This window comes from Panthera leo, chromosome B1 (genome assembly GCF_018350215.1).
Source record: "Panthera leo isolate Ple1 chromosome B1, P.leo_Ple1_pat1.1, whole genome shotgun sequence".
Lineage (NCBI taxonomy): Eukaryota > Metazoa > Chordata > Mammalia > Carnivora > Felidae > Panthera > Panthera leo.
The window spans coordinates 173,413,723-173,661,353 of NC_056682.1; the positions used below are offsets into that span (position 1 = coordinate 173,413,723).

Here is a 247,631-nt window from a genome sequence, read left to right on the forward strand (position 1 = left end):
TATTAATAGTAAGACCTGGATTGAGACTTTGCACCAAAAATAGCAGGTTGGCTATGTATCTCCTTCTCCTTCTTCTAAAGCCATACCAGGATACAAAGAAAGGGACATTTTAAGAAGATACAAACCCACACGGACAAAGAGAATGGGAAGAGGTGGGAGACAGCAACAAATTTTGGAGGCTGGGAAGCCATTGGAAGGAAGTAACTGACTTAGCAGACTTAAGAGCACTGAATCCTCAACTGGTGCAGAAAGCCAGGAACAATCCAGTTCAAAGGCAGAACCCCAAAAGACTCAGGAATTGGTAGACAGAGATGCTTCCGGAAGTAAAGATGGGGCTAAGATCAGAAAGATCAGTTGAAAGTGTATTTAAGAAGCAGTTAGATCTTGGGCACCTGGGTGGCTCAGTTGGTTGAGCATCTGACTGGATTTTGGCTCAGGTCATGATCCTAGGTTCGTGAGATCGAGCCTCACCTTGGGCTCCATGATGCACATGGAGCCTGCTTAAGATTCTCTCTCGCCTTCTGTCCCTCTCCCCCACTCACGCTCTCTCTTTCACTAAAAAAAATTTTCATTTTAGAAATTATAAAAAAGAAGCAGTTAGATCTCTAGACTTCTTGCCCTTCATGCCAGTGACAATTGTTCCTTTGACACACACACCAGCAGAGGACAGCAGGTTTATACTCTGATGTTTAAATCGAGGGTCTCTTGACTGAGGAATCCCTGATATGGGTTAGGATCAGGTTACCAAAGTGAAAATAGGAAGAATAAGTAAAAATTTATATGCTGAATATTGATACCGCCCCAGGTTTCTTGACAATCCATCTTACCAGAATGGGGTAGAGGGTGGAGATTTATCTGGAGAATATAAACAGTCCAAGGAGAAGGAAGCCCAATGGAATGGGCAGCTAAGTCATCTTACCCTGAAGCCATGTAGCACATCAGACTTCCAACCAGCTCTTTTGTGCTTTACTCTTTTTTTTTTCAAAATTATTATTATTTTATTTTTTAAGATTTTATCATGAAGCAGTATCAACACCCAACATGGGGCTCAAACTCACAACCCCAAGATCAAGAGTTGCACGCCTCCACCAACTAAGCCAGCCAGGTGCCCATATGCTCTACTCCTAAGTATGAGAAGATAGCTAAGAATCACCAGATTTTAAGCATCCTCCAATTTGAGAGACAGAGACAAAACAAGAGAAAGGAAATAACCTATATGAAAGAGATTATTTGTGGGAAAGAAAATGTGGGGGAAAAATTAGTATCTTGAAAAAGTAATGAAAATTTATTAAGTAATAACATGATGATTAAAAAACAAAAGGGGATTTAGAGAAAATAGTGGAAATTAAAAGCATAATAATAGAAATAAAAAATCCTAAAGAATGGTTGAAAGAAAAAGTTAAGGAACTCTCCAAAAAAGTAGAGCAAAATACACAAAGGGGGAACATGTAAAGAAATTAGAGTATTTTAGGAATTCCAGAAAAGGAGAGCAGAAAACATGGAGGGAAGGAAATTATCGAAAAAATAACTCAAGAAAATTTCCCAAACATGAGGTTCTAGAATGAATGGCCCACTGAGTACCTGACAAAGTACACCTGGAAAGACCTGCATTAAAACACGGGATAGTGAGGGGCGCCTGGGTGGCGCAGTCGGTTAAGCGTCCGACTTCAGCCAGGTCACGATCTCGCGGACCGTGAGTTCGAGCCCCGCGTCAGGCTCTGGGCTGATGGCTCGGAGCCTGGAGCCTGTTTCTGATTCTGTGTCTCCCTCTCTCTGTGCCCCTCCCCCGTTCATGCTCTGTCTCTCTCTGTCCCAAAAAATAAATAAAAAACGTTGAAAAAAAAAATAAAATAAAATATTAAAAACACGGGATAGTGAAGTTCAGAACACTGCCCAAATGAGGGAGTGAACCAAATGAGAGGAAGACATGAGATCTGAGGACCAGGTATCTGCAAGAATAAGATGAAAGGTATCCCTAAGGTGGTATTGAAGGAAGCCATCTGAGCGACCTCTGTGCAGCTGGCCCAGATGTCAGTGCATGAAGTCTAGTGCAGGTCAGAAGGCAGCAAGAGATATGGTTTCAAAAGACTGAAGATATATGAGGCTGGGGCTACATCAGGAATCCTGGTACCACCCCCCACCTCAATTTTGTTGTAAATCTAAAACTGCTCTACAAAATTAAGTCTTTAAAAAAATGGAAAGCGATAAAGTGCCTGACGTATTTGGACGTGCTGGGAGATTTACTCAACTGGAGACAATATTGGGGATAAATTAGTGATAAGTATTAGAAATTTAAACAAAATTTTTAAAAAAATTTTTTTTTAACGTTTATTTATTTTTGAGACAGAGTGAGACAGAGCATGAACGGGGGAGGGGCAGAGAGAGAGGGAGACACAGAATCAGAAGCAGGCTCCAGGCTCTGAGCTGTCAGCCCAGAGCCCGACGCGGGGCTCGAACTCACGGACCGTGAGATCGTGACCTGGGCCGAAGTCGGACGTCTAACCGACTGAGCCACCCAGGCGCCCCATAAACAAAATTTTTAAAAGCATCTAAAACTCTCAAGAGATAAGTGGCACAGGAAAGAAAAATTAATAATCCATGAATTAGCTGTCAATAGTGTTTACATGTTACATGGCCATAAAATGTAAACTCTGAATATTGATCTAACCAAACTTATAACACATTGGAAGGGTGAGATACTGAGGAGAGAGAGAGAGAGAGAGAGGGTGTATGTGTTAGAAAATGTAAAATCATCATCTCCTATGGTGGGAAATAAGTAAATAATGTTTAAAGTAAAAAAAAAAAAAAAATCAACGCGTATTTCTATTAGCATGCTATTTAGAATTATTGAAGAAAATACAAATAACCAGTTAAAAAGAGTTAAATGAACTTGTGTTTTGGAAATGGTGTGGTGGTAAAGGCTGCTGCTTTTCATAACAGCCCTTTTAGAATTATGTATAACTCTTTATAGACATAGTAACTTTATTTAATAAAAAATATTGGGGGCACCTGGCTGGCTCAGTTAGTAGAGCATGCAAGTCTTTTTTTTATTTTTTATTTTTTAAATTTTTTTTTTTCAACGTTTTTTATTTATTTTTGGGACAGAGAGAGACAGAGCATGAATGGGGGAGGGGCAGAGAGAGAGAGGGAGACACAGAATCGGAAACAGGCTCCAGGCTCCGAGCCATCAGCCCAGAGCCTGACGCGGGGCTCGAACTCACGGACCGCGAGATCGTGACCTGGCTGAAGTCGGATGCTTAACCGACTGCGCCACCCAGGCGCCCCGAGCATGCAAGTCTTGATCTCAGGGTCGTGAGTTCAAGCCCCACAGTGGGTGTGGAGCCTACTTAAAAAAATAAATTAAAAGTATTAAATACACCAACAAATCTCTATTGAAGAAGCTTTGAGGTAAAGCCAAATAGGCTGTATGTGAATTTGACCCACTTGGTTTTCTTTCAAGGACTAAGCTCTGGCCCCACCCCCCTCCCAATCTTCAGAGATGCCTGAGAAGGCACAGCCAGAACACCAGAGAGTGTGGTGTCCCAGGAGGTGAGTGAGATAAGTGCTTCTGGAGAGGAATGGTCAGTTTTCCTAAATGCCACTGAGAGGAAAGAAGGGAAGTCCAGAAGTTACCACTAGAATAAAGGACGCGCAAGTTGCAGATATTTGTTTGAGATGTCCAACTGACAAAAAGAAGTGATTGGCCTCTTAGTTCAGTGATTCCCAAACCAAAATTACCTGGGGACCTTCAAAAAAGCTCCTTTGGGGAACCTGGGTGGCTCAGTTGGTTAAACAGTTAAGCCTCTGACTTGGCTCAGGTCATGATCTCCTGGTTTGTGAGTTCGAGCCTCACATAGGGCTCTGTGCTGACAGTGTGGAGCCTGCTTGTGATTCTCTCACCCTTTCTCTCTCTCTCTCTCTCAAAATAAATAAATAAACTTAAAAAAAAATTCTTTCATTCTCATGGATTTACACTCACACACCTGAACAGTCACAAACACTCCAAACCTGAACTATAGTTAGACCATTGGGTTTTATGGCATGGGACTTAGAAATTAGATTTCAAGGGGCGCCTGGGTGGCTCAGTCGGTTAAGCATCCGACTTCAGCTCAGGTCACGATCTCGTGGTCTGTGAGTTCGAGCCCCAAGTCGGGCTCTGGGCTGATGGCTCAGAGCCTGGAGCCTGCTTCCGATTCTGTGTCTCCCTCCCACTCTGCCCCTCCCCCGTTCATGCTCTGTCTCTCTCTGTCTCAAAAATAAATGAACGTTAAAAAAAAAAAAAGAAATTAGCATTTCAAGAAGTCAAAGTTCTGATTCTGGTGGCCAGCAAGGCCTGGGGAACACAGGCCTGGCTAGACTGTATCCAGAACAATAGCTGAGAGTTGGGCATTGGCCACACCCACAAATCCTGCCCTTTCTCAAACTTGAGATATTGTGTTGTCAACAATAATTCCCATATCTGAAGCTTGTGTTAATGTGGGCTTCATATCTAGTATCTTTTTCAGTATCCTGTTTTAAAATGTTCATTTTTCCTTAAAGAACGTCAATGGATGGCACTTTGTGAGGGATTTTTCTTCTGGAATGTCACATTATTACAGGTGATGTCTATTCTCATGCACAAGCACACTTGTTATTCAGACCTTGGAGATAGTTTGTGTCTTTTTTTTTTTTTAATACTTTTAAAGATTTTATTTTCAAGTAATCTCTACCCAAGGTGGAGCCCAAATTTATAACCCCCAAATCAAGAGTTGTGTGCTCTACCCACTGAGCCAGCCCGTGCCCCCTTGCAGCCATCTTTGAAGCCACAAAGACTTCCGGTCACAGTAAAACTAAATTCTTTTTCTTGCATTAATGGTTATCTATTTCTTTTTTGCAACCTTATAAAACTCTTCTCTTCTCTGAAAGTGAAAGTAACTATTTAAAAAAGCTTTTTTTTTTTTTTTAAAAAAAAAACAACTCTTTTTTTGTTGTGGTAAAATATATATCACATAATATAATATAGTATATATAAATAAAATATATTTTATTTAAAATGTATAAATAAAATATAATTTTATTTTCCATTTTAACCATTTTTAAGTGTATGATTCTATGGTATTAAATACTTCCCTATTATCATCTACTACCAGCACCATCCATTGCCAGAATTAAAACAATCCATTTAAAAATGTCTGAAAATAGTTGTATTACATGCTTAATATCTATTAAAAAATTCAGTGTTGGCCAAGCGAATTAAAATAATACAAATATTAAGAGAAAATTAATAAAATAACTTAAGAGTATCTTGAAATATCTCATTTTCTTCTTTTTTTCCCCCCCTACTGTATTACCTTTCTATTGCTGGATAGCGAATTACCCAAGTTTAGCACCTAAAAACAACAAAGATTTTACATTCTTTTTATCATAGTAACTCTTTGAAATCTGATGAGTATATTACACTGGATTACATCTCAGTTTGGATTAGACTCATTTCCAGTGCTCAGTAGCTGTGTGTTAACGTATTTGCTACATAAGACACATTAGTTATGATGAGGACGGCTTCGACCTGAGCACTCTATAGCTTATTCTAGATCTCACAAGCAGAAGATTGAAGGATAAATGCACATGCACATGGCATTTGGGCCAGTTACATTCCATTCATGTTGTACCATTCTGGTTTTATAGGAGGCCCATGAATGGTCTTAGCTAGATGCAATCTTTCTAGATGAAGGAGCTGGGAGTCCCGGGGCATGCATGGCCTTGGTCAAGGCATGGTAGTTTAAGATGTGGTCTAGAAAATATCAACCTTCCAGGGTCTTGTCTACTGACAAACTTAAACTAAGTTTATCCAAGGTTAGACAAGATATAGGCAAAATAATTATTCATAGCTTATTGCAACAGCTTATAATTTTAAAAAGTGTTGCAAATGAGTACCACAACTCATATACGCACAGAACCGTAGCTTCTGTATCTCCATAGCCTATCTAGTTTTCCTGTCCCCATTATGAGAACCTTGAGAATGTTCATGCACTGGCAATGGGAATATAAATTGGTATATTGTAGAGCTACCTTGGAAAACAAGTGTCATTGAAAATGTACATACTCTATTCTGTAGCACTTCCAGCTTAGGAATATAATCTACAGCAAAGGTCTGCCAACTTCTTCTGTGAAGACCCAGATAGTAAATATTTTGGGCTTTGTGGGCCAAGATATCTCAGTTTGGACTAGACTCATGCCAGGTGCTCAGTAGCTAATATTCAAGATATCACAGCTACTCACCTCTGCTGCTGTAGTTGGAAAGCAGCCATAGACAACATGGAACGGAATGGGTGTGTTCATGTTCCAGTAAAACTTTATTTGTAGACAGTGAGATTTGAATTTCATATTGTTTTCACCTATCACAAAATATTTTCCTCTTTCTTTCTTTTTTCAACTATTTAAAATGTAAAAATGATTCCCACCTTAATGGGCCCATACAAAAACAGGCAGCGGAATTTCCTAGATGAAGTGTTGTATATCTGTAGTGAGAGGCTCTTGCTAAGTTTCCAGCAGTGTCACATGTAATAGTAACTAAATAAAAAGTGGACCAAAGAAGCATAGACAATGAACAATACTTTGTGATATAGTCATAGGACGGAACTCTACAAAGCGCCAAAAATGCATGAAATACAGTTACAGGTATCGGTACAGATAGATCCCAAACAATAAACATTGATCAAAAAAAGCACATCACAAAATAATTCATGCAGTATGATAGTTGCATTAAGGGCAAAAAAAAAAAAAAAAAAAAGGGAGGGGGGCAAAATTAAGCAATACGTAGGTGATAAAACTATAAAGGAAGTCAAGGAAATTATTAACACATAATTTAAAATAGCAGCTCCCATAGGGATGGGGAAGGATGAAGAAGAGAGAAGCAGAGAAAAGCAGAAGGAACTTCCAAGTTAATGGAAGTTTTCTATTTCCTGAGTTCTCATGCCAGGTATGCAAAAGTTCCTTTCCTTCTCACACTTTAAATTACATATACATATACATATACATATACATATACATATACATATACATATACACATGGCCTTGGTCAAGGCATGGTAGTTTAAGATGTGGTCTGGAAAATATCAACCTTCCAGGATCTTGTCTATTGACAAACTTAAACTAAGAAAGTTTATCCAAGGTTAGACAAGACATAGTCAAAATAATTATTAATAGCTTATTATTATTAATTATTAATACACACATACACATACATCCACACTTATTACTAGCAATATAATTTTTTAAAAAGCATTGTTACTGATAACTCGGAAGTTAATTTAGTGCTTTACTCCACAGGTTGGTTTACCGGTTAGTTGAGCAAACGGACCTTGGTTTTGTGGGAAAGGGTGCCCTCTTCTGGCAATACGTCCAACGTTGTGAAAGTTTTTTCACAGCAAACGTAGACTTTTAAAAATACCAGACGCTCATAGAATTCCATGACTAAGAGGTACTTTGTGAGGTCTTTCATACCTATTCTTAGCCAGCCTGAAGTATTTTATTTTAGAAATCTCTAGGGAAGCATTTTTTCTATTTTTTGTTTAATAATATGGCTTGGCTTAGTTTTTTAAATCATTTCCTTTATATTCTAATTTCTATTTCTTATCAGTATATGAAATTCCTTAGAGTCCTTTATTGGAAGATCTAAGATACAGCCACAGAAATGCTTACCCTGAGATGCCTCCCTTGGCCTGTGATAACACCAGTAGGTGGGAAAGACTGGGTTTCTTGTCCTTGGCAATAGCTTATATATTCTTGCAAATATTTCAGAATTCTATTTCTATTCAAAGAAGGAAAATCTATTTAGATCTAAAATCTTTTGGGGACTATTCTGGTTTGCTCAAATATTTAGCTTATGCCTCCATTTAATATATGTACTACACTACAGTTTATAAAAAGGATCTGAACAAAAATTACCATTTAGTCATTAATTACTAAAAATATAGTTGAAGTTGTAACATCAGTAGCTTGGGATTAATAAATCAATTCTTTTGACCCAGCCACTACAATATATTTAAATTTGTTCCTTTGTTAACTCACCGAATAAGCCCTTATTTGTGATTATTATCATTTTAACCTTAAATATAGTATTTATTCTCCCAGATCATCTTATGCCACCACTGTATTGAAAATAATCTTTAAAAAATTCCTTTTTAAACATTATACACTAGTTTGAAAAATTGCAAAACATTTCCTGAGTTATTATCTTTCATTTCTTTCATGGCTACCATAAACTGAATTTCTATGAGGGGTTTTACTGGCCGTAAAATGGTTTTAGAAACACATGTTGAGTAAAAAATGGGTTGTGCTGCTTTTAAAAACATATGCTATTTTCATTATGTGTGGAAGAACAAGAAATAGATGACAGAAATTAGAATCCTATTGATTTTTTTAATGTTTATTTTTGAGAGAGAGAGAGAGAGAGAGAGTGTCAGGGCACAAGCAGGGAGGGGCAGAGAGAAAGAGGGAGACACAGAATCTGAAGCAGGTTCCAGGCCTTTAGCTCAGAGCCGACACGGGGCTCGAACTCAGGGACTGAGAGATCATGACCTGAGCCAAAGCTGGATGCTTAACTGACTGAGCCACCCAGGCACCCCTTAAATCCTATTAATTTTAAAACTAGAAGTGATGTGAAAGTTTATTTTGTCTGTTGTCCCCTACTGAGGACGGCTGCCCTCATCTGAGTAAATTGAGTTCTAACGTGTTCACTTGATTTGTCCCAAATCACACAATTTTACTAATTGAGATAACTCTTTTAACCAGTTTCAAATGGACTTAAGCAGTTTTTGATTTCACGGGCACTTGGCATGCCCAGTGTTATAACATTGGGTAGCTGGGAGGCAGTGTTGTATAGTGGGAAAAAGCTTTCAAGTGAGAGAAATAGAACAGGGAGCTGGCTCTGGCCACTTGGTGGCAGACTGTGGGCGATTTACTAGGGGTCTAAATGGGAATAATAATATATACTGTAAAGTGTTGTCATAGGGCTTAAAAGAGATGCATAGTGGGGCTCCTAGGTGGCTCAGTTGGTTAAGCATCTGACTGTTGATTTCAACCCAGGTCATGATCTCACGGTCATGAGATTGAGCCCCGTGTCAGGCTCTGTGCTGATAGAGCAGAGCCTACTTGGGATTCTCTCTCTCTCCCTCTCTCTCTGCCCCTCCCCCACTCTCTCTCTCTCTGTCTCTCAAAAATAAAATAAAATAAGATAAAATAAAATCTTTAAAAAAGAGAGAGAGATGCATAGTGCTTGGAACACAATAGATCTTCAATTAATAGAAGCTGCTGTTATTGCTAGTTGTATATTTCTATTAGCTGTATATTTGTTATTATTATTAGCTATATATTTTATGTGTATCATTAGCTGTATGTTTTTTGTCAGTGGTATTTTTAATGCTTGTATGCATTTTTCATCTGAAATCCATCTCCTTAACTACTGCTTATGTGCTTTAATTCTCTATATTTTGCCACAGTCTGAAGCAGAGTGATTTGTATCATATTTAATTCTTTGATGCCTCAGTTTCCTCATTTGTCTTAGGAAGGAGGGATTGAAACAAATAATTTGAAAATCCCTTTTAGCCCTAACTCCCCATGTGCCCATCAGTTGGTTTTTTGAATCCCCACATTCCTGATTCTCAGAGGCTTTTCAGGTCTGAATTTCCTACAATAATTCACTCCTGTAAATGAAGCAATGGGAAATACTGGGTTGAGGGGCACCTGGCTGGCTTTGTCAGTTGAGCATACGACTCTTGATCTGGGGTGAGTTCAAGCCCCACATTGGGCATAGAGCCTACTAAAAAAATAATTGGACTGAAAATCATTGTCAAGAGTTTTAAAAAATGATGATGGGGGATATAAATCTGTTTAATAAATGCTGTCAGGCAAGCAGGATAGTAGGGAGAGATATTCATTTGGAGCTGTGCTTCAGATTATTTACTGAAGTAAACCTCAGATGGATCAAAGAGTTAAATATTTAATACCAATCTATTAACGACAAAAAAAAAAAAAAAAAAAAACCCTTGGAAAAATGGATGCCAAATTTAATCCAGCTGTGGAGGAGGGCTAAGTCTTTGATGCTTAAGAAGTATTGGCTAAGACCAGGGATACAATGCATATGATCACATATGTGAAGTCAGACTAAAATTTGTGTGCATACTAAATACTGAAATGAACAATGAAAAAAACAAACCGGATAGAAGAAACAAATGTGACAACAACATCTGATAAAAGCTTTACTATTCAGATATAGCCAGCACATCAATGCAAAAATCAACAGGTAGGGTTCATTTAGTAGGCATTGAAGGTCATCCAGAACAAGAGACAGTGCATTGTCTCATGGACAGTGTCTACAAGCCAATAGAAAGAAGGAATATAAAATAAGGTAGCAAAAATTAATAAAAATTAGCATGTTCAATGGAGCTAGGGCTACTTGGTCACTGTGAGGAAACAAAATGTGCTTTCTCACTGCAGAAGAGTTACCTCTTTCTGGAGAATAAGTTTCCAATATATAGCAGGCTCTTTAAAAGTTATTCATACCCAGGGTGCCTGGGTAGCTCAGTCGGTTAGGCATCCGACTTCAGCTCAGGTCATGATCTCACGGTTTGTGAGTTTGAGCCCCGTGTCGGGCTCTGTGCTGACAGCTCAGAGCCTGGAGCCTGCTTCAGATTCTGTGTCTCCCTCTCTCTCTGCCCCCCCCCCCCCACTTGTGCTCTGTCTCTCTCTGTCTCTCAAAAATGAATTAAAATTTTTTTTTAAAGTTATTCATACCCTTCCACCCATTAATTCTATTTTGGAAATATACCCTAAGGAAATAAACTTACAGGAAAGGACATCAGTAGTAAAAGCACAAATATAACTTCTCCATTTATAGCACAAAATAAATAGAGAGGGAAAGAAAGTTTATTTTACCAAAGAGAAAAAATATGGGACACACATACATACATATATACATACATATGCATATATATGTGTATATGTATATATAATATGCATATATAATACACATACATCGACATATTCTCTAGGCAGAAAAAATAATGTGGTCTGTGTAAATACTTGGAATTGTTTTTATGAAAATAATCTTAAGGTGAAAAGGAGAAGCATAAGACAGTCATATACTGATTGCAGCTGAAACCATTCATGTAATGATTATTCGGTTGGGTTTATGTCTCATGGTTTCTGCTTCCTCTGCGAATCAGATGACTGAGTTGTTCATTGGAAGCACTTGGGAATGAGGAAGGCAGATGATGGAGGGGAACCAGAGGAGGCTAAGAATTTAAGTAGCTGCTTTGGGGGATGGGATAAAGAACAAGTATTCTGGGAAGGACGAGGACTGAAGTTACAGATCATGAATTGGTTCCAGTCTGAAGAGTGATTTCTTTTTTCCTGGCATGATCCAAAGCCAGAATGTGGGAGCAAAACATGGGGGCAGAGTCAATAACCACAAGATATGAGTTTATCGAGAGATGAAAAGAATGACAATGAACATGTGAGTTGAAGTGTTGGTAAATACATCAGTCATTCCCTTGAAAGTAGCGGAAAGGAAACATTAACTTAAGTATATAATGAATAGCTCATAGATCAAAGGGAAGGTTAGAGAGTCAGGCTGAAAAAACAGGTGGGACTCAAGGGAGATCAGACAGCTCACACGGGAACGAATGACCGGGGCTCCCTGCTGGAACGGCTACCGCTGTTGTCAAGGTGGCCCACTACTACCAGGACACCCTTCCCCTGCCGCTGGACCCACCTCGTCTGGATTCTGCAGCCATAAATATGTACGAAGCTATCCATTTGTCGTCAGTGGTCAAGAGTTGACCTCATGCGGGAACATCCAAGTGACTAACCCTTGTATGTCCAACTTCTATTTCTAGGAGGAAGGGAGAAGTATCTGGCCCCTTCAGCTTCCATTGTGGAAAGAGTCTCTACTTTATGGCAGATTCAGACTAGAAAGACAGAAATTCAGATTAGAAAGACAGTTCAGACACATTGAATAGGAAAACCAAGAAACAACGCATTCACTGTAATAAAAGAGTGGTTGAGTATTGGGCTATTGGTTCTGGGATGACAGGAAAAGATGTGGGAAAATGTAGTAGTTGAAAAACTTGGAGAAAAAAAGAGATAAAGGAACTGGAGATTTCTTTTTTAAGTTTATTTAAGTAATCTCTACAGCCAACGCGGGGCTCAAATGTACAACCCTGGGGTCAAGAGTTGCATGCTCTTCTGACTGAGCCATCCAGGAGCCCCACTATGCTCTCTCTTTATTTATTTTTTTTTTTAAAGAGAAAAGACTGGAGATTTTGATGCATTTTTGAAAGTCAGGAGTGAGAACCCTAGAAAGATAGACTGTCAGAGAGTAGGATGTGAGGAGTTAAAATTAAAAGGCGGATGGGGCGCCTGGGTGGCTCAGTCGGTTAAACGTCCGACTTCAACTCAGGTCACAATCTCGCGGTCTGTGGGTTCGAGCCCTGCGTCGGGCTCTGTGTTGATGGCTCAGAGCCCGGAGCCTGTTTCGGATTCAGTGTCTCCCTCTCTCTCTGACCCTTCCCCGTTCATGCTCTGTCTCTCTCTGTCTCAAAAATAAATAAATGTTAAAAAAAAAAATTTAAAAAAAAGGCGGAGCATACAAGTTTTTTAAGCGCGGATACCATGTAGTTATACCTCAACGACAACCAACCAAAAGAAAATGTGGGCCACCAGGAATGGCACAGAAGTGGTGCTCAATGTGTTAGACCTGACCGAGCTCATAGCAGAGAGCCCAGCACTTAATATGTAAGTGAATGAATGTTAAATAGGTTTTTTCCTTTCGTTGAGCTTTCTATGTTTCTGATTTATTAAAAAAGAGTTGTGCTTAGTATCTGCCCTGATAATGACTGAATCTGATTTTCTTCATGGCTTTGAGGTATGATACAACAGAGACACAGGGACCAAAAAACCCAGTCTTATTAGATTTTTGCTCCATTAACTAGGTATTCATATTGCTTTATTTATATAGGTATAAGCTAAACAATTTCAGTACATTTGTCTGCTTTCTGGTTTAAAGGGTGTATTTGGAGGGGATTAGATATTATTGCTGACTACTTACCTGTTTGCTCTTAGATTCATTCTCTGCCTTCTCCCTGATCTGCTCTCTAATGCAGGGACCTACAGTTCTCAGACTACCTTGTCAACTGGCTTCTTGATAAGTTCAGTTAAAGGGACGACACTAAAGGAAGATTTGGGCCAAGGAGGAAAAGAGAAGCCAGGGTATTTCTGTCTGTGTGTCTGTGCATCCTTCCCTTCCATCTCTCTCTCTCTCTCTCTCTCCTCACCACCCCACCATGTCTCTCTCTCTCTCTCTGGTAAAGTCTCTGATGACAGTTGTACCTCGACTTCCTGCCCATTAGCTCCTCTCTCCCTCTGGGCATCTCCCACTGGAAAGTCCCAGCTTTGGGGCTCTGACGACATATCTCATCCTATTGACCTTCTCATCCTGGGGGCGGTTCTCCATATCTCTAAAATCTGGGTAGTCTCACTGTTCATATTTAGTTTCTCTAGTCCTTTTATAAATTCATTGTTTGAAGTTCTCATTATTTGAAAGCCCTAAAGTATTTGCTGTTCTAACAGGATCCTGGCTGATCTAATATTCGTAGTGAAAACTAAATATTGTGGAATTCACTTGACCTTCAGGTGAATTCCAAAGTCATCAGACTCAGAGCTTGCTGTCACCTGAGAACACTTCTGTTCAAATGGGGAGTTCTAATCTGAAGCAGAGTGTGCCTAGCCCTTCATCAGGTCCTTTTTCTTTCCTCCCAGACACTCAGCCGGATTCCACTTCCCAGCCATACAATGGATTGTCGGCAAATGGAATATGGATAGAATTTATACCTGGCGTTTCCAGGCCTGATCCATAAAATGCTTCCTTCTCTCTTTCTCTTCCCCTTTCTGCTGACTGGACTTCAACATTTGGGTCAGCTCTGAAAGAAGATGCTGAAAATGTCAGAGCCTTCACCTGCCTGGGTCCTTGACTGTCCACATGGGGCAGACCCTTCTCACACGGACCTCTGCCAATTGGATTTGAGATGCGTGAGATAACTCTTCAGGATAATCACTAAGATTTGGGAGTTTGTCTTTTATAGCATTTAATGCTGCATTAACTAATATATAACCTAAGGGAATTTTTTATTAGGGAGCACAGTGGTTAAGATTGGAAGTAAATGGGCTTGGAATCCCCAATCAGTCACTCACAGGCTGTTCTGATTTTGCGTGAGGCATTAATTGTCAGTTTCCTTTGCTTTAAAATGGACATAAGAACAATAGTATCCCATGGTGATGTGGTAAGTAATTACTATGGATAATATCTATACATGTAATTCCATATATAATTACTATATTATACTACATTATATTAATTAGTACAGTCATTAGCGAGAATACATAACTGTTAGTCATCTTAGTTATTAGTCAACTAGAAAGTGGGTTGGATTTTAAAAGTAGTTTTCCTCACCCTCTGTGTGTATCTCATATAACCTTCAGACACACCAGTATAAGTCACGTACCATTTTTAGATACTTTTAAAGATACATTTAGATACATTTTTAGATACATTTTAGAACTTCATTATATAGTCAATCACATGGCCGCTGAACTTTTCCCTGATGGTGTCATTAGATTTTTCCACTGCAGTTGCTGGAAAATAATGTGGCCGATTCCATCTCCCTAGGGAAATGTCAATGGGCAATTGAAAGAGTAAATAGGAAAAGGATTTTATAAACCACAGCCTCACCTGATCTCCTAGTCAGAACTGATGACTCCTTCCTTTGAACCCTCACCCTGGGTTTGATACTCTATGACATTTTCTTGTGGTCCAGCTTGCCTCCTATATCAGCCTAGAGGAAACAGATGAAAGAGTTTAATGAGAGGATGTTTACACATCAAGGAGAACCAAAAGGGGTAATGAGGCACTCCCACTCTACATCAGGGGGAAAGCCACTGTCAGCCCTGGGGCTGAAGGAGACAGAATGGTTACTAAGATCTGGCTCCGTCTGTGGCTCTAGGAGAAGGTCATAGCTGTGGCTGGAAGGGGGTACAACCACTGGCAAGTCATGGGAGGGCAGAAGGAGCCAAGGCAATAAAAAGCTTTACTATTTTCTCCCCTACCCTTCTCCCACTGTGCTGCCCATTGACTGAGCCTATCTAAAGCGGGGGGCCAAAGAAGCCTGGTTGATGCTGTCCAGAAAGTCAACCCACAGGGGCATTGGGCAGGGTAGTGTATGGATCTAGTGGGGCCACGGGGAATATTCAGTATCTGCCCTTATAAAATCGTGAACTCTTTTTTTTTTTTTTTTTTAAGATTGTATTTTTAAGTAATCTCTACACCCAGCGTGGGGCTCGAACTCACAACCCTGAGATCAAGAGTCACATCTTCCCCCTGACTGAGCCAGCCAGACTCACCGAGCTCACCGAGACTGTGAGCTTCTCACGAGAAACCTTTGTCTTGTTGCTTTTGCAGTTTCAGTCTTCAGCAAAGGACACTTAAGAGATGTTAGTTGAACACAAGAATGTGGAGAATAAAGATGCTTGCTTTTATTTTTTTATTTTTTTTTAAATTTTTTAACGTTTATTCATTTTTGAAAGACAGAGAGACAGAGCATGCGTGGGGGAGGAACAGACAGAATCCAAAGCAGACTCCAGGCTCTGAACTGTCAGCACAGAGCCTGACATGGGGCTCGAACTCACAGACCGTGATCATGACCTGAGGGAAGTCGGATGCCCAACCGACTGAGCCACTCAGGCGCCCCAAGGTACTTGCTTTTTCAATGTTTTTTATTTATTTTTGGGACAGAGAGAGACAGAGCATGAACGGGGGAGGGGCAGAGAGAGAGGGAGACACAGAATCTGAAACAGGCTCCAGGCTCCGAGCCATCAGCCCAGAGCCTGACGCGGGGCTCGAACTCACGGACCGCGAGATCGTGACCTGGCTGAAGTCGGACGCTTAACCGACTGTGCCACCCAGGCGCCCCCCAAGGTGCTTGCTTTTAAATTTGAAGAAAAATAAATGATTTCATATTCTTAATTGTCCCTGGGGACAATGAAACTCCCTCCTGGAAATGAGGACTCTAAATGAAAGGGACATTGAGTTCTTCACGGGCCCATGGCATCCTAGTCCTCGAGATCCATCCTTCACGCATTGGCAAGGGCCCTTCTCCCTTGATGTCTGTCACTCCTTGCCTGTGGCCACTGTGTCCTCTGGCATAGGTCAGCCTTGCTGGGCTGTCGTGCTGTTTCTAAAGCCCTTTACAAAGTCAAAAGCCTTCTTCCACCGATGCCTAATTGTCTGTTACTCCTCATGCTGGATTTCCTTGACCTTTTCCTTGATAGTTCTTTTGCTGTCCTAAAATCTGCATTTTTAACATTCAGCCTGAAGGTCTTCCTTTTACTACAGGTCCAGCACTATGAGCTGCTCAAGTTTTGTCAGCCAATGGATGAAACTGGGAGCTAGTACGGCAAAAAAGAGGGCACAAGAGAGGAGCAATGCTTACTTCAGAACATCTGCACTCGGGGAAGGACCGTGGCTCTCACTGGCTACAGTAGGGATGTGCTCCAGATCTCTTCTTCCTCTTTTTCCTCCCCTTCTTCTTCTTCCTCTTCTTCCTCCCCTTCTTCTTCTTCTTCTTCTTCTTCTTCTTCTTCTTCTTCTTCTTCTTCTTCTTCTCCTTCTTCTTCTTCTTAATGTGTATTTATATTTGACAGAAAGAGAGAGAGAGAGGCAATGTGTGAGCAGGGGAAGGGCCAAGAGAGACAGAGACAGAATCTGAAGCAGGCTCCAGGCTCTGAGCTGTCAGCACAGAGCCCGATGCAGGGCTTGAACTCACGAACTGAAAGATCATGACCTGAGCCGAAGCCGGACGCTTAACTGACTGAGCCACCCAGGTGCCCCACCTTGTACTTCTTTCCTTAATGGTGGACTGTTCCATAAGACGTTTTCTTTTGTTGTGTTTTTTCCATTTGGAGTCCCCAAAGATATTTTAGAGAGACATAGTGCCTGATAAACTGGCAAACTCCAAGGCTGCAGCAAATAGGATATACATTTATGTCAAAAGAGAAACTTTTATTTATTTCTCTTTTAATTTTTTAAAATGTTTTTATTTATTTTTGAGAGAGGGAGACAGAGCACAAGTGGGGGAGGGGCAGAGAGAGGGAGACACAGAATCTAAAACAGGCTCCAGGCTCTGAGCTGACAGAACAGAGCCTGATGCAGGGTTTGAACCCAGGAACTGCAAGATCATGATCTGAGCCGAAGTCTGATGCTTAACCGATTGCATCGGTTAAGGGGGTACCCAGGTTAAGGGGTACCCAGGCACCCCTCAAAAGAGAAAGTTTTTAAGGAAGTTATAAACATTCATACCATATGAATGCTAAACATAGTTTTACTATGAAACTTACAGAAATGAGGTATTTTAAATCAAGTTATTTTGGAATAAGTCTTTTGTCTGAGGATCAAGGATTTCTCTAAAAGGAAATTAGACAATAGATGTATGGAAAATATGTTTCCTGTTGCTTTTCTCATTGACTTAGTTGTTCTATTTGCTTTGAAGGCCATTAGAAGAAAAGTATTAGAAACAGAAATCTGGTCAGAAGGGTATCACCTATGACCTCCAGGTATGTGTAGCCTTAAAATTCAGATAAATAGATTTTTTAAAGACTTAATTTTTAACAAGCATCACTAATCATTAAGCACATTTACATTTTCTACATCGAGCATTTCACTGAAGGTCACGGATCAAGTTTCTTTTTGGTCATGACTTAGTCATATGAACTTCAGCCAAGCTTACCCATGACTTTTATCGTAGGAAAAGTTTTCTCAGGGAGACAAGATGCTTTTTTTTCATCTCATTATTGCCAAATCAGGAGTCTGAGGACATAAATTAGTATATCCATACTGTCTTAAGCATATACACCCATGATCTATATTTTATTTACGAATACACTGTTTTTTGGATGGCTTTTTGTTCGGGCCCTATAATAGCTTGGTACCTCAGGTGTTTAATAAAGGGTGAGACATGGTCCGTCCCCCAAAAGTGCTTCTGTAGTTGGAAAGAAAACAAATGTTTAATAACTTTACAGACCAAAATATGGCAGCCATCATAAGGTATATTTGTTAAGCACCGTTTAAATAGAAGAGAGAATATACATTTAGAATTCTGAAGGCAGAGAGCTGATTAAAGACAATTCAGAGAAGTTTCTAGAAAGGAAAAGGAGATGAGATTTGAAGAATTTGAAATAACAAGGGTCAGAGGAGGACATGGTATGTGGGAAAGTTTTGTTCCTTGCCCCCCTCCCCCACCCTCCTCCACCCCCCAAACATGATTTCTCTGTCAAGCATGGAATTGGTAAAGACATAAGCCTGTGGAAACAGCTTTAAAGGAGGCAGCACAGTGGTGGGCCCTCTGTTGCGGGCCAAACAATTGTGTTGACTGATTGGCAAGTCTGTAGTCTTTCTTAGGTGAAATGCTCAGGTTGTGATAGAGGGGGGGAAAAGGCTGGATAAATGATTCCACTTTAGAAAGGATAAGGGATGGTTTTGCTTTAAGACTAAAGAACAAAAATGTAATACAAAAAAGGCAGGCAAGAAAATCAATATTGGCAAGTGATTCTAAATACCCAGTTGATGTCATAAGATTATAAAAATATATTTATTATATTAGGATACAATAGATATAACCAGAGGCAGTGACAACAAATAACAAAACAGATATATTAAAAATGCATCAATACATTTAAAAATTAAACTCTCTCTCTCTTTTAATTTTTGCTAGTCTTTGGATTTGACTGGGGTTTCTCAACCCAGTGCTACTGACACTTTGGGCAGGATGATCCCCTGATGTTTGGGGCCGTCCTGTGTATTGTGGCATGCTTATGGCATCTCTGTCCTTTACCTATTAGATGCCAGTAGGATTCTTTCACCCTAGTGTGACAACCAAAAACGTCTGCGGACCTTGCCAGATGTCCTCTGGAGGACAAAAATCACCCCTCTTGAGAAACGCTAATTTAGACGAATGTATTTTTTTTTTAAGTCGTGACTAGGTTCAATAAATGGTCAAATATATGAGGGTAGAGTGTGGGGTTAGCACAGAGAGAAAAAAAAAGACATTTAAAAACACCTATACAACGAAATACACTCTCATTTATGCCTCGTAGTCTCAATTCTTTCTGGTAGAAAACACACAAAACATTATTTCTGAAAAAGCTACCAGCTCTCTTGAGCTCCCCAAACCGAGGTTGGGAAGTTCTTGGCAGCTGACCCCTGCTGGCTGAGCACGGGAACGTTCTGGGCCTAGTGTGGGGCAGGCTCTCACATTTTTATCTGGTGAGCATTTTCTGGCTTGTCAGCCTCAGGGCAGGCTCGTAGGGGAAGCTGGCCGGGGTGGAGGGCCTCTTCTCAGTGTTTACAAAGTCATCTCTGAGTGGATGAGGGGGGTACACCTGGCTGCCTCAGTCAGAGGAGCCTGAGACTCTTGAGCTCCGGGTTGTGAGTTCGGGCCCCATGTTGGGCATGGAGATTACTTAAAAACAACAAATAAAACGAAGTGAATGTGCACTACATGGGGAGCATGCTTAGCTGACTAAGCCCCACCGAAATGACCTTCCCTGTGGGGAGAGAGCACACCGGATCGTTCAGCCTTTGATGGGCAGTGCTCTCCGTTCAGATGGCGTCAAAACCCCGTGATCGATTCTCGTTGCTGTGCAGAATGACCTCATCAATACTGGCAATGTTCTCTTCTCAGTCTCTAGAGGGGTAAGCACTGGTATCCTTTTAAGAAATGCATTATATTTTATGGATGAAAGTGGAGGACATTTTATTTTATTTATTTTTTTTTTCAACGTTTTTTATTTATTTTTGGGATAGAGAGAGACAGAGCATGAACGGGGGAGGGGCAGAGAGAGAGGGAGACACAGAATCGGAAACAGGCTCCAGGCTCTGAGCCATCAGCCCAGAGCCCGACGCGGGGCTCAAACTCACGGACCGCGAGATCGTGACCTGGCTGAAGTCGGACGCTTAACCGACTGCGCCACCCAGGCGCCCCGAAAGTGGAGGACATTTTAATCTGGATATTTGGCATCAAAATTCCTTTTAGGGAGAGAGTTGATATTATTGAAAAAAAAAAAAAAACATTTGGTGAATATGTGGAATGAAGGAAGAGACGCCTAAGTTACATTTTAAGTGAAAAGGGGCTTCGTGTTTACAAATGCTGCATGTGAGACAAAGGGATGGTCCTGCTTTGCTTTTTGGCCCAGAGGGTGAAATTAAAGGGACAGGGGAAGGGAGAACTAGAGAGGAGGTGGGCTAAGCAAGATGGTAAAAGTGTACAACTTTCTCCCTCCCTAGTTCCCCCAAGTAAAAATCTTCTCTACTGTTAGGGGCGTATTAGGCTGTGAAGTAGTAAGAGAATCAGACTCCTGGTGGCTTAAATAAATGGGAGTTTATTTAAAATCAGAGATACGTAGTTGCTGGCATGGATTCAGCTGCTCAGTGATACCATCAGGGGCCCAGGAACTTTCTCTAGTTCCACTTTGTCATCCTTAATTCTGGTGGCTTTTTGCTCGCGTTTTCCGCACATGGTCTCAGGTAGCTGCTGTGGGCTCACACATCGAGGCAGGAAGAAGGAAAAAGAGGGAAAGTCTAGCAATGATGGCCCTGTTCTTCTTTTAAGAAAGTAAAATCTTTCCTGGAAACACCCCTAACAGGTTTCTACTTCCACATGGCCTCCCTGAATTCAAGGGGTGACAGGATATAATTAGCCTTAATATCCTCTTTCACAGAGGCAGGCAAGGGGGAAGGCCTGCTGCTGGGTCATCTGCTGAGCTCATAAAGGTTGGCTGCGGGAGAGCTAGTTTGGGAAATGAACGAGGGCGATGAGTTTCATATTGGAAATTGATCCGGTGCGAACAGAAGCAGCTCATAGGAGAGTCAGAGGTCACAGAGCAGGAATGGCTGGGAGGACACAGCCTTCCAGAAAGAGCAGAAAATCGTGGTGAGAGCTTAGGGCCTCTCAGGCTGCGGATTTGAGGGGTGGGGCAATCATAACGATCAGCCCTCATGACTGAGTTATAATCACCAATTCCTACTAATTATTCTTGTCTGTGGTCTTCAAATTTGCCACTTTCACACAGTCTCTTCTTCAACTTCAAAGCTCATGTCTTTCATGCCATTCTGGGAATTTCCATCATTGCCTTGTTTCTCTGCCTTCAGTTTTTCTCTTAGTCTGGCTTCATGTAGCTTGTTGATTATCTAGCTGTTGCAGATAGATTATCTATCTGTCTGCAAAATTGTTCTCAAGGAGAAATAGCATAAGAATGCTATAATAAGTGGCTAGAAAATAAAGCGTCTTAGATGGTGGTAAGAAACTAACAACAGAAACATTCATCCTAATGCTGGGGTGGAGATGTCCCCTCGTTTCCTGCTGCGAACTCCATCTTCAAACACAGATGTCCTTCAACCTCAGATCTTTAGCCCCCTGCCAGAGCAGCATAGAGTTTGTTTAGATTCCCAGGTACAAATGATTTCTGGTGGAAATCATTTGCAGAGTTCAAATAGATAAGTTACATCTTCCCATAGCAAGCAACAGAAATATAATTATATTAAAACAAACTTCGAGCAGTAACTATAAACAGAAAACGTGTTTTAGAATATTTATCTTGGAAAATGCTTAAAATATCTTGCTAAATGGAAGAAGTGGGCTCCAAAACAGTATGTATGACCTGAGTTTTTTCATATACAAGGGAGGGACAGAGAAAGAGAGAGAGAGAGAGGGAGGGAGCAGCATATTGCATTATATGTGTATCTTTGGCACTAAGTGTAGAATCTAGCCTCCAAGAAGGTGTGGTTCCATTATCATGTTTAATCTACATAATAACCAATCTATTAATATGTATCAAGGTTACAGTTGCTTAATGTTAAACCATAACAGAGTAGAAACTTCCAGTAAGCAGGACCACTTTAGAATTCTCCATCCCTCTCCCCAGGTTATTTTAAGATATTGCTTTCCTTTCTTCCTTCAGTCTAGCTGAGCCATTCTCTTAGTATGCTTAAGAAGCACTTTCCAGGGTTGTAACCATAAAAAGTATACGCTGTACCTTCTGAGTGATTTGAGGTCAGCTCAGGAATAGTTTGCAAGGTTTTCCTCCTTTCAAGCTGACTTTAGAATTAAACTTTGAATCAACTGCTACTTCACCATATTCACATTAAAAAAATTATTTTTCTTTCTTTTGAGAGAGAGAAAGAGAGAGAGAGAGAGAGAGAGAGCTTGCTGGAGGGAGTGAGCTGGGAAGGCGCACAGGGAGAGGGAGAAAGAAAATCTTAAGCAGGCTCCAAGCCCAGTGCCAGCACAGAGCCCGGTTTGTTGGGGGGAGGGCTCAACATGGGGTTCCATCTCATGACGCTGTGAGTCATGACCCAAGCTGAAATCAAGAATTGGAGGCTTAACCACCTGAACCACCCAGGCGCTCCTAAAAAGATTTAAAAAAAATTTTTTTTAACATTTATTCAATTTTGAAAGACAAAGAGACACAGCATGAGCAGCGGTGGGGCAAAGAGAGAGGGAGACACAGGATCCGAGGCAGGCTCCAGACTCCGAGCTGTCAGCGCTGAGCCCGACGTGGGGCTCGAACTCACGAACCAAGAGATCATGACCTGAGCTGAAGTCGGACGCCCAACTGACTGAGCCACCCAGGCACCCCTAAAAAAGAAGATTTAAATGGATATCATGTATATGAGAAAGTTGAGCACATTATTTTTGATAATGGGGTTATAAAAAAGCTCTTACTCTATTTTCATCTGTATTTTCTAGTTTTTCTACAATGAAACTGCAGTACTTTTCTAATCAGAAAATGTTATTTTAAAACTATCACATGATAATAGAGCCTGTCACAAAAGCTGCCAGGGTGATTCTAGAAGCTAACACCACCCTGACTCAGCTCCAAACCCCACAGATCTGCTATCTCTCACTTCAAGACAGGTACCAGCAAGTGTCTTCCCATGGGGTTATTTCCAACAGGGCGACGGATTTCGAGATAAATCAATCCAGCTGTATTTAGCGACAAAACGATCAATTTGCTAACAAAATGGGCTGCAATGGTAGACTATAAACTCCCAGAGCATTTTTGTTCCATGACTCTTAGATGATCAGCTTTGTGATTTCTTTGTGTACGGTCCTACTTTTTGCTAACCCCCAGTATTACTGAGGTCACAGAGGTAAGAATTCTGAATTTTCCCATGCTCAATTGAGTGTTGAGAGAGTACTTCGTGCAAAAGAATTTGGTTTAGATTTAACATGCTGAGCATTTAAGTCAAATTAGTAACGCTGCCCTTTAAAAAGTATGTAGAAACTCAACCAGTTTAGCTACTCCGCGCTGTTCAGCTAGTATGCAAACACATTTTGTGTTGCTAAAATTGTTTTCCAGGACCTTGAAGGTGTAGAACCAGAATGTTCTTTCTCTGCACTTGCAAAATCTTGGCACATATGCTCAGAAACTGCAGGTAATATTGAAAACAATAAATAAAAGAAATACATACAAAGCATCCTTCCAAACAGACCTTTCTGACGCTCAAGTTTAATCTGAGGTCGAGAAGTCTGTGTGTCTGGTGGGAGACAATGACGATCCATGGACCAGCCGAGGGCACTCTCTCCCCAGGAAATCACTGTGGTTTCCAGCCCAGTCCCTTTCTGCTCTTTACCTGTGTCTCCGCTTAGACAGCTTTGAAGCAGCCATAAAAGAACCTATAAAGGAAGTTTTCAGATTCCACCAAGAAAGGGGACATAGTCAAAGCAGGTCATTTATTTTTATATCTTTATTTGCTTTTGTCTCCCCTTTCATGCTTCTTCTCCTCCTGAGCCACCACAAAATTGTGGGGAGGAGCAAAATCTCATCTTAAGATCCATCTAGACGTGAGGAGGCGGAGGGATTGAAGTTACTCGTTTTCTCTTTCAAAGGAAAATAAAAGCAAACGGGTAATTTGGGTACGTAAGGGACGGTGGACACATGAAAGAACCCATAAGCTGTGGAGTTTATATTAGCGTCTAAATGCATGAGCCTCTGTGCAGATTTTTGGGTTTTTTTGTTTTGTTTTTGTTCAGCCTGACAAATCGTCTTGCCTTCCTAAGCAGTATCGTGCCACTTGCATAGTGCAGAATCCTTTTCTGAGCTGGAGCCGGCTTCTCTATTGGCCGGGCTGTGGGGGAGTCCACGAAGGACAAAGAAGTTCTTGTGGCCCCAGGAGATGATGTAGATAGCATGCTTTCCGAGGTTACAAGAAGGTCATGAAGAACACCCACACATTCTGTCATGGCTTGAAACAACCCTCCTCCCATACCTGAATCCCCCAATCAGCTTTCTGTGAGGCTTTAATTCACCATCAAGCTCCCAGGCAATATACTTCGAGAGAGGGTAGAATGGAGGTACTCTCAGGACAGCTTTCTCTTCTCTGGCAGCACTAACAGTTTAGATCATTCTGAATCACTGTATTCATTCAGGCTCATTGATCTTCACGTAGTTTTAAACGTAAGACACTCTCAAGTGGAGGGCAGTCATAATCTTCTTTATAAGCATTGTATTTCATTGTAATTACAGCTATTTGCCTTTGAGAATAGTGGGTTATTTTAAGTTGTTATTATGAGACTGGTCTTTCCTGTCTCGTCACAGCCCATTATCACTACTCACCTGAACTGCGAACAGGTTGGTGGCCAAGATCGTTGAAACCCTGTTGTATGGGTCAGTGAACATCCTTCCTAGGTTGAGGCACTTATGTAGGACATGACTGCCAGCAGCAATTAACTCTAGTTCAGCCAACTGACCAACGCACATTTACCATTGAGTCAAGCACAGTGCTCAGCATCATGGGAGTAGACAGAGGTACTGGCAAGGTGTGTATTCTTGGGAGAAAGGGGGAGGAATTAATATTTAATAAATGCTCACCATATACTTGACACTCTGCTCGCCATTATTGAAATATGGAGCATGACTGTTGCCCCCAGGGAGCATGCAAGCAACTTGAAGAGTAAAGTGCATGCACACACACACACACACACACACGCACACACCTTCTATCATTTTGGAGCAAACGCAAGTCATTTAATCCCCATAACTTAATGAGACTGGCACTATTATTATCCCCACTATGCAGCTATGGTGGTGAGGAAGAGAGTTAGGTTGATAAGCAGTAGGGCTGGGATTTCGACCCATGCAGTTTTGCTATAGACCCCATGCCTTTAGCTCCATACTATATAGCATATATCACATACCTATGTAAAAAGTCAGTTATGAAACAAACCTGTAATCAAGTAGCCTTCACTTTCTGAATTCTTGCTATCCAAAATCAGAAACTGATTAGGGCAGTGTGTGTGTGTGTGTGTGTGTGTGCGCGCGCGTGCGTGCGTGTGTGTATTTATAGATCTTACATACAGCTCAGAGCCTACACTAACCACATTGTTATTGTGTGCTATTTGGAACTCAGGAATGAAATGCATTTAGATGATATGGCATCCACCATAGCTATGTAAGCCCTCACCATTCAATATTAGAAGCCGGATATTCAGAGAGGTAGGGAGACTTGCGTAAAAGCCAAATACCTGAAGCATATAACAAATGCAACAGGAGTTGGCCGTTGAAATAAAACCCTCAAGGATAAGGAGATGTTAGCCCAAAGACGGAGGAGAAGACCAAAATGGTTGAGGCACACAGGGAAGCAATAACAACTTGCATTCAGAACAAGAAGATTGGAAAGGCACACGGGCCAGAGATGAAGCAAGACAGGGAGCCAGTGGCTAATTGTCAGATACTGATTGGACTTCATGCTGTGGACAGTGGTACGTCACTCGTAATTTTAAGCAGGGCGCGTGACACGATCAGGTTTGTGAATTTAAAAGACTCCTGTGGTTTCAGTGTTTCCAAAGGTGCTACGTTAAATGGCTTCTGCATACTTGGGAAGCTTTGGGGCAGGAACGGTATCTGCGCTGGCAACTGCAAAAGCCTAATGGTGGAATTGTTTTTGCTAGGTAGCAATGTTGGGCTCAAAACCCTTAGAGGAGCTGCAGGAAAGAATGGAACCCCCACATGTACACATGCCCAAATGTAGATAATATATATGTGGTGACCTGAACAGCATAAAGTTACTTGCTGATTCATCCACCTCCATAAAATAGTTAAATTGGAAAACTACATTTTGTTTGTAAATAGTATAGAAATTATCTACATTTGTGATGGGCTCTGACTTCTTCAAAACCACGTGGCAGTTTATTTCTTCAAGGCCAGTAAGAGAGTTTGCTGCTTTGAATCTCTCTGACTTCGGTTTCTGACCTTGGTTGTCCCCATAGCTTCACCTGATTAGGTCAGGCCCACTCAGGATAATCTCCCTTTTGAATAACTCAGAATCAATTGATTAGGTACCTTAATTGCAGCTGTAAAATCCCTTCTCCTATGCTATATAAAATAACCTAATCACAGGAGTGCTATCTTATGGAGTGGTAATCTTAGAGGTCATCTTAAAATTTTGCCATTCATACGTACCCTCAAAATGGAAGCTAACCTTTCAGAGGCTATCCTTGGATACCTCTGTTTACCTCTGCTAAATGTTTTCCTCCCCCCCGACACCAGCATTCATGGATTCATGTTTGGAACTAGTGACCCTAGTCTGATACAGCTGGCTTCAAGCTGGCACTTTTTAAAACTCCAGAGGTGCAAATATCATGGGCCGCTAATGAACACCCTGGTGTACCTTGTCACCAATTTTATTTCCAGGGTTGATGTCCCAGGAAAGTAGGTGTAAATGGGAACACTTTGAAAATTAATTGTTATTTATTTTGGCTATGGTGGTAGTGATTGCCATGTGTTCACTGACCATTTCCTTTTCCTTTGGGGTATAAAGCCAGACGACACCGCCCAGGCACTACCCTCCCACACAATCCTCCACTCCCTTGGTTTCTTGCCATCTGGGAACTTAGGAATCTGAGGGCTCTACTGCCCTTGGGGATGGTCAAGACACAAGGTTGAAGGAGCCTGGGTCCTGAGTAATTGCTTGGAAAAGAGTCAAATGGGAGGGCCGGCTGGCCAGGAACAGCACATTTTCATGTGTGAAAGTGGACTTTTAGTCCTGGGCACTGACCGTCACAGCAGTTAACCTCTCCTGACCGATGCAGCTGGATCTCACCCTGTCTCTGGCCGCAGGGCTCATCCACATGTGCTTCCTGATTGATACTTAGAGGAGCATCGTTGATCTGTTGTTGTTGCTTTTGTTACTTTTCTTTATTTTTTTTAGACAAAAAGCATAATCCATACCCTATGATGACTAGAACACAAAAAATATAAGAGAATATTATATGGGGGAGATAAACTAGTATTCAATTGTTTCTTTGACTCTATAAGCTATTGAAGTTTTAGGACAATGTCTGCTTAGATCTACTTGTAGCAGGAAAATAAATTTTCTCTTACCACCTGAATATTCTCTTGAAATTAGTAAATTAGAAATCCAATTGTGTTTCCTTTTATCGATCTGATTAATTTATATAAACATTGTCCCAAACAAAAGCCCAAGTATATGGAGGAACTACATAGAAAACCCAGGAGATAAAGTTGTTGCTGTTTGTCCAGTTGGTCCCTACGCTTTTGCATTTACCTTTCTTACCTTTTTTTTCTTGGGAACAATGATGTCATTGCTTAGAATTTAGCTGCTTGCAGAAACCCACTATGTGATTTTAATGACCCTAGTATAGGACACTTTGTTTTGTACATTGGACTAAAAGAATCAATACGAATGCCAGTTTATTTAATAAAATAGCTTGACATTTAATACACAAACATTTTGGAAACCTAAGGTAACGTTTCATGGGCTTTATCGACTGATTTCAGTCAAGATAGGACTATCTTTGGTCTGAGTTAGCCTATATCCTCAGGAGTAAATTATTAGAAAAAAGGTAAGGTAAGAAAAAGCAGCAAAACATGATATAGTGAATAGAACAGAACAACAATGTTTCAGTTACAATTTGGATAAGAAAGAAGGATGACCAAATGCAAGAATAATGAACATGAGATAAACAAATTAGGGAAACGTGAGCTGGAAAAGAAATCAATATTGATAGGCACATTTTGTAAATTATAGGCTTAAGAAAAAAGGGAGAATAAAATACAAACTTCACTGCAGACTGATGGAGTCAGGAATATTAACTGAAGAATATTAGCAAGAAGAGAAAGGGATACAAAGAGTATTAAATGTTTAAGAAGAAGATAGAACTAGAGTGTATTATGCTAAGCAAAATTAATTTGTCAGAGACAGACAAATATCATAGGATTTCACTCATGGAATGTAAGAAAAAAACAGATGAACATAGGAGAAGGGAAGGAAAATAAGATAAAAACAGAGAGGGAGGCAAACCATAAGAGACTCTTAAATACAGAGAACAAACTGAGGGTTGCTGGAGGGGCGGTGGGAGGGGGGATGTGCTAAATGGGTGATGGCCATTAAGGAGGGCACTTGTTGGGTTGAGCACTGGGTGTTGTATGTTAAGTGATGAATCACGGGGTTCTACTCCTGAAACCAATATTACACTGTATATTAACTAACTAGAATTTAAATAAATAAATTTACAAAAAAAGATAAAAGGAAATCTTATAACTTGTGACAACACGGATGAACCTGGAGGGCATTATGCTAGGTGAAAAAAGCCAGACACAGAAAGACAAATACATCATGTTATCACTTACATGTGGAATAAAAAAAAAAAGAAAAAGAAAAAGAGACAGAGAGGGAAAGAAAGAAAGAAAGAAAGAAAGAAAGAAAGAAAGAAAGAAAGAAAAAGAAAGGGAAAAATTAACTCAGAAACAGTAGAAAAGTGGTTTATGGAGGCTGGGGGAAAATAGGGAAAGGTTGGTCAAGGGGTACAATAAACTTCCAGTTTTAAGATGAATAACATGTGAAGATCTAATGTAAAACATGGTGATTATAGCTGATAAGACTGTAGAGTAAAACTAAAATGTGCTGAGAAGTTAAATGTTCTCACCAAAAAACCCAAAAGTAGGTACATGAGGTGACAGGTGTGTTAGTTACCTTGGGAAAGTGAGTCCTTCCGCATTGCATATGTATAACAAATTGTCACGTTGTACTTTAAAGATCTTACAGTTTTGCCAATTATACCTCAATAATGCTGGGAAAAGAAAAAGAAAAGAAAAAGAAAAAGAAGATTTAAAATCCCATAGTCCTGGCTTCAAATTCCAGTTCTACTTTCAACGAGGCTGTGACCTTGGACTAATTAATTACCACTCTGAGTTCAAGCGTCCCCATCTGTCAAATGAAAGTAATGATACCTCCTAAGATGCCTGGGAAGCTGTATTTCTCACCTTCTCCAGTCTCTGGTACTGTAGCCGTGTCAGCCTGTCTCCGGCCAGGTCAGTCCTCTCTCTGCCATGGTAATTAAGCGGTAGCTGGGCATGTGACTGCTCAGCCACTCTCTGTTCCCCAGCCTGCCTGCAGTTAGACATAGTCACATGACTCAGTGGAATGGAATGTGACGACTGGACAGGCCACTCTGGGCTACTGGCTAAGACGCTGGATGTGTCTCCTCCTTACATCTGCCCCAGTTAGAGCCGGCAAAGCCCCAGCCCTGACCCTGTGGAGGAGGCCAGGGCCCCAAGGCCTTGAATGCCTGGAGCAGAGCATCTAACGACCTCAAATACCCACCTCGCATGTTACGTGGGAAACCAGTAAACTTCTACTGTCTTTAAGCTCCTGTTGCTCCCTTTTGTGACGACATCCTAGCCCTATCCTAACAAACATAGATCCATTTAGACAAACATAAAAGTCTCACCCTCTCCATACCCACCCCCCACCCCCTGCCCCGTATTTTCTCCACTGTTGACTCTGGTGGAAAATGCAGATTCTGGGTATTTCTACCTGCCAAAAAAAAAATGGACTCAGACTTGGCTTTATTTAAAATTCCAGAAAAACTGGATATTTTTACCAAATATGAAATGATCTTAATTTTTCCCATACAACCTCACTCCTCTGGAAAAAAACACAAACTGATACCTCCCTTACTGCTTTAAAATATAGTCTGTTAATAGAAACTTGAGGTATACGAAGACCAACAGATCAGGAGTTGACGGCCATTGAAAAGATCATTTGTTATAGTTCCCAGAAGGAGAGAACGTGCCATCCCATGGGCCTGGGACCACACAGGAAAGCACTGGGGTCCCGGCCAGGAGGCGGAAAGAGAGGGAGATGTGGGCAAGAGACTTTACTGTTGTTACTGGAGACATGAATGGGTGAAGAGGAGAGAGAGTCTCAGGAACTGGCTAGTTTGAATAATTTCAGAGAACTACACATAGGGCATAGGAGCTGTTCATATTGTCTGGTACCTGACGTTGTGACGATTAGGGCAGACAGGTTGTTCGGAGGGTGAGAGAAGGAGATGTTTGGGATGTGGATTCTGGATTGGCTGGTTTGTATTTGAGGAGCACACTAGTGGGTGAGTGGTTTATTTTCCCTAGGAATTGACTAACTCTGAGAGAAGCAGTCACTCCAGGTCCGCAGAGCCCCAGACGTCAAAGCATCAGAATACAGAAAATAAAAGACATGCTTAATACACTCACCCCTTCCCACAGCTTTGGAAACCTCTTTGACCGGAAAAGAGTAGGCATTCAGTAAATGCTAAATATCATTTTTATTGCATGCTAACTGTGCTTTGGCGCACAAAAATATGAGCGATTGCTCCTGTCCTCAAACATTTAGTAATCCAGCTGCACAGATAATACGTAAATACAAAAGGCAGTGTAAGTACCAAAAGAGTAATATAAGTAATGAGGCTAGGGAGTTTCTGCAGGCACCAGATGACTCTGCAGTAGGATGGTTTGAGTGTTGTTGGCAAGGGCTCAGACCCCTTGAAGAAGGGGCAGGATTTTGATAAGGAGAGATAAAGGTGGAAGAACAATGCTCTGGAAGAGACCATGTCAGGCTTGTTCGTCACCGTTGCCACCAGCACCCAGCACGTGCCTGGTACGAGATGCACACTCTGTAAATACCGGTTGAATGAGAATAAGTTCTGGGTCTGGAAGAAGGACGCAAATGAGGTTGATCTGAACAGGGAGGCAATGTGTTTGGAAAGGTAGGTTGGAACCCTGTGTTAATTTGGGTCCTCCACGAAGCAGATGCCAAGATGGAGTAAAATGTGCAGGGATTCTGTTAAGGGAAGCACCCAAGACAAAATAAAGAGGGATGCAGGCAAGGCTGGGTGCACCACTGGACCATGAGTAAGGCAGAGAGAAAAGGAAGGTTGGGACAGAAGCATCCTAGATTGCTGTGCAGTTTCCGAAAGGCCATCAAGGAGCCCTTGAGTGAAAGTTGGCTGTCAGATGTTTGGGAAATTGCCCAAGACCAAATATCGAAGTCAGGACTAGACCTCAGACCTTCTTGGTTCTCAGCTCTGTGACTTTTCCTTTTTTTTTTTTTTTTTTTTTAATTTATTGAATAAACACTTAAGAGGTCAAATGGCTTTCCCAGAATTGAAGGAGAATTTTGGTTCAACCTATTTCAGAGTTCAGTGAAACAGCATCAAGCTTCCTGGAAAATTATGCACAAAGATAACCTGCTTGCCACATAGCTTGCCGGGGATAGGTCCAGGTTGGCATCTAGAAAACCCCTTGAAGAATGTCAATGCCAAATTCCTGCTTTGTACCCGCAACTACCCTTCAGCAAGGAGACACCGGGTCACACAATGGAAAAGGTACTGGACAAGGTCATTGACCACAGGTGCGATCTCCCTGGGCGCATTTACTCATGGATAAAGTAAGAGATTTGGACCAGGTGTGTATGCAAAACCAGTGCCTGAGGGAGGATTCTAGGAACCCAGAGAGGTATGAACATGTGGCTTCAGTAAGGGAGGGCAAGGGAAATTCTCGCTTTTGAGGTGGGGGATGGGATGGCACGAGGGTGACTTCTTCCAGACTGTGCTGAAGGGGGAGTAAGGACACTGCATTTGTTAGACTTTTTCTGTTCCTGGCCCCATAGTAGTCTCTGGGAATAAAATGATGAGTAAGACAGGCTACCTGTCCTTGAGGAACTCCCAGTCTAGTGAGAGGACGTTGGCGGGAGGTAGCGTCAGATGGGGAGGGGAAGAGGGCTTCGTGGCGAGTCCTGTGGAAAGCAGGATACACCACATAGTCTCAGAGTTGGTTTCTTCAAATGAAGAACCTACTTCTCAGGGGTGTGGGGAAGATGAGGAAAAGTGTTACGTGAGCTGACCAGAGCAGCATCTGGGACAACAGTAGTCTTCACAAAATGGCTTGATGTCATTCCCAGTGTGACAGGGTAGAAGGTTACTGAGTGATAGTGTTTCCAGACTGTCCCTCGCCCACCACCCCCCCTCCCCCACAAGGCTGCTCTAAATGAAGAGAGCGCTTTCTTGGGCTGCTCCCTGGCGGGCTTCTGCAGGTGTGAAACACTTGGAGGTGAGGCGAAAGATTCGGATGCAAAATTGAAAATAGGCGAAGGGAGTAAGGGGCACAAACTTCCGGTTATAAAATAAGTCACGGGGACGAAAAGTACAGCATAGGGGAGATATTATTGTAGTAAGTCTGTATGCTGACACCTGATGGCCACACTTATTGTGCTGAGTGCTGAGTAACATACAGAATTGTCACATCACCACGTGATGCGCCTGAAACTGATGTAACATTGCATGTCAACTATACTTAAAAAAAAAAACCAAAAACTAGCTGATAGGAGGCGACACGTGTGGAGGAGAAGCCAAGTAGACCTAACAGAGAATTGAGTGAGAGAGGAGATGAGAAGGTAAAAGAAAAATGCCTCTTAAGGACCGGACAGGACAGGGTCGGGAGGGTAGGTGCTGTGGGCTCAGGGAATTGGAAATGGAAGAGGGGATATAAACATAAAGCTGGAGAGGTGCCTGGGTGACTCAGTCGGTGACTCATCCAACTCTTGATTTCAGCTCAGGTTATGATCCCAGGGTTGTGGAATGGAGCCCTGAGTTGAGCTTGCTTAAGATTCTCTCTCTTTCCTCCCCACTCTCTGCCCCTCCCCTGCTTTCATGTATGTGTACTCTCTCTCTCTCTCTCTCTCTCAAAACACACACACACACACACACACACACACAAACAACACACGCAACTGGAGATTTTGAATTTGATCCTTCCCCCTTTATTTTTGAGAGTCAAAGAATAAAGATTTCCTTTTTGCCGGTTTTTGGCTGCCTGTGCCCCTTTAACGATGACCTCATAGAAAGACTGAACCGCAAAGGTTTGACATTCTCAAGACTCACATTACACACATACATAATTAGAATGCATTGTGGTGACAGAGGTATTTATTTACAAAGTCTTATGGGATTCAAGGGAGGAGCAATTCTTTGTCATGAATGGGTCAGAGAGAAGGAAGCATTCGACCTGTTTGAGGGCTGGCTTTGACTCCTCTTGCATGAATGGTCTCGGTAAAATCACTTAAACTCTCTGAGCCTTGACTTCCTCCTCTATAAGTGAAGGATGATTTAAAAAATACCCTCTTTGGGACGCCTGGGTGGCTTAGTCGGTTGAGTCGGTCACACTCTGGCTCAGATCATGATCTCACGGTTCGTGGGTTTGAGCCCCGCGTTGGGCTCTGTGCCAACAGTTCAGAGCCTGGAGCCTACTTTGGATTCTGTGTCTCCCTCTCTCTCTGTCCCACTCACGCTCTGTCTTCTCTCTCTCTCTCTGAAAAATAAACATTTAAAACTTTTTTAAAAAGTGCCCTCTTTAAAGGCTTTGCACAGGAGCAAAGGAGATATTATTGAATGTTTAAAACAAAGTGAAGCGGCAATTGAAGGTTCTGATTGAGAGCATGGGTTGTGAGGGCAGACACACGTGGTTTGGATTTCGGTTCAGCACGCTGTGGACGATGGTCGGATATCCGTGGGACCCGGCTGTCAGTGCATGGAGAGCCCTTACAGAATGTCTGGCACAGGATAAATGCTCAGGCTTTTACTACACTCGCTTTGCAAATCTTGAAGCACTGTGCACATAGCTACTATTGATTTTGGAATTCTGACCAAGGCCTAACAGCACCAAACTGTAGAGGTGAAAGTGCGCAAGGGGAGGGGGTGAGGTATGTCAGTTTCCTGTTGCTGCTGTAACAAATCACCGGGAACAACACCAATTTATGCTCTTACAGTTCTGGAGGTCACGTCTGAAATCCATTTCACTGGGCTAACGTCAAGGGGCCGGCGGGGCTGGCTCCTTCCGGAACTCTAGGGGAAAATGTTTCCTTGCCCTTTTCTGCTGCTAGAGTCTGACTCCATTGCTGGGGTCACAGCCCCCTTCATCCATCTGCCAGGCCAGCAACAGAGCGTCTTCTCTCCGCTCTGGCCTCAGCTTCTGTCCTTGCAACTCCCCGGACCCTGACGCGACTGCCTCCCTCTTATAAGGACACTTGTGATGACATTGGGCCCCTTGGATAATCCAGGATACTCCCCGAATCTCAAGATCCTTAACATAATTACCTATACAAATTGTGCTTGCCAAATAAGGTACGGTGTTCACAGGTTCTGGGGATTAGGATGTGAACATGTTTAGGCAGCTGCTTTTCAGGCTTGCACAGGTACCCAGGGAAGGAGAAAGGAATTTCCAAGAAGGAAAAACTTGAAAATTGAGAAAGATGGGGCACCTGGATTGCTCAGTTGGTTAAGCGTCCGACCTTGGCTCAGATCATGATCTCGTGGTTCGTGGGTTCGAGCCCCGCATTGGGCTCTATGCTGACAGCTCAGAGCCTGGAGCCTGCTTCAGATTGAGTGTCTCCCTCTCCCTCTGCCCCTCCCCTGCTCGCGCTCTATCTCTCTCTGTCTCAAAAAACAAATAAACATTTAAAAAAACCAAAAAGAAGACGAAAATTGAGAAAGCCAACTTCAGATAGTGAGTTCACTACTGAAGAGTTAGTTCGAAACACAATGAAGGCAAGTGACAAGATGACAGGATGAATGCAGGGCCCCAGTCCCATGACCCCCAACAGCTGAAGCAGGCTGACCACCCACCTCTTCTGCTTGTTGCCTTGTGCACCTTCATCGGCATCTCTCAATGCCCATTCTCACTGCCGTGTGTGTCTATCCTTTCCCCTGTCTCCCCTCTCCATCTCCTTCCTCTCTGTGTGGAGAGAGAATCCCAAGTGAGATCATGACCCGAGCCAAAGTCAGACGCTTAGTGTGGAGCCAGACATGGAACTCGATCCCACAACCCTGGGATCATGACCTGAGCCAAAATCAAGCCAAAATCGCTCAGTTGACTGAGCCACCCAGATGCTCCATTATGAGACAATTTTGGGATGCCCAACTCAAATCAGTGCTAGTTTTCCTCTCTTCCTCTTCCTCCTGTCTTTTTGGGTTCAGCAAACCTTTCTTGGCATCTCCCAGTCTCTTTCACGTATGTTGTCTCACTTGTTTCTCATCACAACTTTGTAAGTCAGATTTATCTATTTCCTTTGCATGGTGAAGGGAAGTCTGTTTCTTACTCCACTCACAACACTTCTGACACTAAGGATGAAGCGATTTCCCTTATGCCACCCAATTCTCCAATGCTCTGCATATCAACAAGGTGCCTTATAAATTCTGACACTAACTACTCAGGGCTGGGGCAGACCCCACAAGTTAAGAAGTTACTTTCACAAGACTGCTCCCTCTTCAGATGACAATCATAAGTGGTGAGTCTCCAGGTTGGCTACAAAGTGGGGGTTCCCATGATCCCCGCCTCAAGTTTGATAATTTGCTGTAATAGCACACAGAACTCAGGGAAACATTTATGTTTATTGGCTTATTATAAAAGATATAAAAAGGGGCGCCTGGGTGGCTCAGTCGGTTGAGCGACCGACTTCGGCTCAGGTCATGATCTCACGGTTTGTGAGTTTGAGCCCTGCATCGGGCTCTGTGCTGACAGCTCAGAACCTGGAGCCTGTTTCGGATTCTGTGTGTCCCTCTCTTTCTGCTCTTTCCCCGCTTGTGCTCTGTCTCTCTCTGTCCCTCTCAAAAATAAATAAACATTAAAAAAAAATTTTTAAAAAAAGATATAAAAAAGGATACAGGGGCACCTGGGTGGCTCAGCCGGTTAAGCATCCGACTTCAGCTCAGATCATGATCTTCAGGTCTGTGGGTTTGAGCCCCACGTCGGGCTCTGTGCTGACAGCTCAGAGCCTGGAGCCTGCTTCAGATTCTGTGTCTCCCTCTGTCTGCCTCTCCCCCACTCACACTCTGTCTCTCAAAAATGAATAAATGTTAAAAAAAATTTTTTTAATAAAAAAGGATACAAATGAACAGCCAGGTGAAGAGGTACACAGGGCCTCAAGTGCAGGAGCTTCTGTCCCTTGGAGTTGGAGTGAGCCACCCTCCTGGCACGTGGATGTGTTCACCAACCCAGAAGCTCTCCACATCCCATAGTTTAGGAATTTTTATGGAAGCTTCATCTTATAGTCATATTTGATTATTAATTCAATCTCCGACCTTCCTTTCCAGTCTGGAGGATAGAAGTGGGGCTGTAAATTCCAAGTTGCTAATCATAGTTTAGTCTTTCTGGTGATTGTCTCAAAGCTATTCAGGAGCCCACTAAGGGTCACCTCACTATAACAAAATATGCTCTTATCACCCAGGACATTCCAAGGGATTTGAGAGCTTTGTGTCAGGGACCAGGGACAGAGACCAAATATATATATTTCCTACTTTGTCAGAGATTGGCACAGTGAGATCCAGACAGTTGAGGTAATTTGCCAACTCTACGGAGTAGGAGGAGGTGGCCGAGCCGCGACCCTGGCCCGAATCCTCTCCACAAAGACTCCACATCTGTCTTTGACATAGAACCACAATGTACATTTCACGGTTGCAAGACTGAGGTGTTAATTTCTTGCTACTTATTTTGAAAAGGAGAATCATCAGAACATTTGTTTAATTTTGTTTCTCAGAAAGCAGCAGTAAAAGCCTTCTGTGGTGGAGCATTGTAACTTTGTGGGTAGCCCTTGACTTTGTTCTGAGCATCCACAACCATCCTGGAAGAGCCGCCCTGCTCCTGCCCCACTCAGCACAGCTCTTTCCACTCAGAGGTGCTGGCAGGTGGCCGGGCCAGCCCGCAGCTTCGAGCTCCTGTTCAGTGTAGATCGCTTCTGCCGGGCTGGCCGTGTGAAGGGAAGTGGATGACTGGGAGCCAGGATTGGTAGGAGTGGGAGTGGGTTGTGGCTGAACCAACACGCACACCAGCAGATGCCACACACGCCGATGGACCGCCCTAAGTTTTCGCCTGTGCTAGTGACAGAGGGTGCACAGGTGGTTGCCAGGGGTTCTCTCTCACAAATGGAAAAATAGAAAAGAGGGTCCTCTCTGGACGGAAGCAACCTGGACCAGCAGAAATCTCTTTGAGCCAATTAGTAAAAGGTACCCTTTTCTTTGCATAGCATAGCCCCTGCCAAGGTAGAACACTGGGAGCATTTTACTCCCCACGGTCCCCTGGGCCCTGGCAGCATGGCAGAATGGGTCAAAGCCTAGTTCCAGGATTGGAGCATCACTCCCCCACTGACTGCTGTGTGACCTTAGGCAATGGACTTAACCTCTCTGTGACTTGGGTTCATTATCTATAAAGTGGGGAGAATAGCTATACCTATTTCAAAGGTTCTCACGAGGGGACAATGATTTAACACACATAAAAGTTAACATAGTTCCTAGAGGAAGTAAGCACCATACGACTGTGAGTTAACATCATTACTGAAGCTGCAAACAAGTTACTGGAAGAAACAGAGTCCCCTATGATCTCTCTCTTTCCAACTCCAGGCCAGGGGCTTCTTTTTACCCTCTGCCTCTACCCTCTGCCTTCCTTTTCCTCTGCCATTCTAGAACTATCCTCTCTGATAGCACACCCTCCTTGACCTCCCCCCCACCCCGATGATACCAATGGATTCGTCTCAGAACTAAGCTTGCATGCATGCATGCTTCAACACCTGTTTGATTAAGAACTTACTTTGTCTTGCTTAGTGCATTTGTTAAGAGCTAAGCCGTTGAAAAAAAAAATACCTAAAATTGTAGTGGTTAGTGGTTTAAAGATGATAGGAGTTTATAATTTAGAATTGCCACCAGTCACTTTTGGAACATATAAGTAGAATATCTGCCTTCAGACTTTTTAAAAAAAAAATTTAATGCTTATTTATCTTTGAGAGAGAGAGAGAAAGAGAGAGAGAAACAGAGTGGGGGGGGGTCGGACAAGCAGAAAGAGGGAGACACAGACTCTGAAGCAGGCTCCAGGCTCTGAGCTGTTCAGCACAGAGCCCAACTCGAGGCTCGAACTCACAAACTGTGAGATCATGACCTGAGCCGAAGTTGGATGCTTAACCTACTGAGCCATCCAGGTTCCCCTGCCCTCAGACTGTCTTTCCAATAATGTTCCCTGTGCCCTTTTTAGTCAAGGTGGTCATTATCCAGCCACTTTGTCGTGTATAGGAAATGGGGCTCATTAACGTGATCCCTGAGCATAAGATAATACTTAGACTAGTCCGGGCTTTTTGCTTGTAGAACCTGTAGACTGTTCTCATTGGCTTATCATACATCCAGCATATCCTACTGGGTGCTGGCTCGCTTTCTTTTCCCCTTCATCTTTTTTTTTTTTAAGTTTATTTATTTTGAGAGAGCAAGAGAGAGGAGCATGCACACACAATCGGGGAAGGGGCAGAGAGAGAGAGGGAGAGAGAGAGAATCCCAAGCAGGCTCCACACTGCCAGCACAGAGCCCAATATGGAGCTCGATCTCACAATCTAGGAGATCATCACTTGAGCTGAAATCAAGAGTCGGAGGCTTCACCAGCTGAGCCACCCACGGGCTCTCTCCCTTCATCTTAACAATCAATGTTTTCTGCCAAAACTTCTGCCATGTCAGCGTTTATCTTGCAGTGGTTCATCAAAGGGGCTAGAGTCAAAAAAAGACTGCTTTTTACCCCGAGACCCGGGTTGGTAGCTCTCTGAAACAATTTTCTTTTCTGCGTGTCAGAGTTGACCGTAAATGTTCATGTGGTAGAAGGTGGCAGTGAAGACGATGTTGATAGTTAGGACTGTCGATTGTTATTAGCTGTAAATGGGGCTGGCAACGTCAACTCGTCATCCGGCAGAAGTGGCATGAATATTCACCGCACACACAAGTGTAATACGCATACACACAAAGCACAGACTTCACATGTATAAAGAGCCTTTATTTTGCCATCTGTTCTTCAATATTTCACTCAAAAATCCCTGACCCATGAGCGTTTGTGCTGGGAGGGTCGGTGCTGCTGCTGTTTTCCTCCCCCAGAGGCCCTGGCGGCCAGAGTTCCCCCCCTGGTTTCTCAGGGGTCCCCAGCGGCTGTAGGATGCAGAGGTGGACCCAGCTCCCCGCACTGCCATCCAGGTGCAGGGTGACTCAGGGTGGCCCTTGTCAGGCTGGAGCCCTCTTTGGAGACACGCCGTTCCAGAAACAGACAAAGGAAAACAATATATGTTGCTTCGTTATTCTAAAAGTATGAGGAACTTGTTTTCACTTGCCCTTCACTCATGCATTCATTCATTTCGTCAGTAAATGTTATCGTCTACTTAGCATGTCTTAGTGTATCATTTGGGATCTTGTGGCTCTTCCATGCCTCACTCTGTCCCCGGGGACGCATGTGCTTTGTCTCAGTACTGAAAGGATGTCTCACTCTCCCTTTCCACAAAAGGGAAACTGTTTTGACAGAGTGTTTACGCCTCACTATGATAAGCTGTAAACGCGTTGAACTTCAGAGATGTCATAAACATGTTGATACGAATTTGTTATTACATATGTTGTTTTTGAGGAGAGTTTAGAATACAAAGGCGAGCGTGTTTATCCCCGAAAGCGAGCAGCATAAATAAGTTGCCTGCATCGGAGAGAAGGTATCCAAGGCGATGCTCCTGTAATTCCCAGTCCCCTAGGGATCCCATTTTGCCTAAGACCCCCACCTTCCCTACTGTCCCCGAACATTGGGCATCCATCTCGTGCATCTCTTGGGAAAATACTCAACTGGATTTTGTAGGTTGTGGCGCGCAGTTTGGAGGAGGTCCCGATCGCCTCCTGTGGACAACGGAAAGAGCTCTTGGTACCAGAGGTCGGTGATATACTGCCTGGGAGTGAACAGGGAAGCAGGAAGAGAAAGACTAAACAGACTGTTAAGGTTGTGTGTGTTCATCACCCCTCCTCCTCCCCACCAACTCTCTACCAGCTTGCCTACTTTTTGTCATTGTTTTGGTTTTTTTATGAGAGAGAGAGAGAGAAAGAGAGAGAGAGAGCATGAGCAGGGAGGGGCAGAAAGAGAGGGAGGACAGAATCTGAAGCAGGCTCTGGGCTGTCGGTGTAGAGTCCCACGTGGGGCTTGAGCTCATGAATGGTAAGATCATGACCTGTGATAAAGTTGGACGCTTCACAGACTGAGCCGACCAGGCGCCCCCCAGCTTGCCTATTGAAGGAAATAAACGTAAATGTTGCATTAATTGTGCGTGTGTCTGTGTGATCAGTAGCTTTTTTTGATAGCGACTACTCTTTGACATGCTGAACTTCTGGGTTGTATCATGCTTTTCCCAGTTAATATTCAGAATAAAAGCAGCCCTCTTCTGTATGGTCAAAGCTGAGTCGAGAGAAGATTCAGCTTCCAGGAAGGGGAAAAGAAATAGTCCAAGACAGCAATTTCCTCTAAGCAAAAGAGATAGATGTGGCATTGGTGACACCCTGCATTGGTGACAATGTGATCACATGGCCATACCAAGCTGCAAGGGATGCTGGGAAATGCAGTCTGTAGCCCTGCGCCAGAGCTAAAACTTCATTACGTGAGAGAAAGTGAGAAAAGATTTGGTGGGGTCATTCCTCACGGTAGTGGGGATTTTTAGCGCCAGACCAAAATCCTTTCTCATTTCTCCCACCCTTTACCAGAGTTGTCATTAGGTTTTAAAATTTCCATTAAGCACAGGGAGAATCTCCATGCTTCCCCCTGCCCTCCAAGGAGGCGAGTGCCCCATCCCTACAGAGCAAGTCCGGTCCTGCTGTTATTCTCCCTTCCTTGGCGCGGTGCTCCTTGTTGCCATGAATCAACACCGTTGCTATGGGTTTCAAGTGTGCTAGTTGGCCCCAAGCGCATATTCTAGCACATGCTGACAATGTGCCCACCATCAGGAAATTGTTGATTCTGGCACGCATATCACTCAGATCCCACAGGGCTTTGGATACTGCTGTGTTAAGGCAAGACAGAGTTACACCCAGGTAATCATGAAGCTATGACAGGTCAGTGCCTACTATGATCAGAGCTTTGGGCTTGGTGCTATACACACATCTCCCTTAATCTCTTAAACTATGTTTCTAGGCAGTTTCTGGGATCATCTCCCCAGATCCTTGTTCCTTACTCTGGAAGGAACCCAGACTATAATAATCATCTTATATTGAGCATTATTTACCTCCCTGGAGCTGGGGAATGACCCATATAACATGGGAATGCCCAACATTACAGAAAATTGGGGCTCTGATAATGAGGTAAGAGTGTTCTGGGACCCAATTTCAATAGGCGGGGAGGGCTTTCTCCCCTGCGCACCCCCACCCCCCCATCAAGCAATTCTCAGACACCAGCTGGGTGTCTGTCCTACAATTCAACTCAGGTCCGACACTATCTACTGGAAGATAGCATCAGATTCCACAGGTTAAGGGCTCAGTCCTACAAGACTGTCACCCCCACCCCCCTTCAGACCCCAGTCATAAGCCCAAGCCCAGGGTATCACCTATGCTTCTAACCAACTGGCTATAGATTAGAGGTTCCGACAACCCTTCCTTATGTTCTCTTAATTTGCGAGAGTGGCTCACGCAGCTCAGAGAAATATTAGCTTACTAGATTATTGGTTTATTATAAAAGGATGCAACTGGGGAATAGCCAGATGAAAGTGATGCATAGGGCAAGTTGTGTGGGAAGGGGCGGGGAGCATCCATGCCAGTCCAGGTGTGCCACTCTCCTCTCCGGCAGGTGGTTGCATTCACCAACCTGGAAGCTCTTCAAACACTGCCCTTTGGGTTTATTTTATTTTATTTTTTTAATGTTTTTTAATGTTTGTATTTATTTTTGAGACAGAGAGAGACAGAGCATGAGCAGGGGAGGGGCAGGAGAGAGAGGGAGATACAGAATCCGAAGCAGGATCCAGGCTCCGAGCTGTCAGCACAGAGCCCAACGCGGGGCCCGAACCCACGGACTGTGAGATCATGACCTGAGCCGAAGTCAGACGCCCAACCAACTGAGACACACAGGTGCCCCATGCCCTTTGGGTTTTTATGAAGTTTTCATGACATAGCTGGCACGATTGATTAAACCATTGGCTATTAGCAATTAACTCAACTTCCAGCCCCTCTCTCCTCCCTGGAAATCAGGAGGTGGGACTGAAATTTCCAACCCCTTATTCTTGGTTGGTTTCACCGGCAATCAGCCCCCATCCTTAGGTGTTTTCCCAAAGTTACCCCCTTAACATAAACTCAGCTGTGGTGGAAAAGGGCTTGTTATGAAAAACAATACGCCCATTTCACCTTCATGGGTCTGAAGCTTTTCAGAGACCGAGGACAAGAGACCAAATATGACAAAAGATGCTCGCATTGTTCTTATTCTCAGGAGACTCAAAGGGTTTTGTGAGGTGTGGGCCAGGAACTGTGGAGGAAGGCCAAATATACATATTTCTTATGAGTCACAATATTGCCCTAGGAATAAAAGGAATGATTATTGGGTAGGCAACTAGCAGTCGGCCCAGATGGCTTCAGCCAAGTCGATCTTTCTATAACCAGATTGACGAGTACCTAGCCGTTCCCACATTCTTGAATACATCTTTTCCACATTTTACAGTTGTCTTGGAAAAAGGATGATGCTTCTGTCAGGCCAAGACTGATTCCCACAACATTTGGATAAATATCTCTATTCCTAGTCTTTCCACACTAGAAAATGCCTCCTTAAGATCCGATCTCTGAGAGTGTTAGAGATGGAAGTCTTTCCCGCAGCTTTTCTGCTAGACTCCTGGACACGGTCTTCTAAGTGCTGCCCACATCAATGGGCCACTTCTTTCTCAATCTTGCCCTTATGGTTCTGGAGTTAAATGGCTTTCCTCAGGCTTGTCTGAGGAGCTGGCTCACCTGGACACCAACTAGAGTCACCACATTCCTTAATGCACATGCCGCCATGATGCCTTGCCTCTGTCCATACATACTTAAAAGAACAAGTAGTGATGTGTGAGCATGATGTGTTGACATTTTTGAAAACAGCATGCTGTAATTTATGTATTTAAATATCCTCTTCAAAAGCATATCTTGCACACACAAGCTTTGCAGTTTGCTTTTTAGCAATACCTTCAGAACCCATGTTACATTCTCTTCAATGGTCGCACACCTTTGTCCCTTACGGGTGGATTTGATTTGTGAGGTCTGCTAAATATCATTAGGGGTCACAAGCGGTAAATAAAGAAGTTAAGCAAGTGCAGGCATTCCCTTCAGTACGAACACAAACTGTGATTATGCACAGTGATATTTATTTTCTGAAACAGACTGGCTCTGATAAATAATTCTTTTAAATGTGGTTCAGAAATGTTTTAGGTAAGGGGCACCTCAGTGACTCAGTCCGTTAAGCATCCAGCTCTTTTTTTTTTTTTTTTTTTAACGTTTATTTATTTTTGAGACAGAGAGAGACACAGCATGAACAGGGGAGGGGCAGAGAGAGAGGGAAACACAGAATCGGAAGCAGGCTCCAGGCTCTGAGCCATCAGCCCTGAGCCCGACGCGGGGCTCGAACCCGCAGACCGCGAGATCGTGACCTGAGCCGAAGTCGGACGCTTAACCGACTGAGCCACCCAGGCGCCCCAAGCATCCAGCTCTTGATTTAGGCTCAGGTCAGGATCCCAGGGCCATTGGATAGAGCCCTGAGTCGGGCTCCGTGCTGAGTGTGGAGCCTGCTTGGGATTCTTTCTCTCCTCCTCTCTCTGCCCCTCCCTCCCCCCTAATAAATAAAATAAAATGTTTTAGGTAATACTAGCATTGTTTGAAAAACATTACAAGCTAGGCTTTTTGGATGGTCCATTGCTCCTTTGAATTTGTGAGTTTGAATCCTGGCTCTGAAATAACGAGCCAAGAAACTTTCCTGTAAGTCAGTTTTCCCATATGTAAAGGTAGTTTCTTCCTCTGCCCCCTCAAGGATCTAATTAAGGCATTGCATTTGGTCATTACGATCCTTTATTCTTTTTTGTGCTGAAAGAATTGTGTGCTTTCTTTTATTGTTTTGTTTTGTATTGTTTTGTTTTTTTTTCAAAACTGCCCTTTTGAAGAGACAAGGCCAGCTGTCTTATAGAGCGTTCCATGGTCTGGATTTATCTCATGGTGTCGTACACCTTGTTCCTGTCATCCAGGTATTTGCTGACAGCTGGAAGGAGGGTCCAGAGGTTTGACGAGATTCACCTTACGCATCTCTGGCATGCGTCCTGCATAGATGACCCTGAGAACTTCACATTGTATTTTAGCAAGTGTCACATAACGCCACGGGGTCTTACCTTGACACTAAATGTGACCACCAGGTGAAGGTGCTAACTGCTAGAACCTTCCATGGACATGCTCTTCTCCCCCTACCCCCACCCCTCCCTTGCAACTGGAAAGCCGTGGGGAGATAAGTTGGTACCTGGCACAGCTCCTTGTCTGTAGCAATCTTCGCCGAATGGTTTAGTCCTTAAAAACGACAGCCTTGGCTACCCTACCTGCCTGACAACAACTCGTGATGCTCACAGCACTATTTCTGAGTACCTTCAACGAACACTTTTGTATTTCTTATGAATCCTAGGTTACAAGTGTTCATCCGGCTGTGCTTCAAAAACAGAATCTTGCTCAATGCTGATAGAGAGGTTCCGCAAACACGTGTAAACATTTCCTGTCAGAGACAGCTGGAAACATTTACCCTTGAACATCCCCATGGGGTAGTGGAGGACTCGGCTTTGCTGTGAAAATCTTCTTTACTTTCCACCAGCACCCAGGACTTTCAGAATGATTCACAAAATAGACAGGCTGCTAGCAAGTACTCCGCACTCCGTTGCGCTCTCCCCATACAGGGGGCTTCAACCCTGATCATACATCTGAATCACTGGGGGAGCTTTAAACTGTCCCGGGGCTACTCCAGACCATTTATTTATTTATTTATTTATTTATTTATTTATTTTTAAAGCAAAAAAGGGCATTTATTGGCTCACATAACTGAAAAGTCCATAGGGATAAACTAGCTTCAGGCACGGTTGGATCCAGGGGCATAAACATTGTCATTAGGACTCAAGTCTCTCCATCATTTGGCTCTGCTTTCCTTTGCACTGGCTTCATTCTCTGGCTCATTTAATATGGTGGGTCCTGTTGGTTAGAACTTTTCATACTACAAAGTCAAGCAATCTCAGTAAAGAGAGCTCCTGAGCCTCTCCTCCACAGTTCAGTAAAACTCCTAGGGCTGAGTATCACTGGACCAGCTTGAATCACACGGCCATTCCAGAACCAATTACTATGGTGAAGGAGATGGACCATGCTGATTGATCAGGTCTGAATTACATGTCCACCCAATAAGCTTAAAGTTAAGCCAGACTGTTTGAACCATGTGGACTAGAAACAGGGAAGTGGTTCCAAGAAACATCAGAGTTGTTACAATGAGATGGAATGAATGCTGGTCAATCAAAAACAACTGATGCCAATGATAAGACCAGATACTAAAAAAGTTTAGTCTGTGTTCAGTAACAGCTGGCATTGTTACTTTCTTGACAATAAAAGTATTCTGAAAAAACGTCATGAGTAAGCTTGTCCTGTACTCAGGAAGCTTGTAATCCATTTGAATGGAATAATCGTATCCAATAGCATACTTTTCCTCCAGACCATTTAGATCTGCATCCCTGAGGGTGAGGTCAAGCAGAAATATATTCTAAAAGCTCTCCGGGCGATTCTGTTGGGCAACCCAGGTGGGAACCACTGAAAAAGAAGTTTATTTCTAAAAGGAAAAGTAATTGAATGGTCACCCTTTAATATCAAGACGCTATAGACCTTTCTCCAGGACAATGGTTGCTAGACTTGGGTTGCACATTACAATTACCTGGGGATACGTTAAAACTCCTGATGGCCAGGTTACATCCTATATCAATTAAATGGGAATGTCTGGGCACGGGAACCAGGCATCAGAACATTTTAAAGATGACAGGTGAGTCCAAAGGCCAGCCAGGTTTGGGAACCACTGCATCGAACAGGCAGCTGGGGTTTGCTTGAAAGAACATGAACTTGGGAATCAAACAACTTTGCTGCTCACTACCTGTGTAATTTCTTAGCCTAAATTGTTTTTTAGGAGAAGAAGGATAATAATGCTAACTCACAGTCTTGTTTTCTGGATCAGAAGAGAATAGATGTGCTAGCACATAAAAGTTGTACCCATTTTGTCCCGGGTATTAGTTTCTTATCTTTGCTGTACCAAATTACCACAAACTTAGTCGCTTAAAGCAACACAAGCTTATTATCTTATAGTTCTGTTGGCCAGAAGTCAAAAATGGGTCTCAGTGGGCTAAAATTTGAGATACTGGCAGGGCCACTTTCCCTTCTGGAGACCCTAGGGTAGGGTCTGTTTTCTTGCTGTATCCAGCTTCTAGAAGCCACCTGCATTCTGCATTCATGTCCCCCTCCCATCTTCAAAGCCAGCAATGGCCAGTAATCTTTCTCACACTGTATCACCAAAACGCTTCTACCTCTCTCTTCCACATTTAAAGACCATCCAGAGGGGCGCCTGGGTGGCTCAGTCGGTTAAGCGGCCGACTTCGGCTCAGGTCATGATCTCGCGGTCCATGAGTTTGAGCCCTGCGTCGGGCTCTGTGCTGACAGCTCAGAGCCTGGAGCCTGTTTTGGATTCTGTGTCTCCCTCTCTCTGACCCTCCCCCATTCATGCTCTGTCTCTCTCTGTCTCAAAAATAAATAAATGTTAAAAAATAAAAAAAAAAAATAAAGACCATCCAGATAATCCAACATTATCTCTTTTTGTAAAATAGCTGATTAATAACCACAATTCCCCTTTGCCATGTAATGTAACATATTCATGGGTACTGGGCATTGATGTGTGGACATTTGGGGGAGGCCATTATTTTGTCCACCACATTCTCAATACCTTTTCCCTTTGATTAGGATACACAATATAATTGTAGGCTCATGTCAGTTGATGTTTGAGAAATACACTAGAATCTTGCTAATATTCAAGGAACATGATACCAGCTCAGCAAGACCTACTGCAGCCCTTGTTTCATTATTTATCTTGCTAACAGATCCCTCCCCTGTTGCTCTGTCACAGGGCCAGGCTTAGGCACCCATGTTTGTATCATGTGATCCTATGACAGAGTGGGTGGCCACTGACCCATGGGGAGCCAATGAATGAGTTTCCCAGAACCTCATTGGAATTTTCCTTAAGAACTTGCGATGAGTGACACAGATAATTGTCATGAGTTGTTGCTGCACTCTGGAATCAGAAAGGACTGTGAAAGTGGAACTGACATTGCCAATATGGTGATGCAAGGCTAGTCAGAGTTTGAAAGGAGCAAGAGCCAGGCGAGCACCTGCAGAGAGGAAGACAGTCTGCAGAGAGGACAGCTAGCGCATTTACCGAGAAGGGAAGCTGGGATGCATGACTTTCCCCACAACTTTGGCTCTATTTTGGAAAATAGTGTTTTGAACAAGTATTAAGAATGAGAACTTGTGACACCTAGGGGAATTAAAGAGCCTGATTACTATTTCTCAAGATTTTTAGAAAGTCATATCAGCTTTCTCTTACTCATGTAACACGGAAAATGGAGAAAAGAGAGTGAAAACTAATCGCAAAATCTCACCTTCCTAAATGTTCCTGATCTTCCATCTTTTATAAGTGACAACACAGAAAGTGCCACGGGGAAGGCAACATATCATTTAGAAATGTTGTAGGCTAAAATGAGCAGCAAAACCAGATAACAGAAGCTAAACTCAAAAGACATTTGCTTTTATTTAACAAGAAGTCTGGAGGTGATTCCAGCTTCAGCTCCATGTTCAATGACCCCAGCTGTCTCCAAAGAAGGATATTGTCAGCTATTGGCTCCTCCTTATTGTTTTGGTGACTTCATGATCACAAGATGGCTGCCGCAGCTTCAGGCATTTTGGCTTCACATCAGCTGTCCAAGGTAGAATGGAGGTGCGGGTAGTGCATACAGGCTATATTCTTCTGAGGCTATGTCGTTTTATCTGAGATGGGGACACCCCCCCGCCAAGCCCACATCCCCCTACATCTCTTTGGCCAGAACAGACTCACTTGCCCACCTCTAACCCAGCACTATCAAAGGGGAATGGGGCAGCGTGATGGTTTAGACCTAACACGATGAACCCCCGGGGACTGGAATAGATGACTCCCTCCCTGAGATGAATGGATTTCCAGTGGCTGAGTTCTGTTAGCAGAGAAGACGTGGGGTGACTGGCTATCGGGTAGCCAATAAACTGTTGGCAACAAGCAAGCAATGAAATGGCTGAAAGGAGGAAAAAGAAGAGAAATAGGAATTAGGAAACCACAAACCTCTCGGTTTTGCAAGAAAGGAGCTATAGCTACGCCTATTATCGCAGCTCTGGCTCAGGCTGCTGAACCACATGAGAAATGTATTTTTCTCGTATTCTGAAGGAAACTTCCACGTTCTGGGTAAGATGCCTTGCCTGGAATTCGCTCTCAGCTATCAATGTTCAGATGCTATTTGAGAAACTACTGTCAGTGGTAATGGGACAACACCACAAGTTCTAAGCTCTGGGAAGATTTGGAGACTCCTCTTTCTCCTTCCCACCTCGTCCCAAGTGATTAAAATTAAACACAAAGTCTAACCCATAAGTCTTAACGTGTAACCACCACTTCAGCGTTGGGGTTTTTTTTTTGTTGTTTTTTTTTGTTGATAACAATATCAACTTTTTCAAAAATCATTTTTTGGTAATTGCCACTTTTCAGATGCCCATAAATATGTGTGTTTATTCTCTGTATGGGTAAAACACCAATGCTCATGGGAATTCTCTAGTCCTGCATAGCATCGCTGGAAACCAAGCTAACATATAAAAAATTGTTCACCACCTCAGTGCTTTGAGAGTTAATTGAGACCATCCAAGGGTAACATCCCCAAGGCATAGCTCTAAGCAACTTCAATAACTAAGTTAACATATGTAAAGCACACAAAATACTGCTCGACATATAGTGAGCCCTCTATAAAGTGTTTGTTGGTGGTGTTATTAGAGATCTCAAAACTGTTTTGGAATGAAAAGAGACCACATGATTGATACAAAGATGCTACTTTAATGAGACAGCAGTGGAGAGAGGGGAAGGGTAAGAGAAGGAACCGTCTCTGATCATCCTTCTTATTCCAGGCACAGAAAAGACAATACACATTCCTGTGTTATGTCACGTTCATCAGTACAAACAACCTCATAAGGTAAGTAGTATTATAGCCACTTGACCAGAGAGGAAATTGAAGCTCAGAAAATTGGAGTGAAGTTTGCAAGATAAGTTAGTAAGCAGCACAATTAACTCAGGTCTGTCTCAACTGACCCATGCTTTTTGCGAGAATACATGCTGCTTTTTTTTTTTTTTTTTTTTTTTTGACAGAGTCATAGGACAAAATATTTGATATATGGATAAAAGCTTTAGCTGGTCATAAAAAAGGGTACCAAATCCATGTAAGCTGGGTTGCTTTTGATGTCCCGAGAGGCAAGTATAATGTAGCTTTGCATAACTGTTGCTAAACTTTTATAGCCTTGGAATTAAAAAGATGAAAAATGTGATCCCTGTTCTCAGAGAACTTACTGACCACTGGAGAAACAGAAATGCAAACAGACTCAATGTGGTAACTGATACAGTGGTCACATCTTCAGGACGGAGGTGGATTATGGACAAAGAAATCTCTACCTGGAAGAGTATTGGAGGAAGATTCACAGAAGATAAAATGTTGACACAAGATGCTGGCTTAAGGAGCTTGCCAGATGGAGAGGACAGTCTGTGAAAAGGTAGGGAGGTTTAAGAGAGCTTTGGGAATTACAAGTAGTTCAGTATTGATGGCTCATGAAATTTAAAGATAAGAGTAACAGAAAATGAGTCTCTAGGGGAAAGCAAGTGCCAGATCTTTCTAAAAGTGTTGAAGTTTCATTGTTTTCGGAATCAAAATAATAATTATGCAGCAATGGGATGTCACAAACAAGAGATGATGTGAAAGCTAGCTAATATTTTAACTATTCATGCCTGCACAAGATTGGGGATGACCTAAATGTCCACTGATAGGGGATTTGTTAAATACAACTTGTATATACATACATGAAAAACTATGCAGCTATTAAAAAAGAGTTAGACAAATCTACAGTGTCCTAGATCAGGTTCTCTAGAAAGAAAAGCTAACAGTTTAGGGAGGTTCAAGCCTGGGATGGTTCAGAGGGAGGCTAACGGGCAGAGTGTCAAGAGAAGGTTCAGTGGAACGAATGCCATGTGTTAGCACGCTGACCAGACCAACGAATGGCAGAGATGAAGCGTTCTCTCTGCAGGTGGGTCACAAGCAGGAGCCATCTCAGAGTGGTCTATGCAGGACAGGTAGGAGGGAGAAGGCACCTGCTTGGCTTCCCCTGTCTCTTGTTTCCAATTGGTGGAACTTCTCACTTCCTAGTTATGTCTTGACCCCGGGTGGCACCTGGGACACTGGGACCTCTGCCTTACCCTATGGTGTTTCATCCAGGCTCCCAGACTGGAGGGGCTACCAGGTGGTGCAGGAGGAGCACTGACCAAGAGAGAAAGAAGGAGCCTGTTGGGAGAATTTTAAAAGGCAGGTGAGGGGGCGCCTGGGTGGCTCAGTCCGTTGAGCATCTGACTTCAGCTTGGGTCATGATCTCATGGTTGGTGGGATCGAGCCCCGTATCAGGCTCTGCACTGACAGTTCAGAGCCTGGAGCCTGCTTCGGATTCTGTGTCTCCCTCTATCTCTGCCCCTCCCCCACTCACACTCTGTCTCTTGAAAATAAATAAATACTAAAAAAATTTTTTAAAGGCAGGTGAAGATTTTTATCTCAGTACGTACACTGCCTGACTATAAAGTCTAGAAACACAGACATTATTTTATCAGACATTATATGTCAATAAGCTCTCTTTTTAGCTTCTAGACTTGATGGTCATCTTATGTTTTGGTATAAAACAAGCTTCAAAATGCCCTTTAAATGAAAAAACAAGGTACAGCACAGTATACACAGTATGCTAACCCCGGGTAAGATAAAGAATATATGCGTGTGTGTGCGAGGGGAGTGGGCAAAATAAGTCAAGGAGATCAAAAGGTAGAAACTTTCAGTTATAAAATAAAGAAGTCATGGGGATATAGTGTAAGCATGGGGGATGTAGTCAGTAACGTTGCAATAATGCTGTATGGTGCCAGATGGTAACTAGACTTATCTTGGTGAGCATTTCGCAATGTATACAAATGTTGAGTCACTGTGTTATACACCTGAAACTAATAGAGTATTGTATGCCAAATATGCTTCAATTAAAAATAAGAGTATATATATGCTTATTTCTGAATAGAATTCTTTTTTTTTAATGCATACTTATTTATTTTTAGAGAGAGAGAGAGAGCATGAGTATAAGCAGGGGAGGGGAAGAGAGAGGGAGAGAGAGAATCCCAAGCAGGCTCCATGCTACCGGTGCAGAACCCAATGCGGGTCTGGATCTTAACAAACCATGAAATCATGACCTGAGCCGAAACCAAGAGCTGGATGCTCAATTGACCGAGCCACCCAGGTACCCCTGCATAGAATACAGGGGTAGGAGACCCAAGAAACCACCAGTAGTATATGTCTTTGGGAGGAGGAATTAGGTGGGAGGGGGTTGAGTAAGAGGAAATTCACTTTTCACCATATCTCTTTTTGTGCCTTTCTAAGTTTGTACCATGTTAAACTATAATTATTAATGTAAAAACTTGTATTATATGGAGATACCTGTTTTTAATGATTCTTCCTCTGAGTATACAATTCTCGTGCTGAAGAAGTTATTTTTGTGGTAAAACCCCTGCATAGCAGGCCTCAGTCTCTCATTCCCCATTCCCCTATATTCCCTACACTGACCTGTTCATCCCCTGACTTCTTTATTTTACAACTGGAAGTTTGTAGCTCTTATTCCCCTTCACTTATTTTGCCCATCCCCCCAACTCCTCCTCTCTGGCGACCACCATTTTGTTCTCTGTATTTGTGAGTCTGTTTCTGTTTTTGTTATTGTTATTTATTTGTTCCTTTTTTTTTTTTTTTTTTTTAGATTCTACATATGAGTGAAATCATATGGTATCTGTCTTTCTCTGGTGGACTTATTTCACTTAGCATAACACTCTCTGGGTCCATCTGTATTGTTGGAAATGGCAAGATCTCATTCTCTTTTAGGGCCGTTGTGTGTGCGTATGTTATATAATCATAGTTCCTTATTTTATATATACATATATATATAGTAAGTAATGTATACATTAGTTTCCTATTTTTATTTATTTGTTATTTGTTATTATCTTTTTTATTGTTTTTATTTCTTTTTGAGAGAGAGAGATAGAGTGTGAGCATGGGAGGGGCAGAGAAAGAGGGAGACACAGAATCCGAAGCAGACTCCAGGCTCCGACATGTCAGCATAGAGCCCGACTCGGGCCCAAACTGAAGAACCGTGAGATCATGACCTGAGCCAAAGTCGGACCCTCAACCAACTGAGCCACCCAGACGCCCCTAGTTTCCTATTTTTAAATTGTTGATGTTGAGCTAGAACAAAGATACACAAAGTTCTCCTGTAAAGGGAGATAGCAAATATTTTAGGCTTTGCAGGATGGGCTGTGTCTGTCCCAACTACTCAACTCTGTTGATGTAACACCAAGCAGCCTTGCCAATATCTACACAAATGAGCATGGCTGTGGCCCAATAAAACTATTGGAAGCCTTGCGAGTCTATTGGAGATTCCAACAGAACTTTGAATGTCACATCATTTTTATGTGTCATGAAATATTACTCCCCTTCTGATTTTTTTTCCCAATCTCTTAGAAATGTAAAACCTCTTCTTAGCTTGTAGGCTATACGAAAACAGGCAGCGGGCCCTATGTTGCCTGCAGGCTGTGCTATGCTCGACCCCAAGTTGGAATATTGTTCCCGTGGTAAAATTCCAACTCTGCGCACATAAATGATCAACACCCCTGCCAACAATGGCACAGGAGCTGGTGCTGGTGGATCAGGAAATCTTCACGGTTTGGTTGCTGGTGGCTTGATCTGCGTTTCATTTGGTTTACCTCTAAGTTTGCTCTCCTCACCTCTGCACACTTACTCTTGCTGAATTGTGTGCTGATTTGAAATGGAGTCTTGTGCTGCAGAGAAGGTCACAGAAGATTTAATTCCTCTGCGACTGCCGGTTCATTCATTTCTGGACATTAGAACCACTTTTATGAGTTCCACGCCATATGCCATATGGAATATCATTATGTGCTCCCTAGAGCTCCTGTCACTGCCATCTGTCTGTGACTTCCTGTGTGGTTTCTTCGGCAAAGGGGGGCCCATCTATCAGAAATGCTTCTGTAACGTAAGTTTAAAACGCACAATTCTAAACATATGCCTCTGAAGTTAGATGTATATTTTTCAAAGCTTAAACATCAGAAGCACATTTATAATGATTTCTATTGTGAAACCACAGTTGAAAATTATAAGAACGTATTGTCTTCTGTCACCAGGGTAACACCCGGATACCAGCACTGCCAACCCTGCAAAATCCTCCACAAGTAAATCTCTAAAATCTCCCATTTTGAGGACTCTGACACATTAGTCAGAACCCTGGCCTTCTGCCTGAACCAGGCCTTCGTTCTCCAACACGCCCAGAATTTTCCATCCTAATGGTAGGAATCATATTTGTGTATTTTGTCTTGAATTGCAATTGTATTGTTTATTTTGTTTTTGTGCCCCCAGTATCTAATAACAATACCTATGACTTAGTAGGAGTTGGCTGAATTTTTGACAACCTGAACTAAAATGCTGAGTTATACCCCGTGAGTTTCTAGATCATATCTCCATGCAATATCAATGACGAGACTTTAGCTCAATGTGACGCTCGTGAGGTTGCAGAAAAAATGAATTATTTGTCTTCTATCTCCTTTGTTCTGCTTGGGCGAATTCTTTCACCGGCCCTGCTGGCCACCTCCGGATCAGGCCACCCCACATTTGGTGACACCCTTATGGGGGACCTCTGTTGAGCCAGTTGGGACTCTCCCTGGGTTCTCCAGGAATTTCTCAGGACTTTTCCTCGTGGGCCGACCTTAGTATTCTTTGGAGAACTGATGACCTCCAGCTGAGCCTACTTCTCGGTGAGGATCCAAGGGAAGCCGCCGGACCTTTTGGGCAAGGGATTTCCCCTCTTGCCCTTTGGAGGGATCATTCCTCCCCCTCCCTTCTCTTTTCGGCCCTTCTGTGGTCTGCCCCGAGTACGTCCCAGACACCTCGAGATCTGTGGCCAGGGCGGCTCCCCCATGTGGTCTGAAGGTCCGAGGGTGAACAGGTCGGACTGTCCATGCCTGTGAGGGTGAAGGAGTCCTCACTTCTCCCACTCCACTCCATCTCCCCAAGGCCTCTTGTTCCCAACGTGTGCTGCAGTTGGCAGTGGTTGCTCGTCCAGGGAGAATCCGCACACATTACAGGCTCCGCTGGGACCCTTTCCTGATGCCAGCTGCCTCTCAGCTGCCTCACTTCTTTCGGGGCCTCCTTTTTCCCTTTGTTCCCACGGATCCGGCCACCAACTTGATCTGCAGATGTAATGTATTTCTACGCATCTGAGTAAATTCAAAAATTATGTGTAAGAATGATGGTTCAATAAGGATTCCAGTCTGTACCATGGGAGGGTTCCCTCCCCCTAAATCCCATGCACGTGGTCCCCAAGGAATTTCACTCAAATTGCCTGTCAGCACACTAATACCAAGCTCTGTGTTCTACAACTGCACAGAACCCCTGAAGGACCAAGTTTAGGTGGAGGACAGCACACTCCCACCCCCTCCACAAGGAAGCAGCTACCGAAGATGAGACTTCCCCCCCAAATGCCAAAGATTTGTCATTGTTGTTCTGGCAGGGGGGAAATGTAGATGCTGCTTTTAGGCAACAGGCTTGAGCAGTGGAAACCTGAGTAGGGTAAAAGGTCCCACAGTCACTAGACTGATTGCAAACGGGCCCATTAAGCAACACACCTTGAGATAGCCATATACCCTAGCTGCCCAATGGGCTACTTACAACCGGGCACAGACACCAAAAAAAGAAGATTCCATATGTTCCCATACCTCCTTACTTCTCCCCATGACCAAAGCCCCTCACCACCCCTCATGGCAGAAAGTTTCTTCTTTGCTGTTCTGCCCACCGTTCCCTTGCAGTGTATTCAATAAACCTCCATCTCCTTAAAAAAGAAAGAAAGAAAGAGGGGCATCTGGGTGGCTCAGTCAGTTAAGCCACCAACTCTTGATTTGGCTCAGGTCATGATCTCATGGTTCGTGAGTTCGAGCCCAATGTGAGGCTCCATGCTGACAGTGCAGAGCCTGTTTGGGATTCTCTCTCTCTCTCTCTGCCCCTCCCCTGCTCAGGAGCTCATTTTCCCTCTCTCTAAATAAATAAAGAAACATTAAAAAAGAGAGAAAGAAAGAGAACTGTTTGTTACGTTGTCTTGGTGGCTGATTATGAATGTACATAAAATATTCACTTTATGAAGATGAAAGAGATACTCAGAGCAATTTCAGATCTTCAGATGAATGCATAGAATAGATCACCCAGGATCAGGAGACGTTGTTGAATGAAAGCATCTTGACCTCTGAGTGAGAAGATCTTGGTTTAAACACCAGCTCTTTACAAGCTCTAAAAACAAAACAAAGCAAAGCAAAGTGAAACAAAACAAAACAAAAAACCCATTTACCATCTTGGATCTATTATTTTGGTCTCTGAAACAAGAACAATAATCCCTGACCTGCTACCTCAAAGAAGTGATGTAAGAATTGAGCAAGATGGTGTAAATCACTAAAATTTACAAATGAAAATTTACAGGTGCAAATATAGGATTTATTCATTCACATGCACACGTATGGCTCACCAAAGGCAAAGCGCTGGGGAATACAGATGTGAACACACGTAATTGTTAAAGGCAAACAAATGAGTGGCACACAGGGAGATTGCAGGAGCAGTCCTCAACTTGAACAGACTTAAGAATCAGGTGGAAAGCATGTTAAACATGCAGATTCCTGTGCCCCACCTGAGAGATTCTGGTGGGAAAAATCTGGGTTTATGTACAGAATTCTATGGATTTAACAAACACCCCAAAAGATGCTGATGCAAATGGCCCATGGACCAGGCTGTGAGAATAGAAATTTAGGATTGAGCAGTGAAGATAGAAAAAAAAATCAATAATTAATTTCTTATTAATTTTAGATCCCCAAAATAGACCTGCAATTTTTGTTAAAGTGGTGTTCACAGGCTGTGAGGAATGAGAAACAAATGACATGATGAGATCAAGGGTACAACAATGGTACAATCGGTGTCTTCTCCCCTTACTTCTCACATTTTCTGTCTTTTCCACTGGTGACTGTAATCCTAGATTTCTTTTAAGAGTTGATATATTTGTTAGGATTCATTTGGGTTCTATGTGTTAAAGGAAAAAAAAAAGCAATGCCTTACACCAGGTAAGAGTTTATTTTTCTTACTTGGAAACAAGGTCTAGAGATGAGTGGTCCAGGGCTAGGAAGGGGGCTCCACAAAGTTACTGGGGACTTGCTGGGTCACTTTTTATTTCCTCATTCTCTCATCCACAGGGTGTGGGACCCCCAACCTCATGGTCCAAGATGGCAGTAGCAGTTACAGCATTGTTCCAGGTAGTAAGATAGAGATCAGAAAGGGCAAAAGGAGAACCAGCTGTAATTTAAGGAGACTTCCTAAAATCTGTCATCCCTTCCCATGTATGTCTCATTGGCTAAAGCTGCAGGAATACATTGGTCATTTCCCAGGCAGCGGTGCACCATGATACAAATCAGTGTTGCTATTAGTAAGGAATAGGGGAGAATGAATATGTACTGAGGTAGGTAAATCTCAGGCCCAGTTGGAACCCTGGGGTTTGAAACTTGTTTCACTGGGCATGGACCTCTGGCCACAGTGACTCCAGCTATTGCCTGATGTTGAAGCATGTCGAGAACGAGCACAGCAGAGAAAATCCGGTGGTGTTGGTAGGAACCAGTAGTAGACTAGATTTCAGGGGCTTCCAGACCCAGATTTTCTGAGTTGGTGGCATGTAAGTGCCCTTTGCCCTGCCCTCTGTCTTCTGAAGTTTATTTCCCTGACAGTTCCTGTATCTATAAGAGATAGGCTCCTGTCTTAAACAGGATTTACATCCCAGAGTTGAAACTAAATAGCCTTATGACTCTTGGTAACTTGGCTGGTAAAAGCTTTTGTTTTTATTTTTCTAAAACTGAGATAATTTCTGATCTAGCGACCCCCCTTATAGGGTTATTATGCTCATCAAATGATATATGTGAAGCGCTTTTAAACTTTAGCATTAGATTCACAAAAACATTATTTTGAAAAAAAAATCCATCAAAGGTAGGCTAAGGATTAATGAAAGTAGTTTGAATTATTTAAATTGGGTTCATACATCTAAAACTTTAATTTAAAATTTCATACTAGCAAGTGATATGAATAATTAAAATTCCTCATTTAATCCAAAGGAAATTCCACTCACTGGATTTTTAATAAAACATCCAAACTATGAATATCTCAGCTATTGCCTCCAGTTCTTCTTGATTAATGTAGCTCATTAGCATGAGAGATCCCCTCTCAGAACTGATCATATTTTCTTAAGAGTCTTATCATTTCTTCTTTGTATCAAATTCAGGTATCTTTTCTTCCATGAGACCCCTTCTTTGTGTGTACGTTTTTGGTGTAGCTGGATAGAAACAGGCAAAACACACATAACCACATTGATTGGTTTCACTTTACATGGAGCATGATTGACCAAAGTGGACCCTTGAACACTGCCTCTGCCTTCATTCCTCTAGATGACTGCTCACACCTTCTCTGCTCTCCTCAAGACCTGCAATAGCCCTTCACTCTGGGCACATTACCTGGACCTCGCTCACTAACCCACTAAGAAAATAGAAGCCACTAGATAAAAGCTTGCTCTGCACGTACATGATGCTCATGTACTCTAGCTTCTCTCCTGTAAAGGCCGACCCTGTGCTCCTGATCAAGGCCAACACTGCCACTCATCCACTGTCCCCGATACCCTTTTACCTATGCAAGAACTTGGTTCTAGGAATTCTTTCTCTCTCTTGTCTTATCAAAATTTCTCTCTTTCACGGACCTTATCTATACCCAAATATGCTGTCATTTCTCCTTTAAAATTAGAAAAATCCTCTTTCTTGAACCCACTTCCTTGGCAGGTATTACCCTGTATTTCTCCTTCCCTCTGAAGCAACATTGCTTGAAGGAGGTTTTGGAATTCAAAGTCTTCAACTGCTGTCTCTTGAACTCACTGGAATCAAGTCTTCATCCCGCCATTCCAACAAGCCTGCTCTTGTCAAGGTCACCAGCAATGTCCACTGGGTGAGATCTAATGGCCAATTCCCATCCCGAGGTAATCCATCAGCAGCACTCAACAGCTGTCTCTCTCCTCTCCTTAAATCCTTCCTCCACCTGGCTTCTAGGGCACCACACTCGTTTCCCCCCCATTTCTGTCCTTCACCCATCCCATCCCCTGGCTTATTCCAAGTCAGCCAGGCTTTCTTGTGGTTCCTGGAGCAAGCCAGAAATGACCTTATCTCAGAGCCTTTGGACCCATGTTCCCTCTTTTGGGAATTCTTTTCTCTGGGTATTAATCTAGTTTTTTCCTCCTTTCCTTCACCTCCCCCCACCCCCAACTTCACTGCTTTGTCTTTCTCCTTAATGCATATTATAATCAAATCTACCATATATTTTACTGATTTGTATTTTTGGTATCTATTTCACCTACTGTAAATTCCATAAAGGCAGGGATTTTTGCCTTTTTTATTCATAACTCTCTCCCCAGCCTCAGAATAGTGCTTAGCACATAATAGATGTTCAACAAGTATTTCTTAAGTAAGACCTAATAAACCCTTTATTTTTTTATGACACTTTGGGAATAAATTTTTGTAGAGCTGACACATTTTCAAGTATTAATCAGTTCATGTATATTTGGATGCCACTTGACTTTAAAGAATGATTGCTGGTGCTCCAAGGCCCCATATTGAGAGTACATCTAGGTACCTGTTTCAGTTAAGAGCTTAGTTTATGACAAATATTTTACGCAGGTTATCTCATTTTATCCTCTCCAAAAATCTTTAAAGAAGGTACCACCCCAATTTTATAGAGGAGGAAACAGAGACTATAGAAAAAGTGTGCAAATTGTCCAAGGACACCAGCTGGTAAGTGCCAGGGCTGGCATTTGGGCACAGGCTGTCTGGTTGACCCCAAACTCCATATTGCACCTACTATTTACACTCTTTTTATTTACTTATCTTTATTTTTCAAGCTTTATTGAGGTATACTTTATATACAAAAAATGTATGCATAATTAATGAGCACATTTTGATGAATGTGGACATATGCATAGACCCATGATGCCATCACCATAATCCCTGATTGATACTAATCATTTGTGGGATTGTATGTGTGTGTGTGTGTGTGTGTGTGTGTAGTAAAAGGTCTTGACATAAGATCTATCTTTCTTAACGTGTTTTAAAGTGCACGGGACTAAATTATTAACTATAGGTACTATGTAGTACAGCACATTTCTAGAATTTATGCGTCTTGCATAACTGAAACTTTACAAGACTGCTCAGCTAGTTTCTGAGCGGTCTTGTAAAGTTTCCTCTCGTTATTTGTCTTCACATAGTTCTGATGAACAAATACATGGTTCTAAAGAGTCTCAGACAAATTAAAATTGAGTTTCAGGCTGCTGCTGCTTTATTCTTACAGACATGTCTACCCCAGTGTTAGCAAGGCTCTGGGCTAATCTAAATAAGAACTAAATAAATTCTCGAATAAGAACTCAAATTCGCAGACTAAAGTTAGAGATATACTGGCATTCTTGCCTTGCCCATAAACCTCTCTTCCATCCAAGTTGTGCTCATCTATCAAGGCCCAGAGCAAACCCTACCCTCTACATTCAGCCAAATGTGATTGTTTTTCTCCTCTGAACCATGAAACTAATGCACGGCTCTCCTGTGAGCACCCACCTTACAGTGGTTTGATTTACAGCGGTTTGTATACATATCATTTCCCCACTAGGCTGGAAAGCATTGAGCAGGGTCCATGCCACACCTCTATGTCTCCACATCACTGAGCACAAGAGCCTAATTTGTGCTTCAGGAATGAACCTTGGGCTCCTTTTATTCATTCAATAAACAACTATCAAGTGCCGACCACGGGCCAGGCCCTGTCGTCCTGAGCGTGGGAGGGCTATAGAACAGTGATTAACTCCTTCACCGTGTGCTTTCACAGTGTTCTCGGCCATGGGGCTGGTCTGTGAACCATTTGTTACCTGTCGGTGGTGAGATCAGTACAGAAACCAAGAGTAAGCAGTTTGAAACTTTCAGAGCTATTTTATATCTCCATGAAATCCAAGCTTGTGATACAGGCTTAGCAAACGCGGTTTGAGGTTTTAGGTTTTTGTAGAGGTCTGTTCCCATGACGCAGCAGCGATGACAGAACAGTATTTTGGGATGATTATCCTGATTAAAAACTTGAACTGCTTTCTTCATTGACCAAGTCTTGCTTTAAAGAAAACCAGGTCGGCTGAACTAAACAACGCGCTTTGTGGTGTAAGGACAGTTGCGAATTTATGCAGAGGTTAATGTGTTAAACTCAAGATTATCCTCTTTATTATTTTATGATACAGAAGCTGACCGAAACAATTGTTAATTCTGAGATATGCTGGGTTTCGAGGGGGAAATTCTGTTGGAAATATTAAAACTGCAAACTTTGAGCATTTCTGCAAGATGAGAAACCCGTCTTCCAACTTTCTTATTGTCTGACATCCTCATATTTTTAATAATCGTAATATTCCATGCAAGGAAAAAAGTGATACTGTTTTTTAATGACAGAAACAAATGAAAGGGCAAAAGTGGAAGTTAGAAACTTGGAATAATTGAGTTTTTAAAAAGTATTATGACATTTCTCAGAACTTAACATTAATTATCAGTGAAGTAGGTGATAATTTAGATATTTCACACCTTTTCTTATCACCAGACAATCTATGAATTTGATAGAACATTTGGACTTTTATTTTCCACAAAAAAAAGTTCTTGGAGCTAGAATCTATTTTTTTCATCCAAAGATAATACAATTGTAGCTAAAATTTTATAGAATAAACTGTTAAAACTGGCTGCTAATGAAAGATTGAAGATGAATTATTTTGGACGAGTCAATAAATATCCTGAGCTTGCTAAAATTGCTTTAACATCTCTATTCCATTTCTATCCACATACTTCTGTGATGCTGGTTTCTCTGCTCTGTTAATAAGACAAAATAGAGAAGCAGTTTACATTTATCCTCAGTAAGTTGTGTTGGCACAAATCTAACATATATTAGCTAAATTAACAAGAAAGAAACAGCTCGTTTTTCCCACTAAAAACTTTAAGTATTGACAAGCATGTGGGTGTTTGTTCAAAGTGTTTATTTGTTTGCATAGAGGTATTTAACAGGAGAAATCATTATTTCCATCACAGCTGGTTTTTGACTATGATTATAGTGATCATTGTGGGTGGAGGCTGCAACTTTTGGGAATAGATAGAAAGATTGGATGATGTATAAACTGAACCCAGCCACCTGAGCCGTGTAATACCCTTCCTCCTTTTACGTTGAGGAATCATGGCCTAGAAACTTCAAACATGTTCAGAATGTAAAATAACAACAACAAAAACCTAAACAAACAACAACAGAAAGCAAATGACAAAGAGACAGAGGAGAGAGAGAGAGAATGTCCCATCTGAGTCACCAACAAACCCACAGTCAGCAGCCCAGTTGGGTCATTTTATAATCTCAAGCCAACAAAGGAAGCAACTTCAAAGATCATATGAAAAGGTAGGTACTCTCCCCCTCCAAATTACGAAGACTGCAGACATTTCTTAGTGGGTAAGCATCTTTCAGCCTGGGGATGACTTAGAATTGAGAAGAGAAATGTTCAAGAGAATGAAGCACTTACTATTTAAGTACGTTTTAAGGTGGAGGGGTCCATCCAGATCGGGAGGAAGGCAGGACCACCACCTTCCTCCCCCTCCTTCTCGCTTCCAGTCAGCAGGATTTCCCATGACCCCTGGGGTGGGTCAGAGCTTCGGCTTCGGATTTGAATGAGCATGGGATTTAACTGTGCCACCTTTACTTCCAGAGATGTGATCTGTGATAAGTTCTTTGTTCCTCTACACCTCGTTATTATCATCTATACATGGTACCCATCTGATAGTATCGTAAGGACTAGAGAATGCGCGTGGACTGTTGGTACAGAATAAGTGCTTAATAAAGAGCAGCTCTTCCAGTTATCCACTGCTAAGGAACAAACCACACCAAGTGTTGTCATGTAAAACAACAACCTTTTTCTCATGCTCATGGGTTTCTCTGGAGCAGGAATTCAAAAAGGGCCAATAGAAACCGCTCTTCTCTTTTCCACAACGATGTCTGGGGTCTTAGCTGGAGTGACGGGAACAGCCAGAGGTAAATGGAATGGATGGAGCTGGGGTTGGAGGATTTACTGCCAAGATGGTGTCTTCACTTACGTATCTGAGTTGGGATGACTAGAGAATGGGCCCGGCTAGGATTGTTGACTGGAGTCCTCACCTGTGGCCTCCCCATGTTGCTTGGGCTTCCTTAGAGCCTTGGCAACCTCAGAGTAGTCAAACTTCTTAATGGCAGTGCAGAGCTCTTAGTATCAAAAGGTACTGTGGCAGTTTTAAATCATAGCCCAAATTATTGGTAGTCCTTCCATTAAGACATCTCTGATGAGGGGCGCCTGGGTGGCTCAGTCGGTTAAGCATCCGACTTCGGCTCAGGTCATGATCTCGCGGTCTGTGGGTTTGAGCCCCGCATCGGGCTCTGTGCTGACAGCTCACAGCCTGGAGCCTGTTTCAGATTCTATGTCTCCCTCTTCCTCTGACCCTCCCCTGTTCATGCTCTCTCTTTCTCTCTCTCTGTCTCAAAAATAAATAAATGTTAAAAAAAATTAAAAAAAAAAAAAGACATCTCTGATGAAGTCTTTGAAGACAAAAAAATGCATCAATGCTAGAAAACTCCCAAAGTCCCATTTACTACGTGAGTAATAGAATAAATTATCAGAATTTCTGGGGATGGACAATGTGTGAATTTGGGATTTAAAGATGTTAGGACTTGGCCCCTAATTATCCTTGGCTTTTGGTGATTCTTGAGTAGGGCTGTTCCAACCCTCTCCTGCTTCCTCCTGTCATAGAGCTTCTGCCTCCTGGGGTAATTTCTGCCCTTGCTGTGGCTACCTCGGCCATTGGTAAGCTCTACTCTTGCTCTCCGACTTCCTGATCGGCAAGCCTTCTTGGCTACTGCCCTGACCCCTTCTCTGCCTTCAGTTTACATTCTATGTTTTCTTCTGAGGCCACAATAATGGGAGGTCAGGAAACACAGGTAAATCATAGAGGTTTGCGTGCCAATGCAGAACCTGATGAGGTGAGTAGAGATTGCTCAGCCCTTACTGTAAAGTTAGCACCAAGTAAAATCATGCATTTGTTTCTTGAAACAAAACTATCTTGAAGACACTGAAGACTTTAAAAGCAGAGTGCTATGATTTTGCATATGCATAAACACATACATTTATACATAATGATTCTTTTAAGAAGAATGTCACTTACCCTATTATTTTTCTTCTTTCTGGCAGGCATCGTTGGTTTATACCACTGGCTAGTCAACTATTAAAGGGAATTGCTGTTTGTGGTTTATTAAGAGAGTCAATACCTTCAAAGATTTAGGTCTCTCCAGAGGCAGAGAGCTGCCTACTGAACTCAGTGTGGATAGAGGATGATGGGAGTGTGGACAAGCTCACAGGCAGTTGACACGGCTGCCTTCTGGTCACCTCAGGCACTCCTGGCTCTGCCTGGCCCTTTTTCAGGTACTTGTTGTTCACCCAGAAGAATCAGAAGACTGAGTGGGTGAGTCTGCATGAACCATCACCACATCTGAGGATGAATTCATCCCTGTGTAACGAGCATCTATCACCAGGAGATAATTTGGTGGTAGGGACCCTAAAATTCAATGAGAACCTTTTCCCTTAGCTTGGTTTGTGTGTGTGTGTGTGTTCTCTTGGCACTCATCAATTTTGCCTCTTCGCTTGTTAAATGCCTGCACTTTGAGCCTTCTTTTTTTCTTTGTAACTTTTATGACAATTATGATTGAGCTTTATAAAATTTCCTCCAATCCCATAGGCTTTTGGACATCGTCTCTCTGTTTGAGGTTAGGTTTAGGAGCTTCTTCCACATGCAGTTTTTACTTTAGGAGTTGTTTTGGAATTTCTCTGGAAACCACACTGAGTCAGAATGAAACCTTTTTAGAACATCTTCCTAAATTGAATATGGTAGCAGAGCAGATCCATCCAAGGGGCATGCTTGAGGAAAAAGATTCAAATGCTGGTCAGTTAAATATGGGGATTTGTTCTGCTGAGTGGACCTTGTAGACTGAGGACAAAACCTGAAACGCTTGGGGATTTTTCGTTGCTGTTAGGTTGGAGTGAAATAAAGGATTGCGGCAGTGAAAATAGGGAACAGAGACATGGCTGGGAGGACACAGAAGGAAGAATCTGGAGAGGGAAAAGGGAGTGAATGGAGAAGCATGATTAAGCTTAGCTGCAAAGTGTGATATAACCTTCTCCTTAGGCTTCCCATAAAATCTATAAAATTGGTTTTATAGCTAGATTTTTCTTTTGGCCAATAACCTTTTTATTTTAGGTCAGTTTTAGATTTACAGACAAGATGTGAAATAAACTAACATTGGTACATTATTATTAACTAAAGTCCATACTTTATTTAGATTTCCTTAGTTTTTTACCTGATGTCCTTAAAAAAATTTTTTTTTCTGTTCCAGTATCCCATCCATCCAAAATGCCACATTACATAGTAGTCATGTCTCCTTAGGCTCCTCTTGGCTGTGACAGTTTCTCAGACTTGCTTGTTTTTGCTTCCCTTGAGAATGTTGAGGTATACTGGTCAAGTACATTGTAAAACGTCCCTCAATTGGTACTTGTCTAATGTTTTCCGTGATTAGATTGGGATTACAAGTTTTTGAAAGGAAGGCTACAAAGACAACGTGATACTCTCATCATAGTATATCAAAGGTACATACTACCAACATGGCTTGCTGCTGTTGAAGTTGACCTTGATTACCTGTTTGTCAAGATTCTCCACCATACAGTTATTTTGTGAGAGGAAGTCACTATGCACAGCCCACACTTAAGGAATAGTGAGGTAGGCTCTACCTCCTTGAGAGCAGACTATCTATATAAATTATTTTGAATTCTAAACAGGAGACTTGTTTCTTCTCATTTATTTATTTACTTAATCATTTATTTACATCAGTATGAACTCATGGATATTCATTTTATACTTTGGGTTATAATGCAATATTACTTTATTGATTTCGTTTCTCAAATTGTTCCAGCTTTGACCTTTGGGAGTTCTTTCAGTTGGCTCTTGTGTCCATTTGACATATCCCTTAATTGTGAATGTGTGTATGTTAGCACTTCCTTACTTTCTGGAACTATTAAGATTCTCCAGGCTCATCTTGTCTATTTTCTACCCAGCCCTAGAATCAGCAGTTTTTCCAAGAAGCCATGGTTTATTTATTGAACAATGGTATTAGAAACCAAGTTCTGGTTGCTAGGTGTGCTTGTTGCTCTTGGGGTGTCACGGCTTCTAGGCTGTCTCAGCCGACAGAGCAAGGAGATAGATGTGTGTACCTCATCCTATATATACACATATCTATAAATATTTCTGTATATAATCATCTATATCTATGTTAAGCTACACATCCATTTATACTGAGGTCTCAAACCCTAACCCATTGTCTTATGGGTGATTCTAGTCTTCTCCCCTTGCTTACCTGTAAACTCCCACTCTAACGCTGAGACACCATCCATCTACTAAATTGTTCCATTTCAGTACACATGTATAGTGGTATCAGAATTGCTAACCTGTACCTCTGTGGGAAACCTCTTTTTCAACTAGAGTGCAGTGCTTGTGTCTTGTTTCTTCTACTTTTGGTCTCACAGACTCTGCTCACATCTAAAGTTACTTGGGTCAGCATCTCTTTCCCCTATACTCTGCAATGAAATTGTTTCCAGCATCTGTAATACATTAGATTGTTTTGTCACGTTCAACATTCCATCCTAGGATTCCCTGTACTACAAGATGTTTTAAAAATTTGCATGCATTAAGTTTCACTTTTTGTGCTGTAGAGTTCTACAGGTTTTGACAAGTGCATAGTGTCATTTATCCACCATTACCGTATCATACAGAATGGTTTCACTATCGTAAAAAAAAAAAAAAAAAAAAAAAAAAAATCCCATGCTTCACCTGTTTAATCCCCTCCCCAGCTCAAGAAAACCATGCTGTGGCTCTGGCTGGGGTTTTGCCACAAAAGGAAACTGTTTTAACATTTCTTAAGGATGGACATTTCCATTGCCTGGAGCAAGAGGGCTCTCTCTTTGTAAAGGTTTTTGTTTTGTTTTGTTTTTTAATGGATAGAGACGTCAGTGTGCTGCCCACTTCTTTCGCTCCAGGTTTAATAAAGTCTGCAATCACTGGTCCTTGCTGGGATTTGTCTGAACTCCCCAAAGATCACCCTCGGTGGGACTGGATATTGAGTACATCGTCTGTTCACTGCTCTGTTGAACATTTACTTAGTGTAAGCAGTAAGGCTGGCAGGTGATACCACCGTGAATCAGACGCACCACCCCCCCGGAACACAGTCTCTCCGAAGCGTTCACAGAATGGCTGGTTTTACCTCAGGCAGAGCAGCGGCATAGCGCGGAGATGAGGAATACAGATTAGGAGCTCCCTCTCTGCCATTTAGCAACAGCGGGATCCTGGAAAAGTTACTTCACCTCTCTGGGCCTTGGTTTCCTTGACTGGAAGGTAGGGTTAATAGTAGTACCTTGTCAGGAGATTTGGGGGGAGGATTAAATAAATTTAACCATGTGAAGCCTTTAGAACACACATTTTTACATGTCTGGTACATAGTAAGCCCTCAAAGATGTTTGCAGTTATGATTATGCTCATGTTATTTTTTCTGTACCAGATTAATGCTTTCCATCCATTATGTAATTCAATGATGACACAAACTTTTAAATTACAGATGTCAAGGAGAGACTCAGGGAGGTTATGGAGCTTTACCAAGGACTCAAGGAGCGTTAGACCCAGTGGGTAAGTCTAGAGTTCATGCTTTCAGCGATTCTATACGTGTTCCAGACATCCACGTTTCCTGGAAACTAAAACTCTTCGATGCTAGCATTTCTAGCCAAAAGTGTCAATAGAATGTTCTCACACTTCTGTCGTCTCACCTACGAGCAATTTTAAGACATCACTGATTTCATGAAGCAGTCTAGATTGGAGAAGCAGTCTAGATTATGAAAAATAAGTGTATATTTATAATTGATAAGTAGTAAAAGAAGGTAATATTATACAACTTCGTCTGAGTGCATTCTATGAGTCAAGCATGGACATTCTTTCCATATATTTTTTTAATTTTTTTAATATTTATTTATTTCTGAGACAGAGAGAGACAGAGCATGAGTGGAGGAAGGGCAGAGAGAGAGGGAGACACAGAATCCGAAGTAGGCTCCAGGCTCTGAGCTGTCAGCACAGAGCCTGACGCGCGCGGGGCTCAAACTCATGGACCGCGAAATCATGACCTGAGCTGAAGTCGGCTGCTTAACCGACTGAGCCACCCAGGCGCCCCCATATTTTAATGTATTTAATCATCATAACAAAACTATGAAATAGAGAACTATTATCTTTCTTTTTTAGGTGAGGAAACAAAGGCAAATAGAAGTTAAATAACTTGTTTAAACCCCAAAGCCAGAAGCAGGTTCAGAATTTGATCCCAAACTGATACCAAAACTTATGCTCTTAACTACCATAACTAAATGGTCTGTAACACTCAAGCATGAGAGATACAGAGTGCTTTGCAGGTGGAGAGAATGATGTGAACATCATTTCTGGTCTTGGAGGCCAGAAAATGCATGATGAGGTTAAAAAAAAAAAGTTTTAGCTTGACTAAAGGGGTAATGGGAGAAAAATGATAGAAGGATGGGGCTTCTACTGTTAAATCAAGGAATCTAGGTGGATCTAAAGAAAAGGTAAATTAAAGCCTGCAGACTTCAGTTTATGTATATGTGCATGTATAGGTACATACATATATTGGCATGCATATATACATATAGGTATCAGTATATGTGTGTTTGTGCACTAATGTGTTTGTGTGTATATATATATATATATATATATATATATACACATATACTTTATGTGTGATGTATGCATATTATGTATAACATGTATTATATGTGTGTCTTATAAATATCGAATATGTGGGGACACCTGGGTGGCTCAGTTGGTTTAAACGTACAACTCTTGATTTTAGCTCAGGTCATGATCTCATGGTTTGTAATTCGAGCCCCACATGGGGCTCCATGCTGACAGTGCAGAGCCTGATTGGGATTCTCTCTCTCTTCTCTCTCTGCCCCTCCCCTGATCGTGCACTCACACACTCTCTCTCTCTCTCAAAATAAATAAACTTAAAAATGTATAAATGTGTGTACTACATGCTTATATATATATAATAAATGTATATATATTAGTAATTATGTATATAAATCCTTCTAACTATATAGCAAATTCTCCCCAGGAACTTGGTACATTTCTCAGAGACACAGAGAAGAAAAACTCTTTGAAAATTTATATTAATGCATTTAATTCAACAAAGACGTTTGTTTGAAAATCAGTATATTATTTTGAGTATTACTCTTAGGGGGAAAAGGGCCAATCAACTTAAAATTTTTTTTTTATATTTTCAATTATATCATAGGCAAGGCTTTTTAATTATCATCTTTATATATATATTATATATAAATGTACATGTATATTATATAATATGTAAATATATAATATATACACAGATATATTATATATATTATAATATATATTATATTATATATTATATAAAAAATTATAATATAATATATATTATATGATATATAATATAATATATAATATATAAAATATTATAATATAATATATATTATATGATATATATAATATATATTATATTATGTATATAATATATAAAATATATAAAATATTATAATATAATATATATTATATAATATATATATATTTTTTTCTTTTCCAAAGCCAACATGTATTATTTTTGCAATCAGAAAAGTGATGCCATGCTGGACATGCAAACTTTATTTAGGCACTGAAACATTCTGTCTTATCTGCAGTACTTTCATAAGGATTTTCAATTCCATCATAATAAGTCCCTTCTGTCTATTGACACAGCATCTTCCGGGGAGCGTCAACGTCATCTATTTAGACCTCAGAAGAATCCTCAGAGATGATATTTTTGCTTAGCGCTGATTGCTACGTAGAACAGAAGATGGGATGGCTGGCAGATTTTCATCCTATTTGAACGACTGAAAAGCGTTGCTCTAGGGATCAGCAGTGATTCATCCAGGGCTAAGCAGGAGTACAAGAGTTGGCAGGAGGCCCAAGAAGCCCCATGTTCTCGTTGAATAAGCAGATGTCTAGACATGGTGTCCAGAATGTCCACATCACTGTAAAGTGATGACTCAGAGACGGCCAGTCCACAAATACTGGCACATTTGCAGTGTAACGTGTGACCTTTCACAGGGAAATAGTTGAAACTCAAATGTAAGTGGAAAGAATTGCTCCAAAATATTTTTCTGGCTTCTAATAAACTACTACATCTTATTTGTTGGAAAACTCACCAATTTATTTGTGGTTAGAACAGTGCAGTCAAAGTTCTCCACTATATCTAGGTTGAAGTATATTAATAAACCAGTATCTCTAACAGAAATATACTGCATCAAAATTTTAGAAGTTTCCTATGATCTTAGCATTTAAAAAATAGATATAAGCTTGATTTCCATTTATGACATAGCTAGGAAACTAAGAACAATTCACTTGAATTTTTGACTATAGTAGTTTTTACTTGATGGTAATTATATTTACTGTTTCTCTCCAAGTCCCTAGGAGACTTTTGTTTTACTGAGTTTAAATAGCTTATATTAGAATTTATCATGTAAAACTAGAGTATAAAAACTAAGAATAATTTCTGCATATTGTTTAATTTGAGAAGATAATATTCGAACATAGATCCATCTGATTCTGAACAGATCTCCAATAATACTAACATTACTTAAAGTTTTTTTCGGGACACCTGGGTGGCTCAGTCAGTTGAGCATCCGACTTCAGCTCAGGTCATGATCTCACAGCTCATAGGTTCGAGCCCTGCATTGGGCTCTGTGCTGACAGCTCAGAGGCTGGAGTATGCTTCAGATGCTGTGAACCTCTCTCTCTCTGCCCCTACCCTGCTCACGTGTGTCTCTCTCTTTCAAAATTAAATAAACATTAAACAAATTAAAAAATGTAAAGTTGTTTTTCTTATTTTGTGAACCTTCACGCGAGTCACTGAATTTCTAGAAAATGAAATCTGTAATATGATCATACTGTATATGGATTTTGGTAGGAGATTAATTTTGCATGTTTTGGAGCACATAAAGGTATTTGTATTAATAACACTGAAAAGTGCCCACAACCAGGCATTGTGGAGACTTGCCAAGTACAATTTTGAGGTATGTGTATTTTTCTGATTCAAGCAGGGTACATTTAGTAGTTCAGCATTTCCCCTTCATTATTGATTGAATTCTCTCTATCAATATGACCTTGTTCCCAAGGGCCTCTCATCAATAATTGACACTAGAAATGGGTGGGATTGATGTAAGGTAAGTGGATAATCCTATTCTACCAATTTTATGATATAGTCACTGGAACCAGGAACTACTACACAGAGATATCAAAGTTCCCTAGGTCATATTCTGAATACCACACTTTAAGAGCGTGCATTCTTAAAATGAAAAATTGGAGAAAAGAATATTAGCACCGGGCAGGCATTGTGACATACTGAGCCTACCTACCCTGTTGTAACTTTCACAAAATCCATAGACGAAACTACTGACCCATGTGACACAACCACTAATCAGGCCAGCTGTGAGCATCTCAGTACCGAATGACGATCCTAATTATGCTCAGTCACAAGGTGGGACAAACAAAACATTTTTCATATTCTCTTTTTACTCACTGACCTAGACGTCATGTTTTGGGTTCCAGTATTGGATGGGTGATTTAATGCATTCCATATCACACTGGAACCATCTGTCGATTTGAGCCCACATTCTGCACACTGAGGGTCTCTTATGACTAGTTTCTTAGATTGTAACTAAAAACTTTTGAGTCTCACATATGGATGTGACCTGTACAAAAATCTCTGTACAAAATATCTCTGACCAGGACTAGAGTCTTTAATATGAGGCATTCTCCAAGATATAAAGCTTATTTCCTGGTGAAATAAAACGGCTTCTGAATTTTTGGCATTGACAGGGAAATATGGTGAGGACAATTTATCCTAGAAGCTAGAGAGACCATGAATGTAGGAGGTCATTCAAGTAATCTTATTACCAATACATCATCATGGTCTCAGATGTACTTTCAACACAAGGTACCTCCTATCTCTGGATTAAGCAGAAACTTGTAGCAAATGCTAACTTTTTGGTAGCAGGTGCCTAATGTGCTCTAATTTTAATCTTAATCTATTCAAGTAATCAACCATTATAACCAACACCCCCTACTTCCCTTGGACCTTACTAAGTACGCTGGAGTTGTGGAACAGTATTCTTCCTTTATGTAGTTAGCATGGTCTTCTCCAGCTTCACATCTTGACGTTTCTCTGTTCTCTTCCCAGATGCCATCCCTTCTGAAGTGCACTCTTGGCTTCCATTTTCCCTTAGTCCATTTTCTTCTATTTTAAACACTAGGAATGGCTCATTGAGTATGAATAGAGAACATTCTAATTCTGTAACCATTACAATAAGCAGAGTCAGATGCCAGGTTAAGCAAATGGCAGCTGCTCATATCTCCATTCAGGAGAAGCCTCTCTCACACCAGGATGAAGAGCACCACAAGGATATTTTTACTGTGACACATTTGATTCCTATTGTAGTCCCCTTTCCCATAGGGCATTCCTTTACTGGATGAACTGCTTCATTGTGAGTTTCAGCTAAGGCTTTTCAGAGTATGGGCATAGTCACTGCTTTTGGGTCATGAGTCATGTATCTTCCTCAATTCCTGGAGGCAGAATTACCTACAGTGTAACATCAGAGAAGGCCAAATTTTGGCTCAGAATAACTCTTGACTGTACTACCTTGAAATGTCATTAATTAATTCATGCATTTATTCATTCAACAAATATTTATTGAACACCTCCATGTGCTAGTCACTAAGCCAGGCATTGATGATACAATGATGAGCAAAAACTACATCATTTCTGGCCTCAAGAAGCTTGCACTCTGCTTTATTGGGTTGGTGATTAATCAAATAATCATACAAATAAGTGGAAAATTTTCAACTGTGCTAACTGCTAAGAGCTCAAGGAAGGCTTTACTGATAAGTGATGGTTGAAATGAAACCTGAAGAAATAACGGAGTTTGACTAGGTAACAAGAGAGGTAAAGAACTTCCCAGCCAGTGGCAATTGAATGTTCACAAAGTCCCTGCATAAGAGCAATCAAGATGTGACCTGAATTAATTTGGTGGCCACAAGGTCATGGCTGAAGAGATGAGCAGGGGTCAAACTTATGCAGGCCTTATAGACATACTATGGATTTGGTATTTATCTTCAAAGCAATGGAAAGCTATTGAAGTGGTTTAGTGGAGGGGAAAAGTGGTAAAGTGATCAGATTTGTGTTTTGAAAAGATCCCACTTTGGTGTTAGTGTAGGGTAAAGTAGGTGAGGACTAAGATGAAAAGCCATAACCAGTTCAATCAGACCATTGGAGTTATCCAGGTGAGATATGAAAGAAGTCAATCTATTGGGATGGAAATGGAGAGAAGGTGGTAGATGCCAGGTATTTTTAGGACCCAGTGATGGTTTGAATATAAGAAATGAACAAATAGAGGTTTCAAGGATGAACAAAGACTACTTGGAAGGATCAAAGTTATTTTCAATATTGGAAAATATTCCAATATTTTGTGTTCATCTTTTGAGTTTACTTCAATACTATAATTTTTTAAAGTGTATTTATTTGGGGGTGGGAAGGGGCAGAGAGAGAGGGAGAGGGAGAATCCCAAGCAGACTCCGTGCTGTTAGTGCAGAGCCCAATGTGGGGCTTGAACTTATGAACTGTGAGATCATGACCTGAGCTGAAATCAAGAGTCAGTTGCTCAACAGACTGAGCCATCCAGATGTCCCAACATTGTAATTTTTAAATAGACTGCTCTTGTCTTGAAAAATTAAGAAACTAAGATTTACTAGGGAGAAGTTAGTCCATAGTTAAGTGTAGCTGTTGACCATCATGTTGGATGATGATCAGAGCTTCCCATTGGTTTGCTGGGAGGATCAAACATAGATTAAATGATGAACATTTCCTATAGAAATTAGAGTTTGGTAATATGTCAACTACCATTATCCAACCCTCACTTGAGAAACTGGTAAATTTCCTCTAATCCGTGTGGACATGAGTTCCTCTCTGTTGTTGATGGCTGCTTTGGTAATCATAGCTTCCTTCTGAACTATGACAAAGGACTCTTCTCAAACCAGTTCATCTGTGTTTGACACTTTCTCCAGTCAATTTCATTTTCAGATTATCTGCTGGGCAGTTTACCTGGTCACATTCCCTGTGAAATGCACCAGCTCATGTAATTTTGTTTGTTTTCTGAGGAAAGGTAACCCTGGAGAAGGCATTTTGTTAACAGACATTACATTTATCGTGGTCATTTTATTACCTCAGACCCAGTCCTAGGGTTGTTAAAACATAAGTCTATTTTGTGTTTACTCTTCCTTGGACCTGTACTGCTGATAGTTCCCTTGGGAATAAGAAAGATTTGCCTCGGAGCTTTATCAAACCTGGATCTGAGAAGACAAAATGATCAGATTGCTTCTTCCATATTCCCCTTGTTCCAGTCACATTCAACTCAGAGAACTCAAACTCTCAGGAAATACACTGCACCCCACTGGAAAGCACAGGGCTATGGGTTCTTTGCTACTCTTTAATAGCAACTGACTACTGTGCGAAGCATCTGGGTTCATGTTATCAAACATTTACTGAACATTTACTATATGTCAGACGCTGTGCTTTGTGATTTACTTGCACTGAACAGTATTGATTGATATATAACATGCAGTAAGGTACATAAATCTTTATTATACAGTGAGTCTCAATGAATTTTTATAGATGTATACACCTGTATAACCACCACCCAGATCATGATACAACATATTTCCAACACTCAGACTCCCTCATTCCCATTTCCCAGACAATACCTTTAACTTTTCCATGGCAGATGTCATTCTGACCTCTCTCACCATAGTTTAGTTTTGCCTGTTCTTGAACTTTATATAAATGGAACATTTTCTCCCAAGATGGCTCACTCATGTAAGCTGATGTGGACTGTCAGCTGAGCTGAGCGATGGAGGCCTTGGTTCCTATCCAAATGGGCTTTTTCATATGGCTTCTATTTCTTCATAGCATGGTAGTTGAGTTCCAAGGGTGAATATCCCAAGAGAGGTGGAAACTGTATGGTTTTTTTGTTTTTGTTTTTTTATGCTCTAGCCTTAAATGTGCGATGGCATTGCTTCTGCCATATTGAATTAGTCAAACAGCCACAGAGGTCCATCCAGGTTCAAGGAAGAGACCTGAGACATAGACCTTGATGGGACCATGCCAAAGGTTCTAAATGAGCATATCATCTAGGCAATATTATGGAAAATACAATCTACCACACTTTACTTTTCACTCTGCTGATGATATCTTATAGTTAATAAAAGTTCTTAATTTCCTTACACCATACACAAAAATAAACTCAGAATTAATTAACGACCTAAACGTGAGACAAGAAACCATAAAAATGTTAGAAGACAGCACAAACAGTAATTTCTCCGAGATTGGCTACAGCAACATTTTTCTAGATATGTCTCCTAAGGCAAGAGAAATAGAAGACGCGTAAAGTACTGGGGCTACATCAAAATAAAACCTGCACAACAAAGGAAATGATCAACGAAGCTAAAAGGCAACCTACTGAATGGGAGAAGATATTTGTAAATGACATATCCAATAAAGGGTTAGTATCCAAAATATATTAAGAACTGATACAATTCAACACCCGAAAACCAAATAACCCAATTAAAAAGTGGACAGATGACAACAGACAGACATTTCTCCAAAGCAGACATCCAGATGGCCAACAAACGTATGAAAAGATGCTCAACGTCACTCATCATCAGGGAAATATAAATGAAAACTACAATGAGATATCACCTCACACCACTCAGAATGGCTAGAATAAAAAACACAAGAAAAAAGTCTTGGCAAGAATGTGGAGAAAAAGGAACTTTCTTACACTGTTGGTGGGAGTGCAAACTGGTGCAGCCGCTGTGAATAACAGTACAGGGTTTTCTCAGAAAGTTAAAAATAGAACTACCGCATGATCCAACATCGTATTAATGGGTATTTACCCCTAAAAAACAAAAACACGAGTGCAGAGGGATACATGCACCCTTATGTTTACTGAAGCATTATTTATAATAGCCAAAATGGAAGCAGCCCAAGTGTGTATCAACTGATGAATGGATAAAAAAGCTTAGTATGTGTGTGTGTGTGTGTGTGTGTGTATACATATATGTATACACGTGTGTATATATGTATACATATACATATATATATATATATATACATACACACACACCATGGAATATTATTCAGTCATAAAAAACAATGAAATATTGCTATTTGCAATGGCATGGGTGGAATTAGAGTATATTGTGCTAAATGAAATAAGTCAGTCAGAGAAAGACAAATACAATATGATTTCACTCATATGTGGAATTTAAGAAACAAAACAAAGAAGCAAAGGACAAAAAGAAAGACAAGCCAAGAAACAGATTCAACTCTAGAGAACAAACTGATGGTTACCATCAAGGGGAGGTGGGTGGGGCAATGGGTGAAATAGATGAAGGCGATTAAGAAAACACCTATCATCATGAGCACTGAGCAAAGTAAAGAATTGTTGAATCACTATATTGCACACTTGAAACTAATATAACATTGTATGTTAGCTATACTGGAATGAAAATTAAAAACTTTTGGGGCGCCTTGGTGGCTCAGTCGGTTGAGCGTCCGACTTCGGCTCAGGTCATGATCTCACAGTTTGTGGATTCGAGCCCCGCATCAGGCTGTGTGCTGACTGCTGGCTCAGAGCCTGGAGCCTGCTTTCGATTCTGTGTCTCCTTCTGTCTCTGCCCCTCCCCACTCACGCTCCTTCTCACTGTTTCTCAAAAATAAATAAATGTAGAAAAAAAAATAATCAAAAACTTTAAAAACAAGTTCTTGATTTTGATGAAGTCCAATATACCAACCTTTTCTCTTGTGGCCAATTCCTTGTGTGTGCTATTTAAGAAAGCTTTGTCTACTTTAAAGTTACATTACTGTCCTTAATCCTCATCACTATCCTCTAAGGTAGGTGCTCATGATATTATGAGACTGAATTTGTATAGAAGAGGAAACTGAAGCATGGAGAAGTTAACCACTTGCTCAAGACCTGACTGCAAAGTTCATGTTTTTGTCTCTCCTGTCACCCTCGCCCTCTTGGCACCTTAGAGCGAGTCCCTATTCCTGCCGCACCTATTCTGATCAGGCCCAATATCCCTGGGACCTTCTCAGAGCTGATGCTTCCTCTGGAAGCCCGTTTGCCAATCTGTTGTTCCCTTCCGCTCCTCCAGAACGAATAGCCCACGGAAAGCCATTTCTCTCAAGCTCCCAGGTGATCTTATAAGAAGTCATAAAGGAGAAAGCAACTTCTCGGGTACATCTGAAATTAGATACACACACGAAGCATTTTGTTTTGTATTTTTCCCGCTGCTGTTGTTACTTGGTTTGGTGTCCGGGCAGAGAAATGGGGTAAGGAAAGGGAAATGCATGATTTGAGTCCAAAGGACCCTAAAAGCGTGTTCTATTTTTAGGACTGAATATAAACAGCTATACAATCTTAAGCCTAATGATGAACAGGTCTGTAAGATAGAAGATCAGTATACAATACAGGTTGCATGTGCTTTACCAGAGGATAAAATGAGCTGATGGATAGAAGTTAGCTCTGAGGGCAATGACTATAATGCTTCTTTACTCGCACAAAAAGCAGCAAATCCCTGCCAAGAGGAGAGCCAGCAGGCAGCGTGGAGAACAGAGCCATTCGCCGGCCGGAACGTATCTTAGGAAAGCTTTGTGATCCCAATAATGTCGTCATACATAAACACCTATATTTTTATCCCAACTGTTACCAGGCATTTGGAAGTCTGACAACATTCACAGTTGTTCCTTTCCTCACATGAACCACTAGGTAATTTAAAGTTAAGTGACTCAGAGAAGAGGGGAGGCATCTCGGGCCTGTGCTAGTTCCTTCTGCAGGTTTCCTACTAATAATAGGGAAGAGGTGGGAAGTACAATGGTGCTTTATGGGATAAAGTTTCCCTTCCTGACTCAGAACAATTTCAGTCTTGAATTAGTTACGTTAGGAGACAAAGCGAGAAAGTTTTCCTTTAACTTCTTGCTTTACTTAGAGTGACAACATCATAGAATTATTGTAGTTGCTCTCTGGTTGCTAAATGGCAGTAATATGTATATAATAACACATAGGAAATAGGTTACATGTAAAAATGTAAAGCATATACAGAAGGCCATTAATAAATATTCATTCACTACCTCTTCTCTCTGATGAACTCCTTAGTTAAAAATTTAGATGTTTGAAAAAACACTGATTTCATACTATTGTGTTCCATCAGATAGATGAATGGAAGTGTAAGAATACTGAGCAAGTTTATTGTCTGAAGAAAACAAGAGCTGTGCAAACAACTGGATTTTGATATATTATATAATTGATCCGTCATAGCACAGGAGAAAAAGAGTGTCTAACTCCGCAGCGAGGTGAGAACCATATGTGATAACCCTAGAAAATAATTAATTAGCTAGAAAATAACTGCGCTTTGCAATCGTGGAGACACTTGAAAATCAGCAAACTGTTAACTATTAGGAAGCAATACTTTGTGGCTGAACTGCTGCGAACTTCTCAGCGTCCTGAGCCAGTCGAGCGGCGACACAATGAGAGAAGAAGAAAGATGTAGGAATGAAATGTGAGAACCATTTCCTTTAAAATCAGGGGCAAAATAAAGATACCACTGTCACCAATTTTAGTCTAGTCAGTATTGTGCTGAAGGGTATAGCCAGAGCCGTAAGACAAAAATTAAATAGCTCTAAGGATTGGAAAGGAAAAAATAAAACTATGGTCATTTGCAGATAATATGACTATCTGCACATATAGGCACAGAAACCACAAAAAACTCACAAGGAACAATATAAAAATCAGTTATATTTTCTGTATACTAGCAACAGTTAAAAATATACTTAAAAAAAGGATTTGCAATAACTACAGAAAGAAAATTAAGGTAACTATAAATAGATTTAACAAGGTTGGGCAAAACCTTTAGAAAGAAAATTATTAACATTTATTGGAAAACATAAAGTAGGGGCACCCAGGTGGCTCAGTTGGTTAAACATCTGACTCTTGATTTCGGCTCATGGTTCCTGGGCTTGAGCCTGCTGTCAGAGCAGAGCCTGCTTGGGATCCTCTCTCTCCTTCGTCTGTCTGCTCCTCCTTAGCTTGTGCTCTCTCTCCCTCAAAATAAATAAATAAACTTAAAAACAAAAAAGAAAAACATAAAATAATACCAAGATATATCATGTTAATGGCAAGAGAAACCGAATATGGTGAAGACATCAGTTTTCTCCCAATTTGATCTATAGGAAACGCCAATTTCAATCCAAATTCCAATAGGTTTTTCGTGGGCCTTGACAGTCTGATCCCAAAACTTAACTGAAAAACCAAATTGCCAAGAATAGTCAAGATACTTCTAGAGAAGAGCAAAGTGTGGAAATGTGCTGCAAACAGATATTAAAATTCATTATAAAACTATAATTGTAAAAAGTATGGCAGTGGGGCAGGGGTTGACAAAGAGATCAGAGGAACAGAATAGAAATAAAGATAAAACAAAGATAGAAACATGACATTTTACCACTATAGCAAGTCAGAGCAGTGGGCAAAGGGGAGTATAGTCCATAAACGGTGCCAGGATGTGATGTTTTTTTCTATGGGAAAAAGTGGAAGTTGGATCTCTATTTCATACCAGATGCAAAAATCAACTCCTGGTATATTAAGTATGAAAAACAAAAACTTTTAAATATTAGAAGAGAACATAAGAAAGTATCCTAATGATTTGGGATGTGGAGAGATGCCATAAATAAGATGTAAAAAAGCATACACATATACCAAAAGTAAGAAAAAAATCATGAATTGATTTTAGTAAAGAAAGAAAATAAAAAGAAAGGGGGAGATATTTGAAACATACATTTGCTTAACAAAGGATTAAAGTTTAGTTTCATAATCATAATAATAATCCCTTCTGAATGAATAAAAAAAAGAGAAAATCTTGGCATAAAAATAGGCAAAAGACATGTGGAAGCATTTTACTTTTTTTTTTAATGTTTATTTTTGAGAGAGAAAGAGAGGCAAGCGGGGGGAAGGGCCGAGAGAGAGGGAGAGAGAATCCAAAGCAGGTTCCATGCTGTCAGCACAGAGCCCAAAGTGGGGGCTCGAACTCATGAACCACAAAAACATGGCAGACGTTTAGCCAACTGAGCCATCCAGGTGCCCAAGGCCCGGGGTAGCATTTAAAAAAAATTTTTTTTTCAACGTTTTTTATTTATTTTTGGGACAGAGAGAGACAGAGCATGAACGGGGGAGGGGCAGAGAGAGAGGGAGGCACAGAATCGGAAACAGGCTCCAGGCTCCGAGCCATCAGCCCAGAGCCTGACGCCGGGCTCGAACTCACGGAGTGCGAGATCGTGACCTGGCTGAAGTCGGACGCTTAACCGACTACGCCACCCAGGCGCCTCCTGGGGTAGCATTTTAGAAGAGGAAGTACAAATGACCAAAAAAGTTTTGAAAGATATTTAACCTCAATACTAATCAAGGAAATATAAATTCAAACCCCTTAGGAGAACTGAGTGTGCAAAGCGTCCCAAGTTTTCACGCCTCCCTGTGTCCGTGCTCTTTGGTAGTGCTCTCCCTCACTCATTCGGAACTTCACATGTCCAACCTGACAATAGCAAATTTATTGCAAGCAGAGCTTGTACAAGCAATTGTGCATTTCTGTTCTTTCTCTTACTCTTCTCTCTAAGCCATGAGAACAAGCCTGGACTGTCCTACCAGACGATTCCATTAGTGGAATGGAGCTAAATCATGAGGCCATCCTAGAGCAGCCAACCCACTGGTCACCTGACAGCTGTCTGCAGGCCTCAAGCAAGCCCAGGTGAGATCAGCAGAGCCTAGCCCAGATCAACAGAAGCATCCAGCCTACCCTTGACTAGTGAGAAATAATAAATGGGTGTTGGTTTAAGACACTAAGTTTTGTGGTAGCTGGTATGCACCAGTGACTAGCTGCTCCTGGTACTATTTTAGACCCACGATACTGGCAAAATCAAGAAGTCTGACAATGCCAAGAGTTAGTGAGACTATAAAGCAATGGGAATCCCTAACATACCAGTGGTACAAATTGATAAAAACCACTTTGGAAACTAATTGACCATTATCTTATAAATAGGAAGATACCTCATGGTTCAGCAGTTCCATTCTTGGGTGTGGGTATGTACACTTTAGAAAAATGCATATTCCAGAGGTATGCATGAGAATGTTCACAGCAATACCACTTATAATAGCAAAAAAATGCAAACAAGTGTCTGACATCATAAAGGAAAACATGTATAGTGTTTAGATAAAACGGAGCAGCAAGGGTGAAGAAACTAAAAGTGTATCAATATGAGGGGGCTCCTGGGCGGCTCAGTTGGTTGAGCGTCCGACTTCGGCTCAGGTCACGATCTCACAGTTTGTGAGTTCGAGTCCCGCGTCGGGCTCTGTGCTGACAGCTCAGAGCCGGGAGCCTGCTTCGGATTCTGCGTCTCCCTCTCTTTCTGCCCCTTCCCCGCTCATGCTCTGTCTCTCTCTCAAAATGAATAAACTAAAAAATGAATAAACATTAAAAAAAAATTATACAAAAAAAAGTGTATCAATATGGATTAATCTTACAAACAGAATATTGAGTGAAAAAGACACGTGGAAGAAGAATGCAGCAGTAGAATACTATTTCTATAAAATTCAAAGGGACACAAAACTAAATAAATTGCTTAGAGATACATACAAATGTAATAAAATTATAAAAACACAAATCATTATCGCAAAATTCAGGATCGTGGGTTCTTCGGGGGAGATAGACTTCAACAAGTTTGATAATATTCTATTTCTTAAGCAGGGTTAGTAGATACACATGTATTTGTTTTATTATTTTTTGTATCTTATCTGCTATACATTCATTCAAAAGAATCTATCTATCTATCTACCTATCATCTATCTAGGGATCCACTCTTTTGAAACATGATAAAAAGTAAAGAGGTAGAATTGGAAACATGCTTCTATAACTATGTCTACGTCATTGTTGTCAGATATCCAGGGCAGAGCCCATGGGATCTCGCTAGCACTGTATTTCTTTGATGCCCTCATCAGGGAAAGATAATAGGCATATGCTTTATTTCCTGCTGGTTCTTTCCTCCAAAATTCACAGTTTCCAAAATATTTAATTTTGTTATTTTAAGCACATGCCCTTTCATGGTGACGTCAGATGACATTTTCTGAGCACATGAGCAGTGTGCTGCTTCCTGCACTAACAATGATGTGGAAAAGCAGATGATTATTAACTCCTTGGAAGAATGAATGAAAAGAGACAATATGCATCAATAAACATCAATAAACGTAGGAGAGCTACAATCCTCTCAAGTGTCCAAATTATTCTCTTATGTAGGAGAGGCTAGGCTTTTCAGAGGTTAGGGTTGCTTTTAACCTACAATCAATCAACTGGTATCTACTGTTGGCCTTGAACTGCGCTGGACGATTAGAGTACAAAAACATACACTTACATACCCAAGAGAATTGAAAACATGGATCAATACAAAAACATACGCAAGAATGTTCATAGAAGCATTATTCTAACAGCTAAAAAATGGAGGCAACCCAGATGTCCATCAACTGAAGAATGCATAAACAATATGTGGTATATGCATACAATAGAATATTTTTCGATCGTAAGAAGAAGCGAGGTACTGACACATGCTACGACATGAATGAAAGAAGCCAGACCTTATACTGTGTGATTCCATTTATATGAAATTAATGTCCAAAGTGGCGAGTCAGTAGAGACAGAAAGTAGGTTAGTGGTTCCTCAGGCGCTAGAGTAATCAGAGTGTGATGGAAATGACTGCTAATGGGTATGGGGTTTCTTTCATAGGTGAGGGAAATGCTCTGGAATTAGATAATGGTGATGGTTGCACAACTTTGTGGGTATACCATAAACTACTGAATCTTTTACTCTAAAAGATAAATTTTCTGGTATGTGAATTATGACTAAAAGAAAAATCTAATCCATTCTGTTGGGCAGACAGTGGTTACTGGTGATGATGTGGGCAGGTGCCTGGAAGGAAGCACGAGAGGACTTCGGGGTGCGGATCATGTTCCGTCTCTTGTCCTGAGTTTTGATTACATGGCTCAGTCCACTTTGAGTTAGAACTGAGTGCTTAAGTGTACATTTTGGGGTATCTATTGTTATGGGTTGAACCGTGTTCCTCAAAAAGATATGTTCAACTCCTGCTACCTCAGGATGTTGACCTTATTTGGAATTTGGCTTGTAGCAGGTGTAATTAGTTAAGATGAGGTCACCCCAGAGTAGAGTGAGACCTTCATGCCTATGACAAATGCCCTAGGAGAAGAGAAGAGAAACACAGAAGGAATAGAGCCGTGTGAAGATGGAAGCAGAAAGTGGGGTAATGCTGCTACAAACCAAGGAAAGTGGGATCACCAGAAGCTGGAAGAGACAAGGAAGCATCCTGCCCTCCAGCCTCCAGAGGAGCCAGGCCCTGCTGGTACCTTAATGTCAGACTTTTAGCCTCCAGAACTGTGAGAGAATACATTTCTGTTGTTTTAAGCCACCACGTCTGTAGTTCTCTGCTCCAGCAGCCCTAGCAACCTAAAACATACAGTATGGATGACGTCTTTAGGATTTAAAAAAAAAAAAAATCACTTAAGGCTCATTCATTCATCAAGTAGAAGTTACTACAGGGCGCCTGGCTGTAGCAGAACGTGTAGTGGAGTGTGCAACTCTTGGTTTTGGGGTTGTGAGTTCGAGCCCCACATTGGGTGTAGAGATTACTTAAAACTAAAATCTTGGAGAAGAAGAAGAAGAAGAAGAAGAAGAAGAAGAAGAAGAAGAAGAAGAAGAAGAAGAAGGAGAAGAAGAAGAAGAAGAAGAAGAAGAAAAGTTACTACAAAAGTAGCAAAGAGGCAGTTCTTGCTCTGTGTGGTGAGATCAGCAAAGGCTTCCCTGACAGGGAGATGTTTGGACCGAATTTTGAAGGATTGGCAGTTGTCCAGGTGTGAAAGGAAGAACCGTCACAAGACTGCCGTGCCCCCTGACATGTGGAGCTAATATTTTAGTGAGGGAGACCGGTACAAAACATACAAATGTGCAAACAACAGATTATAAACTGTGGTCATTATAATGTAAAGCTCACTGTACTGACAGCTTTCTCACGGGCTGGACTCCCAGGAGCTGGGTCATAGGTGGTGGCCCCGTGCAGCCCCAGGGTCTGCAGATCATTGGTAAACTGGACAGCACCGGACAGAGAAGCGATCGCTCTGTTCTCACCCTAGCGCTGTGTGGCTTGGGCAAGGCTTCTCACTTCTCTGGACCTCGCTTCCTAGATGTGAAAAGAGAAATGGCAGGAAAGGGATATATCTAAAATCCATTCTCATTCTAATCTGGCGAAATACGTTGTTATATAAAGAGCGGCACAATTTGGTTAACTAAAGCAGAAGCCACGGGACAGGAGCAGAAACGTGATAATTGCCAAAGGTTCACAGTACTCCTTGTGGATTTTTTTTTTTTTTTTTTAAGGTGGTGAAGTGGAGTTGTGTTTATTACAAAGAAAGGGAGCTGTCCCCTGTGATCTTGGGTTTTCAGACTGGAGAGAGCACGGTAACTCATTCTGAATGAGAAAAGCACTGGCTCTGAGACAGCCCCGTGCTTGCATTTCTGTCCTCTGTGGCAGCAGCTGTTCTCATTGTAGCCGTGTTCTTACCGCAGTTGCTTCCGTTGTTCACGTATGTCTTAGGCTGGGGACGTAGAGATGGATGTCAGTGCCATTCTAGAGAAGGAAAATGAGAAGACAGCTTCTATGTAATGAAAGGACACCAGACTAGAAGTCAGAGATCTGGGTTCAAATCCCATTTCACCCAGTTCTTTGCTGTGCAACCTGGAGGAAGCACTCTGTACTGTCTCTGAGCCTCACTCTCCTCGTTCACAGTGGGGATAAAAACCCATTGCTCCCACCCATGGTAGTTATGGCAATTTAATTCACTTATGCATTTATCAAATATTTATGGAACACCCCACCATATATATCTATAGATATATAGATACATGTTAGATATAGATACAGCTGTTTGTCAGTCACTGCAGATATAACAATGGAGAAGACAACATGATCCATGGTCCAGTCTCAAGAAGTTTCTACTAGAAAGGAGAAGACAGGTGTTGATTAACATGTAACGAATGCAGGACACCTGGGAGGCTCAGTCGATTAAGCATCTGACTCTTGATTTTGGCTCAGGTCATGATCCCAGCGTTGTGGGAACAATCCCCATGTCAGACTCCGTGCTGAGTATGGAACCTGCTTGGGTTTCTCTCTCTCTCTCCCTTGCCCCTCTCCCCTGCTCATGCAGACTCTCTCTCTCTCTCTCAAATAAAATTTAAAAATTAAAAAAAAAAACAAGTAAGGAATGCAATGAATGATATGACCTTCCAACTCTATAGGGAGGTGGAAGATGAGTAGAAGCCTCTTGGTGAGGAAGAAAAAAGTGGCAGGAGGCAGAAAGAGTATTTGAAATGGGAGAAAGAAGACGATTCTGAGGTTTTGTTGATGTTGGCTGTATTAGCAGTGAAAGAGTTGAATCAGGTACGAATTAGGTAAGATCATAGCTGAGACACAGTTTTTCCTGCAAGTGTGAACCTTGATTAGTGTCCTCCCAAACATGATCCACAATTCCATTTAACTTTTTTTCAGATGTGAACTGAGAACCACAAAGTGGGCTGCTTTTTGTGCTTCCTTTTTCAGAACATGAAATACTTAGCAAAACTCTAGAGTAATATGTCTTTCAAATTTCTCTGGTGTTCTGAATCACGCCACAGTTTTATTCTCTCTCAAGCTACTTCTGAAAATCTGAATAACGTAACTGATTTCTGTCAAACATGATTTCTTAAGTATCTTTTGATTCCTTGTGGGTGTGAAAATCACCACGATGTCTGTAAAGGTACAAGTTGTGCAGGTTGCTGGATATCATTTGTATCCTGCCAGTCATCAAAATCACTAAACTATTCAATAAGGGGCAGAGGAGAGGTGATTTGGCTAAAAAATTAAGGTTTCAAATGCCAGTAACTAAAGAGAATGTGGATTTTGCACTTAAAGCAAAATTTAAAAAAAATATATTGCTTGGTAAACTCCAGGTACAATCAATAGCATTCTGTTTTTCCCAGTTGTTCTGTATGCAGTATCCTTTAGCCACAAGTGGCAGTTTAAATCTGCTTTTAATGAATTAAAACAAAATAAAATGTAACATTCTGTTCCTCATTCTCATTACTCAGTTCAAGTGTTCGATAGCCAGATGGGGTGAGTGGCTACATATTCATACAGATCTGGATTGTTTTGATCATCACCCAAAGTTCTTCTGAATGGTACTGCCTTAAAAGGTCTACTCAGTAAAAAGAACTAGAAAGCATCCTCGCAGAAGCTTGGATAAAATGGGTTTTCCTTTATTCATTAAGAATCTGGAAAGTTACTTCTAGAAATTCTTATTCATTAAGAATCTTGAAAGTTACTTCTAGAAATACATCCTTTAAAATGTAGATATGCAGGGGCGCCTGGGTTGCTTAGTCGGTTAACAGTAGGACTCTTGACTTTAGCCCAGGTGGTGATCTCACGGTTCGTAGGTTCGAGCCCCACATTGGGCTCTGCACTGACAGTGCAAAGCCAGCTTGGGATTCTCTCTCTCTCTCTCCACCTCTCTCTGCCCTCCCCCACTGGCTCTCTCCCTCTCTCTCTCTCTAAATAAATAAATAAACTTTTTAAAAAATGTAGATATGCAGATAATGGTTAGTGAATAAGACTGTTTCTCATCACATTGTTACAGAAATCAGTGTAGATGCCCTTATTAAGAGAATAGTTAATGATTTATGCTCACTAAAATCATGTTTTTGGAGACCATTTAATGACATGAGAAAATGCTAATGATATTAGTTGAAAAAAAAAAAAAACCCAACAATGTAATATGACATCAAAACACTCCATGTGGTACTTTCTCAGTGATTAACTTATGATAAAATTTATTTTTGTGTAGTTTTTTCAATGAGCATAAACTATTTAGTTGCTAGAGAAAACAAATATTTTTTAAATGTTTATTTATTTATTTAGAGAAAAAAAAGACTTGAGTGGAGAAGGGGCAGAGAGAGAGAGAGAGAGAGAGAGAGGAGAGAGAGAGAGAGAGAGAGAGAGAGAGAGAGTCCCAAGCAGGCTCTGTACTGTCAGCACAGAGTTCAAGGTGGGGCTTGATCTCAGCAACCATGAACTCATGACCTGGGTGGAAATTAAGACTCAGATGCTTAACTGACGGAGCCACCCAGGCGCCTCAAGAAAAAAATTTTTGAAAAATACAAATACTTGAAATTTGGACAAATAGATGAATAAAATGCAAAGCACAAAGCAGATCCCCTGTGGACTCCCTCCAAGAGGGAATTGAAAAGTTGGTGGCAGTAAGAGCATGTTGATAGCAATCTCCAGGTCTAGGAACTGTCTGTCTTCAGTCTGCCTTCATTCTTGTTACGCTTCGGGGATCTAATGCCTGTGATTAGGAAGAGAAGTTTGCAGGCTGGCAGCATTGAGGGAGGTGAGGCGGAAGTGAAGGGCAATGCACCAGACCATCTGCTGATGGCAAGAAGGAAGCCATTTCAAACCCGGAGAGATCGAAACGTCACTGCATGAAAAGGAAGCTAACTCAAAATCTTACCTTTCTTCAGGTAAAAATCATAAGTCATTTACAAAATCATTTTCTTCACCCAATCTTGATGATTTTAAAATAGACTCTCTTAACTTTTTACAAGTAATTTTATATAAGCAGCTTTCTCAAGACGTTCTCAGCACTCAGGCAGATCCTTCCCTATCATTTTGTGGAAGGAATTTAGCAATTTAGTAAATGAATGCCAATCTCGCATACTTTACATTTGAGATGTATTTGTACTATACGTTTCCATGTATAATGATTTATGTGAAGACAAATGGAATATGTACACGCATAAGTATATTAACACTAGCTATTACAATGAACCAATTTTTCCCAGTCTTTCATTTTCAATGGCTATATCACATACATGGATAATTTGAAGTTATCTAGTGAATGTGAAAAAGTAGCCAACTGAGAACATTATTAAAGGACTGATTTAAAAGCTGAGTTCCTAGTGAAAATAAGAATACTGATCAGCATGACCGAGTGTGAATCCATGAACCACATTTTCTCTGGCTGAGGCCAGTACTGTGGGTTTTTGAGCCGGCGAGTGGGAAAAGGCATGATGTTAGGCTGGGGAACATTTCTTGAGGGTATGATGAGAAGAGAGTGAATTAAACAAGGTGTGGAGGGGCGCCTGGGTGGCTCAGTCGGTTGAGCATCTGACTTTGGCTCAGGTCACGATCTCGCGGTTTGTGGGTTCGAGCCCCACGTCAGGCTCTGTGCTGACAGCTCAGAGCCTGGAGCCTGCTTCTGATTCTGTGTCTCTCCATCTCTCGGCCCCTCCCCTGCTCATGCTCTGTGTCTCTCTGTCTCTCAATAACAAGTAAACGTTAAGAAAAATTTTAAAAAGCTATAATCAGCAAAATGCAATAGTTAAGATCTTTTCATTACGCTTCCAACTCAGAAATTCTGATAAGGTTCATTAGAGAAAAAAAGCATCATTCAACTGCTCTTTACTTCCCTGGAACTTGGCGTAATGATCTTGGCTTAGATTTGTCATTTAAATTCACATGTCTTGTCACAGAACTGCTGAATTTTATTCACATCACAAAGAAAGTTCGAGATACTACTCAACGCATTTATTGAGTGCGTAATGAGTACGTGGCACTGTGTTCAATACCAGTACAACAATGACAGATATAAACAGCTTCAGCATTTGTGACCTTGTATTGTTTTTCTAATAAATTGGATGACAGGGGGACACTACGGGAACCATTCTAATGCCTTCTAATGCCCTGATGCCCTAATGCATTGTAATGCCCTGAGGAAGAGAGGATGGGGGTGGGGAGGGGCTGGTCCGTGCCTCCACAACCTTTATTTTTGTTGCTGTGCCAGTGTTGGTAATGATTGAACTTTTTGCAAGTTGTAGATGCTTTTCCAGGATTCTGTGATCCCTTGCTGGTCTAGACCGTCAGCCCCACACTGGTGTTGTTCAAAGGTTATAGCTCTTATACACCCAGACATTATTTCCAAAGTAGGACCCATGGGGTTGAATTCAGTAGGTTTAGTCTTGCCTCTCATCATGAGCCCCGTAAAAGCCATTGCATAGAGGCTGAGTTATCCAGTTGTATTAGTTTCCCGATGCTTCCGTAATAAGTTACCACAAATTTAGCCATTTATACAACACAAATTTATTATCTTACAGGTGTTGTAGGGTAGAAATTGGAAATGGGTCTCACTGTGCTAAAATCAAAGCGTGAACAAGGGCTCCGTTTCTTTCTGGAGGCTGTAGGAAAGAATCTGATTCCTTGCTTTTTCTAGCTTCTAAAGACCTCCCACATTCTTTGGCTCCTTCCTCTATCTTCAAAGCCAGCAACATTGTATCTCTCCATGTCTGTCTTCCATAGTCATATATATCACTCTGACTGATTTTATTGTTTGGCTTCCCTTTCCCACTTTTAAGTCCCTTCTGATCACATGGGGCCCGTTCAGATCGTCAAGAACAATTTCCCTGTTTTTAAGTCAGTTGATTAGCAACCTTAATTCTATCTGCAACTTTAATTCCTCTTTGCCATGACAGCTAACATATCCATAGGTGCCAGGGCTTAAGACATGGACAACTTTGGGAGGCCATCATTCTGCTCATGACACTGGCCCAGACTCTCTTCCCTCAGGACCATCTTCTCTTTGAAGCCTATCTCATTCTTTCTTACCATGGCTAGTAGGCTCTTCAAGGGCCACTAATTGTTTCTGTCTCCTGGTATCGATGCCCTTGTGTAATTCCCCCACCTCAAGTGTGGGTGACACCTGTGACTGACTTTTAATCAATGGGCTGGCGGTGGCAATGGGATGTCACGTCCATGACTACGTTCCACAAGACTGTAACTTGCATCTTGATACACACCCTCTCCATTGCCTTCTCAGTTTGCACGCTTGGAAAAATCAAGCAGCCCACATGGCAGAGAACCAAGAGAGGGCCAACATGCCACGAGAAACCGAATCCTGAATCTTACCAATGGCCACTTGAGCTTAAAAGTGGATCTTCCCCCAGTCAAGCCTGCAGATGAGCCCCCTCCTTGGCCAACACTTTGATTGCAGCCTCGTGTGAGTCCCTGAAACAGAATCTAGTTAGCCATACCTGGATTGCAGACTCCCAGGAACTATGAGCTCATAAATGTGTGTTGTTTTAAGGCACTGGGTTTGTGATAATTTTCTTATAGAGCAATAGGAATCTGATACACCCGCCAAAGAACCTCAGTGGGGACTATCCGAACCCATAAAATAGTTTCTCACGATGTTGAACCTCAAAAGTGTAACTTGAGGTATAGATATTTGTTACTCAAAGTGTGGTTCAGGAGTTGGATGCTTGACTGACTGAGCCACCCAGGGACACCAGGGGTATGCATTTCAAAGAACTTATTTCCTTAGCATCCAAGCAAGGCATGTGCTGGTACCGTTTTAAAAATTCTACTTCTCTACCCACATAAAACATCGTTGGTATCCTCAGTGTTTGCTATCTGTGCAACATGTGACAGAGGAGGCATCCCATCGTTCAGAAAGTAACAGAATACAGTAAGATATGTGAGTTATTCAATCTGGGGACAGAATGGCAACTGATGACAGATATGGTTAAGAGTACCGTTTCCACAGGAATTGGCACATGATTTGATACCTAAAGGTGGAGAGCACACAGGACATTGAAGGTGATAGATGTTGAAGAAGGAGCAGGTAGGAATAGTTATGGGGCCTTTGGTGACTTGAAAATAGACCCATTTGGCTGAGCATAGACTTTAAGTAAAGGAATAATGAGTAAAGGCCATAGAAGCCAACACTGTGGAGAGAGAGAAAGAAAGAGAAAGAGAAAGAGAGAAAAAGGAAGATAGATTACAATAGGTACCGATTGCTGTTTCAACTAAGGCATCAAAATATAATAGATCCCACATTCCGAACTGAGGAGTGGGTTGCTGATTTATCAATGAGGTAGTCAAAATCCAGTGACATGACTGAGTTTCTCATCTATATTGGAATGTGTAAAAATTGGGGCGCCTGGGTGGCTCAGTCGGTTAAGCCTCTGACTTCGGGCCTCAGGTCATGATCTCACTGTTTGTGAGTTTGAGCCCCGCATCTGGCTCTGTGCTGACAGCTCAGAGCCTGGAGCCTGCTTCCGATTCTGTGTCTCCCTCTTTCTCTCTGCCTCCTGCCTGCTCATGCTCTGTGTCTCTGCCTCTTAAAAATAAAAAAAAAGTTTGGGAATAATCGAAGAAGAGAAGAGCGGGGGTTTAGAAAGAGTGGCTGGGGTGGTGTGGGCATTAAAATCTTGCCTTCAACACACAAGAGGAGAGGGAAGGGTGTGCTTCCTTCTTCACTGCAAGGCAACTTTACTGGCAACACCACTCAGCTTCATCTGCATCCTCTTCCTGGTGCCTGTCTTCTACCGGGAAAGGCTAACAGGTGAGGGATGGCCTAGTCAGCTGCTGTGACAGCAGGGCAAAGAAGTGGCTTCACTTGGGGAAGGAGTGGCTGTGATTCCCATAGTTTTTTGAAGCAAAGAATATGCTCCTGCGGGGCAGGCCTGTCAGGGGGTCTTAGATCTTATCTCTAAAGATGGTCTGGAAGGACCAGCAGCCCCCAGGGAAAAGAAACCCGGAGCCTGAGGAATAAGTCAAGGAATAAGAGATGTTCTCTCTCTTTGGTGGGAATGGAAGAGGATAGATTCCCAGGGGTGGGAGGCAGTGCGGGGAGAGGAGGCTCCAAAGAACCAATGGAACTTCACACGAGAGATAAGTCTGTTTTAAACACCTTTCATTACTATTTAGCTCCAGTGAGAGTACCGAAGTAGAATTTCCTTGCCCTTCTTCCTCTCCCTCACAGCCCAAGTCTGTGAAGACAAAAAACTGGTCAGCAGGAAGGAGAATGGCAAGCAGAGGACCTGGCGGGGAAGGAGAGGCAAAGACTGAGTCCCCAGCATACAGACTTGGATGGGGATTTGCACACAAGGGGTGCATTAGGGAGTACCCCTCAGATCAACACTGTGTGTGTGTGTGGGGGGGGGGGCGGGGAGCATGTGATCAGGATTGGGCAGAGGAAGGCATTGGACCGGGATGTAGTTGCTACACAGGCTCTAGGCTTTTCCCTGGGGTAGTTCTAGAGCTGGGCAGCTCTTCTCAAGTCGTCCTTCCTTGGAAGAGGGTTCTCCACACTTCCTTGCCCCCATTGGTCAGTGCCTGGGTAAGGGGTGTCTCTGGGGAAGAGGTAGCTCTCTTTCGCTGAGGCCAATTTCCAGAGATCCTCTCCGTGGAGAACCTTCAGGACCCATCTTCCAGCAGCCGAGGGACAGTTCAAGCCTGCCCGCGGATGGCACATCATGCTTCGGTAAACGGACGACACAAACTTCCCAGTGCAGGCATCTTGTCTACAGGGGCATGGGCACAGGAGAGAGAGGAGTTTGTAACCATCACGGCGGACTGAACTTCCAGTTAGCTCCAGAGTAGCTCTCAAAGCCTTAAAGGAACCAGGAAAATCATAGGGCTTGCTCTACATTTCATCCATGGGCCAAGACAGAGATATCCCCACAAAATAAATTTATGGAAATGTGTATCTAGCTAACTAGCTAAATAAACTTACACCCCCCAAACCTTGGTTATGAGTGCAGCAGTTTCTAGAGAAGCAGCATCAGGGAAGATAACTTTTACATCAGAAGATTCCGGGGTAGCGAGGGGGGGGTGGGGGCGGGGATTATGCAAAGGCAGTCCCTGGAGCTGGGGTTTCATACCTTTTTGGCGTGTGCTTTTTTTTTTTTTAAGTTTATTTATTTTTTTTGAGAGAGAAACAGGAAGAGAGGGAATCCCAAGCAGGCTCCATGCTGTCAGTGTAGTGTTAGATGCAGGGCTCGATCTCATGAACCCTAAGATCATGACCTGAGGTGAAATCATGAGTCGGACAGATGCTTGACTGACTGAGCCCCCCCAGACGACCCTGTGTGTGCTTTTGTATATGATTCCTTCAGCAGTCTGGCATAGCCTGTGGAATCTCTTAGCCAAATCCTATTTTTTTATTAAAAAATTGTTTTAAGTTTATTTACTTATTTTGAGAGAGACAGAGACAGTGTGAGTCGGGGAGGGGCAGGGAGAGAGGGAGAGAGAATCCCAAGCAGGCTCCGTGCTGTCAGAGTCTCATGAAACTGTGAGATCATGACCTGAGCTGAAACCAGGAGCCCCTTCAAATCCTACTTTTAAATATATGAAATAAAATACATAGTATTACAAAGTATTACAAAGAAACCAAGTCCATTGAAATATTGTTATTGAAAAGTTAAAAAAAGGGGCGCCTGGGTGGCTCAGTCGGTTAAGCGGCCGACTTCGGCTCAGGTCATGATCTCATGGTCCGTGAGTTCAAGCCCCGTGTCGGGCTCTGTGCTTACAGCTCAGAGCCTGGAGCCTGTTTCAGATTCTGTGTCTCCCTCTCTTTGACCCTCCCCCATTCATGCTCTGTCTCTCTCTGTCTCAAAAATAAATAAACGTTGAAAAAAAATTTTAGAAAAGTTAAAAAAATTGTGGTAGCTTGATATGTGCCCCTGCACACATTAAATAATAAAGTTTTATTTTAAATCTTTGAAATGTTACATTTCAAAGTGATTCTACAATAATAATGGGTATACGCAGCATTTTGAAATATCTGCACATCTGTAATAAATATGAAAATACCTGTGATTTCTATTGTTGCCAGTGTTGCAGGCACTGTGGGGTGCTACCTACGTCCATAACTCAAGGCGATGCTAAATTTCACTTCGAGATTATTGAAAATAGTGAATAATTATTGCATGATAATTTAAGATTAATGTAATGAAGAATTGCAAGATTAATAAAGATGTAATTTTTCCCCACCCAAATCCACAAAACCCCTGAATTCTATTTATACAGACCCCTTGGGGGCCCATGGATTCTAGACTAGAACCCTTGCAATCTGGAATAAGACCAGGCAATCCTCTACATCATAAAGTAATGAGAATTTTTAGGATCTTTTTGTGGGAGGGTAAGCTGGCAGTGGACTGTGTTGAAGGTCTTGGAATTCTGGAAAAGGAGACCTTCACTAATCCTAATATCGAAGAGGTAAGTGAGGGCCCAAGGAGTGTGGTGTGCTTGCCATAAGAAATTTTCCATGGCCATCATGGCTGAGAGAGTGATGAGAACTGCCCCTTTCCTTCTTCTGTCTGTGCTGGATCCACAGATGACATTTGCCAAACTTTCAGGAAAAGTCTGTCATGTTCAGCACCTTTATATTAGCGTGTTGTGGGGGGAAAAGAGTAAGCAGCAGCCATGTTAGGGGAGGGGGCAAAGAAGGGAATGGCAGCCATTCCTACAGGTCAGAGTGGCCATCCTAGAATCGTACCTAGAGAACCGTTAGGAGCCAGTTGACCATGAATAAGCAGCTGGCAGTGTGAACTGAGTCAGAAAGGCCAAGAGACCAACCTACCTCAACTCAAATATGTGAAAGGTAAGTGAGCCTGGATGGTGAGGGAAGAGCTGGGTCGTGCCTGCAAGGAGAGGAGCTACCCAGAGGGCAGACATTTATGTGGTATCAGGCTAAAGGTTTTACCGTGACCCCGTAGGCAACAAAGGGCTTGCTCCTGGAGGAGTGTTGAGCCAGGGAGTGTCTGCTATAATCAGGCTTTTGGAAAGAGCACTCTAGCAGAGGAATGGTGGGCTGTGGGAGGGGCGGTGCTGGTGGGGTCAGGGGGGACAGGCTAGACACAGATTCTGTTTGAGAGGCAACTGCATGACCAGGAACACAAAAGGAATATGAGACCCTTAGAATCATGCCTTTTAGGACATAGCTTGCCTTTCCAAAATCAAACACGAGGTGGTTTCAGCAAGAAAAGAACTTGGGTGATTGCTTTGAAGCAGATGCAACTGGCTTACCCAGTTCCTCCGTCTGTCTTCGTGTGTAGTTACAGAAGAAAGGATTGATTAGAATTTCAACATCAAAGTTCTTCGTCAAGGGGCGCCTGGGTGGCCCAGTCGGTTAAGCTTCCGACTCTTGATTTCGGCTCAGGTCATGATGTCATGGTTTGGTGAGTTCGAGCCCTACGTTGGGCTGTGCACCTCGGGAAGCTTACGGGATTCTCTCTCTTTCTCTCTCTCTCTCTCTCTGCCCCTCCCCCACTCATGCTTTCTCTGTCTGTCTCAAAATAAATAAATAAACCTTAATAAATAAATAAATAAAAAGTTCTTCATTGAGTCTCACGGTGGGGAGTGAGACGGGAGTGCGCTGCTGGGTGGGGGAGGGATGTTCACCGCACTGAATCTCACCTTCGGCCAAGCATGTTTCTGGTGATACAGTTCTGCATGAGTGCCGAGCCCCGGGGCAGAACCTTAAAGCTCTATTTAGTGCATACCATGCATGAGCTGTCATTCATTTGTACTGTTGTGACTTCTCGGGGTTTGCAGACACAGGGGGCACAGAGGCACTAAGGGAGTCCCAGGTCCCCAGGGCCTCCTGCAGGCTCAGAAAGATGGAGAAATCTTGGAAAGCACGACCCTTGGGAGTAAAAGCAGAGGGTAGGAGTCCAAGAGGCTTTTCAGTTACCACCTGAGAAAGGAATTAGGGGCTCAAGCCAGGACTCTACGGTATGCGTGGCTATGTATGGTCTTGGCAACCGAATGGCCCATATGGGATTCTCAGAGCTCCAAAGACATTGGCAGCATCTGGATTATGTGGCAAGAGGGCCCGTGTCGTCTCATATCTTCTGTCCCGCCGCCCTGATTCATGCACTTCATGCTCCACCAGACCCCTCAAGTTCTCCCCGTGCCAGCCCACACGTGAGTTGTCTCCTGGACCCCTTAGCCTTCCAAACTGCTAAATGACTTGAAAAACCTCTAGGATGCCAGGCTTTTTCCTGGAAAAACCCTAAACCTGGCTACATCTCCTAGGCTGCCTTCTTTATTCCCACCCCCCGCTGCCAGGCACCGTAACAGAGCATCATTCAACTGAGCAGATTGGCCCATGAAAAATTCATGGGCTTCAGCTCCAGCTGTTCCCTCAGTGACACACAGCACTGCCTACACCAGTCCCCTCTCCTGGTCCCTTCAGCGACCGTGCAAACCTTCATCACTCTCAGAATCTCTAAGCATTGGCAAAAAGTGCCTTTCCCTCCAGTGAGTTTATTCTGATACCGTGCAATCTGGAGAGCTCTGTCCTCAGGATAGGAGGAAACGGGACTTGCAGAGTCCCAGGGGGAAGCGTACCTGGCAGCACACAATAAGGCAACACACCCCAGTGCTTAAAACCTGCCCCCCTCCCCTGCCACCAACCCCTGACTTTGGGTCTCCATGGTGTCAGCAGTCAGCACATTCGGGGCTAACTCTACCCCTACCCAGGGAAAGAAAAACAAGGTTGGATCTTGGTTGGTATGACTCAGGCTTCTGTGGGAGGGAGAGAAAAATCTCAAGCAATGCCCAGATCACTATTGACACAGGACACAGTCACGCTTGAGTGTGAATGTGTGTGTGAGCACTGGTGAGAGTGTACATGTGTGCTCTTCCATGCGAGTACACAGCCTCGTGGGCAGTGCGAGCTCATAAGCAGGGGAGGCTCTCCTCTGCTTTTCCAAGACTTGACCAGAAAGCCAGAATCTCTTGCCTTCGTGTCCTGGGATAAGTTAGTAAATGATGCCCTTGTGCAGTACACAACACAGATGCCTGTACTGATGGCTCTGACCATGGTCTCTTCAACACCCTTGTATCGTTTCCTTCCCTTCCATTGTCAGAGGATGGCTTTGCGTCTGTTAATGTGAACCTCCTCAATTTTTTATTTCCTACCTGAAAGTATATTCACATCTGCACTTTTCTTTTGCCATTTCCCTTCAATTACAGAGCAAAAGGTATCTGCCTTTTGTTCACGGCCAACATATCCTACGTTATTGATCCCATCAGGAGCCTTCCCTAAACCTTGCTGCGTTAGCTGTCCCCCTCATCACATCTTCCTTTCTGCTTTCCAGTTGTCCCATAAAATCAACTCCTTTTCATAAAAGCATTCTCCTGGCGCCCAAGGCCCCTCTACCACTCCTTTTTTTTTCTCTCTCAGCCACGCTCTGGAAAGAGAACTCTCTGGGACTATTTTTACTTCTTCATCCACTGTGCTCTGGCTTCCCCCTCAGTGTTCTTTCACAGGGCCTCTGGAACCTCCATGGTGCCTGATTTGCTGGATAACTTTTCAGCCCTTATTTTGCTGGACTGTTTCGTCCATTTGACACTGATGATCACTTCTATCTTCAGGAAAACCTTGCCTTGGTTGGCTTCTGTGTGTTAGGGTGAGGACCATGCCCAACATCTCTATCTAGAGGACCAGCTGTGCTCAGCTGGGCAATCCTGTGTTCTCCTGAGACACGGGAAATCGATCCACAGCCAAACCGTGGAGGTCATGCTGCACGGGGCCTGGGTGTGAGGAAGCTCTGGGAGGCCCCGGCCAAGATAAATAAGTAGTAAATAAGCAGCATATGGCAGAGAGAGTCGGAGAGAAAGAGAGATAGACAAAGACAGAGATAGAGACAAAGAGAAAACAGAGACAGAGAGAAGGGAGGAGACAGAAAAAGGCATGGGCAGAGAAACAGAGAGAGAGACAGAGGAAGAAAGAGAGATATAGAAGGGAGACACGGGCAGAAAGACAGAAAGACGGAGGGGAAGCATATACTTGCTAAGAGGTAGAAGTGAGAATGATGTGGCAGCCCAGAGAGCTGGAGAAGGTCCCTCACCTCTTACATTTACTCTTTATTGCTCCTGGTTCTAATTTGCTTGAGGACTTGAGGCCTGGCCCTTTTTATATCCATGAGAGAGTTTACCCTTATAATACATTTAGTATTTACTGAGCTAGTGTTTAAATTTCTGTTGATTGCAGTCAAAAGGAAGCTTGACTAAAACAGATACCTTGTACCCTATAGAGCATGTCCTTTGAAATGTGCATTGTGGGTTTTACTGGGCCCAAGCCATGCGGTTCCCCCCTATAATTTTCTCTTGTTCTTTACTGAGAACAGCCATGCCAACGTATATCCACCTGGCTTTGAGGCTCTACCACCACATGGCCTGAGTCACTCACACACAATTTTCAGAAGAACGTGTGCCCATGAAACAAAACACAACATCATGTCCAGGAAAGGAGGCAGGGACTATGGACACCATTGCTAACCTATCCATCAGATTTCACTGACATCTACTGAGCATGTTGCAAAATTAGGACTTTGGTATGTGTAGCTCCTGACTTAGGATGAAAAAGATCTAACTGAACAATGGAAATTCTTCTCACCATCCCTAAAAAGAAAAAAAAAACACAACTATTTTAGTGATAGAATAATTTATTATAATTTATGACAATTTCAGAGTATTTGAAGTTCTTGATTCTTCTTTTACGGACTATTATGCTCAGCTATGACCCACAGTTTTGTCAACCCGTTTTCTCCTTCTTTCCCTCCTGCATACTCATCACTGTGCAGCCAACACCATGCAAATTCTCTCACAGAGCACTTGCTCATACACTTCCCTCACCTCTGCGATAATCCCCAGGACTCAGCCCGAATTGTTCCTTCTCTGCAAAGCCTTGCTCAGAGCTTCCGGCTGCAATCCTTTTGGTCTTCTTGGAATTTTTCTCTAGCCTAATGGTTCTCAACCAGGGGTGATTTTGTCCCCAGGAAACATTTGGCACTATCTGGAGATATTCTGGGTCGTCACAACTCAGGGTTTTGGAGGGAAGAGTTCTTCTGGCATTTAGTTCGTAGAGGCAGAGGATGCCGCTAAATATCCTACAATATGCAAAACAGCCACCCAACGAAGAATTATCTGGCCCATAATGTTTTCATAATTTTGAGAAACGCTTCAGTCTAGCCTGACTTTGGCACCCTGCAACCTATCAGTTGATTACTTATTATGGCATAGAGTCTTCGGGCTGGATGGCAACCTTCAGGAACCAGCCTATCACCCCCCCTGAATTTTATGGGTAAGAAGACTAACCAAAGAGAAGCTGCTGAAAGTCAGAGTGAGTTACTGGCAGGACTCTACACTCTCCCCCAAACCTTTGACCATTTCCACTCTGCCATGCTGTTGTTTCCTTTTTTCCAGGTATAGTGAAGTTTCTTTTTTCTTTAAAAAAAATTTTTTTTTAACATTTATTCATTTTTGAGAGACAGAGAGAGACAGCATGAGTGGGGAAGGGGCAGAGAGAGGGAGACACGGAATCTGAAGCAGTCTCCAGGCGCTGAGCTGCCAGCACAGAGCCCGACGCAGGGGTCGAACTCACAGAGCTGATAGACCCTGACCTGAGCCGAAGTCGGACGCTCAACCAACTGAGCCACCCAGGTGCCCCGAAGAGTTTCTTTAAGTAAGGTTAGGATGTTTTATTAAATGTGCAGTGACTCTCCCTTCCAACTGCCTACCCTCAGCCCAGTACTAGGAACATGGTATATACTTGCTATCAGACCAAAATAACTGTAGGTTTTATAAAATATCATTTTATTCCCCTGCTATGTATATATATGTGTGTGTGTGTATACACACACACACACATATATATATGTGTATATATATGTAAAATTGTAAGCTTTCCTCCTAGATATAACGTCTCAAAAGGAAAGATGACTACATCTAAATCACAGGGAGAAGAAATTCTACAGAGATCTTCTGCGGAAGTGTTTTCAACATTAATTAAAATAAATACCAGCCAACTGAGTCTTACGCATTTAAATGATGGTGATGAAAATGACCACTTTAGGAAAACAGGAAAGGTTTCTACTAAGGGGAATGATTAACTGAATTCTTGCAGAGACACTGGAAACAAAACAAAACAAAACAAAACCCAACAAAAAACAGGACAGCACATTGCATAAGTTTGTAAATTTGATTCCTCCAAACTCTTGTTTATAACCTATCTCTATAAACAAATATTCTCCTTGAAGAAAAGAGCACGTAATTGTTGACGTGGAGCTCAAGAAGGCTAGGATAAGCATGCAAAGACAGAATAAGACTTCATATTGGAAAAGGGGAGCTGCGTGGCTAGTATTCTTCATTCCAGAGGCAGAGCAGTATAGGCAGAAGTTCAAGTGCAGGCCTGCAGTGAGCTGATCCTGATTTGAGTCCCAGTGACACCATGGAGAGGCTGTGTGACTTGGGTAGATTCCTTAATCCTCAAAGGCTAGTCTTAGCTTTGAAGGGAAAGTCAGTAACAATACTTCTTAAAATAAAAATTTGTGAGGATTTGGTGAAGGAAACCCTCACCATGGGATGGGGTTAAATCTAAGGGATGAAGTAATGAATGCTATTGTTATAACCATTTTTACCTATCTTTTAATTTTATTTCTGAAAAAAAATGGGAAGATCACTAGTCATGAGACTATTTTTATTTTTATTTCTCCAGGAGAAACGTAACATCCCCTTCCTAATATGAAAGAGAACTTCCATCATATTGGAGTCTTCATGTTTAAAATAAAACAAGTGATGGCTTTTAGATGTGTGTTTGTGGTGCTTTTTAAATCGTGCAAGCAAATCTGTAGTGTACCCGGAGAATAATTTAAACTTGATTTTCTCTCCCTCCTTCCTCCCTCCCTCCCTTCATCCCTTTCTCCTTCCCTTCTTCCCTTCAATGAGATGTGCAAATGCACATATATGGGGTTATGTGACAGTAAGGTCTCTATTGAGACTGTCAAGCAGCTAAGTGTTACCAAAAAAGTCTGAGAAGGGAAATTTCAGAGCTTTGGTTTCCAACCCTGGCTCATACGAGGTATGAGGTATCTGGCAAGCCACTTAACTATCTCTCATCTCTAAAGTAAGGGGCTTAGTAGATGGTTACTAAGGTTTTCTCCAGCTTTAATTACAGTGTTGTATTTTTACTTCTGGAGAGCCATGAGCAGACATCCAACTCAAATATGTTGTTTAAAACGGTCCTGTCTTGGGGACCCAGGTTGGTTCAGTTGGTGGTGCGTATAACGCTTGGTTTTAGGGTTGTGGGTTTAAGCCCCAGGTAGGGTATAGAGATTACTTTAAAAAAATGGTCCTGTCTTTTTAATAGTAAATTCAATATATGGAAAAAGAGTGAAACATTATTCATTTTTCTAGTGATATTTTTTTATTTAAAATTTTTCTTTAATTTACTTTTGAGACACAGAGAGAGAGAGAGGAAGCAGGGGAGGGGCAGAGAGAGAGGGGGACAGAGGATCTGAAGTGGGCTCTGGGATGACAGCAGCAAGCCCGATGCAGGGCTTGAACACATGAACTGTGAGATCATGACCTGAGCCAGTCAGACGCCTAACCGACTGAGCCACCCAGGTACCCCTCAAATGATATTTTGCATTTTGCATAGATATCTTGGTTCAAGCATTTTGTTGCATTCTGAGTGCCAAAACCAGAGCTGGCTTTATGGACGTACAACCTTTACACAGGTCTGCATGCTTAGAAGGGCTCCATAATTGATTTAATGCTCTGCTCTTGCCATTGTAAAAGTCTTTTTTTTTTTTTTTTTTAATGTTTATTTATTTATTTTGAGAGAGAGCGTGAGTGGAGAAGGGGCAGTGAAAGAGGGAGATAGAGAATCCCAGGCAGGCTCCTTGCTGTCCATGCAGAGCCTGGTGCAGGGCTGGATCTCACAAACCATGAGATCATGACCTGAGCCAAAATCAAGAATTGGAGGCTGAACCTACTGAGCCACTCAGGTACCCGGCCACCTTGGAATTCTTAATTTTTGAACAAAAGGACCTGGATTTTCATTTTACACTAGGCTCTGCAAATTATTATTAGCTGTTTCTAGCTACAACTGATAGTTTGCCGTTTAATTTCCAGGCTTAGGATTCTTTTTTTGTTGTTGTTAGAAACCTACACGAAACTTTTTCCTCTGCAGCCATTCTCAGTTTTTAGGGTAGTATAAAACTGCTTCACCCGCCCGACTACAGGATGTGTCTGCAACTGTGCACGGGACACATAGCGCCTGTCCTTGGCTTCAGAGGACAGCGACTCCCATCCTCCAGTCCCAGCTATCTGTAGTGGTCTGAGCTTCTGTTGCTGGGGATTCCTGCCAAAATAGACTTACAGATAAGAGTCTATAGTAGACTGTTCCGAGGACTTAACAAGAAGATAAAAAGTCCTTTTTTGAAAATTGGAGGATGCTAGTCAAGCCAAGGAAGAGCCTCATTCTGTGAAAAGCCCCAGCCCTCACCTGCCTCATGATGCCTGTGATCTTGAGCATTGCTGAAGGGCTGATTGTGTTGCCTCAGGAGTGTCTAAAGCGCAGTAAAGAGGGAACTACTCAGAAAGGCTCTAGGCTAATCAATGAAATGCATGTGATGATTCAATTTCAAAACCACTTTTGACCTTTTATTTAATGTGTACTGTCATTGAGCTGGGCACTGAGGGCATAGCAGTGAGCAAACACAATGAAGACAAGTTAATTCCAGTTTATCACAGTGGCTGGTGGGTTTACTCAAGGGCCTGTGAAATGGGAATACTACTCACCTCACAGAGCTTAAGTGAGCATACAAGATCATAAGTGACTAGGCACTTAAAGAGCTATTTCGTTAAACTATTTGCAAGGTGCAATGTGGGCACACGATTAAAAAAGGGCTGACCGTGTTGCTTCAGGAGTCTCTACAGTGCAGTAAGCAGGGAAGTACTCAGAAGGGCTCCAGGCTAATCAATGCAATGCATGTGATGATTCAACTTCTGCAATTCCTGCAGGTATGTAGAAACAGTTTAAATGGAAGCAGAGATAGGAAGAAATTTAAATGTATGGCCTTTTCTTTTCAATTTTCAAACAGTGGAACTTCACGTGCAGCGCCCCTCTCCGGACCAGTCACGGAGGGGAAAGCCAGTTGGATAGAAATGCCAACAAAGAATTAAGATCGTGCCCACTTCGATGATGGCCAAGTCAGCCCGTCTAGAGCTTCCTGTCCAGCTCTCCCTCTTCCTCTTCTTATGCCCGCCTGCTCTCTGCGCGGGAGAGGATGAACCGCGGAGACCCTGCCCCCGCGCCCGGCTCCCGCTCAATCCACACATCTGCGCTGAAGCCAGACTGGGAAACCAAGCGGGCGCCGCGAGAAGAGGTGGGACCGGGCAGAGGTGGGCGCGGCCGGGGGGGGGGGGGGGGTGGTGGAAACCGGCGGATGGAGGCGTGGTCGAGCAGTGGTGGGAGGGGCAGGAGAGGCGGGGTCACAGCCTTATCCCGGCGGCCCAGGCCGCGGTTGAAATTAGAGAGGAAGCAGGCGCCGCGGGCGGAGGCGGGGCCAGGCTGCCGTGGGTGGGGACCAGGGCGGAGCCCCGGGTTTGGCGGGGTGAGGCCTGGCCGAGCCGGGTGGGTGGGGCCGGAGAGGAGGGTGCTTGACGGGGCGGGGCTTACAGCTCGCGGGGGCAGAGTCCTGCTCCCCCGTCAGCCGCCGGCTGTCTAGCAGCACTGCCTGCAGGAGCCCCAGACGCGGCGCCCCGGGGAAGGAAGGCGGAGGAACGCGGCGATGGCCCCACGGGAACTCTTGGGGTCCGCGGTCCTGGCCGCCGCTGTCTTCGTGGGAGGCGCCATGAGTTCGCCGCTAGTGGCCCCGGGTGAGTGCCCCGCCGGGGCCTGGGCGCTCGGGAGGAGGCGAGGGGTCCGGACGGCAGCCCGGCAGCACCCCGAGCTGCCCTCGCCCTGGCACCGCCGCGGGGATCCCGACACTGAACATCTGGCTGTTGGAGGGTGGCCCGGGCCGGGTGCGGCGCGGGGCGACGGCTCCCGTCCCTCCCTTCCCGCCTGCCCGGGACTTGCCTTCCCTCCTCTCGCCGGCTCCTCTGAGGACCTGTTACCCCTGGCGCGCCCCTCTGAGCTGTCTTGGGTGTAGGGAGCTGGCCTAGCTTCTTCGGGTGCGCTTCTGGCCGGGCTGAGCATCTTCGAGCCCCGCGGACCCCTTTCCTTACGCGCTTGTCCTCAAAGGCCCCGCGAGCGGAAGATCGTGACACAAGGGGCCGGGTGCGCGGTCGTCGCCTCCCCCCGCCCACCTTTGTTTTATATTTTAAGACCTTGGGGAGTTCCATTTCTTTCCTTTCCAAGTTTTCATTAATTGTGTAGTGGTTGATGGATTCTTGTAACAGGTTGGGGATTTCAGATGTCTTACCCACATATCCTGGACAAATCAGTCTTGGAAAAAGGGAAGGCTCATTTGTAAACTTACATTTTTTTTTTTCTTTTTTGAGTCAATTCCTGTCACCACAAAAGGAACCTTCTGTGGTCGGAACAGGAAGCCACCAGCAGAGACCGTAAAGTGTGTCCCCAATGACGAATTTGGAGCAGGAGTTTTTAATTGAAATCTAAAAGGAGGTGTAACTTTTATGGAAGTCAGGTCTCACGCTCTTTTGTTTTTATGGCTATAGACCCCAGGGATCCCTTGCCACCGTTTTCCCTCTTAGTTGTCACTTTAGAGCAGTAGTTAAAAAAACACTAATAAATATATCTCTTCGTGGCCGTCTGGGGTTACCACAGCCTGGAATCTTACGTCAGCAAGCTCTTCCAAGCTTGAGCAGCTTCTTTTCACGTCCAAATAATAAGCATCTGGAAGCCTTCCAATCGTAACTCTCCTCCATGAAAACACGTACACTGCTCTTCACTCCTGAGAAGATTCCAATCGCTTACAGCTTGTAAACTGGCTTATCACTTTGGTCTTCACTTTTTTGTAGAACACAGATCATGTTAAGAAGGGAACAGGATGGCAAATATGTCTCCTGAGCCTTTATTAGCAGATCTGTATTTCCTTCAGTCATCCCCCCCCCCCCCCCGGGGAAATGACAGCTAGTGACATGTATTATTGGATGAGAGATTTTCGTTTTACCCTGGGTTTCATTGCTGAGAATGAATAGGTGCATAATCAGGTTCAAATTGGACTCGGGGTCATAGACAGAAACTTAGAGAGCACTCTAGAGTCAGTTGGCCCAGAATTTGAATAGCTTAACCTGGGAGTAAGATTGTTAAAACTTCAGCATGGATGCATGTAATCAGCCATCAGCTGGGGAAGTCTATTCCTGGACTAAGTTTGGGTTTCGATGGATCTCTGAGCAACGCTCAGCTCTCAGGTCTGGAAGGTGATGAAAAAAGTTCTCATGTAATTGTGTAGCAACATTTTAATGGAAGTTTAATATTTAAGAAGAATGAAATATCTAGAGGTGCCTGGGTGGCTCAGTCAGTTAAGCATCTGTCTTCGGTTCAGGCCATGATCTCAGGGTTTTTGAGTTTGAGCCCCACATCGGGCTCTCTGCTGACAGCTCAGAGCCTGGAGGCTGCTTCAGATTCTGTGTCTCTGTCTCTCTCTCTCTCTCTGCCTCTCCCCTGCTTGCACTCTCTCTTAAAAAATAAATAAACAGGGGCGCCTGGGTGGCGCAGTCGGTTAAGCGTCCGACTTCAGCCAGGTCACGATCTCGCGGTCCGTGAGTTCGAGCCCCGCGTCAGGCTCTGGGCTGATGGCTCGGAGCCTGGAGCCTGTTTCCGAATCTGTGTCTCCCTGTCTCTCTGCCCCTCCCCCGTTCATGCTCTGTCTCTCTCTGTCCCAAAAATAAATAAAAAACGTTGAAAAAAAAAAAAATTAAAAAAAAAATAAAATAAATAAACATTAAAAAATTTAAAAAAAGAATGAAATATCTAAAAAGGAAAGAGTACAGAGTACCAATGTGCCAGTGTGACTTGAGGCCTATATGAAGAAACGATGTCCTGACCAGCTAACATCTGGTCCTCTTGGGATCTAAGACAGTATTGTTTGTAGGGAATGTTTTAGGAAGGTAAGGAGAAAGAGCTACGAAGTAATGTCGAGTGCTTGCTATATGCCAGGCTTTGACTCGGGTACTTCATATGCATTTTGCACACTTATTTCTCATAGCTCTATGAAGTTCTTATTTACGGTGAGGTAACTGAGGCCCAGAGCCCTTAAATAATTGTTTCAGTCACATAACTGATGTATCAGCATTCAGTCAGAGGAGCAGAACCACTAGGAGGTATGTGTGTGTGTCTATGTATCTTTATATGGATCTTTGACAACACTAGCCTGCCTGATTCCAGAGTCCGTCCTCTCTACTGTACCCCACTTGTCCCTGGAGAGAAAATAGAACAGAAATCAACCTCAGCAGGCTTGTTGAGATTCTAAGATAGGGAGTGTAGGACATCCTAAAATTGTAAGCATGTGGTTAGCAGAAGTTGGGAAGCAGAGAAAAGAAGGACAGGTAACTTCACAGTGGGTAGTGACATTGTCTCTTTCTCTTCTTGCCTAGTAGAAGAATCTCATTAAACTTCTGTCTCTTAGAAGCAGCGTTTGAAACTATAGACCACAGGCACCAGAAGGGATGATTTTCCACATCTTGGCTTATTTATGTCCTTAAGGTCTCTGGTTACTCAACCTTTGGGCTTATTAGTTTCTCTACCAGATAATGGGCATGGCCTTCTAGTAAGGAGTGGGTGGAAAAGGTTCCAGGGCTAGTGAAATGAGAAGGGCACTCTCCTTGGGTTTTGTGTGCTTCCATCCAGCCTCCTGACTTCTCATTTGATGCCAAAGATAAGCTTTATTAAATTCTGGGTTCTCCTTTGGCCAGGTAGGTACCGAGCTGTGTATCCACATAATACTTAATCAGTGGACAGACTGTTTGGAAAAAGCAGTCTTGGAGCGTGGGCTTCCATGCCCAAATCTAATTTCAAGAGGAAATGAAAAATTTGAGAAGTGCCTGCCATTCTCCCTCTCCTGCCCTTACTCAGCTAAAAGAAATTAATCAAACAGATGATTTGGGAGTTTCAGTAGTTGAGTTCAAAAGAGTCAGGCCAAAGCCCCAGGCAATAGAAACAACAATTTCATTGTTACTTTTTAAAGAATTTGGCTCTCATGCTGAAGTTTACTTACGTGTTAGGACAAAGGAGAAACTATTTAAAACTGACAAAAAATGATTTAAATTGTCATTGGTTAAAACTATTACGTTGGGTGGTTTCTAATTATTTTCGAGAGCACTTCAGTAATTGGTAAAGATTTGGTGGGCTCCTGATAGCAGGCAGAATAATGCGTCTGGTGTGCCAACAATGACTAAAATTGGAATTTGGAGTTGGTTCATTGGAGTTGGTTCATTGGAGATGCTTCACTCTTTTTCGGAGGAAGGAATGTGGTGTTTGTTATACCTGTTTTGTGGCAGGTTCTGGTCTGAGTACTCAGATCACTTAATTTTTAGAACACATTGTCAGCTGTGTAATTTTATTTCTGTATTTATAGGTGAGAAAATTGAGTATCTGAGAAGTTAACTTGAAAAAGTCACTCAAATGTGTGAGCTGGGTTTTGACCTTGAGTCAGATCTCTTCAATTCTGAAGCCTATTCTTATTATTAGTAAATCATTTCTTTCTTTTCTTTCTTTCAAGTGAGAAATTTCTTTTGTATTCTAAGATATTTGTAAAGAATCACTAAGTGATAGGGTAATGGCAAGATACAGCGGAAAGAGCCCCAGGCTCTGACATAGCCTTGCAATTGAAGTCAGGAAGAGCCTCTGCTCTGTCTAGAACTCCATGTTCTTACCTGTAAAATGGGTGTGTGGCCAGCTCGTACCTTTGTCTGCCTTACCGGCTGCCAGTGAGGATCAAATGAGTTGTTGTCTCTGAAAAGTCTTTGCAAGTGGTAAAGTGACATATCTCTTTTATCCTATGTGTGATTTTTTTCTGTGTTTCTTCCCCAAAGTGTCCATTAGGCTGAACTTATAATTTAGCCAAGTTATTTAATAAATGTAGACCACATGTACTGTTAGGTTTTCATTCTGGAGGTAGTGATGGTTTTGCAAAGATAGATTCATTGTACATTTATGAAAGCCCAGAGTGACAACACCTTAGGTTCATGAATTTGCTGCCATTGACTGGGAGTTATGTAGACAGGCCTTCTTTTCCCATTTCCGTTTCAGAAAATTCTCCCAAGTATTTAAAGTTTTTTTTTTTAATGTTTATTTATTCTTGAGAGAGAGAGAGAGACAGAGCATGAATGGGGGAGGGGCAGAGAGAGAGACAATCTGAAACAGGCTCTAGGCTCTGGGCTGTCAGCACAGAGCCGGACACGGGGCTGAAACTCACACGCTGTGAGATCATGACCTGAGCTTGAAGTCAGATGCTCAATCGACTGAGCCATTCAGGTGTCCCAGTTCTCCCAAGTATTTAAAGTTTGGAGGGAAGGGGAAAGAATCACCTTTTGATCTCATCACTCCAAGGTACTTGCCACTGTTAGTGTATTTCCTCCTAGACCTCTCTCTATTTTTCAGTTGGGTAGGATCATAATGCAAATATAATTTTGTATCCTGCATTTTTCATTTAATGTTATACATGAAGGTTTCTCATTTCCCTACCTACTCAAAGAATAGCTGCATAGTAGTTTATTATATGGATTCACTGATTTTCACCTCAGTGTGCCTCCGTTTAAAAGATTACTGTTATTACTGATTATTGTTAAATGGATTTGAATTTTCATATGAATGGTTTCAGTGAACATGTATGGGTGACGCTTTGTCTGGATATCGATGACTTCCACAGAAAATGGATTCTTGGTTAAGGCAGTGTTGGCGTCAAAAGTGTTCATGTTTTTGAGGCCCTTGATGACCCAAGTATTAGTGATCTGAAGATTGTCCCAGTTTACTTTTCACAGCAGTGGTGGAAAGACTCACTTTTCACACTGTTGGCATTTTCTCTGCAAAACACATTTGCTAATTTGTAAGGCAGATATTGGTATCTTGATTGTTTTAATTCGGATGTCTTTGATTACTGGCAGGTTGACTGTTTCTTCTACTATTTGAGTCATTTGCATACGGCTGTCATCCTTTCTGGACAATTCTGAGGTCTGAAAAGCTCTGAAAACCAGAAGTTTTTTGAGGCTTTTTTGCATACTCCATTGGCAGTAAAACCTCACCTGAAGCACTGTGAGATTCTATAGTGTGTATTTATCTCACTTCGTTTGAAGATTGCTAAATTTTGCTGCAGTAATCTCAATGAATTTGATTTCTGAATGTTACATAACGTGTGCTAAATGCATTGCATTACCTTTCTAGAATCACAAAGTCTGAATTTCGAGGCACAGCTGACCTCCAGGTTTTCAGATAAAGGATTATGGTCCTGCACTTCTTCTGCCATGACTCATTTGTTCTTGTCTGTGGGCAGCCAAACGTAAAACTGCTTAAAATAGTCAAATATCCTATGGAGAGAAATAACTCCTCAAACAAGTGGCACTTCACAAAAAGAAGCACTTCTTTGGTATTCTAGTGTGGAATCTAATAAAATGAAGATACCTGGGAAACGCTGAGGTTTTGTTTCTTCCAGGTGGCTTTGGGGATGGATGCCCATTATAATGGGAGCTTTATGGAGAAGTTGGGCTCAATTTCTCTTCTGGTCTCCTCTGCCATGGAGAGCAAATGGATCTCTTTGTAATGGAGGAAAAAGAAAACAACCAGAATCTACCCAGGGGACTTTGTGGGGAGGGAGGGATGGATAGAGGGTGGCAGATACCCCAGGCAGACTGTTTCTGTGCCATCCTGTGCCAGTCAGCTCACCTTGAGAATCCTTTTGCCAAACTCTGTTGAACCCGGGAACTGGTTTTCTATTGCTCCTTAGCAATCAATACCCCAAGGCCTCCACCCTCTTGTCTTTGCTCAGCCCAAGATTCTAAGCACTTGCCCACTGTACCGACTCTCCCCGCCCCATTCCGGTGTATATGCATTCCAGCCATTAAGTAAAGTGCCATTGTACTGAGGGAAAGAAGGCTTTGAACTACTTTCCTCATCTGTATCATGGAGAAAACATGGCAGAGTTGCCTCCTGGGGTTGCTGTGACTATTATATGAGCTAAAACAGGAGAGTTCATTGGACGGTGTTTGGCACATAGTAAATACTGAAAGAGTATATTATTGTTATTTTGTCCTGAACCAAATATTAACCCATCACAGCTGTCAGGTGGGACAAAGTTTCCAAGTGCTATAGAATTTACCTTTCAGGTCCTCTGCCATTGCCCGAGGCATCTCCTAGCTCCTGATGAGGCTGGTTGTGTAATGGCAGGGGTAGGGGTTGAGGAGGCAGGGGTGGGCAGTGCTTGAGGCCCCAGGAGAGGAGGAGTAGGGGCCAGTGGGCTTGGTGGGGAGTTCTTTTGGGACGCAGGGGAGATGTGGGGCTGAGCCTTTAGCTACCAATATTAGGCAAGGAAGGAGAGAAAGAAAAAAGGAACGAAACCATGAAACCTGAGATCACGGCCTGTGCCAAAATGAAGAGTTGGACACTTAACCGACTGAGTCACCCAGGTGCCCCATGGATACGGGCAAATAAGAAAATATTTAGTCTTTGCCCCCAGTTCCTGGCACAAAGCTCCTCAAACCCTTAGGAGTTCCTAAATAGTAGGAATGTCTTCTGTCATTCATTATAAGCCCCTTGGAGCGAATGTGAATGCTCTTGTGAATGCTAGGTAGGTGACTTAGGGTGGTACCCTAGATAGCCTCAGGATGGGGCTGGTCATCTGAAAGACCATGTGATTGAGGATTGGGACTTTCAACCTCACCCACCAATTTCTGGGAAGGGGAAGAGTTAGGGGGAAAGCTTCTGATTAAATGCTTTAAAAAACTTTTGGGGGCACCTGGGTGGCTCAGTTGGTTAAGAGTCTGACTCTTGATTTTGGCTCAGGTCATGGTCTCACGGTTCGTGAGTTCGAGCCCAGTGTTGGGCTCTGCACTGACAGCACATAGCCTGCTTGGGATTCCCTCTCTCTGCCCCTCCCCGCTCCCTCTCTCTGTCTCTTTCCCTCTCCCTCTCTCTCAAAACAAATAGATAAACTTTAAAAACAACAACAACAAACCCCAAACTGTTGAACAAGACTTGATGAGCTTCTGGGTTTGTGAATTGCCTGGAGATATGCGGAGAATAGCGCACCCAGAGAGCATGGGAGCTCTGCCTGCTTTCACTATACCTTACTGTAGGAGTCTTTCCTATCTGGTTGTTCCTGAGTTAGATCTTTTATAATAAACCGGTGATCTAGGAAGTGAAATATTTCTTAGTGTTGTTAGCTGCTTTAGCAGATTAATCACACCCAAGCAGGAGGGTGTGAGAACCTCCGATTTATAGCCTGTGGGTCAGAAGCACAAGGTGACAACCTGGACTTGGAATTGGCATCCAAGGTAGGGGGAGGGACATTCTTGTAGGACCTATCCCTTAACTTGTGGGATCTGATGCTCTATCGGGTAAATAGCCTCAGAACAGAATTGTTGCTTGGTAGTGCCGGGAAAAACACATACTGGAATGAGAAGGTAGAATCCTGTAGCATTAGGGCTGGAAGGGACCTTGACCATCTCCTCAGAGCTTATTTAGCAGATGGGGACACTGAGTTGGCCTAGGCAGGGCCGAAGCGGGTTCCTTTCCTGGGTCTAGGACTCTTCCCATTGCATTAAAGCTGGCTTTCCATGCAGTGACCCTGGCTCTGCTGCTTCTGGCAAGGCTCCTTGGTCCACATTTGCCCTTGGTCCTCAGGCTCCAGATTCTGGTTTCCCAACTCTCTGGATCTGGGTGAGCAGGACTTAAGAAGCATGACCTGGCTAACTGACTCATGAAGTGATTGTGGTGTTCTTAGTCGTGCAGTTTTAGAGCCAGAGGGGACTTTGGTGGTCATCTTGTAACTAACGCCTCTCTTTGCAGATGGGGAAACTGAGCCCTCGGAAGTTCAGTGGCCTGTGGGAGTCAGGAACAGCCTTAGCCTGTAGTGGAGGAGCAGACCATTAGGTTTGGTGACGGGAGGGCCTGTGTTCGTGTCTTGGTCACTGTCCCCGGCTAAGATCCAAGCACAGGATCTCTAACAGAGCAGATACTTAAATACTGGAAGGAAGGAAGCCAGAGTTGGAATCCAGGTGTTCTGACTCAGCCCAAGGCTTTTTGTTTACAATAAAGTGAAGGGTTAGGCTTTCCAGTATTCACCCACAAATATTAGCTGTCATCTCCCCGCGCCGTCCCTTCTTGAATTAATAAGAGGCTGTTTTGTCTGTCAGCCTCAATGGGCCACATTGTTCCAACAACCTGAGGTGGAAAAATCTGGTCATTGAGAAAAAAAAAGAATGGCAATAAAAGTAGTTAAGTCCTGCTTTATCAGACGAGTATGGTAGGACATTGATATGTTTGGAAGGGTTAGTGAAAATTTTCAGAGCGAAAGTTTTCAAAACCCAAATCGATTCGTGAAACCCTTTTCAGAGGTAAACTGAATTCGGTTGTGTCTCTACAACCAGCACTTCAAATGCATCTATTAATGTCTATCTATCATGTTCCATGGTACTTTATATCTTTCCTTAATACCTTTGTTTCCCGAGTTAATTCCCTGCTAGGTTTCTTAATTCAGCAAATGTTGGTCAAGGAGGGCCTTCTGGCTTGGGAGGAACTGGGGATAAAGTGATGTGAACAAACGAGGCTCAGTGGGCGCCTTTCCGGAGCTAGCAGCTTATCAGGAAAGATGATGAAACAGGCAGTCACGATAAAGTGTCCTTAGTAAGTATGGCTCCAGCCCGAGTACCTAACCTGGGGCTGGGGGTGGGATGAGAGGCCAGTACAGGTTGAGCCAGACTTTCCTCGAGCAAGGAAATGAAGCTAAAGCTTATACTTGTAAAAATGTTGGTATCGGTGAGGTGAAGAGAACTAGTGGTCACAGAAGAGAGGGGGTGAGAGGTCCGGTTCAAACACAGGTGGGTCACCGGGCCCCACCCCAGAGTGTGTGCGTCGGCAGATGTGGGAAGGAGCTGGAGAATTTGTTTCCCAACACATTTCTCAGGTGATGCTGCTGGAGTATCACTCGTGAGTGGGGAGGTAGGAGGTGGAAGAGCTAGGGGGCTGCGTTTCTCTTAACCAGGAGATCCCCCCCTCTTGGTGCGCTGGGGGCACGCTTGGTGCGCTGTCCATATCTTGTTCTCCACCTGTCCTTCAAGCCGAGATCAAGGGTAATACTCCTCAGAAACCTTTCCCGGGTTTTCGCACCGATGTTCCGTCCTGTCAGTAGACACGAGAGTCCCTGAGCACACGTTGCATCCATTCCATGTTATTGGACCTTAAATTATAAGCAGTTGTTTTCGCTGTGTTTCTCTGACCGGAGCTCCTTGAGCATAGAAGACATGCTCAGATATTTCACTGCTGGACCAGATTCTTGCCACCAGTCTGGGGAGCGGGCTGCCGTCTTCTCTGTTTCGCAGAGATGAGTAAATGGAGATTTGAGATTTACTGAGGAGTCACCGAGATGGAGAGAGAAGTGAGATGTGTCTCCCGCTCACGGCACAGATGAGGAGAAGCCACTGCTAGATGGGTGTTCCTTGCTCGCAAATGTCCTTTGTCATTATGTGAAATTGCATGTCCTGCATGCTCAGGACCACAGGTAAAAGGAAGGTTTTGTATTTAATCTTTTCTTTTTTTTTTTTTTTTTAACTTTTTCACTGGAGGTCCATCTACTTACAGAGGAAACAAAGGCATCATAAATTGAATATAGGCTTTACTTTTAGTGGGAAATGGGCTGTTTTCTTTTTTTAAAAATGTTTATTTATTTTTGATAGAGAGAGGGAGAGCGCGAGCGGGAGAGAGTGGAGAGAGAGGGGAGACACAGAATCTGAAGCAGGTTCCAGGCTCTGAGCTGTCAGCACAGAGCCTGGTGCAGGGCTTGAGCTCACAAACTGTGAAATCATGACCTGAGCTGAAGTCAGATGCCCAACTGACTGAGCCACCCAGGCGCCCCTTTCAAATGGGCTGTTTTCCAAGAAATTCTTTAGGAATCATCCTTTTGCTTTTAGAGTGACTCTTTGAATAGAGTAATTCAATTTACATGTCATTAAGTTTAAAAATGAATTTTTAAAAGTTTTGGCATGAGGGAGATATTAAGGAAAAATGGATTTTGGTTTCCTAAAAAGACACACAGTAGACAGTTATGCCATTACCCTTCTTAATTGGCCAGATAAGTTTAGCCGAGTGGTTGAAGATTTATAAAGAACCTATGCATAAAATGTCACATGATAGGTAGCGTTAAAAAAAACAAACAACGAACAAAAATCCTTTTCAACATCGGTAACATGCCTTCCTCCCCCGTGCATACATACAAACATAACGTGGCTCTCTGAGATTCCTGTAAGGGGTGGAAGCTTGAAGAATTCACTGGGCTTTCTGTCTCACAATATAGCACCAATCTTCAGTGTTCTAACAGCGCTTCATAGCTGGAAGTCTCCAACACAATCATGTGAATTAACTACAGTATAAAAACAGCAGCCCGGAATTTCCTGGCATTGGTAAAGTGACAGATGGCTAATGAACAGGCACTCCTTCATTTTTCTTTACACGTTTGTGCTATATGCTTGTAGAGCCTTAATTCCTTTGCTGCTTCCTCACTTCTTTCCCAGTTCCTCCTCCCCTACTAAAGGCAAAGCACAAAACAAGCATGGGCAGAAAAAAGAGGCATTGAAATTGCTGGAAGCTAGGTGATAGAGCCAGGAAGCTGGGTTGGTTTTTTTGTTGTTGTTTAATTTTTTTAAATGTTTATTTACTTTTGAGAGAGAAAGTGCGCACGCACGCACACACGCGCACACACACACACACACACACACATGTGCGCGCGTAAATGGGGGAGGGGAAACACAGACTCCGAAGCAGGCTCCAGGCTCTGAGCTGTCCTCACAGAGCCTGACATGGGGCTTGAACCCACGAACCATGACATCATGACCTGAGCCGAAGTCGGACACTTAACCAATTAAACCACCCAGGCCCCCAGGAAGCTGAGTTTTGAGGGTAAAATCTCTTTCACATGCCTGATTGCCAGGTTAGCATCTTAATAGTCTTTGCAGGTAAAACGTGTAGATATTCCCACCATACAGTTCATTAAAAGACAAAGGGCCTTATTTGAGATACTATTAGTTGTTGTGTAGGTATGAAAAATGAAAAACAAACTTGGTTCCTGCCCTCCACAAACTTGTGACTGAGAAGGGAGTGATAAGCGATGAATGCAAACCATTGTAGAATAATGGAGAATGATTTTGGTATAATCCAAGAACTACAAAGTGCTGCGTGGGATCACAGAAGAGGGACTTTCCTTCTGTTGGGAGAGGTGGAAAGGACTTCAACATGCCTAAAGCTTGGCATAAGTAGACCTTAAAGGGAGTGTAGGGGAGGCATGTCCAGCAAGAGGAACAGCCTGTGAGAAGGTATAGAGAGGTAGGACAGGAAAAGTAAGTGCAGGGTTCCTCAGTGAAAATCACATGATGAGACTGGGGGGAGGGGAGGCTGAGGCTAGGCTCTGGAGCTCCTGAAACTCTGCACTTTATTGTGTAGGCAGACCCCAGGCTCTGTGATGTAGTGGCAGAGCCCTAGATGCTGAGCTCAGTAAGCCCGCGGTTTCAGACATGGCCCCAGTACTTCAGCAATTGATATTGCTGTTCTTTCTTCTTGTTTCTTTCACAGTTTTTTTTTTTTTTAACATTTATTCATTTTTGAGAGTGAGACAGACAGAGCATGAGTGGGGGAGGGGCAGAGAGAGTGGGAGACACAGACTCAGAAGCAGGCTCCAGGCTCTGAGCTGTCAGCACAGAGCCCAACACAGGGCTCAAACTCACAGACTACGAGATCACAACCTGAGCTGAAGTCAGATGCTTAACCGACTGAGCCACCCAGGCGCCCCCTCTTGTTGTTGTTTCTAAGTTGCTTCTTTAGAGAGACAGAGATGGAGAGAGAGAGAGAGAGAGAGAGAGGAGGAGGAGGATGGGGGTGGGGGTGGGGAGCAGGGATAAGGAGAATATCTGTTCTTTATACATCTCAGAGTGGTTAGGAGTATCAAATATTGTAGTCCTTTGTAAGTAATAGAAATATGGCACATAGTGTATAGGTTTAATATAATACATATGACACACAGAAACAATTTTTCTAAGTTTAAGGTGTGCTGGGAGATTGGAATCCTAAAGTAAGATCAGTGTACTGTCTTGATGGTGTGAAGGCCAGGAAGTGTTCATTAACAGTAAAAGCTAGCTAATTGTGTATTTGTCTTATGCTCGAGTAAATCCTCTGAAATTGTGCAAATCTGCTTAACTTCTGAATTTTTCATCGTTAAGCATTTATTTTCAGAAGACTGTTGTGATTTCTATTTCTTTCCCCCTATTGTTGGTCAAGTTCTCATTGTTTTCTCTCCAGGTCAGGAGGGCAGTGTTGGCCCATCGATGTATAGAGCAGTCTCTTTAAATAAAACATGCAGATCAGCACTGGGGTGATTTATGAAACCCTGCTTGGCTAAGAGCTTCATCTCCCCGTCATTTCTGGCAAGTCCGTTTTCTTATGTCCCTTGATTTTTTATAATAATGTGACCAAATTGATTTTGGGAGAGGAAAATAATCTGCTTGGAAGTGCTAATATACATTAGGCGAATACACATTATGGAAGTAGTAGTTACCTAGGTGCTGGATGTGGTGTGCCTCAGTTCCTAGGTGGGAGTGGGAAGGGGGACGACAAAGAGAAAGAATTCTTTTGCTGGAATTGACAAAATAGTTTATCTTTTCCACACTGTTCAGTGCTGCATCTTGATATGTAAATGAGTAAGGACTCTAGACTTTGAGTCAATGTGGAATAATAAAACGTATGTGTATTTGTCTTTGTCCCCCGTTCCTGGCACAGAGCTCCTAAAACCCTTAGAATTTTTTCAGAGATAGGAGTGTCTTTTGTTATTCATAATGAGCCCTTTAGCCCTTACCTGAGTTTATGCTAATGAATGGCTCTTGGTGGGCGTCTAGATAGCTTCCGGATGGGGGCTGGTTGCCAGAAGAACCGACAACAGGATTGGAGGGTTGGAACTTTCAGTCCCTTCCTCTCATCTCAGGAAAGGGAGAGGGGTTGGTGATTGAATTAATCAACAATGGCAGTGACTTAATCGGTCATGCCTATGTGAGAAACTTCCATAAAAACTCAGAACTCATGGATGTGCTGGGAGGGTGGTGTGTCTAGAGAAAGTGTGGGAGCTCTGTGTACACCAGCTTACCACCCCTCCCCATACTTTTCCTTATGCATCTCTTTCATTTGTTCCTAAATCCTATATCCTTTATAGTAGAACTGTAATCCTAAGTATTAGCATTTTCCTGAATTCTGTGAATTATTCTAGCAAATTGTTGAACCTGAGAAGATCATGAAAAATCTTGAATTTGTAACTGGTTAACCTGGGGACACCATTTGCAGCCGGCGGCTGAAGTGGGGGCAGTCTTGTGGGACGGAGCCCTTAAGCCTGTGGGGTTTGCACTAACTCCATGTGGTTGGAGTCAGAAATTGAATTGAATTGCAGGACACACAGTTAGTGATGGAGGATTGGTTGTTGGAAAAGTGAAAGTCAAATCTTTCCTCTTTGGAAAAACCAACTCATAATGTTAAAACATTATGCCTGGAGGAATCTCTTAGATAAGGATTCGAAAGGCATTAAAAAAAATAATAGTGGGAGGGGCGCCTGGGTGGCTCAGTTGGTTAAGCATCTGTCTCTTGACTTCAGCTCAGGTCTTGATCTGACGGTTCCTGAGTTTGAGCCCCCGAATCGGGCTCTGTGCTGATAGTACGGAGCCTGCTTAGAATTTTTTCTCCTTTTCTCTCTACCCCCACCCCACTTGTGCTTACTCTTCCTCTCTCAAAATAAATAAATAAAGTTAAAAAAAATTATTAAAAAAATAACAGTGGGAAAGAAAAGAAATCGCCAGGTCAGTGCCTTATTGTTTATGTACTTACATTGTGTTTTACGGTGTAATAAAGTAGAAGTTACATGACTCTGTGGCTTTCTTTGACCTCCTCTCCTGTGGTGCATTGTGTCTGCCTCTAGTTGTGGAAATATCTAGTATGTAAATGTTATGGATTGCAGTTATAAGTAGTCTCCTTACTAAGAGATTTCCAGTATTATGGTTTCTCTCTACCTTATTAATATTACTATTAGGTTGAACCACATGAAATAACCAATATTTGACTGTTTTTGACCTACAGTGACAACAGTTTCATATGATTGAACCTAATGGTAATGCAGGTTTCTTAATTGGCCTTTTATCTTCAGTTTAAAAAAAAAAAAACTGTACTGGTTACCATCAAGACATTTTAGAAAATGCAAGTAGGAAAAGAAAAAAAGTACTCCCACTTTCCACCAGGAAAAGATACAAAACACTAAAAATTAAAATAACTTACAGTCTTACCACACAGAGATAACTAGTGTTACCATTTTGCTCTCTTTTTCTTCAATAAAACTGGGATCATATTTGCTCAAAATCCTACTTTGTGTTTATTTTTTTCACTTAACATTTTTCATTTACAACTGAGATTATTCTAGACAAAAGCTTGTATGGCAAATTTGATCCCTTCACACAAATTGTTTCTATTGTTTTAATAGTCAAAGGGGGTGGTGCCTGGGTGGCTCAGTGGGTTAAGTGGTCCGACTTCGGTTCAGGTCATGATCTCGCGGTTCGTGAGTTCGAGCCCCACGTCGGGCTCTGTGCTGACAGCTCAGAGCCTGGAGCCTGCTTTGGATTCTGTGTCTCCCTCTCTCTCTGCCCCTCGCCTGCTCACACTCTGTCTCCCTGTCTCTCAAAAATAAATATAAAAAATAAAATAAAAAAATTAAAAGAGTCAAAAGAAGGTTTAGGATTTCTGAGTAACCAACAATTTTAAGTGTTAAATGTAGATCAGGATGGCTTTCTGATTTTGCTTCTTATAAATGGTAGCAGGATTTTTTTTTTAATTAGTACTTGATACCAAAAAAAAAAAAAAATAGGTAGATTGACTTAGAGAATAAACTTAAATGCATCGTTCCTTCCCCATGATTGGCTCACTAGGAAAAACCATTCTGTCATTCTAGATTTATTTTTGAATTAGATGAATAATAATTACCCATAGATTTGCTACTTAAGACTAACTCAACCAGAGATGAGCTATGGATAATCCTATTTCGTGGAACTTTACTGAACATCAGAACTGTTAACTCTCACACTTCAGAGGCCCTAGAGCACAGAGAATGGTGTTCTGGAACCAGGCTGCCTTGATTAAATATTATGTCTGCTACTTGCTAGCTGTGTGATCTGATGCAGGTTACCTGACCTCTCTGTGCTCTAGTTTTCATATCTGTGAAATGGGGTTGAAACAAATAGTACCTACTTCCTAGGGTTATTGTAAGGGTTACATGAGTTCATACCTGTAAAGTTCTTGGAACGGTATTTATAGAAAGTACGCATCAACACGTGACTATCATTAATAGTATTTTTCTCTGGGTCTTACCCTTGCTACTTGTTTTGAGAGTTCTTATTTGAGTGTCGTACTAGTGACCTTCATGTTTATTTCTTCCCTTGAAATTCAGCTTCTCTCTGTCTAGGGTTTTCCTGATTACTTCTGTTTAAACTTCACCTCATCTGCCTTTTCCAGAGTGATCTTATTTTCTCTCCCTTAGGCCCTCTTATGCTTTGCTTCTTCTCTCACCGGATGAGAGGTGGCTTCACATCAGAGCATTTCAACTGGGCCGGGGCCTCATCCTCCACCTTTACTCATCTCGGCGTCCCGGTTCCTGTATTCCCAGAAGGCAGGCCGCGTGCCTCTGTTGCAAGAACCTTGCCTGCCCAAGTGTGACTAATGGGAAAATCCTGTGTTTAGGACTTTTGTAGCTTTCTGTTTAATTATGCTCCTTTTCCTGTTCCTGGAAGGAAGAGAAGCGCTTGCTGGGCCAGGGTGGGGGTTGCAGCGGCCACGGCCCCACGGTGCTGCCTTGGGAGCCCCGTTAGGGCAGCCGCTCCCTCACCTGAAGGCCTTATGCAGTGATTTTTGTCCCACACATTTAACACCACTTCCTCCGGTGTGGCTCCTGTGGTTCACTGTCTTTTCCTGTGTGTTGGTTTTTATCCCCGGCTGAGACGTAAGCTTGGAGAGGCTCGCGGCCTTTACACTCACTACCACGGATAACAATCATCGCAGCAATTAAAACAAACATTTATTAGGCGCTTACTCTGTGCTGGTCACTTGGGTAAACCCGAGTTCATCTCATTTCATGCTCAGAACCAATTCTGTTGTTCTCTGCGTTTTAGGGATGAGGAAACTGAGGCACAGGGAAGTGAACTGACTTAGCTGTGGTCCCGGAGCTAAGAAGCAAGGTGCAGGAACTCAGTGCAGCTAAGAACAAGCTGGCTTCCGCTTTTGCCTCTTTCTTAGCAGGAGCAGCTTCGGTGCAGAGCTTGGGCCCTGCCGCGGACCTCGGTTCGAATCCTGGCCATTCCCCGGATGAGTGACCTTGACTTCAATATTTTGTTCTTTAACATGTCCTCATTTCTAAGATGGGTTTGATAATAACACCTGCCTCAGAATCATGACAAGTAAAAAAAAAAAAATGTGAGTAGAAATGCCAGGCACATAAATAAGTACTCGGTAAAGCTTCCGTGCTGTTAGCGGCTGGTGGTAGAGTGGATGAACTTCCCTGAGGCCTTGAATGTGGGATTGGTGAACCCAAACACTCCACAGGAGAATCAATCTCTCTGCCTATCTGCCTCTGCCAGTCTTCCTCCGTGAAGCCCTTGCGTGGCTCCTGCCGGTTCAGTGACACCTGTTGTTTTCCCACGTGGTTAGTTTGTGTCATCTTCTGGGTGGAAACTGCTTGGCTGAACTCCGACCCTGGCAGGGACAGATTGTGCCAGAAACCAGGGACCTAGAAGGTCCCAGAGGCCTGGTCCTCTGTGCCAGCTCCCTGTCTGTAGAGCTCTGGAAGAGCCGCGGGTTCCTAAGGGACCCCCTTCCCTCACCCCCACTCTTGCTGTTTTTCTGGTGGAAACAGGCTACCTGGGCTTGTCCTCTTCTGCCTGTTCGGTGGTTTTGTCCTGACACTTGCCGTTCGCTTTCTCCCACAGTTTAAATAATTTCTTTCTTGTTTTTTTTTTTTTTAATGTTTTTTTCACTTATTTTTGAAGGAGAGAGAGAGAGACAGAGCATGAGCTGGGGAGGAGCAGAGAGAGAGAGGGAGACACAGAATTAGAAGCAGGCTCCAGGCTCTATGCTGTCAGCACAGAGCCCGACGCGGCTCTCAAACTCACGAACCGTGAGATCATGACCCAAACCGAAGTCGGACACTCAACCGACTGAGCCACCCACGTGCCCCTAAATAATTTCTAACCTAGTCCCTGCTTGGCCTTTTGCAAGGAATATACACCAACAGATCTGTTAGGAATTGCAACCCTGTGAGAAGTGGGCAGTGGCTTTGGAAAGGGTATGTAAACTCCTCTCCTGTGTACCGTCCCTTTACCGATCTAGTAATTTGGAATGGAATGGAGTCCTGTGAAAATCTCCTTCAGGGCCAGTTCCCCAGGCTGGGGTTAGGAATGTGCTGTTTGTGGCCTCCTTTGGAATCTCTGCTAACTGGAACCTTCTGTTGATTCCAATGAGCCCGGGGGCTTGCTGGTAGATTAACATCGTTCAGAAAGGGCTGACCCAACAAGTGTGTAAAACTACAGGGTATATCAGTTGTCCAGCTCTGAAAATATTTATATTTTTTTAACAAACTGTCAGTATTTGGCAAATGGGTGTGTAAGTACACTGGACATTCTGTCCTACAAATAGCATCTTGACAAAACTGCTGGTCAGGTTACAGGGAGAGTGGACACTCAGTTACCCAGGAGCCCTTCTGGGAGGGGGTAGAATCTGCTTTCCCAGTTTTGCAGGGACCACCTGACAAATGGTTAAGGTGCTCACACCCTATCCTGGGAGGTGTGATAGGTAGGAGGCAGGACACCGCCCCCTCCAGCTGGGGAGACAGGTGTGTGTGACTTAAACCGGGGTTTTCCTGTGAGTTCTATTTCACATTTGGGTTTCCTAGCTTGGACCACAGTCCTGTGGCCGGGTGACGTGTGCTGTGTGAAGGGCGTGGGGAAGCTGTCAGCAGGTGTGAGTCGTGGTTCTTCTTTCTGGCTCTTTTCTCTGCCTCTACCCAGTGATGTCATGTTAGGCCACTGTGGGTTTACTTGCAAAATGAGGATCTCACCCACCCTCTTGGCTATCTCCTTGGGATTAGGGATTTCTTTTCTTTTTAAAAAATATTTATTTATTTTTGAGAGAAAGAGAGAGAGAGGAAGAATGAGCACGAGCTGGGGAGGGACAGAGAGAGAGAGGGAGACACCGAGTCTGAAGCAGATTCCAGGCTCTGAGCTGTCTGCACAGGGCCCCGATGCAGGGCTTGAACCCATGAACCATAAATGACCTGAGTGGATGTCGCACACTTAACCGACTGAACCACCCAGTTAAAAACCCACAGAGGTTTTGATAAAATAACGAATGTAAAAGTATCAAGTGTCATTTGGATAGGAAATTTTATATCTTGTATGGTGTCTCTAGCTGATGTGTATGATTGAAGATTTTCCTCCTCTTGTCCTTTGCTTTCTTTCCCTTCCTGCCTTCTTTATCTGAAAGATTTTTAGATGCCACGGAACTAACACTGTTAGAACAAATTATGTTTGTGCCAAGTATTGAATTGCTTCTAAGTACAATACTTTGGGATAATAATGTGAAAACATACGTATGTGAACAAGATGATTTTCAACAGACAGGAAAAAAATTTCCTTTCCTTTTCACAGTTGTGGAGGGGTAAAACAGTTATACTTTAGAGTGGTCTTTGGCCTTTGTAGTTAAAAGTTAATATTGGGTAATTTTTATGCTGCTGGGATGTTTTTTTAAAAAAATTAATTGATTACAAATTTCACCTTGCTATAACTGGCTTTAATTATTCTTTCATGAAGAAGATTTTTACATTAGAAAAAGATGCATGAAGATTTCAGTATTTATTATATATACTAGGATCATTTTAAGAGAGGCAGCCTTTTAGGGTTTCAGGGAATTACAGTGGATGGATGTGGACCTGGGCCCCAGCCCGGCTCTGCCTTCAGTTGATGATGGTTTAACCTGCCTGTTTACTGTGAGGTGTGTGTCACTAGCTAAAACTGAAGGCCACCTCCCCTCTTACAGGCACTATTAGTGGCTAAGAGTGAGGGGCCTGGAGGGTAATGAGAGGACCTACCTTACAGATGTTGTGGAAATGAAATGACTTTGTACATGAGGCTTCCGGAACAGTGCCTGCCATACTGTGAACACTCAGTAAATGCTGCCATCACAGTTATTTTAATGTAGCAGCTTATTTCTCATAACATACCACTTGTCAAAAAGGATCCAAAGTGAAGATTAGATTTCTGAAGTTTTGTTGCTTAAAAGTCACTTGAAACAGATGACTTTTTAAAAATTCCATTGCTTTCTTGTTTGGACAGAATTTACAATTCAAAAGGTGCAGAAAGGGGAAGAAAAAAAAAAAGTGTCTCTCTAAACTTGTTCTCCAGCCATCTAGCTCCTCCCCAGAAAACAGACAGTGCTCTCAGTAGGTAAAGACTTTTAAATTTTAAAAATCCCCAGACTGGTGACACTTGAAAATAGCAAAAGACGAGGAGGGGCAGGGGAACGGGGAGACGGAAAAAGAGTAGGAGAGGATTCAGCAGGGGCCTGCGCTGTGGAGCCCTCCTGTCCCTGTAGCAATCACGAGCATTGCCCTTGCTTACACCCCTCTCTGAGGACCCCAAGATGTGCCCTGCAGCTCAGGGCCCACTGGCATCGCTTCAGCCTTCTCTGCCTTGGGGCCATGTGTGGTGGCTTCCTCGCCTGTGTCCCAGGGCAGATGCTGGTGAGTTGACCTTGCTCCGGTCTGGGGTGAGGCCAGGTCAGATGAACCTTCTGTTGTATTCTGAATACAGACCATTGTTTGAAGGACTCTGGAAGGTTCAGGAAGAGTCCAGAAGTTGAGTTCCTTAGCTTCTCTAAACACTGGGATCCTAAAGTTAATCCTCTCCCAAGGAGCAGCTGTGGGGTTGTGGCTGTTGTCTGTGTTCAATCTTTTGATGCCCTTGGGGAATTGTGTTTGGTCAGGGAGTTCTGTAGCCTTCAGAAGTAACTTCAAATGGTAAATCTGACAGTTTTGGAGAATGTTGGGGACTTTCTCTGACTCTGCAGTTTTCCCCTTCTAGTTTCATTTGAAATCTATGATGATAAATATTTATAATTTCCATCATTATTTTAAGCATCTTTGTGTCTTTATATTGACCTCACCCTAGTTTCAGCCCTTTGTTCTGGTAACTAGCTTGGGTTCAGGAGTGATTCAGTTTTGTCCCCCATTCTCCTGCCTGTCAGGAATGTTTGTTCCCTTTTTATCCAGCCAAATTCAGTTTTTCTTTTGAAGCCTAATGTAAAGTCCCTTTTCTTCCTGGATCACACGAATTACTTCCCTTCCCACACCTGTAGTACATATACAAAGGAAGCGAAGCTTAAGGATGGGTTGTGCTCCAAACATTCCTTTTTGAGTAATTGGGTTGGAGATTCAAATGTATTTTCCCATTAAAAAATAATAATAGGCTCCTACAAAGGGTATTTAAAAATGATTAAGTGGGATTTTGTGAGTTTTTCTTTTTTTTTTTTAATGTTTATTTATTTTTGAGAGAGAGAGAGCAGGAAGGAGGTAGAGAGAGAGAGGGAGAGAGACAATCCCAAGCAGGCTCCACACTGTCAGCCTGGAGCCTGATGGGGTTCGAACCTACCAACCGTGAGATCATGACCTGAGCTGAAACCAAGAGTTGGACACTCAACCAAATGAGCCACTCAGGTGCCCCATTTTTTTTTCTTAATATGGAACATTTTACTCTTTTTTTTTTATTACACTCCCTTTTATTTTTGAGGGAGAGAGAGAGAGAGAGAGAGAGCGAGCATGAGTGGGGGAAGGGCAGAGAGAGAGGGACAGATGATCCAAAACAGGCTCTGTGCTGACAGCAGTGAGCCTGATGTGGGGCTCAAACTCACGAACTGCGAGATCATGACTTGAGCTGAATGAAGTCGGATGCTCAACCGAGCCACCCAGGCGCCCCCCTTTGCAAACTTTTTTTTTTTTTTTTTTTTTAATTTTTTTTTTTTTCAACGTTTTTTATTTTTTTATTTTTGGGACAGAGAGAGACAGAGCATGAACGGGGGAGGGGCAGAGAGAGAGGGAGACACAGAATCGGAAACAGGCTCCAGGCTCCGAGCCATCAGCCCAGAGCCTGACGCGGGGCTCGAACTCACGGACCGCGAGATCGTGACCTGGCTGAAGTCGGACGCTCAACCGACTGCGCCACCCAGGCGCCCCTTAATTTTTTTTTTTAACGTTTATTTATTTTTGAGACAGAGAGAGACAGAGCATGAATGGGGGAGGGTCAGAGAGAGGGAGACACAGAATCTGAAACAGGCTCCAGGCTCTGAGCTGTCAGCACAGAGCCTGACGTGGGGCTCGAACTCACGGACCGCGAGATCATGACCTGAGCCGAAGTCGGACGCTTAACCGACTGAGCCACCCAGGGGCCCCGCAAACTTTTAATATCCAAATTGAAAGAATCGTAAAGTGGGCACCTGTATATTAACCACTTGGATCCAACATTTTGCCATATCCGCTAGCTGATCCTATCTAGCTAGCTATCCATCCTTCCTTGCTGGACCATTTGAGATCAAGATGCAGACATTGTTACATTTCTCCCTAAATACCTGTATCATTCATCTTGTGGGATTTAGGACTTCCTTCTACATAACCACAGTACCATCATTATACCTGAGAAAATAAACAATGCATCTCTAATCCTGCCTTAACCCAGTTTCCTCAGTTGTCCTCAAAATATACTTTATAGCTGTTTTGAAATTTTTTTATTGATTAAATTTCTGAGCCAGGCTCCAGTCAAGGTTTACTTATTGTGTATTTGGTTATATTCGTTTCTAACAAAAGCGAACATTTGGCCAAGGACTGGGGAAGGGAAGAAACTTTCTTGGCCACAGGCAATATTTTGAAATCTTTGGCTACTCGTCCCTCCCTGTTTCCCTCTCCCACAGGTCTGGGGTGCTGCTGAGCTCTCCGTTTTGGCATCCTCCAAGGTACCGCTGATCTCACACAGGTATTAGCAGAAGCCTCAGGGACAGCTGCGTTTTCCAAGGGACGTCTTAGCGGAAGGCTTCTGAAAACCAGGGATTCATAGCTGGGCATTGCTGATTTATGCACGATTTGCTGGGGAAGGTGTCTCGGCCCCTGTCTATTCCCAGAATGGTCTTCATTGTCCCGAATCAGAGTTCTGTGCTCCAGTGTCATGGAACATTTCAAGGACTTTGACAAAATAATGGTAACTGAGTGACTGGGTGCACTGTCATGGGTGGGTGGACACTGGGCGGCGGGATCCTATCTGGATGTCCCCTCCCTGCCTGGTCACAGATTCAGAGTGGGGGTGGGGAGGGCTGTAGCAACTGTTTATCTGGAAGTTGTATAGAAGCTGGCGGTGGCCTGAAGTTTCACTACAAAGTTTAGCACTTATTTATATACTGACTTCCATTGTCTTTCCAGTTTCCCTTTGAGCTCATTTGTTCTCCCCATTCATTCTAAGCTTTTTAAAAATGTGTCTGCATAGATGCTCTGTCTCAATAACTGGCACTGTCAGGGATGGTCTTAAAAGCTCTGTGACTTTGGTTTTATCTCTGTAGCCAAAAATAGAAATAATTTGGGGATGATTTAGTTTTGTAGAATTTGTTATGTATTTGCCCCTATCATTAGTGTATGTAATTGATTTAAACTGTGTTTCGACAATTAACTTAATAAAGCAGGTCGTTTTGCAGAAGCTCGTAGATCAATCATGCTAAAGTGGTTTTTGAGAAGCTGCATGTGGGCTGGTCGCGAGCACCTGCCTGGTTTTCACGCAGGCTCTTACCAGTTTTTAACTGTGTGACTTTGGACTCCCCGAATCTGCGATTCCCCTTCTATAAAAGGATAGTACCCACCTCGTAGAGATTTGAAACCCTTGGGGCCCAAGGCTGAAACTTTACAAATGTAATCCACTGCTTCAGAAGCCGAATCAAGGGGCTCCTGCCCATGTGGCTCAGTCGGTTAGGCGTCCGACTCATGATTTTGGCTCAGGTCACGATCTCATGGTTTCATGAGTTCGAGCCCCACGTCGGGCTCTGTGCTGGCAGCATGGAAACTGCCTGGGATTCTCTCTCCTTCTCCCTCTGCCCCTCCCCCAGCCAATGCTATCTTTGTCCCTTTCAAAATAAATAAACTTAAAAAAAAAAAAGAAATCTGATCAAATACATCAATGCTTATGCAGCACACTCACCGGAATAGAGGTCATATATAGCTTCACATCAGAGCAGAACAGGTGTGGCCACCAATGTGCTTCTCAGATTTGGTTTTGCTATGAAGTGAAGCATAAAAGTTTTTGTTCTCAGGGCTTTTTGGATTTTGCCTGATGGACACAACAGGGTCAGCTTTTGTTTTTTATCTCCAGTCACGCTTTGCGGATGGGGCTGGAGAAGGTTGGGAACGTGGAGAGCCATGGAGAACCGTTGGCTGCAGCTCATAATTTTTCAGCTGAGCAGACTGAGGTCCACAGAGGTAAAGCGACTTGTTCAGATCACAGAGGTAGCCAGTGGCAAAGCTGAATGAAGAAAAACCCTTTTAGGGAAATGTACGTCTATTGATCTTCATAATCTAGACCAAAAATAGACTGCTCTTGGGCACCGTGATTTGAATCTTCACTAAAAACAAAATAGGGCGTGTGTGTGTTTAAAAGTGATTTTCCAGCCAGGCTTCGTGTGGGTTATCTATATACCGGCCAGTGCCTTTTCCATCACTGAGCTGTCAGGTCACCCTGCTGGGAAACCCTAGATTCTGAGAATGTGTACCCTTTCCTGATAAAAGTGGAAGGATACCTATCAGAACCATCAAAATGTCCCTTGGTTGGAGCAAAGCTGCTTGGGAGAGGTCACAAGGACCTCCTTATCTGTAGTCTCTGGTTATTAGCTTCGTCTTCCCCATTGTTTAGCAACCTCGAGCAATGCCCACTGGGTTTGAGGAATGCCATTTCCAGGCTTCTCAGCTCCTCTGACCACCGAGGTCAGTTGGAAATACAAGTATTATTTAGAAACAAGCTAAAAATCTGCTTTTGATTTTGGGGATTGACTTGGAACCATTTCTTCAGAGCTCTTCCTCAGTTCCTTGCCATCTGCAGGCTTTTTTTTTTTTTTTTTTTTTTTTTTTATCACGTCTTCTTTTGTGACCTTCTTAATGAGATGTTGGCAAGTCACAATACATAGTGGGTCCTCAAAATGCAATGAAGAAACCAAACCTGGCTGGGTCTAGGAAAAATCCAAAGGATTTTGATAAACACTGGCTTTTGTTAAACATTTTTTTACTTGCGATGTTGCTGAAGGGAATCACATTCCTCATCGAGAGCCAAGAACTCCCTGCTTTGGTGGGCTTGCTGTGTGCAGGACAAACTCCAGATGAGGCGATGGGCTTCTTTTTGAAGAGGCTGAGTGGACCTGGGTTGTGGCCTGGGTCAGATTTTGGAGTGGGGAGGGAGGTCAGAGACGGGGACAAAAAGCAGTTTCGTATTTGTTCATTAGTGCTGGGCATTTTTAAAACCTATCCTACTTCCTGCTGCGATAATTGGAAACCACGGTTTTGAAGTTTGGGGAGTCTTTACTCTAAGTTGTGAAATAGGAGAGCAAACCAGCATTTAGCATTTTGACAGAGACGTAGCTAAATGATAAAATATTGTTGAAAGAGAACTAATTAAAATATACCTTAAACAGGCATTTGTACTTGGATGGTGCCCAGTTACATATAGGGGCGGTTTTACGTATGTGGAGACCCAGGCTTCCAGAAGGTAAGAGGAAACAATAGAAAGGCAAGCAGCATCCAGACGGACTGGTTTGAATTGAGGCACGGCCACCAAGTAGCGGGGTGACCTTGGGATGGTTGCTGTACGTTTCTGTGCCTCCTTTCCCCATCTGTAATGTGGGGATAGACCTCTAACTCGGCCCTAAGTTTGTCGTGAAGATCTGATGCTTAGCTTAGCGTTGGCTCCTAAATGCTCTGTAAATGTGGTAGTTATTGTTGTCAGTGGTAACAGAGAAATAAACCACTCTGAGCCACACTTCCATCTCTTCTGGAACACCATCTCCCCCAAAACAGTTCCCTTCCTAGTTTACTATGGCCCTGTATGCTTTTGGTTCTGACTCTGATCACTGGTCCCTTACTGTGCTGGGCTTTCCAGCTTGTGTGGACCTCTCCACATGGGCTAGCCTTGCTGGAGATTTGGGGTGCTCCTCTCGGCTGTGCCCTGAGTGCCTGTGCACAGCCCTCTCCTGTTCCTCTCCTGTTCGCTCAGTCTCTCCGCCAGGCCCACCTGCTGCCCCCAGATCTCAACAGATGTCATCTCTTCCTATTTATTCTGAGAGAAAATGGAGGTGTCATGCACCTTGTGCCCTCAACTTCCTTCAGCCCACTATTGAGGTCTCTAACTCACAGACCCCCTGATTCAGGAAGAAGTGAATTTTTTTTCCCCCTATTCCAGTATTTAATCTGTCTGCCTGTGGAAATCTCCTCAAGGCTACCACTCCTTATTCCCTCTCAGTCTCTTCCTTTTGCCCTTTTCGTATGTAAATACATTGGTTTCAGCCGCTTAAAAACAAAACAAAACTCCAAACAGAAATTTCTTCCTCTCACCCTGAAGGTGAACTACCCTACCCTTTTTGTGCTTCTACTGGGCTTTTAGAAGGGGTACACTGAGCTCAGTCTCTCTTCTTCAACCCAGGAAATCGAGTCTTACATTCTGGTCTACTGAAAAACTGCTGTCCAAGGCCACGAAGATCTATTTTCCTTCCAATTTAATTTATTTTTTCATTGTATGTATGTATTTATTTATTTTGGGATTTTGAAGTTTACTTCAAGAAACTACAGAAAAACAGGAAGTAAAGTACAAGGAGAAAGTTTAAAAAATTCCAAGCAGCTTCTTAAATTAGAAACTAATGGTTTCCCATGAGTCCTTAGAAACTTCTATGTTGCCTGACTTGTCTCAGTTCTTCTCAATTCTTTTTCTAAAGAGTCTTCTCAGGTTGTTTGTTTCTTGTTTCTTTTTTTAAAGTGTGTTAAGAACATTTAACATGAGATCAGCCCTCTTAACAAAGTTTTAAGTGCATGATACAGTATTGTTAACAGCAGGAACAATGCTGTGCGGCAGGATAGAAACATTATACCCATTCAATAGCAGCTACCCATTTTCTCCTCCCCCCACTCCAGGCAATCACCATTCTACTCTCTGTTTCTATAAATTTGACTATTTTAGATTGCTCATAAAGTGGAATTATGCAGTGTTTGTCGTTCTGTGACTGGCTTTTTTCACTTAGGTACATTTTTTCACTAATGCCCTCCTGGACCATTTATACTGTTGTCTATGGCAGGATTTCCTTTTTTTTTTTTTAAATTTTTTTAAATGTTTATTTATTTGTGGGGGGGGGGGGGAGAGTGAGCGGGGGAGGAGCAGAGAGAGAGCAAGACACAGAATCTGAAGCAGGCTCTAGGCTCCGAGCTGTCAGCACAGAGCCCGACATGCAGCTCGAACTCATGGACCGTGAGATTGTGACCCGAGCTGAAGTCAGACGCTTAACCAACTGAGCCACCCAGGCGCCCCTGGATTGCCTTCTTTTTTAAGGCTGAAAGGGATTTGGTTGTATATGTACACCATCTTTTCTTTATCTATTTAGCCATTGGTGAACACTTAGGTTATTCCATATCTTGGCTATTGTAAATAATACTTGCAGTGAATATGGGAAGCAGTTATCTCTTTAAGATCCTGATTTCAGTCCTTTTGGGTAAATAGGATAAGTTGGACTGCTGGATCATATGGTAGTTCTATTTTTAACTTTTTGAGGAACTTATTGTTTTACATAGTGGCTGCACCAATTTTCCATTTCCTTCCTATTTTAGTTGCTCTCTCTTGCAGCTTCTGACCTTGCTGACTGCTCATTCCTTTTGGAAACTCTATCCTCTGTTCTAGGGTAGAACCCTGGCTTCTCTCCCTCAGCTTCCTCATGGAGTGGATCCGGTTTCTCACTGGATATTTCCATCTGGTTGTCCCCATGTTCAAAACTGAACTCGTGATAGCGTCCTCTCCATGCCGAATATATTAGTTTTCTTGGGCTGCTGTCGCAAAGTACCACAAACTGGGTGGCTTAAAAAAGCCTCACAGTTCTGGAGGCTGGAATTCCAAGATCAAGACCGGCAGAGTTGCTTCCTTCTGAGGGCTGTGAAAAAGAATCTATTTCATGCCTCTCTCCTAGCTTCTGGTGGTTTCATGGAAGTCTTTGGCCTTTAGAAGCATCACCCCATCTCTGCCTGTATCTCCACATTGTGTTTTCCCTTTGTACCTGTCTGGCTCCACATTGCTCCTTTGATAAGGACAAGTGGGATTTGAGTCCACTGTAATGACCTCATTTTAATTTGATTACCTTTGTAAAGACCCTGTATTTTAATAAGGTCACATTCTGAAGTACTTGGGATACTTCAACATTTGAATTGGGAGGGAGGTAAAATTCAACACATCACACCAAGCAAGCTTCCTTTTCTTTAAAGTTATTTCCCATCTTTTTTTTTTTTTTTTTTTCAGAGCATCTTTTCTTTTTTTTTTTTTTTTCCAATATATGAAGTTTATTGTCAAATTGGTTTCCATACAACACCCAGTGCTCATCCCAAAAGGTGCCCTCCTCAATACCCATCCCCCACCCTCCCCTCCCTCCCACCCCCCATCAACCCTCAGTTTGTTCTCAGTTTTTAACAGTCTCTTATGCTTTGGCTCTCTCCCACTCTAACCTCTTTTTTTTTTTTTTTTTTTCCTTCCCCTCCCCCATGGGTTTCTGTTAAGTTTCTCAGTATCCACATAAGAGTAAAAACATATGGTATCTGTCTTTCTCTGTATGGCTTATTTCACTTAGCATCACACTCTCCAGTTCCATCCACGTTGCTACAAAGGGCCATATTGCATTCTTTCTCATTGCCACGTAGTATTCCATTGTGTATATAAACCACAAGTTCTTTATCTATTCATCAGTTGATGGACATTTAGGCTCTTTCCATAATTTGGCTATTATTGAGAGTGCCGCTATAAACATTGGGGTCCAAGTGCCCCTATGCATCAGTACTCCTGTATCCCTTGGGTAAATTCCTAGCAGTGCTATTGCTGGGTCATAGGGTAGGTCTATTTTTAATTTTCTGAGGAACCTCCACACTGCTTTCCAGAGCGGCTGCGACATCAATGTCCACTATGTTATCAAGCAGAAACTTGGGCATCATCCTTATCGAGTCACTTGCCCTTATATGAACTTGGGATTCAGAGCTTGTAGAACTTGAAGGCAAAATTTTGGAAGAGGAAACTTCATAGCATCCAACAGTTTCCCAGAGGGGTCTGTGATTCCCAAATGGCTGACCACCTCTGTTTTGTATCTTTTTTTTTTTTTCCTAAGGTGTCTACCACTTTAGTACAAAAGTAATATGTACATATGAATTTTAGAAAATTATAGATAAGTATAAAAATAAAATTTAAAATTATTCTATTATTCAGTTACCTGAAATCACTTAATATTTTGGTCACTGCTTTGTACATTTTATGCCTTCTTGCATTTTTAAAAAACTAGTTGGACCATACTGTATGTAAGATGTTGAATCAAGCCTTTTATATTCAACATTGTATCTTAAGTGTTTTCTCATGTCTTCATGAAATATTTATAGTTTTAAATGATGCATATTATTCCATCAAATGGGTGGATAATGATTGACTTAGATATTTTCTTACTATCCCATGATCAAAATTCATATTGTTGCCATTTTTTGTTTTATAGAGAGTGTGGCGACCACTTTTGCTATTCAATTGGATTCAGATAATTTGTTTGTAATTCAGATATAACTCAGCTGGGGAGAAAGAGAAAGATGGTCAATGTCTCTAAACAAGTCTTTAGTGTAAACTGAAGGAAAACTAAATTTGCCTAAGTTAACAATGTTTTAAGGCATTATTTGTGAATAGTTACTTTAATTTTAAAGTTATTTTTATGGAATTGCTATGGTAGGTCACAGTAGATTCTCAAGTCAACTGCTTTTTAGCAGTTCTTTGTAGTCTATAACAGGGCTGTCCAACAACTTTTGGAGATGATGAAAATGTTCTTAAAATTTTTTTTAATGTTTATTTATTTACTTTTGAGAGAGAGAGAGAGAGAGAGCGCAAGCAACAGAGGGACAAAGAGCAGGAGACACAGAATCCGAAGCAGGCTCAAGGCTCTGAGCTGTCAGGACAGAGCCTGATGTGGGGCTCAAACTCACAAACCATGAGATCATGACCTGAGCTGAAGTCTGATGCTTAACCGACAGAGCCACCTGGGGGCCCCAAAAATGTTTTTTATCTGACCTGCCCAGTATGGTAGCAATTAGTCCCATGTGACTACTGAACGCTTAGAATGTGATTAATGCAACTGAAGAACTGGATTTTTAATTTTACATCATTTTTATTGGCTTACATTTAAAATGTTTATTTTTGAAAGTGAGAGAGAAAAAGATCATGCATGTGAGCAAGGGAGGGGCAAAGAGACAGGGAGAGAGAGAATCCCAAGCAGGCTCCATGCTGTCAAGTGCAGAGCTCAACGCAGGGTTCTATCTCATAAACCATGGATCATGACCTCAGCAGAAGTCAAGAGTCAGATGCTTAACCAACTGAGCCACCCAGGCGCCCCTTAATTGACTTAAATTTAAATAGCTACTTGTGGCTAGTGGCCACCATGTTGGATAGTACAGTTCTATCAAGGTGGTGAGTAAACACTTTTACAATGCGTACGTCTTCCTAAACACTCTTCTAAGTGCTTTACATATTAATGTATTTAATCCTTACGATGACTCCATGAAGTAGTCTTCTATTTCTATTTGGTGTATAACAATTTACCTCAAAGCTTCGTGGCTCAAAACAACAACAGTCACTCATTTTGCTTAGAAATCTACAACTTGTCAGGATTCAGAAGCAGCTCATGTTTGTTCCATGCATCACTAGCTGGGGCTCACGGGTCTACTTCTAAGATACTCAGTTACAGAGTTGGCAAGTAGATGACTGTTATTGGGTTCTTTTCTTGAGGAACCTTTGGTTTCTGCACGGCATGGTGATTAGTTTCCAAAAGCAAGTGCCCCAAGAGACAGGAGGTGGAAACTGACAAAGTGTCACTCCAACATATTCTATTGATCAGGCAAACCTCAGAGTATATATTCAAGGGTAGGAGGTACAGACTTCTCGGTTGGAGCAGTACCAAAGGATTTGGGGCCATGTTTTAAAATCAACCTAGAAAGATATAATCATTTTGATTTTATTTAATAATGAGGCAACTGAACATAGAACAATGATGTAACTTGCCCAAGGTGACATGCCTAATAGATGGCGAAGCTGTTATTCATGTCAGGCGTTCTGACCTTGTAACCCCAGTGCTATATTGCGTCTCTCTGTAATTCATGTTTCACTAATTTAGATTCATATCTTCTTCAGTTTTCCCATGGTAGAATAATTACAAGATTAAGTGACTGATACTTGTTTGTAAATCACAGACTCTAAATAATGTAGTATTTGCAGGGGTTTGCTGCATACCAAATGGATGATGAAGACACATTCTCAACCCCCTGATTCAGGAGGAGCTGTTGGCTCCAATTTTGAGCCCCTCTGTTTTTGTCCCTATTCCTACTGCCCTCCAAAGAGAATTGGTTGTCACTTCCAGATTGAAACAGACCATGATTCTGAGTAAAACTCTCTCGGTCTTAGCATGTTGCCTGCTTCACCTATTCCTGTTACATGGAATATATGTTACTAAAAAGGAATTAATAGGGACACCTGGATGCCTCAGTCGGTTAAGCGTCCGTCTCTTTATTTTGGCTCAGGTCACTATCTTGTGGTTTCATTGGTCTGAGTCCCATTTCGGACTCTGTGCTGATAGCACAGAGCCTGCTTGGGATTCTGTCTCCCTCTCTCTACCCCTCCCCTGCTTTCTCTCTCTCTCAAAATAAATAAATAAACTTAAAAAAAGGAATTTTTAAATAAGACTTACTTAGAATTATAAAAGGAGTTAAAGAAATGTTTCTGGTTTTTACTGAAAGGCTGGAAGTTAAATCCTGATTTAGAGGATATATTTGTGCATGTTTAGGGAAGTGTGTGTGTGCGTGTACTTCCATTTATTTGTTCATTCATTTATTATATTGATTCCTGGAAGATAAATCAGAAAAAAAAAAATAGGTTATCCCCAATTCTAGAGATCGTCTGATAAAATAATGAAAGCAGCCTTTTACAAACCTAAGAAACCAGCAATTTCCTTTCATGTTCAAAGGTAATGGATATTTCCATGTGAAAAATTGATCGCCCTTTGTATGGCCTCTGGTTTGCAAATTGGGCTTCTGTTTGCTGCAATAATGCAATGTGGTTATTTCACACCTGATATTTGTCCCATTCAATCATTGCCACATGGATTCTTTTTTATCAAAACACTCTTTGAGAGAGCTTAGAATTAAGTGTATTTAGTTTTCCAATTTCTGAGTTTCTTTTCTGTTTTTTTCTTTTTTAATTTTTTTAAGGCAGAGGGGAAGAGAGAGAGAGAGAGAGAGAGAGAGAGAGAATCCCAAGCAGGCCCCACGCTGTCAGTGCAGAGCCTGATGCAAGGCTCAAGTTCACAAATCACGAGATCATGACCTGAGCCAAAATCAAGACTTGGATGCTTAACCAACTGAGCCACCCTGGCATCCTCCTATTTCTGGGTTTCTTAAGCAGCACTGTGAATCTCCCTGATGTAGAGAACTTCATTTTAGCACTTCAGAATCTGAGTATTCCAAATAACGAGGCTTCATTTCAATCAAATCTCACATTTCCCTTTACTTCTCATCCTACCTGACCCCCTCCTTCGTTTCATAATTCTCTTCTCATTTTGTGTCTGTGAGTTGGTACTTTGCTGGTTTTCTATGTAATTTGCTCTTTCTCTGGTATCTTCATTGGCCATGTCTCATGACTGCACCAGGCTCTCTGCCTCTCACTGTCCTTCATAGAGGAGATTCAGATCCCCATGGGCATGGACCTCTTGGGAGCCTACGTGTGGTGTCCCTGCAGGCTTGGATGTCTGCCACCTCTGGTAATAAGTCCACGTTATGCTTTGACATGCCCACAGGCAAATTTCTCCTTTTCTCTGAAAGATGCCTCCTTCCCAGCCACCCTATTTTTGTTGTCATAAAACAGGTCCCTGCTGTTATTCTTTCCTCTGTTTACCCATGTATATGCCTTCCACGGCATTTCTCTCAACCTGTGACCTGCCCGTGTGTTTTGTTTAGGGACTGATGCCATTCTGGATTTTTCTCTTTTGCATATTTTAGGTCTGTCAGCTTACTAAACCCTTCTAGACCATAAGCTCCGTGAGGACAAGGATCTTTGTTTTACTCAGTGATATATCACACGCACCTAGCATGGTGACTGCCATAGTTGAGCATTTAGTATGTTGTCAAAAAGGTTGGAAATGTTTTACATGGATAATTTATTTCACCTTCATAACGCCCTAGAAGGGTGGGGCGCTTCTATTAGTGTGCCTGTTTCACGAGAAACTGAGGCATGGAGATGCTAAGTTATTGCCCAGTGTCACCCAGCTGCTAGGTGGTACAGCTAGAACTTGAACCCAGGTCTCCTGGGTCCATGCTTTTAACCACTAAGCACCCCGCTATAATGCCACCGAACGATAGCGTGTTTGCTTTGTGCTTATGTTTCACCGGAACTCTGTACATGCTTTCTGCCCTGTGTGGGTGCTGCCACAGCTGAAGAGGCACACACCAGCTTGGGAGGTTTTGAAAGAAATTCCCAGGGTGGGACCTAGTTTATGAGGAGCAGGGACAGGAAGGGGACTCAGACTTTGAGCCAAGCCCGGCCCTCAGCCTGTGTTCTGTGCTGCCAGACCCACCAGTCTCCGTGTGGCCCACGGTTTGGGGAGGAGACTCGGATTTAACGTGCACGTTCCCCAGTGTTGTCAGGTTTTTCTTGCCTCCGACAGACGTCTGACGTGGCCGTGTGTATTTCTTCCTGTAGACAATGGTGGCAGCCGCACGTTGCACTCCAAAACGGAGACGACACCGTCGCCCACTAACAATACTGGCAATGGACACCCAGAGTATATCGCATATGCCCTCGTCCCTGTGTTCTTCATCATGGGTCTCTTCGGCGTCCTCATCTGCCACCTGCTCAAGAAGAAAGGCTATCGTTGTACAACAGAAGCCGAGCAAGATGTGGAAGAGGAAAAAGTTGAAAAGATAGGTAAATACCTGCATTCTCTTTATGGAGATGTGGATAGGGACGATTTTTTTTTTACGATTTTATTTTATTTTTAATCTTTACACCTAGTGTGGGGCTCGAACCCACCACTCTGAGATCAAGAGTCGCATGCTGTACTGACTGAGCCAGCCAGGTGCCCCGAGTGGGGGCAGTTTTGAAATAAGTAACCAGTCGTATGTATTTTCCATCTCTATGAGGCAAAATGGTCCATCTTCACAGTTGGTGGTATGGCGGAGTGTCCGTGTAGATTTCGTAGTAACCCCACCTAGAGCTTGAAACCTGCCTGTCCTTTACGAAACACCTACCAGCTCATTCCTTGTGACCTTGGGCAAGTCACATATGCTCTAAATCCCTACTATGTATAATTTAACTAGAATTTAATCTTAGTTAATTTCATGCCAATTTAATTTAATTTAAATGAGGACAGTGATCTCCACTTTGTAGGATTATTGTGGAATTTAGAGAGATGATGCATTTGGTATTTGGCGCATAAGCCCACTCAGTAAATATGAATCCTTACTACTATTATTAAAAGAGATTCTAATAAGGATAATGTGAAATATAAATAGTTCTTAACACTTGTATGGTATTACTCTTGCTGGGGGAATTCGATCTTAAATCTGTGTGACTGAAATTTATATTTATTAAGTAGAATAATTGTGTCAACAGTGCGATAAAAGTGTGGCAAGAAATGGTGCCTTAGATTAACTTGAGGATATCTTACCTTTTCCTCTTAATGTGGAGTGTTAGGCAGTGTTCAGAAAAACCCAAGAGAATGAGATTTTCCTTCTTCATAGATGTTTTTTTTTCAACCATCCTTCAGGGACGTTTCCAGACTTGGAGTTGGGGAGTAGTAGCTAACCTTCCTATCCCTTTCAGCTCCTCAAAGGTCAGTTTTTGCAGAGGGGACATTTGGAGTAGGTCACCTTTCGAGAAAGTCTGAAGGGCGGACTGGGGAGAGCTTCCTCATTCCTTGCCAGCCTGCTGGCCTGTTGGTTTTTCCCACCCCCACTGACCTTTGAGGCAGAGAGAGAACCCGGTTGCAGGATGAGTCATGTGTAGCTGTGAGCAAACCAAAGCTGAGTGTTTGTCAATAGAAAGCAAGCCTCCTCCTCCCCTCCTTCAAAGATGCTCTGTAGGCCGGCTTAGCAGGTCAACATTTGTGCCGTCTGGCCAGACGTGTGTTTTCACAGAGGGGGAAGCCAACTATGGATGGAGAAGACACCTTCCCAGGTACACGAGTAGGACACTGCACACCTTGATTCGTTCTCTGTGAACTAAGATGGTGTATTTCAACCCTCCTTTTTCCTTCCTCCCTGAAATCACACAGTTTCAGAGTGGAGGTTTGATTTTTCTTCAAACACTGTCACATATACAGAGTCTCATAAAGTTAACGGTTTGTGGGCGAATAACCACGGCTGAAATTTAGGTCAGTTGCAAGTGTATTTAAAAAAAAGGAGAGGCTTATAAACATGGATGAATAATTGCCCCAAAACAAATTCATACTCTAAACTAATGTAGTACACCTGCAATTAAAAGAAAATCCAAGGCGGGGGTTGCCTGGGTGGCTCAGTTGGTTAAGTGTCAGACTCTTGATATCATCGGCTCACGTTGTGATCTGCAGTTGTGAGATTGAGCTCCGCATCAGACTCTGAACTGAGCATGGGGTCTGCTTCGGATTCTGTGTCTCCCTCTCTCTCTGTCCCGCCCCTACTCGCTTGCATGCAAAATAAATAAATAAATAAATAAATAAATCCAAGGAGAATTTTTTTCTTTTAATTAACTATCTTCTTCCCATTTCCCCTAAGGGTTTAAGGAAATGATGAGAGAGAAATATAGTAGTAATGACTGATACAGATGCATGAAAGTGAGTGGGTGTTTGGACTTGGGAAGACAGTTGATGGATAATTCTGGTACTCGTTATGTCTGTTATATATGCCAACGAAATCACCATGGACTGTGCCCCAGGCAGTTTGGGGCTGAAGGAAGAAAGCCTAGACCCTTAGTGCCACGGCAAGAGCTTTCTTGAGACTGTTCAGTGAGGTGTCATGGAATCCACAGAAGTGACCAATTTAACCCATACCCTCCTCTGCCTTCTCTTTCAGAGTTGAATGACAGTGTAAATGAAAACAGTGACACCGTTGGGCAGATTGTTCACTACATCATGAAAAATGAAGGTATGGACGTTTTAGTATTCCAGAACAATTCAATATTCGTATGTTTTATTGAATCTGCTTCAGAGAGTCAGAATTTGTATGAACTCTCCTGTCAGTATTTCTGGTCATTGGCAGCACCTTTTACCTAAGCTCATTAATCCATTAAGCTTTCAGGTTATCCAACCATAAGAGTTTCACATAAGTGTGTTTTCAGAGAGTCAGTGGGTGTGAGTAGTGCATAAAGCCCGCCCTGGAGGCTCACCTTCTAGTCCTGGCCTCACTTTGATTTGAGGGAAGTCACATTACCTCATGGAGTCTCCATTTCCACCTGTTTTTAAAAGGAGGATAATAAATAATATTTATATGGTAGCATTGTTGTGACATCCTGCATGTAAAATGCTTATTAGTATAGTAGGCGCTCAAACATCGTCTGTTCCTTTTTTTTTTTTTTTTTTTTTTTGTATTAAAAAAAAACTGTGGTAAAATAGACAAAACATAAAAAGTTACCATTAAAGGTACAGTTCGGTAGCATTAAGTACATTCATAATGATGTAAGCCGTCACTACTGCCTTGTTCCAGAATGTTTTCATCATCCCAAACTGAAACTCTGTACCCATTAAACAGTCACCGTCCACACCCCACCGCCCTCCCCCGGCCACCCTCCGGTGACCTCTCTGCTTCTGTCTCCATGGATTTGCCTCTTCTGGGATCTATTCTCAAGTGTTCCAATTTTTAAAAAGTTTAACCTTTGTGGACATAAGCAATTTCCCCCCTCGGAAATGTGCTCTTAACTCCTCTCTTCTGAAGTGGAGGATGAACTGAATCTTGATTTGATAAATCAGGGTTCTTGTTCAGAACACTGGTTATTATTTCTGTAGGATACCATTACAGGGGTGCACAGGGTGAGGCTCTCAGTGACTTTTGGGGCATGTGGAACTCATTGGCCACATCTCCAATAGCTGCAGATTGCCGTACTTTGAGTTCTCAAGAGAACCGAAAAGAAAACCTTTTCCTTGGGCTCTGTCCTGACTCCAGTCACAGCGGTGCTGCAGGGCACACCGATGCAGCCGAGCCATTCGTCCGAAGGGGAAACTAGCTGTACTGCTAAGTAGATGCTGCTGCTCTGTCTCCAGCCCTTCCCTGGGGAGCCCCACCCCCACAGCCTCACTGTCAAGGAGAGCACCTGCCCGGCCCTGGGTGTGGGTCAGCCTTTTGACTTAGAGAAACAGCAGTTTCAGCTGGTTCCGCATCATTTTCATTATTCTTTACAGTGTGCTTTTCGTATGTAATCTCATTTAATCCTCACACTATCCCTCTAAAGTTGGTATTGTTTTTCTTAAAACGTTTATTTATTTGAGAGAGAGAGAGAGAAAAGAGCATGAGTGGGGGAGGGGCAGAGAGAGAAAGAATCCCAAGCAGACCCCACACTGTTATAGTGCAGAGCCCGACTCGGGGCTGGATCCCACGACCATGAGATCGTGACCTGAGCCAGAATTAAGAGTCAGATACTTAACTGGCTGAGCCACCCAGGCACCTCTAAAATTAGTATTGTTATACCCATTTTACGGGTGCAGAAACGAAGGCTTCAAGTAGTTGAGTTCACATGGTCAGTGAACAGCTTAGCCCTAGCTGGGTCTCTTTCAACTACACAGCATTACCTCTCCTCTTATAATTTGTGGTTTCAGTTTCTACAGGATGTAAAACCACATAATCAATCTTATTAGAATGGCGTTTCAAGTAAGAACAAAAATGACCAGAACACTTGGATTTTGATCTCTGCCTTCCAGAGACCTTCCTTCAGGGAACGATATTTGGTGATGTTATTCATTAATACCCAATGGTGCACATTTCTACATAAGAAATCATTTTTAATTTGCACAAGAAATACACAAATATGTTCTTGGCATGGAAACTTCAGGCCTACGGAGGTTCACACAGTGAGACATGGAGTGCCTTGTGCATTGGAAACTACCTCACATGGCTTTGGGATCTTGGGGGCCTTTGGGACTGGGGCTTCTGAGAGCTGGGGCAGCTGCCAAATTAGTTAGTATGGGATGTGGGGGACTGACTGTTGGATCAGAAATAAATAAATTGTGAAAACATTGCAAGGGCTGAAGTTCTTATGTACAACTTCCTTGTATGAGCTGAGTGTTTGCCATATGGTGGCCCTGAGGGCTTTCTAGGGACTAACAACCTTTCGATTCAGATACTTCATTCCCAATTTACAGTTGAGAAACCAAAAGGCCCACAGTGCTTAACTAGCTTGCCAACATCACATGGCTGGCAAGTGGCAGAGCTGAGATTTGAACTGTAGCATCTGACTTCAGAGTCTGTACTTAACCACTTGCTATTACTGCCTCTTTCCTGGTAGCAGGAAGGAGGGATGGGAAGTGTCTTCCTTTCAAAGAGATAAAGTGTACAGCTGGGATAGTTTATAAAACTCTTAAGCATTAAGTCATTAAATTCTCAAAACTACCTTATGGAGGTAGGCCCTTTTACCATCACATCTTGCAGATGAGGAAAGTGGCCCAGAGCTCATACGACAAGCAGCATATGGCAGGATGGGCCAACAGTGGCACTCTGCTTCATTACAGCAGAGGAAAAGCGTTTGACTTTCTGGAACAAGCTTGCTGTGTAGTTTCCTACCTCCCACACTCATGGGCAAACAGATCTGTCCTTTTCTTTTTTAACGATGTCCTTTTCCTTTTGGGAAGAAACCTTTTTGTTTCCTCTGTGTTAATTACCGGTAGGTACATGAAAGTAACAGCTAAGGTACTGTTTTCCTTCTTTCTCCTCTGCTCCCTGGTTTTTCCCCTCTACCCCGGTCCGTGCCTTCATTTGTCTCCTGTGATTTCTCCAGTGACCTGTGAGCATGAGTGGTGGTTCGGATCCTTTGGGTGGCCCTTGGTTCTCCTTGGCCACCAGGAGACATCTGACCTCACTGGACATCCCTTTTCCAGACATGGCCATCTCTAGCTTCCTTCCAGCCTGTGCCCAAACCACAGCTAGGGAATTAGATCCATAGTTGGGTCTCTTACCAGTTTATATCCTAGCTTCTTTGGTTTGCTTTGAGACTTCAATTCTCTAGAGAACAAATACATTTTTAATCTTTTGTCTATGTCTTTAGTAGTCTCTGGACTTAATATCAATTTAGACCTGCCTATTGATGTTAATTCAGTTTTCCATTTCTTTAATTGTAAGCACACCATAACGTAACTTTTCCTTTAAAATTGAAAAAAAAAAAAAAAAAAGGAACACAATTAAATACAACCCATCCATTACAATTTGCCATGTTTATTTAGGTTTTCTTTGCCTGTACTTACATATTTTAAAACATTTGCTATCATGATTTATGAATAGTCTTCTGCTTTGCATTTTTAATTTGACTAATGGGGTAATATTTCACCTGTACTCATGGTGACATTCTTGCTTATGGTTTAAACATATCGTGTCTCGAATGTTGCAAATCAGGTTCGTTTAGGTAAATCTTTTGAGGGATACATTTATCAGCTGACCTGCATACTGATCACTGTCCTGCTAATCTCAAGGCTTGGATTAACCACAGTGCTACCCTTAATTTATCTTTGTAAATAGATTGAATTGAAGAGTGTGTGGGTGGTCATTGGGGTTTTCTTGGGTTCTATGGGAATTTGGAAAATGCCTGAACGTTTATAGCTCTCTTGCAGGCCCTTAAACTGTCCGATCTGGTAACAATGAAGATATTGTGATTATTCTCCAAGTGCCCCTAGTTATTCACACTAGGCAGGGATATCCTTTTGTGAAATTCTTACCTTGGGGTTCAACTGATACTATGGCAGGAGGGATTCCGTTACAAATTATCATTACTGAGTAGGTCTCTGAAAATTGCTATAATGATTATGCAAATGCCCTATGAAGCATTCAACTATTGATCATTTGGGTAGGGACTTGGACATTGAAGAATGAAAAGGATAACATGGGGTCAAAAGCACCCACCCAAAGTCAGATGGACCAGGGTCTGTGTCCAGCTCTGTCACGCTAGCTGTGTGACTCCGGCCAGTCAGTTATGATCTTTAGTGCCTCAGCCTCTGTATCTGTAAAATGGGCATGATGATTCTGTCTATTCTGGACTTGTCAGGAGAGTCAAACATGGTAAGGTCTCTAAAGCTTTCGGTCAGTGGCTGGCACATGGCAGGCACTCAGATTTGGCCGGTGACAATAGTTCTGGCCTGGGGGATTTGCCTTGATTGCAAGGGAATGTTTGCAGAAAAGACTGGTAGCGGAAATAGGGCATTTCTCCTGCCTGATTTTCACTGCTTTATACCTAAGATCAGGCAGAAATTCAGGACAGAAGAGAGGAAGCATTTCATGAAATTACTACCCTCTAGAAAATGTCTCCTGTTCCTGACAGGCTTTCCTTGCCCTGTAACTGACCCCTCCCATTCTCTGGATACCCATGAAGGGAAGTATAGTTGACAGAATGTTGACAAGAGCAGGGGAGCCATCTTTTATGGCTTATTGGAGTTATGAGTCACAATCAAGGAGGGGATACATATTCAAAAGAACTTAATCAGATGATTGCTCCTTCATAGTAATTTTACAGCCAAATTCAAGCATGTGTTTGAGTCCTAATGGTGAGGTTATGTTAGAAAGTTTTCTCATCCCGGGAAACCACATGACCTCACACACTGAACCTCCTCGGACAGGGAGGGTGTGGGTCATGTTTACACAGAAACTTGAGTCCACTCTTAAAGAATTCACTCATAGCAAACAATGGGGCTATTTATTAATTTTTATGAGAGATAAGGGCGAGGTACAGGAGCACATAAATATAGAAAAAATAACACAAGTTTATAAAAGAACAGTTTTAGGAATGATTTTAATGTATTTTAATAATCTTCCTCGATCATTTTCTGACTCCATGTTTCTAAGGAAGGTCATCTTTAGAGGTGGTAAATTTTCTCCGGCAACTAATTTAAACTTTTGTTTTTAAAAAGCCCTTTCTTGTAAGTGAGTGCCGTTAGTGCTATCTTTATTTTCATACCTTTTTTGTTGTTGTTGTTTTCCCTCTTTAATGTTTGTAGTCTTGAAGTTTAGATGGCAGAGAATAAGCGTCAACTGGCAAATTACTGTGGGTATTCCCTAAACCCCTTGACTACACAGAAATTAATTTTGTGCATCCTCATTATTAGTCAAAAGGAAAATGAGTGACATCACTAGACTGTATTGGAGTTTGTGTCACAGAAGGTAACGTGTCTTCTTTGTTGTGTGGGAGAACATACAAGCTGGCGATCCATTTCAGTACGTTTTCAGTAACGACAAGAGTCTTACTTAGGTCGAAACGTGTGTTAGGGAATGCATTTGGCCATCCTCACAGATAGTCATGAAGGGCAAAGAGGATATTTCTTTTAGAAAAGATGGCCTGCTGTGTTAATGGTTGCACCTGGGGGCTCAGTCAGTTAAGTGTCCAACTCTTGATTTCGGCTCCGGTCATGATCTCACGGTTCATGAGTTCAAGCTCCCAACTGGGCTCTGTGCTGATGGTGCGGAGCCTGCTTCGAATTCTGTCTCCTCCTTTCTCTGCCCTTCCCCTGTTTGCACGCTCTCTCTCTCTCTCTCAAAATAAATAAATAAACTTATAAAAAAAAAAAAAAAGAAAGAAAAGATGGCATGTTGTGTTAATATTTCTTTTTAAAAAATCTGTTTATTTGTAAGGGTTGTAAAGGGGGGAAATGGATCATGGGAGCAAAAACCCCTAATTATTTTATATATAAAACACAGATTTGCATCTACTATGTAAACAGGTATGCATCTTCAAGATTAGAATTTCATGAGAGGGTGATTAGGAAAAAGATGTTGCAAAAGGCTCCTGGGTGAGCCAATAATTATTTCAATTAAAAAATTTAATTTATTTGAGAGAAGTTGGGGAGGGGCAGAGAGAGAGGGAGAGAGAGAGAATCTCAAGCAAGCTCCATACTCAGTGTGGAGTCTGATGTGGGGCTCAAACTCACAAACAGTGATATCATGACCTGAGCAGAAATCAAGAAGCAGGTGCTTAACTGGGCCACCCAGGTGCCCAGATAAATTTAGTTTTTAAAAAGTTGAGAATCACTGGATAAACCCTTCACTGTTAATACTTAAAATCAGTAGTGTTGAATTTTCTTCCCCTAGGGATGTCATTTGAAATGTTAAATGTTAAATGTTGGTGTTGGCTCACATGATAAATAGTGATTTTTTATTTCATCTCTGGAGAATTTGTGGTCCCTCATGAGAACAGCACTTTAAAAATCAATGAAAAGGGTAGGAGTCAGTAATAACATTTGGCCTTGCCAATTAAATATCCAAAAGGAACTTGAACATTCAGTCTTCCATCCTTGAGAGTCTAACTGCTCTGTAAGAGGCTTAAAGATGTGTGTTTGTGGAGGCGGGAGGGGGAGGGGAGTGGGGACCCAAGAAGCTTAGATACAGTTTGTTTTTGTTGATAGCCTACACCCTCCACCTAAAAATTGGATTTTTTGAAAAATTAATATTAGAAGTCCAATTTAATTCAGTCCATATTAGGTAACTTATATTTGTGACCACCTCTTGGAAATTTAAAGCATCTGGCCAGAGTTAAGGTCTTATATGGTCCTGAAGCTGAGCTAAGCCAAATGGCCCACCTGGAAAATTGTCTCCCATCCCTGATTATATGTGAGACAGACCTGATAATACATGTGGATCCAGAGGTGAAGCCTTATGATTTGGACACGTGTAACTTGTTAGAATACGGATCTTTTTTTTTTTTTTAACCGGTTTATTTTATTTTTTTTAATTAATTTTTTTAGATTCAAGTTAGTTACTTAGAATACAGGTCTCTTAAGACATCATGTCATGCATATTTAGCAAAGGGAGTTGAATGCAGTGGAATAGCAACACGTAAATTTCCCTGTGGTTTGGGAGGGAGGAGGAAGTGTATGTTTCTATGTTATGTTGGAATGACGTGTCAGAAGCACAGCACTGCAATAATCTGCTTTCCTTTGTGTAGACGTCTGGCACTCATACTAAATTCCAGCATGGTGAGTTATCTGTCGATGGTGCCATTTCGAGGGGTTGCCTTGGGAAAAACTCTCCCTTCTCTGGGACCCCAGGGTCCTGTGAACTGAAGGAACTCGGATGTTTTCCCAACAGCTTTTCTTTTCTTTCTTATTTTTCTACCAACAGCTTTTCTGATGTAATAATTCTAGGATTGCTAATGTGATTCATCCCATTGTAATCCTTTACTTACTTTTTTTTTCCTTAGCAAACGTTGATGTTTTAAAGGCAATGGTAGCAGATAACAGCCTGGGTGACCCTGAAAGGTGAGTGCTTCTCCCCCCACTCCCTTCAGTGGGACTTTTTTTTTTTTTTTTTTTTTTGGCTTATCTATTAGAGCAGGTTTCCCAGCTTTGGTACTGTTGACATTTGGGCCAGATAATTCTTTGCTGTGGGGAACCGTCCTGTGCATCCTGGGATGTTTATCGGTGTTCCTGGTCTCTGCTCACTAGATTCTGGTGTCTTCTCCCCGCCCTCCACCGTCCCCTCCCCCCCCCCCCCCCCCCCCCCCCCCCCCCGTCCCCCATGTGACAACCCAGAATGTCCCCATACAGCATCAGCGTCCACTGGGGAGAACTCAGCCCTGGTTGAGAACTGCAGTGTTGGAGATATGCTGAAGAAGTTAACAGCCTTGGAATTGGGCACCACTTATTGGCCACCTCTTTGTGGACAAGTTAACTAACCACTCTGAGCTCAAGTTCCATCATTTATAAATGGAGATGGCCATTGTATCCACTTTCTTGGGTTATTATAAGGAAGACAAGTGGCCTGGGGCATTGAGAGACCTCCATGAGTAACGACGATTCAGCAAAAATCAGGCTGGTTTGGTCGTGGAGCATTATAGTCCTTCCTAAAGAATTACAGATAACTATATTTCTATATAATTTTTTATTTCATCAGCTAGGAGCATTTATTGAATGCCTGCTCAGTGCTGGGCACAGTGCTGGAGCTGGGCATTCACAGATTGTTGGCACGGAGACTCGGTCTAGTGGGGAATGGAGGCGTGGGTGTGAGGCCTTACGATGGGGATGTGCATGACTGTGCCGTGGGAGAAGCAAAGACTGGATGCTGTGCAAACTCCATGGGGCCAGTGGGAGGTGACGGAAGGTTCATAGAAGGTCCACGGAAATGCCATCTGACCCAGGTTCGACAGGCAGAGACAAGAGGCAAGGGCTGCTTGCTTGTAGGTGGAGAAAGCCCCAAAGGTTCAGTCCAGGGAGGCCAGAGAACGCACCGTGGACAGTAGGAAGAAGGGCCAGGAGGGCAAGTTGGGACCGAGGGACAGGGCAAGGAGTTTGGCACCTTTTTCCTGCTTACTCTGTGGGGTGGTGCTTCTGGCATATCTTGGATATCTTGTGTTTGTCAGACTGGTGTGTTAGGCTTGCATTTTCACCAGGAAGCTCATGCAGGAAGCTCTGTTTAGGAAGTCCTGGTGGTGTAGTTCATAGAGCTACATAGAGACATATGAGCTGGGATTTCTCCCATGTTCCAGCCCTGACTGTGGTGTTTGGACCATGTTGGCTCACGGCGTGTTGCCTCGGTTATTTTTGGGCATGGTATATAGTGCCTGCCATTGGCTTTTATGCACCGCGGGTACTCGATGAACGTTTGTCGAACGGATGTCGTTAAACAAAAATTTTGAATTCTACTTTCCACTATGTGGTGTTAATTTGACATTGTTTTATCTCAGAAAGCTGCTGCTGCGTGTTTTTATTTTAACAACCTAAAGAGCATCCCTAACGAACACCAGAAAGCTTTTGGCTGTCCGTGGTGTTTGAGACTCTCCTCAACCATGCACACTTCTTTTTAAAAGTGCAAGTGGGATGGTTCTCAGCAGCAGAAAGTCTGGTTCATGCTGTCATAAGACATCCACGTGCCTCTGGGGCTCTAGGACGGGCTCAGGTGTCAGCCTGTGCGGTGACATGCCACCCCACCTTGCCCGCCTCTACCATGACGCAGGGCTGATGCCTGGTCGGGCTGGCCCTGTCCTGTTTTAAGTCCTCCTTTTCTAGTGGACCAGAGTCTTGACGTGTCTTTTGAAAGTTGCCAACATCTGACCTATATACTTCTCCTTTTTATGTTTTGCCTGGACTTTTTTCCCCGGGCTATCAAAGAATGTGGGCTCCCTTGTTTTTTTGAAGCACTGTAGCATGGTGGTTAAGTGCATGGTTTCTAGAATTAGACTTTCCAGATCTGGATCTCAGATCCATCATTTATTAGCTGTGTGTCTTTGGCAAGTTCCTTAACTTCTCATTTTTATTTTTAAAAAAAAAATTTTTTTTTAACGTTTTTATTTTTATTTTTGAGACAGAGACAGAGCATGAATGGGGGAGGGGCAGAGAGAGAGGGAGACACAGAATCGGAAGCAGGCTCCAGGCTCTGAGCCATCGGCCCAGAGCCCGACGCGGGGCTCGAACTCACAGACTGTGAGATCGTGACCTGAGCCGAAGTCGGACGCTTAACCGACTGAGCCACCCAGGCGCCCCAACTTCTCATTTTTAAAATGAGGAAGTTCATAATACCAACCTTGGAAGGTTTTTTAACTGAATTAACACATATCAAATGCTTAGAATACTGTTAGCTCTTTTTGTTACTACTGTCGACACTATCAACATTGCTGGAACATTACTTTTGATATCTTGACCTAAAAGCTTTCTTCCTTTGATGCAGTAGTCAGTCTGGATCAAACATTCTATTTTAAGTCATTTGATAATTTGTTGGGAATTCACGTGTGTCTCTCCTTCAACGCACATGTGTCCGGGGGATCTCTTTGTTGAGAGATCTAGGCAGACACTTGGCTGTGATTTAAACCTGCTATTTGAATTGCAAGGGAGAGATCGCCTTAGCTAGTACTTTTTGTAAGTAACCGCTTCTACTGTTTCCTCTCCCCCCCCCCCCCCCCCCTTAGCCCTGTGACACCCAGCACTCCTGGGAGCCCACCTGTGAGTCCCGGGCCCTTGTCGCCAGGAGGCACCCCCGGGAAGCACATCTGTGGCCACCATCTGCACACAGTGGGCGGTGCTGTCGAGAGGGACGTGTGTCATCGGTGTAGGCACAAACGGTGGCACTTCATAAGACCTACCAACAAATCCAAACAGGGCCACGCGAGGCGTCAGGGAGAGGTCACCGTCCTCTCTGTTGGCAGGTAAGATCCCTGTGGATGCTTTGGGTTTGTGTGACATGCTTTCTATGGTGTGTGGATTGGCGCGTACCTGTTAAATCTAGAGAATGACCTCCTAAGCCTGGCTCGGGTCATATCGCTGGACTTTTTAAATGTTTTCAGCTGTGAGTCCTACATTTTTCCAACAGCAGAGGAATCCTAAGAGGTGGCTATTGCTAGGTTAGAGGTCAGGTGTATTAATTAAGGTAAAAAAAATTAATTCCTTGCTGTATTAGGGTTCTCTGGACAAACAGCTCATAGGATATATATAGGAGGAAATTTAATATAGGAATTGGCTTGCATGATTATGGAGGCCGAGAGGTCCCACAGTCTGCCCTCTGCAAGCTGGAGACCAGGAAAGCTGATGATGTAATTCAGCCCCATTCCAAAGGCCTGAGAACCACAAGGCTGATGTTCCGGGGCAGGAAGAGAAAAAAAACAAATTCTTCCTGCCTGGGCCTTTTTGTTCTATTTAGTCTCTTATGGGGTTTGATGATGCACACCCTCATCGGTGAGAGAGCTTTACTCTTCTTTACTCGATCTATGGATTCGAGTGCTAATTAATCTCTTCTGGAAACACCCTCATAGGCACCCCCAGAAATAACATCATACCAGCTCCTTGGGATCCGTGAGTCGAGTCAAGCGAACACACAAAATTCACTAGCAGCCTTGCTCTAATAGATAAAGCCCAAATTTCAACTCAACACAGAAGTTTCTATTTCACTGGTACAGAGTGCAGAATCAGCCTGCCAGGTGCTTTCCACCCTGCGGCCCTGCCAGCTTTGCAAGTAGAAGGCAAACATACGAGGAAGATTGTTCGTAGGTTTGCTGAGCCAGGCCCGGAAGCCGCACGTTTCATTTTCGCTCACGTGCTGCTGTCCAGACCCCGACACTCAGCCATCCCTCCGTGCCAGCTCGAGGGGAGGAGAGAAGTGGTGGGGCTGGTCCCCTGCTCTGCAGTGTCTGCCACGTAAGTTGCATGTGGATTCCAGGGCTGCCTTCTTTGAGGCCACTTTCCTTGTGTCCTGGCCTTCCCAGCCCTCCGGTACCATTTCCTTGCGACCCGCATGTGATGGGGAGCTCTTGCAGCTCAGCGGGGAATCGGTCTGACGGCACGGAGGATGCTTTTGCGGCGTCTGCTGTTTCCATGTTGAGTCTCATGCGGGAACCGCCTTGTCAAGGCTGCACGTGGAAAGGCAGTAGAAAGTAATGGTTGAGTTATGTGCACCGGTTGGGAGCGCCCTGGTGGCTCAGTCGGTTAGACATCTGACTCTTGATTTCGGCTCAGGTCACCATCTCACGTTTCGTGAATTCGAGCCCCGAGTCGCGGGCTCTGCGCTGACAGCACAGAGCCTGCTTGGGAGTCTCTGTCTCCCTCTCTCTCTTCCCCTCCCCCACCTCAAAATAAATAAATATACTTAAGAAAAAAACCTATAAAAATAAAATAAAATAAAAAGAGTATGTGTGCTGGAGGCAGACGGGGGAAGCCAAAGCTGACAGTGCTGTGCCCACGCTCCTTGTTTCTCTGAGAACAAACCCCAGACAGAGTAGCCTGAACTCGTTGCCTCTACCTGGTTGGAGTGCAGGCACGACTGCTTACAAACTCACTTTTCTCTGTGCCTCAGTTTCCCCCTCTATAAAATGAGGACAGCAGTAGTGCTCAGCTCACTGGGTTCTGTGATGATTAAATACGATGACTTACGTAACTTCGACCGGTTTTCGCACTTTTTACTCATTCGGATGTTGGCTGTTACTATTATTTTGATTCGGTTTGGTTTTTATTATGCGCAAGAAACGAGAAAACTGCAGGGCTGTTTGCCCGCTTACAGCAAAAGAGTACAACTCATGACCACACTGTTTTATTAAGAAGCAGAGTCATGGGAGTCTGTGAATGTGGAATGTGATGAGAACCTGTGGCTTGTTTAGACAAAGCGTATTTTGTTTGCTTTAAAAAAAAAAATCTGCTGAAATTTTCAACTGAGATTCAGCATGGCTCTTATAAATGCCCCAAATGCAGCTCTCTTTCTTGGATGTAGAATGCCGGGAGCGTTTAATCATTACTGGCCTCTCGTGTTGCTTAGAGGGGCTCTTACATTTCCACCGAGCAGATCTGTAGTTACAACTTTTCTCTGATTCTTCTTTTACTTCCTCAGAGTCTCCCTCCTCCCTGTGGTTGGTAATCTCATTTGGACAAAGAAGGAGGATGTATTTTGTTTTAGGTGGTTTTAAGGAAATTTAAAACCAGAACTAGAGAGAAATTATTATGAAAAACTTTGTGATTTCGATACACGATGAACTAGAAAAACAGTCAGACTGAGTAAATTTCCTTAACTTCTCTTTTAATTCTTTTTTTTTTTTTTTTTTTTTGCCAGTGGAAATGACTATTATTTAAAATATATTTTAGGGCCACCTGGGTGGCTCAGTCGGTTAAGTGTCCGACTTTGGCTCAGGTCACGATCTTGTGGTCCATGAGTTTGAGCTCCACATTGGGCTCTGGACTGACAGCTCAGAGTCTGGAGCCTGCTTTGGATTCTGTGTCTCCCTCTCGCTCTGCCCCTCCCCCACTCACACTCTGTCTCTCAAAAATGAATAAATGTTAAAAAAAAATTTTTTTTTTTTTAAAATATTTCATGTTTTGGGGCACCTGGGTGGCTCAGTTGGTTAAGCACCTCACTTTGGCTCAGGTTGTGATCTCGAAGTTTGTGGGTTCAAACCCCATGTTGGGCTCTGTGCTGACAGCTCAGAGCCTGGAGCCTGCTTCTGAGTCTGTGTCTCCCACTCTCTCTGCCCCTCCCCCACTCATGCTCTGTCTGTCTCTCTCTCTCCCTCTCTCAAAAATAGATAAACATTTAAAATATATTTTATTTTTTTAATTAAAAATTTTTTTTTCATGTTTATTTTTGAGAGAGAGAGAGAGAGAGAGAGAGAAAGAGCACAAGCAGAGAAAGGCAGAGAGAGGAAAGAGAGGGAGAATCCCAAGCAGGCTCCATGTCAGTGCAGAGCCCAACACAGGGCTCGATCTCATGAACTATGAGGTCATAACCTGAGCAGAAGTCAAGAGTCTGACGCTTAACTGACTGAGCCATCCAGACACCCCTAAGATATATTTTAATGAAAACACTTTCTCATTATCTTTAAACAAAAATGATTTAATTAAAAAAATTTTTTTAATGTTTATTTATTTTTGAGAGAGAGAGAGAGAGAGAGAGAGAGACAGAGTACAAGCAGGGGAGGGGCAGAGAGAGAGGGAGACACAGAATCCGAAGCAGGCTCCAGGCTCTGAGCTGTCAGCACAGAGCCCGCCGCGGGGCTTGAACCCACGAACGGTGAGGTCATGACTGAGCCACCCAGGCGCCCCTGATGTTCATTTTTTAATACGAAGCTGTTCTGGCATCAGGACATATGTGCTTCCTGATGTACGGGATTGAGATGCCACCACGCCACTGACTCCCCAGCACTCTCGAGCCGAGCCGTGTGCCAGATATGTCCTCCTCTGCCGGAAGTCCTTGTGGCAGCTTCAGGGGCTTGATTCTTATCAAATGTTTAACCACTTTCAGTTTTGCATTCGCTGGAGGGATACTCTTGTGAACTGCAGGAGTACGTGTTGTTTCTAATCTGAGCATCTTTATTCTATCTTTTTCCCATATGGACATATTCTTGTACTTGTTTTTCTGGTAACAATATGTTGTTTTTGAGGGTGCTGTGTATCGCCACCATGTTTTTCATGATCTGCAGGTGAAGGCCAAACTTGGAGGCTGTGCGGGGGCCTCTGAACTACAGAGCACAAAATCCCTGCCGTGAGCCTGGTGATTGTTCTCTTCAGAGGAGAGGGGAAGCCGAGCAGACTCTAATTCTCAGTGAAAATCTCCTCCTTATTCCCTTCACTTTTTCCTTAACCCTTAACGAAAAGCTAAATTTGCCTTAAAAAAAAAAAAAAACCGTCAAAAACGGAACACACACAGAAACTACCACCAACTGATCCTGATAAAATTCATGGTTGGGGCTCCTCTGGCCAAGTGTGTGCAGAGATAAGTCTCTCTGAGGGGTGCCCTCTGAGGCAGTTCTTGAGTGAACATTTTGGTTACATCAGTTTAACTGAAAACTAGTTGTGCTTTTCTCCAGCCTTCTGTGGTTAAAACAACTGATGATAATCTCGTGTCCTTGTTAGAAACCACAACCCTGAGGCTGTTTAAAATTTGGGTACCCAAACTTTTTAATGCATTTTTAATGCTCTGTAAAGTATCCAGCATTGTGTGTGATGTGTTGAGTGAAAATCAGCTGGAAAGTTTGGCAGGGGACAGGGGCATTTGGTGGGTGGGAACGCCCCTCCTATTGACTAGGGCTTTTTTCGTTGATGTCCCAACTTTTGACTGAGATCCTTTGGGATCCTCTAGATTTAAAAAAAAAACAAAAAGTAAAAGTTTATTTATTTATTTTGAGAGACAGAGTGTGCATGAGCCGGGGAGGGGCAGAGACAATCCCAAGCAGGTTCTGCCCTGTCAGCACAGAGTTCCACATGGGACTCAAACCCACAGACCGGGAGATCATGACCTGAGCCCGTATCAAGAGTTGGATGCTTAACAGACTGAGCCCCCCAGGTGCCCCAGGATCCTCTAGATTTTTGATTCACTCTTGATTCTTTTTTACTAAAAAAGCAACACCCATCACGTCTGCTCTTTGCCTCCTCAGGTTTAGAGTGACAAAAGTGGAACACAAGTCAAACCAGAAGGAGCGGAGAAGTTTGATGTCAGTTAGTGGGACTGACGGCGTCAATGGGGAGGTGCCTGTGACACCTGTGAGGGGAGAACGGAGTGACACAGAGTAGCAGGTGAGTTGCAGCTGGGGTGACATGGGGGGCGGGGCACGGTGGGGAGAAGGTGCTGGAGCCTCCTGGGGTGTGTGGGAGTGTGGGAATGACTTGGCAGGGAAGTGACAACCTGTAGGACTGTCGGGGATGGAATGGGATTATTTGCCTTTTCAGAGCTTCTTGTAAAGAGACCACGAGCTTGGCTGCCTCCAGGGGCCTGGCCTGCATGGTAATGGGGAGAGAGGGTTCCTTCAGAAGCAATGTGGAATGGCCGGGATTGCGGCAAACCCAGCCACAGGACTTCTATCACCACAAGGCAGAAGGCACTTAAGTGTTGCTAGTTCTTCTGCAAAAAAAAAAAAAAAAGGCAGAAATCTAGACTTTTAAAATGTGAAATCACCACAGGTTTTTAATGTTGGCAGCTTATTAAATATCCTTTAACAACCCATGCAGGCGAAATGAAATATAGTCTTGTCGTCATTTCTAGGTAAACTGTGATTTGAAAAAGCCTGGAGCAAACAAACCTATGTTTTTTCCTTCAATTGAGTTGGAAACCAGTTTTCTTTGATGTGCCCCAGTAGGAGTATTACTCTTCCAAGTAAATATTTTGAAGTGATTTATAAAGCAAAAGTGGATGCTTCTTGGCTGGGCAATCTTCATTTTGAATGATAGTGCTCAGAAAAGAAAAAAGGCTTGTGATAACTTGCTATTGGCTTAGCTTTCATCTGACTCTTTTCTTTCTGTTCTGGCTTGGGTAGCATTCACCCCTTTCACGTTTCTTATTATGTGTAAGAAGGCGAGTGCACAGACTCTGGAGTGATTATGCTCTGGAAACTCCAGTCAAACTTCCAGAGCCTGGATGGGAAGGCAGAAGAGGTCACACTGGCAAAGGGAGGGGAGGGTGGGGCATGGGGAGGTAGGCTGGCTGGGGTCTTGAAGGTGCAGGAGAGAGGCAAGGTTGAACCTGAGCCCAGGAGTCAAGCGGGGATGTGGCTGGCGCGGCCGAGTTGGGGAGAGAAGTGCCTTGCAAGTGAAGTTTCTCCGCTAATCTGCCCAGGCTCGGGGGGGTTGAGGATGATCTGGAAGAGTAGTGCTCTTGAAATCTCTAAGACACAGGGGCTCTGAGAGCTGCCGATGTTCGTTCTCGCAGTCTTGCATTTGGGAACGATCTGGCCCCTTCCCTGAGTTTAGAAGCCAATAGGGCTTTCTTTAAAGAAGAGGAACAAGGGTGACGGGGGGTGCTCAGTATGTTACATCTGACTCTTGATTTTGGCTCAGGTCATGATCTCACAGTTTGTGGATTCGAGCCCCGAGTTGGCCTCTGCACTAACAGTGCAGAGCCTGCTTGGGATTCTCTTTCTGCCTCTCTCTCTGCCCCTCCCCTGCTGGTGGGTGCATGTGTGCATGCGCTCTCTCTCTCTCTCTCTCTCTCTCTCTCTCTCTCTCTCTCTCTCTCAGTAAATAAATAAATAAATAAATAAATAAACAAACAAACTTTAAAAATAAAGAAAGAAGAGCAGAAAAGTCTATCTCTGACTTCTCAGCCAGTTACTGGTGCCTTGGGGAGGGAACCAAGAGGGATTTAAGAAAAGGAAGAGAATGATGAAGACAGTAAAAGCAGCTGATGTCGATTCAGTATTCTAGTCGTCTGGACATTGTATTGACTGATACAGATCTGACATGTCACCATTATAAACATCTCTAATGGGATGGACATCATTTTCCCAGTTTTATAGACGAGAGAGCCAGTGAATGGAAAGGGTAAGTTACATGTTAAGGGTCACTTAACTGGAAGGAGGAGCTGATTTGAACCTAGGCTCTGACTACAAGACCAACTATATTCTTCTACTGTCCTAAGATGCTTTTACTAAGAGGCACCCCTAGACCCATGAATGGAGGGCATTTCCATAGTGATCCAGAACCTTGTGTCCTAATATGGTAGCCACTAATCACCTGTGGCTACTTAAATCTAAACTAATCAAAATTAAAAATGTAGTTTTGCGGTTGCACTCGTCCACGTCTCATGTTCAGTAGCCACAGTTGGCCAGCTAGGGCTGCCATACTGGACAGTGCAGATCCGGAATACTTCTGTCGTCACGGAAAGTTTTATTGAACAGAGTGGATGGTATTCTCGGTATTCGAGTTGGAATGTGAGTGACTTTGGTAAATAAGAGGTAAATCTGATTAAAGTCGTGAGGACTTTCATCCTGAGAAGAGAAGCACCTGGCTGTCCACGTGTAAGGTGAGGAAGGCCCAGCCCTCTCAGCAGCACAGAAAGCTATGGGTCGTGACGACAGTTTGCCCTTGAGTCCTCAGCCTGGCCATGTGTCGACACTTGGAGCAGACCCCGTGTAAGAAGACACTGGTCTCCCTGAGGCAGGAAGTGCAGTGTGATCCCGTGTCAGGCTCAGTCTTGGCCCGACTGCCTGGAGAGAGGGGCACTTGAGATGTGAGAAGGTTTCAAGAATTAGGATTGCTCAGATGGTTTTCTTGGCCCAAATTCTGCCTGTATCTGACCATGAGAATTTGGTCCAATCATCTGAAGTCCTGACCACATCTGATTTACAGTTTGATATTCTCTTCAAAGTGCACAATCATCCACCAGGATTTCGTAAGAGAACATTGGATTTGACCAGCAGACGTGGTCTCACGTCCTAGCTTCACCTCGTGGAAATTGTACTTAACTCCACGTAAACCCACTTGCCTTGAATATGACATAAGGACATTAAATTCATTGATTTAAGGCAAGCGCAACACAGAGTCTGGTGTGTAGTTGGCTCTTCTTAGTAGAGGGTAATCATATTGGACTAAGCCGTTCATAATCAACAACGAGCTCATGAATGACCTTAGAAAGGGGATGTGTTTTCCGAGCCTTCTATTGTAATTAGTTTTGAAATTAAAAATAAAAAGTTTTATTATGGAAATTTTCAAACAAACACAAAAGTGGAGAGAATTATATCATGAATGCTCATGAGCCATTGAGTAACTTAAATACCTGTTGTATATCCAGTATTTACTATGTACCTGACATGCTTTGAAAGGCACATCGCACATATTCACTGATTTAATCCTCACAACAGCAGTAGGTAGGTGCTAGTTAGTGCCCGATTCTGCAAATGAAAGCACAGAGTTTAAGCGACGTGTTCAGAGTCACCAGGAAGAAGAAGGTGGAGTTTAGAGCCCCACCCCCCTGCCAGGGTTCTGGAGTCACAGGCCTGACCTCCCATCTGGGTCTGGGGAAAGTGGACCCTGTGGTCAGAGCCTCCTGGAGTTGGGGCCTGCTGAGTGGCCAAGTCTGATGAAAATGGATTCTGAAAAAGAAGGGAAAGGAATAGTCATTGACATGTAAAAAATTTATTCATTAAAATTTTTCTTGCTAGGTATTTTAATATTTCTCACGCCCCCTGCTCCACCCCCCACCCCCAAAGGGTATGTTTTGGGTATTTAACATCTCTTGATTTTCCAGCTAGAGAAATCCTGACATTTTTCCATTTGGGCCCCAAATCTCTGGTTCAGGACTGAATCGGAAGGTTTGCCAGAATATAGCTAATAAAGTAAGACAGGAGTGTTACGCACCTTTCATACAGCCTCGTATACAGTTTTGAATGTTTTGTTTTTTCCTGAAAAATGCTTTTGTTTAAATTTGGATTTTTAGTGAAGAAATTGATTTAAATATTCACATGTGAAATCATATCTACTCCTTGGCTTGGTTCCTTTTTTTAAAATTAGGGATTGATACTAGAAACTAGACTTATATTTCTCTCTCTCTCTCCTTCTCTTTTTAAAAAACAAAATCTGTTGTTGGCATTTCTTCTTCCCCTTATTTTTTTCCCCCTGTTTCACTGGCCTGAGGTCTTTTTTGTAGTGAGATCTAACTTGCTCTCTGCCTGATTTATTTTGGCAATGCGGTTAAAATGGTCTCTTTTTTTTCACAGAAAATGTGTTTTGATTTCTTAGAAGAATAAGCTTTTGTTCTTTGAAGTTAAATAAATCAAATTGCTTTCAGCCTCCAAATGCCACTGCCTTGTCTTCATTATCACTGTTCTTTTGCTTTTTAAAAGTGAGGCTGTCGTAAGCGTTTGATATCACACATTTCTGACGTTTGTGTTCCTTTTTGCATCTTACGGTAGGATCTTATTGAAACATTGATTTGGAAAGTGTACGTAACACTTTTTTATCAAAACAAAAATTCATAATATTACACATGGCTTTTTATTTTTTAAGCTCTTTTATTATTGGAGTGGTTCTGTTGATTATTTCAGGAATTTATTTTAGTGATTAAATGCTGAGTTTTATTTATTTTTATTATTTAAAAAAATGTTTTATTATTACTTATTTTTGAGAGAGAGAGTCCCAGCATTAGCAGGGGAGGGACAGAGAGAGAGGGGACACAGAATCAGAAGCAGGCTCCGGGCTCCCACCTGTCAGCACAGAGCTCGACACGGGGCTCGAACTCACAGACTGCGAGATCATGACCCGAGCCAAAGTTGGACGCTCAACCGACTGAACCACCCAGGTGCCCCAAAAGCTGAGTTTTAAACTGTTTTTAGACTTAATTTGAACAGTGCTGCTTCTGACTGCTTAACCCTTTTGGGCTTCAGGTTCCTCATCTTTATAACAGGGTTGTTGTTGGACTTCAGTGAGGTAACATATTGTTCCTCAGTCTGTCCTTGGCACAGAGTTAGTATTTACGAAATATTCACTATCATCAATAATTTTCATCCCATTCTTGGTTGGTCTTATTTATTGGCCCATTTCTCAAGCATCAGCTTGAGGCTCTGTGAATCCCTTCTTACCTCTAAAGAATATTAGAGCGTTGGACACTCGTGACATTTTAATCTAAAGAATATTAGAGCATTGGACTCTCACGACATTTTAACAGTTAATGTTTGGCAAGTCTCTCCGGAATTTGGGCCATTTTCTTGTCTGTGTTAAAGAGGATTTAGAAATAACTATCCCCTCCTATTGGAGGTGGAATCAGAATTAGGAACAAGGCAGTTAGAAGGTTTTCCCGGCTTTAGTTCTTCGTATCCTACAGATCAGAGGGCGGGTTAAATTAAGAGGTAGTGGTGTGGACCGAGTTTTCTGTGCAAAACTGCTGTGCTGGGGCTCTGTTCTGGGATAAAAGTCTTCTTTCTGACAAGGCTCTTTCATGGATCGTGCTCCCTGCCTCCTGAGCATCAGGGCCAATCACAAGGTCAGCTTGCCTGACCTTTGGTGCCTTCCTTTCCTCCTCCTTCCTTTTGAACTCTATGACTGGGGTGTAGTGAAGGGTCCCCCGGGGGCCTCCCTGATGAGGTCAGGCTGCATTATTTGTAGTCCTTGCGTTGCTGGTCTTTTGTTAACTCTCCAGGCAAGGAGAGGATGATGAGAGACTTAAGGCACTGCCTGTTAGCTAATATTTTTATCCAGAGCTTGTAATTTTTTCAGGGCAAAATATACACTTTTTTAGAAAGCAAAAAAAGTTATCTCAGGTTTTTTAATGTTTATTCTTGAGAGAGAGAGAGAGAGAGAGAGAGAGAGAATGAGCAGGGGAGGAGCAGAGAGAAAGGGAGACACAGAATCCAAAGCAGTCTCCAGGCTCTGAGCTGTCAGCCAGGGCCCGACACGGGGCTTGAACCCACAACCCGTGAGATCATGACCTGAGCCGAAGTCGGATGCTTAACTGACTGAGCCACCCAGGTGCCCCAGAGTTATCTTAGGTTTGATGAAAGTCCCTTCATTTGACTCGCTGGCTTTAAAGAGGCCATGCCTAGAAATATATGAGAAGAAACTGTACTTAAGTAGGCATAGATAGGAACACCTGCCTCGATTGTTAGCTGCTGAGCACGTTTCTAAAGGGCAAAAGCAGTACTTGGGTGGGTGCCTGTGTCCCTGTGTGGAAGAGCCTGAAAGTCCCTGCTGAGCCCACCTGAAACGTGGAAGTGGAGGGAAGCTAACACCTGCCCGGGACCTTTCAGTGGGAAGAACAGGCAGGTGGAACTGGCCAGATGAGGAGAACAGCTGAGTGAGGGACAGAGATTTAGATGCAACCTTATGGGTGATAATCTCTCCACACTACAGATGAAGAACCAGGCTCAGAGCGATTACTTTTGCCCAGCTCCCAGGTTCAGGCAGTGACAGGGCTTGGAGGGGTAGAAATCCACATTTGATGCTAACATGTTCAGTGGCTTTGGAGTTTGAGGGAGCTTTACTTTCTCTGAGGAAAAAAAAAAAGTCCTCCTTCAGTCTCTCAGCCCTGTGCGTCAAAGCAGCGATCATGTCACATTATCCGCCTTCACCAGGCATGGCCTCCTTTTGTCTCCTATGGGGACCCTCTGATGGCATTTGGCTGTTAGAGCTGTGCCTGCATCAGGTTCAGGTCGTGAGCAATTCTGTTTTCTTACAGGTTCGCTAAGATCATAGACTTTGAGTTCTCAGAGGAGCTGTGATTGCCAATTCAGGTCAATTCAGGTACAGTTAGATTTTTTAACAGTATTTATTGAGCCGCTACTATGTGTGAGGCTCTGTGCCAGGCCTTAGGGACATAGAAATGTGGAAGGTAGACAGACAAAGGCCATGCTTTCTCGGAGCTTCGGTTCTAGTTTTTATGTAGGACTTTTCTCCCCATGCCTCCTTGTCCCCTCCTGTCAGAGGAGGGAGCTCCTAAGAGGTTATGTATATTGTTCAAGGTCATGCCGGTGATGGATTCCAGAGCCTGGACTTCCTGGCAATTCATTTCCCTCATTGTCTCTGGTGAATTGGTTTTTACAAGAGTTTGAATTATTATTATTATTTTTAAAGATTTTGTTTATTAATGTTTTATTTATTTTTAAGAGAGAGAGAGAGAGACCAAGCATGAGTGGGGGAGGGGCAGAGAGAGAGAGACACATACACACACACAGAATCTGAAGCAGGCTCCAGGCTCTGAGCTGTCAGCACGGAGCCTGCCACGGGGCTTGAACTCCCGAACTGCGAGATCATGACCTGAGCCGAAGTCGGATGCTTAACCGACTGAGCCACCCAGTAGCCCCGAACTTGAATTATTTTTTAAGAATTGAGAAATAAGACATGCACACAATAAAATATTCAAGCAGCATAAAAGGCTGCAGGGTGAAAAATAAGTCTTTGAAAACCGCGAATTCTTCACCCAATTTGCAGCCCTTCCTCCTCACTGCAATGAAGTCTTCCCGGCAGGGAGCCATGATTACTGGTGTCCTCTGTCCTTTCAGGAGTATTCTATGCATATACGCGTGTATGCAACACACGTGTATGTACAGCTCCCTCTTTTGCCCCTTCCTCCAAGGAGGAAGATGAACGTAGATATTTGTCTGCACCTTGCTTGCTGTTGAGGTTGATGGCTAATAGGTCCCAGGGACTGTTGACTTTTTACTCTCCCCCATTGGTTGAGCCCTGCTGAGTGCAAGTGCTGGGCACACTGTTTACAAGTGATGTGCCCTGTTTGTTACTGGGAATTGCTCCAAGACATGTATGGAGATAATGTGAGGGTTTTGGTGGACCTGCAAACATACTTCGCTGGTCAACGATGACGTTCTTTCAGAGCTCTCCTTCCCCAGCTGTGTGGACAGAAGAGACTGAAACGTATTCTTGAGTATTCTCAGGATTCAGACAGTGTGGCGGCCCAGAGGTTTTTCGTGTTGGTTGACTTCCAGTTGCCACTAAAGCAAGCTGTCTGTCTGTGTGTCCCCTGCGTGCTTCTCCCTCCGCAGTGTCTGTTCCAGGGCCCCTCCTGTTTTTTGACCGGAAGTTGACCCACTGACCCCTCAAGAGAACTCAGCTCCTCTTCCTCTGTAGCCTGTCAGTCCTTTGACAGGACTTAAGAAAGAGGGGGCTGTGACCTCTGTCCTTTTCAACACAGAAACTCAGCATTGGAGGCTCCTGGAGACTGGCCCATCCGGACACAGGCCTGTGGGGGCTTGACAGAGGCAGAAAATGAAAGGCTTTTGGAGACATTTTTGCCTAGAACTAGAAGGAAAAGGGAATTAATGGTTGTAACTGGGAGTTTTAGTTTTCTTAATTTGTAACTCGAGGCTTTGAATCTACTAACATTAAATAGCTTAAGTAAGTAATAGTGCCTGTTTGCTAGAGGTAGCAGGACATAGGATGCTGAAGGAACCCCACAGCGTAGGTTCTGGAATCAGGCTCCTTGTGCTCAAGTTCTGGTCTGTCACTTGTTAGCTGTGTAACCCTGGACAACTTCCACCTCTGATGCCTCAGCTTCTCCACCTGTAAAGTGGGGATAATAGTAATAATATCACCTACCTCATAGGGATGTCATTCCCTGGCACTTAGTAAGTGCAAAACCTGCAAATGCTAGATATTATTACTGTATCAGGCAAGCTTTATTTAAACACTTAGCAAACTAACGTGTAAAAAATTACAGTTTTTGAGGTTTAAAATTTTTCCTGAGGTGCCGAGAGGCCAGGTTAGACATAGGTGTTGTAGTGTTTCACTTGATTCTCATGAAGCGGCTTACCGAGAGCCAGTGGGCTGAACCTCTGGCTCACAAGCCAGGAGAGGCAATGTCTAACTAGTTTGGCTTTCCTTTTTAGAAAGCTACCTGTAGCCAGTATACCTGTTGAATCATAGATGTATTGAGACTAATAGGGAACTGCTGAATTGCATTTAAATAATTCCCTAGTGAACCCTTGTTTTTCCAGATACAGAATAACTTTTTTTTAAGTTTATTTATTTATCTTGAAAGAGAGAGAAAGAAAGAGAGAGACAGAAGAATATGAACGAGGGAGGAACAGAGAAAGAGGGAGAGAAAGAATCCCAAGCAGGCTCCACACTGTCTGCACCAAACCCAATGTGGGACTCGATCGCACGAACCATGCGATCATGACCTGAGTTGATTTATTAAGAGTTGGATGCCTAACCAACTGAGCCACTCAGGTGCCCCCGTTAGATACAGAATAACTTTTGATGTCAGGTACATTTTATTTGGAATAAAGTGCTCTGAATCTCACCATCCCAAAGGGCTGGTAAGTCACAAGTGTTCAGTTATTGTCACTTGGGAAACCCATTGTTGCCAAATATATGAACACATTTAAATTGCTGCGAATATAAGAACTTAGTAAAGAGCAGCCTTCAGACTTTTCAGTAAGATCCAAAGCTAATGTCAGAAGTTTCAAAGCTATAAGGAGTGAAAAATTTGTTACTGGTTCTATTCATTCAATAAAGAAGATAATATAATTTGTAGGAATATGTATTTCTTCTCTATGCTACTTAAAAAAGCTATTTAAATTTTGAATGGAAAGTACCTATAAGCATTTTTATTTCTCCTGAATTGGCCCCCATACATTAAAAAGTTGCTCACAGTTGATAACAAAAAGCTAGGGGCACCTGGGTGGCTCAGTCCGTTAAGCATCCCACTTCAGCTCAGGTCATGATCTCGCTGTTCCCGAGTTCGAACCCTGCGTTGGGCTCTGTGCTGACAGCTCAGAGCCTGGAGCTGCTTCAGATTCTGCATGTCCCTCTCTCTGCCCCTTCCTTGGTCGCGTTCTGTCTCTCTCTCTCTCAAAAATAAGTAAACATTAAAAAAATTTTATAATAAGAAATATATAGTTGATCCTCATTTCTTGTACAGAGCTAATAAAACTCTTGAAATTTCCTACGGGATGAGAACTATAAAATGTCTTTTGTTTTATGTTAATGAAGTGACTTTGAAAAGCCCCCAGGTAACCAAAGGATGGGGAGGGCTTTGCTAGGGAGCCAACCATCTCATTAGAGGGGTGGAACTCTTAGTACTCCCACTGCACCCCCCACCTCCAGAGAAGGGAGAGGGGCTGGAGGGCAACCAATGGTTAGTGATTTAATGCGCCATCCTTCTGTAATGAAGCCTCCCTAAAAACTCAAAAAGGGAGGGTTCGGAGAGCTTCCAGGTTTGTGAACCAGAACACTAACACATGCCATTGTGCCGGGCCCCGTGCGTGTCCAAGAGCCTAACTCTACAGAAACTCCTTTGTTCGGGGCCTTGGCCTATGTATCTCTTCATCTGGCTGTTGATTTATGTCCTTTAATATCCTTTGTAATAAACTGGTAATCTAGTGAATAAACTCACTTTCTAGGCCCTGTGAGCCAATCTAGAAAATTAGTTGAATCCATGGAGGGGTTTGTGGGAATCTCTGACTATAGCCAGTTGGTCAGAAGTACAGGTACCAATCTGGATTTGAAATTAGTATCTGAAGCAGAGGGCAGTCCGCTGGTGGGATTGAAGCCTTAACCTGTGGGATCTGATGCTATCATCAGATCAGAGGTAGGATTGAGTTGAATTGTAGGACACCCATCAGTTGTCTTGAACATTACTTTGTGGTGTGGGAGAAACCCTGCCTACACACACACACACACACACACACTGGAGTTGGTTGCAGAACCCTTGCAATGCACGAAAGGACACAATGGTCAATGGGAAATGCCCAAACTTCCTAATACTCAAATAAATACAAACTAAAATAATGAGATTGCTTTTTGGTTTTCTGTTGGCGAAGATGAATGTTAATACTAGCAATGATGATATAACTTATATTCAAAATGGAACTCTTCTGAGAGTGAAAGGGACACTGTAAATAATTACTCACATGCATTCAAAGAATAAACATAAGTAAACCGAGACCTCCAGGCCAGCTGGTTCACGTGGTTTCCCTGGTTAGCACTTGATGTTGAAGAGGGTGGAGGGGGATGGGCACTGTCGCATCCCTGAGCGGAGCTGCTTCCTTGGTACAGTAGAGCATTTACTCTCTATCATTAGCTGAAAAAGCAAGTTATAAATTACTCCAGTTTTGTTTAAGAAATGATACACAATGTCTCTCGTTTTGTCTTGGGTTGAAGCTGATCACTTAACACTTCCTTGTATAAACACCAAGCTCTTTGAGATTTTAGACCGTGTCTTACCTTCTGTCACGCCTGCAGGTGGCCATATGTACACAGCTGGCGCTCAGTGGTTTCTTAACAGGTGTGATGCTAGCACACTCATCTGATCATTAAAAGAGACGTCCGCAAATGAGCTGAACTCTAGTTCCAAACTATTATGAAAGAAGTTAAAAAATGATCCTGGGGCATCTGGGTAGCTCAGTTGGTTAAGTGTCCGACTCTTGGGTTTGGCTCAGGTCACGATCTCACTGTCCGTGGGTTCGAGCCCTGCGTCGGGTTCCACGCTGACAGCGCGGAGCCTGCTTGGGATTCTCTCTGTCTCCCTCTCTCTCTGCTCCTCCCCTGCTTGCTCACTCTCTCAAAATAAATAAACTTTAGAAAAATGATTCTGTAATCCCACAATTTTGTAGTTGAGACTGCGTCAAATTTTTGTAGTTAATAGTTCAGTGTAAGATTTCTGAGCTATAAAATGTTGTAATTCAGATTGAGTTGCTGAGATTGTTATTAATAGTTGAGTCTTGAAATGCTTCATATCTGTTTCCTCCTCCATTTCTTTGATACAGTTTTTGTCCTCAGCTGACTTTGTAGGGTTGTGTTTGCAGGCTTTGCCCTTTGGAAGTGAACTTAATTCTTGTGGTTTTTATCAGTTGACAAACAGTACTGGGTTTTATCTCCTGGCTTAAACCTTTCTATGTGCATTAAGGCACCTGGTAAGAAAGGGGAGTCCTGGGCTCCAGTCCCCTCAATCCTGACTTCGTAGGTCATGGGTGCAGTCCAAAGAATTGGCAGTTTTTTAAGTAGCATTTGAGTTGCTTCTAAAGAAGGTGCTGCGTATCATCCTGAGGAACGGCTGACTTAAAGAGACGTCACTGATTAGCTAGTGTACCATAGATCTATCCATTAGCCTGCATTAGCTTTTTATTAAATGTGGAGACTTTATTAAAATAGGAAGACACTGGGGCACCTGGGTGGCTCAGTGTGTTAAGCGTTCGACCCTTGGTTTCGGCTCAGGTCATGATCTCAAGGTCTGTGAGTTCGAGCCCCGCATTGGGCTCTGCACTAACAGTGTGGAGCCTGCTTGGGATTGTCTCTCTCTCCTTGTCTCTTGCCCTCCCCCTGCTTGCACTAGCTCTCTCTCTCTGTCTCTCTCTCAAAAGTAAACGAACGTTTAAAAAATAGGAAGGCATTAATATTAATTTATAAAATGTAACACACAATTTAGACCAGAGCAAGATTTAAAGGACTGCAAACACCAAGTACCTTCTGGTATCATCCATTTCCCCGCACCGGCTAAGGTGCCCCTCGATGCAGGCAGTACCGCCTTCACATTTTCAGCAAAATGACCTGTGGGCATATAACCACAGAGTGTTCAGGAGAGCCTAGTAGAAGGTAATCCTTTAATTAGGAAGTTAGAGGGGCGCCTGGGTGGCTCAGTCGGTTAGGCGTCTGACTTAAGCTCAGGTCATGATCTCGCGGTCCCTGAGTTCGAGCCCTGCGTCGGGCTCTGGGCTGATGGCTTGGAGCCTGGAGCCTGCTTCGGATTCTGTGTCTCTCTCTCTCTCTGCCCCTCCCCCGTTCATGCTCTGTCTCTCTCTGTCTCAAAAATAAATAAACGTTAAAAAAAAAAATAATTAGGAAGTTAGAGTCTCGAAGGGTCACAGATTACTGGTGAAAGATCACGTATGTGTTGCTGTAGGACTTTGAGTATGAATATTACTGTTCTAATCTTAGCTCTGCTTCTATAAACAACTTGCCCTCTCCATTTCATTGAAATGTGTTCTAGGAAAGTCTTAATCCAGCTCTGCGATGCCGGAGCCTTGTATCTATTCATGTCGTGCCATGTTCCAGGTGCACTTTTGATGTTCTCAGGGTCTGAGCCTCTGCGGGTTCCTGTGTAGCTACGATGAACTAGAAGAGCCGCCCTCTCCCTAGAGAGTGGCCGGGCCAGGTTTCCAGTTTCTGCGTTTCCCGTCTGTTGCCCCCCACACAGGTGGGGAACAGGAAGCGAAGGAACCGGAAGATCTCAGTGACGCTGTGGCTGTTCCCGCGGGGACTGGTGTGCCAGTGCAGCGTGGGGGTGAGTGGGTGGGCTTCCAGGTCTGGCTGCATGGCGTACAACTGCTACCTCACCATTCTTAATTGTGTGGCTGTGGGCAAGTTATTGAACTTGGAAGCCTCCGTTTCTTCCTATGAAAATGGGGATTGTCCTTGACTCGTGGAGTCATTGGAAAGATTGAGTTAACGATTCTAGAATACCAAGCGTGGCAGTGCCTGGCACATGGAAAACACTCTGTAAATGTCAGCTACTGTTATTATTAATCAGATTGTGTTTTCCTTCCTTAACTCCCTGTCCTTGGAGGTCTTAGTGTTCAGTGTCCATGTTTTTTAAAACATGTTTCTATTTTTTAAAGGGACCAGCTATTGTTTTTCTGGAGAGTCCTTTTTTAACAAGGTACATGTACGTCCTAATCGAAGATGTGCTGTATTGTGGCTTCCGTGGAACCATAATATAATAATGGAATTAGGGCTTTATCTTTATAATCAGAATGACCTCTTCCTTCTTTCCAGATAAACCTTTTCTGATCTCTCTCCATCAGGCTTGTTTTATGAGGGGACATGGTCACGCTTGGGATTTCCCAATCGTCTTTTCATTGTAAGGAAGTTTTGCTGAACTTCTTTCAGCTTGAGCACTCGTATGTGAGACAGTAATCACCAAATTATCCCCAGAGAGAGGAAAGTCTGGCTTGTTACTGTGGTAGGGTCCCCTGGTGATGGGAACGGAGAATAATGGGTGGGCGGAGGGTTTTCTCACAGTCCACCGACTGCTGCTGGCCCACCCATGGTGTCTGACCGCTGTGAGACCTCAAGGAAGGCACCTTTTAATGTTAATGTGCTGTGTCGGAGAAATAGCATTTAAAAGTATGTGTTTGTTTCTCCACGCGAATGTATTCACGACTGGAGGATGCGGTGAGAAGAAATTTAGCGATGTGGAAATGCGCCCGTGACACAGCCCCACACGTGAGTTCACAGCTGGAAATGTACAAGCCCTAGAGTGGGTGGCGTCTTCTTTGCCCGAGATGGTCATTCTGATAGAAGAGGTCTTTACCTGGAAATGGAGAGCCTCTGTACTGGTGGAGTGCCGTCTTTCGATAAACACGTGTTTTTGAAGAGGGAGAGCCCAGAAGCGCGTATCAGTGCCGGGTAGCTTTAATAGAGTTTTTAGAAAGGTTAACTTTCCTTTTCCAGTTTAGTGTCGGCTAAACCTTTTCCGGTTTAGTGTCGTGACGACGTTAAGCAGCAAATTGTATCTTCCGCTTCGTCTCTCAGACTGCATCTGGTACAATTTTAACCAGCCACAAAATGCAGCCGTTGAAGCCAGCATGATAGTTTAGGGCATTTGGATGACAGTAACGATCATACTAGCTAGTCTTGGGGAGCGTACTGACTGCTGGCCCTGGGTTAAGCATCGTGTGCTTTTGCAAAACCACCAACAACCCTTTGAGGAAATGCTCCAGAGCGGCCCAGGGTTCCCCAGGTAGTCACAGGGGGCTGGATTAGAGTCTAGGGGTCTGGATTCAAATCCAGGCCTCCGGCTCCAGATCCTGCCTTAGCCCAGCCCTCAGTCGTGCCCACTGTTTGTTCACAGTCGGTGACATCGTACAAAGAATTCTAAGTTGGAAGTTTTCCTATATTGGATCGAAAACGTTTACTGTGATGAAACGTTGCATTCCAGGCCCTTGCATTCCTTGCCCTTGACCTCCTTGTTTCCCTTGATGCAAAAAAATTTAGGTCTAAGGGAGCAGAAGATAAAAGGAGGAGACATAAAAATAGTTGACTCCCTATATTGTAGACAATGACCTAGTTTGTAGTTTAGTTTCGAAATTTCGCTCCTACTTTTTACTGTTTTGTCTTTTAGGACCATTTTTCTATTTTTCCATCTTTGCCTTTTCTACCTTTTCCCTTGCTAACATCTTTCATATCCATCAACTCTCAAATGCAAGTATTCCCACGCTTGCCTTTGTTCAGTGCTACGGTACAGATCCATGGTTTGGCCGTGCTAGGCTATAGCTATGCAGGGTAGGGAATTCTTGTTTTCATGTATAATCAAAAACTCCAGAGGTGCCTGGGTGGCTCAGTCAGTTAAGCGTCTGCCTCTTGATTTTCGCTCAGGTCAGGATCTCATGGTTGGTTGTCAGTTAAGCGTCTGCCTCTTGATTTTCGCTCAGGTCAGGATCTCATGGTTGGTTGTATGATTGAGCCCCGCGTCCTGCTCTGCCCTGAGTGTGGAGCCTGCTTAAGATTCTCTCTCTCTCTCTGCCCCTCCCTCCCCTCTCAAACAATAAATAAAATACAACATAAGAAAAAAAGGCAGGGGCGCCTGGGTGGCTCGGTCAGTTGAGCGCTTGACTTCGTCTCAGGTCATGATCTTGCGGCCTGTGAGTTTGAGCCCCACATGGGCTCACTGCTGTCAGTGTGTAGCCTGCTTCAGATCCTCTGTCCCCTTCTCTCTCTGTCCTACCCCGCTCATGCTCTCTCTCTCAAAAATAAATAAAACACTAAAAAACAAACAAACCCTCTAGGGGACAGTGTTTTACTTCCTTTTTAGCTAAGGAGAGAAGAATCCTTTACCCAAATCTTTTCATTTGGGCAATCTCTCTCTCTTTTTCTTTCTCTTCTTCTCTCTCTCTCTCTCTCTCATAATTATTATGAATACTGTAAATGACAGTATTACAGAAGAGGATAACATGGATACTGTTAGATCTTGAAGAAGGAGCTATAAGTACAAAGTAACATTTAAATTAAGATGCCTCTTGAGTTTTATTCTTCCTATTTCTGCAAGTTGGTTTCATCTGGGTTTTTTGTTTGTTTGTTTGTTTGTTTGTTTGTTTTTTTGGTGTTTGCAGGCAGAGGGGAGAATGCTTCATTCCCTAACCTGGTATACGTTGGCCTATGTGATATGTGTGTTTCAACACACACAGGCAGAACTAGAATCTCAGTCATGTCCTAAGTTTTCCCAGCCTGCAAAACCGGAACGTACACGGGCATGTAACTGTCACTTGGAGATGTTTGTAAAAACAACAGAAAACAGCCTTGAAAAATAGAAAACTGTTTTACAAGTTTATCAGGGGCTTCATCTGTAATATAAATGTAGACATTGACACGGACGGACCAGTTGTTAGAACTTAAAGACACAATGCAGCCCTCGAGCTACAATGAACACCTAGGATTGGGCCCTCTCATCATTGTGTTCTTATTTGCCCAGTGAAATCCCAGCCAAGATGCCTTGTGTGCCCAGTAGAGACCCAGAGTTAACCCTGTCTGGTGCCGCTTGGGAAAGACACCTTATCTGATACATAGAAGTTTCGTTGTGACTGAACACATTCGTCCTACTGCTCGTACTTGGCAGAATGTGGCTGGGGAGTTAAAGAGCACGGTCCTGAGAAGAAGTGATACACGACTTGGGGGAGAATGCCCGACCAGTCCTTCACCGTAGAAACTCCTGTTGAAACAGACTGGTACCCTTAGTCTACTGTGGTTCTCAAATTCTCTTCTTTCTTGGTTTATAAAACCTCGATAATGAAGTCCTTTTGAAATTGTGGTACTTATATTTCTTTAGACTGGATTCTAGAAGAAATGTAATAATGGTCCCAGGAAGGAACACAGTGGGGTGGGGTGGGATGGGGTCAGGATTGATTACAATTCCTCTGTGTTTTTAAATATCCACACAGGTTAATATGTGATAGGATGTTTACCTTCCGTAAAGCCTTACCTTTTTGTTTTCTCTTGCAGGGGTGACTTTATTTGAAGAGTTTTAAGACACTGAGGACTTACAAGATAAGAAATTGCTTGGGGAGGTTTTTAAAATTTCTATAAAGTTTCTATTGTGGAGTCTGCAGGCGTGTGGATAGAAGCTCCAAGGGAATATTGTGCTGTGCTGGATACAGAATTCAGTTTGCTTTGAATCAAGTTTTGGGTTTAAAAGTCTGATGGAAAATGTATTGCATTTCCAGTGAAGAAAAGAGCTCATTTAAGAACTTTCCCAACCACCATACCTCCCCATCTCCCATTACTGGCCTTGGTGTACATTTTGCAGTTTTTCCTGTATGATCACTGTGTGTAGGGGAACTATTCGTGTGCAATCGAGCCGATGCTTGGGGGTGTTTCCGTGTGTATGTGTGTGCATGTGCGCATGCACACATGCACATCTGTGCACACGCACACTCTTGTCGCCACCCGTGGATCTCATTTTGCAACTGGTTACAAGAAGATCCTCTGAGAGCTTCACTGTTACAAGAGATAAAGATGAGGCTTTGGTGGTGAAAGGTCCTTGCAGATCATCTGGCCTCGTCCTGAGAAACTGGCCCCCCGAGACATCATGGAGTCAGATGGCACCAGATGCCAGACTTTGGATTCCTGGACCAAGGACTCTGCATTGACTCCTGCCACCACCGTGCCACTCCCAGGTCACTTACAAAATATTGAGGGCGTTTTTTTTTTTTTTTTAACTTGCACTAAGCAATTCTTATTTAGTCCGTCGAATAAAGGGGGGAAATAGTTTAAAGTGTCTAAAAACAAAACACAAAAATGCTTGTTTTGACAACCTGGGGACAAAATAACACAAAAACACCTGACTTCTGAGGCAGGATGGGCCCGTACCTTCCTCTGGCACGTTTTCCTTGGGCTTTTCCTATTTTCCATCTTCTAACCAATGCGTGTTATTTAAAAGACTCTTAATGGTTGCATTTCCCCTGTAAGCCTGGAAAACCTCACTTTTATTTATTATTATTATTATTTTTAGCTTTGTAGTTTATGAAACACCTAAAAGAACCGGGGCGGAGTTAGTAGCACATTTATGATAGGCGGGGGCCCGGGGCCAGGAGCCCAGAGACCTGCCGTCAGTGTTGGGGTGATGGATGCCCCGGGGCACTTCTTTCATCTCGGGGAGAAAGAGCATCTTTCTCACTTCACTCCCAAGAGGAGGATTTCCATAAAAATGTAGTGTAAACTATTCCCCATAAATATACTCATTCCATTCTGTTTCTGGCATTGAAATTAAAAATTCCCAACCTTTGAAATGAATGGTAGGTTCGATTTCATGTGATTTTTTTTTTTTTTTAAACTGACAACTAATACGAGCTGTGTGTGCGTATGTAACACACAGTGGACTAGAGGAGGTCAGTATGGAAAAAAGATTCCACTGAGGTCCAGCAAGGAGCGATATAGGAATTCTGGGGGTGTGTATTAGTGTAAATACTCTATGTGCGGTCTAGGCCAATAGTTTTAGTTTTTAAAAATAAAGCACCGTTTTTGGCTTTAAAAATATCACGCCCTCAAGTGGTGAGGAATAAAATGTCAGATATTCTTCAGCTTTAATTATTTTTTAATTTTATTCAGGTCAGAGCACTTTTTTTTATAGCAATACAACAGGCAAGAGAATACTCAAACATATTTAAAATTGTGTTTATACCAAGAGTACGTTTTAAATATTTTCTAATACTTGAGCAGTTTTTGTCTGGCCAGCTTCCAAATATGCCAAAAGTTATGCGTTCAATGTGTTAACACATAAGCTTTTTACTAATAATTCTTAAGTGTTCCCAAAGCAACTGATGTTTACAGGGCTTGTGTTTTTCTTCCTTCTTTAGAAGGATCGGGGTCCACAACAAACTTACTGTACAAAACACTAACGATGGGCTAACTTCTGGTGTAACGCGTGAGTTGGCTACGACCTTGATGTAAAAATTTGTAAAGGAAATTTTGCACCATTTTGAGTGTCAGATGTATTTTTAACTGTCTGGTTTGTACTTTTACGACTTTTGTACTACCAAAACAGAGTTAAAAATAAAAACGTTGAACACATTGTGTGGTGTTTGAACGATCGAGCTGTCGGTGCCCCGGGGGCCCTGAGAATGTGATGGGAGCGGGTAAGGCTCGTGTGGCGCTCGGCTAGCGCCGTGCCCGATTTCTTGGGTCCGAATTGACCCGTGATGATTTGCCTGACTCTCCCCGCTGGATTTCAACCCCTGCTTCTCCCCAGCAACAGCCCTCCCCAACCCTTGATTCCTTTTAAGATGTAGAGATCACTCTGAATATATAGAAGAGTTGCAGTGTCGGTGCAAAGAGTTTCTGTGTGCCCTTCACCCCGTTTCCCTCTATGTCAGCATCTTACGTCACTGGAGACCAGTGATCCAGACTAAGACATTAACGCGGGTACAATGCTACTGGTGAAGCCACACCAGTCGTTCCAATAGTGTCCTGGGATCACTCACTGCCTTTGGTCGTCCGGTCTCCTCTGAGCTGTGATCGTCCCTCATCTCTTTTCTTGGGATTTATGATCTTGATGCTTTACTCTGTACCATTCTGTTATTTTGCAGGATGCCCTTCAGTGTAAGTTGGCCAGTTGTTTCTCCCGACTGGATGGAGGGTCCGTGTTCCGGGAAGGATCCGATGTGCCTTTCCCACTGCATCACAGCAGGGGGGCGTGATGTCCGTACAGGTTACTAGTGATGTTAACTTCCATCCTTTGGTCAAGGCGACGGCCATCAGCTTTCACTTTGGTAAAGTCACCATTTTTTCCCTGTCGCAATTAACATTTGAGAGGAGAGCCTTTGAGATGAGGCAGGTATCCTATTTCCACTTAAGGTTTCACCCATTAGTTCTGCCATCTGTATTAGTTTCTTAGGGCTCGTGTAACAAATTGCCACAAACTGGGTGGCCTGAAACCACAGAAATTTATTCTTTCCCCGTTTAGAAGTCCAGAAGGCCGAGACTGTGGGCTCTGCAGCGCTCCTTCTTTCCGAAGCCCCCGAGAGAGTGTGTTCCATGCCTCGCTCCTAGCTGCTGCTGGTTGCTAGCAATCCTCAGTGTCCCTTGCTCTGTGGCTGCTCCCCTCCAATCTCTACCTCTGTCTTTCCATGGCCGTCTTTCCTGTGTGTGTGCCTGTCCGCTCTTCTCATGAGGACACCAGTCATTGGATTTAGGACCCACCATAGTCCTGTGTGCTTCATTTTAACTTGATTACGTTTGCAAAACCCTAATTTCAAATAAGATCACATTCACAGGCATCAGGTGTCAGGACTTCAACACGTTTTTTAGGAAACACAATTCAAGCCACTACACCATCCAGTGGTTATTACTGTGATCGGGGGCTCTTTCAAGTTGGTGCCTGTGTCCTTTTGATAGGGTTCCATGCTCTTTATTTCTCCCTTCTTCCCTCCTTTCCCTCTACCCTTCCTCCCTCCCTCCTTCCTTCTTCCCTTCCTTCCTCCCTGCATCCCTCCCTCTTTCTCTCTCTCCCTTCCTTCCTCCCTCCCTCCTTCCCTCTTTTCCTTACTTCCTTCTTCCCTTCCTTCCTTCCTTCCTCCCTTCCTACTCCCCCCCCCCCTTCTGCCTCCCTCCCTCTCTTGATCCCTTCCTTTTTCTTTTACCCTTTGGCCCATTCTCACTGGTGGAACCACAAGAGGCTCCAGACTCATCCTGTCACCTTGTATTTCCCTTGTCTCAGCCCCAGAATTGACCAGCAATCAAGGAACCCTGGTTCCTCTTACTGTACAATTGGGTGTAGAAATAAAGCTCAGGACAGTGGGTGTGCTCACTGAAGCAGAGGCATCCCTGCTTCTAGGCTTCTATGTGTATAACACACCCACACCCACACCCACACCCACACCCACTTCTGTTCCTTTCTGTATATATCTTTAGAACAAGCATAAGCTGGGACCGGCATTCTGACTGCAGCCTAGCTCTAAGAGCTCATTCCAAACGTCCTGCTCTCCTCCTCCAGGGAGGAAACCTGGCTCTTACTGTCTAAAATATTTGTACCCAGGGGTGCCTGGGTGGCTCAGTCGGTTAAGCATCTGATTCTTGATTTTGGCTCAGGTAGCGATCTCACGGTTCAGGAGTTCGAGCCCGCACTGGGCTCTGTGCTGACAGCATGGAGTCTGCTTGGGATTCTCTCTCTCCCTGTCCCTTGCTCAAAAATAAATAAACAAACTATGAAATGTCTATAGTTGTTCAATCCTAGCATACATATAAGGTAGTCTGAATATATAGCCCTGGGAGGAACAAATTGCCATCTAGAGCACAGTGTGTGTGGACAGCTCACTTAGTGTTTAGCCTTACAGCCTCCAGCCCTGTGCACAGGTGCTTAGGTCGGCTCCTTTGTCCCCCACCCCTCAGCGTGGTCACGCGATTCAGTTTTAGCACAGAGTCACTTGTCATCGTCTGTGTTCCGTCTTTCCTTTACGTCCTGGTTAGAATTTTTAAAATTAATAATGCAGCAGAGTTCACTGTGGTGCCTCATTGGGTTTGGATTTTGAATTTTCATGGGATTTTGTTGTTGCCTTGAAAACAAGATGACCAATAGTGGCTTAGGTTACGAAAGTGGAAAAGCTGGTTTCATCGTTTTCACTTCCCCCAAACCAAGAACTCCAGAATGTATGCACTAGGGAGAATGTGAGAAATTTCCTCCAAATTTTCTTTTTTTTTTTTTTAAGTGTATTTTTATTTATTTTGTGGGTGAGAGAGAGAACAGGCATGAATTGGGGAGGGGGAGGAGAGAGAGAGAGAGAGAGAGAGAGAGAGACAGAATCCCAAGCTGACCCCACACTGTCAGCGCAGAGCCCAACGCGGGGCCCGATGTCACAAACCGTGAGACCACCACCGAAGCCCAAACCGAGAGATGCTTAACCGACTGAGCCCCCCCCCCCCCCCCCACCCCGGTTGGCGCCTCCAAATTCCTCATCTTATAGTCGAAAGGGGTCACTGGGGATGATGGTTTTTGTTCTTGGCTGGTCAGCCTTTGATTCTCCAGCACAGTGCAGCGCAGAATGGCCCGGCCCAGTCACCCGGCTTTCGTGTCTTTCTCCGCATCAGGGGAGCGACGAGCATGCGGACGTGCGGCCCCTGAGGCCCGTCTGTGGGACGTGGAGACAGAGCACCAAGCTGGCAGTTCCACCTTGAACGGGTCGTTCAGCTCGGTCCCAGTCCCGGGTCCTGGGTGGATTTGCCAACTGTCCGCGGCCTTGTTCGCTCCTGCGAATCTATCCGGATATCTGAGGCGCCTTCCACCCTACTCTGGTGTAAGAGAAAGGTTAGGGACCTTCCTTCTTTCCACTGAGGACAGCACAATGTTGGCTTGGAGGTGGGGTCCCAGGATTCAGTCCTGGTCACTGGGGGGGGGGGGGGGGGGGGGGGGGGCTCGGCTGTGGTCAGAGGGGGGCTGTTTTGCACCTGAGGTCCTGCCGCTTCCCGGATCCTCTGACCCCCCTGGAAAGTTTATGGAACAGGTTGTTTCTACCTAGGGCTTCCCTTGTTCATTCCTCACCTTCCCAGAACCGTTCTTCAGGACTGCTCTTAGGTCTTCCCGGGGCACCCCCATTGTAGCTCCAAAGACCTGAAAGGACAGCCGGGACTTCTCTGTCTCTGGCATTCTGTGGCAGCCCAGCTGATTGGAGCCCTACTCCAATCGGCCGGAAGTCCAGACCTGCCGGGTTTCTGCCTGGCGCAGAGCTGGCACCCGCCCCCCCTGCTGGCCACATGGGAGAACTGCAGGGAGCCTGGTTCCTAAGGCCATGTGTTGGTCTGTCCTCTTCCAGGGCCTGGTGCAGAGAAGGCGTGCATGATCATTTGCTTACTGAATAAACAAACAAAAGTCCACCTTTAAAAATGCAAGAAGGCCATTAGCTATTTTATGGGAATAAAAATTCAAGTTTGGGTTTGGCCTAACCCATTTTCTGACTCTGCCAGCTTGTCCTTATTTTCTTTCTCATCAGAAACCCGGGATCTCACGTCCCTGCATGTGTGAGCTCGAGTGCTGCCAGGAAGAACTGAGTTCCAATTTGGAAGAAACCCCATGCCCTGAGTCCCGTCGGGGAAGTGGTGTGACTTGAAGCAGTGTGGCCGGGGAGAGGTAGCCCAGGCTTTGCTGTTGAGTTTCTTTTTTTTTTTCCTTTTTTTTTTAACGTTTATTTATTTATTTATTTATTTATTTTTTGAGACAGAGAGAGAGCATGAACGGGGGAGGGGCAGAGAGAGAGGGAGACACAGAATCCGAAGCAGGCTCCAGGCTCCGAGCCATCAGCCCAGAGCCCGACACGGGGCTCGAACTCAGGGACCGCGAGATCATGACCTGAGTTGAAGTCAGACGCTTAACCGACTGAGCCACCCAGGTGCCCCTGCTGTTGAGTTTCAAGGCTGGCTCTGCTACTCACTGCTGTGTGACATTGGGAAAGCTGCCTTACCTTTCTGAGCCGCAATTTCCTCAACTGGTAAATGACCTATCTCGCAGGTCACTTATTAAAGAGGTAGATGAAGTATACAAAGCGCCTGCCACGGCCTCATGTCCACCCTGACTGCGGGCGCTGCCGTTGTGAGCCACCACACGCGGTCACTGGGTAAAGCGTCTGGGTGCCTCTGTCCCACCACAGCTGATTAACGTGGCCTAGGAAGTGGCCCAGCACACAGCTTTGTCCAAGAGTGGAGCTGGAGCAGGAAGTGTCTTGCTCGGAAGCTGAACCACGGTTAGAGTTCGAAGCCTCACAGAAGAGCCACGGAATAGAGAAGGGTCCAGGTTCTGAGGAGGCAGGGGTACAGGGGGAGGAAAAGGATCTGAGGATGACGAGGCAGCGTGTGCGGGGACAGCTGAGACTCTGTCAGCCTAGCACCTCTCCTCTCTGGGAATGATGCCTCCCCCTTTGCAGAACCCTTCGTCTCCCTGTTAGAAGCTAGCCACGTGCCTGACGCCTCTGACCGCAGCCGGACGCGGCTGAGGTGGGCACAGGACCCTCATCGGTGACCTGGACAAATGCAGGCCCTCTGGGATGTTTGCCAAATGGAGCTGGAGAAGGTGGCTTATTTTTCTGGGGGCTGAAAGCTGTGGGCTCAGGGGCTGGTGGAGGCCGTGTGTCCTGCCATGTGGACACAGGTCTGGGGAAAGGAAGAGACATTCCAGTTGTGCCACATTCACACATGCAGAGGGAAGAGAGGCCGTCCTGTTTGCTCTCAAGCCCCGGGCTCCGTTGTCCCTGAAGATCAGCTGCCCTTCTGGGTTTTATGGACATTCCAAAGACATTCCTCTTTCGTCTTACCTCGTTTGGGTTGAGTTTCTATCGCAACAACAACAAAACCCCATGACTAATGCACTTATTCACAGAAAAATAGATACAGGAGGAGTTATAGAGCCACATGGCTAGTGAGGCCCTGGCATCCAGCCCTAAAACTGAGATTTCCCAGAGCTGCCTTGGATCCGTGGCCAGGCGGCCTGGCCATCGTGTGGGGGTTTCTGTTCCGAAATGCCCTTGCAACCCTCTGCCCTTGATTGCTTTAGGATAACCTCCCTTAAGAGCACAGGTTTGGCCTTCGGATCCCTCTGGCCATCTGTGACCTTAAATTCTTTGGACCTCAATCTTCTCACTGTAGAGCGAAGATAACATGTGCCTTTTAGGGTGGTTGCAAGGATTCTGTGAACGCGGGGGTATGATGCACTTAGCCCAGGGCCAGGTACAGCCAGTGCTGACTCAGTGAGCTGCCTCAGAATTGCCAAGTTCAGACTCTCTTCAGTGAAATAAGTGACGGAATGATGAAGAGTTAGGCCATTTGAGAGTCGGTTCTTGACGTTTCTTCCATATTCACTTTGCTCAACATTTTAAGATGAACTTGGGGTGGGGGTTGGGTTAGGGGGTAGGAGGACCCCGGTCGAAGAGGGAGCCATGATATCTCTTGGTCTTGACATTCTCTTGACACCAGGTTAAATACCTTGAGTTAAATACCAGTCTCTTTGCCCTGATATTGAATGGCCGCAGATACACAAGGGTTTGTTCTTTCTGTGTTTATTCAGGCTGTCATTTAATCTTATCGCTCTTCCGATAAGACCTGAATGTACTGTGGTCATCCCGGCGAGTTTAAAAAGAACGTGATTTCTTCTTATTTGCGAGTGGATCTAGCTGAGAAATGATAGGTTAACATGTGTTTGGGATCCATAACATTACACCCAAATCACAAAATTTATGGGTTTGCTGACTATGAATGAATATCTTAATGTTGATGAAATCCAACAAAACCCAAACCAAACAAATCCTCTGAAATAACAAACCGACCCTTACCAAGCCTCCCCAGGTTTCTGTGTTGCATTAAGTGCATTTTATTTTATAAAAACTTAGGGGAAGGAAAGATAAAAGAAATAGGTCAGTTTTAATGTCATAAATATTCACTTCAAACACAGTATGACTTAAATTCGTTAACCCAGCATAAATTATTACTGTGTCCTACAATAGTTAAATGATGAAAATAAAGAATAATCATGAGAATAAAAAATACACTAAATGTGAAGTGCCCTCAGGTGCATTTTTGCCTTGAGGTGATCATTCATGATGTAGGCAGAAAAGGATTTACTCAGTTTAGAAAGTGTCTAAAATTATTAGAAGTGGTTGGAGCATCTGGCTGGCTCAGGCAGTAGAGCAAACAAATCTTGATCTCGGGGGTTGGAAGTTCGAGCCCCCACATTGCGCGTAGAGATTACTTACAAAAATAAAAGAAAATCCTAAAAAAAAAAAGCAAAAACAAGTGGTTCACAGCAATCAAAGTGTTGGGTGTTACAAAGAAAGGGTGGTCGGTGTGAGATGACATGCACTGGGTAATAAAATCACATCTAATATTTATTACTTACTTCATGCTGATAAAGTGGAAGCACTTTATCTCAACGTAAGTCTCATTAGGGCCCAGAGGGAGACAGACTGAGGACAGGAATCTCAACACACATTGTACTGGCCGCTCATGAGGCAGACATGCAGGGCCATGGGTCCACCTCATACTTTGTAGGATAAGAAGCTTATGGTCCTGTGATCATTTAAAAACAAGTATCATTGACAGTAGACAGTCTTAGAGACTGTAATTTATTAAGGCCTTGACTAATTTTTCAATTCTTTATTAAAATCTTCCTCAGAACCAGAAAATAACCTTTCTTGAGCAACTGGCAATCCATATAATTTTACTTTTTCGAAATGGCATTGTCTTTCTCTCCACCATTTTGTTTGAAAGTTTCCTCACTTTTCAGATCTCAGATTCATTTCATTGCTGTGATTGTTGTGTTCCTTGAGATCATGGAGACCTAAGGCTTTGTTTTCCTAGAAATTTCATATTTTGATTTAGTCTTTTGTTTGTTCGTTTGACGGCAACATGGCTGTCTCCACAAGGAGGCTGTATTTTGTATTCCTTAAAAGGACCAGCTTGTTCAATCTGGATTCAGTTGAGATTCTGTGTGACCATGGACGAATTACACAGCTTTTTGAGCCTCCATTTCCTCATCTGTGAAATGGGGGATAATCATACCTCCAACTCATGAGGTCATGGTGGACCTAAACACGATGATGCATACGCAGATCTTAGATTGGACTGAATGCTTAATAAATGGTCATTTTGAAAAAAAGTTAAGTCATATTTGCACCTATAAAAAACCAATACCTGTAACTTGATGGCTCCCATAAATCAGCACTGAATAGGATTTCTGTATCAATAATTATATGATTTGGCAAATTATTTTGAAATGGTGTCTTTGCTGATAAACTTTCCTTGATATGAATTTTTTTCTCTATAACATTTTAAATACTGTAACACTCCTTGGTTTGTCTCCCGGCTAATGGCTGAGGTCAGGAAGATCTGAGAGCCTACGATCGTGTGGCTTTGTAAATGGATAATTTAAAACTTTGGATTCCTTTCTAAGCATTGAAATTTAAGACAGGGAGAGCACATTCATTAATGGGAAGAGACCAACAACCCTCTTTGGCCTGTGAGATTGTCCTTTTTTATATAAGTGCCAAGGTTTACATGCGCCATTATCCACAGCTTTAGGACTATTTTGGGGGAATGGGAGAGGGTGAGTAGGAGCTGAAAATGAAATTATTTTTGTGATGTTTTTTAAAGTTGGTAACTGATGTCTAGAGAAAATGTTATGGTTCTGCTCTCCAAATAGTGAGATCCTGACAAAACAAATACTCTAATTGGCCTGTCCCCCAGCTGGCTTGCTCATATTGGTTGGGAACGTATAGTTTTGATAAGGTAGATGAGTAAAATACTTTGTCCGCTTTCTGGCCTCTAGGTCATATTTTACCCTAGTTTTATATTAACTACTCCAAAATGCTTAAAAGCAGAAAATACAGAATTTCCTCAAAATCAGGCTCAAAAGGTGAGGACGAATGGTAGCAGATGAGTGGTATTGATGGTGTATGTTTTCACATCTGCTTCATATGGCTGAGTGTGCATTCTAGGTGTGTGATCATATGCATGTGTATGCTGTATATATTGTCAAAAATCTTACTCCAATTTTGTCTATTTACAAAGTGTTTTTACAGATAGTTCATTTGGGCTTCTAAATCAGTGGTTTTCAAAGTGGATTTTACATAACCCAGGGGTATGGGAAGAAAATATTAAAACTTGGATAGTTAGGGCACCTGGGGGACTCAGACGGTTGAGCGTCTGACTCTTGATTTCGGCTCAGGTCATGATCCCAGGGTCGTGGGATCATGGTCATGACCCTAGGGTTGAGCCCCGTGTTGGGTTCCATGCTGAGTGCGGAACCTGCTTGGGATTCTCTCTCTCTCTCTCTCTCTCTCTGCCCCTCTCCTCTGTTTGCACACACACTCTCTCTTAAAAAAAAAAAACAAAAACCCAAACCAAAACCAAAAAAAAAAAAACTTTTATATTTAATTGTTATCCCATCTTAATATTGCTTTGCCCTGACAGTAGATTTAATTGTAAATGTGCTCCTATTAGGGGTATGAACGCAAACTTTTTTTACTGGCAACTGCTGCAAGATCAAGAAGATGTGGCAATTCCTAGTATATAGTCTTAGTGCTTCTCCATGTGTGGCTGGAAAGTCACCCGCATCAACCTATACATATGCCAGGTCCCCACCCAAGACCTACTGAGTTCAAATCTCTGGGAGGTAAGACTCAGAAATCGGCTGTTTGGAAACAAGCACACTGAAAATTTGAGAGTGTCTGCTTTCAACTTGGGAGGTAGGAGTCACTCCCATTTTACAGATGGGGAAACAGGCTCCGGAAAGTCCAGAAATTTAATCCCAACGTCATACAGCGAGCAAGAGGCGTCGGCTGATTCCACCCCCACTTTTTTAGGATTACAGGGGTGCATGAGTGTTTGGTACATGCCACATGATCATAACCTCTGAGACCTGAAGGTCATGATGCATGGCTGCAGGTGGTTAACTGAAGAGCCGAACCCCATGGGCTTTCTCCATTGCTAGACGCCAAGAGAAAAGTGACATCTGAGTCTTGTTATACAAATACACATCCTTTCTTTCTCCCTCAGGATTTTAAAGATTAGGTTCAAAATGAGTGAAAAATGTGGTCAGCCAAGTTTCCCATTGCTTCGTCCCAAACATTGGTTTTCTTGAGGCTTTGTTCTCAATTTGGGATTAAGGTCCTCAGAGTAACACGGCCTCATTCGAGAGACCGAACCTTCTCTGGCTGTTCAAATTCTACTCTCTGCCTGCCTTTCCAGAGACCACTGTAAAGGCCCGTTGTTCAAACAGAGCAGGCCAGTCTGAGAGTGAAAAGCATGAATAAATGCCAGTTCTCTTCTCTCAAACTGATATGGACTTGTTCTTCCACGGCCCTGCATTTATACCTTTATGACACCTGTCACCATCTCCTAATTAGCATCCAGAGTCTCAGCTGTGTGAGGTCTCCTCAACTATAGTGTGAGGAGTTTTTATGGGTTCACCCGCCCCCCCCCCCCAATAATGTGTTGAGTCCTCACCTTACGCCACAGGCCATCCTAGATCGAGGCAAAAGGCACTTGTTCATGGGGCACCCGGGCGGCTCAATCAGTTAAGCATCCAACTTCAGCTCAGGTCATGATCTCGCGGTTTGTTGAGTCTGAGCCCCACGTTGGGCTCTGTGCTGACAGCTCAGAGCCTGGAGCCCGCTTCAGATCCTCTGTCTCCCCCTCTCTCTGCCCCTCCCATGCTCGTGCTCTGTCTCTCTCTCTGTCTCTCAATAATGAATAAACATGAAAAAAAATTTTTTTTTAAAGGCACTTGTTATAGTTGTTTTAGTTGAAAAAAAATTGCTAGCAGTCGACTCCAGGCAACTGATTTAATGTGGCAGGTGAGAATCATCTGGAATCAGCATATGTAATCGGTGCGCCTCAAGTGTTGTTTCTTCAAGTGGCCAAGAGTGCTTGGAAGGTCAGACTGTTTACAGATGTCTACTATAATCTCATGTGTTGGAGAAACTGACAAATTTAGTATACAAATGTACGACATATTTTTCCCACATATTCACAGGAAAAGCATTTACCATGAAAAACAAATGTCAGCTTGTCTCTGTTTAATTATCACTAGTTCCCAAATAGAGGATTTGAAAATAACTGAGGTTTACTCTGGAGTTAAAAATAAACAAACAGAAAGCAAGAATTTCCACATTTTCATCTGAAAGTCTAAGTAAGTCCAAGACTGGAGGCTTGGTTCCCGTGACCACACAGACAAAACTAAGGGAGTCAGATCTTTGCTCACATACTTGGATTTTGTGCCTCCTTTACTCTTCCGAGGGCCTCCTGCTTGCAGATGCTGATGGAAAACTTAGGAAGAGTGAGTCTTATCCTTTGGGTCAGAGGCAGAGTGAAGCAGAAAGGGAGAAATGGCGTCTGGCCAGCAGTTGCTGAGCGTGGACAAATGGGTGTGTGTTAAGCAACCTCAAATTCTCTTTGTTCCTTTGAAGATCGGGTTTGACAGTTATAACAACTTGCTACTAATGGCCTTGGAAACCAGAGGAAAAATATCTACTTTCATATTTATATGACAGTTCAACTTCTGCCAGTAAAGAACGTGTGTGTGCATATACACATATATACACATACATGTAATATAGTAATAATCTTATATCACAATCACAGTCGAGATTTAACGTGGTAAATACCCACATGACGCAGTTTGCTAAGTTCATGGAAGACCAGGATGTCCACTCCTGACCACAGCCAGTGCCTCACGTTCAGGGCGCATTGGCGCTTTGGGGGCGTTCAGAATATTTGAAAAGTTCACTATTGGCAAGCATCACGTTTCTGATAGGGGGGTGCACCCGACTGCAGAAAGAAGACACGCTGCACGGGGTGGGACGCTTAGTCAGTTGCTAGACAACCTGGTGGCTAAAGCTACAGTCTGGAATTTCTTTTCATTCTTTAGATTCTGACTTCCTCTGACATCCTTTGGTAGAGCCTGGATGTGGGGTTAGACAAAAGGAGCCACGATAGCTTTAAAAACAAACAAACGTAAAAAAAAAACAAAAACAAAAACAAAAACAAAAAACCTTGAAAACCTTGGCCATCTGCTAACCTTTTTGAAGCAGTTATTCACACAAAAAACAATCTTTAAAACTTAGGAGAACTGCTGATCATGGTGAATATGCAGCCGTCTCAGGATGTAAAATCGTGCACACGTTCCAAGTGCAGGAGTGGGTTTCTGTGCAAGGTACAGAGACCCGTCTGCACTAACTCCTCACCTTACCCTCCTTCTGTCTGAATTTCCTTCTTTCCTTCTTCTGTTTTAGAGACAGCAGGGGAAGTCAAGATGCCCATAGCTGTCCAGTCCTCCTTCCACCGGACCGAAGGTTGAATCCCCTTTGGGGTTATACTAAATGTAAAATATGGCCTTTCGACCTTTAGCAAACTGGCTCTATTCTGAGCTCTATTCTGAGGCTGTAAGCTGACCACCTCAACACTCAATGTCTCAGCGTGGAGCCCAACGCGGGGCTTGAACTCACGACCCTGAGACCAAGACCTGAGCTGAGATCGAGAGACAGACACTTAACTGAGCCACCCCAGCGCCCCTTCCTTTATTCTTTTTTCTGCGTGGAAAGCAAATGTAATGATTGGACTACACAGTGATCTTGAGAAGGAAGCCAAGATGATAGGAGCACTGGTTGCTGACAGAATGGGACACTCTAGCACCCTGGACTGCTACTTCCGGCCTCCTTTTACACAAGAGGTAAACACGTCTCTATTGTATAAGCCATTTATCACATGCAGCCGAATCTAATCCCAATAGATACACTTGGGGAACTGAAGGACTCATTCTCAAACATGAAGCATTGGATGTACGAAGTAAAATAACAAACACACATACAACGCATGTAACAAGGACAACAGTTTCTATTTTAGGGGCTCTGTGTGACCTTGTAGGTACAGATGGTATGTCCCCAAACAAACCCAGGGTAATGTATGCCTGTTAAGCATTTGTCAGGGTGCCGTCCTTAAAGATGCTGGGAAATCATGTTTTCTATTAAATAATTACCAATACGCGGTGATGACGTTACAGACATTTCAGTTGTGAGGACATAAAGCCATTTTTAAAGGATTTGTTTTTAGCTAATAAGACTTATCATTTTATTGAGTATGTCTTCTGTGCCAGGCACTGTGATAAACACCTGCATCATCTCGTTTAATCTCTACAAACACACACCATTATTACTCTGACTTAACAGATGGGAAAGGAGAAGGGATCAATTACTTGTCTAAGGTCGCATGGCAAAGCTGGAAACCAGACCAAGGTCAGTCGGATTTCAGAGCCTGTGTTATGAAATGCCATCCTAAAGCTCTTCTGGGTTCCCGTTTCTCTAGATGGACTTGACCGTGCTTTAAATTCTCCACTGGGCCATGTCAGAACGGCAGTTCTCCTTCCTATAAATTACAAGGCGGAAATGCAGAGGGGGGCTGTTGTTCCTCCTTAGGGGGAGATCGGCGCGTGCGGTCACGCTGTCACGTGTTTCCAAGCAGGGACAGCCAGCCAAAGCCGTTCTCAGCAAACTGACTTGCTCTCCTCCTCACCTGTTAACTTAGTAGTGCAGCTCTTTACATGGAAGCAAACGTCAAGGCTTACTGACACTCAAGGCTGGCACATTAGAACCGCCTTTGAGTTAGACAGACACACTCACATGTTATGTTTTAATCGGAATCAGACATTAAAGTGGCATAGAACACTCCATCTGATCTCTTCGCTGTTCCCAATCTCATGAATTTACAAGTCAAATGGTCACAAGCAGGTTTAAGAATTATTTTGACCGGCTTCCCCAATCCCAGAGGAGATTAAAAAGTAATAATGTAAAAAAAGTTAAGGTCAAGGTGTCTTCATATCACAGCTAACAACTAACCATTTGTTCACTAGTGGCTTCTGCCCCATCCTGAAAGCTGCTGAGCTTAACTGGATATCAAACAAGTGGTTAGTTATTAGTTCCCTGGGAGACCGTCCCTGAAGGTAAGCCACGCTCTGGGGACACACGAGGCACTTTCAGCGGGGGTAGTTACCTTTTCCGGGTTGGGTACAACGTCTGGCTCTCAGAAGCGAGACCGTGAATTTACCAACAGAACGTTCTGTGATTATGCACTCTTGGGATTCAGCACTGGGATTTCCGAGCGTTCTCAGAGGGGGGTTTGTGGGTTGATGAGCAGGCTGTTTAATTTCTGCCTGTGCTGTGGGCACCGGCGCATCGTCCCCTCTGATTTTTATTCCGGCCTCCTGAGTGACACCCCGTCTACACAGCGGGGCTTCCGATACTTCGCAACAAGCGGCCTGGCGCAGGCACTGCCAATCGCCAGAACGGACGCTGTTGCAAACAGTCGGCGAGGCTACCCGTTAAGGCTGCAGGACGCCAGCTGCGCGCAAGGAGCACGCGCACCGGGCATGCGCGGCGCGACACCAGCTCGAGGGGTCCTATTCTGCCTCTTCCGCGTCTTCTCCTGCGGTGGCCGCTTCCAAAGCCGCAAGGGCTTCGGCCACCGCCGCGTCCTCGTCCACCGCATCCCCACTCCCGTCTGCGGTGGAGCCGGGCGCATCCTCCCAGCCAGTTCTCGAATCGACCCCGGGCACGGCCTGAGCAGCGTCCTCTTCTTTGAAGCCGACACTTAGGGCTTCTGTTGCCACGGCCTCATTTAAGGAATCCCAGCTTCTCTTCAAGGGGAAGGGCATATTCAAGCCATGCCCCCCGGCCCTGGGGTGAAGGCCCGCCGGGGGTCCCTCCTCACGGTGGCTCTCCGGAAGACCGTCCTTTTCTTCCCCGTCAACTGTGTCTCCAGCCGAGCCCCGAAGGGGAGGGTAATCCGGGGCCGGCATCTGGAAGTCGTGGTCTTGTACTTCCAAGGCAGGACCTTCTGCCCTGAGAGCAGCTCTGGGGTCCCCACTTTGGACGACGTGGGTCTCTCGCAGGGCTGGCAGCAGCACACTGTCCCGTCTGCCGGGGCCCCCGCCTTCCCGGAAGGGTGCAGTCGGGGGGGCGCTGTTGGCGGTACTGACCCAGGAGCCCCTCTCGCCCTGGTGGGGCCCACGGTCCCCAGTGGGCTGCGGGGGGGCGGCGGGGCCGATGCCGTTGACCGCACTGCCAGCCTTGTCCGCGCAGTGTCCCCCCACCGTGTCCCCCAGAGGGGGCGATCCCGGGGGAGGCCAGCGGGGCTCCTGCCCGCTGCCAGCTCTGCCCCTGCTGGCGGTCCTCTTCAGGCCCTCGCTCTGCAGCTCGTTTTGATGCCCCGGGACTTGGCTGCCCTGTTTGCCTTTCCATTTACCAGCGCCCCCTTCATCCACCTTGCAGCTGTTCACCTCGTTGACGTAGCCAGAGGAGGGCACTTGAACTGGATCGAAGAGATAGCTGGCGGCGACAAGAATGAAGATCAGTCAGTTAGACATTAACTAAGGTTATTCACGAATCCCTCTATGAATAGCTTCCATTATCAACACTCTATGCTTCTACCTTCTGCTTCCTTCTACCATTCCTGTTAATTTCTGCGATTATTCCGTGAAGCCTCTGTGTATGTCTAAACCAAATAGATCTAGTTGGTATAAACCTGTTTTACCACTGGAAATAGGTCTCAGGAAGAGATCGAAGAGACCACAGAACAGGATGCAAAGTGGTTGATGGAATTGAAAACAACCAAAAAGTAAATAAATGTCCAATAACAGGGGAATAGGTGGTTAAACACTGATGGCACATCTCCTCCACAGAATAGTATGCAGTCATTAACACGATAAATAAATATGAAGTCTGGACTAGCACGAAAGACACTTACAACAAATATTTATGATAATAAATGGTTTTTGAATCATGCCCTACCATCACACTGTGAGTACAATGGAATAAAACATACACACACGTATGAATAAATGGATGTAGGTGTATAGCTATAATGGAGATCTAGAATAATCAAAAAAGTGCTATTTGTTAAGGGAGCAAATTAGTTAACTTCTTCCCCTTTATTTTGTGTGGAGTTCTAGTCAGGTTATCCAAATTTTTCTGAAATAGAATCTGGACAGAATTAAAACCCTGTATGTGACTGGGGTGATTTATTTTCAGTGATGCCAGGTCAGGCATCATCTCTGCAACCCCAGCTTGTCTTTGCACTGAAGGTCTCTGGAGAACTGCAAGGTCCACCTAAACCAAATTCCGTCTCAGAGCACGACGGCATTCCCAATGTGCTCGGAGCAGTGAGCAACAATAACAAAAAAGTTTAAATCTGGGCCACATGTCCTCTGAAATGATATCCGAGCAGTTCCAAATGCATAATTTCTTGGCAATGCTGGTCACGCTTGAGGTCGGATAAATGCAGCGAACCCATGCGGGGTCTTTAGGGGGGCCTCCACGGTAGTCCCAAAGTCCTCCTCCACTCAGGGTACTTTTCCAACTTTACCTTTGTATCATTTTACAGCACTTGCACCCCATCTGGATGAGTTTTTGTTACCATCTGGAAAAGAGAGAAAGGACAGAACATAGTGAATGACATCTGAACAGGAACTAAGTTTGCTCTTTCCTTCCCAGATACTCCAAGTTGGGAGGGTCACAATTTTTGGCAAAAGCAGAACACGTGAGGCAGGGAGACCATGGTTACCGGGAACACCTTCACGTTTCTAAAATCACCAACTCAGAGTTCTCAAACATTTACCGACGCTCGTCTCTGTGCCAGGCCCTTTCCCCATCCCGGGGCGATAGGTAGGTTGTCTCCATTTGGTGAAGGAGGAAACACAGGCTGAAGAATGCTAGGGAGAGACCTTCGGGATTGAAAAGGATCCTTGCCATTTCCACGTCAATCAATGGCCTTATGCTGGGGGCTCAGGAGCCTAACCAGGGCACAGCCATTGTGCTGCTCCAGGGGGCAGGGGCATAAGAGAGGACTCCTTACCAGGGGATTAGCTACTCAAGTATGAAAGGACATCTGGGTTGGGGTGCCTGGGTGGCTCAGTGGGTTAAACGTCTGACTTCTGCTCAGGTCATGATCTTGCACTTTGTGAGTTCAAGCCCCGTGTGGGGCTCTGTACTGACAGCTCAGAGCCTGGAGCCTGCTCCCGATTCTGGGTCTCCCTCGCTCTCTGCCCCTCCCCCACACATGCTTGCTCTCTCTCAAAAATAAATAAACATTAAAACATTTTTTTCAATCATTAAAAAGAAAGGGACATCTGGGTAAGGTGGCCGACCTGCATGCTCCACAACACAGACCCAAGGAGGTGACGGCTGTGGTCGTCATTCCAAGCTTTACGGGACTAATTGGCATCTGTTGCGCCCCTCCCGTGACTGGCCAACCCTGGCAATTCCCCAGGGGCTCCACTCTTGCAGCTCAAGGACATGGCCCTTGGGGCGTCCTGGCAGCAGATGGGTTCAGCTGCTTCTTTTCTCCTACCTGCCCCTTCCCAAGTTTCGTGTTTCCTGATGCGTGCTCTCCCACTGAAATCTTCCCTTCACGTGGAACTCACCGGGTTGTTCTGATCTCTCTTCTGAAGATCCTAAAAACTGGTGTGGAAGAATCTCTAAATCATTTCCCTTTTCTAATAGGAACAACCTTTAAAGTGACAAACCAGTAAGAGAATCTAGAGCCCCAGTCCCTCCGTCTCTGTAAGACGTGTGCACGAGGAAGAGGGAGAGATCATTCACTGTTGGCGGTGTCGCTGCCTCCCTGGCCTGTCTTCTGTCTTCCTTCAATTGTAATTGAACTCCCAGGATGCCACCACAGAAACCTTTACCCACACGGAAAATGACCGGTGCTCTTTAAGAGGTTATGGACTGGCAGGTTATGGGTTTATACCGATAAATAAAGTCTACAAACAACCTCCTATGGGGGGGCTGAAAAATGGTCTCCAAAAGATATCCCCAACCTAATCTCTGGAATTTGCATGTAACAAAGAAACAAAAAAGGTCTTTGCAGATGTGATTACAGATTCGAGATGGGGAGATTTACTTGGATTATATGGTTCAGAGCCCAGCTCTGCTTCTTACTTGGCTGTATGACTTTGGGCCTCGGCTATTTCATCTGTAAATGGGGATAATGGTATGTCTACCATACGGTGTCGTTGGGGATTATATAAGTTAACATTCACAATAAGCATATACTTATTACTCAGATCTGTTTGGACATAGCACGTTCAAAAAAAATTTCTCTTTCCTTTCCTTCCTTTCTTCCCTTCCCTTCCCCTTCTTCCTCACTCCCTCCCTCCCTCTCTCTCTCTCTCCTTTCTTCTTTCCTTCCTTCTTTTCTTTCTTTCTTTCTTCTTTCTTTCTTTCTTTCTTTCTTTCTTTCTCCTTCCTTCCTTCCTTCCTTCCTTCCTTCCTTCCTTGTTTCTTTCACATATGAGCAGGGAAGAGACAGAGAGAGAAGGAGAGAGAGAATCCCAAGCAGGCTCCACACTGTCAGCTCAAACCCATGAACCATGAGATCATGACCTGAGCCAAAATCAAGAGTTGGACACTTAACCAACTGAAGCACCCAGGAGCCCCGACATGTTAAAAAAAAAAAAAGTATGGAGGCCTTGCACCTAAGAAAGATGTAATGTAGTTGCCACAACATACACACAGGAACAAAAGCATTGTGAATACCAAGTAATACTTGTTTTCTGGGTTAAGGGCCAAATGGTATATTTCTATTAACTGTGGCACCGACTGAAAGTCAAGTGCCACAAAACCCGAGTGCCACAAAAGTTCCTCAGAGGGAGAAATCATTGGGAGCTTGGCCAGCGGTCAGTGTGCACAACCACTTACTGTTTCAAGGCACTCTCCGTTAAATGATCCCATGTTCAGAGGCCAGAATTTTGTTCCCAGCCTCTGCTCCCACTTACGCCTATTTTCTGCTAGCAATTCCTAAATCAGCTGGAAAAACAGGACCAAGAAACAAGGACGATGTGCACCTCCCCCGCCTCCATCAGCCCCTCTCCTCCACCCTCCCCTCCCCACCATCCTGCTCTAAAACTCTGCCCCTCTACATGCTCGCAGTACCTTTATTTATCTTGGACTCTGTTTAAAAACACAATCAGTCTGGAGGATAGGAGGAAAAAAAAGTCAAAGGAAAGAAAAACCTGGCTTTGAGGTTTTTGAGAGGGCAGACTGTGGGTCATCATAATGTAATTGAAGCCATGGTGATCACTGTAAAATATCTGGTCGGTCAATTTTAGGATGGCAAGTTAAGAGGAATAGCAGGGGAAGGTTTCAGGAAGGAAGGAAGGAAGGGAAGAAGGAATGAGGGAGGGAGGGAGGGAAGGAAGGAAGGAAGGAAGGAAGGAAGGGAGGGAAGAAGAAAAAGGGAAGGAAGGGAAGAAGGAAGGAGGGAGGGAGGGAGGGAAGGAAGGAAGGAAGGAAGGAAGGAAGGAAGGAAGGGAGGGAAGAAGAAAAAGGGAAGGAAGGGAAGAAGGAAGGAGGGAGGGAGGGAAGGAAGGAAGGAAGGGAGGGAGGGAAGAAGAAAAAGGGAAAGAAGGGAAGAAGGAAGGAGGGAAGGAAGGAGGAAGGAAGGGAAGAAGGAAGGAAGGAAGGGAAGAAGGAAGGAGGGAAGGAAGGAGGAAGGAAGGAAGGAAGGAAGGGAAGAAGGAAGGAGGGAAGAAAGGAGGAAGGAAGGAAGGAAGGGAAGAAGGAAGGAAAGAAGGGAGGAAGAAGGGAAGAAGGAAGGAAGGAAGGAAGGAAGGAAGGAAGGAAGGAAGGAAGTGAGGGGAGGGAGGGAGGAAGCTAGGAAGCATCAGGCCTTGAGCCACACCTTGTGTTCCCAGCATCTCAGAGGCTGACGGGACCCTGGGGAACCCTGGCCCAGCCACAGTCCCCACCCTGTGCCGCTGTGGCCAGGGCCACGTGAGCAACACGTTCTGCACTGAAATGACTGCAGAGCTTTAACAGGCCAACTGGAGAGCCACCACTTCCCTGTTTTTTATAGAATTTATAAGTCATCTGTGGCTTTAGGCTCCCCTCCTCCTCCCCCAGAAAAACCACAGGATCTATATTTTCCTTCAGAGCTATGTAATAGAAAGGATGTTGTAAAGGTTTTCCCCTTTCAGGATCAAGTTTCTGGTTTGGCTTCTCAGCCCAGCCCCCACTGGCCTTTGGGGCACAGCACCCGGGTTTCTGCCTGGCCTGGTCCCTCACCTGAGGGCCCTGCTCCGGGCCTCTCCCGCCTCTCTCTGCCAGTGGAGACGGCCTCTTCCTGGTCACAGGCTCTGCCTTCTCCCACCTGCCCGGAGTTTTCCCTCCCCAGGGACATTCCTTCTCTCACTGAGGTGGCTCCAGTGTCCACGGCTGTGTAACTGCGTGACTGCTGGCGGAAAGGGTGGGGACTAATGTATTCACATCCAACCTCTGCCTGCCCATATCCACGACTTCCTTCCTTCTATGAGGATTCCTAATGTCAAATTCAATTTATTCCTCTTTTCATATGTCACTTTAGTGTCCACATCTTGCTTTTGGCAAGGAGCTCTCCCATTTCCAAGAGCGAAAAGGAAATACTCCTTGTCCAGTGTGACACCTGGACATGGGGACAGGGGAGGGTGGGGTACACGCTCTTAATTAACACCTTCACAAGGGGCAGTCTACCTGCCTTCTCCCTGCTCCCCCGCCTCACTTGGACAATGGCTAACTTGGAGGTTAGCACTTAGCTGTCAGGTGCCTCGTATTACTTAGTAGAATCAAAATTTGCTTTGTCTTTGGAGTATAAAAAATCAGTCGAGAGGCAAAGGGCAAATCCCTTGCAACCATCGGCTGGTTTATACAGGAGGAAAAGCAAATACCATTAGGAGGGTATGTCCACCCACCGCGGGTGCCCACCTGCTTCTGGAGTCCTGTGTTGGGGGTTAACTCTGCCCTGTGTTTTATGTTGAAGTTAAACAGTCCTGTGTTTGAAGATGGACATGCGAATGCTCTGTCAGTTACTAATCAAGTCTCGTTGCTGGAAAATCCTGTTCCACAGGGGGGATCGTGGGGGAGGCGGGGTGGGGGAGGGGCGTCAGGCGTTTTCCAACCAGGCAGAGAAATGGAGTATTCATCAGGAAGACAAGACATACAGAAAAAGGCTCAAGCCGGCTGTCAAGGGCTGCCTTTGAACAGTGATTGTCCCGAAGAGTGACGGAGGCAGGTCAAAGGGCACAGGAACCAGCTTGTAAAGGTTCTACTGGTCAGATCTGGAACTACTGGAGCATCAAAATAAATACTACCGATACAAAGCGTTAGAGCCCCCTGAATAAAACGAGGATCTGTGTGTCCACGTGGATATAAATTCAGGGAAAGCTCTGCCTTATAAGTAGAAAGCCAGCTAACCCGCACACAAGGAATCATGGCACTAGAAAAATCTCCATCATAACAGTAACTGATTCAAGCAAGGGTCATCAGTGGATGCTGACATTAGCGGGCAAGGGTTCGGGGAGAACAGAACGGTTCATCTCTAAGCACGCCACCTGCTTACGGGTACAACAGTATCGGTACGGTGGAGGAACTATGCACACAGCACCTGCACCCGATACCCAAAGGTGACATTGCCCGCAATGAGACTGACCAGCTCCAGGGGCCCCTGATGGGAGGCACTGAGAACTCAGCATCACTTCTCTGGTTTTCCTGCCACGAGAATGTAACCTGGGTGGAAGCCTGAAGCCATGTCAGTCAAACCCAAATGGGGGGATATTCTGCAAAACAAACTGGCCTGTACTCTTAACGAAATGCACGACTGTTGTGAAAACCAAAGACTGCGGAGCTAGTCCAGACTAAAGAAGACTAAGGGGATAGGACAGCCGAATGAAATGTATAAGCTTTTGGCTAAAAGGTCCTTACTGACAAAATTGTTGAAATCTGAATAAGGCCTGTCGATTAGGTAACAGTATTAAATCAATGTTAATTTCCTGATTTTGATCAGTGCACTGGGGTATATAGGAGAATGCCCTTGTCCTTAGGAAATACACGGGAAAGTATTAAGGAGGAAGGGTATGATATCTGTAATTTACTAAAATGATTCAGCAAAAACGCGCACGTGCGTGCGTGCGTGTGTGTGTGTGTGTGTAGGAAAGAGAAGAATAAAGCAAATCTGGTAAATGTTAACTTTTGGGCACAGTGAGAGGAGGGTATTTGAAAATTCTTTGCACTTTTCTTACAACTTCTCAGTAAACCTGATGTAATGTCAAAATGAAAAAAGAAAAAAAAGTGGGAAATTAAAAAAAAAAAGCACCAATCTACTGTTAATTGTTGTTCTGTCTGTCCCTGGGCTAGGACCTAGCAGGTGTGGGAAATCACTGATAATCATATTCCCTACAAAGCAGCACAGGGGGAAAGGTTGTAGAAAGGAGCTCACCAAAAGCCCCCTGATTTCTCTGGATGTAGCTGTGATCCTGAGTGCATCCTGAAGACCTTTACTCAATAGCCAGTCCCAGCCTCTGAAGGCAAAGAAGGTCTGGTTCCTGTCCTCAGCTGCCCTGCCTTCGAGAGGGACTTACAGCCTGGTGCTTGGGGGTCCATCAGCTGTCTGCCTCCCCTTCTAATCCCAGGCGCCCCTCAGGCAACACCTAACTCAGGGCGGCGTCCAGCTCACACGGAGCCCTACACACTTGACATTCAAACAAAGGGATGACTGGTGAGTGACAGCTGTGAGTGAATAAGAGGGGACTATGGGATTTTACCAGTCACTCCATTCGGGGGCCTGCCTCTTCCCGTGATCGCACTACCCAGTGGTCCAGAACAAAAAGCCAAGCGCAGGAGCTGAGAGATGGGAAGGACTGCGTTCCTCCCTCAGGTCTCGGGAAATAGCACCCACCACCCTTTGTGCAATTCCCAGAGTCAAGGGCGTTCTGCTGCAAGGGTTCTAGTCAAGGAGCTTTAGAGGCAGCCAGGAAGTGGTCTGAGTTTACAGAAGTTGGAATACTTGGAAGACAGACACCATAAAATCAAACACTTGAATTTCAGCTCCGTTTTGGAAAACCAGCTGTGTGTTCGGAGAAGAGCTGTGATTTCATGTCATGTGGTCAGCAGGTGAAGCTGACAGACGTTTAGTGAGTCGTTTCTGGAACCGAGGAATGAGTGAAAATAGTTGCCAGGTGCTGAAGAAAATTACCAGGTGCTTTATACAATAAATAAGAGATGGTCTGCCCAGCTTCAGCACGGGCGCTGGATTCGTAACCGGAAAGGGACAAGAAGAGACATTCTTAGACTGCTCAATCCACTTTCTCAGCAGAACCACTGCCTCCTTCCTGGACAGCCCTTGAAAACTCTCGGTGAGTTTCCTTTTCTCCTAAAGAGGCTGAGCTTCAGTGATGGTGGAGAGCCTGAAAGCCTATATGAGGACCTTTATTATCACCGTCAATCACCTATTTTAGGCTACGATACGTGTTAGCATCACCTAGAGCTGGGCTTGATGGCATATTTATGTGCAGAGATGTGTTTTGTAGGTTTCCCCCCTGAAACGGGTCCCTGGTCACAAAGGTTTGGAACAGCAGAGATTAAAGATGAACATGTTCATGGTTATGAAAAAGAGCCACTTCACCTTGTTTAGCTCTGCAGTTACCCAAATTATGTGAACACAGAATTTTTTTTTCCCCATAAAAGACTTCCTAACCACGAAACTTCGGTTTTGTGAAATGTTTTGGGAAAAACCACAGTTGAAATGACAGTCCTAATCATCTGGGGGGAGTGTTGTGCCTCAAGTGACAAGTGTAGTATGCTGTTTGGGCGACCCGAGCCAGGCAAAGTGTGCGCCAGGAGTCACGTGTTGGCAGTGGCTCCATCACCAACTGCTCATGCGTGGGAGGGTCGTGTGATCGCTTGAGTCCGCGAGGTCAAAGGTCTCTTCCAAATCTGACAACCTGAAAGGGGAATCAGTGAAGAACAGGAATGTCCCCCATAGACCCTCTATTCATCTTGGTTGACACACTGATAGTCCGGTGAGTGCCGAGGCAAGGCAGGCACCGACAGGACCCTCGTGCGGGTGAGGTTTCTCTCCAGGGCTTGTCAACCACCCCACGGTCATTCCGCCGACATGTGTCTGGGTCCCGGGGCCACATTCACCCAGCACATGATCCTGACTTAATGTAAAAAGCTTCTCCTCCGTGTCCCCTGGCTCATTTCAGGTCTGCAGCTCTGTGGTAGGGGTCTCCTCAGCCTCTTTCCAGGGAGTACCGCGGGAGACAGTGTGTGTAAGAGCAAAGCCCCTGGGAGGGCCGAGGCCACAGATCACCGGGACCCTGTGAGGCTGGAAGATGTGCACTGTCGGACCCCCTTTTCCACTGGAGTGGGCTGGGGGAGACGCAGGCTACCGGTCTGGAGATTAGGGTCTCGGGAGCCAAAGGAACAAACTGGTCTCTGCGGGTGAGATGTCAGGGTTGAAATTGGTATTTCTTTTTTTTTTTTTTCTGAATATATTTTTTTAATGTTTGTTTATTTTTCAGAGAGAGAAAAAGACAGAGTGCCAGCAGGGGAGGGGCAGAGAGAGACGGAGACACAGAATCTGAAACAGGCTCCAGGCTCCGAGCTGTCAGCACAGAGCCTGACACGGGGGTCAAACTCACGGGCCCGAGATCATGACCTGAGCTGAAGTCAGAGGCCCAACTGACTGAGCCACCCAGGTGCCGCGAAATTGGTATTTCTTGATGAAAGACTGCCCTGGGCCCACTCAAATCGTGCTATTGAAAGCACTGCCTGCCTGGCCTCTCCCAAGGCTGATCTTGCCAGTATAGGCACCCGATGAGGGTGTCTACACGGTTTCTGTGGTGCTTCCATTCCCCGTCCCATAACTTTACTGCTGCTGGAGTCACAGGGTCCTCGGTGTCTGTATTATATGTGGAAAAACAAAAGACTTTTACAACAGTGAGAATGTCACTCCATTTTTCTGTTCTTGTGGTCCATATACTTGTATATCACAATCTTTTTGATCTTAATAACATTTCTTTTTTTATTAAAAATTTTTTAACAGTTATTTATTTTCGAGAGAGAGAGAGAGAGAGAGAGAGAGAGAGAGAGAGAGACAGCACAAGTGGGGGAGGGCGCGTGAGAGAGGGAGACACAGAATCCTAAACAGGCTCCAGGCTCCGAGCTGTCAGCACAGAGGCTGACGTGGGGCTCGGACCCACAAACTATGAGATCATGACCTAAGCCGAAGTCAGACGCTTAACCGACTGAGCCACCCAGGCACCCCAATCGATTTACAAACATTTCTATGACCTTTTCTTCTATTCAAAATCTAATATCATTTTTTTTCTTTTCAGATGTCGTCATTAATCTGCTGTCCTTAAGACAGATGTTTTATGAGTGGTCACAGTCATCACATAGTGTCTCCACTGATACGACTCTCCATTGAATCCATGGTGTTGTATCAGGCACTGTACCAGGTTCTGGGGAAATAATGGCATTCCAGGTGCTCCCCGTTAGAACTTATAGTCTTGAATGTGTGTGTGGTGGTGGGGAGGGGGGAGTATACGTGTGGGGTGGGGTGGGATGTATGCAAACATTCGGGAAGGTTCACCACACCGCACCAGCATTTCAGCATCGTGGTTAAAGGAGTAATTTAGGGTCAGAGCTGTGGGTTTCCATCTACCTCTGCACTTACTAGTTTTGTGACCTCCGGGCAGATTTCTTAGCATCTACGAGCTTCAGTTGTCTAATCTGTGTAATGGGAATGATAGCTGTTTCTGCTTGTGAAGAGTGTTCTGAAAATGGAATGAGCTAGGAGTTTGTAAGGCATTTACTATGGTGTCTGGGGGACTACCAGTAGTCTTTGACACTCAGAATAAGTAGATCACATTTGGGTGTTCTCTACTCATCAAGTACTGTTTTGGGGAACTTTCATGTACTCATTTATTTTAACTTTACAGCAACCTTTAAGGTGCGAACTGCTGTTTTACAGATAAGTAAATGGATCTAAGTTAGAAAATGGTACGATGTAGCTGTCAATGCTGTTGTTCTAGTTTTCACTAATATTAATATTTCCTGGCATCTGTCTTGGTGGGTCCTGTTGATTTCTGAGTCCACTGGATTACACAACAAGCAGCAGTTTGGGATCCCGTAACTTTTTGCACAAGGGAACTGGATCCTCTCGATCTGGGCTCTGACAGAATTTGGTAGGTGTGCTTGCTTCTATGACCACCAGATGGCAGTATACATCGGTCATTTAATTTAAATTAGAGGAAGGGACTTGGTGTGGGAAAGGCCTCTGAAACGAAAATTAGGGCACAAATAGTGTAGGTGCTTTGCCATGTGGCAAAGTTAGGGAGTAGGTGATGTGGTAAATATTTCAGACAGTGACGGTCACCTTTAAGTCTTGGTGGCCATGGCACCACCATACACGCCAGGGCCTCTTCTAGCTCTGGCGGGACATGAGGTTAGTTCTGTCATCTGGGTAGATCATGGTGGAGTCAAAAGGCTCCCACAGTTCTACAGAGAGCACTGTTGACACAATGACTGCCCGTCGGAACCCGAGATTGGAGAGTCGGCCTCGCTCCCTTCTAGTATGCTCAGACAGTGATTCTGTGGACGTTGCTGCGGAGGAAGACGCATGTGAGGTGTGCAGTTACCCTTCCTCCCGGGGGTTAGATATGATGCTGCTGGGCCTGTCCATTTGGCTGCTCCTCCTGGCCATCCTTGCGCTCTACCTAGACCCCATGGCCACCCATGTGTGAGCTGGCCGTGGGGACCCATCTTCTGGGAACATGAACAGCACGTTTTGGAGAATCTTTAGACAACAGAAATATAGTTTCTTTGGGAAGATCTTTAAAATCTGAAGTGAAGATGATGTATTTTTACTTAACACGTGCAGTTCTCTGTCTTTTCCACGGGGATCAGTGGACCCCCTTCTGTCATACCCTTGACCACCATGGTAACAGTATCATCTGACAAAACTCATCTCGACTCAGTTTGTTGGGTTGCCCTACTGACTTCGGTCCAAGCGGCAGAGGAAGCTATGTAATCTTTAGTAGGGCATCTGCTCAGAAACTTAAGAGACACCCTTGGCATTAGCACATGATCACTTTCATTTTTCTGGCCATTTTATCAGAAACCAGTCACAGAACATGTATGAAATCACAGAGGGGGTCTAGGAGAAGAGGAGGAAAAACTGAATATCCAGTACATAATGTAATGAGGGGATGGGCCCTGGCATCAAAATCTGGATTGGCCTGTTGAGAAGCCAGGTGACCTTGAGTAAGTCATTTCACTTCTCAGTTTTGCCAACCACTAAGTGGGGGGAAATAGTAACACCTAATCTCGCAGAGTTCCTATTAAGATCACATGATTAGGGGCGCCTGGGTGGCTCAGTCGGTTAAGCGTCCGACTTCGGCTCAGGTCATGATCTCACAGTCCGTGAGTTCGAGCCCTGCATCAGGCTCTGTGCTGACGGCTCAGAGCCTGGAGCCTGTTTCAGATTCTGTGTCTCCCTCTCTCTCTGCCCCTCCCCTGTTCATGCTCTGTCTCTCTCTGTCTCAAAAGTAAATAAACGTTAAAAAAAATTTAAAAAAAAAAAAAAAAAGATCACATGATTAGATCGTGTGCTAGGCCTGGCAAAGTGTGCCTGGCAAGTAGTAGGTTCTTAAATGTTGACTGCTGTCATGTTCACCGTCGTCATCCATGAAAATATTCTTTAACCACTGGATGCTACTGAATTTTAGATACTGTGAATACAAACAAGCATTGTTCTGACCAAATCCTCCCTGGAAAGCCATGGGAATCAGGGTGCATCTCCAACACACGGTATGCCTCTTAATTGGTAAGTAGCTTTATCTGGCAGGTGGAAGAAGTCTGCATGAAACTTGAAGCATTTAGAAAAAGCCAAGTTTTGGAAAGGATGAGGAAGACTTAGAGGAGGCAATGTGGACAGAAGTTTATACAACGCAGTCTTCTAAGGCTACAAATAATGATAGCTTTCTTTTTTCTTTTACTTATTTTTTAAATAGGCTTCACGCTCAATGTGAAACCCAACACGGGGCTTGAACTCACAACCCTGAGATCAAGACCTGAGCTGAGATCAAGAGCCGGATGCTTAACTGACCAAGCCAGCCAGGCGCCCCAATAATGAAGCATAGCTCAGGGCTAGGTGCTTGGCATCACCTAGTTCTGAGTAAATCCCAGTATCCTAGAGTGCCCAAACCACAAAGAATCTTAGAGAACATCCCGCTCAATCACCTCATTTTATAAAGGTGCTCAGGACTCAAGGTTAGAAGCATGAACTGGTCATAGGATAAGAAAAAACAGATTGTCCCATACTTATAGATGACCCTGCACATGCAGAATTGAATCCCCAATGTTTCTTGGAAGTATAGTGAAAACAGCTTGTGCACTTGAAAAGATTGAACATGATTCTAAGGCCTCAATAATCCCGAGGCATGTAACTGGGGGCCACTCTGCTAGTTATTAGGACACAAAGAGGCAGAGGACCTCTGCCATTTTGCTAAAGGGCTCACCACCCATTCATGCAACATACATTTTCTGAGCACCTATTATGTGCCAACTACTGAACTCAATTCCAGGGATCTGGAGAGAGTTTACAGTCTAGCAAGGGAAAAATACATAAATAATATCCAAGCAGATGACTAGTCTAGTGTTATGAGATTGAAAGACGTCATACGATGTTACATAAGGAGCACCTGAATAATCTTAGGAAGATTAGGAAGAGCTTGTGGGCAGAGGTGAGCAGATAATGGTGCTGGTGAAGTTCGGAACCACATTCCAGGGTGAATGCAACGTGAAGGCAGGAATGCTATCCCTTATACTGTCTTAGACCCATCCTTTTCTCTCCTCGTGCACTGCCATTGCCCCCATCCTACAACATTATCACCTCTTTTTTTTTTTTTAAGTTTATTTACTTTGAGACACAGAGAAGGTGAGCAGGGGAGGGGCAGAGAGAGAGAAAGGAAGAGGGAATCCCAAGCAGGCTCCACACTGTCCGTATGGAGCCAGACACGGGACTCGAACCCACGAACCCCAAGATCATGACCCGAGCCAAAATCAAGAGTCAGATACTTAACTGACTGAGCCATCCAGGCTCCCCAAAATCACCTCTTTCTTATTTGAATTACTGCAGTTCCTCCGGCCACCTGCATCCACCCGATACATTCGCCACATGGAAGCCATGTGATCTTTTTAGGACACACATTTGAATCACATCATCCCTCATACCTAAGACTTCTCAAAGGTGCCCGATGCCCTCAGGATATTTAATAACATTTAACAACAATGATGATGATAAAAATATCAAACTTACACAGAGCTTCCTATGTACCTGGTGTTCACCTTCGTGCTTTATGGGTATAATTGATCCGCATTATTTGTGGATTTCGTATTTGTGAAATCCTCTAACTTGCAAAAATTTATCTGCAACCCCAAAATGAATACTCAGTGTGCTTTTGCAGTCATTTGTGGACAAGAGCTGAGTGTTATTGGAGTGGTCTGACGTGCACATTTCTCGCTAAGCTCAAACAAGGCAACGTTCTGCCATCTTGTTTCAGTTCCTCATATCGTAAAGCTTCCAGTGTCAAGACTCAGTTGGGTCATGCTCATCTCACATGTTTTAGAACTGCATCCCAGACCCACACAACTAGAAAGGAAATAACAAAATTCTACGCAAACCTGAACGAAGCCAGAAAGAAACAGACTTCGGGGATTGCTCTGTCTACTGGCTTTCGTGTGTCAGGTAATAAAAACTGCAGTGAAAGATCAAGTAATAGAAAATTTACTGGAAAATGGGAAGTACAGACTTTTCCCTCCAAAGCATAAAAAGGAAAAGAAAATGGCTTACCTGTTGTGGAGATTGTCCATTGGGTTTCTCTGGAAGTTTAACTTCTCTTCCTGCAACAACAAAAACGTTGCAGATTGAGTCTGCAAGTTGCCTCCTGTTCACAGCCAAGTTGTATCTTGAAAGTGACAGCAGACAGCATGTCCTGAGGGGGTGCGAGGCAGTGAGGTGGGGGAACGGAGTTTCCTTGCCTGGGAGACTAGTGCCTTGGGACTTGCCACGCCTTGGTTTGCAGCCTAGCTGCTGAATCAGCAATCAATTAACAACCACCCAACTTCAGTGTTTTCCTCTATAAAAAGGTTGTAGTGACATTTAAATGGCACAACATGTAAGTAGTTTATCACATGCTGGGCATGCTGGGATTATTCAATAACCAAAAGCCAATGTTGTTATTTATTACTGTTGGTAAATACCACATGACAATGCACTTCTTCTCTGATGGGTAAAGTTTCGACTAAACAGAAAAAAAAAAAATCAAGGAATTTTCTCCCTGTAGACCTATCAAATAATCACAGTTTCAATGAATACATATGCAGTATCTTAATAAAATACATAATTGAGAAAATAGCATTGCTTAGTGAAAATAATGGTGTGTAAGATTTGAGAAAGTAAAGCTAGTGTTCAGATTTTTACCAACTTCTCTGTGACTATTAGAATAATTCACCGACATCAAGACACGACATTTTCAGGAAATGCTCTAAGTCTGCTCCCAGGTAAATTACTTTGTGAGATACTGAATTCCACAATAGTGGAATGGTTTCACCTTTTTGGTAATTCACTTTCACTGTCCTGTAATGTCTTTTCACTCAGTATTATTTCTTATCGTTTAATTATTCCTTAATATCGAATACATTGCTGAAAGGTCAGGTGATTCTATTCTTAATTTTGACACAGCGTTCATAATTCAACTCAAATATTATTTGGTAAGAAAGACATGAGAAAGGCAAAGTCCACGGCCTCAGGGAGCTAGCCATCTGGCTGGGGAGGGCACGGAGACAACGAGAGTTTACAAGTCACTAAAATACTATGCAGGGTACAAATAATGCCATCAGAGGAACAAACAAAATCTCAGGACTGCGAGGTTGTGTCACTGGGCTGGCAGGCATTCGCTGACATTTGAGAGAAACTGTGGCAGATGGAAAAATAACGATGGTGAGATGTGGTGGGAGGGCCTTTCGGGTAGAGGGAACGTGGCAAACAGAGGACAGGAAATGATGGGAGTTATTATTTAGTGAAATCACTGAATTCCTACTGTGTGCCAGGCTCCAGGAAACTGCAGGGAATGGTACACCCACATGGGGTGTACCCTATAAAATGACAGCCCTAGCTGCAAAAGAGTGAGTATTCTGGATTTCTCGGTGTTTGAGGAACTTGGAATCTGCCATGCGGTTGGTAGACTTGCCATGTGCCAAGTGCATTGAAGGAAACCAGATGGATACGGCAGTTTGGAGTTACAGTTAAGACCCTACTTAAGAGTAAAGAATGGACCTTGAAGAGGGAGCATTTAAACTGAGATCCACAGAATGAGAAGGAGCTCTCAACAAGCCATGCCCTTGTTAAGAAGCCTTAAGTGGTTCTGCATTGCCAGCCAATGTCCTTTAACGTCCTCAGCTCAGCATTCGGGACCTTCCACAATATGGCACGAGTGGCTCTGCTAGATTAGTTCTGAAGCTTCTCTAGCCACCCCTACTCCCAGCCAATCTGGATTTTCTACTCTTTTCTAAACAGGCTTACATTTTTCCTGTTTCTATGCCTTTGCACATATTATTTCTCCCAGCTGGCTTGCAAAATTCTACTGATCCTTCAAACCTCATTGCACACCACCTCCTCCATGAGATTTTTTTTTTTTTAAACCCAAGTAATTACTCCACTATTTTCATTTCTGTGGAATCTTATCTTCTTGGACGGCTCCAATCACTTTTTGCCTTCATTATTACAGTGATTGGTTTATATAACGTTCCCTCCACTGGCCTGTAAACGTTTAGTAGGGAGGGGTCACGGCTTCACCATTGTTCACGCACATGTTGTGTCTTCTGACACAGTGGCTTGCATATAGAGGTACACGGCATGACTTCTGAAAATATGAGTTGTAAGTATCACTGGGAACTTTAAGATGCTTAATACCAATGTATTATAAAACAACAGTGTACATATTTAATCAGATCTAAGATGCACATGTATTCATTCACTTTTTAACACTTCTGAAACTGAAATGCAACTTACATTCACTGGCACATCATGGTTAAATTTGAGGCATTATTTTCTATTTTTGTGGTATATAACAGTACATGTTATAATCTGTGACATCAAATATTCAATGAAATGTGGCATTTTAATACCATAATTTGTTATCTCAGGAATATATTATGTGTATATTTACTAAATATATCCTATGTTAAATAAGTGTATAACTGGAACACAATTAGATGAATATTATATAACACGGTCCATTTACCCAAGAATCTTCATTTAATTAATTTAACTTATTTGCTATATTTATTTATTTAATCTAATTTATTTTCAAGTTGGCTAATATACAGTGTATACAGTGTGCTCTTGGTTTTGGGGGTAGAGTCCCACGATTCATCGCTTACATACAACAGCTAATGCTCATTCCAACAAGTGCCCTCCTCAATGCCCATCACCCATTTTCACCCCCCCCCCCCCCCGCCGCCATCAACCCTCATTTGTTCTCTGTATTTAAGAGTCTCTTATGGTTTGGCTTCCTCCCTCCCTCTCTGTTTGTAACTAAAGATTTTATTTTTAAGTAATTTTTACACCCAATGTGGGGCTCAAACTTACAACCCAGAGGCCAAGAGTCCCATGTTCTACTGACTGAGGCAGCCAGGCACCCCTAACCCAAGAACCTTCTAAGATGAAAACTAACAATATCCAGAGATGGACTTAAGAATTTTACTTCTAAGCACTACATAAAGATCATGTATCAAAGCAAAAACAATAACCAGAAATAAGACCCTTCAAATGAATTCTATTTTTTTTCCCAGAATGACTTTTTGAAACAAATTCTTTCCAAAGAAAATACTTTGGTACACCTGCTTTGTTGGTGCTTACTGGCTAATTTATTTGTTGGGCAAGATAGCATTGACATTACCTTGGGTTGTCCGTGGTGAGGACCCAATGGCTGGTAAAACCAATCAGGCCTAAGTATTATGAGAGTTTGGGGGAAGAAGAAATCCCAGTGTGGTCGAGCTGCCAGGAAAGGCTTGATGGAGAAATGCAGACATGGGAGGTGGCAGAAATTAGAGGGCAGGGGTAGGAAAGAATATGGGACTCGTGCAAAAGACAGTGGGGAGGCCCATGCTATGGATTTGGAGATGAAAATGGCATCTCTGAGGTTACCGGGGCCTCTGAAAGTAGGCACAGAAGACCTAATGTGACCTGATTGGTGATGCGGGTAGGTTCCCGAGCAGCAAGTGGCAGAATGGCAGCAATACATCAAAAAGCCTCCCTTGTTGGCAACAAACAAGGAACACCGCAAGAGTTTTGTGCAGACTTGCTAAGAGTTGATCCTTTGAATTAAGTGAGGAGATGGGACGAGCCTGGTATGTGGTGGTATCAAAGAGAAATCCAAAGGAAAGAGCAAATGTGGAAAACTAGCTTTTCAAGCTTTCTTTGGTTTTTGAGTTAGGCGTTGATTTCTACTGTCCCTGGTTTCTCTTAGCGGTTTGGTGTATACACTTACTACGTATAGTGTCTTGGGAAAGTTGTGTTGCCTCACTACCCATTTCACTGTGAGTAAAATAACAATTATATAGTACCTTTTTCAGAGAGCAGTTAGGGCTAAGTGAAAGAAAACAGTAGAGTATTGAGCACAGGGGTTGGTACAAACCATAATCTTAACATTAGCTATGATTTTTCATCCACTGTCATTGTCACCATCACCATGACCATCACCATCATCATCATCACCAATCAGTCAGTTTCTGTTTTTCTCCCTCCCACTCACTGGAAATTTCTTGAGTCCAATGGTCACATCTCATTATCTTTGTTTCTTCAACAAGGAATACAAAGTAGGACTTCCACAAATATGTACTGAGTTTTATGAAAAATAAAAAGCCAGATCTCCATGAAAGAAAGGATTTGCATGGCAAAAGGAGTTACTGAAATTATTCTCATTCTTGGAGGCTGGCAGATGGAAAGAATGGTGGTTCCATACACAGAACAGGTGGAAGGAGAACCTGTATTTGAGTGCAGTATTTGAGAGTGCCTGAGTTCAGCATTTAGCCTTCTGAGTTGGAGTGATGGGTGGGGAGATGGTTAAGGGAAAGGTGGCAGACAGAACAAATGCAGCCAGCCAATTCCCATTACAAAGGAAGAGGCATGCATAGCTCACAGAGAGAGCAAAGGTCCATAAAAACAGAAAGCCCATGGATGTGAAGTTAACTAGCAAGTTAGTAGGGTGGGAAGCCAAGAATCAGCCCAATTTAGCAGAATCCTTAAAGGCTTTAGGACAGAAGGGAAAAAGAAGGGAGGGCTAGAATCAGCATGATTTGGAAGGTGTTTAAGAAGCAGTTAGGGGGGCGCCTGGGTGGCTCAGTCGGTTGAGCGTCTGACTTTGGCTCAGGTCATGATCTCACACTCTGTGAGTTTGAGCCCTGCATCGGGCTCTGTGCTGACAGCTCAGAGCCTGGAGCCTGCTTCAGATTCTGTGTCTCCCTCTCTCTGACCCTCCCTCGTTCATGCTCTTTCTCTGTCTCAAAAATAAATAAACATCAAAAAAAAAAAAAAAAAGCAGTTAGGGGGCACCGGGTGACTCATTCAGTTAAGTGTCTGACTTCAGCTCAGGTCATGATCTCGCAGTTCATGGGTTCGAGCCCTACGTCAGGCTCTGTGCTGACAAGTTAGGAGCCTGGAGCCTGCTTCAGATTCTGTGTCTCCCTCTCTCTCTGCCCTTCTCACGCTCGTGCTCTGTCTCTGTCTCTCTCAAAAATAAGCAAACATTAAAAAACAATTACAAAAAAAAAAAAAAAAAAAAAAAAAAAAAAGCAGGTTCCTAAATCCCTTTCTGCACTCCCAGCTTTTGGAGTGGTTTCTGCTCTTTATCTCACCTAAAGAATGTAAGTTTAGTGTCTGGAAAGGGTAAAACAGGGTCTCTGGACTAGGAATATAGTAGAGAACACACAGCAGAGGGCAGGGGTTCTGAATCCAAAACTGGGGATTAAGTGAACGTGTGCACGTGGAGTGCTGAGAGCCTCAGCCTGCTCCCCTCCTTGGCTCTGGGAATGCTGGCGGTCACCCTCAAGTTGTCCTCCAGACATCTAAGGAAGTCTCTAATACGAAAGACAGAGATCGAAACCAACCAACCGACCAACCAAAAAGCACTTAAAACAAAAAGTAGGGAGAAGAAAACTAAAGCTAAAACAAAACAATTGACAATAATATCCTCACCATGTCACCTGTATCCAAAAAGAACAGGGGATCTTTAAAAAAAAAAAAAAATCAGAGAACAACAAAAACAACGAAAAGCTCTTGGAAACGAAATCAAGACAACAAAAAATATTTCACAGAATTTCAATAAAGAGTCTAGAAGAAAAAGAGGAAATCTTATAGAAGTAGGAAAAAAAAAAGATACAGAAAATCAAATGGAAGAGATAAAATAAATCTAGAGGATCAGTCCAGAAGATCCAACGTCCAAGCAACAGAAACTTGAAAAAGAGAGAATAAAAGGAAGGGAGGAATTCATCGACAAAATTATTTGAGAAAATTTCATGTAACTGAAGGACATGAGTTTCTAAATGAAAGCAGTCACCAAGTGCCCACCACAATAAATAAAAACAGACTCAATGCCAAGACACAGCATTGTGGTATTTCAGAACTGGGATGCTATAAGCTTCTAGAAAGAGAAAATCAGGTCGTATCCAAAGAGTTGGGGATCAGAACGGTTGTAGACTCCTTAAACACACACACACACACGTGCGCGTGCGCACACACAACCCTCATTCTAAGCCAGGCCAAATGACCAGTTAAGTGAGAAGGTAGATAAAGATCTTTTCAGATATGAAAGTTCTCAAAAAACTTACCATTCACACAACCTTCCCCTCCCGGAAAGGAAGCTATTGGAAAATGTCACAAACAAATGGAGGAGTAAACCAAGAGGGGGAAGCAAGGGATACAGAAAACAGGACATTAAACACAGGAGAGGGACAAAGTGTCCCCCAGGATGAGAGTGGCCAAGATCCCAGAATGCCAGCAGTGGACACAGTCACAGGGATGGCTCATTTGGACTGGACAAGGCAAGAAGGCTCTGGGCAGTTTTAAGAGAGGAAATTGATAGAATCCCTGAAGGATCCCAAAGAGAAAGATATATACGATAAGAAAAGAACTTGGGGTGGGACACCTGGGTGGCTCAGTTGTTAAGTACCTGACTTTGAGTCATGATCTTGCAGTTCATGAGTTCAAGTCCAGCATTGGGCTCTCTGGTGCCGGTCACGGAGCCTGCTTTGGATCCTCTCCCTCTCTCTCTCTCCCCACCTTGCTTGCATTTTCTCTTTCTTTCTTTCTTTCTTTCTTTCTTTCTTTCTCTCTCAAAAATAAATAAACATTAAAAAAAAAGAAAAGAATTTGGGGTTGAATCAGGATAAGTATGCAGAATATTTAACACATGAAAAAATGAGCCATTTGTTACCCCAGAGAAAATGGAATTATACTTTTCCACCTGGACTGGCTGGGAAGAACATTTACAGAGTTGTAACAGATACTTGGTATTCACCAAACTAAGACTGGAGGGGGTGCGCAGCAGGGACTGGGAACATTTCTGGTGTGCGGTAGGGCAGAGGGTAGAAGCCGAATCATCTTCCATAGCGGAATAACGTCTAAAACTGAGAGAATATCAAGACATGGTGCTAGAAACATTCATTGAGAGAAACAAATAACCAAAATAATCAGCTAAAAAAAAAGTGCTTTTTCAAAAAAAAAAAAAAAAGTGTTTTCCTTGGAGGAAAGAAAAAATGTGCTCACAAGTGAGCAGTCAGGGCTCCCACGTATGAAGATGTGGGAACCGATCTAGTTGTAAAGAGCAAAATCTCGAGAAAGGGTACACCAGACGAGAGCAAGCAGTAACAAAGATGCTTTTGAAAGAGCTGAGTCACATCCATTTTCTTAACCTACATTAATTATTCAACATCTCGTACTGTGGGCCAGGCCATGTGCCAGTAGATGATCACAGCAGAATGAATAAGACGTAAAGCTTATAACCTAGTGAGGTAGGCAAAACGTAAACAAATAATTATGATCCAGTGATATAATAGAGCTTATAAGCAAAGTATTATGAAAATGTGGGCACCAGCAATGAGCCTTTCAGAATTTTCTAGAGTTGTGCTGTCCACATGGTAACCACTGGCCACCTGTGGCTAGTGGCTACCATACTGGGCAACGTAAGACCTAAAACATGTTCCTCGTGGCAGAAAGTTCTATTGGATGGTGCTGGTCTGGAGGTTCTTAAATGGTGATTCCTACAGTGCTTTTCAAGTACATTAAACCCCTGAAGGGATCACATTCCATGGGTCTATTAGTAAATAGAGCTTTGAAGAGCTTGATATTTAACCAGCTAAGTTATCTGTCCATGGAAAGGAATTTTTACTCTGTTACAGGTTTTGTTTTCATCTGGAGCCACTTGGGGAGCGAGGAAGGGGTATTTCTTGCATCTCCTGATACTGTTTGACCACGCACAGATGTTGGGGAGCAAATGCTACTGGTGACCAGACTCTGTGAGTCGTTGGGAAAGCACTTTTGCACAGTGGGAGGAGGGAAGAAAGAGCTCTGCAGAACTCCGAAACTCCTGAGTTTGAATTTTGGTGCCACTACTCGTTAGCTCTGTGGCCTCGAGCAAATCTCTCAACCTCTCTGGGCCTTTATGTGGTTTTTAGATGTGAGGGGCACAGGTAAAGCACGGATCAGGCTAAGCAGGTGGCAGAAACACAAAAATGGCGGCTGTCATTCTTCTCGCTGTCCTTCATCCCCAACAGGCAATAAGCACGCTGGTCAGGAAGGGCCCCATGTGAAGGAGAGGGCTGGCCCTCCTCACTTCTCATCACGACCCGGTTTCCTGGCTTTTGTTAAAGGATCTATCATTGACCAGGAAATGAAGTACCTACAACAGCATGGGAATTTTTTTTTTTTTTAGTTTATTTATTTATTTTTTTTTTTTGAGAGAGAAAGAGAGAGCAGGGGAGGGGAAGAGAGAGAGGATGAGAGAGAATCCTAAGCAGACTTCATGCTGTCAGCGCAGAGATGCAGGGCTTGAACTCACGAACTGTGAGATCATGACCTGAGCCAAAATCCAGTCAGATGCTTAATGGCTTAACCCACTGGGCCACCCAGGCACCCTGGGGGATTTGTGTTCAAAGCGGGGCAAAGGGAAGGAACAGGAAGGGCAATGAGATTTGCCGAAAGCCCAGGACATGCCAGACCCACCGGCAAGTACTGTATGTCCTATAAATCCTCCCAGGGTCTAAGAGAAGTGGAAGGACGGGAGGAAGGCGGCTGGCAGGAAGGTTTGTGGGTGGTGGAGAGACAGCATGGTGGGACACAGACCCACGGGGACGGGCCAGAGTTCCATGGGGAATGCCACACCAGGGCCCCATGGGATGAAACACGCAGTTCATGATGACAGCTGGGGGCAGTGTGTGGGTCTCATGGGTGGGCCCAGGCCAGTGGTAGTGAGCAGAGGTGGCCTGGGTGACCTGAGCCAGCCCTTCACTTCTCCACAGGTGTTTGCTTAGGGTTTACACTAACCCTAAGTTAGACTGGTGGACAGTCTCCATCTCTGTTACCTTCTTCAACTTCCATGAGAAGGAAAACAAAGTTTCCAAGTGGAGTTAAATTCGAAATATGATAAGCCCAAGTTGGCATCAACACCCGGGTGCAAGAAGTAACTTTTCCTTGTAATTTGTAAGTGCATTCAGGCTTGTTTTTTTTTCGGGTTCTCTTTTATGGGTTTCCCCCACCCCCACCCCCAGGCAGGGCCAATATCTGAATAGAGAGAAAAGATCCCCAGCTGGGCTCCTTTCTTCCAACAAGCTTTGCAAGCTTTGCAACATCTTCCTTGGATACCATTCAGCTGGGGGCCTTCCCTGTATTCCAGAGGAATTCCTGCGTCCTCACACAGGGGCCCTTTGTGGTCTGAGCTTATGAGAAGTTAACCAGGATTTCGCACAAGGAAGTATCTTTTCCTTGTGTGAAGCCGTGATCAAAGAGGAATATCATTGAAACCCAAACCCAAAAAACAACAACAAAAAACCCCACCAAAACAAACCCACAAAAATAAAACCCCACACCAAAACCATGATTTATATCTAGAATCTCTACAGAAAAAAAAGAAAGATCTGAGTTACGTCAGTAAAGCACAATCATCTGCAGTATAGAATGTATCATTAGCTAGTTCGTGTATTGATGGATTTTAAAGTTTAGTCCTCAGTACAAATTCTAAGTCCTGTATTTAAGCATTCAAACTTTTTTTGTTTGCTTTTGCATCTGTTTTGTTCACAAATATCCCCAATCTTTTCCAAATGCTTAAAGAAATTTTTCATTAAAAAATGATATGTACAAATATTTGTATGTATACATATTCATATAACGTACATATATAAAACTAGATATAATGCTACACACACATGCACACATATGTATCAGCACACAAAGTTTGGGAAAAGAGTGCAAAAAAAATGTCAGCAATGATCATAGCAACCTACCCATGTGCTATGTGTTCATTTTTTCCCCAGATTTGTTGTGGTTTATGTCCATCTATACAGAGATTTTACACAGTACGTAATATAAATAAGTTCACGCCATGCTTTCTCTCACTGAACATTTTGTTTCTAGCCTTTCCCGTGACAATACATAAGGTCCACAATGATTGTTACAAATGGTGCAAATTATTCCAAAAGTGAACCTCAGCCAGATAATTAACCATTCCTCGCCAACGCTTCATATTTCTAGAACTTTCCATTTTTGGTAAAAGTCACCCTCCTTGCAGTTTCCAAGTTCAAAGTCTACAGTGCTGACTATAAACATGACATAATTATACTGGGTGAAAGGATTTTGATTTTCCTTGCCACTCCTTTTTAAAATTTTCTTCTGACACGAAGTAAAGAGGACCTATAGGACCCAGCAGTTAGAGGACAGCCTCTTCATCACAAACCAGGAAATGCTGGCTCTGAGAGGCATCAGCATCACGACTGTTCCGATTCAGAAGTGCAGGAAAAGAGCAAGAAAAATTAGCCTAGCAATGACCTGTCCCAGGCAAAAATTCTCCTTTCCCCAATAATTAGAGACACTGCACACAACAGATTCCCAAGAATCAGACCCGGATTGTAACTCCTACTGAGTTCATCTTTTCTCTCTTTCTCTGCGGCACAAGCTCTTTCCGGTGGAGGCAGCAAGGTATGGCTCTCTTGGCAGCAGGGGCCCCAGAATGGGGCACAGTCATCCCACGGATGTATCCGTGGGTAGGCGCTCCAGTGCCCTTTGAAGATTATGTTTTCTATTTATAAAGTCTCATTCTGTCTCAGTTTGCTCACCTACGTGGCATAAGAGATTTGTGTCAGATGTGCAAACTGCCTCGCATGTGTTCCTCTACCAAGGGCAGGTGAGGGGAACAGGAGAGGATGAGGGGGGCAGAGCCCCGGGGCCAAGTCCCTGCAGCTGTAGCACTGTCGGTACATGTGCGAACAGGAGCTCAGGGCCGTGGGAGCCACAAGACTCTTCACTGGGCTCTGGCAGGCATTACCCTCAACACATTTTCAAAACTCAACTTGGGACTCTGGATCTGATGCATGAGAAAGAGAGAAAGAAAGAGAAAGAAAGGGGCGGGGGCGCTGACACTGGAGCATCCATTATGTGTTTGATACTATATACTCACTACCCCCATTTTCTTCCCAGCAACACTGTGTAGTACGTACTACTACCTCCATTTCATGAATAGCAAGCTTAACTAATTCACGTAAGTTTCATAACTGTAAATGGTAGGCAAGGGTTCAGAGTTTAAGCTTTTTTCATTAACACCATGGAGTCTTTAACATGACAGGATGTACGCAACCAAGCCTGTTATTGTGGGGGTAGGCAGGGAATATGGGATACAGGAGGTCAACGAACTTGGCCTTCCCATTCACAAAGGGCCTCAAGTGTAGACTCTTGACAAGTATCTCCAAGGACACACCCAGAACTATATTCACAGGCTTGAAAGAATGTTCATCACACAGCTTTGAACTTCAGTCTTATTTTGCTGTAACAATTCACTTGTAGTTCCCTATGAATTAATACTTAATCTTGAGAATAGGAAAATTCTATCACCTTTATGATTGTGTGCAAGATCACATTTGTACATGTAAGCATTTAAAATATTAATATTTATAATCTTGCTTTGTTATTATTTTACTACTTTAATATACTGAAAGCCTCAAAAACAACAAAAATTAAGTAACCGGGTCCCTTTCATTGCCTGAGAGATGATGATCCTATACTATACTTCCAGAAAAACCAGGTTGTAAGTTAACCATTAAGTATAATGCAAAAGTAAACATCAGGGACAGATTTCTGAAGAATTACCTTAAGAGAAATTCTTGGGTTGGGGGTCAACTCTCACCTCTTGTAGAGATTTCACTATTTGTGATTCCTTAAGTATCTGTATCTTAAGAACCTTAATAACTGATATCTTATGGATTATACACTTTATTTTTATTTTTTTTTAATGTTTATTTTTGAGAGAGAGAGACAACGTGAGCAGGGAAGGGGCAAAGAGAGAAGGAGACACAGAATCCAAAGCAGGCTCCAGGCTCTGAGCTGTCCGCACAGAGCCTGACGCGAGGGTCAAACCCACAAACTGTGAGATCGGGACCTGAGTCAAAGTCGGACACTTAACCGACTAAGCCACCTGGGTGCCCCTGGATTACAGACTTCAAATGGGCACAGGTAAACAATCAATCACCAGTAGCAATGATGCTACTGGACCTCCAGCTTCTGGGCTTTTCTTTCTCATGTAGGGAGGCAAGAGCCGTGCAGCCGAGAGCCTATCACTCTCTGCTCCAAAGCTGGCCTGCCATACCATGAGTCACAGCGACTACCTGCGGTAATAGGAGGAACTTGAACATGTCAGTGAAGTTGTCCTTTAAATTTCTTCCATTCTAAAGCGACATTTGTAAAGGATTTTGACACTCTGGTTAAGCAACTGATTTTAGCAGAGAGACAGAGACAGAGAGAACAACCGAATGACTATTAAATGGCTATGAATAAAAATTAAAGTTAAAATCACAGCATTTGTGAGTTGGGAAGTCCCCAAGAAAAAATATTAATCTAACCCAGTTGTATTAACAGATTAGGAACTGAGGTCCTGAGAAGCTAAGTGGCCATCAGTATAATTTTTGCTAAATCATGCTGCTGTCCTTGTAGAGATCCAGAGCAGGGTTTAGGCCACTTTTGTTGGTAAATCAAATTTTATTGGAATACAGCTCTACCCATTCATTCATGACTTGTCCACGGCTGCTTTTGTGCCACACAGTAGGGCTGATACTTGCGACGGACGTCGAACGACCCGCGAAGTCTAACATATTTACTATCTGGCCCTCTATAGAAAAAATGCTGACTCCAGCTCTCCAGGATGAACAAAGTCTGTGAGGAGGAACCAAAGGGTGCCGGCAACCATGCGAGCAAACTTGGAAGTGGATCTTTGGAGGCCTGCCAACAGGCACCTGAGTGAGCGTGGAAACAGATTCTCCTGGTCTTGTCCAGCCTGGAGATGACCACGGGCCTGGCCGACGGCTTGCCTGCAACCTCATGACAGACCTTCAGCCAGAGATGCCCCGTTAAGCGGTGCCTGGGTTCCTGACCCACAGAAACAAGAAACAAACGTTTCTTGTTTTAAGGTGCTAATTTGGGGATGATTACGCAGCCAATGGATAACTAATATAAGCGCATCTGTTGAGTTGGGCTCAACCTTTCAAGGTGAGCAAAATTCTATCTCTGAGATCAAAGTCTCATCGTGATCTGCTCTGTGAGGACTGTTGGACCCTTGGTCCCCAACTCCAAATGGAGTTGGCACATCAGTGCACCGTGCCAACTGGTCACTGTAAGTCTATCTCATGGCCACGTGGTCAGTTAAGATGTCTGTCTGTCTGATGCTGTGTCTTACTCAGTTTTGTAATCACAGAATCTGATTTAGCGCCTAGTAATCATGATAGAATAATAATAATACATATTCATTGAGTGCTTACTGTGTGTCAAGCACTTTATGTCCATTGTCTCATTTTACCCTTTTAACAACCCTGGGAGGTAGTACTATTTTTAAGCCCCTTTAACAGGGGGAAAGGCAAAAATTACATACGTTAAGGAACTTGCCTTATACTGGCTGACAAGCAAGCAGTAGAGCCAGGACTTGAGCTCTGACAGACCCTGAAGGGGCCACACTCTACTGGGATTCTGGGTCCCCAGATACATGGTTCTAGTCATGGTACTGCCACAGTTAACCGTGGACTCGGCAAAGTCGCTCATGGAGAGGAAACCAATTTCCTCACCCATAAAGTGGTGGTGATGATGATGATGATGCCCCTTTCCTATCTCTCAGGGCATATGTCCTAAAATAGTGATTTTTTTTAAGTTCACGGTAAATGTGGAATCAAAATAAAGTGACTTACTGATCTTTTGACCAAACACACCTTAGTTGGGGCAGACCTGAAAGAAGAGGAAAACAAGCAGAGGGTATTTAAGGGAAGAGCCTGAGGGAAGGGCAAAGGGCCACTGAAATCCATTTCCTACCCTTTCTCCACTTCCTGTTCTTCCCTGTCCTGCTCTTGGCATCACTATGGCTCCCGGCCCCATCTGCAAAAATCCCCGAAACAACGGTGGGTGGAGGTTGTCAGGTTAATGAGAAGAAATCCTCAATTATTTCAAACACAGCTCATGCGTTTATGCTGTGGGAGTTTTTTTTTTTAAGTTTATTAATTTTTTTTGAAAGACAGAGACAGTCAGTGTGAGTGGGTGAGGGGCAGAGAGAGAGAGGAAAAGACAGAATTCCAAGCAGAGCCTGAAGCAGGGCTGGAACCCAGGAAACATGAGATCATGACCTCAGCTGAAATTAAGAGTTGGACACTTAACAGACTGAGCCACAGAGGTGCCCCTACACTGTGGGAATTTAAAAAAAAAAATTTTTTTTAATGTTTATTTCTTATTGAGAGACAGAGAGACAGAGCATGAGCATGGGAGGGGCAGAGAGAAGGGGAGACACAGAATCCAAAGCAAGCTCCAGGCTCTGAGCTGTCAGCACAGAGCCAGACACAGGGCTCGAACCCACGAACCATGAGATCACGGCCTGAGCCAAAGTCGGACACTTAACCGACTGAGCCACCCAGGCGCCCCTACACTGTGGGAATTTTAACTGAGACTGCATATGAACAGTCTTCCCTGGAAAGAGATATTTATATTTATAGATATTTGTATTTATATTACATGGCTGACTGTGACTTCTCACTCCATCTCGGCCTCTTCTAGAAAGGAAAGAGTGCTGGATCCCTCTAGGCTGGTTTAGCTCTCACTGCAGGCTCTGCACATCTCATACAAAAGTCTGAATTTTTCACAGTTGAGCCTTTGGTATGTGGAAGAGTGCCTGAAATACAAAAGGCATTCAAACTTTTTTTGATGAATAAAGGAACGGATTTTTACCTGCTTCTATGCTGTTCTATGCTAGAATGTAAATGCCATAAAGTAGCAGGTATTCAATAAATATTTGTCAAATGACCCTAAAAATCTGGCCTCATGCTATTACATTCAGGGCAGTGTCATCGGTTTAAAAAAAGTAGAGTTCAAAGAAGGGTTTCAAGGTTAAGAAGACACCTGACTCCGGTCAAGGCCCCAACTGTGGCCATACTAGAATGGATGCCCAGAATATTCCTGAACATGAGTTCCTGGGACTTAAATTCTTGATGATGTCAAATCGCCAGTGTGGCAGGAAAAGGATTCTCTATCTATTCCGTGTGGACTGCAGCCAATGATTTAGGATTTAAATTGTATGTTTCTTGGAGCAGTGATTTCCAATAAAGAAAAAAGACTGTTACTTCTCTATGGACTTATTTCATCTTGCTTCCTTAAATGTCACCAAAAACCAACCAACCAACAAACAAGCAAACATCAATCAACACTGCTTTCCACCAACCGACAAAATCCAAAGAGACAAACACTTTGTCAGGGTTTCCTTTCAGCATTATTTGTGATGAATTAGGTAAAATGCACATCCCAAGAAAACAAAGAACCTGACATAGTCTTAATCATAAAACCAGAAAAACAATTCTGTCTAATAATCACCAGGAAAATGTGCACTGTAAGTATTTCCCACCCTTACTTGGCAATCCACCTACTTTTCTAAGAGAACCAAAGAACTCTGCAGACTTGTTCTGTCTCCATTAAGATGATCATTCAAACCTAAGTCAAATTTATATTGCAGCCATTTTTATCCCTCTACTTAAGCATTCCTCATCCTATCTAAGCAATTTCCACAAGATATTGGAAGGGCCCTAGTTGTTGTTTTTCCTTCCTTCCTACCTACTTTACTTCATCTTTTTTTCATTAGTAAATATTAGATGTTCATAATAGTAAGGTGAAAAGGACGGTAGTTCTCTAAATTTCGCATATTAAAGTTTGCTCAAAGAAAATAAAGTTCGGTCAAAGAAAACTTGCTTCTTCGGAAGCTAAAATCAAGAGGGCAGCCCCACCTTGTATCGTGTGAGATGTTATGCAGAAACACACTTTGTAGAAACAGTCCAAAACCAATTACAGTTGGTTTAAGTAACTGAGAAATAAAAATATTCGTGACAATCCACAGATTTCTAGCGCATTTCTAGAGGGTGGTAGAGGGTAGAAGTAAAACAAAATCAGAAACTGATAAGCTCTTAACCTGCTTTTAATTCACTCGACTCTGTAAATGTGAGACTGGCTTAAATTATTTTTTTTCCATCCTTAATGTTTCCTTAGTTTGATATACTAACATGTAATGTATATTAGCTTATTGTCTTCAGGGGGTAAATATCCTATTGCATAAGCCAGAGGCCGCTGGAAATGAGTCCTATAATCTTCATTAGCAAAAAAAGGTACATGTACACTCAGCAACAATGCATGACATTTCAGGAGACACTTATCTGTAACCTAGTTTTGGGTATTTAGAGATTTCTCGACAGTGTTCCCTTTCGCTGGGAGACTAATGCAGAAAATTCAATACCAGGAGCAGTCGGCATGCTTGTTAGCTTCTCTTTTTTAACAACAGGATAAAAAGCTGTGTAACTATTTCAATTATGTTCTAAAATGGTGTCCGTGTTCGGGGCGGGAGGGGAAAGGCCTGAATCTTGCCCTGTGGTTCTGGCAGGTGCAGGGGGCAGACCAGTTATGCCCTGCAGGCAGTGTTATTCTGGCAAGTATTTAACAACTGGTTCTATAGAAAAACATGTCTATCATAAATAAAGGCTGTGTGGAACACTGTTTGTATATAATAATAAAATACATTCTTTTTGTTATAAATTCCACGTAGGCAACTGGTTTTCACAGAATGCTTTCATAAGGTTTTGCCAGACTCTTCCATCAGTAATTTACTCGCGGCTACAACGAGTATAGTCCTGACATGAATGTTAGTTGATAGCATTGTTTAGCAAGGTAGACGAAAGTGAAACAATGAACACATGTGTTGGAATTTCATGTCTGTTAATGACACAAGCAAATTCTTTTCTGAATCAGAGAATAATAGTCTTTTGAACACCGGAAGAAAAAATTTCTTCAGGGTTTTTTTGTGCTATTCCCATGTAACAATTACAGACTCAGCAAAGTTCCATGTTGCATATTGAGTTAACATTTTATCATATTTTTTAAAATAAATTTTATTTATTTTGAGAGAGATTGTGCGTGCACGTGCGCACATGAGTGGGGAAGGGGCAGAGAGCAAGGAGAGACAGAGAATCCCAAGTGGGCTCTGCACTGTCCATGTGAAGTCCAGTGCGGGGCTGGAACTCAAGAACAGGGAGATCATAACATGAGCTGAAACCAAGAGTTGGATGCTTAACTGACTAAGCCACCCAGGTGCCCCTCTTTATCATATTCTTTTTTTTAAATTTTTTTTTAACGTTTATTTATTTTTGAGACAGAGAGAGACAGAGCATGAGTGGGAGAGGGTTAGAGAGAGGGAGACACAGAATCCGAAACAGGCTCCAGGCTCCGAGCTGTCAGCACAGAGCCCGACGCGGGGCTCGAACTCACAGACCGCGAGATCATGACCTGAGCCGAAGTCGGCCGCTCAACAGACTGAGCCACCCAGGCGCCCCCTTTATCATATTCTTTTTTTCAACGTTTTTTTTTTTTTTTTTTTTTATTTATTTATTTTTGGGACAGAGAGAGACAGAGCATGAACGGGGGAGGGGCAGAGAGAGAGGGAGACACAGAATCGGAAACAGGCTCCAGGCTCCGAGCCATCAGCCCAGAGCCTGACGCGGGGCTCGAACTCACGGACCGCGAGATCGTGACCTGGCTGAAGTCGGACACTTAACCGACTGCGCCACCCAGGCGCCCCCCCCTTTATCATATTCTTAAGTGTAGTTGAGCAACAAAACCTTAAGTTGAGCTCTGACTTACAGTATTTGCTAATTCTATGGTGTAAATGCTCCTGTGTCTGATTTCGAGACAGAGGTTAAGTCACCCAACTCAAAGTTGGGAAGAGACGTACAGCTGTAAACCATTTTACGGTATTTCTACCACACAGACACAATAGATGTAAATATCCTCAACAGCACAGAAAACAGAAAAATAATTCGCAACTGATGAGCTTTGAGTATTTGTTAATTTTGTTTTCAATAGAAGTTTTTTTTTTTTTGTTTTCAATATAATTATACTTTAATACAATTTAATTTTGAATATCATCTCACAAGAGTTTTGAAATTCCAAAATTCTTTTTTTTTTTTTTTTTTTTATTTATTTTTGGGACAGAGAGAGACAGAGCATGAACGGGGGAGGGGCAGAGAGAGAGGGAGACACAGAATCGGAAACAGGCTCCAGGCTCCGAGCCATCAGCCCAGAGCCTGACGCGGGGCTCGAACTCACGGACCGCGAGATCGTGACCTGGCTGAAGTCGGACGCTTAACCGACTGCGCCACCCAGGCGCCCCTTGAAATTCCAAAATTCTACAGCCAGTACCGGCTGGCTCCAGCACAAGGTTTCAGGGTCCTGAGCCCGAAGGGCAAATGCTTTTCATAGGCCGTTTTCTCTCAGCCACACACCAATAACCTCCAATTAACAGTCACCCTAAGACCCAACTTCCCCTGCTGTGAGTTAATCAGTCTCAAGAGGTGGATGTCTGGCCTTAAGTTCTCAGTAGAATATTAACATTTTGGGAGGGAGAAAACGACTTCAGGAAAGTGACATGACTTTGAGGCAGTACGCATTTTCCTCACCTGTGGAATGGGAACAACACTGTTACCAGGGTTGTCCTAAGGAATAGAGCTAACTGCGTGCAAGGCTCCTGAGTAATGCCTCAACTACAGCAGATGTGTAATAACTACGTGTTGATCATTAAGATGAGGGCAGAATCTCCGTAACAAACCTTTCTTTTCTGGACACACATGAGTCCGTCAGGCAAGCTGCTTCCTTTCCCATAGAGAAGCAATTTCCAAATATGATTGAGCGAAAAGCGAGTTTGAGAACAAGTCCAGTCATGCTCAGATTTCTTGAGTCTGTGGAAGATTGTCACCTGGCTTCCCAGGATCACCATTTCCATCTCTTCTCCAGAAATATGGGGGGCGGGGGGGAAGTGAGGGCAAATTTGTAACCAGAGACTTTTAGCAAGGACCCAAGGGGTAACTTCTGGCAGTCAATATTTTACGTCAGAATCATGGGCTAGAAGTTAGGGAGACTCATTTGCCTCCTGTGAAATCAGCACAGCAGCAGTTTTGGGAGCATCCTGTTTAGATAAAGGATAAAATCTTTTAAAGAGTTTTTGATACTCTGAAAAATGTGGTGCTCTAGACCATTTATCCTTACTTTTGAGACTCGGGCCTCTTCAGATCCTTTCTTTTTTTTCCCCCTTAAAGCATTTTAAAAAAACAAAGTGAAACAATATAAATATAAAAAGGCTTAGCTTACCTTTTGAATATAAGGAATTGGGGTAATAATACCTATCTTACAGGTTTGTTGTGCTCAGTGCACTAAAGGACTTAGTGCATGGCACGTATGATGTGGTATATGGGGGGTGAGGGGGCATACACTCAATGGGAAATGTTGTATGTAGCCCAAGGCATTCTTTCCTCCTTTCAAAATCAACTCAAGGTTAACAGGTGGGGCAGGGGTTAGGAGGAGGAGTTGAAGGATAGGGTCCAGACAAAACAGCTATGAAGAGGTCACCTTCCTCCTGTCTTCTATGTGGTTGGATAAGCAGGTTGAATTGGTTCCATTTTTCCCTCTCTAGAAGACAGTATTTTCTTCCAAGAATAAAAGGACGGCCCTGTCGCGATGGTTATTAACTAGATCAAATCTCAAGGAAGTCAGAGATTCTAAAATCTCACTTGTCCTGTTATTTTATGTAGATTTATAAACCCTATTCTTTATTCAGATTTCAGGGACACCTAGGATTAATTGACAAGCCACAGGCAATTTCAGCAAACACTAAGCGTTTTGCACACAGAGATCATAAGGGAACAACCAGGAGTCAGTCTCGCCTTAAGACAGAAGATATTTAGGGGCACCTGGGTGGCTCAGTCGTTCAAGCGTCAGACTTCGGCTCAGGTCATGATCTCACAGTTTGTGGGTTCGACCCCCACGTCAGGCTCTGTGCTGACAGCTCAGAGCCTGAAGCCTGCTTCAGATTCTGTGTCTCCCTCTCTTTCTCTGTTCCTCCCCTGCTCACACTGTCTCTCTCTAAAAATAAATAAAGATTTAAAAAAGTTTAAAAAAAAGATAGAAGATATTTATAGCATCAGTAATACACAATCATATGGTTGGGGAGAACATACAAAGGAAGGAATACGTGAGTCTCAAAGCAAGACATATTAAAAAAGAGTGGCTGTAATGTAAAGTACCTACATCTGTAATAAATATACTTACGTGGCACATTATTGAAGACTATCTGATAATGTGTTTCTGGGGAAATCACAGAATTTAGTCTAGAAACACTTGAAGGTATAAGGTTTTTAGATAACATCCTGTTAAATTCAGCATTACTCAAACTCAGTGATTTCAATCTGAGCTGCTATGTCATCTTGTTTCATAAAAACTCAAGCTAGGTTCCTGGGTAGAAAAGATCCTAAATGGAAAAAGTTTCAAAATGTGATAAACCAAATATGTCAGAATTAAAATCTCAAACCATGAGCACTGAACCAGATTACCTACACTGAATTTTTGAAAATTCAAAATTACCTACACTGAATTTTTGAAATTAATAATATTAAAATGAGTGTGTGTGTGCGTGTGTGTGTGTGTGTGTGTGTGTATTTATATGTGCAAACTGAAGCTGGAACCAAGGAGGAAGCTTTCCCCTTCTGGTGGAGTTTATATAATATACACCAGGGCTAAAACTGTTCACGAGAATAGTTCCTTCAACGGCAGCATTTTTAAATACTGCATACATACTCCTGTGTCCTTTTATGTGAATTTGGAAGGAATGCAAAGTACATTTACGGGATCAGTCTTTCTAATTCAATCTCAAACTCTTCCTTTCCTAAACTCATCAGCAGCTTTCCTGCCTAGGAGACCGCTTCAGTGAATCTATAAGGGCTTCCTCCTCTCTCTGAGCCATTGCAAAAAACCGTTTTCTTCCTGAAGCATTTTCTCACCAGGCTTTTGACCTCATCAGACCTACAGTGCGGCTGTTCTGCCCGTTCTCCTTTCTTTGTGCCAGAGGCGCCCCAAAAGCTCACATCCCACGGCTAAAATCCTAGCAGGTTCTTAGGACTTTACACAGTTGTGCAATGGTTAAAAACCAAACAGAAAACCCAGCCCTGGGCCCTGCTGGCTGGGGTGTGGCTGCCGGCTGGCCGTGGGGCTGAGGGCTGTTGCCTAACAAAACCAAACACTCAGCACTAACTGCTGCCAGGTGCAGTGATTACCTGTTAAACAGAAGGACCTGGATACCTTTCCTCCCTGGGGACAGGAGTGAAAACGTGGAAATCCCTTTAGTCAAAGCTCTTCCGGGTCAAATAGTACAGTGCTTTTCAACTATTAGCATTCAAGCAACACCTGGAATAAAAACAAATCAAGTACTAACTTCTGTCTCCCCGGAGCTGATGATCGACAGGATTACATTTGGTGGAAATGGACAAACTCAACTAAAAAAAATTCTGAAGCGAAGCCAGGTATTGCCACGTACATTTAGATATTAGGATTCATACGTTATGCTTATCGCCTGATGAAGCTTAATATATCTTGGAACCAAGGCTGCGAATTGACATGAAAAGAAAACCACACAAAAAGTGGGGCGCCTGGGTGGCACAGTCAGTTAAGCATCCGATTTCAACTTAGGTCATGGTCTCACAGTTCGTGAGTTCGAGCCCCACATCAGGCTCTGTGCTGACAGCTCAGAGCCTGGAGCCAGCTTCGGATTCTGTGTCTCCCTCTCTCTGTGGCTCTGTCTCTGTCTCTCTCTCTCTCTGTCTCTCAAAAATAAACAAACATTAAAAAAAAATTAAAAAAAAAAAAAGAAAACCACACAAAATGTATAACATTTCCATTATTCGTTGCAGTCCTAAATTGCACTGGATCATTTCAAGTGAGCCAGGTGGTGTTTTGATGTCTCCGGGTTTTTGGTCCATTGAGGCACTTTAGAATTTCAAAGCAAATACAGAATCCTCAGGCCCAAACATTTGTAAGATATTGCCATAGATTTTAACAATGGAAAAGTATACATTCTACACCTCTATGTACCCGTATGTGTCTAGCACTGTGATAGCCATTGTGGAAAAATAAAAAAAGTATGTGTATGACCCACTCTTTCCAAGAATTTTATAATCTGATTAAGAAGCTTCACATGAAGCAATGTGAAGGTAACCGTACATCGAATTCGGTACTGGATTCCAACGGGATAGTATGTGTTGGTCCTCAACGTAGCTCTGCCTGTGTCCACTCTCTGGGCTGAGAATTTACAGGTCTTTTTGCTTTGATGTCTATAGCTTACTTCACCCTAAACAGTATGATGTAAATGTTTCGTTTATTAAACCCTAGCGGTAGTAAAAATTTTACACTTCAGGGGTGATCAACTAGTATCTAATCGGGAAGACCACCCCAAATGCAACTCCAGCTGCCCCCCGATTAAGATATGAGTGAGTGAATGGCATAAATGGGTTTTCATTTGTGAAATTTGTGGCTTATCGATCAGGGAATGAAATGTTACAAACAGACACCAGCTGGGTGACTTGAGGTTTGCAGGTGGGCTTCCCTGGCCCCTTATGAACAGGGAGCCTGACTCTAGAGAAGCCTGCACTCTGCACCCTTGGGCGTGTTGTCTGAAGCCAGATTCCCGGTCCTGTGACCCACACCATTGGATTCCCTAATTTCTGCTGCCTGGTGCTGACTAGGATAGTAACCGAATACTATGTCTGGAATACTGCCAGGTCATCAAGGATCTTTTCTGCAGGGTGATGGGACAATAACCTAAAAAGTTAGACAACCAGCATTTCAAGTTTACAAAACAGATACACGTATTGCTTTGCGGCTGCTTGCTAGTAAATGTGGCTTAAAAATACATGCGTGTTGGGGAGGCACCTGCATGGCTCAGTTGGTTAAGCTTTGGACTCTTTGATTTTGGCTCAGGTTATAACCTCATGGTTCATGAGTTCAAGCCCTGCATCAGGATCTGTGCTGTCAGTGTGCAGAGCCTGCTTGGGATTCTCTCTCTCCCTGCTTTCTCTGCCCCTCCCCTGTTCTCTCTCCCTCTCTCTTTGCCCCTTCCCTGCTTGTGCTCTCTCTCTCTCCCTAATAAAAATAAATAAAGAAAGAACAAATAATCTAAAATATTATTTATTTATAAATAAAAAAATAAATAAATAAACATTAAAAAAATACATGTTTGGGGAATTTGGTCTGAGACTTGCTCTCATTGTATCTTGGGAGGGGAGATGTTGGAGAGAGGCTAGTTCTCACCCACCTTAAGCTTTCCTGTGGCTGCCCTTACCTATACTCGAACTAATTCAGTTTGATTTTTAGAGGCTGGGAAGGCCTATTTTAAAGTTAAGTGCAATTTTGGCCCCTACTAACAGGTTATGTGGCTGACCATAAATCTTCTAGGTTCAATTTTACTCCCACTAAATGAAAACAACAGCAGTGACCTCACTGGGTTCCCATAAAAACTCAAAGCAATTGTGTACCCAGCCGAGTTAGCTACTCGTTGGTAGCTTCCCTCCTCTGTGTTACTGTCCCATCGCTATTCTTTTCCTGTCCTAGAGGAAACATACAAATGTTTTGCAGAATTGAAATGAATAACCTCTTTCTATTGTCCAATTTTAGTGCCTTTGGACTGAACAAATGTTGGAACTGTTAGTTTGGCACCTGTAACTATTCCATCTTAAATCTGGATGTCTTGAATCAGCAGAGAGGCTGGAGTCCTTGGGCCTCTACCTTCTCTTCTCTTTTCTGGGACCAAGCGTCCTTCTTTACCCTCCTGGCACCAAATTCTGCTCCTTCACACTTCTTGGACTCTCCAAGAGTGACTACTGCTTTGGCCTCTGTCAACATGACCTCAGTCATCTGCCTTAGATACACGTGGGAAGAGGGTATCTAGTTAACCTTCACTTCTTAAACAAGTCCTTTCTTCACTAAGCAGTAAAAGGTGAGAAACTACAGCAGAACGGTTATTAGGTGGGGTAGTCAGCCTGCCCACTGGCCCACAGTGGCCTGTGCCTCCTGGTCTGCGTCCCTGCGTAGTTCCCTTCCCACACTGATCTGGGGCTGTCCTGTGGGATGAAAGGAATATGGTGGGAATGATGGTACATGATTAAGTCAAGGCTAGGTTAGGAAAGGCCTTACGGCTTCTGTGATGTTCTCTCCTGTTGTTCACTCTGAGGGAAGCCAGATGCTATGCTGTGAGGACACAAGCAGTAAAGAGGCCCCTTGAGGAGGACTTGTGCCATCTTGGAAGTGTAACAGTCAATCCTTAGTGACTAAAACCATGGCTGACAACTGACTGCAACCTTATGATATACCCTGAGCCAAAAATGCCCACTGGGGCCACTCTCTAATTCCTGACCCACTGAAACCATTGAAGATGATGTTTACTGTTGTTTTAAACCACTACTTTGGGGATACCTTACTGTGCAGCAATAGATAACTGATATATTAAGAATGCATTTCCTGTTCTCAAATGGCCTCATGATGGACATAATCCAATGCAGGTGAAGTATTTTCAAGCAAGAACCCACTTTGTCCCTCATCTTTACTCTTTCTGCCACTTCCTCTTTTTTGAAATGTCAGTGCTAATTCAGCTGTGAGGGAAGTGCTATGGGCTGAATATTTGTGTCCCACGTTCATATGTTCAAGTCCTAATCCTCACTATGACGGTATCTGGAGGTGGGGGTCTCTGGGAGGTGATTAGGGTTAGATAAAGTCAGGAGTGCGAAGCTGTATGGCAGAATGAGTGCCCTCGTGGGGCACCGTCTGACTTCAGCTTAGCTCATGGTCTCGTGGGTTCATCAGTTTGAGTCCTACTTCGGGCTCTCTGCTGTCAGCGCAGAGCCCACTTCTGATCCTCTGTCTCCCTCTCTCTCTGCCCCTTGCCTGCATTGTCTCTCTTTCTATTCAAAGAAAAAAAATTCAAATAAATCAATAGTTAAAAAAAAAAAAAAAGAAAAAGAATGAGTGTCCTTGTAAAAGGAAGAGATGGGAGATTGATCACTCTCTCACTCTGTCTTGTGCAGGAACCAAAGAGCGGCCATGTGAGCACATAACCCAGAAGGGGACCCTCACCAAGAACCTGACCAAGCTGGGATCTTGATCTTGCATTTCCAGCCTCTAGAACCACGAGAAAGAAATGTTTGTTGTTTAAGCCACCCTGTCCGTGGTGATTTGTTATAGCAGCCCCAATTAAGACAGGAATGCTACGTATGTGTGCACATAACACACGAGTGCGTAATTTCCATTTGTGGAGGAAAACATAGATGGCATATACCTCTCCTTTTGGTCTCTACTATACACCAGGTTCTCAACTTTGAGTGTTGCTCACTCACTCTCCCATCTCTCTCTGCCCTAGGATACAGATCATCACCACATTTTCCTGGAGTATCTGCTTCTTGCTATATGGTCTCTGGCCTTACCTCTATACCAAAATTGTCGGTACAGAGGTCATCCGGTGTTCAAGCACCAATCAAATGATGTATTTTCAGTCCTCAACTTCTGTTATGGACTGAATGTGTTCCCTCTAAATTCATATGTTAAAGCCCTAACCCCCCATTTTGGCTACCTTTGGAGAAAGAGCAGCTAAGGAAGTAATTAAGGTTAAATGAGAGTAGGATCCTGGTCTGATAGGATTCATGCCTTTATAAGAAGAGACACCCAGAGAGCTCTCCTCTCTCTCTCCATGCACAAGCTTAGGGCCACATGAGGTTAGAGCAACAAGACAGCCACAGCACGTCAGGAATAAAGTTCTTACCAGAAATTGAACCTCCCTGGGCCCTTGATCTTGGACTTTCTAGCCTCCTAAACTGTGAAAACACAAATTTGTATTAAAAAATTTTTTTTCTTAATGTTTATTTATTTTTGAGACAGAGACAGAGCATGAACAGGGGAGGGCCAAAAAAAGAGAGAGACACAGAATCCCAAGCAGGCTCCAGGCTCCGAGCTGTCAGCACAGAGCCCGACACGGGGCTCGAACTCACGGACCGTGAGATCATGACCCGAGCCGAAGTTGGGTGCTTAACCAGTTGAGCCACCCAGGTGCCCCACAAATTTCTATTTTTTAAGCCACTCAGTCTCTGATATTTTGTCATGGCAGCCCAAGCTAACACAACCTCCGTGAACTCTTTCAGCAACTGCTAACAGACAGAGCAACCTTTGGAATTAGACTTCATTTTCAAACCAGGTGCTGGCTTATGGTGAACATAAAGAACTTATTTAACCTATCAGAGGCTTTGTGATCTTTGTTATAAAACATAACGGGATCCATTTCAAAGAACTGTGTGAAAAATCCGTGACTTTCTGGGGAGGGAGGTTACTGCCCCTTGGGGACACTTGGCTATACGGGAAGGACATCTGGAAATACATGGGGCGATTAGTGTTTTAGTGTCTCAGTGACAGGGCACGAATGGCATTTAATGTTTACGTGCTGACCAGACTGTGACGCTTGGGCTTGTGCAGCGTAACAGAATTTTTTCTCATTCAAAATGCCAGTGGCACCCCACTGGGGAAAGAGAAAAAATGATAAAGTGACCGCAGGGCAGATAATAGATGCCAACATTCACTTTCTTGGCACTGTCTGTAGTTTAAGGAATAGTTTCTCTCACCTGCAAAAAGTCCCCAAGCCATTTTATAAATGAAATACAGTCTTAAACTTTAATCATTTGTGGCATGATAAATCTCAGTCGAGGGGTAGGGGCAAAGAGAGGGTTATAAGCTCTACAGAACAGGTCACAGTGCCATGGACCAAGCAGATATGCAATAAAGTAGTTGTTTGTTGAAAACTCCTAGAATGATTTTTAAGTTATATGTTAAACAGTGAGAGAGAAGAATTTATGTTCACAGGTGAATTAGGTTTTTGTGTTTCCTGATAAACAATTTAAAAAATCTTTTATTTGGAATCCTGTCATTTATCACAAATTAGAGTGGATAATTACATGTTCTTGGACCTCTGTGGTGTAATATGTTGGTAAATACTATCTGTATTTAAATATGTGTTGGTAGGACATCAGGTAAAGACAGTGGATCCAACATACTCACTTGGGCACCTGGGCGGCTCAATTGGTTGAGTGGCCGACTTCGGCTTGGGTCATGATCTTGCAGCTTGTGAGTTCAAGCCCCTCATCGGGCTCACAGTTGTCAGTGCAGAGCCCCCTTCAGATCCTCTGTCCCCCTCTCTCTGCGCCTTCCCTGCTTGTGTGCTGTCTGTCTGTCTGTCTCTCTCTCTCAAAAATAAACGTTAAAAAAAATACTATTCAGGGGCGCCTGGGTGGCGCAGTCGGTTAAGCGTCCGACTTCAGCCAGGTCACGATCTCACGGTCCGTGAGTTCGAGCCCCGCGTCAGGCTCTGGGCTGATGGCTCAGAGCCTGGAGCCTGTTTCCGATTCTGTGTCTCCCTCTCTCTCTGTCCCTCCCCCGTTCATGCTCTGTCTCTCTCTGTCCCAAAAAATAAAATAAACGTTGAAAAAAAAAAAAATTAAAAAAAAAAAATACTATTCAATTTTGGGCTACTCCTAAATCTTAATAAAACTAAAATAATTATATGTGTGTATGTACATGTATCTTTTTAACAACAGAACCAGGAGAGGTGACAATGACAGCATTTTGAAAGCTAGGAAGCAGGAGGACAGTGACCACTCATCAGGTGGACCTGAGAAAGCTAGGCCAGAAGCTGCAAGTGGACAGATGAGCACCACTGTTTACACTGCAGGGTCATCAAAAGGCTCAGCGATTGGTGGTGACTGGAGGCAGCAGGTGCCTCAGGCAGCGGGGAAGCTGGGGCCAGAGCAGTGGTAGTGGTTGAACTCTGTTTAAGAAGCAGCTGACACTCCCTTCCTTCCCCTACTGTCACCTGCGTGACAGCACCTCAGCAGGAGCCTGGAAGTTTATCCTGCAGAGGGGGCAAAACTAGAAGGTCTCTGAACTGGGGAGGGGGGTGGTGTACTGGGCAATGTTCAGGGTGGGACATCACACCAAGATAGGAGGATTCCTACAGTCTACTCCCCACGCTCATCTCCCAAACGCACACTGGCAGACAGGCTCTTACCCTCCAGGCAAGAGCTTAGAGGAGTTTTCTTAGAGGATGTGACCAATCCATGGGGAAAGCCCTGAAGATACTGACACTAGAAGTTCCCCAGCAACTGGCTCGGCCAGATCAGTATTACAAGTGACCCTCAGTGAATGTTCCCTCCCACTCCCCTTCATATTCTGAACTTCAGTTTTTACTTTCCTGCTCTTACATGTGAGCAGAACATCAGTGACTATCAAATAGCCGGAGGAAAACCAGAAACAATCTAGAGGGAGCTGGGAACTATGAGGCAAAAGAAAATTTCAAAAATTATTATTCAAAAACTCATGGATATAAGAGAGTACAGGGCATCATGAAGCAAGAAAGTGATGCTGTAAAAAAAAGGCATTCAGAAAGCAACCCCCCCCCCCCAAAAATAACTCTTAGAAATGAAAAACATAACCACATATATAAGAACCTCAGTTGAAGGAATCTATGTTGAAAAAGGATAAGAAAAGCAGATAAATAATCAAGGAATTCCAGAAGATCTAGAAAGTGAAGTAAAACACCCACAGGAGAAGAAAACATTAATAAAATGATTCAAGGAAATTCCTCAAAATTAGAGGGTAGATTTTCTAGATTCAAAGGGCCCACCAAGTACCCAGCACAATGAAAATAAATCCACACCTGAGGTATATTACTGTGAACTTTCATAATACTAGGATAAAGAATATTCAACCAACATCCAAAAAGAAAATACAGTTATATATAAAGGACTGAGAATTGAAATGGTGGTATACCTTTCAACAGCCATATTGTGAATAAGGAGACAACGGAGCGGTGTCTTCAAAATTCTAAAGGAAAAAAAAAAGTTTTGAGTGAAAATGATTTCCAACATAGAAGTCTCTATGCAATCTATCATTCAAGCGGGGAAGTAGAATACAGACATTTTTAGACAGGCAAGTCCTTAAATAATTTTTTCCTCCATATACTTTTTCTTAGAAAGCTATTGTAGGACGTGGTCCATGAATGTTGAGGGAATAAAACAAACAAAAGTAAGGCATGACATCTAGGAAATAGGAGCTCCACCACAGGAGAGAAGGGAAGGGACTCTTTCAGATGGTGATGGCAAGAGATCTCGGCGTAACCAGGCTGAGAGGACAACCAGTCCAGATGAGCAGGTCCGAAGTCCCCGAGAGAGACATCTACCCAAGACCTCATATGAAACTGACAGAATCATGGAACATCTTGAGAGAGTATTTAGACAACTGGTAAATATTTAAGTACTGTATGGATAGTTAAATACGTAAAAAACACATACTCAAAGGGCACTTGTGTGGCTCAGTTAGGCGTCCCACTTCTGCTGAGGTCATGATCTCTCTGTTCATGAGTTCAAGTCCCGCATTGGGCTCTGTGCTGACAGCTCAGAGCCCGGAGCCTGCTTCAGATAACGTGTCTCTCTCTCTCTCTCTCTCTCTCTCTCTCTCTCTGCCCCTCCCCAGCTCAGGCATGTGCTCTCTCTCAAAAATAAATAAACATAAAAAAAACCCCACACACTCAAGAAACACAAACATACAAAAATAAACAAGTACAAAGGAAATTATTAACTCTAGGGATAAGTTGTGCAAGAAAAAAAAAGTTTAGTATATGCCCCATTTCTGAATAGCACATACAATTGACCCTTGAGCAATGCAATGATTAGGGGCATTGGCTCCCCTGTACAGTTGAAAATCCATGTATAACTTTTGACTCCCCCAAAACTTAACTGCTAATAGCTTACTGTTTACCTGAAGCCTTACTGACAACTTAAACTGTTGATTAACACATGTTATATATATGTATTGTATTCTGTATGTTTATAATAAAGTAAGCTAGAGAAAAGAAAATGCTATTAAGAAAATCACTGGAAGGGGTGCCTGGGTGGCTCAGTCAGTTAAATGTCCGACTTCGGCTCAGGTCATGATCTCATAGTTTGTGAGTTCGCAGCCCTGCGTCGGGGTCTGTGCTGACAGTTTGGAACCTGGAGCCTGCTTCATGTTCTGTATCTCCCTCTCTCTCTCTGCCCCTCCCTCGCTCATGCTCTGTCTCTCTCTCTCAAAAGTAAATGAACATTAAAAAAAAATTTAAGAAAATCACTGGGAACAGAAAATACATCTACAGTACTCTATTCATGAAAAAAATCTGCATACAAGTAGACATGCACAGTTCAAACTCATGTTGATCAAGGGTCAACTATACAGTCAGTGTAAACCTTGCATATTTTTATAATTAAAACCAAGACAGAATTATACCGTGAGGATAGAAACAGATTGTGCATGGTGTGGATAAGAAGAAAGAGCTTAAGTTCTCATCATCCATTAGAGAGAGTCCATGTACAATGTCCCAAACTAACACAATCAGGAGGTGGCAATACTTGCTTGCCATGAAGGTATGTGGAGATGATACCGGGCTAAGAGTTGAAAATGGTTTCTCTGGGGAAGAGGAACTAAGGAGCAGGAGAACTGGGACCTGTTCTTTTTCCTGAGAACCCTTGCAGAACTAGGAGATCTTCTAACTGTACCCTACTACATAGCTGTGATGAAAAATTAAAACAATTTAAAGTGCAGTAGTACATAGAGAGCTAACATGGGACTGCTTTTTCAAAAATAACATCTATGTGATTTTGGTAAATAATATTTTGGGTATTGATTTTCCTTTTTAAAAAAATTTTTTTTAAATGTTTATTTATTTTTGAGAGAGAGACAGAGCACAAGCAGAGGAGGGGCAGGGAGAGAAGGAGACACAGAATCTGAAGCACTTTCCAGGCTCTGAGCTGTCAGCACAGAGCCCGATGTGGGGCTCGAACTCATGAACCATGAGATCATGACCCAAGCTGAAGTCGGACGCTTAACCGACTGAGCCACCCAGGCACCCCTTCATTTTCCTTTTTTTTTTTTTTATAAATTGAAAGGCTTGCATTAAATAATTTATAAGATCCCTTGACCTTTAGTGTGTGTGTGTGTGTGTGTGTGTGTGTGTGTGTGTGTGTGTGTGTTTGTATTTTGTATTTCTTTGAACATGTATCTGTACTTGTGAACCCAAACGCATAGAGATCTGATGACCAACAGTGGAATTCCTCTGATTATCGTGGTTATTAAAAATGTATCATCCACATATCTACAAAGACACAATGTGATCATACTGAATGAACAAAGTGGCACAACCATCTAGCTGATTTGCAGGGAAACATCTGAGGCTGCATTTCTGTCTTCCTCTGCCCATGTGAGAGAACACAGGAAGAGACTAAAGTTCCCTGGTATTTAGACTCTGGCCTGTGACGCATGGTGGTGCTGACCTAAAAGTTAATATTTATCCATCGTAGTTGGTTAAAGTCAGCTTGAGAACTTGGTGGGGGCGGGGGGGGGGGAGAGAAGCCCTACAAAGCCGCTTAGAGATTTGTACTAAGACCAACGTTAATCTTGGTAGCAGAGCCAAGTCAGTCACATCCTCTCTAGTACATGCCAAAGAAGAGCGTGGCTAGGACTACAGACAATACCGACATTAACATGGGGAGCGGGGGGTAGAGGGCTCTGAATTAAAGAGAAAAATGAAGACTGCCCCTTCCAAACCTCCCATTACTTCCTAGCTTTGGTTGGTTAATCACCCAATCTGTCTCTGCCTTGGGTTCTTCATCCATAAACTGCAAATGGTAATACCATTTCATATGGTTGTTAGGGCAATTTTATGTGTTAACACCTGGAGAGTACTGAAAACAGTGCCTTGATATTTACCTTCCCTCAAAATAGATGCAAAGAACATAAAAGATTCACAAGGGCCTTAGATTCATGGCATCCTCTCTCTCTCTCTCTCTTTTTTAAAGATATGTAACCTGGTCTTAGAATAAAAGAAGACCTAGGAGGAGAGAAGGTCTCATGACAAATTTGGTAAAGTCAATCTCAAGAAGTCAAGGAACGTATTGTTCACTGACTATAATAATCCTGTTTGGTAAAATCTCAGATTACTCATGTGCACTGACGTTTTGGATCTGACACTAAAGCTTTCCTTTGGTTGCCAGATGTACTTGGCACCCTGGATTCACTGAACAAACTCTGTGCTAGTTCTGAGCCCAGGAGGGCCCAATGGTTGCTTTAGGGACGTCCTTTCATTCTTTTTGGTTATCCTGGGTCTTTGATAATATTTCACACACAGAGAAGATGCCCAATAAATGTTTGTTGAGTTAAAAATGGAAAAACACATCGGTGTGCCTCTCAGAGTCAACAATTACGTAACCATACCTCACAGTCACCTACAATTCTTTCATCGAAAAGTGTAGCCTTAATCTTCTCATTCACTTTTTTTGTTTACACTAAAGCTTATATAGGCTAACCCCTATTTTAATTGAACCTTAACCATATCACAGCACAGTGTGTATAACGTGCACTAAAAAATAAAGAAGATTGTTACCCTAGAGAAGTGGTACTCTTAAGTGGTGAGCTATTTTTGCCTAAAAACTCCCAAAGAGCTATGGTAAAAATCAGACATAAAAATAATATAAAATAAACATTTCTCCCCTCCCCTAAAGTGAGATCATAAGGTATATAAGCATTTAGTTTATAAAACGTGCAGAATTTTAAATCATGGATTTTATTTACTTACTATGATAAGAACACAGTATGAGATCTACCCTCTTAGCAAATTTTTAAGAGAATAGCACAGTATTGTTAACTATATAGATCTCTAAAAGTTATTCATCTTGGAAAACTAAAATTTTATACCAATTCAACAACTCTGGAGGTCCCCCTCACCCCGGCCTTTGGCAGTCACCACTCTACTTCACGATTCTATGAATTTGGCTGTTTTAGATATCTCATGTTAGTGCAACCATGCTACATTTGTCCTTCTGTGATTGGCTTATTTCGCTGAGCATAATGTCCTCCAGGCTCATTCATATGGTCAAATTATGGCAGTCTTTTTTTAAGGCAGAAGAGGATTCAATTGTACGTACAGCTATGTACACTTTGTCTATTCATTCATCAATGAACATTCAGGTTGTTTCTACATCTTGGTGATTATGAATAATGTTACAAAGAACATGGGGGTGCAGATATCTCTTCGAGATCCAGATTTCAATTCTTTTGGATAAATGCCCAGAAGTGGGATTGCTGGATCATATGGTAGTTCTATTTTTAAGTTTTTGGGGAACATCCATACTGTTTTCCATAGTGGCTACACCATTTTACATTTCCACCAAGTACACAAGATTCCAATTTCTATCATCCTAACACTCGTTATATTTTACTTTTTTTTTAGAACAGTCAGCCTAATAAGCGTGACTGGACATCCTACTGTGGTTTTCATTTGCATTTCCCTGATGATTAGTGGTGTTAAGCATCTTTAAGCATCCATATACCTAGGTGGCCATTTGTATGTTTTTCTGAAGAAATGTCCATTCAAGTCCTTCGCCTGTTTTTGTTTTTGTTTTTTGCTATTGAGTTGTAGGAATTCCTTATATATTTTGGATATTAACTCCTAATCAGATATATGGTTTGCAAATATTTTTTCCATTCTGTCAGTTGACTGTCCACTCAGTTCATTGTTTCCTTTAGTGTGGAGAATCTTTTTTGTCTGATGCAGTCCCATTTGTCTATTTTTGCTTTTGATGCTTGTGCTTTTGGTGTCATATCCAAGAAATCATTGCTAAGACAAATGCTTTCTTCTTGGACTATTACAGTTTCAGGTCTTATGTTTATATCTGTATCTCATTTTGAGTTGATTTTTGTGTATGGTGTAAGATAAGGGTCCAATTTCATTCTTTTCCATATGGATATCCAGTTTTCCCAACACTATTTGCTGAAGAGACTACTCTTTCATCACTGTGTATTCTCAGCTCCCTTGTCAAAGATAAGTTGACCATATTCTATGGACTGAATGTTTGTGTTTGTGACACCCCACATGCATGAATTTATTTGTGGGCTTTCTATTCTGTTCCATTAGTCTATTTTTCTGTTTTCATGCCAGTACCACACTAGCTTAATGACTGTAGCTTGGTGATATATTTTGATACCAGGAAGTGTAATGCCTCCAGCTTTGTTTTCCTTTTTCAAGATTGCTCTATTCTGGGTCTTTTGTGGTTCCATACAAATGTTAGAATTGTTTTTCTTTTTCCTATAAAAAATCCCACTGGGATTTTGATAGGGACTGCAATGAATTTATAGATCACTTTAGGTAGTATGAACATTTCAACAATATTAATTATTCTGATCCATGAACATGGGATATTTTTCCATTTATTCATGTCTTAATTTCCTTCATCAATATTTTGTAGTTTTCAGTGTAGAAGTCTTTCACTTCCTTGGTTAAGTTTATTCAGTATTTTATTATTTTGATGCTACTGTAAATGGAATTATTTTCTTAATTTCCTTTTTAGATAGTTTGTTGTTAGCACAGCTGATTTTTATATATTGATTTTGTATCCTGCAACTTTACTGAATTTATTAGTTCTAACAGGTTTTTGTTTGCCTGCTTGCTTTCTGGTGGAATCTTTAGGCTTCTCTACATATAAGATCCTGTGAATTTTTATAATTGCTTCATAAGTGGTGCTGGGACAACAGGTTATTCAGAAGAAGTTAGATCCTGAATTACATTATATGAGAACAAAAAAAAAAAAAACTATTGGAGAAAAATATAAGCAACTATTTATCTAATTTAGGAATAGAGGGCCTTTCAGTTACTAAAGGTCTGGAAGAAACATCAAGATTAATATTAAAAGATTAATAGATTACATAAGAAGTAAACATTATTCACCTTAAAAGACACTGTTTATAAAAATGCAAAGACCAAATGAAACAATATTTGACACAGACAATAAAGGGTTACCATCCTTAACTTTAAAAGGATACTTAGTGCAATAGCATATTTATTAAAGACACCAATATAAAACAAACAAAAAACAAAGGACATGATCAATTAACAAAAGACTAAAATGACAGCCAATGAATATGAAAAATCACTCAACTATAGATATAAATAAATGTAAATCAATGGATAACACTTTTGTCTAATAAATTGGCACTTTTATTTTTTTATAAAAGCTAGTGTTAAAGAACCTTTAACATGTCAATAACTTTTGCTCCAAAATTCCAATTATTACAGTCTAACAAAAAAAAAACATAATCAGAGAATCAGAGAGGTGAACAAAAATCTCTGAAAAGGGGTGGTCCACTTAGTTTTTATTTTTAATACTATCAGATATTTTAAACAACTTTAATGCTCAAAAATAAAAGTATCTTTAATTAAATAATGACATATTCAGAAATTAGAGAAAGAAAAAAATACCACTAGGTGAAAATAAAGCAGGACTTTATATAAAATGTAACTTCAATTGTTTTTTTAACAATTAATAAATGTGAATATAAAGACATATGTAAATAATCAAGGAGGATATACCCAAATGAAAACAAAAAGCCACTTTAGGATAGATAGGATGAACTCATAATTTTTGTGCAAATTGACTCATTTTTTTTTTTAACCATGAAATATCTTTATTGTCAGTCTCTATATAAAGATAGCATGTGTCATATGATGCTGGTTGAGAATATTCTTCTAAAGCACATTTTGGGAAGAATTAATAAACATGATTTTTAAAATACTTGTCTATCCCACAGATTCAGTAATATCTTGGAATACTGGGAGAGTTGTGCTAAATTCTCCCTCCACATGTCTTTTTTTCAATTCCTTCTTTATTACTCTTTTTGGCTTGTATTTGAAACAGAGTTATTTGACATATACAAAACCATAATTTTATTTTGATCAAAAATTAAAAGAATATGTATGCTTTCTTTCTCCTTAAATGCATTTCTTCTGATATTAACATGCAGTCCCTAATTTCTTTTTGCTGTACTTATTTGCCTTATCTTTGCCTCCCTCTTAGTGTTTATTTTCTTCGTCACATTATTCTAGGTGAACGGCAATTGGCATTACTCCTTTCTGACCCAAGCTAAAAGTCTTGGATTTTTGTTTATTTTTTTTTAAATGTTTATTTATTTTGAGACAGAGCATAAGCAAGGGAGGGAGAGGGAGAGAGAAAGAGAGAGAATCCCAAGCAGGATCCGCACTGTCGGCACAGAGCCCGATACAAGGCTAGAGATCAGGAACTGCAAGATCATGACCTGAGCCATAACCAAGAGTTGAATGCTTAACTGACTCAGCCACCCAGGCACTCCAAGTCTCTGCCTTTTAATAGAGAAGTTTAAACCATTTATATTTATACTATACACTGAATCTCTCTTTTGTTATTTTATTTTACCATTTTTTAAATGACTTCTAGTTGTTTCTTTTATTTTCAGACTTCAGACTACTTTTTTTTTTTTTTTAGGTTTATTTATTTATTTTGAGAGAGATTGAGTGAGAGAGCAGGGTAGGGGCAGAGAGATAGGGAGAGAGAGGATCCCAAGCAGGCTCTGCACTGTCAGCATGGAGCCTGGTGCAAGGCTCGAACTCACTAACTGCAAGATCGTGACCTGAGCTGAAATCAAGAGTTGGATGCTTAACCGACTGAGTCACCCAGGCGGCCCTGGACTTCAGGCTACTTTTAATTTTTGCTTTGTATTTAATTTTCTCCAGCACACTGCAAAGTATAAGTTGTGTTTTAAAAATTCTCCTCATGAGATAAAACATTCTTTTTATCCTCTTCTTTAAAAAGAGTTATGCACATAAAGGGGTCCCCAAATGTAATTTTAATGCAAGCTTTCAAGTGCAGCACTAACTGGGTCACTTTTGAGGATAAAGGCAGAACTTATGTGAATTATGCAGGGACAAGGGTCCATCGGAAGCATCTTAGGTAAACAAGAACTGCGATTCACTCTGTCTCTGGGTGATAGGAATAAGGAAGTGCAGGCTTGGGAGTGAATAGAAGATTTCACTTTGGTATATTCTGTATCTAAAGGGACTGACAAGCATTCAAAGGTAGGTGTTTGTTGACAGTTGTATACACTGGCTAAAAGCTTAGGAAAGAACTGTGGGCGTGATGTAAAGATTTCACAGTTATCAAAAACACAGCTAATAAATAGGGCCATGAAACTGAATAAGAAAATAGAGGCAGTAGGTACACAGAGTTAAAGAAAAAACTGATTCCTGAAGAATACCACTTAATGTTTAAAAAAAAAGAGCCCCCCAAACTAAAACAAACAAAAAACACAAAAGAATTACAAAGGAAAGTCACAAATTGCAGTCAGAAGAGTAGGAAAAAAAAGGGGGAGGGGTTTGACTCCATTTCTTGCTGTGTCTTCTCACAAAACTTTCAGGATCCAGTGATTTTGGCCAAGAAACAAACAAAAAAAGGACTGTCCCATTCTGTAATGGATTTGGATGAAACCTGGTAAGAAAATCTGGTATAACTCCAAGAGGAGACATTGGAGAAGAACCCATGTAGGTTTCTAAGAATTGCATGTGTATTTATGCTGTTATCAAGGTTGCTAGCATCTGTCTTTCCATATCAAGCTGAAAACATCACCACTATATGGGCAGTTGGATAAGTCTTATTGGGAAAATGATTTTTTCTCTTTGTTTTTATGCCTCTGTACTAGTAGATTGGTTCAGTAACAAATATGTGAGTTCTTTTGTTTGCAAACAATTAAGGAGAAGGAAGTATAGTAATGGAAGCAGGTAAAGAGCTTTAGGGATTAAGAATTTGCCAGCAGTTTTAAATGACATTCAAGGGTCAAGTAAGAAAAGGACTGTACAGGAATATCTCCAAGATATTGCAGGTTTGGTTCCAGAACACCTCAATAAAGTGAATATTGCAATAAAGTGAGTCAAATGAAGTTTTTAGTTTCTCAGTGCATATAAAAGTTATATTTACCCCCTATTATAGCCTACTAAGTGTGCATGCAATAGCATTATGTCTAAAGAACCCATATGCATATCTTACGAATACTTTATTGCTACAAAGTGCTAACCATTACCTGACCTTTCAGCAAGTCACAATCACTGATCACAGATCACCATAACAAATACAGTAATAATAAAAAAGTCTGAAATAATGTGAGAATTACCAAAATATGACACAGAGACACGAAGTGAGAAAATGCCGTTGGAAAAATGATGCCAATAGGCTTGCTCGACATAGGGTTGCCACAGCCCCTTAATTTGTAGAAACAAAACAAACAAACAAAACAAAACTAAACAAAAACCCCACAGTATCTGCAAAGTGTAATAAAGAGAAGTGCAGTAAAGCAAGGTATGCCTGTAGATGTCTCTTAGATTTAGCACCAAGGAAGTAATTGGTAACTTGGAATAGGGGTTTTCCTGGAATAGTGACTCTGGAAGCTAGATTGTTACAGGTTAACCAGTAGGAGGAGGTGAGGAAGTGGAACGCAAGCGTAACAATCCTTAGAAGCAAACTGGCTGTGAATGAAAGAACTAGGAAGAAGGAAGTAGGATTAAGGGGAGGATTGCTTAAGTCAGGAAAGCTTTCAAGTTATTTGGATATGTTGTAAGAGACAGTGGAAAGAAAGGAGCTGAAGATGGAGGAAAGAGCATAATTAATTAAGGTCTATTAGCAGGCAGGAGGGAAGAGCAAAGAATTAACGAGCCTTAGATAGGAGAAGGGTGAGGAATAAGGTGGACCTTCAGGGGCTCAGTGTCTTCATCTGTGTCTTCCAGTTCTGCAGAGTCTAGACAGAAAAAAGGGAAGATTTCCCAGACTCTCTCGCAGTAGGGTTCCCATACAGACTTAGACCCAGACAATCCTCCGCAAGATGAGAAAGTGGAAGGAAGTGAGGCCGAGATTGTGCCAACGCTACTTCTGCTTTTCCTGTTGGCGAGTCCTTAGTGGACACGCGGATGTTTTTCTCTGACACTGTTCCAGTGTCCAGGTGCTTGGCTGATAGCAAAAGGCAGAACTGTTGCGCAGAACCGGGCACTGTTTTGTTGTTGTTGTTGTTCCTAGGTGGATCCATTAGGCATGGCATGACCCTGTGGCCACCACCTGTGACAGCTTACTGGCTAATACCAGCTAAGGCAGTGCTCCTGGGACCAAGAGTCCCATTGTCCATTTCCAATCCCCCTCTGTTTTGATTGTGTAAAAGGAAGAAGTTTCCTGGGAGGGTTAGTTCTGTGGTGGTCTTCTTAGTGTTACGAAGCCTGCCAGTCCAGTCCTTCCAGGGATATTTTGAGCATCCGGTTCCTGGTATTAGATTTCATTTTGCTTGAAACAGGTAATGTAATTTCTGTTTTCTGCAAGTGCACTCTGACAGCGAGGGACATGTATTCTTGCTCGAAGAGGGAAGGCAGAGAAGCTGGGTGTAGATATAGATAAATTCGTTTTTTTGGTAATCTCCTTGAAGGTAGGAGTTTGTAAGCTGGGGTGTGCAGAGCCGCAAGGGGTTCTTGGATAGGATTCAGGGCATCTGTGAACTTAAATGAGAAAAAAATCCCATCTCCTCTTCACGAACCACTAAAATTAGGCATTTTCTTTTATTCTAATGCAGGCCATCAAACTACAGCATCATCAGCAGTTCCTGTGACTTTGTCTCTAACAGAAATCACAGATGTTTTCACATTACATTAAGAGTTGTAATAAATACCTTTTGGCGGTGACGACCTGCCCACGAGAACATGCCCCTCGTGAAGGACCTCCTGCACCCGTCCCCAGAGGAGGAGAAGAGGAAGCACAAGAAGAAGTGCCTGGTGCAGAGCCCCAACTCCTACTTCATGGACGTGAAGTGCCCGGGGTGCTACAAAATCACCACCGTGTTCAGCCACGCGCAGACGGTGGTGCTGTGTGTGGGCTGCTCCACTGTCCTGTGCCAGCCGACAGGAGGAAAAGCAAGGCTCACAGAAGGATGCTCCTTCAGACGGAAGCAGCACTAAACGCACCCTGAGTCAACATGAGTGGGGAACTATCCCAATAAACAGATTTTGGATTCAAAAAAAAAAGAGTTGTAATAAATAAAAACATTAAAAACATTTTTTAAAGGGGCGCCTGGGTGGCTCAGTTGGTTGAGCGTCCGACTTCGGCTCATGTCACGATCTCGCAGGTCATGAGTTCGAGCCCCGCATGGGGCTCTGTGCTGACAGCTCAGAGCCTGGAGCCTGTTTCAGATTATGTGTCTCCCTCTCTTCTCTCTGCCTCTCCCCGGCTCATGCTCTGCCCCCTTCTCTCTCAAAAATAAAGACATAAAAAAATTAAAAAAAAAAGAGTTGTTGTAGATTTCAAAATATTGTTTATCCTTGTAACTATGGTAGTTATTAGGCTTGCTGTTAGACCTTCCTTTTTAACGCATTTATAAAGGAGCAGGTGTTCCTATATCATAATTTTTTTTAATTGAAAATTACATTTCTGTTGTAATCCTGTGTATTTTATTCTGTGTATTTAAAAATATTATTGTGGGGATACCTGGGTGGCTCAGTAGGTTGAGCGTCTGACTCTTGATCTTGGCTCAAGTTGTGATTCCAGGGTTGCAGAGTCAGTGCTGACAGCACGGAGCCTGCTTGGGATTTTCTCTCTCTCTCTCTCTCTCTCTAAATAAATAAATAAATAAATAAATAAATAAATAAACTCTAAAAAAATTATTCTGAGAAGGGGTTCATAGGGTTCAACAGACTAAAAAAACAGCCCATAGCAAAAAACATGCTAAGAAGCCCGTTCTAATGTCTTCTATTTTAGAAGCAGGGTCTCCAAACTTCAGCACTGTTGGCATTTTAGGATGGATAATTCCTCCATATGGGGAACAGTCTTCGCATCGTAGGATGGTCAGCAACCTTGTCCCGCTGTATGCTAGTAGCTTCTATCCTGACTGCGTGACAGTCAAAAGCATTGTCACTTGGGGGGCAAAAGTGACCCTGGCCAAGAACCGCTAGCGTGAAGTAGTGCTAGGAGCGAGAGGTGGAAGGTGACTGGGTCGGAGATCTGATCAGACAGAGGGTTTAAAACGGAGGCAACAGAGGATGGCAGAGGCACCTGACAAAAGAAATGTGTAAGTGGAGCGATGCTGACAGACCAGGTGAATTCGGCAGCTAAGCCCACAGATGAGAGAAGGAGGTTCTCTATTTGCTCTTTTCTGCTTGACATACCTGATGAATAGGATTCAAAGACAGAGAGTGTAGCATTAACAGTATTTGCGCAGTAGAGGCTACTTAAAAATGAGAGCTACCTACACAATGTCCAAAGAACTGTTTCTCCCATCAGTGCCCCCTACACCAACATGTCAACACAACGGTTGGGATATACACCATGTCCAGACAAAAGGATAATGAGAACGTTTAGAGCCTAAAAATAACTGTTATTGCCCTTTGTTCTGCTACTGTATGTAGAAGAGAATATTCTGGATTTGAATGCATGAAGGGGCTGCTATTCTGAGAAAATCTGAGCCCAGTAGGCATGGATACGAAGGATAGGAAGCACCCTTGATTCAGCAATTTCACCCCTAGATATTTACCCAAGAGAAATGAAAAAAAAAAATATATACACACACACACATATATATATATATATATCCACATAAAGACTTGTCCAAGAGTATTGATAGCAGCTTTATTCATAATAGCCCCAAACTGGAAAGGATTCCAATGTCCACCAACAGTAGAATACGCTGGAATACTATAAATGAAATATTACTGAGCAATAAAAAAGAATATGCAGCAGCATGAATGAAACTCAAAAACATGCTGAATAAAAGCCTTACACAAAGGTGGACCTACGGATTGTATGATTCGTTTATTTGGAGTTTTGAACAAAATAGAGTGATTAAAAAAAATCAGAATAGTGTCTGACTTGATGGGGGTGAGGAAGAGGATTAAGGGGAGAAGGAGATTTTCCTGGGGTGATGATAATGTTCTCTCTCCTGATGGGGAGTTGGGGCACACGGTTGTATGCAGCTGCCCAAACTCACCAAATTGCGCACTCAGACTTGTGTATTTCACCGTATGTAAATGATACTAGAGGGACAGGTTGGGAAGCGGGAAAAGAAAAAAACAGAACTGTAAGTAAAAATTGAACTCATGGTAATGAAATACATGCTACAATGTTTAAAATGAACTGATGTCTACAATACTCTGAAATAGAGTTTAAAGTGGGCAGTTAAAAAAAATGGATTGATGGATAATGAGGTGGTTCAAACAGAAAAGCTAACTGCAGATTCTAGGCGGTGAGTGTGGTTCGTGCGCAATTCTTCCAGCTTTTCTGCAGCTTGAAAAATTCTCATTCTGAAGGACGTGAAGGTGTGTAGGTAAACCTCTTTTTGCCTTCTGAAGTATTTCATTCATCTTTGGGCAAGGAAAGTACTTTGTGTTTTTTTTTCTTTTTTTTTTTTTAATTTTTTTAACGTTTATTTATTTTTGAGACAGAGAGACACAGAGCATGAATGGGGAGGGTCAGAGAGAGGGAGACACAGAATCTGAAACAGGCTCCAGGCTCTGAGCTGTCGGCACAGAGCCCGACGCGGGGCTCGAACTCACGGACCGCGAGATCGTGACCTGAGCCGAAGTCGGACGCTTAACTGACCAAGCCACCCAGGCGCCCCAAGGAAAGTACTTTGAAACAAGCAAAGCATTTCATTTGGTTCTTGCCCTACTTCAACAAATGGATCCTGGAATATCACAGGCATCGGCTCCATCCAGTGACAAGCAGCTTCGATCTCTACTACATGGCCACCAGGGCTCACGAGGGCTGTCCCAGGTGCTGCACTAATCACTTTACACTTGTTCTCTTCACGTAGAGATGCTAAGGGCGCCCTTGACTGCTTAACAAAAAGCTCTGGGCTGAGTCACATCCTCAGAAGCTGCAGACAGCCTTGGACTAGAACAAGCAGATGTCCGAGAGGAGGATAACATCTGTGACGGCAGGTATTTTTAGGAGAATGTATTATTTAAATATGTTACGAAGCCATGGCACGATGTGTGTGTGTATGTTTTGGGTATAGTGAGCTCAAGTGGGAGAAGAAGATGCACAGTGTAAGTCATAAAAAGGAACAGTAGCTTTAATCCAATTTCGACAGAGAAACAAACCTTCTTCCTTTTCGTTTTTTTTCTTAAGCTCATTCCCGATGTCATACGATATCGTCACCTGGCAAAGCGGTGTGACAAAAGCCGCCTGGATTGGACGCCCCCAGCTCTTCTGTGGCTTTCCTTTCTCAATAAACCTTTGACAAAAGTCGCGTTTCTGGTTGTTTGGTCTAAGTGTTTCTCACTCAGTAGAGTGATTCAACGTCTCTGAGTGTCACTAAATAAGGGGTTTCAGTGAAGCTTTTTGGAATCTACTTCCCTAAAGGCTGCTTGGTGGCGGGCCTGGGATTGTTTTGGTTTTGTGTGAAACTGGTAAATAAACAATGTAATTACCAGGCTGCCTAGTCCTCGTGACTCCTGATACCTGCAGAGCCACCCATGTGAGGAGAGGGCAGGGCTGTTACCTTCAACTAAGACTGACGAAAGGTCAAGGCACTAACGTGGCAGAAGCTGGATTTGAACTAACGAGACCTTAGGAGCCCTAGAGCAGTTGTGATAGCACTAAAAAGAATCTATGAAACTGGTATGTATTAGGAACAAAACAATAAACCAGCCTTGAACCAAGACAGGCGAATCTCTGATCTCCTTTATTCTGAGCCATGGTTAGAGGCCATATTCAAACCTGATCCATGAAACGGTGCCCATGAACACTGGCCACGTGTAGGGGGAACACATCAGAATTGGACTAGAGAGAGCAACCCCATGCCGAACCACTTCAGGTAGATCTGTTCCATTCATTTCATTTTCGTGGACCCTCCAGTGCTGTCATTACGGAGAGAGGCACGGTTCTTTGTAAAGCCAGGCCAAACAATCTATTCTTTTTTTTTTTTTTAATTTTTTTAATGTTTATTTATTTTTGACAGAGAGGAGAGAGAGAGACAGAGCATGAGCGGGGGAGGGGCAGAGAGAGAGGGAGACACAGAATCTGAAGCAGGCTCCAGGCTCAGAGCTGTCAGCACAGACCCTGACGCGGGCTCAAACTCACAGACCGCAAGATCATGACCTGAGCCGGAGTTGGACGCTCAACGGACTGAGCCACCCAGGCGCCCCAACCAAACAATCTATTCTTGACTGAAGTGTAAACCAAGCATTTTCTGCCCGTCTTGTTGGACTAATACAGAAGCATTTCAGAAAACAACTCAATTAGTGATATCCAGGTTCCAAAAAGCAGCAGATAGACTTTGAGACTTAAGAGGACTGAGGAGGAAAAGAAATTTTGGCTCATTCCCTAACACAAATTGTATATAATCAGCAAATAAGCAGGGAGTTTTCATTGGTTTACAATTCATTTGGGACTTAATTCCAATAAAGATGATGTGATGACATTTAAAAGCGTGGATGAAGCTAGATACACAGGAAAACTGAAGGTGACTTTGGTGGAGAATATAAAATATAAGATAGTATACGAAATAATAAAATATTCACTTCTCAGGTGGCTTTTATGAGTTGCTGATTCAATACATCTGTACAGTTTTGACCATCTATACTAGTGACTTTTTTGTCTTACTTTTACATGCACAGTGTTCTGTTTAAAAACAAAAATTTTTTTAATATTTATTTTTGAGAAAGAGAGTGAGTGTGAGCGCATGGGTGGGGGAGGGGCAGAGAGAGGGAGGCACAAAATCCCAAGCAGGCTCCAGGCTCCTAGCTGTCAGCACAGACATGGGGCTTGAACTCACAAACCGTGATATCGTGACCTGAGTTGCAGCTGGACATTTAATCAACTGAGCTGCCCAGGTGCCCCTGTTTTTTTGTTTCTTAAAAACAGAACCATCTTTTGGCACCAACTTCTCGGCCATTCTCCCAGGAGAAGAAACAAAAACGTTGAATGACTCACCATCTGAGCAGAGAGGGAGCATCTCCCAAACTGCTTGCGTACTCCTCCCCCACCCCGCCCCCCCCCCCCCCCCCCACCCACACACAAAAGACCTGCCCTCACAGATGCCGGACCACGGGCTGCGGGCACAGTCCAGCTGAGCAGGACACTGCTCACCCGCCCTGGTGTGCTCTGTGCCTTCAAGGTGAAATGCTGGTCTCACCGGGTTAGAAGAAAAATCCAGAAACTCTCTTGTCCGCTAACATCTCCGTCTTTGGTATCTGGGTATGGGGTTGATCAGAGGAATGCTGAATGTTGCATTTTTGCTTACTTTTGGTTGTTTTTTTTTTTTTTTATAGGGTTACTAATAAGTCTGAGTAACAAAAATCTTGCCACTGCGTGTACTGGGAGAGAGCTGATGACGGAAACATTTCAGGATGCCTCTTCATGACACAGGAACACCAGACCTTGGACGTGGTGTAGGGGTGGATGCTCAATGGTGGTTCGAGCTCTAGAAGAGAACTTTAAGCCTCTGGGGTTGTTGTGGGCCAATTCGTATGTGGGCAATTTGTATGTTACATCTATAACCCTCAGTGCCGCAGAATGCAACTGTATTGGGAAAACAGACCTTTAGGGAGGTGATTAAGGTAAAATGAGATGCTTAGGGTGGGCCTTAATCCAA

General features: G+C 43.2%; 3 protein-coding genes and 1 non-coding gene across 12 annotated transcripts; 3 read left to right on the forward strand and 1 right to left on the reverse strand.

The window, feature by feature from the left end:
• The first annotated feature begins 88,273 nt into the window (after positions 1-88,273).
• TRNAQ-UUG lies at positions 88,274-88,358 on the forward strand. Its single transcript has one exon. It is a non-coding gene; the product is annotated as a tRNA-Gln (tRNA).
• A 15,094-nt stretch (positions 88,359-103,452) lies between these two features.
• On the forward strand, positions 103,453-173,171 carry RELL1 (RELT like 1). Of its 4 annotated transcripts, XM_042936640.1 has the most exons (8): positions 127,440-127,506; positions 128,709-128,782; positions 137,027-137,251; positions 139,375-139,446; positions 146,684-146,741; positions 149,384-149,620; positions 154,325-154,463; positions 171,105-173,171. In XM_042936640.1, exons 2-7 carry the CDS (start codon positions 128,758-128,760, stop codon positions 154,458-154,460), a joined length of 753 nt encoding a protein of 250 aa, XP_042792574.1. In that variant the 5' UTR covers positions 127,440-127,506; positions 128,709-128,757; the 3' UTR covers positions 154,461-154,463; positions 171,105-173,171. The 4 variants fall into 4 exon arrangements, with proteins under 4 accessions (XP_042792573.1, XP_042792570.1, XP_042792571.1 ...); XM_042936639.1 differs by lacking the exons at positions 127,440-127,506; positions 128,709-128,782 and adding an exon at positions 103,453-103,645; XM_042936636.1 differs by lacking the exon at positions 128,709-128,782 and having other exon boundaries at positions 127,143-127,506.
• Positions 173,172-185,450: 12,279 nt separating this feature from the next.
• On the reverse strand, positions 185,451-231,007 carry CB1H4orf19 (chromosome B1 C4orf19 homolog). Of its 6 annotated transcripts, XM_042936645.1 has the most exons (6): positions 227,902-227,935; positions 223,373-223,502; positions 216,753-216,909; positions 202,299-202,348; positions 188,991-189,044; positions 185,451-187,954 (listed from the first exon to the last, which is right to left on the reverse strand). In XM_042936645.1, the coding sequence occupies exons 5-6, from the start codon at positions 189,020-189,022 to the stop codon at positions 187,027-187,029; spliced, it is 960 nt and encodes a 319-aa protein (XP_042792579.1). In that variant the 5' UTR covers positions 189,023-189,044; positions 202,299-202,348; positions 216,753-216,909; positions 223,373-223,502; positions 227,902-227,935; the 3' UTR covers positions 185,451-187,026. The 6 variants fall into 6 exon arrangements, with proteins under 6 accessions (XP_042792579.1, XP_042792578.1, XP_042792576.1 ...); XM_042936644.1 differs by lacking the exons at positions 216,753-216,909; positions 227,902-227,935 and adding an exon at positions 230,952-230,987; XM_042936642.1 differs by lacking the exon at positions 216,753-216,909.
• Positions 231,008-241,731: 10,724 nt separating this feature from the next.
• LOC122217179 (40S ribosomal protein S27-like) lies at positions 241,732-242,045 on the forward strand. Its single transcript, XM_042934042.1, has one exon. It carries the CDS (start codon positions 241,747-241,749, stop codon positions 241,999-242,001), a length of 255 nt encoding a protein of 84 aa, XP_042789976.1. The 5' UTR covers positions 241,732-241,746; the 3' UTR covers positions 242,002-242,045.
• The last annotated feature ends 5,586 nt before the right edge of the window (positions 242,046-247,631 follow it).

Excerpts from the sequence above, each read along its gene's own strand:
- LOC122217179 (XM_042934042.1), top strand. The coding sequence starts at position 241,747 with ATGCCCCTCGTGAAGGACCTCCTGCACCCGTCCCCAGAGGAGGAGAAG.
- CB1H4orf19 (XM_042936641.1), bottom strand. The coding sequence starts at position 189,022 with ATGGGGTGCAAGTGCTGTAAAATGATACAAAG. Across the intron at positions 187,955-188,990 it reads TGCTGTAAAATGATACAAAG|CTATCTCTTCGATCCAGTTC; the intron begins GTAAAGTTGGAA and ends TGTCGCCGCCAG.
- RELL1 (XM_042936636.1), top strand. The coding sequence starts at position 127,413 with ATGGGGCTGGAGAAGGTTGGGAACGTGGAGAGCCATGGAGAACCGTTG. Across the intron at positions 127,507-137,026 it reads GCAGACTGAGGTCCACAGAG|ACAATGGTGGCAGCCGCACG; the intron begins GTAAAGCGACTT and ends TTCTTCCTGTAG. Across the intron at positions 137,252-139,374 it reads GGAAAAAGTTGAAAAGATAG|AGTTGAATGACAGTGTAAAT; the intron begins GTAAATACCTGC and ends CTTCTCTTTCAG.